The following is a 288,358-nucleotide window of genomic DNA, read 5'->3' as shown; positions in this document are numbered from 1 at the left end:
GCTAACATGCTTGTTTCCATCTACTTTCTAAAAGTTCTGTGCTGTCAACTGGGGGAGCCAGATCCTCTGTCACCTGACCAATGTCAGGACAGCCACTGTGCCCTTAAATCCATTGCAATGTCTAACCCACAAACTCAGGGGGTTCTCTTCCTTTTTTACTGGCTCTAATTTTTTTTAATGCGGAGAAAACATTATCTATTGTTAATTACCTGTAAGGTAGGGCTTTAGCCACGTCTCCTGGTCTAAGAACCCAGCAGGGAAACCGAAAAGAAGTCACCCATTGTTTCCAGTTGTACAAAGGCCAGGAGCCACTGGGGCTCAAATCACAGCTCTGAAAGGCCACAGGAAATTGGCACAGCACTAATCTGCACTGAACTATTCAAGGAAACAAAGCCCACATTCCTGTCGGACAGAAAAAAAAATCACCAGCAGAAACCCAAGGCAAATCTGTTCAGGGAGGACCTCAGAATAAATCTGCAGAAATAAAAGTTTTACATTCAAGTGCCAGGAAACCTTGTTTCCTAGCCCCGAGAATAACATGTATCTTCTAGATTTCTACATCGTTGCTCCATTTTCCTTCAAATTAAACTATATAATTCAAACCTTCCCGATTTATCTATTTGAGCAAGGGTGAGGTGAGAAGGGACAATTTAATAAGAGATCAGCTGTTCGCTGGAGTTAGCTTAACTGGGTGATGTTAAAGGAGTAAAATAATCAAAATCTAAGGTAATTTGAATTTGCTTTGGTATCTTCAGGCTATATGCATTTCCTGTAAATACCATTGCTTCTCAGTCATTGGAATGGGAACCAACATAGGAAGCCAGATATTCTTTCATACAAACAGCTTAATTTAAAATGAAATTCTTTATACAATTTAAGGAGAAAAAAAATGGGTTGGTTTTTTTTAGCCAGATGTTCATCGCAAAAAAAACCACCGGCAAAACAGCAATATCTTACTTGGAGCTGTGTGGCACATCTCCTTGATCCCACACTGTCATCATGTGATGTGACATCAATCCTGTGACATCATTCATTTGTGGCTGCGGCTCACATCCTTGATCCTGTGGTGATATCATCTGATGTGACATCATTCCTTGATCCCACGGGGACATCAGCTGTGGCTGTGGCACACACCCCAGATCCCACGGTGACATCAGCTGTGGCTGTGGCACACATCCTTAATCCCATGGCAACATCACTTGTGGCTGTGGCACACACCTCTGATCCCACAGCGACATCAAAGCAGCAGAATACTCTAATAAACTCACTGTATCCAGGTTCCAATCCCAGTTTGATCATCATTATGAAACTGTGCTTTCCCTGCTCTGTCAAGCTGCCTCGTCTATAAAACTGATGCCATTCAGGGTTCACATTTGTTTTTTCCTAATCACAGAATTAAAATGCAGGAGAGCGTTGAAAGGAAAGACTCCTCAGAGAGTGCTCCCGACGCGGGGGCTCGAGGCAGCCTACCAGACTGCGGTTAGGATAGCTGGGGGTTCCGCCCACATCCCCCCCAAGGCTCTGTGCTGATTGGTGGATGGCTTACGCATGCGCTTCCCTGGCTGTTTTCATTGGTTGCGTGAGAACCCAGGGCATTATGGGAAGTAGAAGCACTATGGGACCAGAAGCACCATGGTGGGCCATGTGTCATCTGCCGCGTGGTTATGTCTGCTGCTTTTTATCCCTATTTACCCAACAGTTCTCTCACAACCATGCCGATAATTCGGCCCCTCCTTAATGTAGAAGTGTGTTGGAATCCCCATATTTTATAAACATAAGTACTTATAGAAAAACACCATATTCTGGATAATATTCTCCCTTATTCTGGGGGTAGAGGAGTGCACTCCCGCTGAACTTCCTGTGGATGTGTGAACCCTAGGATAGCGAGAGAGCACCGTGTACAATTGATGTGCTGCCACATCCCTGAGCGCTGTGACGGATTGCTCAGATTGGATACGTAGTTCCACCCAAAGCCATTCCAACGAATCCGGAGCCTTGACACCGTTGAAAACAGGTTTGCAAGAGTCTATGCCTGTCCCTCATTCAGCAAGAGAAACCCCGCAGTGTGGCCTTGGGAGAGACAGCGCGGCGGTGTCTATGCATTTGCAAAGTCCCCCTGTCACCTCAGTACTTCTAAAGATACATTGGAGTCTCAGCAGGAAAGATCTAGATGGCTGCCAGTGTGAGAACCTGAAAAGGAAGTCCCACACCATGCTGACATCCCCGCCATGCAGGCCAGGCTGCTGGGGACAGGGCATCAAAGGGCGGCTTGGGGGGCACCGGATATTTGGGGAAGGGGGTTCTGGGGAGGGGAGATAGTGGGAGAAGAGAGCTGCAAGGGACCTGCGGGAAGAGACACACCTCCCAGAGCGGAGCAGTGCCTGGGCTGAGGGAAACCTGGGCTGGCGGAGAGGCCTACTGAGATCTGGAGAGGATCATGTAGAGTTGGAGAGGCCCGAGGAGAGCAGAGAAGCCTGTAGGAAGGAGGAAAAAGCGGGAAAAAAAACTTCTCCTCTTGAAGGTTGCAGCTACTAGTTCTGAGACAAGCCAGGACAGGGTTGTAGACCAACTAATAAAACTCCTTTGTCACCTTTAACCGTGCTCCGTGGATTTTCTCGCTTGCGCTTATTACAGCATTATGGAAAGTAAAAATGGGTCAAGGAAGTAATGGATATTCCAGGAACTTCCAACACTTACCAGGCTTGTGGTAAGGATGCTACAGAAAGATAGGGGCACTGCATTGGGCAAAAGAGGTTCAGTGTCATGTCCTTAAACAGCTGCTTCCTCCAGTGCTTGGTACATGGGCTTGAATTCAGCCTGGATTCTGTCCCTTAGCTTTATTGCTCAAGGCTGATGCGCTGCCACTTGAGCCACAGCTCTACTTCCAGCTTTTGCTGGTTCATTGGAGATAAGAGTCTCGCAAACTTTTCTGCTAGGACTGGCTTCCAACCAGTATCTTTAGATCTCAGCCTCCTGAGTAGCTAGCATTGCAGGCATGAGCCACAGACAAATGCTGACTCCCTCATTTCTTTCAACTCTTCTCCTCTGGAGACTTAAATGTGCTGAACGACATTACAAATATTCACTATGTTAGATAATTAACATAAATTTCTTACAGAAATCCACTTAATATTTGCAAGACTAAAGTGATTTGGGGGGCCAGGGGCAGTCATAGGACTTGAATTCTGGGCCTGAACGCTGTCCCTCAGCTCTTCAGCTCAAGGCTAGCGTTCTACCACTTGAGCCACAGAGTCACTTCTGGTTTTCTGAGTGGTTTATTGGAGATAAGATTCATGGACTTTCCTGCCTGGGCTGGCTTTCAAGTGCGATCCTCAGATCTCAGCCTTCTGAGTAGCTAGGATTACAGACATGAAACACTGGCACCTGGCAACTAAAATGATTTTTAAGCAGGATACAAATCATGTCCAAATACAAATTTTATTAACAAATACTAGCCAGAAAACCAGGAGCTAGGTGTGGGTTTTTAAGATGGATTTGTAGAATGTAGAGGGGGGGAAAGGATCCATATTTATCAAGTGTTTGCTGAGAACTAAGCACTTGAATGGGGCAGGTAAACTGGTTATATAATCTTAGTCTGAAAGAATTACAAGACAGGAGAGGAGACAGAAACATAAATGTTAAAACATAAACATTAAAATTAATGAGCAGTTTACACAGACCAGTTACTAAAGATTTTCTGGGAAAATTATTCTGGCAAGAGTCAATGGAGAATTGGCTATAAATAAAACTAGCTGTAAATGCACAGAATTTAAAAAGCAAAGGCAAGCTGGTGGCTCAGGTCTGTTATCTAACTACTCAGGAGGCTGAGATATAAGGTTCCTGGTTGGAAGCCAGTCCAGGAAAGAAAGTGCATGAGACTCTATCTCCAATGAATCATCAAAAAAGCCAGATGTGAAAGTGTTGTTCTACTGGTAGGTCCTGAGCTTAAGCCCCAGTACTGGCATACACATACACAAAAAGACACTCTGATGAATTGGAAAAGATTAACTTTTTACTATGGTTATGTGCTACATAGTCATGTTGTAGGCCAGTGACATTGTATGCTAAAATGACACAAAAGTTTCCAAGGATAGATCATCTTGTTTCAACTAGGCAGCCACAAACAGACATACATTTTCCATTGGGTCAAAAGGACTTAATATTTTATTTACACACAAAAATACAGGTGTGTGTGTGTGTGTGTATGTCGGTGTGTGTGTTTACCTTTTAGAGATGGTCCCATAGGTGACATCTGAACAGCCAGGATGGTGAGGGAAATCTCTGCCCTGGGCTTCTCCTGCCTGGCTGTCTGTGGTTGAGTTAGTCTTTTGTTGTACTGAAGGAAGGAGGTGACAGGCCCTGCTTGAATAGGTTTGTAGGGCATAACCTCAAAGGAACTTCCTCACACTCTACTAGAAAGGAATAAATGTTTGTTTTGGGAGATAAGCAGGGGTAAGTAGAAAAAAAATGCTCAAGGGCAAATACTTTAGAAAAAAATGCTTTATGAAAGAATGTTGGGGTTTTTTTTCCCAAGAAAGGCAAGTCGAAGCAGACTCTTTTTTCCCCCATCCCTCAAGAGCACTACCTCCTTTTCTTTTCCAAATCCACACAACACATATTTTCTTTAAAGATCGAGACAGCCCCTCTCCACCCTACCTCCAATTATAATACTTATTTGGTAAATAAGGGAGGGAGCTAACCACATAGTAGCCATTTCTGTGTCAAACAGAGAAACAATCCCTTACCTGTGGAGAGGAAGAAAGATGGACTTTCACATTTGATGTTTCTTTTCTTTCTTTTCTTTTCTTTTCCTTTTGGTGATCATTCTGAGGCTTGAACTCGGGGCCTGGGCACTGTCCTGGAGCTTTTGTGCTTAAGACTAGCACTCTACCACTTGAGCTGTTGCTCCACTTCTAGCTTTTTCCTGGTTAATTGGAGATGAGACTCTCAATGACTTTCTTGACCGGTCTGGCTTTCAACCTGGATCCTCAGATCTCCATCTCCTGAATAGCTAAGATTACAGGCATGAGCCACAGATGCCTGGCTATACTTGACATTTTTTTTGTTCACTGAACCTTTTGAAATCATGCCATGCCAGCATCCCATAAATTTGTCATATTTGTTGATACAGTAATGGTTATTTTTCCAAAACAGCATGTTCAAGTCTCCACATGTATTTCCTAAAACCTAGTAAATGAGGAAAAATCTAACTCAAATATCATCAGCTACAAGCATTTCACACTGAAAAGGAGGGAAAAAGACCAATTCCAAACTCAGAACTACTGCCCCATTTTTTTGCATATTTGTGTAAAACTCTACTAATTATATCAAATGTTCATTTGGTGCACTGGAATTGTGAATGAAACTCAAGACTCCAGATGTAGACAAACTATGCAATGGGAATAGCACAGGCCAATTTTTAATGATGTTTTAAAATATTTTTCATGCTTGCTGTTTGTTCTTGAGCAAATCTTTTCATTTTTCTGAGGTATATTTAAGATGTATGAATCACTGGTGGCTTGTGCCTGTAATCCTAGCTACTCAGGAGGCTAGGATCTGAGGATCACAGTGCAAAACCAGGCCAGCCAAGAAAGTCTGTGAGACTATTATTTCTAATTAACCAGCAAAAAGCCAAAATGGAGCTGTGGCTTCGGAAGTAGAACACCAGTCTTAAGTGACAAAGCTGAGGGACAGTGCTCAGACCCTAAGTTCAAGTCCCAATAACAGCATAAAAAAGGAAGGAAAGGAGAGAGAAAGGAAAGAAGGAGGAAAAGAAAAAGATGATTTTCTTTTTGGCAGTACTGAGATTGAACTCAAGATACTCATGATTAGTACACAAGTGTCCTACCACTTGAGCCACATTCTGAGACCGTTTTTCTTTTCATTTGTTTTTCAGATAGTCTTGTGCTTTTGCCCTGGATCGCCATCCTCATACTTTGGCTTCCGGAGTAGCTGGGATTAGAGAGGAAGTCCATGACCATACCCATCCCTTTGGTTTAGCTGGGGGTTGGTTGTTTATTGGTAGTGATTGAACCTTGAACCTGTGTGCTTGCTTAGCAGGCAATTTAACATTTCACCTGCTCCAGTATGGTTCTTTTGTGTTGATTATTTTCAAGATACCTCATGTCTGGGCTGACATAGATTGCAAGGCTCCTGTTTGTGCTCCTGTTATTGATGGGACAGCAAGCACATTCCACCACTCCCAGTCATTGGTTGAGATGGAATCTCTCTCAAACGTTTATGTCTTGACTGGGCTCCAACCATGATCTGTGGATCTCTGCCTTCCAAGCAGCTGGAGTTACAGGCCTGGCTTGAGTTTGGATTCTGTCTTGTTACTTCCTGCCTCTGTCTTCATTGCCCATTAACTTTTCCTGGAGAGATGAAGGCTGGGGGTGGGGAAGAGCAATGAAGATATACTTAAATCTGCACATTTAGCAGAAAATCTGATGTGGAAATTGGTCTCATATATTTCATTTCTTTAAACATCATTTCTGCTTATACTAAGGTGGCCAAGTGCCAAATCACCCAGGCTCTTCCCCCCTGACCTTTCACCCCAGACACCTGTTCCCGCCTCATCTTTCCATCTCCATGCCCTTGGCCTTCATAGTTCTTGCTGGTATCCTATCAATTCCCCAGCAAGTACCTACTACCTACCCAGTGCCTGTGAAAACCTTTCTGGAACTCTAACCAGGTTGTGCCATTCTCCTTAGTACCAGGAGCCTCTGGGTGACTGGGAGCACAGCTTTGTGGGTTGTTTTGTTGTTCTTGTTGTTGTTGTTGTTTGGTATTGGTCCTGAGGTTTGAACTCAGGGCCTGGGCACTATCCCTCAAGTTCTTTAGCCAATGCTGGCCCTCTATTACTTGAGTCATAACTCTACTTCTGGTCCTTTGCTGGTTTATTTGAGATCAGTCTTTTGGAATTTGTTTGGGCTTTGAACTGAAATCCAAACATCTCAGCCTCCTGAGCAGCTGGGATTATAGGCATGAGGCACCATCAGGAGCTAATCTCTATTCTCTTCCACCATTTCTCTACACAGGCCTTTCTTTAGCTCAGCGCTTCTTTCCTGGCTTGGCTTTGGTCATCTTGGGGTGGGTTTGAATCCTCACTCCCAGAAGTTCCTGGGCACTGGGGGATAGTTGTTCTTTTTTTCCTTTTTCTTTTTTGTCCTAGTCCTGGGGCTTGAACTCAGGACCTGGTGCTGTCCCTGAGCATTTTTGCTCAAGGCTAGCACACTATCACTTGAGCCAGAGTTCCACTTTTAGCTTTTTGGTGGTTAATTGGAGATAAGAGTCTTACAGACTTTCCTGCCCAGGCTGGCTTTGAACCTTGATCCCCCAGATCTGAATCCCGAGTAGCTAGGATTATAGGCATGAGCCACCAGCGCTCGGCTTGATATACTTGCTCTTTGTTGATGGTAGGGTCTCTCCCTTCAGGTGATTTTAATGTATAGTCCAGCTTAGGCTGAGAACCACTGATACATAAAGGAGAACTGGGCTTTTTGCAGATACACACCGTTTTTGCGCATCACATTTACTCATCTAGTTTCTGTCTGACTCTCTGCTTACGGTCCTTCTTTGATATGGATGACCATTATTGTATTGGGTTTGGGTTTCTTTTTTTTATTCTGCTTCTTACAAATTTTGTTACTTAAGCAAAACTTAAGTTGACTATAAACTGAATTTCCGTTCAGCTTCCAATCGCCCCCCCTAATCTACCTCTTCTTCCAGCTGTTTCCCATGGACTTGTGGGGAAGGTTAATTTCATTTTATTTTTCATAAAGCTTATTTTGGCAACTAGCTTATGATTTTAGGCAAGTAGATGCTCTGAACCTGGATTTCTACCTCCATGTTTTTTGTTTGTTCTGGTTTGTTTTGTTGGTTGTACAGCTTGATCTCAGGGTCTGGGTGCTGTCCTTGGGTTCTTCTGCACAAGGCTAGTGCTCTACCACTTTGAGCCACAGCGCCACTTCATATTTTCTGGTTAATTTCTGGTTAATTGGAGATAAGAGTCTCACAGACTTTCTTGCCCTGGCTGGTTTTGAATTGCCTCCTGAGTGGCTAAGATTACAGGCATAGGCCACCAGCACCTGGCATACCTCTAAGTTTCTTTCTTTTTTTTTTTTTTTTTTTTGGTCAGTCGTGGGACTTGAACTCTGGGTTTGGGCACTGTCCCTGCACTCTTCAGCTCAAGGCAAGTGCTCTACCGCTTGAGCCACAGTGCCACTTCCAGTTTTCTAGTGGTTTATTGGAAATAAGAGTCTCACGGACTTTCCTACCCGGGATGGCTTTGAACCGCAATCCTCAGATCTCAGCCTCCTGAGTAGCTAGGATTAGAGGCGTGAGCCAACGGCACCCGGCACCTCTAAGTTTCTTTGTACTCAAAACTTCAGATTCTAGCCAGGCACTGGTGGCTCACACCTGTAATCCTTGCTACTCAGACAGCTGAGAACTACCATTTGAAGCCAGCCTGGGCAGGAAAATCAGTGAGACTCTTTATCTACAAGTGGTAGAGGCTCAAGTAGTAGAGCATCAGCCTTGAATGAAAAAGTTCAGGGACAGCACCCAGTCCATGAGTTCAAGCCCCTATACTGGTGTGTGCATGTGCACACGCGCACACACGTGTACATGCACACACACACACACACACACAATGATAATTTATCAAAGTAAGTTCTCAGATATTAGTGAATGATGTTTTCAGTATATTTTACCTAAACACCTAGTTCAAAACAGTTGTAAATTCTCTGGTGATTTTTGCAAATAGAATTATAGCCATATCTAGTATGATTTGGCAAATAACATCAATCTTTTTAAAAATGCAAAATAGGACATTTAATGCATCTTTTGAATCATCATAATCCTGCTACAGCCAGCGAAAACAAATGGTAAGGACTATCATCATGTGAATTCTAAACTCTAGATATCAAGTTCTCATTATCTTGTGTGTGTGTGTGTGTGTGTGTTTGTGTGTGTGGTGGGGTTGGTGGAGAGATTGGGCCTGGACTTGAACTCCCTGAGCTTCTTTTGTTCAAGGCTAACACTCTACCACTTGAGCCACAGTGCCACTTCCAGCTTTTTTGGTAGTTTATTGGAGATAAGAGTCTCACGGACTTTTCTGGCCAGTATGGCTTTGAATCGCAGCCTCCTGAGTAGCTAGGATTTCAGGTGTGAGCCACGAGTACCTTACTACCTTTTCTTTTTTTCCTTTTGTGCTGGTAATGGGGCATGAATTTAAGACGACACTATCCCTTAGCTTTTTCACTCAAGACTGCTGCTCTATCTCTTGAGCCACAGCTTCACACACAGCTTTTTGCTAGTTAACTCCAGATGCGCCTCATGGACTTCTTTGCCTAGGCTGGCTTTGAACTGTAATCTTCATATCTCAGCCTCCTTAGTAGCTGGGATGACAGACATGGGCTACCAACACCTAGCTCATTTTATTTTTTTTACAAATAGATTAAAGCCACTTCTCCCATTGCTACCACATAAAGCTGGTCCAGGCAAACTATATTTAGCATTTAGACTAAGTTGTCAGCTTTAAAAGATGAAATCTCATCATGGCAATGAAGTTATTTGCTATTTGTTTCTGTTACCTAAGGGCAAACAATATACTCAGGAACATTTATGGTCAAATACCTACGATCTGAAGCAAAGACATTTTGATGAAAAGAATGGAATGATAAAGGTGACCAGGCAGCTGGACAGCAATGGGCTGGCTTCTAAATAAAGTAGAAAATCTTGTACCAGCCGGGAGAGTCTGGCTTGACCCTAGCAATCCAGAAACTTTGCAAGTCCTGTCCTTGCTTCTGTGTCAAATAATGAAAAGATCAGGCTAAAGGAATCTGTTCCAAACACTGCCACATAGAGCCCATGCCCAGAGTTCAAGCCCCACGACTCACCAAAACAAAAACAAAACCAAAAAAGCACCTATGCAGCCAGGCTACCTATAATCCTAGCTAATTAGGAGGTCAAGATCTGAGAATCATGGTTCAAAGCTAGCCCAGGCAGGAAAGTCTGTGACAGCCTTTTCCCCAATTAAACAACAAAAGTCCAGAAGGAAAGGTGGGGCTCAAGTGGTAGAGTGCCAGCCTTGAGTGAAATAAGCTCAGACACAGCACCCAAGCCCTAAATTCAAGCCCCAGGACCAGCATGTGTACACACACACACACACACACACACACACACACACACACACACACACACACACACACACACACACACACACACACACACACACACACACACACACACACACAGAATTATTTTTTTTTTGGGGGGGGGTCCGGTTGTGGGGCCTGAACTCGGGGCCTGGGCGCTGTCCCTCAGCTCTTCAGCTCAAGGCTAGCGCTCTACCACTTGAGCCACAGCACCACTTCCAGCTTTTTTCTTTTTGCTTATGTGGTGCTGAGGAATTGAACCCAGGGCCTCGAGCATGCAAGGCAAGCGCTCTACCACTGAGCCACCTTCCCAGCCCACACAGAATTATTTAAAGATTCACCTCAGACCTTCACAAAAAGAACCATACCCTCATTGCCACATCTCATTTGCTAAATTACATCTTATAAATTGTATTATTTTATTGGTGGTATTGGGCTTGAACTTCAGACCTCAAGCTTCCTCGCAGGTGTTTTACCATCTGAACTAGTCAATGACATATTTTATAAATTATTCCTAGGAAACTATTCAATTATAGCTTTCCTATTTTACTCATCACTAAATGATCTCAAACAGCAACTGGCAGTAAAAAAAATCAAACTGGACTGGATGTCGGTGGCTCACACCTATAATCCTACCTACTCAGGAGGCTAAGCTCTATGAAGATGGAGGTTCAAAGCCAGCCCAGGCAGGAAAAAACTCTTGGTATTTTTATCTACAATTAGCAAAAAGCCAGAAGGGAGCTGTGGCTTGAGTGGCACAGCACTAGCCTTGAGCACCCAGGCCAAGAATTCAAGTCCTAGGACTGGCAAAAAGAGAGAGACAGAGACAGAGAGGAGAGACAGAGAGGAGAGAGAGAGAGAGAGAGAGAGAGAGAGAGAGAGAGAGAGAGAGAGAGAGAGAGAGACTGGAAAGGAGCCTTTTAACCAAAGCATTCCTTAGCCTGCCCATACTCCTTGAACAGGATTTGGTAAATGGCAGTATCACTTTAATGATTCCAGATCTTCCAAAAACTTCTCACTTTAAAATGGTTAGTATTAAGTTTAAAAGCCAGGGTCTTCAAACACTTTTAAGGACACACCCTAATCTCTCCCCCATCCCCTTACTTTAAACCATCACAGAGGAGAAAGTTCTGAATCAATGAGTTTACATTCTGCCACTTGAGGAGCCCTTAGAAATCTGAACCTCTAAGTATACTTTAGATATGAGGCCCTTGTCTGATGTATGGCTAGTGAGATCTTCTCCCAATCTGTGGGCTCTTTATCCTGCTGACTATGTCCTTGGCCATGCAGAAGCTCTGCAGTTTAATGTGATCCCATTGATCCAGCCTTTCTTTGAGTTGTTGTGTTTCTGGATCTTTATTTAGGAAGTTTCCACCTTTGCCAAGGAGCCCCAGTCTATCCCCTATCCCTAAATGTAATATCTCCACCCCCCCTTTGGTTTATTCCCTGTTGACACCGTTTTCTATTTCTGTGCCCACTGTCTTGTACATCGTTTTCTGATTTGAGAAGGGAAGAGGAATCACAGAAATGGCGGGACAGAGGGTGAACCAATGCAACAGTGATACTCACTAGACACTATGTTGGAAAGGAACTTTACTACCTGGAGGGAGGGGATGAGGGGAGAGTGGGAGAAAATGAGAAAGGGGATAACACTGTTCTAAAGAAATGTACTCATTACCTTATTTATGAAACACCTCTGTACATCACATTTCCAATAAAAAAAAATCTGAACCTCTCTCCATATGCTCCTAGCCAAGTGCTCCCAGCCAAGTACAGGCCTGACCTCACCCCCAGGACAGACAGCTCCTGGGAAACAGCAGACACCTTTGTGCTATCATAATCCTAATGAATTCTGTGCAGAGCCAAAAATTAGGCGCCAATGCCTCCTATCTATAATCCCAGCTATTTAGGAGACTCAGATCTGAGGATCAAAGTTCAAAGCCACCCAGGCAGGAAAAGTGCTTGACACTTATCTTCAGATAACCACCAAAATGCCAGAAGTGGAGGTGTCTCAAGTGGCAGTAACCCAGCCTTGAGCAAAAAAGCTCAGGGAGAGTGCCCACATGGCTGAGTTCAAGCTCCAGTACTGGCACATACTCACGTACACGTACACACACACACACACACACACACACACACACACACACACACACACACACACACACTATCTCTCACCCTTGGGAGTTATAAATTACTTTCAATAAAAGCTCCTGCCTCACTTGATTATTATAGCTACAGTTCTTCCACCAACTGCTAATTATAACCAAGGATCTAAATAAAGAGAAGAAGCCACACAGTATTTTGAGAGCAGATGCCTGTGTTTATATATTTCATTGAGAATCAAATCTTAAGAAAATACTATAATCCAGGTGCTAGTGGCTCATACCCATCATCTGGTGACTCATTCACGTAATCCTAGCTACTCAGGAGACTGAGATCTGAGGATAAAGGTTCAAAGGCAGCCTAAGCAGAAAAACCTGTGAGACTCATCTCCATTTTACTGAACAGAAGTTGTGACTCAAGTGATAGATTGAGCAGAAAGAGCTATGCCAAGAGCATGAGGCCCTGAATTCAAGCCCCACTATGGCATAAGAAGAGGGAATTCCATAATACCAAGAGATCGACAATAAAAATTCATAACTTGGGTATGAGAGATAAATATTGACACATTTTAAGCGGCTTTAAGTTATGAAATAATCTTGTATTCGTTTTTAAAAGTTCTTTGGCTTTTGGAGTAGAGAGATAATGTTTGGCTCATCTAATGTCACAATGCCAACTAACAAGTTTATTGGCTAGAAGAGAAAGCATTAAAACAAGTTTCTCTTAATTATACCTCAGCTGTGTAAAAGTCATAGCCTACTTATAAAGAATAAATGTTCCTAAATTAACAGCCAAATCACCAACGAGTAATGACCCAAACAAAAAGTTAAGACAAAAGTCTTGATAACTGAGGTTCAAATTATGTCAACATCTTGTTTCCCACATGCAAATAATTAAGGATAAGATGGTTCTAAAAGCTGTGACACTCATTTGTGGACTCCATGGAACAAACTTGGTATCAGGCCCAAAGACTCAAACTGTGGAGTGGCTTTAGCAGACTAAAAAGTAAGAAATCCAAATATTTACTTTTGTATCATGTCTTATTCCGCTGTTTGTGAAGAATTAGAATTTGATCAGATCACACTGAAGACTTATTAAACAAAAAGGAGTATGGGAATGGTTTTTAAACATCTGACAATAGGAACAATTCCTCTGGTCCATTCAAAGTGCTTGATTCACATGAAAATACCAGACTTTCACCACATCTGCAGAACTGAATTCTTTAGATCATGTTAATGAAGACTAATTTCTGACTACTACAAGAAAGGTAAGATAAACATGTTTTAAGAAAACGTGTAGCTTTGCCTGTTGCAAGAAACTAAGATACAAACAAAACATCATGCTTAGAAAATAGTTCAAAAGAAGGGAGTGACTGTTAGCATTCTAATAAAAAATTCATTTTTATAAAGTAATTCACTTAGGCATTAGATGCAACAGAACCTAAATTTAAAAATATCAACAAATGTACTTTCTAGGAACATATAACCTCAAATGAGAGACTAAGTTTCCTGGAAAGTATATTGGACTCCATATATTTTCAGGGAAAGAAGTACAGTCTATGGGGGGAAAAGAATCAAAGCAAAGAGAAACAACAGTGTTTTAGTTAAGGCTAATAAATGAAGAAATCAGAAGGCAGTTTCATTAATTAATATATTTTCGCATTATAGTTAACATATGTACTTTCTTCCTGTCACCTTACTTTCCGTTAAGTATTGATATTTTATTATAGTCAGACATGAGTACATTTCAACAGTCTTTTGCAATAAATATCATAAAATAATAGATTCGCATAATAAATATTCTTTACAATAAAAAAGTTTAACAGACTCTTGTCTTAAAAATAGTCAGAATTCAACTTTGTGATTTATACATAACATATACAAAAAAAAAAAAAAGCACCACAATTTGTGGTTAAGGCAAGGGGAACACAGGAAAGATTGAGATAACTCAGTTGTTAACCAACCATGGGACCAAAAGGGCCATTCACAACCTATGATTACTTTAGGCAGCAATGTTCTGTGACACTGACAATAATCCACCAGCTCTAAATTTCAACCTCAGTGATCCAAGTGCCTTCCATGACAACAGAAATTTGGCAAAGAGCTTGTGGGTGTGGAAGGAAGGGAGTCAAATCCTTCTCAAAGTTGAAAGCCAGAAGAAGAAGCAAATTATAACCAATTTGTCTCCAATATGAAGACTTACATTGTAAAGAGAATCTAAAATTACACAGAAAGGAAATGGGGGTGGGGGGGCATACAGCATTCAAGACTAAAACATTGCCAAGACAACAGAGAAGAGATGAAAAGGAGAGGGCTGCAGTTAAAGAACCAAAGTTTACATTATAACAAGATATCCATCCAATACGCTGAAGATCACTGGAATTGGAGGAAGATTCAATACATAGCTCAGTTAAGCAATTAAATGGTTGCTTCTTTCAAAACCAATCTCCCTGCTCCCCAACATCCAACCAAAGACATCTTTCAATCACTGCAGTCTGGCTGTGTGCGTGTGTGCTGATGTGTACAACTGGAAAAAGCTGCTTGCAGAACCAAGAAACTACCCGAACCCCACTAGCTCTCCATCCCCTCTCCAGAAGTCATTTCACCGTAAACTCTTCCTGAACAGTAAGATCCATGAGCCAAACCTTGGGAAATTACAGGGAGAGCAAGCAGGAGACAAAGGAGCAACTCTAAAGAGAGACGTGTGTTTGTGTGGGGGAGATGAGCATCTAATAGGATTTTTTTTTCCTTTTTTCTCCCCAACAGCCACCATTCAAAAGCTGGAAGTTCAGGAGGTCCCACCCACCTCCAAAATTCATGATGGCTTCCCCTGACCCCGAGAAGGGCAACTCGCCAGCTTACAATACACTGTATTGGAGTTCTTACACCTGCACCCTGGACGGTGGAGCCAATCATAACAGCCTCTGAAGAGCTTCAGACATCCCATGGCTGGAGGGTAACAGAGCAGGCAGGGCAAGAAGAGAGACATGGCTCCTATACACAGGAATCGAGAGCGGCAGTGCGACTGGGAACACGAACACGGATGGTCCGAGTACGAATCACCTTCATCGTCACTGGAGCAGTGGTAGAAGATGCCTTTGACCAAACACATACAGGTGCCATATTCCACCATGCTCTCAGCCGAGCACAGGCACTGTCGGTTACAGGCCAGACAGGAAGGAAGGGTCCTGGGAGCCGTGCAATCTCTGCATTTGCACTTCCCACACTGTTCACAGATGAACTTGTGCTGAGTCAAGTCTTCCTTCAAGGAACCTTTCAAGTCATCCGCAAGCAGTTGCTTAGGTTGGATCTGGATAGCCCTGTCAGCCCGATAGCCAGGGATGGGCCTAGTGGGTGGTGACCTTCCCAGGAGTCCTTGCTCAGAAGAGGCACTACTGCTGCTCCCAGAGCTCGCTGCACTTCCAGTGCTGGTAGATCTGCTCAAAATGAGACCCCTGGCATTACTTGGGGGTCCACCAGGCCCCAGGTGGCTTGCAGGTCTCTGCTCGGAGCCACTGTTCACATTAATTGGTACAATTTCATGCGTCCTCTCCTGCTTTTCTTGTCGTGGCAGTGGGCGGGAAGCAGGTCTCTTGACCACAGAAGGCCCTTCCGTGTACTCGTTACTGCCCCGGATAGCCTTGATCTGGTCCAAGGAAAGAATGGCAGCAGGCTGGTTCTCTCTATCATAGTCTAGTCTCAGCCGGCCCTCCACGGCAGGCTGCTGGATCGCCACAAACGACCTGCCATGCAGATTTAAAGGATCCATGTGTAGGGATCTGGAATTCTGGCACTCAGTGGAAACCTGGCATGCATCTGAAATCCTTAAAAAAAAAAAAAAAGAAAGTAAGACAAAGACACCAAATATGAAAAGAAAATCCACAGAAAATAAAGGACAGGAAGGATTTTTTTTTTTGCAGAGAGAGAAAAAAAGGGGGGTTCATCTTATGAAATCACGAACTGCCGAAACTACCTGCCGGGGAGCTCTCCATCAGCAAGATTACAGCGCTGCTGGGCTCCTGGCCAGAGTCCAAGTGCAAGGGAGCTGCGGACTCTCTCATAGAAGAATGTAAGCAAGAGACCCCCTGTCATAAAAACTAGAAGTGACTCCAGCGTGTAGTCTGCAGAATCGAGAGGAAGTTATGTCTTCCTGTTTGTGAATCTAACAAATAATTAAAATGAACTATGCCTTTGTGGGCAACTTTCATCCACATGAGGTTCAGTGTCAACTCCTTGGTAGTTTTCATCTACAAAAATGGTCTACCACTTTTGAAAAATCACGAATGACTCTGGGTGGTTTTGCCTCTTTTGTTATTTGCATGCTATGACAAACTTCAGCTTTAAGAAAAGAAAAAAATCAAGGCATTTTTTCAAGAAATAGTTAAGGCATTCCAAGCCAAAATGGGATCACAATGCAAGAGGCCGTTTTTCAGCTGAAATCACAATTCTGAAACTAGCTTGTTACTCATCTATAACATGAAAAAAAAACGAGGAATACAATAGTTTTTGGTGTTTTACTGGCAACCAAAACACATACTATAGAATCTACTGGACTTTCTTGTGACTATTACAAGAAGATTCATGCCTAAAATCATACATTTACCTTAGAAGTTTGAGGACTCATTCACATCACAAGATTAACTTTTGTGCACAAATATTGGGCCTTATAAGGCAGTTGGGAAATCCCAGCCATTTTAACTATCTATGTATCCTTCCCTTTAAAAATCTGTATTTATATGAAAAACCAAATCACTGCCAAATCAATGTGCTGCTTATCACAATAATATTTTGATCAAAACAAGCATTTGTGTTTTCATATGAACAGCAAATTATTTCTAATCTATAGTCTTCCGAAAACAAGACAATTTCCATTTCTGGTCAACATTCCTTAAAAAGGCCCACACAACAACTCATTTTAGGATTGGAAAGAAGGTGGGGGGAGCCCATTCCCCACTCTTACTCTGGGAGGGGCTGGGGGGGGAAGAGACAAATAAAAATCCAAAACCAATCAAAAACACACATAACTGAAAGTTCCTCTTAAAGCACAAAGCAGGTAAGTCCTGTTAAGGAATGTGTCTGGCTCCTGTCCTTTATGTTAACCTCTTAAGATCTCCCTCCACTGCAGTGCTTCCCACACAAGAAAAGAAGGGAAATACTCGTGTGTGTGTGTGTGTGTGTGTGTGTGTGTGTGTGTGTGTGTGTGTGTGTGTGTGTGTGTGTGTGTGTGTGTGTGTGTGTGTGTGTGTGTGTGTGTGTGTGTGTGTGTGTGTGTGTGTGTGTGTTAAACTCAGGAGCTGGGAGCTGTCCCTGAGCTTTTTTTGGTCAAGGCACTCTGCCACTTGAGCCACAGCTCCACTTTTGTGTGTATGTATGTATGATTAATTGGAGATTCAATTCTCAAGGGCTTTCCTGCCCATCTGGCTTCAGCTAGATGTCAGATCTCAGCCACCTGAAATGCTTGAATTACAGCCATGAGCCACTGATGCCCAGCTTAGGGGCAATCAATACACTTTTTTTTTTTCAATCAATACACTCTAAATCTAATGGATTTAGTCCTGAGTTTTTATGAACAAAGAAAAAGAAAAGGGGAAGGAAGGAAGGAAGGAAGGAAGGAAGGGACAGAAAAGACTCCTGCGCAAAATGTAGTTATCCTCCACGTTTTACCCCTGTGCTTTGAAAGCAAAGGGTGTATTTAAAAGCTCTGAATCCTAGTCCACAGGAAATGGAAGTGTGGGAAGGACTGCGGACAGCACAGTAACCTTCATTCTACTTTAAATGAGAGTTGTAACCAAGTTCACGCTGCCAGGAGTAAATAAATAAATAACAGAATCAGCCGGCTCCCAGGGGAAGGAAGCGCCATTCCCCAGCCATGCAGGCGCCCCATCCGTGCCCGGAGCGCGCCCAGCCCCAGGAGTCCCCCCAACTCCGCCCCGGGCCAGAGCTACCTTTCCGGACGACTCCATCACATGCCCAGGACCGCGGTGGGGGTCCTGCGCCCCGTGCGCACGGCCCGGCGAACTTGGGAAGGCCGATCCTGGGGTCCCGGCCGTCCGCGGGCCTCTGTCCGTCGGTTCGTCGGTCCGAACTCTTCCCCAGGCCGCCGCTCCGCGAGTTACGGCGGTGGCGCGGAGCCCGGTGCGAGGCGCGCGAGGCACCGGGAATAAATAGCTGGCTGGAGAGGAAGCAGAAGGAAAAAGTTATGAATGAAAACAAGTTCTCTGGGGCGGGAGGCGGGCCAGGCTGAGGTTACCATTACCTCAGGGGGCGGACGCCCCACGGTTAAAGCGGCAGCGCCCCCGCCGCCGCCCGCGCGCCCTCCCCGGGCTCCGAAACCACAAGAAAGTGGACGCCAGCCGGGGCGCGCGCGGGCGCGGGGTCGGGGGTCGCCGAGCGCGCCCCGGGGTCCGCCTCCCTCCGCGCGCACTCGAGAACACGTGCGCGCGCGCGCGGGCACACGTACAGGTCTACGGGCACAAATCCGTACCGAAAGTCTTCGGTGGCACATGCCAAGAAGTTCCTTGGAGGGGCCCGGGGGCTCCCCCAGCGCCTCCACGACCCGTGTTTGGGTAGGAGCGGGCTCTCCTTCCCCCAGGAGACCCTGCCTCGTCGTCCAGCACCCCCGGATCGTGCACGGAGGGGGGGCGGGTGAGCTGCGCGCGGGGGTCGGACAGCCTCCCAGAGGCGCCGCCCCGCCTCCCTCCCTCCCCTCCGCCGCGGGCCCCGCACCTGCCGCGCCGGCACGCCCTGCTCAGCCCCGCCCCGCCTGCGCACACTCACCTCTAGGCCCCGGCGGTGGCGGGGCGCCAAGGCGAGCGCGCCCGCTTCAACGACGAGGCATCGCCCGAGCGGCGGCGAGTCGGCCCGCGCCTCTCCGGCCCCGGCCTCCGCTGGGCTGCCTCTTTCAGGCCGGCCCGCGCGATTGCACTGGCCGGGAGGCTGCTCCCCCGCCGGACCTCTCCGAGGAGCAGCTTTGCACAATTCGCTACGTTCCCGGGAACGCGGTGCGGAGCGCGGCGAGGGGCGCGTGTCCGGCCACCCGACGGGCACGCTGCCCTCGAGGACCGAGCGCGGCTCCACTTCCCACCGTTCCTCGCGGAGAGGGTGGTGATCTCCCGGCCGGTGGAAAATCCACGTCACGGGTGTTGAGCTTTCGTAGGGCCGGGGCCGAGGCTCGAACCGGCGTCGGGGTGCCGGTGCGCGCAGGCCTGGCCGGGGCGCGGGGTACGGCGACAGGGAAGGGTCGGCTAGGGTGCGGGCGCCGTCCTGGGGTCCATCTCCGGGAGGTGGGCGGGCGTCGTCCCGGGCCCCCGCGCAGGCTGAGGCGCTCTCGAGACCCCGCAAGTTGGGGCGGCGAAGTGTCCCCCGGAACTCCGATCCGCGCAATCAGCCTCTCCCGGGCACCGCGGTGACCCGGTCGTCCGCCGCTGCGGGGCCTCTGCCGAGCGCCAGCTGCGGGAGATCGGAGGTGGAAAGCCGTTGAGTTTCCCCGCTCTCACGGGCCCACCCCGCCAGGCCCGCGGCCCCCGCCCCGGCCCGCAGCCGTGCGCTCCCCGTGATTGACAGGCCGTGATTGACAGGCCGGCGCGCGGCCCGCGTGTCCGCCGCGAACCCGACAACATGCCGTCTGGCACGTTTAGGGGTTTTTTGTTTTGATTTTTTTTTTTTTAACCCAAGCCGCGTTTGCAGCTTTATCTTCTTAGAGTTCGAACCACGTTCCAGCAACGCCCCGTGCGCACTGGAAATCGATCCACCACCGAGACGAGAAAATCCGGTTTTAAACCACTGCTCCGCTGGGGACCGGGTCCTAGCCACGCCGGAACGACCCGCGTTCCGTCCCCACCGCCGCGCCAGCCCCGACGCGGTGCCAGCCGCCCGCGCCTCACTCGCCCCGCGCCTCACTCGCCCCAGCGCTCCACACGGTAAACTCGTGGTTGGTTCGATTAAGGAAAAAGAAGTGGCACCGACTCTTTCTCGTTCGCTCTCTCTCTCTCTCTCTTGGCTTCCCGTAGGATCGGCTTCAGGGGCCGCTGGCCGCGGGAATGTGGTGGTGTTTGCAAATGCAACCATAATTTTAAAGAAAGGTGCAAACACCACCGGTCCTCACCTCCGGTCTTTCCTGCGGAGAGGAAGGGAGGAAGCAGCTCTTACCTGATGCAAAGACTGGAACTGGCTTTTCGGGCACATTTACACCGGCCGCAGTCGCCCGCTGCAGGGGCCGTGCGTGCGCCTCGCCGAGCCAGCGCGCCCGGGCGCAATTTCAGCTCCCGGTCTCCACCTCCAGGACACGCCCCCTGTGATATCACACGTCAATCACGCGGGCGGCCCCAAAACCCGGAGCAGGATTTCCCCCACGGTGCTTCACCCTTCCCTTTATGTCCCGGCCGCTTGGAAAACGTTACCCTTTGGGCTAGTGTAAATAAGCAACGTCTAAAATTGTGGGGTTGCCTCTAAAAGTTCTACAAATGCAATTTGTTCGTAAAAAGGGCACATTCGAACTTAGTGAACCGTTGTTAGATAATCACAAGTTTCAAAAGACTGGTGAATCCAACCCTTATGTCCAAAAAGAAAAAAAATCTCAGGCCAATCCTTCACTTCTGATTAACTGCAGGGAAAAACGTCTCTTGATATGAAGAGATGATAACGTTACAGTTCCTATTTAAAACAAAATTCAGAAAGTTTATCAAAAATGGCACTTTTCTTGCTAATACCGTATCACATATGACAAACAACAATATGTTGTAAAAATGAGATTTACTGATGTGGTTTTTGTAAATAATCTATATTCCCTTGTGACATAATCTCCCTAAAAAAATAACACTGGAAATAAAACCCCAAATTCTTTCTAGTTTGTGATATTTGTGGAGATTTTGCAACTCAAAAGCCCAACCATTACCTGTTTTGTAAAAGTTAACAGGCGATTAAGATACACACAAACACAAAAATAAGGAAGAAGCATGCTTTTTTGCTTCTCTACAAGCTGTAGAATTTGTGTGTCTATTTAGACATGAACCAAGCAGTTGCTCATGATGCAATGAGGATATCTGTGTAAAAAAAAAAAAACCAACTCTATCTCCAAATATACTGTGAGGAGAAAATCTTTTTTTTTTCTAGATAGCACATATCAAGGCTTCTGCCTTTAACAAAACAAAACCCTAGACTTTTAAATCATTGGTAAATTGTAGTATGGATTTTTCAATTCATAGTAGGATAAAAAAATCTTCTTTACATTAGCAAGCAATTTTGTTGAAATCATTTCGTTTTTGTTTTCTCATATTGGATTTTGAAATATCTGAACATTGATTTTAAAAAAACAAACCGAAGTTGCATTTGGAATTACATCAGGGCTGGATAAAGAAAGCCTCTAAAAAAATAACAAGAAGCCAGACACAAGTGGTTCATGGCTATAATCCTAGCTAGTTAGGAGGCTGAGATCTGAGGATCACAATTCAAAGGACTTTCTGGGCAGGAAAGTCCATAAAACTCTGGTCTTTAATCACCAAAAAAGCTGGAAGTGGAGCTGTGGCTCAAGTAGTAGAGTGCTATCCTTGAGCACAAAAATTCAGGGACAGTGCCTAGGCCCTGAGTTCAAGCCCCAGTACACACACACACTCACAGAATGAAAATAACAAGATCTCATATTCACCTACAATATGAATTTGTATTGAAACAGCCTCTTTTCAAACATAAAATTGATATTGTTGTATGTGTTTTAATTTTCTTCAGTGATCTCTCATTAAGTTTGAGGATATAGTTTTCATTGATGGGAAGGTTCCTTGTAACTGCATCACAATTAGAAATGGCATGTCAAAGAGAATCTTATTTGGGTCTTCAAATTGCCTTGTCAGCCAACAACATATTTTCGGGACTAAGTTACCAGTTCACCAAGAAGACAGGACCAGGAGAGAGAGCACTGAAGATCCAGACCCCATAAACTGTACAAAAATGAATTTGCAAATATTTCTATTTCTATTCAAAGTATTCCAAATAGGGTTGGGATGTAGCTCAGTGGTTAAGCACTTGCCTAGAAAGTGCAGTGTCCTGGGTTCATTGACCAGTACCAAAAAAGAAAAGACCAAAAAAAAAAAAAAAATACATATATACAGTTAAAAAAAAAAAAAGCCACAGTATTCCAACTAGAGATGTAATCATATAGTTTTCCCTGACTACTTTTAAATGATAAAGATCAGCTTGGGGGGGGGTATGGGGGGGATGGGAAGGGATGGGAAGGGGAAACAAAGGAGGAGGCAACAATGCTTGATAAGAAATGTACTCATTATCTTGCCCATGTAATTGTAACTCCTCTGTATGGTACTTTCACAATAAAAAAATCAGTTTTATCTAAAACACTACCTTCATGGGTCATGTTCTATTTCAACATTAACTATATTGTACAGAATTATTTACCACTAAAAAGCATCATGTGCTTTTTTCTAACTGTTACATCACAAAAGAAATAACTGCTTAATCTTAGAGCTAGAAGACAGCTAATGAAACTGTTTCTTTTTCTTAAATGTGTTTTTGTATTCTAAGTAGATGTGCCAAGGGCTCTCAGTTCAACCTGTCAGGTTAGGAGTATGCATTTTGATCAATGAATCCCTTCCACTGTTTTCCTCCATCTCCCCAGCCTCCTCCAGCCCTCGTGTTCCCTGCTTCCATTGTCAAGATGTATTCTGGATAGTATAACTGCATTCTCCACCTGTTTCTCTTTTTCATTGCCTACAACTATAAAAGACATTGTAGAGATCTAAGTGTTTAGCTTCAAATAGACATCTTCCTTTTGTTGTTGTTGTTATTGTTTAGTAGATTTGGTTACAGCAGACCCTGGCTAGAAATAGATAAGTGGAGTATAAAACTATTTCTGAAAAAGAAGAATAAGGTAACTATCAATGGGAAAATCCTAAAGTATTTTTTTATTTACTATGCTGAGATAGAGTGAAATGGAAAAAGCCACACCCCTTCCTCGGTGTGTGTGTGTGTGTGTCTGTGTGTCTGTGTCTGTGTCTGTGTCTGTGCGCATACGTGTGCAAGCTTGCACGCACCTGCCCTTGGGCTTGAACTCAAAGCCTGAATGCTGTCCTTGAGCTTTTTCACTCAAGACTGGTTCTTGAGCCACAGCTCTGCATTCAACTTTTTGGTAGTAATTTGGAGATAAGAGTCTCAAGGACTTTTCTTCCTGGGCAGCTTTGAACTGTGAGCCTCAGTTCTCAGCTTCCTGAATAATTAGAATTTCAGGCATGAGCCACTGACACTGGACTTTTCCTTTATTTTCATAGGAAAACAAGATTAGCCATCTCTTCTGATGAGATGATTTTTGAAAAAGAATAAAGTAAAATAATAAATTAAAAAACTAAAAACCTAATAACCCCTCACAACCACTCAAGATTTGGTTTTAAAAGCAAGGTATAAAGTACTAGAAGACTTGATTCATTTATTTGTGAAATTCAAAACAGCATTTTGTGAATGTGCTTCCCATTTTTAAGAAGTGATACTTTATTAATTAGTAATAAATGTGTTCCAAGTTTATAAATTAACCATGTTTTAAGTTGTTAAAAAGTAATACCTGATTGACTCAGTATTTCTGTGAAGTTATATTACTCCTGATATTATTAATTTATTATCATTCACTTATAATCTTTTATTGAAAAGCACACACAAACAAAATCAGGGATCTAAAGATTAAGGAAGAATCAGTAACAGAAACTAAATTTCCTTTGCTTTTCTGTTAGAACGAGTTACTATATTTCTCTTCTTCCCACGAAAAACTGGCAAGCTTCAGCCTTGTGATTTTTTAGTTTCCCTTTGCAAACAGTTTTTGCCATTGACAGGAATAGAGCAAGTTATTCTGTCAGTTTTCCATAAACACTCCTTCGTTTTCTGAAACCTAATTCTCATTTTCTGGCCTATTTGCAACACTAATATTTTGTATTGGTCTCCGATTCTGGAAGTGGGCAAGCCGAGGAGGAAATGGCAGAAAATTAGTGGATTTGCTGTTCACTCTATAATTCTGCAATTCCTCATTTGTGCACTTTGTCACAAGTCATTTTACATGGCTAGGAGTTGTGAGGTCAAGAAGCAAGTGCATTCAGAAGGTTCTAAACTGCAGCCCTCCATTCCATAGTGCCTCACAGTGAATCAGTGATGAGAGAAATGTCACGTATTTAATTCATTCTAGCCTCAGGATAAGTTCATATCAGGAAACATCTTTGCCTAAGTATAAAACAGTGCTCATTTCTTATCTAGCCAGTTGCCTGATAGATCCCACCCTGGTCCTCTTCTCAGTGAGGTTACAAGTTTCCTCCCAAGCTTGGACTGGGTCTTCATTTGCACTAGAAAGCAGGATTGGCCATCTCTCCTGCTGATTTGGCTTTGGGAATGGGAGCGAAACAGGTCTTTAACTACAGTCGCCTTCTCTTATTGGCTCTGCTCAAACTCTCCTATCCTAATCACCTGCTGCTATCTTCATGTCAGAGCTAAGTGCATACAAATGTGTTTGAGTAAAATCTCTGACTGTCCCTCCTGTAGCCAGGGGAGTAAGAATATAAAACCATGTTCTCATTGCCACAGAAAACAAAACTGAAAACATCCCCCTGAGGCTTTCCTACTGGAATCTTCACTTCCTATTGAAATCAGCTATGCCAAAGCCTGCGGAATTGTGACAACTATGGACATGCCCTTCTGTAAGAAGACCTAACACTGAGAGAAGAAGGCCTCGAAAATGTACTGAAAGAGGTTGTGTGTGTTTTTTAAGGTTCTTTTAATCTACAGTGCCTTAATTGGTCACTTTCTTGGAGATTTTAAATGCATGTGTAAAAATGAAATTTCAAATGATAGTGCACATACATTGAGTAATTGTTTTTTTGTTTGTTTTATCGGTCATGGGGCTTGAATTCTGGGCCTGGGTGCTGTCCCTTGAGCTCTTCAGCTCAAGGTGAGTGCTCTGCAGCTTGAGCCACAGTGCCACATCTGGTTTTCTAGTGGTTTATTGGAGCTAAGAGTCTCACGGACTTTCTAGCCCAGGCTGGCTTTGAACCATGATCCTCAGATCTCAGCCTCCTGAGTAGGTAGGATTATAGGCATGAGCCACAAGTGCCCAGCGAGTAATTGGGTTTTAACCATGTGAGTCTTTTAATCATGGCGTATACCTTTAGCTACTGTGTCATACACACCGTATCCAAGACAATATAGAAGAAGAAGGCATTGTGAGTGATGCCAGTGCTAGGACTTAATGATATGAGGTCCCCTTTTGCCCTTTTCCAGTCAGATGAATTTCCATCTCTCTGGGCCTGTGCTGTCATCAATAAGCTAAAGTTGCTTAAGCCTAGTGCTACTGAAGGACGTGTATGTGTGTGTGTGTGTGTGTGTGTGTGTGTGTGTGTGTGTGTGTGTGTGTGTGTGTGTGTGTGTATGCTTTAAAGAGCTATATAGTGCTGGGTTCTGGTGGCCTGTAATCATCACTACCCAGGAGGCTGAGATCTGAGGATCATGGTTCAAAGCCAGTCCGGACAGAAAAAATGCATGAGACTCTTCCAGAAGTCAAGCTGTAGTTCAAGTGATAGAGTGCTAGTTAGCCTTGAGTGAAAAAGCTCAGAGACAGCACGCAGGCCCTATTCAAGCCTGTATCAGCAGACACACACACACACGCACACACACACACACACACACACACACACACACACACACACACCTATATACTTCTGCTAGAGCATACTGTGTGATCAAGAAATATTTAAGATCTCTTTCCTAGAGCTTCATCCGAAGTAATGAATCCATCATCCGCCTTATTACTTTTTCAATTTAATTTGGTTTCATTTGTTTTGCTAAGACTAACTACTCTGAGATTTAAAGTTCTATTACTTTGTGCACATGAGTGTGTTCACATGTGTGTGAACTGAGATTTGGGAAGCCCAATCTATTAAGACACACTTGGAACTTGGATTACTTCCCATTAACCTGGAGGTTTTGTTTGGTTGGTTGGTTTGGCTTGGGTATTTTTTGTGCTATCCTGGGGCTTGAACTCAGGGCCTGGGTGGTTGTCCCTGAGCTTTTATGCTCAAGGCTAACACTCTACCACTTACTTAAGCCACAGCTCTACTTCAAGCTTTATGGTGCTAATTAGGAGAAAAGAGAACCTCACGAAAATTCCTGCCTGAGCTGTCCTTGAACTGCAATTCTCAGATCTCAGCCTCCTGTATAGCTCTTGGAGTGGTAATTTTGATTCTCCATAATACAGCAGGTATTTATTAATAGCACTTTCTAACAATTACCAAAATATTCAACTCTTTGTATTAATTTTTAAAACTGTTAACAGAGAGATGTGTCTCATACACCATTTTTTGTTCAACTAACCAAAACAAACAAACAAAAAACAGAAAACAAAACTAACAACAAAAAAGCAACCAAAAAACCCCACAAAAAACACTGCAAAGCGCCACCTATCGTTGAAAACTAGTAATTTCAAGTTCCAAGCAAAATGTAAAAACACTTGTGTGTCTAAAAATTGAGTACTCATTTTTAGCAAGGTTTTACCTTATTTTCTTTGTATTTTACAATACTTCCATTTGATTTGAGGTGCTGGTTTTCAAAGAAATTAGAAAATTATTTGAGGAGTCTGAAGATTCTGTATCTATGGAAAGCTACAGTTTTGATGCAGAAGATAATAAAACAAATTGACTTTTGAGTCTGTGTATGTGCTTGGCACTGGGGATTGACCTTTGTGCCTGGATGCTGTTGATGAATTTGTTTGTTCAAGGCTAGCATTCTACCACTTGGCTCACAGCCCCACTTCCAGCTTTTTGACGGTTAACTGGAGTCTCACAGATTTTCCTGCCTGGGCTGGCTTCAAACTGAGATCCTCCTATCTCAGCTTCCTGAATAGATAGGATTATAGGTGTGATTACTGGCACCCAGCTTAGGGGATTTCTTTTGTCTTCCTATTGCTGATATTGCTGAACCTGGGGGTCTTTCAGATGCCAAATGTAAACTCTACCAGTGAGCTATGTGCCAACCTTTTGGTTAACAAATATTTCACCAACATACCTACACTGTGCCCAAAAGTGAGGTATCATCATGAACAGGACAGACAAGCCCTGCCATTGCCCCTTCCTAGAGCTGGCACACAGGAAGGGAAGAAAGGCCACAAAAGATGAATATAACAGTATCAAGTAATGCTCAGTATATTCCATGGGGAGAGGGGAATCAAGCTTGGTTAGAATGATAGAGATTGAGAGATGGCTGCCCCTTTAGCCAGAGTGTGTGGTCAAAAAGTGTCTCTCTATGGAAGAGATATTTAGACAGAGCCGTGATGAGGGAGAATGTAAGCTGTACAAATAATGTCCGGGGAAAGAAGTGAGCAGAAGATATGGCAAGTGCAAAGGTCCTGAGAAATATCATGGGGAAAATGGTAGAGAAGACAGGAAAGGAAGGCTAGAGCTGTTTCACAGAGAGCTTTGCTGCCCAGAATAAGACTCTGCCTTTCGTTCTAAAATCATAGGAAGTTTGGTAGATGAATACTAGCTCAACATTTAGGAAGATTTGCTGTAAAAAATTCTGCAAGGTTAAGTGTTTAAAGTCTGCTATAAGAAGAATTGATGTTAGCATAGTATGTATTGTTGTCAAGGGCTTGGAGGTGTGGCTCAGGTGGTAAAGCACCAGCCCAAGAGCAGAAGTATCAGATACCAAGTTCAAGTCCTAGTCACTATGTTGGAAATGAACTTTACAACTTGGAGGTGGGGGAGAGGGAGGAAAGGTGGGAGAAAAGCGAGGGAGGGGGTAACAATGTTCAATAAGAAATGTGCTCATTACCTTATGTAGCCATAATCCCTCTGTATATCACCTTTATAATTAAATTAAATTTAAAAAAAAGAATGTATCCAAATTGAATGTACTATAATGTTTTAAAAGTCCTAGTCTCAGGGAAAAAAGATATATTATGTATAATATGATATGTATACATATTACACATGTGTTGTCAAATATCAGGTATTAACTATTAGAGAAAGAAGAACTTGAGCTTTATTCTAGAATAACTAAGTTTTATAGTATAAGAGGAAACAAAACCACTCTGCTTTCCTTACAGCATGGCACAGGAAACATCTCCAGTGGAAAAAGCCAAGAATCTCATCATGATCATGGTTGGTTTACAATTGAGCATGGCAAAAAGTAAGTCTTCTGAAAATCCTCCTTTCAAATCTGGGGAAGTAAGCCTGGTATCAATAGCTCAGGAGGTTGAGATCTGAAGATCATAGCTCATAGACACCCTAAACAGAATAGTCTGTGAGACCCTTATCTTCAATTAACTGCTAAAAGCTGGGAGTGGAGGTATGGTTCAGTTGGTAGAATGCCAGCCTTGAGTGAAAACACGAAGAGACAGAGCCCTGGCCCTGAGTTTAAGGCCCAGGCATGTACACACACACACACACACACACACACACACACACACACACACACACACACACACACACACACACACACACACACACACACACACACACACACACACACTGGGGGAAGTAAGCTGAGGACAAATTGCATACAAACTTCAATGGTACAATAAAGATTTGGGCTCAATCCCAAGATAAAAACTTAGTGTTGAGTTACCACCTGAATTATCTGTCCAGAAGATTCCTCTGACCCCACAGTTGCAGCAGAAGAGGCTGTGGTCACAGAGTTCTTGTGGGGAGATTGGGGTGGGGATGGAGCAGGAGAAGTTGGATCAGGCTGTGGATGCCCAGGGAGAAGGCCCACGGCCAGACCTAACCTGAGCATGTGCTGAGTGCCCTTAGCCTAAGCATTGCCCTGGGCTTTGGTAAAACCTAAAGAAATGCTAAAAAAAAATTAAATAAATAAAAAAAAATACACCTAATTTACTGGACATTGGTGGTTCAGGCTTATAATTCCCAGCTACTTAGGAAGCTGATATCTGAGGACTCTGGTTCAAAGCTAGCCCAGGCAGGAAAGTCTGTGAGATTCTTACAGTTAACTAGCAAAAAGCAGAAATGGAGTTGTGGCTTAAGTGGTAGAGCACCAGCCTTGAACAAAAAAGCCAAGTTAGAGCTTGAGGCTCTGAGTTCAAGCCCCAGTCCCAAGCCAGAAATAAATAATAAAAATAAAATAAAATACACTTTGTCTCTGAGGCTGAAGTTTTCTCTCTTTAGGAGAAAAACCTAACACACTGGCTAAAGTGAAGGAATTCAGATTACTTACAAGCCAATAAACCCAAAGTGTTTTTCTGTTCAAATACATTTTTCTGTTACATTGAAGGAGGGGTCAATGGGTTCGTGTCACATCGACCAAATCGTGGGAGGAATGTGGAACCCACGGACGTCTCACCTTATTCCTATCAAGTAAAATCATAAAAGTAGAAATTAGACAAATCATAATCTAAATTCCATGTTTGGGGGTGTTTCACAAGTAAAAAGAACTAGAGTCCCATTTGACATCAGCTGTTCCCTGGCAGATTAGAGGCAAATTGTGAAAGTAAATGTCTCACAAGCATTTTCCAATCCTACATGGCTAATCCCGTTGATTCTTGTAACATTCAAGAAGCCCAGGAGACATGGAACAGTGCGGTTCTTTGTGTTTCTTCTTTAATGAGTCTTTGGCGAGCACAATGAGGTGGGGAAATCGCTCCTGACGACACAGAATCCAGCTCCACCTGCTCACAAAGCCACCATTGGGGCAGGATGTGATTGAGCATCTGTTTTCCATCTTGGGTCAAAATTTCTTTTAATCCAGGATGTAATTAAATCCCTGGCATGTACAGAGATATCAGTTTCCCATATATAATTCCCTCGATGTTTAATTATAAAGTAGTTGCAATCATTTGCACAAATCATTTTGCCTTATGTTATTTTGACATGAGGTTAATGTGTGTTGGACGGACATGCATGGGGCCCAGGAGGGCCATGCTAGTGAATAACCAGCAGGAGTTCACCCTGGACCCGTCATTTCCATCTGCCAGCAGGGCCAGCTCCTGCTGTAGATGCTTCTTCTGGTAGTGTGCCAGGACGTGGCTGCCACATCTATGCAAATTATACTTGTGGCCACTCTTCATGGGACTGAGGGACAAAGATGCTCCTTAAATTCTTTGTGAAAGTATAAGATTTTTTTCCTTAAACTATTAACTATATGGATATAATTGTTTTTAAAGACTGACGATGCTGATGGTTCATACCTATAATCCTAGCTTCTCAGAAGAGTGAGTTATGAAGCTCGCAGTTCAGAACCAGCTCAGGCAGGAAAGTGCATGAGACTATATCTCCAATGGACCAGCAAAAAGTTGGAAATGGCAGACATGTGTGGCTTCAGTGGTAGCATGCCAGCCTTGAGGGAAAAAAAAAAGCTATGTAAAGTGCCAAGCTATGAGTTCAAGCTCCAGTACCAATCTAAATTGAATTTTAAAAATTTAATACATTTTTAAAGTGCATTGTCCAAAAAATAAATTAAGGTAAAATTAAGATTTCCTTAACTCTAAGGCAGAAGAAAACAATAGAACATATCCTCCCGTTAAGACACCTATTTGGTATAATTTCCTCTTGTGAATTATTGTCAATTATTTTGGGTTATTTCAAAGTGGAGAAATCTGAGACAGTACTTCCTGTTTTTTTTCCTCAACATCAAAGTTACATCAGGCAGTATGACTCCTCTCTTACTGTTCATGTATTTCACAGCAATAGCTTTTTATTCTTTACTGAGGTATAGACTCAAGCAATATAGCCTTGATTCAAAAATAACTAATAAGCTAGTCTATACCTGCTTCTGTTTGAAGTAATAGAAAGAAGAAATGGTAATAATCAAGAAATTCTTTTGCTAAAAATAATATTGTCTGAAAGTCTCATTATACATTGTGTTTTTCTTTCTAATTTTTTTGTTATTATTGTTGTTGGTCATGGGGCTTGAACTCTGGGCCTGGGCACTGTCCCTCAGCTCTTTAGCTCAAGGCTAGCACTCTACCACTTGAGCCACAATGCCACTTCCAGTTTTCTGAGTGGTTTATTGAGGTAAGAGTCTCATGGACTTTCTTGCCCAGGCTGGCTTTGAACTATTATCCTCAGATCTCAGCCTCCTGAGTAACTAGGAATACAGGCATGAGCCATGGGTGCTTGACTCTAATTTTTAAATTGTTATTATAAAGGTGATATACAAAGAGGTTACAGAGGTTATATAAGCCAGGTAATGAGAACATTTCTTTTTGGACAGTGTCACCCCTTCCCTCACTCTCTCCCATTCCCCCCCAACCCCAAGTTGTATAGTTCATTTTCTTTCTTTTTTCTTTTTTTTTAATTCAGGTAAGGGGTAGGTTTATTCAGTAGACCTGCTGGGAAAGGCCTGGGAAAGAGAGAGAGCTGGGAAAGAGAGAGAAAAGAGCTGAGAAAGAGCTAGAAAAGAGCAGAGAGAATGTATAGTTCATTTTCCACATAGTGTCTAGAAGAACCACTGCTGTATTTGTTCACCTTTGTCCTTTCATTTCTGTCCCTCCCCCTTACCTTCTCAAAGTCAGATAAACAAACAAATAAGACAAAAAGAAAACAAAAACAGCAACAAAGAAAAAATCTCTAGTTTCCATTTCCTGGAGCTCATTTTGATCAATATTACTTTATATGATCAGACGCTCATAGGTATTGCACCTTTGTGTTCCTAAGAATACCGTCCTTTGTTCTCACTGTGAGTGAATGCCTAGACTATTTTTATGTCTTGCTGGGAGATCTAGAAAATTATCACTGTTTGCATGAGTACATGCTCCTACTTCCTCATCTCTGCTGAACACTAAGAATTAAATAGATATTCTTTTTAGTACCTTGTAGTGATGTCACTTAGAACTACTGGCTATAACAACTTCATTAAAAGGCAGACAAAGTTGTTGCCATGTAATGATCTAGAAATGAGGGAACAAAAGTATTTCAGTTCCAGGCTGGGTGCCTTGGGCTCACATATGCAGTCCTAGCTGCAGAGATCTGAGAATTGTGGTTCTAAGCCAGTGTGGGCAGGAAAGTCCGTGATACGCTTAGCTCCAATAAACCACCAAAAAGCTGGAAGTGAAGCTGTGGCTCAAGCTGTAAAACACCAGTTTTGAACAAAAGACAAAAAACAAAAACAAAAACAAAAACCTAGGAGATAGTGCCCAGGCCTGAGTTCAAGCCCCAGTACTAGCATATACACAATTAATTCCAAATTAAATCCAGAAACCAGTATTACCAAGAAATATGTAGAATCCTGAATTAGATTTTTTTCTTTATTTTTTTAGCTTATGTTTTTAATTTCTTTTGTTTTATATCTTTCCTACTTTCCTTTCTCCCATCAAGCAAGCAATAATTAATCATATAAATATTTATTTAGCGTTTATTCTGTTCTGGGTAATGAGCATATATCCCCTTATTACTTAGAAAGGTTGGGTACTGATGGCTCACTCCTGTAATTCTAGTTACACAAGAAGTATCAAGATCTGAAGATCTTGGTTCTAAGCCAGAGACCAGACAGGAAATTCTATGAGATTCTTATCTCCAATTAAACTCCAAAAAAAGCTAGAAGTAGAGCTGTGGCTGAAGTGATAGAGTGCTAGCCTTGAGCAAAAATGTTCAGGGACAGTACCCAGCCCCTAAGTTCAAGCGCCAGGACCAACACACACACACACACACACACACCTTTTTTAATTAAAAAGAAAAACAAAAAACAGTTTTACAATCCTTTCTTGAGAAGTAACCTGACACACACACACACACACACACACACACACACACACACACACACACACACACACACACACACACACACACACACACACACCCCTTTTTTAATTAAAAAGAAAAACAAAAAACAGTTTTACAATCCTTTCTTGAGAAGTAACCTGAAATGCTCTGGTAAGTAGTAGTTTTCCCCTTATTTCTACAGTAAGAGAGCCAATAAAGAATTTTTATCAGCCAGGTCCTAGCGGCCCACACCTGTAATCCTAACTACTCAGAAGGCTAAGATCTGAAGATGGCAGTTCAAAGCCAGTCGTGAAAATCCATGAGCTCTTATCTCCAATAAACCAGAAAACCAGGAGTGAAGCTGCGGCTCAAAGTGGTAGAGGGCTAGCCTTGAGTAAAAGAGCTCGGAGACTGAGCCCAGGCCTTCAGTTTAAGCCTCAGGACTGATTAAAAAAAAAAAAAAAAAGTAAGCCGGTTGCCAGTGGCTCATGCCTGTAATCTTAGCTACTCAGGAGGCTGAGATCTGAGGATCATGGTTCAAAGCCAGCTCAGGCAGGAAAATCTGTGAGACTCTTATCTTCAATAAATCACCAGAAAACTGGAAGTGGCACCTTGGCTCAAGGTACAGCACGAGCCTTGAGCTAAAGAGCTGAGGGAGAGCGCCCAGGTCCAGAGCTCAAGCCCCACAACCAACAACAACAACAACAACAAAAATAATCAAAGGTGTTTATAAAGAATTTGGTTGGTTGGGAAGGTGGCTCAGTGGTAGAGTGCTTGACTTGCATATATGAGGGCCTATTCCTCAGCACCACATAAGCAGAAAAAGCTGGAAGTGGGGCTGAGAAGGTGGCTCAGTGGTAGATCGCTTACCTTGCATGCCTGAGGCCCTGGGTTCGATTCCTCAGCACCACATAAGCAAAAAGAAAAAAGCTGGAAGTGGCACTGTGGCTCAAGTGGTAGAGTGCTAGCCTTGAGCTGAAGAGCTGAGGGACAGCGCCCAGGCCCAGAGTTCAGGCCCCACGACCGGACCCCCACCCCACCCCCACACCCCCAAAAAAAGAAAGAAAGAAAGAAAAAAAGCTGGAAGTGGCGCTGTGGCTCAAGTGGTAGAGCTGAAGAGCTGAGGGACAGCACCCAGGCCCAGAGTTCAGGCACCTTAACCAAAAAAAAAAAAAAAAAAAGAATTTGGTTGTCCTATTGTTGATGGTTCCCAGGAAGTAACCTTTAAACCCTTGACATTTCCTGAGTCACAGAATGCCTTGGCTTTTTGGGGTGAGCTTCTGGGACCAGGTAGTCAGCTGATTTGGGGCTCCCTACAGAGCTCAAAGCAGCCCAGCAAACCCAGTCATAGGTAGAGAGCTGACCAGTCCAGAAAGATCAATCATAGGATTAAAAGGTTGGAGCTTTGAATCAGGTGCCCTTAGGCCAAGAAGGAAGGAGGGGAGAGGAAACTCCACAAAGGAGATTCAGTCCGTCTGTCTGCTTAGGCAGCCCGGGAAGAGCCCTGCACGCGGAAGCACAGGCATTCATAGGTTGGCAGTGCTTCATGTGTGCGTGCTCAGGTGGTCACATGCATGTCAGAAGGTGACAGTCTTCATGTCTAGCATTGTCCCAGGCAGGGAGTCTACCTTGCGCATCTCTTCCTTGGGCCAGTTCTAATTTCTCTCTTATACAATGAAACTGTAATACAAAATAGAGAGTTTTCCTGGGTTCTATGAATGGTTGGTTTGGTTTTTTTTTACTAGTGTATGATAAACCTTAGGGATGCCTTGAAATCCCCAGAGTCTGCAGCCAGCATGGCTTAAGAGAGGTGTCTCTTTGGTGTCCCCTCAGAACTGTGGCTGGTGTGCAGCATCTGGGCAGGCTTGGTAGTCAGCGAGAGAGGATCTGAACTCCTGTCTGCCTGACTCCCGGGTAACAAGCTCAAATCCTTAGCTTAGGCATGAGGCAGGCTGGGATGGCATGGGCTAATTCTGGATTCTTGTGTTATACACTAATTAGATTAAAAGAAGAGTGACTCAGAGACATTGAAATAGTCTTACACAGAAGAAACAAGCATTTGAGAGAGGAGGGATCAATAGTTTGAGCAGTTGACTTAAAGAGAACGAAAACATGAAGGTTGTTTTAGTGTGTGTGTGCGCGCGCGCGCCAGTCCCAGGGCTTGAACTCAGGACCTGGGCTTCTATTACTTAAGGTTAGCCCTGTACCACTAGAGCCACAGCTCTATTTCCTGATTTTTAGTTGTTAATTGGAGATAGGAATCTCATGGACTTTCTCACCTGGACTGGCTTTGAACCTTGATTCTCAAATCTCAGCCTCCTGAGTAGCTAAGATTATAGGCGATTTGCTATTGATGTACAATAATGTAGCAAGTTTATTGAGAGCACCAGTGGGGACTCTACCTGAGGAGGCCCCCAAAATCTGTGGTGAAACTTCCTCCCCAAGTGTCCTTCTTTTGGTGGGCCTGGTTTTCTGATGTCTGGGCTGAATATGAGGGTTTTGAGCTGATAGAGGATAGGGGTGGTGATTTAAATTTCAGCTTAAAATTTAATTTTTAAAATTTAGAATATTGTAAATTGCTGGCTCTTCATCCTAGTTACTCAGGAGTGAGACTGATGATTACTGTTTGAAGCCAGCCTAGGCAGGAAAGTCCCTGAGACTTTTCTCTCCAATGAACCACTAAAAAGCTGGAGTTTTGGCTTAAGTGATAGAATGCTAGCCTGGAGCAAAAGAAAGCTCAGGGACAGCACCTAGGCTCTGAGTTTAAGCCCCAATACTGCACAAAAATAAATTAAATAAAATGTAAAATTTAGGTGAGCCTATTAGGAAGAAAGATTACATTTTATGCATGTTTAAATGGTGAAATCTATGAGAATGGAAACCATCCAGCAGACCCTGAAAACTTGAGAGAACAGTAACAAAGAGCCCCATGTGTAGTGTAGAAGTTGTGTGAGCAGCCTACAGGAGAGAGAATGAAGAATAGAACAGAAAAAGTTACCATAAAACTTCAGAATGGGAGGGGGGAGCTCTTTGCACAGATTCAACCAGAACGACTGGATGCCACTTTCTCTCCAGGAATTGTGCCAGACCCTGAACATTTGAAGGGCAATAAAATCCCAACCCTGCTTTTATGCACCACACTCTCCATAAAGGAGAGAGCACAGCACAGTGTAGAAACAGAAGCCAGGGGTGAGCAAAGGGTGAAGGCATGCACAATCAGAACCTCCCGGCAGAGGAAGGAGGAAGTAAAGAGGAAGGGAGGAGGGAGGAGGAGAGGGGGAGGAAGAAGTAAAGAGAAGGAAGAAGGAGAAAAGAGGGAGGAAGGAGGGGGGAGGAGGGAGGAGGAAGGGGAGAGGAAGTAAAGTGAAGAGAGGAGAGGGGAGGAAGGGGGAAAGGAAGAGGGAGGGGGAGGAGGGAAGAAGGGTAGGGGGTAGGAAAGAAGAGGAAGGAGGGAGGAGAGGCAGGCTTTCCCAGTTAAGCAGAGGAGCCAGCGAGTGACAATCTAAGAAACCTAAGACATATGGAATTGAAAAGCCTAATGGATTTGTAGGACTCTGAGTGGAATTCTGCTTATGAAAGGAAGGATGAGGTTTAGTGCCAAGAATACACAGGCTACAGCAGAATACATAGGCTACGGCAGGGCACCTGTGGCTCACACTTGTAATCCCAGCTATTCAGGAGGCTGAGATCCGAGGATTTCCATTCAAATCCAGCTGGTGTAGGAAAGCCTGTGCAACTATCATCTCCAATGAACCACCAGAAAACCAGAAGTGGAGCTGTTAGCTCAAAGTGGTAGAGTGCTAACCTTGAGCAAAAGAGCTCAGGGACAGCATCTAGGTCCCAAGTTCAAGCCCTACAACTGGAAAAAAAATAATAACTTTATACTAAACATAACCTGTTTCAGGAGACTGGTATTACTCTCATGGTAAAACCTGGCAAAGACAATACAGAAAGCCACAGACCAGTGTCTCTCACACACTCGGGTGCACAAATCCAAGATCAGCAAACTCAATCTCCCTATGACTAAAAAGAACTGTACACACCATAATCAAGTAGGATGGGTTTCAAGTTTGTGAGATGGAGTCATTAAGAAAATCAGTCCATATGCTTGTGAGAGTTTCAATCTATAATGTTCCCCCAAAAGCTCCTGCGTGGTGGTGGAACCTTATGAGGAGGCAAGTCATTGTGGCTGTGCCAGGAAGGGTTCAGGCATGCCCCTTTCACTCTCTTTTGCCCCCTAGCAGCAGATGAGTACCCTCCCCCCATCACTTCCACTGGATGAACTGGCTTGGTATACAACTAAAAATAACCAGGCCAAGCAACCACGACTGAAAACTTAGGAACACAATAAATCTGCCAGGTCCAGGGGCTCATGCCTGCAATCCTAGCTTCCCAAGAGACTGAGATCTGAGGAACAAGGTTCAAAGCCAATCTGGGCAGGAAAGTCTGTGAGACTCGTCTTCAATTAACTACCAGAAAGCCGGAAGTGGTGCTGTGTCTCAAGCGGTTGAGCACTCACCTTGAGCAAAGAGCTCAGGGACAGCACCCAGGCCCTGAGTGCCAGCCCCAGAACTGGCTTAAATAAATAAATAAATAAATAAATAAACAGACAGACAGACAGACAGATAGATAGATAGATAACCTGATCAGTATTTTGCCACAGTGACAGAAAGATGCTGAGCCGGATCATCTAAGTTAAAGAAGAAAAACAAAAGCAATAAAACCACACATCACTGTATCAATTGACAGAAAAAGTATTGGAAAAATTCCAGCAACCGCTCACTCCACACGAACTGGTAAAATACTTCGCAAGGAAGACTAAGTGGCAATAAAAAAGGAATGCACAACCACTTGAGAAAAGAATTATGCTGCGTGCGAGAGGCGGAAGCAAGACTCAAGGACCCTGGAGCTGATCCACTGCCGGCTTGGAAGGAGGAAAGCCCTGTAAGGCCTGCGGTGCAAAGGAGAAGCTGCCAGAACAGCCGGGCGCCCCTGGCTCTGCAGGCCACGACCTGACCCGAGAACCCCGGCCACCAGCCCAGGCCTCCCAGCCAACGGGGGCCTCCATTTACAAAAGAGAACATGCCATTGGTGGTTCTGCACATTTAGATGGGATGCTTTGGTCTCTTGCTCTCCAAGAACGGAGAAGTAAAATGGCCAAGATTGATTGAAGAAAAACGTAAGCAGAGCTCCCGCTAGACAGGCAGGATCCCCTAGCGAGGCCCGCCTGGGGTTCCATGTGCAGGATTAATAAGATGCCTCCAGGGTAGAGCTGCGTGGTCAAGGTCAATGACCTCAGATCCAATCAGAGGCTTCAGGCAGCCTGCGAGAGCCCGCCCTGCGTGCTTCAGCGCCTCTGATTGGGTGGCCCTTCCATCACACACCTCTGAAGTCCAATCAAAAGTAGGGGGAAAATTAGTCCTGGTTGTCCAAAGAAATACTCACTCACATGCAGGTAGTTTTTAGTACTATGATAAATAATCCATGTTAGGGAAAATGTTGGTTACTCATACCACTTGGCCAGGGGCCATATTTCAGAAGTCTTGTGTGGAGTATCTTTGGGAAATTAAATGTCTGGGTGTCTTACAAATTCCACAAACTCTAGATTTGTGTGTGTGTGTGTGTGTGTGTGTGTGTGTGTGTGTGTGTGTGTGTGTGTGTGTGTGAGTGTGTGTGTGTGTGCCAGTACTGAAGCTTGAACTCAAGACTTAATGCTCTTGCTTAGCTTTTTCACTCAAGGCTGGCACTGTACCACTTAAGTCACACATCTACTTCTAGCTTTTTAGTAGTTAATTGGAGAAAGAGTCTCATGGACTTTTCTGCCCGAGCTGGCTTGGAACCATGATCTTCAGAACTCAGTTTTGTGAGCAGCTCAGTTATAGGTCAGAGCCACCAACCAGTGCCTCTGGTTTTGTTTTTGTTTTGTTTTTTCTTAAATAGTACCAGGGCTTGAACTCAGGACCCCACATTTGCTTAGTTAGCTTGCTCTGCCGAAGGCATAACTCTTAAGCTTCCAGCTAAACTCTTGACTTTTTAAAAAAAAATTGTTAATATAAAAGTGATATACAGAGGGGTTGTAGTTATGTAAGTCAGGGGTAATTAGTACATTTCTTTTTGGACATGTCATCCCCCACTCACTCTCCCCATTTTTCCCTCCTATCCCCACCTAATAAACAGCTGATGTTTTAGGAGTCATAGATAGGAAGCCACTCTACACCTTCTTGAAGTCCATTCTGGCAGAGATAAGAAAGTAGATTGTAAAGTTTTGATAGCAAAAAAGAAGTCAGGAAAGTCTCAGAGCATTATCAAGACTAGAACGTTGTAAATGCGGTAGAGAATTAAGCACAGGTACAAAAATCTTTGACACCATTAGTGGTGTTCAGAAAGGGAAATTTGGGCCCATATGTGGTCCACAACATGCACATCGCTCAAGAAGATGGCTCATCTTCCACTACTTTATATGCAGAGGGTTTGTATCCTATGATGCAAATATAATTTCCCTTGTATCGTTTCATTCCATTTCACAATGCTACTGTGCTAAACACCACCTAAAAAATTTAGAAATTCTTCTAGATAATTATGAGAAAGAGTAAGCAAACAAACCAGAGTCCAGAACTTTGGTTTCAAACGAGACAAGTAGAATGCAAACTATTTCTGGATTTAGTAATGATCAACATGGGGTAGAGTGGAGAGGTCAAGTTCTGGCTTCACCTCTTTTCTCCAAAGATCATGTACTGACCTGGAGTGGTTACATGGATATATTTCCCTTGGACAGTGATGTGGTGGCCATTTTCTGTGTACATGTTATCCTTTAATAAATAGTTCAACATGGGCTGGGAGTGTGGCTTAGTGGTAGAATGATTGCCTAGCATGCATGAAGCCCTGGGTTCGATTCCTCAGTACCACATAAATAGAAAATGCTGGAAGTGGCGCAGTGGCTCAAGTGGTAGAATGTTAGCCTTAAGCAAAAGAAGCTCAGGGACAGTGCTCAGGCCCTGAATTCAAACCCTACGTCTGGCTAAATAAATAAATAGTTCACCAACCTAAAACTAAAAAAAAAAAAGTCACTCATAGACGTAATTATATTCTGAAACAAAATTATTTTACCACATAGAGTCCAGTGGTCTGGAAGCCTGTCTGGGCCCTCTCCCCTGTTCTGCCTAAGGGTAAATGTGGTAGATTTGAGGATAAGTTCTTCCTTTTAGCACCCCCATAACAAGTCAACCTTGCAATTAACCTTAGCTCTAACTGTCTCTGGGCATTTCCCCTTCTGCTTCATGAAATAGCAATTCTTGTAGCGGTCGTGTCTAAACAGGCACTTCCCGGAGGTGCTTTAGCAGTGATTATATAACTTGTTAAGTCCCTGTTCTTTTTCCAGGCATAGCTGAACCTTTGCCAGAATAATTAATTACCAACTCTTTCTCACTGACCCAAAGAAAATGTGGTAAATAATAACAGATTGAGAGTATATTTGTCAAACAAGCAAACAAACAAGAAAACCAACAAACCTAGCTCTCCAAGGATAGCAGAGCCTTTGCGTGACACACGTGTGATAAATGTCTGCCATCCACTTGAGGGCTGTGGCTGAGGGCAGTGGAGAGCAGAAATGAAAGTAAATCACCAGGAAAAGAACCATTCCCTTTGGCCCACTGACTTTGGTTGTGTATGTGTGCTGGTCTCTGGGCTTAAACTCAGGGCCTAGACACTGTCCCTGAACTTCCTTTGCTTAAGGCACCACTTGAGTCATTTCTGAGTTTGTTGTTGTTGTTATTGTTATTTTTTAGCCAGTCCTGAGGCTTGAACTCAGAGCCTGGGTACTGTCTCTGAGCTTCTTTTGCCAAGGCTAGCACTCTACCACTTGAGCCATACCATCACTTCTGGCTTTTTCTGTTTATGTGATACTGAGGAATTGAACTCAGGGCTTCATGCACGCTAGGCAAGCACTCTACCACTAAGCCACATTTCCAGCCCCTGTTATTGTTGTTAGAGATAGCAGTCTCATGGACTCTCTTGCCCAGGCTGGTTTGGAGCTGCAATCCTCAGATCTCAGCTTCCTGAGTAGCTAGGATGACAGGAGTGAGCCCGCAGCCCCCAGCTTGACCCACTGACTTTGACCATGAGAATAAAGAAGTCGTTTTAAAAAGCTGTTGTGTTTTAGACTATCCATGAATCCCGCCACATATCCACATGTCCTACTATTAGAAAATCAATGAGATGGGCAATGGGCAAAGTTGCTAAGGAGAGACTTCTCAGAGAAGAGATAAGCTGGCAAAGAAACACATGAGGAAATGCTTATCAGCCTTGGCCATAAAGGAAATGCAAATCCAAAACAACTCTAAGATTCCATCTCACATCAGTTAGATGGGCCAACACCGTGAATTCCAACAACAACTAATATTGGTGGGAATGTGGGGAAAAAGGAATCCTATTGCACTGAGGATAGGATTGTAAACTAGTATAACTCTGGACAGAAGTCTGGGGGTTACTCAAAAAACTAAACATAGACCTTCCCTATGACCCAGCCATCCCACTCCTGGCATCTACCCAGAATATCACAAACCAGGATACCATAAAGACACCTGCACATGCATTTTGTTCATTGCTGCACTATTCAAAAGTTAGCCAAGTTATAGAAATAGCTCAGATGCCCTACAATAGATGAGTGGATCAAAAAGAATATGGTACCTATACACAATGGAACTTTACACAATCATTAGAATAATATTATGCAGGGAAATGGATGGACCTAGAACAAACCATGTTTAGTGAAGTAAGCCAAGTTTAGAGAAGCAAATGGCACATACCTTCCACGTATGTGGAAGGTAGATCTAAAATACACCAGGACATAATAAATTATAAAAGGTCTCTAGGCATTCACACACAATGAGACAAAGGAGGAGACTCTTAGGAACACAAAGGCGCAATGCCTATGTGTGTCTGATCATACAAAATAATATTATCAAAATGAACTCCAGGAAATGTAAACAAGAGGTTTTTAAAATATTTTTTGTTTTCTTTTCCTTTTGTTCTGTTTGTTCATTTCTGTCTTTGAGTGTAAGGGGAGGCACTGGAATGAAGAGACAAAGGGTGAACAAATGCACCAATAGTTCACTGGACACAATGTTGAAAATGAAAGATAGAACTTGTGGGTGGGGGATGGGAGGGAAAATTGAGAGCTAGGGAAGGGTGACATTGTCCAAAAAGAAATGTACTCTTTTCTTTTTTTGTGTGTGTGCCAGTCCTGGGGCTTGAACTCAGGGCCTGGGCAATGTCCTTGAGCTTCTTTTGCTCAAGGCTAGCACTCTACCACTTGAACCACACCGTTACCTCTGGCTTTTTCTGTTTATGTGGTACTGAGGAGTCAAACTGAGAGCTTCATGCATGCTAGGCAAGAACTCACCACTAAGCTACATTCCCAGCCCCAGAAATGTACTCTTTACCTGTCACCTGGCTTATGTAACTGTAACTCCTTACAGTATATCGCCCTTAGAATAACAATAAAAATTTTTAAAAAAGAAAAGCAATCAAGAAGCATGAAAAACTTTATGCATTCCTTCCTTTCCTTCTATTTCCTTTTGTGTCATGCACACACGCACACCTGTGTGTGTGTGTGTGTGTGCACGCACACGGGTGCAGTACTGGGGCACTCAGTGTCTATACTCTTGTCTGGTTTTTCTGCTCGTCTGGTACTCAACCAGTTGAGCCACACCTCTACTTCCAGCTTTTTGCTGGTGAATTAGAGATGAGAGTCTCACAGGCTTTTCTGACCAGGCTGGTTTCAAACCTCCATCCTCAGTTCTTAGCCTCCTGAGTAGCTAGCATTACAGGCATGAGCAGTCATCCCCTTTATGTCTTGTTTTCATGGAAATTGGATTGTATAGGGAAAGTCCATGTTTGTACTAGGTGATTGGTTTCTCCCCAGCGGTTCTCAATGAACATCCAGTCCACGTGGAAGGAGGTAGAAGCTGAAGGACAGTCAGTGGACAGTACTCAGAGCATTGGAAGAACTCGTGAAGAAGGAGAAAGGCAGGTCTGGGATCCTGGCCTTGGCTTATGGGAAGGGAAAAGCCATTGAAGGAGTTCCCAAGGAGGACTAGCCAGATGTGTGAGCCACCAACACTGGGCTCCTCACAATCTTAAGAAACAGACTCTGGAAGTTTTGTGTTTCAGAGGAAGAATTTTGCATTAAGAGCCTGGGTGATTTCCTGGGGATTCTAACTGGGGATAGCAGAGCTGGTCTTCAGAGGGCTGGAAGTTCTGTGATGTCCCAGCACAGCTTGCTTCTCCTCAGGGGAATGACCTTGACCTTGAGTGTCTAGAGCAGGCTGGTAGGCCTATGCCAGGCCAAGAAGGACAGGGATTGATTGAGCTCTCCATAGCTGGGCACCAATGACTTATGACTGTTATAGTAGCTACTCAGGAGGCTGAGATCTGAGGATGGAATTTCAGTCAGCCCAAGCAGGCATCTTGATGAGACTCATCTCCAAAAAAAGTTGAAAGTAGAGCTGTGGATCAAGTGGTAGAGCACTAGCCCTGACAAGTAAAGGTCAGGGACAGTGTCCAGGCCCTGAGTTCAAACCCCAGGACAGACAGACAGACACACCCCACAAAGTATTTCTTAGAAGTGGTACTGTGGCTCCAAGTGGTAGAGCACTAGCCTTGAGCAAAAGAAAAGCTCAGGAATAGCAGCCAGGCTCTGACTCTAAGTTTAAGCCTTATGATCAACCAAAAACAAACCAAAACAAACCAAAACAAAAAAGCAAGCCAACTTGACAGGGTGAAGCCCTAAGTTCAGGCCCCAATACGTACATGCAAAAAAAAAAAAAAAAAGCATTTCCCATTGCGTACCCACTAGGAGGACCTCTGTGTAGCAACTCATGTCTATCTGATTTTAAAGATGAATCAAGGAACATGTATATGTGAGTCAGAGTTTACCCAATAATCTTAAAATAAATAAACTGTAGTTTTCCCCCTCTAGTTCCTGAATGAAAGCAGTGTGGCCACCTGCTCCATAAGGATTTGGTGTGGTTTGCTAGCAGCAGCACAACTCTGGCAGAACGGACCTAGTAGCCATAAGGTACCTCTAGTGTATGCCCATGGTCAGCTCACAGAATGAACCGGTACTTAGAGATGCTCAAGTTGTGAGAGCAGAGCTCCATTTCCTGCTTTCTTTCTTTAGGCAAGACACAATTTATTTAGTGTGTGTGTGTGTGTGTGTGTGTGTGTCCGTGTGTGTGTGTGCTGGTCCTGGTTCTTGAACTCAGGGTCCGAGTACTGTCCCTTAGCTTTCTTCCTCAAGGCTGGTGCTTTACCATTTGAGACTCATCTCTACTTCCAGCTTTTTTGTGGTTCATTGGAGCTAAGAGTCTCATGGATTTTCCTGCTCAGGCTGGCTTTGAACCTTGATCCTCAGATCTGTCTCCTGAGTAGCTAGGACTATAGGCGTGAGCTACAGGTGTCTGATGTCATTTCTAGTTCTTAAATGAATAAGTTAGGCTCTATTCAACCAGTCTGATACACCCCCTTTGTTAATAGGCAATAAAATTTGGTGATAAACAGGAGCTGGTGTCTGCATGGTCCCTGTTTGGTCATGTTGTTGGGCCCTCATCCCAACGTTAAAGCAAGCCTGTGCACACACCCGGCCCCCTTCCCCCCGCCCCCCCCCCCAAAAAAAAAATCTGGTCTCCAGGAACTCTGGGAATGGAGATTTTGCAGTCTAAGAAAGTGGCTCATGAACCTCTTCTTGCTTCTCTGAGAGCCACTGGCTACCGTTTGTGTCCAGAGACGTGTGCCTAAAAACTATGCAAAGGGCCTATTTCAAAGTGAGGAAATCCAGAGAGCTGCAGATGGGATAGGAAAGAAGGCAGTAACAAATATCCAAATCAATACAAAGCAGTGCAAACATCAACATCAAAATCAAATGCTAGCAATTAAGAGAGCAGTGCGGGGAAGAGCTGGCTGATTCCACAGCTTAAGAATTTGAAATGTAGAATTTGCTGGGTTGGTAGAGTAATCCCATTCATGCAGAGGGGAAAAGTATTTCTTGAGACTAAAGGATTTATTTGTTAGCTAATCTGCTTCAAACTCCTCAGTCCTTGTCACACACAGAAAAAAATAGGGGGCAGCGAAGGAGTGGTTTAAAAAAAGAGGGCTAGGAAGCAAGGGCAGGCATTATTTCATTGTTGTCTGGGCTGGCGGTTTTATTATCTGAATATGAAGTGCGGACTAGTCAAAGGCTGTAGCATCCACTCAGCAGTGTAATATAGCTGAATTAGAGTTTATCATTGTTTTTCCTTTTTTCTTGATCCTGGGACTTGAACTCAGGGCCTGGGCACTGTCCCTGAGCTTATTCGCTCAAGGCTAGTGCTCTACCACCTTGAGCCACACAGTTCCGCTTCAAGTTTTCTGAATCTCACAGACTTTCTTGCTCTGGCTGGCTATGAACTGTGATCCACAGAGCTCAGCTAGGATTACAGGTGTATGCCACCAGTACCCCGTTTATTATCTTTTGTTATTATCTTTCTCTATCCACACATGAACAAGAATTTTTCTTCTGTCAGAATTAGAATTTGAAGTATTTGTGTGAGGGAGAGACAACTGGTTAGCCTTGTAACATGCCAGGATAGAATCATGGGATGCAGTCAACTACCACTAACTTATTTTAGGATGGAGCAGTACTCCTCTGCACTTTGCAAACCCTCTTCCTCGCAAAGGCAAACAAACCTTTGCTTTACTGTTGCTTTTTCTTTCTTTTTTCTTTTTTTCCTCCTGGATGAATCGCAGGGAGCAATAGCCAACACAATCTCTTCATCTCTTTTTTCAAAGACTAGAACCTTCTTTTGGCAAAGCACCCATTTTGCTTTGTTCCCCAGCACCTTGACAATGCCCAGAAAACATAATCCTTTGCTTACAATGGAATCTCAGCTTTCCATTACTCGGTAGCCTAAGCATTTGTATGAAAAGACAGTTAAGCTTTTTCTTTTTTTCAGTGAGACATTTCCTTCCTTACCTTCCTCACAGAAAGTTCTGCTTTATTTTTAGTAATATCCTGGCTCCTGGTATTGTGTTTGTATACTTAATCCCTTTACAATAATACTAGCTCTCTGGTGGCTTTGCTTCCCCTCCCCCCCTGCTCCCCCAAGGAAAGGGCCCTTTATCTTAAAAAAACAAAAACAAAAACAAAAACAAAAAAACACAAACATCAGTTCATTCCCCAGTACCTGAGAGAGATGGGTTAAGTATTATAAGAGGATTCTCATCTTGTGATTTGAGCCAAAATTCCTTCATCTTCTTCCTTAGTGTGCTTTCTGATGGAATTCATCTTTAGAACACTATGGCTGGCTTATTAAGTCTAAAGGAGTGAACCAGAAATCAAAGAAACAAAAAGGTAGAATGTAAGTTGTATAAAAGGAACCGAAAGGAAAGAATGTGCACTGGAATAGCCAGGGGGCTGGATGCCCCTATGGGCAGGGTGGACACAAACCTCCTCCTCATTCTGCACCTCCACTATGCACCCCTGTTGGGGAGAGAAGAGGCTCAGGAACCTTTTCATCCACTGAGAGAGAGAGAATCAACTTAACCCTGGGGTGTACAGTGATATCCTCAGCCCAGCCCAGAAACACATGCGAATCTCCATGGTTGTACAAGACTGTCTCCTGGGCTCATAGGCTCTGAGAAGATGAATTTGCTTCATCCCCACAGGGTGCAAAGTACCCTCAAAATACATTGGGTTAGTTCACAGGCCAGCTTTGTGTTAAAATGTCATATATACACACACACACACACATATATATATATATATATATATATATATATATATAATATTTTTTCAGGGACACTGGGGAAAAACCTGTATTATATATATTTAAATATGTTTTATAATTACATATATTTATGTATAGAAATATATATATTTTAGGGACATTGGGGAAAATATATAGATTTTATATATATACATATATACACATACATACATACATACACACATATTTCAGGGACACTGGAGGAAATACAAATCTACCAAAAATTTCAACATTTTCAGAAGTTTACAAAATGTTTGTAGAAATGTGCTAATAGGTCAAATCTGCTTGAATATTTTTCTTTGTGGCTAAGTCTTACTAGACATCTTGTTGCTTACATGGGTGACATGGAGATAAATGGTGAATTGTCCAAGGTGAACCTGGGAGGTGTGGGATCTGATTCTTCCCAATCAACTCAGAAGCCTTAGAGGAGGTCAGGCAGCAGCCATCTTCGTTTGACTCTCGGCTGATGCCTGCTTTCAACTGGCTCTTCAACTTTCCTGCAAAATTTCTGAGAAGACAGGTGCTCGGCTTATGCCTATAATCCTAGCTACTGAGAAGGCTGAGATCTGAGGCTCGTGGTACAAAGCCAGCCCAGTCAGAAGTTCATGAGAGCCCAATTAATTAGCAAAGAGCTGGAAGTGGAGCTGTGGCTCAAATGGTAGAGCATTAGCCTTGAGTGAAAATGCCAAGTGATAGTGTGAGGCCCTGAGTTCAAGCCCCAGTGCTAGCACATTTTTTTTTTTTTAATTCTTACTGAGAATTTAAGTGGAAGTAGGAAAGGTCTGGTGGCTACAAAAACCTTCTTATGGAAATATGCAAAGATGCAGGGCTGGGGGCATGGCTCAGTTAGATGGTAGAGTGCTAGCCAATGAGCAAAAGCGGCAGGTACCAAGCTTGTGTCCTGATCTCAGACTTAAAAGAAAAAGAGAAAAGGAAATATGCAAAGAGCAAAGGTAATTATATTTTTTAAGTTGACAAGGACACCAAAACATTTTTCCTTCTCTTACAATGGAAGTTGCAGTTTAGGCTTTCATATATTCATTTAAAATTAAATTCAGGCCAGGTGCCAGTGGCTCATACCTATAATCCTAGCTACTCAGAAGGTTGAGATCTGAGGATCGCAGTTCAAACTCAGACTGGGCGGAAAGTCCTTGAGACTCTTATCTCCAATAAACCACCAGAAAACAGGAAGTGTCGCTGTGGCTCAAGTGATAGAGTGCTCGCCTTGAGCTGAAGAGCTGAGGGACAGCGCCCAGGCCCAGAGTTCAAGCCCCACACTGACAAGAAAAAAAACAAAAACAAAAAATAACTAAATTCAGGAAAGCCATGCACAGATCTGAATTTGATATAAAATATAAGATTTTGATCTACAAGTAATGACATGTGCTCCAGTGTTCTGACCACTGGCCTCAGTCTGGCTATTTATGAGGCATTCATTCTTCCTCCTTCCAAAGCTACCTTGTTCATCCTTACTCTTACCTGAGAGCTGAGTTCTCTCTCCCACTAGGATTAAACTTAGGGGTCATCTCTTCCTCAGCTTTATTTGAGGCTGGTGCTCTACCACTTGAGGCATACCTCCAGTCCAGCATTTTGCTGAATAATTGGAAGTGGAATCCCAAAGACTTTTTTCTGATCCAGTTGGCTTCCCTGAACTATGATCCTCCAGATCTCAGCCTCCTGAGTAGGTGGAGGATTAGAGATGTGAACCACTGGGCTTCCTATTTCTTGACAGAGTACTCACACACCAAAGGGACCAGATCTTCACAAGCACGGGGGTTCTGGGGCTTAAATTCAGAGCCTGGATGCTGTTCTAGAGCTTTTTGCTCAAAGCTGGCACTCTGCCACCGAACCACAGGACTATTTTTGGCTTTTTGGAGGTTCACTGTAGATAAGAGTCCCATGGACTTTTCTACCTGGGCTTTGAACTCTGATCCTCAGATCTCAGCCTCCCAAGTTGCTGGGATTACAAACATGACAGGCACCGGCTGGTACAGCTGCCTTACAGCACTAAATGTAGTGATTGTTACTATATTTTTACACCTTCAGTGCTAGACTTTGCCATCATTTCTTCTTGAAAATTCCCTCCTTCTCAACATACAAATCATCTTTTTATGTGCCCACATTCTCTTCCTTTCATTTTCGCCATGACGGGGACCTGGCTGCGGACTGTCTAGAACTTGCAGCAGTCTCACAGACTGCTTGAAGATGGAACAATACTCCTGAGAACATGAAAAAAGAATGAAATGTTACTAAAGTATTTCACTGTTTTTCTTAAGACTGAAAGACTCAATTTTCGGGCAAAAGTAGTTGGTTAAATCAAAACAAAAAAGAAAAAAACAACCTTAATATAAATTTTAGTTACTAAAAAATAAAAGCGAGCTGGATGCCAGGGGCTCATACCTGTAATCTTAGCAATTCAGGAGCAAAGTTCGAAGCCAGCCCAGGGAGGAAAGTCCATGAGACTCTTATCTCCAATAAACTATCAAAGTGGAGATGTGGCACAAAAGGTAGTGTGCTAGTCAGCCTTGAAGAAATTAAAAAAAAAAAAAACAAAGCCAAAAAACCCTTCAAGGACAGTGGCCAGGCTCTGAGTTTAAACCTGAGGACTGACACTAATAAACAGACAGAGCAAAAATCTCCTCCAATGAAGATGCTTAGGATATTTGAATGGGATGAGTGGCAAAACTGTGAGACCTACTGTGCACTCTGTGAGGGACATCAGAACTAGCAGGTGACAGGCTGTTACATAGTGGTGGGAAGAGGAACATGGAGATGCAAGAGAAATTACTTTTTCATTTTTGTAGTTGTTTCCTATTACTAAGTTTTATTTAAAAAATGAAAAAACAAAAAACTATCATCTGGCTTTTGATGGTGCGATGGTGCGATTGTAGTAAAGGCTCTTTCTAGCCTTGGGTGTTCTTAGAAGTTTGGACTTATAAGCAGTGTACTTTTGTCATGCAATATTATTTTTCAATACTGCACATTCATTCTGAGTTTTACTGCAGTGTGTTATAAAGCACATTCTGCACCATCCCAGCTTTTGGAAATATATCCTGGTTGTATTTATGTGAATTCTATCAGGAGACCATGGAATGGGGCATACTGTTTGCAGACTTTACACTTACTTACTTCTCATTAGCTAACATCCATCTTTGTCATGGAGATATGCTATACCTTGAGATAATTTATCAGGTTGGGAAGAGCTTATTTTCTAGAACAGTATAATATTCCACTGTATGGATGTACCATACTTTTACAAGCCTGCTATTAGTAAGTGAACTGCTTTGGCTATTTTGATGTCATAGTAAGGCTGCAAAAAAACTCCAAAAAACAAAAATCCATAAACCCACCAAAAACCTTTACATATGCTGCTTTGTACCTGTGTGAGTGTATCTAGTGAAATTTTGGGATCAAAGGGTAGGTACATGGATTTTTTTTTCTTCTGTCAATTGTGGGGTTTGAACTCAGGGCCTGGGTGCTGTTCCTGAGCCTTTTTGTTCGAAGCTAGCGTTCTGCCTTTTGAGCTCCACTGTCCCTTCTGGTTTGCTGGTGGTTCACTGGAGATGAGTCTCATAGATTTTCCTGCTGGGACTGGCTTTGGACAGCAATCTTCAGAGCTCAGCCTCCTGAGTAGCTAGAGTTATAGTTGTGAGCCAATGGTGCCTGGTGGTTTTTCCTTCTTTTCTTTCCTTAGCTGTTCTTTTATTTATTGTCAGTCGTGGGGCTTGAACTCTGGGCTTGCGTGCTGTCCTTGTGCTCTTCAGCACAAGGCAAGCACTCTACCCCTTGAGCCATAGCGCCACTTCCTGTTTTCTGGTGGTATATTGGAGATAAGAGTCTCACGGACTTTCGTGAACTGCGATCCTCAGATCTCAGCCATCTGATTGGCTAGGATTACAGGTGTGAGCCACTGGCACCCGGCTTTTAGCTGTTCTTTTTGCATTTCACTCATTTTATATTCTTAACCACATTGCCCACTTTTTAACCATCTTAAAAAAATTTTTTAGCAGCTGTCTTAGCAGCTGTATGGATTGAAAATGTTCCTCCAAAGGAAGTAGACCAATAACTTTTGTCCTGATTCTCACCCACCCAACAATGGGCAGAATTCCCCTGATGCTATTTCTTCATGGGGAATCTCAATTTGTGATTATTCCTTGCTCCAAAATAATCTATATTTCATATCCTTAGCTCTCTTATTTACATCACAAATTTCATGATTGCTTATGGGTACGTTGGTATAAACACTACTTCAATTGCTGTAGCATTACGATAAATGTTTGAATATATGATAATTAAAGGATTCAATTGCTTTATGTATTGTGCACATTTTAATGTTTCTGGAATCAGGATGTAATAATGTTAATGTTGAAAGGAATAGCAACATTATATTTTTACATTCCCCCTCCCCCCAAAAAAGATGATTTCCAAATAGCGAGTTTTGCAACTGAAATCAAGTTCATGAGGTATTTATTCTTCTATATTATCCTTCTTATGTTCATAAGCAGACTACACATGAACTTCCTGGATCCTTTTTAAGTTGGCCTAAAATGTCACACCTGACTAAGAACTTTTGAAAATGTGTAACATGTTATATCTGTTCCATAATTTCAATAGAGATGAAAACTACTCTATTTCTTTCTTTTCCACCTTTGGGTTCTGTTCTATGTGGATGCGACCAGAAATGGCCATCATTAATTCTTAAAAGCAGAACTTACAAACTTTCAAATGATTTTCTAAAACATTTAAAATCCTGTAGCATATTGCCTTTGGCTTAATTTTTAAATTGTTATTATGAAGGTATATATAGAGAGGGGTTAAGTTACATAAGATAAGACTACATTTCTTTTTGGATAATTCACTCCTTCTCTTGCTCTCTCCAAGTCCTTCCCCTCCCCCCCCACCTCCACCCCCAAGTTGTATAGTTCATTTTCAACATAATGTCTCCCTTTGGCTAAAATTTGCTACAGTGAATTGTGTTCTGGAAGCTACTGGAGTACACTTAATAAAGACATCAGGCACAAATCCTTCCCATGCATAGCATTAATATAAAGAAAGCTCAAGGAGGAAGGCACATCGATTTGGAATTTCTCAGTAGAATTGTAATATTTGGAAACTTGTGTTAATTCAATCCATATGTAATTTCAAAGCAGCCTCTGGTGTGCTCTCATATTTAAAGGAAGGACTCAAAGAAATATGCCAAAATAAGCCAAGGCTCTAATAACTTCATCTTTAGGAATTGAAGTAGCAGAGATCAGAAAAAAAAATTTTCATCTTTATAGCCACTCCTCTGTAGGCTTCTCCTGAGTCAGATACATTTAGTAGATACACAGGTTGGGTTCTTTTATATTCTTTGTTTTTTTTTTTTTTTGGTCCGGCTGTGGGGCCTGAACTCTGGGCCTGGGCGCTGTCCCTCAGCTCTTCAGCTCAAGGCTAGCGCTCTACCACTTGAGCCACAGAGCCACTTCCGGCTTTTTTTCTTTTTGCTTATGTGGTGCTGGAGGAATTGAACCCAGGGCCTCGAGCATGCAAGGCAAGCACTCTACCACTGAGCCACCTTCCCAGCCTTTTATATTCTTTTTAAAAATAATTGCAGGGCTGGGAAGGTGGCTCAGCGGTAGAGTGCATGCCTTGCAAGCATGAGGCCCTGGGTTCGATTTCTCAGCACCACATAAACAGAAAAAGCCAGAAGTGGCGCTGTGGCTCCAGTGGTAGAGTGCTAGCCTTAAGCTGAAGAGCTGAGGGACAGCGTCCAGACCCAGAGTTCAGGCTCCATGACTGGACCCCCCCCCCAAAAAAAATAAATAAATAAATAAAATTAAAAATAATTGCAGCTGGGCACTGGTGGCTCATGCCTGTCATCCTAGCTACTTAGAAGGCTGACATCTGAGGATGGCAGTTCAAAGCCAGCACAGGCAGAAAAGTTCATGAGATTCTTATCTCCAACAAACCACCAAAAAACTAGAAATGAAGCTGTTACTCAAAGTTGTAGAGCTCCTTACTAATGTAATAAATTTAAAAACTGCAAAACCTGTACATTACTTTTTTTTTTTTTTTGGTACTAGTCCTGGGCCTTGAACTCAGTGCCTAGGATCTATCACTGAACTTTTTTTGCTCTAGACTAGCTTCTGGTTTTTTGGTGGTTAATTGGAGATGGAAGACTGCCTGGTTGGCTTTGAACTGTGATCCTCAGATCTCAGCCTCCTGAATAGCTAGAATTACAGGTGTGAGCCAACAGTGCTTGGCTGTACTTTTAAAAAATCTGTTTTCTGTATTGGAAATAACAGAGAAGTCATTCTCAAACTAAGAGCAATTTCTGGACTATTAAATAAAGATTAGAAGCTGTTCTTCCAAGTTTCTCTATTAGCAATAAAACAACCAAAACAAAACCAAACCCTATGTAAACTGAAAAGACCCATCACTATCCAAGTCCCTGAATCTTGCAGAATCTGAACCAAGGGCAAATTTTTGACCAAACATATGTGAAAAAAATTGTCTTCCCAAGACAGGAAGCTGGTTATTTTTTTTCTTTACTAAACTTCATTTTTCCATGATGTATACCAAGTAGTCCATCATCAACAAACCCAGTAATAGAATCACACACTATTTTAAATCCATAAACATGAGACTCTGAGTTTAGAAGTAAAACCTTCATGGAAATGATACTGGATGAACTGTTACTTGTGACCCCAGTGACCTGCTTGTTTGTACCGGATATTTGCATTAGTATGACTGTTTAAGGCTACACATTTTTAATAAAGGAACAGCAGAGTATCTAGAGACATGAGAGTTGACCTAGATTTGTCTTTATGGTCTCCAAGAATGAGTCCATCGACACAGAGAGATGTAAAAGGGCTAAGGTTTATTGAAGAAAAAGAACTCCTGCTAAATAGGAGGGCCCAAGCAAGGGTACCACCTGGGGTGTGGTGTGCAGGAGAGAGCTACGTGACCTCAAGATCATTTGCAGCCTGAGACCAGAGCAGCCATCAGTCCCAACGAGACTCTACGAGTTCTCCATGTGTTCTTTAGCCCCTCTGACTGGGTGCCTGACCTGGTGCTCATCTCCGGGGTTCAATTAGTACATTGCTCACCTGCAAGTCTTCCAGGGACTATAGGTCATGAGGTGATGTCCAGTGTCCTGCATGTGTGACTCAGGGCCATGGTGATGGGGCCTGCACACAGGACTGCTCAGGGCCATGGTGTGAGATGTCCAGGGGTCGGGGCCGTGGTATGAGATGTCCAGGGGTCTGGGCACAGGCCTGTTCATGGTGAGGGATGCAGAAACTGTATGGGAGGGGACTTTGCTCTGACTCCCATATCAGGCTCCTTCTCTGCTGTTAAGACTAAAGATGTAGTACACAGTTATGTCAAATCTTAACTTCCCAGTTAAGAACATTTTTCCATAGTGCAGAAATACACTACAAACCTGGATTTAAAGTCTCCCCTGTGAAGAGACAGCTGTTGCTGATATACCAACTTTCATCAACAGCTTCTAAAGTCTGATTTCTTGTTTGCCTTCTTGATTTATTCCACTGAATTGCAGATTCCCTATTTTCCAGACACTGTGTAGATACTGTACATTGCATTCATAAATTGAGCCAAATGATTGTGATGTTGATTTAAGGCTTATGCTTTAAAAATGATCACAGAATACACAGAGCCATACAAAGAGCATGGATCACATTCTACTCAACACCTGTGTTCCTATCACCCAGCTTCAGATATGAAACACTGATCCGTTTCAAGTTCCACAACTTTTCCCCTGAGGAAATTTCACAGTATTTGGTATTTCTCATTTCCATTCCATTCTCCACAAACAATGTAGGCTATTTTCCATGCTTTAAACTTTAGGGAAGTTAGGTAGGCCTCTCCATCTAGGTAGAAGATGGAAGCCTGGACCAACTGCAGCATGGCAGCAGCAATGACTCGGGAGCACAGATGCTCTTGATGGCTGCAGCCTGGTGCCTGCCCCCTTAGCCTTCAACCAAACAGGAACCATTTTCCTACTCATGCAATCTCGAGACTCAGCAGTGCATAGCCACTATGGACCAATTGGATCAGAAGCTTGACCTTGGCAGGGCCAAGGGGCCCCATCTACTCTTGGCACAAGGAGACTATTTCATTTGCTCTGTTTGGTTTAAAAACTTTCCTGACTTTTTAATTTTTATTTTTGTTGGTCATGGGGTGTGAGTTCTGGGCCTGCATGCTGTCCCTCAGCTCTTCAGCTCTAGGCTAGCTAGTGCTCTACCACTTGAGCCACAGAGCCACTTCTGGGTCTTTCTGCTTATGTGGTGCTGAGGAATCAAACCCAGGGCCTCATGCCCGCAAGGCAAGCACTCTACCACTGAGCAACCTCCCAGTCCACTTTCCTGCCTTTGAATTAAACAACCCCGACCCCTAGATGGCATCAATATTTTAAGTATTCTAAATGTTTGTGCCTCCTTGCTTTCAGTTCAATCTTTGTTCATGTTTCTAATTGCCTTAGTATTCTGTTGTATGACTATTCTCATACACCTAATAAGCCCATTTTCTTCTTGAGGGATATTAGTGTTTTTTGTTTTTTTTTTCTTTCCAGGCTCTTCAACAGTATGAGATAGGCTTGCTGGTTTTCAAAGTGTTTGTACCAGTCCGTGTTCCTGTGGCAGACTTCCAGGTCCCCTGCTTCACTACTGTGGGACCACAAGCTCTACTGAGTCAGGATATGTTTCTCTAATTGCTGGTCAAGTCAAGGCTCTGTCTTGCTTGGATCCATATTTTCACATTCATTTCTAGGACTTAGGTTCTATTAGGTACTAGTAAATTATTTCTGGTAGTCACAGGATCAGACTGCTGAGGTGTGAGTGTGGCAACACTGTAAGGCCTGCTATAGTCTTAATTATGAGTTATTTATTGCCCGTCTTTCTGGGAATTTTCAAGTATCTGTAGTGAGCAAGTTTACACACAGGTGTAGAACACAACCCAAAACCCAACCCAATGAGTTCAATCTTTTTTTTTTTTTTTCCCCCGAGGGCCTGGGCATTGTCCCTAAGTTCTTTTGCTCAGGGATAGCACTCTACTACTTTGAGCCACAGAGACACTTTCAGTTTTCTGGTGAGTAATTGTAGGTAAGAGTCTCATGGGCTTTCCTGTCCAGGCTGGCTGTGAACCATGATTCTCAGATATCTGCCTCCTGAGGAGCTAGGATTACAGGTGTGAACCACTGGCACCTGGCTTTCATTTTTAACTAGGTTTATTTTTGAACTGAAAAGTTTGCTGGAAACCTGAATTTAGAAACAAGTAAAAACATGAATATATTTAACATTTTAGAGGAAAAAAACAAGTATATTGCTCTAGGCTTAAATTTGCCTTACATTTACAAATTAATTAAGCCTTCCCATATAAAATAACTCGTAGTACTTTATTTTCCTTTTGACCACAGATGGAGGTATGAATTAAACTGAGAAGAATACATGTTTATATTACCACAAATCTGACCAGTGCACTTCTGACTTCAGTGGCCGGCCTTCAAAAATAAAAGACTTACATTTTGCATAATGAAATTATCCATATATATTGTTCATGTTGTTGTATCAAACTGATGCACATAGGAAGGCACTTGACATCAACTCCACAGTGGGGAGATTGTCACAAGGGAGATGAAGGGACAAACACAAAAAAAGGTAAATGTTTACTTTTCAAAATGCAGCACACATTTCCAGCCGAAACTGGTTTTCTACCCATGCTGGACAAATTGTACTCACATGATTAAAGGTTTCTAGAACCGCAGCTCTTCAACTCCAACGGAAGTATTTCAAGCATTGTACCTATTAAGGAATTTCTAAAATACTCTCAAGTCAAAAGCCCTATAGAGAATGAAATCTAGAAAGGGGTTTAGTAGGATGCATATGCATGTTTCCCAGAGTGCAGCCCAGTCTTCTTTTGATAATGTTCATAGAACTGTCTCAAGGATTCAGAGATTCTTGGCGTCACAGTCCTCAAGGCCTGAGTGAAATGTTTCTTCATGATGCACTTGACTTTGAAGTCTTCTTCCAGAGCCAGAAGAGCTGCCTCTCTGCAGACAGCAATAATCTGAAAAAAAAAAAAAAAAAAGTAAATTAGAGGAGGGAGAAGGACTTTGAAGAGCCGATACATTCCAAATCCTCATGCGCAACATAACTTCTATGCCATAACACATTTCTCTGTGGGAGTTATTGCACTCAAGGTTTGTTTTGAACTGATGCCTGGTGCATGGTAGGCAAGCACATTTCCCACTGAGGAATATTCCCAGCCCTCACTCAAGTTTTCAGAAGGAGAAGCAGCCATATAAAGGGCTTTGTTCTTTCCTTCCAACCCAACATCCCAAGGACTCAGTGCAGGAATAAAGGTATAGAAGAGGTGGTATTTGCTCTAGCTAAAGGTGGAACAGTATATGCCCCAGACACTGTGACACAGGATGGTAAAGGTGGGAGTGCTGCGTATGCGTGCATGTGTGTGTGTGGGGGGGGGGGGGGGGAGGCAGGGGAAGGGGATGGAGGAGACCCAGGGCCTGCTCAGCAGCACGCCTGGTCCAAATGACAACAGCAACAACCACCAAACCAGTAATAGCCAGGTGGCGATGGCTTATGCTGCAATCCTTGTCATTTGGGAGAATAGGAAGATGTCAGTTCAAGGTTAGCCAGGGCAAAAACCTTTGAAAGATCCCATCTCAGTCAATAGAAAGCTGAGTGTAGTGCTGTATGCCCGTCATCTCAGCTATGTAAATAGGGATCAGCCTAAGCTTAACTGAGGCTCTATTAGAAAAATAGCTAAAGTAAAAAGCAGTTCAACTGGTAGAGCCTTCAGCTTGCTAGACAAGCAGTAAACTCTAAACTGAAACTCCAGTACAGCCACCAAAAAAAAAGGGGGGGCAGTAATATGTACTAATATGTATTAGAGGACTGAAATGGAAGCTTTACTTTAAAAAAAAGCATGCAAATGCTTCACTTGATAAAAGAAACCTGAGATCACTAATCGCCAAGGAATTTTTCCTTTCTCTAGTAACCTTTGGAAAGATGGTCTTTTCAGATAAAATGGCCAGTATGTCTTTCCATTTGGGAACAATACTACAGAAAATAAAAGAAAGGCCTTCAATTTAATCTTGGACTTTTCACATTACTATCTCTACAGTCTGTAAAGGGCCCCCATGAAATGAGTTTGGGTTTATGTGTATGGGTTTGTCCAAGTGATTTACCTGACACTTTTAGGACATATAGATTGACCAGTACATTTTCTACTAAGTACATGGGGAGCACAGAGCCCTTCGCCCTGGAGACGCGGGGAACACAGAGCCACCATCACCCTAAGGTATACAAAGAGCACAGAGCCCACCACTCTGGCTACACAGGGAGCACAGGGTGCAGGGGTGCATCACCCTGGAGTACACAGACAGTACAGGGTGAATCACCCTAGAGGAGTCACATCCCAAAGCAGAAGTGTGAGAATATCTGACTACTGAGAGAATTCAGCTGAATTTTTTCCCATGAGGCCAAAGTAGAATATCACAGCATATATCAAAAGCAGAATTTGAATCACAGACTGTCTGGAATGTTAAATTAACCTGTTTAGAAAGAAAACCCTTGAAAACTTGAGTTCTTTAAATTTTTTAGCAAAAAGGATTTTGGAAACCTTCCATTAATCCCTTCACCATTTTTTCCTCCCCCCACCCTCATACGCTACAGACTAGATCATTTAAATGAGTTATTAGCCAACTAGCAGCATGATTGCTTTTGTCATTAGGCTGACGAAAATGTTTTGGCTGGTCCTGTAAAGTTGAATGTATATTCTTACCTAGTTTTGATTAAAAATTGGATATCCAGGCTTTAAGAAGATACATATGCCTTGTTGCAAAGGTGAAATTATGACCTGATTGTGGCAAAGAGAAACTGAGACAAAAGACTAGTAGAAAGGTATAGAATCTCCAGAGAGAGCTAGATTAGGACTGGGGTTCTGTTTCAGTGGCCAGGGAACTAATTTACTTGGTCCCAACATGTCCCAAACTCTATTCCTTCAGCAGTCATAATGGATCTCGTTATCAGACATCTGACAAAAAAAAGTGTGCATAAATACATACACATATATATGATATATATCATACATATGAAATTGAGATAACTCCTAAGGGGCTGAAAACTGCTAATGAAAGTATTTTTATGAAGTTGTTATGAAAACATTATGTTAATGAATATAAATTAAGTTCAAGCGGGTTGGGGGGAAGAGTGAGCAGTGAGACAAAGGGGAAGAGGAGGTGCACTTTCATGCTATGCTTGCCCTCTGTTAAAGCAGTGCCCTCATTACACTATAGCAATAACTGGATTACGGGAGACAACTGCACTTGTGAGCTGTGGGGAGACACAACTCCCTGGGATGAGAAAGCCCTTGACCACTGGACCTTGGGAAATCTAATTACTTCACTTTTAAATGCAAAAGGGCAAAAGAGGCAATTGTGCAGAATTTGAATGCCATGAAGAATAAGAACAATGTCTTACTTCACTGTGGGGGAAAAACAATAAAAGAAAACTCTTATATATAGCCTATTATCCCCCCCACCCCCCACCCCCATCTACCAGACAAGAAGTTTCAACAGGTGGCTCACACATAGCAAAAGGCAGACTGAGAAAATTAAAACCAACATGGTTTTAATTTTGAGGCAACAAAAGTTCTGGGAAAAAAAAAAAAAGAAGACAGGATTAAAGAATGATAGTCAAAGCAAAGACTGCTGACCAAAAAACTAATCAACGGGGAGCAAAAGCTGAAAATGTCCAGCAGGACTCTGGGTGTTTGTCATCAGATGTAGACATGTGTAGCTCTTCTCTTGTTCTCTCAACAGTGCTTGTTTCTTTTCTGATGCAAGGAGACTGAGAACCTGGGCGATTTCTCCGTTTACATTTAAGCACAGACGTTTCTAGACAAAGGCTGGGTGGCAGCCACACTTGCTTGGTACTGGAACATCCATGATAAGAATAATGAGCCAGGTGTTGGTGGCTCAGGCAGTTGACTTAGGAAGTTGAGAGCTGAAGAATGCAGTTCAAAGCCAGTGTGAGCAGTAAAGTCCACGTTCCTTGTCTCCAATGGACCACCAAAGCCAAAAGTGAAGCTGTGGTTCAAGTAATAGAGCACTAACCTTGAGTGAAAACAGCCCAGGGACAGTGGTCCTTGAGTTCAAGGCATGGGATTGGCATGGGAAGGTAACACAATTACACAACAAACTCAACTGCTTGATTCTCTGTCACCCTCCTGCCTTCCTATCAGGGACAGGGACCAACACTCCAATCTGTGGAAGTAAAATAAATGAATTCAGCAATTTAAAATGTGCTAGGGACTTGGAGAAGTAGCTCCTGACAGCTGGAGTCACATAACTGGCCTAACTAGCAGGATACAGGGCTGTGTTCTTAAGAAAACGTCGACTGCATCTTAATTTCTGAATGCCAAGACCTAGCTAGACAACAATCTCTAGCAGGAGTGGAGAGCGGCCTGGCTCAGGCTGGCTGGCGGAGCAGGCACCCTGGAGCTTGCAGAGCAGCCTCTTGTCTCTTTGAGGCCAGCTGCACGCAAGCGGAATCCACACTTTGGCAGAGACTGTCTGTGGGCTGCCCCTGCTGCCTGGGAGGAAGAAAGCTCGCCTTTCCAGCCAGGCCTAATCTCAGCTTCTTTGTATTTCAAGGGTACTAAATAGCTTTAAAGAATCCACCAAAAGAAATGGGCTGCAGTGCTTTTTAAAATAAAATCTTAGGTATTTTCAAGAAAGTGGTTTTGTGAAAAGCATCTTTCTGTCTGGAACACCTGTGACCTGTTGAGCTTAATTGGGCTGCAGCTGGCGCTGATTGTGGGCGAGCCGCTGGAGGGCCCAGGCGCGGACATTGTGTCGGCCTGGCTCACCCGCCCCCTCGCTTTTCTTTTCAGCTTTCACAGGCCTGTGACCTTCTCCCCCAGTGTGTCTGAGGGATTAGGGATCCAGTAGAGAGTGGCGTCCTGCTGTTCTCAAACAGTATGCACTGGAGGTGCTTCAAGGAGAAGGCTACCTGGGACATGGAGCGCCCATTGGGGTGCTGAGGGAGGGTGCATTCTCCTGGCCCATGAGAGGCACTGAAAGAGCTTCTGAAAGATGGGGCTGAAGGAGCGCAGCGGGCTCCCAGCTGAAGAGCAGCAGATGGAATCAGACAACTGTCACAGGCACACACAACACAGGGTGGGTGCAGTGAACTTTCAAGGAAGCAGCTCACAGAGCAATGCGGGGTGGCTGGGAAGGGATGTGGGGGTGGGGGCAGAGAACAGCCATTAAAAGATCACTTCACTGAAAGACTTACAAGGGGATGAGGTGAGGATTTTGCAGCACAGATTTCAGATATAAGGAACTGCCTAATTGTGGTTCTTGGGCTCAGTTTCCTTCTTCTCTAAAAAAAACTTCACCATAATTAACCATACTGTTAATTAAGTCATATGATCTAGAATGGCCTACACAGGGTTGAGCCAAATGAAAAATGTCTGTAAAGGCACATTCAAACCTACTGAGAGAGAAGGGAGGAAAACAGAATGGGTTGCTTAATTCTGTTGATTATTTTGATGAGATCTGAGGATCACAATTAGAAGCCAGCTCAGGCAGGAAAGTCCAGCGAACCACTCACTAAAAGCCAGAAGTGAGCTGCGGCTCAAGTGGCAGAGCTAACACTTTGAGCAAATAAAAGCTAAGATTCTGAGTTCAAGCCTTAGCATTGGCCTGCAGACACACGCATGGTTACTGTCACAAAGAAGCTTCTAGTTGTTTTTGTTTTTTAAAAATGTGCTTATGAATTCATTATTTTGTAGAGCTTTTGGGCTGGACAGGTCTGGAGCATGTACATGTTCCAGTCTATCATTATGACTTATGCTCACTTGCAGGATTTTAAACACTTCTATCTTCCAGTGGACCCAGACAAGGACCACTGGACCAAAACAACGTTTTCAATTTTAAAAAGAATCCAGCAGCTGGTGTGGAAGTGGAGAAAGCAGGAGCCACTGTGGGTAGGGCAAGGCAGGGACAGAAAGCAGGTGTGATGGGCCCCTTTTTACTCAGGACTTGAGTGAACAAGATAGAAGGCCCAAGGGAATACAGCAGTGAAGAATCAAAATCCCACGTGCACTGACCAGGTGGTACGTAGCCCCGGCTCCACTACGCCACTTTCAGGGTTCAGTGGAAATGGCTTCTGGGAGGCATCGCTACAGGCACCCTCACTATCTCCTCATACGCGTCTTCCACCTCATAGTGCTTCCACTATTCTGTCATACCACACTCCCTCATTAGACTAGAAGCTCCAAAGAAGGCCCTGAAACCTTGGTCTTGCAGGTTACCATTTAGATTTCCTGTTGAGCTCATCTCTGAATAGAGATACAATCTAGTTTTTGCCTTTTTAAGTACATACACACAACACCCACACACCCACTCACTCTCTCACTCCCCCCCCCCCCCCCGAACACATATAAGCCAAGACACCTGTACACCTACCCATCTTGGGAACAAGGAGTCACCCTATATTGCTATGCCTATTGTAGCAACTCAGTGGCTAATGACACTAATTTATGGCCAGCATATGGATAGGCCTTGGAAAAGCACCAAAGGTATGGGAGAATCAAGGATGGCCCCACACAAAGGTGAGAGTTTAGACAGGGAGTAATATCTTTGGGAAAGAAAAGCAAGCGTAGTCCAGGTATTCAAAAGAGCTCCAGTGTTCTTCCCTAACCACGGAGGATCTGGTCCTCCCTGCCCGGTGCCAGAGATCATGAGGCAGAGGCTGGGGTTGTGTTGGAGGGAGGGTATGGGCAAGTATGTATTAAGAGTAGTTTTTACAGCTGGCTGCTGGTGGCTCACGCCTGTAATCCTAGCTACTCAGGAGGCTGAGATCTGAGGATCACGGTTCAAAGCCAGCCCGGGCAGAAAAGTCCATGAAACTCTTATCTCCAATAACCCACTAGAAAACTGGAAGTGGTGCTGTGGCTCAAGTGGTAGAGCACTCCCCTTGAGCTGATGAGCTTGAGGGAGAGTGGCCAGGCCCAGAGTTCAAGCCCCATGACTGACCAAAAAAAAAAAAAGAGTAGTTTTTACATGCCATTTCCTCATCTGTCAGAAATCTTGACTGCCAGTTCTCACATCTTGCCCAAGTGATAGGCCCATAAAACTGCCTTCATTCACAGCCATGTTAGTGCTTTGTTTTGTTAAATGTAAGTTCCAATAAAAAACAAAAACAAAAACAAAAAAACCCCAAAATAACACTGTGCCTCCATTCACATTCTAGCTTCAATACACTCTATTATGTAACTATTTGTCTTACAATCTCTTTTTCCCTCCTCTTGAATATGTAAATGAAAATAGGTTTAAATGAAATGAAAAGACACTATACCATCAACTAAGACTGCTGAGGGACAACCAGGCTATATTCACATATCTTCTTTACTTTTGTATTTTTAGATCGTTTTACTCTGACTGATAGAAAGTATACTGCTTGTAAGTCATTTGTTCAGAAATATACACTATACTATTTTTAAAAAATTTAGATAATAAAACAGCACTCGTTTTGTGTATCCATGATGTCAAGACTGATCTAAGAATATAACTGAAACCTATGAAAAATTATACCTATAGATACATAATCTATGTATCTATTTTCTAGAGTGTGTTCAAATCCTTCATCATACTCTAAAAGGTCTCATAACCCCAAAGGGGTTAAGAACCATTGCTCTACAGTTAATGATGTTTCAAACCTTCCTGAATCCTACAAAGCCTTCACAGTAATGGTGTATACCCATCTTTCCTTTGTAGATGACAGAGACCAGAATACAACACACCTGTAATTATCACAGGTGGGCAGTACAGAAAATACTAAATAAGACTGATCATACTAGTGAGTTTTTTGTTTTTGGTCAGTCGTGGGGCTTGAACTCTGGGCCTAAGCGCTGTCCCTCAGCTCTACTTGACCTACAGCACCACTTCCAGTTTTCTGGTGTTTTATTGGAGATAAGAGTTTCAATGGACTTTCCTGCCCTGGCTGGCTTTGAACCATGATCCTCAGATCTTAGCCTCCTGAGTAGCTAAGATTACAGGCGTGAGCCACCGGTGCTTGGCTAGTGAGTTTGTTTATTACTTTCTTAGAATCTCTTCTTATACCCTAGGAAAATTTCAACAGCTCCCTTAAGTAGAACTAAATACACAGCGGAACCTAAAGACTTACACTTTACTTTCATTTATTTATTTTTATTTTAAAAGTTATAGTAGTAGCCAGGTATTGGTGGCTCATGGATGTAATTGTAGCTACTCTCAGGGGGCTGCAATAGGAGGATCCATTTGAAACCAGCCAGGAAGAAAAGCCAGGGAGACTCATCTCCAATTAAACACCTTAAAAAAAAAGCTGAGCTGGGTGCCAGCAGCTCATGCCTGTAATCCTAACTACTTAGAAGGCTGAGACCTGAGGATGGCAGTTCAAAGCCAGCCACGAAAGGAACATCTGTGAGACTCTTATCGCCAATAAACTACCAGAAAACCGGAAGTGGTGCTGTGGCTCAAGTGGTAGAGTGCTCACCTTGAGCTGAAGAGCCGAGGGACAGCGCCCAGGCCTAGAGCTCAAGCCCAATGACCACCACCACCACCACCAACAAAAAGCTGAAAGTTGAACTGTGGCACAAATTTGAGCAATAAGCTAAGGGACAAAATGTAGGACCTGAGTTCAGGCCCCAGCACACATACACACTGGTAGGGGGGAGGGGAAAGAAGAGAGAAATACAACTCCAAGATTGAAAATTAAGTACACAAGTCATGGAATGTGAAACTCATGTTCCCAAGATAAGAATTTACAAGTGGCACATATTAACTGTGTAATTTTCGTTAACCCATGAGTGAATTAAAGGCAAACAGATTTTGGAATTTGGTAATCACAGTACTATTGCCCCTGGGTATTTAGCAACTGAGGAAGTCATTTCCCTATCAGTAAAATTATATGGACTTTATATGGGCTTTATATTCTGATTTCTGAATGTCAAATAAACAGGAAAAAAAAAAAACCAACATACCAGAACTCTCTAGAAAGCCAATACTGCAGTGAGATTCAGCTTCTGCTTTTAATTAAAAAAAAACCCACCTATGTATGATGCAACTTTAAACAATGCTAAGTACTTGTAAACCATTATATAGGGCACTTACATTGTTGTTATTCTTTGTGGAGAATACAGGTGATTTAGGTTAGGAAGCATTTAACCAATATATCCATACCTTGTGTGCGTGTGTGCGTGTATGCTGGTACTAGGACTGGAACTCAGAACCTGAACACTTTTCATTTAGCTTTTTAGTTCAAGGCTAGAGCTCTGTTACTTGCTTTTTGGTAGTTAACTGGAAATAAAGAGTCTCACAGATTTTTTTCACCAATTTTTGTGGGTTGTAGGGCTTGAACTCAGGGCCTGGGTGCTGTCACCGAGCCTCTTTGCGCACAAGGCTAGCGCTCTACCACTTATGTCAGTGCCACTTCCAGTTTTTGAGTGGTCAGATAAGTCTCTTGAAGACTTTTTTGCCAGGGCTGGTTTGAACTGCCTTAGATCTCAGCCTCCTGTGTAGCTAGGATTATAGGCAGTATAACCAGTACCTGGCTTTTTTTTATTTTTTTTTCAAAACTTTTATTGTGATTAAGTGGTTACATAATTTCCCAAATTTCACAGTATTGTGGGATCGTGATGCTTAGTTAAAGTCACAAACACATTCTAACTTTCATGGGCAAATTGTCTATCATTTATGAGCTTTGCAATAGTTATTTCTTCCACATTGGATGGTATGTACATTTCTTTTGTTTTGCATAGCATTAGCTGTTCCCTCTTTCCCACTTGTTCCCTCTCTCCCATCACTGCCATTGAGTTGTTTAGTTCATTTTGGTCAATGTCCAGTGCAGCTGATGGGTCCTGCTGCATTTTTATTTTTTAAAAGGTACTAGTGATTGATCTCAGGGTCTATATCCACATCCAGCCTTTTAGTTTAAATTTTGTTTTTGAGACAGGTTCTTGCTAACATCACTGGAACTAGGCTCAAATTGATAATCCTGCCTCTTCATCCTTCCAAGTAGCTGGGATTACAGCTGTGTACTACCATACCAAGTTTACAATAGCTCCCTTCCCACCCTCTCCCTCCCACCCCTGCTACACTGGGGGTCCAGGGCACTGTGTATGCCTTGCAAACACCACTCCTCCAGCCCTCATCATGTTGAAAAAAAGTGGGCTGGGAAGTTGGCTCAGTGGTAGAGTGCTTGTCTCACATGCATGAGGCCCTGGGTTTGATTCCTCAGCACCACATAAGCAGAAAAAAAGCTGGAAATGGCACTGTGGCTCAAGTGGTAGGGTGCTAGCCTTGAGCTGAAGAGCTGAGGAACAGCGCCCAGGCCCAGAGTTCAGTCCCACAACCGACAAAGAAAAAAAAAAAAAAAAAAAGAAAAAAGGAATTATTCATCTTGTTTTTAAAATCTAAAGACATAAAATTGAGTGAATTTGAGTGCATGCATTCAATAAACCGTAGGACTGTATTCATATATACTTGACATCATTTTCAACTGGTGAACATTTCTGATTTCTAACCATCCCAAACTGAACTATGGGAAAGAGAACAGGGGACATTTCTTTGAGACTTAAGTTAGGAAGGGCAACTGGGTCTTCAACGCAAATGACTTTGCAAACTTAAAAACATGTATTCACTATCACAAATGATAAAATACAGACATAAAAAGCATCCTGTAAGCCCTTAAAAAGGAGAAAAATGGAAATAAGTACAAAGAGAAAGGAAATACCTTTTAATTTGGAGATCTAATTACTCAACTTCAGACATAGTACATTTTGGTAACACAATGTGTTTTAGAATGCTCCAGTTGATTGGAAATAAACCCAGTGTATCTTAATAGAGGATATTCAAAATATTTTCTGTACACACTTTATAATTATGTCAAAGAATGTGGCAGCCAGCAAAACTGACTTATTTCACAGATCTGTTCTGCCCTTCACTACCAACTCCACTCTCTCTGAAATAAACATTTCTATATTAATATGTGTGCTTTATATACATAAGTTGTCAAATTTTAAGCACTATAGTAGAGTGAGAATATACTTTAACACCAATAGTTGGAAGGCCTGGAAATTGTGAATCTTTAAAAATTTAAGTGGGCTGGTAAGATCTCATAATTCTGGCAGTGACCCAGCATAGCTGTGTGTTTACCAAAAGAATTCTGTAATAAAACGAGATTTTACATGCTGAAACAAAGTATTTTAGAACATCTTTCTGATGACTGCTGATTTTTCTAATCATTTGTAGAATTTAGCACCCTTCTCCCCCATGTAGTGTTATGTGTTAAGTTTGGGGTTAACCTCAGAAAGATTAAATTTTTAAATCAATCTTTTAATGAATACTTTTGATTTGTTTCCTTTAAGAAAAGATCCAAGTCCTGAAAAGACTTTAAGGCTATGAATCCTTTAATTGCTGTACCAAGAATGATGAGGCAAATTTTAAAACAAAAGAGACTCAGGAGCAATCTCCTGCTACCTCTGTGAAGACCTAAGCACAAAGTAGACTGGTGTCTTCTCCTGTGACATCTGTTGTGTATTGGGACTAAACTACCAGAGAAAGAAATTCACTTTGAATTTTTTTTAAAAAATGGAGGAAGTTTATGATAATGATATGATGGTGCTGACTGGAAACCTAAGGACTAGAACTGTATCTGAGCCTCAGAGCACTACCACCTGAAACCATCAGAATTCCTCATTCACTCCAACATCCAAGTGATTCTTCTGACTTTCAGAGAATAACTGGGACTTTGTGTGCACCCAACCTCAACTGGCCCTCTCTTGCTATAGGCTATCTTCCTAGATGAGAAGAAACACAACCATGTTTTACAGCGCACAGCTTAAGCCATCACAAAGTCCTGATTTCATCAGTTTCTGTGACCACAAATCCTACAGAACATCTCTGCATGGCCTGGTCCATGCAGGGACCATGTACCCTGGGAGAAGGGTACATATAAAGTCAAATTTGGTTATTTTCTCTGTGTATCTGTAGTGAGCACATGAAGATAAGTCAAGTGTGGTTTTTTTAAAAAAAAATAAAGATCCTGACCAGGGGGGGTAGGGAGATAGTGATTTGAGCCTGGCTGATAATGTGTGGCTTAAGGGAAGATATAAAACTTGTTTCCTATGCTTCTCTGTGTATATCAACTTTCATTGCTTATAAAGGGCTTCCTCTCACACTCAGTGTAGGTGACAAATTACCTCGAAGGGTAGTGCTGAAAAGGCACTACTTTGGAATTCATGCTCAGCAGTGCCCACTTCCACAAGTCAGTGTTTGGCATGCAGCCCTAAGGCTGGTTCCCCCAACCAGCTGTCATTTTCTTAAGAGTTTCTCACTCCTTCTCATTTGAAGTCAAGATCACGTTTTGCATTGTACAACTGATTTCCAGGCCACAGAGAGCAAACAAGCCAGAAGAAGGGTTGAGAAACATCAAGGGCCATCCATCAACTTCAGACAGAAGAGAAAGCAATCAGAAACTCAACATTTTTTCTTTTTTGAGGAGTGTCTGGAGTTATGAGTAGCCAATGGATTATGAAGTTCAAATGGGGAAGCTTTAGTTTGAAACTTTAGACAAGTTATACACGGAGACAGTCCCTAATTTCAATTAGAAGTATGCATGTAATTGGAAGTGCATGTTGACAGGGCTTAAAGAGAGGAGGAATAGCTGGGTGCCAGTGGACTGCACCTATAATCCTAGCAACTGAGGAGGCTGAGATCTGAGGATCACAATTCAAAGCCAGCTCAGGAAAGAAAGTCCATGAGATTCTCATCTCCAATTAACCCGCAAAAAGCTGAAAGGAGAGCTGTGGCTCAAGTGGCAGAGCGTCAGTTGAATGAAAAAAGCTAAAGGAAAACACCTAGGCCTTGAGTTCAAGTTCCACAACTGGCACCAAAATAAATATTAAAAAATTAAAAAAAAGTATTTTGAAACAAAGGAAGAAAGAAGTGGACATGATCCCAAGTTTAGAGACCTTTCACTTCATTCTGTAATTCTCTTGAGTGGATGAAAGATGCTTTGGAGTCTTTCACAACAGATCCACCCCACTTGCCCAATTTTCTTTCTCAAAAACAGGAGAAAGGGAAATTAGAGGAAAATGAAATTACTAGTGAACATTATTAGAGAGAAAATGCTTTTCTATGTATTTTTTTAACTATAAAAAAATTCAAGCTGGGTGCTTGTGGCTCACTCCTGTTATCTTAGCTACTCAAGGAGCCTGAGATCTGAGGATTGTGGTTTGAAGTCAGCCTAGGCAGAAAAGTCCTTGAGACTTTTATCTCCAATTAACCAGTGAAAAGCTGGAAATGGGTCTGTGCCTCAAGTGGTAGAGTGTTAGCCTTGACCTAAAAAGGTCAAGGACAGTGTTCAGGTCCCGATTTCAAGTAAACAAACATGAGAACAGCACACAGTCAGGTCCCGCTTATCTGCTACCCAGTTTAACAACAATGAATTCCTCATTATCAATACTGTGTGGATTTAAAAAAATTACTTAAAAAAATCCATTAGTCCATAGTAGAAATGCACTAATTCCTTTATACTATCGATACTAAGTCAATGTTAAAAATTTGACAATTACCAGTGAATATTTGAATAGGAATTCAACTAGAAACAGTACATTGTATTTAGTAATACAGCTCATATCTAAAGATGTTTCTGTTTTTGCCATTTATGTTTAAGAAAATGGATCATGTCCTATTATATTTTCCCAGATACATTGTTTTGCTAACAACATCTCCACAGCGTTACTTAGCATGTTCCTCTGCTTCTCGTATCGCCTGTAAACTTGAAATGAGTCTAGAGGCTTGAGAAGGCTCAAGCTAGATTTTCTTCCTTGGAGACAAAAGTCTTGCTGCATAGTCCTGCCTGGCTTTAACTTGCCATCCTCTGCCTCAGCTTCCTGAGAGCTGGTATTAAAGATGTGTGACACCAACATCTGGTGATGTTTGATTGAACAAACACTTCCTAGGTGATGCTGTGACACATACAATGTTTGGCTGCTTCTCTTTTTCCAGTTTAGCAGTCATTTATGACTGTCAGGTCTTATTTCATTAAGGATTACAAAGCTGTTCATTATACTTATTCCTTACTACATGTGATATATTTTAAAAAAGCTTTACCTCCTCCTCCTGCCACTTCTTAGATAAATGTTAGCATCATATTCACTCCCCTTCTCAATCTGTTCTAGAGATCACTTCCTGCTCTGTGTGGAGCTATTTCTCATCTTTTTGCAGCTGCATAGTTTATCCAACCCTGTCCCAAGTGATGGACATTTGAGTTGTTTCCAATCTTTTGTTCTCTTTTCATTTTAAGATTTATAATCTGGCAAAGCCTCAAGACAGTCAAGTAGGACAAAAAGCCAAATTCCAGGAAAGCAGCAGCTGGTAAAATGTTCCTGTTCACTCAACGTGGATAGGATTATCAAATCTTGGCCTTTTCAACCATCACTTATTCAAAACATTAGGAAAGGGAAGGTCTTGGAAACCACATGCTCTGCCTCTTTTGTCTCCATTTCCCATCGCTCTTGGCTCTCCACTCCATTTTTCAAGGCTTCTACAACCTTTGTCAGCCCTCCTTCTCCACATCTGTACGTGGCTTTATGCTATAGGAAGCACCTGGCTTTTCTCCTAAACTTGTCTGTTGGAGCTAACTCAGTCACTTTTTGGTGATACTCTGGCTGCTGATACTTGTGGTACCTAATGAGGCTCAGAGTAGAACTTAGGTCAGCTCAGATACAGCTCTGAAATTCTGGAAGCAGCAATCATAGGAAAAGAAAAATAATCCTGGCAACTCAGGATGATCATGTTCATCTAGATGACTCAATCTGGTGTCATTCTCCTACTTTGTTTTCATTTATTTTTTGTGATGGTTTGGGGGCTTGAACTCAGGGCCTGGATGCTGTCCCTGAGTTTTTTCTTCCTCAAAGTTAGTGCTTCAAGCCAGGCACCGGTGGCTCACACCTGTAATCCTAGCTACTCAGGAGGCTGAGATCTGAGGATCACGGTTCAAAGCCAGCCTAGGCAGGAAAGTCTGTGAGACTCTTATCTCCAATAAACCACTAGTAAACCGGAAGTGACGCTGTGGCTCAAGCAGTAGAATGCTCGCCTTGAGCTGAAGAATGCAGGGACAGTGCCCAAGCCCAGAATTCAAGCCCCACGACTGACAAAAAAAAAAAAAAAAAAAAAAAAAAAGTTAGTGTTTCACCACTTGAGCCACAGCTCCACTTCTGGCCTATTGGTTGTTAGCTGGAAATGAGTCTCACAGACTTTTCTGCCTGGGATAGCTTTGAACCTCGATCCTCAAATCTGTCTCCTGAGTAGCTAGGATTACAGGTGTGAGCCATGGGCACCCAGCTACTCTCCTATTTAGCTTTTGATGTCCATGGTAATGTGCCAGGACTAGCTTCTAATTCTAAATATGCCACAGACATAAATGATGTAGATATTTTATTCTTTGCCCCTGCTTGAGTCTACCTCTTGTGATGGCTCATTTTAGGGGTCAACTTGACTAGTTTTGGACCTATTTGTGAGGCTGTTTCCAAGAGTAGGCAGGTGTGAGTCTGAGTAAACTTAGTAAAGGATAATCTGCCTTGAAGTGTGTGGGCATGAGCCAACTGGTGGAGGCCCACACATAATTCAAAGAAGTAAGTCAGTTTCTTTCTCTCTTGGAGTCAGGGTATGTTCTTCTCCTGGGCTTTGGACTCTTGGGCTCAGCTGTCAGCTGAATTCTCAGGTCTTAGGCTTCTGAGAGTTACGTCACATACTATCGTATTTCCTGTGAGACATTTTTTTTTTTGATCCAGTCTTGGGGCCTGGACGCTGTCCCTCAGCTCTTCAGCTCAAGGCTAGTGCTCTAACACTTGAGCCACAGCGCCACTTCCGGCTTTTTCTTATGGTGCTTAGGAATCAAACCCAGGGCCTCAGGCATGCAAGGCAAGCACTCTACCACTGAGCCACCTTCCCAGCCCCCTATCGTATTTCCTGAATCTGAGGCCATTAGACTGAAGCTCTGCCATCTCAGGGTCTCTGGCTTGCAGAGGGCCGGTGGGTCACGGGAATGCTCAGTCTCCACAATCATGTGATACCCTAGTAAATCTCTTCTCCGTTCTCTCTCATTCTCTCTCTCTCTCCTCTCTCTGGATCCTACTAATTCTATCTCTCTGGACAACTCTGATCAATTCAGCTATACTCTTTCAAATTATGGATCTACTTTCATGTCTTCAGTATCATTTTTCTACAGATGCCTATGAATAATGCATCTTTAGCTCAGGCATCTCTCTGAGCACTCTGTAATTCAAAATGTCAAACAATAAATATGAAGACTGTCTTCCTCACTAACTCATTTTGAGAATCACCTACATTTGAATCTACTGGCTTTTTTTTGGGGGGGGGGGGCGGTCAAGGGGCTTGAACTCTGGGCTTGGGCACTGTCCCAAGAACTCTTCAGCTCAAGGTGAGTGCTCTGCCCCTTGAGCCACAGTGTCTCTTCTGGTTTTCCAGAGGTTTATTGGAGATAAGAGTCTCACGGATGGGGCTGGGAAGGTGGTTCAGTGGTAGAATGCTTGCCTTGCATGCCTGAGGCCCTGGGTTCGATTCCTCAGCACCACATAAGCAAAAAGAAAAAAGCTGGAAGTGGAGCCGTGGCTCAAGTGGTAGAGTGCTAGCCTTGAGTTGAAGAGCTAAGGGACAGCGCTCAGGCCCAGAGTTCAGGCCTCATGACCGGACCCCTCCCCCCCAATAAAAAAGAGTCTCATGGAGTTTCCTGCTCGGGCTGGCTTTGAACCATGATCCCCAGATCTCAGCCTCCTGAGTAGCTAGGATTACAGGCGTGAGCCACCAGCGCCCAGCTCATACATTTGTTTTCTGCTTCCTCCTACCACTTAAATGTGACCAAGTCTCTTCTGGACCAGAGGTTGATTTACCTGGTAAAGTGAAAACTTAGCAATGGCAGTCTTACCCACAAGGAGATAATGAGTAAAGGTTTGGAAAGATGGTGCCAGTGGCTCACACCTGTCACCCCAGCTATTTGGGAGATGGAGATCTGAGAATCATGATTCAAAGCCAAGTTAGACAGAAAAGTCCGTGAGTGTTTTCTCTGATTAGCAAAACTCTAGAAGTGGAGGTATCTATCAAGTGGTAAAGCACCAGCCTTGAGGGCTAAAGCTAAGTAAGAGAGCAAAGTCCTGAGTTCAAGCCCCAGTACTGGCACTGATGCGAGTGAGTGCACACACACACACACACACACACACACACACACACACACACACACACACACACACACACACCCAGAGTATTAAGAAGAAAGTAGAATAATGAACATCCCCAGTACTGGCACTGATGCGAGTGAGTGCACACACACACACACACACACACACACACACACACACACACACACACACACACACACACACACACACACACACACACACACACACCAGAGTATTAAGAAGAAAGTAGAATAATGAACATCCCCAGTACTGGCACTGATGCGAGTGAGTGCACACACACACACACACACACACACACACACACACACACACACACACACACACACACACACACACACACACACACCCAGAGTATTAAGAAGAAAGTAGAATAAAGAACATCCCCAGTACTGGCACTGATGCGAGTGAGTGCACACACACACACACACACACACACACACACACACACACACACACACACACACACACACACACACACACACACACACACACACACACACACACACACACACACACACACACACACACACACACACACACACAGAGTATTAAGAAGAAAGTAGAATAAAGAACATTCTCACATGAGAACTGGAAGAAAGCTGACAGGACTGACAGGAGTTCATGGAGCTAAGAACTTTGGACTGTTATTGGGAGAGAAGAAATGAGTTAGTGAGATCAGCTGAGCAGAGTGCAGAGAAAGGGAAACTCAGACTACCTGTGCTTGAAGAGGGAAATAGGACTGGGGTAGTGGAGGCATGAGGTATGGCTCTGCCGGGTGGTAAGGAGACGGGCTGTAACCTGACAGTAACAATAATCTAAGGACAATCTGAAAACGAATACACTCGCTAAAAGTGGTGGTACGCACAAAATGCTATTTTCAGAGCTAATTTTTAATATCCTGAGTTCACTGGTATAATAATTTCAAGTCATTCTGGCATTCATATCCTGGCATGTGTACTTATAGAAATCAATGCAGTAGCGGCTCAGAGTTGAGTGAATAACTGGAATGGTAACATTAAGTTCTCCTCAAACATCCAATGCTCATGGCCACAGGTCCGTGCCCCAATGGACAGTGCTCCCCAGTACCCACAAACAACCTGATTACAGTACAATTATGAAGGAAGCTTTAGACTGTCTCTATTGCTAAATAATTTCCTTTCATATTCACATTTTATTTGCTTTACCTTAAGTCGCCCTCTAATGAGGCTGACATCTACTACTGCTGATTATATGAAAGCTAAAGTGTTGTTAAACATTCCTGAAAGCCCTGCTTCCAATTTTCAGGAGGAAATTAAATAATGTATAAATCAAATACTGGGCCCAAGCCCAGACAACTGAACATCGTTTTGTCCTTTCAAGGCAAAGAGGAAGTGTCTGCTGTGGTAGGGACATGCCAAGAGAAATAAAGCTTAACCTCCGTTGCATGTGAAAGTGATTTCAGATAATTGGGGTGTCTGCAGATGGGTTAAAAATGAGACCACATACTAACCCGAACTTTCCGTGCAAGTGAAAAAAAAAGTATCAAAATCTAACCCCCCACCTTAAAAACAAAGTATGTCAAGAACAGGACATAGCCTTCAAAATTTTACTTAGAAGGGAAAGCGTGAGGAGAGTCAAAAGAAAAAGGGAAATGAAAATGTATGGCCTCATGACCATTTACCACTGGCTCACAATTTGATGTCTTTGTAATTGTAATCTCTAGACTCAAAATGGAGGAGAAGAGAGGAAGGTGACAAGGCGGAAGACAGAAAGGGAAAATTTAAGTATGTGAATGAAGATGTAGGATGGTAAAAAAAAACAAAAAACACAAACTTTAGATTAGGAGTGGGCATATATATTTTATAATTTGACGTATTTTCTCACTGTCCATATCCTGTACCAAATAGTACATTTATTATAATCTGGTGACCCTATGTTGACAAGTGCTCATCCAAAGTCCATAGTGGCTATTAGGTTTCACTCTTGATGTTGTATATTCTGTATACATTATTAGTTTCACTCTCCCTTAAGGCTTTTAATACTGGAACAAATAACTTAGAGAAACAGAGGCACAATCTATCTTGGATCATGGTTCAAAAGGCTCAGTCTATGGGTCAGCTGGCTTTATAGCCCTGAGCTATGGAAATGGAATGGAAAAGCAACATGGCAGCAGGAACATGTGACAGAAGAGGTTGCTCACCTCACGGTGACAAGGTAGTATAAAGGCAGCCAGGAAGGGGCCAGGGACAAGACATATCTTTCAAAGTCATACTTGCAATGACTTCCACCAACCACAATCTACTTCCTACCTTCTACCACCACCCAATAATGCCATCAAATTGAGTCCTCAATAGTCAGCCAACATGGTTCAGTCACCTCACACCACCAGCTGGGTACATAGAAGCCTTTTGGATGTCACTCTAATATTCAAACTGTAAAACTGTCATGAAAGACCCATATACTATTCAGTATTTTCAGAATGGCTTCTTCCATTTAGCAATATGGTTCTTTCATGTATTTACTGGCAGTTCACTTATTTGTAGTGCTGCACTGTTTGGATGTACCATACCAGATTTATCTGTTCACCTATTAAAAGATACCTAGGTGGGGGGCTGGGAAGTGGCTTGGTGGTAGAGTGCTTGCCTTGCATGCATGAGGCCCTGGGTTCAATTCCTCAGCACCACATAAGCAGAAAAAACCACAAGTGGTGCTGTGGCTCAAATGGTAGAGTGCTAGCCTTGAGCTGAAGAGCTGAGGGACAGCGCGCAGGCCCAGAGTTCAGGCCCCACCACCGACAAAAAGAAAAAGACACCTATGTAGCTTTGGCTTCCACTGTTTTTACTGTCGATCTTTGGTCTCCTAATTTCTTTCTCTGGCTTTAAAGTCAAAAGGCATAATAGTAGATACAGTATTAAGAGCAATATATTCTCTACTACAAGTGTGAAGAAACTATGGGCCAGAAGTTAAGTGACACATGGAACCAGGCTCTTTCCAGTGCATTTGTCTGAGCTTTTACTCCAGCATCTAACTGTACCTAAAGGTATGTACACATTAGCAACCTGAAGCACAAAAATCTTCTAGTAGCTGAATTAGATTGCTTAATTTGGGGGTATCATACCAAATGTCATGAGATTTTGTTTCCTGTATCCACTCTTACAAAAGAACAGATGTGAGCTGTGAGTTGGCTCATACCTATAATCCTAATTATTTGAGAGGTAGAGATAAGGAGGATCACAGTTCAATGCCAGCATGGTCATAAAGTTTGAGAGATCCCATCTTAACCAACAAAAATCTGGGTGCAAGCCTGTCATCTCTGCTATACAGAAAGCATAAATGGAGAATTGTAAGCTAGGCTGGCTGGGCAAAAATGAGACCTTACTTGAAAAATATTGCAATGCAAAAGGGATGCAGGCGTGACTTTAGTAGTAGGTTCCTGGCCTGGGTAAGTGCAAGGCCCTGAGATCAAACCATTGTACTTCTAAACAAATAATCTGCTTGCTAATATAAGAGACAGAACATTCAAGTACCATTTGTCTTAGAAGGAAAACATTTTTCTATTAACTTTGCAATTACTGCTAAAAGTCATGATGAAAACAGATCCTTAACTTTTTTCCTTTATCCAAAAAAGTTCAAAATTTTACCCACATGTATTGATGCAATAGAATCTTTAGATCTCTAAGGATACTTTGAAATAAGTGAAAAGCACAAGTTATTGTGACCAAGAATGTAAATTTCTAAAACAACAACATTTTAGTCAATATATCAGAATAACATTAAAAAACAAAAATAAAAGTGAAAAATAGAAATACTAAGATCTGAAAATTGATTCTATTGGTTGATTAGTCACTGTTAGTGTCTCATGACACCACGGCAAGTGATTGCTGTTGATCACTGGTAAACAGTAGTGCTGCCCTCTAAGTTGTTTTCTGTCTCCTAATCCCTGGAAACTGAGCACATGCTATCTTCCATAGTGAGGGGACACTAGCATTACAGATGGAGTTAAGATCACTAAGTACTTGGTATCTTACCACAGAGGAATTATCCTGAGTCATTTGGATAGGTCCAGTATAATCAGAGGGTCCTTTAAATGTACACTAGGAAGCTGTGCACTGGTGGCTCATGCCTGTTAAGTCTAGCTTCTCAGGAGGTTGAGATCTGAGGACTACAGTCTGGAGCCAGACTGGGCAGATAAATCCATGAGATTCTTAACTTCAATTAACCACCAAAGTGTGTTTGGGGAGGGGGAATGGAAGGGAAGGGAGCTGAAAGTAGAGCTGTGGCAAGTGATAAAGTGTCACTATGAAAACAAAAGCTAAGGGAAAGCATCCAGGCCAGGCTAAGATTTGAAGCTGTTGGTTTCAACAGAGGAAAGAGCCAGCAGCCACGGAATGTAGGAAGCCTCATGAAGCTAGAAAAAAGCAAAGAAATGAGCTCCCCAAAATGAGCACAGTCTTGCTGACTTTAAATTTAGTTTAGTGACAGCCTGGTTGCCTATTTTCAACTTCCTGAACTTCAAGATGACAAATGTATGTTGTTTAAGATACTAGGAAAATAATTTTATATGTAAAAGAATATAACTGAATATTAACTGAAAATAAAACTAGAAAGTTGATTGCAACAGGAGAGATAAGAATCAAGTACATGTTATTTCTATTAAAAAAAGAAACCGTAAACTTATCACCTGAAAATAGCAGTACAAAGTCAATTAAAAGTAATAATTGGAAGCTGAGCAGTGGTGGCTCACATCTATAATCCTACCTACTCAGGAAGTGGAGATTTGATGATCATGGTTTGAAGCCGTTCAGGCATAAAAGTCTGTAAGACTCCTATCTTCATTAACCAGCAATAAGCCTTAAGTGGAGATGTGGCTCAAGTGGTAGAGCACCAGCCCTGAAAAAGTCAGGGGACCACATCCAGGCCCTAAATTCAAGTACCACCACCACCACCAACAACAAAAGCCAGTACAACAGCTACTATTAATTAAGCACACTACATGTGTATAAACTCTACTCTTCACAATACCTGTGAAAGTCTTACTTTTGCTATCTTTTCAGTCTCAGAGAGGACCACAACATTGCTTAATATATTGCAGCTGATAAACTGCAGAGCTAGGATCGTAACCCAAGTCCAGGAAATGTCACTGCCAGTAATTCTCCACCAGGTAATCATGTCCCCTCACCACACCCCTATATGCCTCTCCAACCTCACAAGACTGCATTGCCAGTGTGTATGGCAGCATCCTTTGCAGGACATACTTCACAGGACTTTCCACTCATTTTCCTATCCCCCAAGAGATCAAAGTCATTAAAATAAAACCCTGGTAAGATGATGTTAAAAAACAAGGAGCAAGCCAGGCACTTGAGCAAAAAAGCTCAGGGACAGTGCCCAGACCCCAAGTTCAAGGCCGATGGCCACCACTAACAATAAAAAGGAGTAGAGAAGACTACCAGAAACTCCTTTTATAACCTCTTATATTTCTCACTGTAGGTCCCTCAAATCAAAGGAAATGTAGACTCAAGGAAAGAACAGATTATCTTAAAGAAGATAGACATTTGTTCTGTTTATATTTAATTGGAACATATGAAGTAAGGAGGAAAAACAAAAGAGAAAAGGGTAAAAAGGTATGTGTAAGAAAAAAAGGACTGCAAGCCGGGCACCGGTGGCTCATGCCTGTAATCCTAGCTACTCAGGAGGCTGAGATCTTAGGATTGAGGTTCAAAGCCAGCCCGGGGAAGGAAAGTCTGTGAGACACTTAACTCCAATAAACCACTAGAAAACCGGAAGTGGCGCTGTGGCTCAAGCGGTAGAGCACTGGTCTTGAGAGCTGAAGAGCTGAGGGACAGTGCCCAGGCCCAGAGTTCAAGCCCTGCGACTGACCAAAAAGAAAAAAAAAAAAAAAAAAAAGACTGCAGAGAAAATAAAATCACACAATTCAAATCAAAATACAAACTGTTTCCAGAACACTTGGATGAGAAGGTGAATATATTTGTACAACTCAAATAACAAACTTGTTTCATCACGCAGTGATTGAGTCATAGTTGTATTCCAAATCATCAAGTCACTTCCTTTGGGATTCTACTTACACAAATTTATAACCACCAGTAAATCTGACTTTGAGTAAAATATTTCAGATGGCAATGCTGCCACAACTCTGGTAAGACAGACAGTTGGTTTTGCATTCTGGACACTTGTTTCACATTCACCCATAAAAGAATTACATCCTCTTGTTACCAGATGGCCTCTCCAAACACATGGGCTATTTAGTGTGGGGAGAATTATCACTTCCAGATTAAATCAGTGCCTTCAGCACTTGTACTAGAGAACTGGGTAACAGGATGTGATAGGGTTTAAAAAATTATAAACTCTTATATAATCTGGATCGTGCCCATGTTTGGATGATCCAAAGTTGTTATCAAGTATCAGAAATCATGCCCATGATAAAAGGTCACTTTATCTCCCAACTTTTGAAGCACCTGGCACCCATAAAATATGTCATTACAGTTATGACTCCAAGGTGCAATAGGTGGGTCTCAAACAACTCTTAAAGACCTAAGTGTTAGAAGCTTGGTTCCCCAGGAATGCACTACTGAAAGGCAGAAGAATGTTTAGGAGAGGGAGCCTACTGAGAGAACTTTAAGTCATTGAAAGTGTGCCCTTAAAGAGTACAAGACAACTCCAACCCCTTTCGCTTTGGCCTCTTTTGGCTTCTAGGCTGTAAGGTGAGTGGTTTTGTTCTGCCATATGCTCCTGTCAGGATATGGTGCCTTGCCATAGGCTAAAAAGCAACAAGGTCAATTAATTAGGAACAGGAAACTTCCAAATCCTGTGAGTCTCAGATCTCAGCTCCTGCTAGGATTATAGGCATGAGCCATAAGCACCCAACTCAGATTAATTCTTTCTGAAAGTAAATATAAGCTTAGATTGCCAAGTGGGCAAGAAACCAATAAAAAGTAATAGTAGAACTTGAGTAAAAATTGTTGAATGGACAAGACTTTTAATGCAGACAGGCCCTGAGCAGTCATTATTTAAAACCAAAGTATTAGGGAATCACTGTCACCTCAGTTTACTCATTCCTATGTTATTGTAGAGATAAATAGCATTAATTTATGGCAAAAACTTTCATCAGCATGTGACCATCCACATATACAAAGCCTTTCCTTTCTCCTTAAGCAATACAGATGTAGTACATATAATTTTCTATAAAAATTCAAAGAAATGGGGAGAAATTAAACATGTTTGGACAAAATGACAGGTACCTCAAAATCCAGTATTTTGTAACTTTAAAGGTTGAATTTCCGTTTCCTATTTAACAAGAAGGATCAGACTCCATGCATTAGAGTATATACGGCACATAGTAAAAAAACAACATCAACAAAACCCCCTTCAGGTGGCCATTCATGGGACAGACTTGGCCGAGGCTTGGAGATAGCTAACTCTGGCCCAGCTTCTCTCAACTGGTCCTACCCACAAAAATCATCTTGCATTTATAGTCATTCTTACTTCTTACTTTACAAGAATTGGCCCCTTTCTTCTGGTTAAAAGCAAAATCATTCTTTGTGCCAGTGACCCCAATCTTCTGTGAGCTTTACCCATTTTTCCAGATTTTTCTCTCAGATATTTTTACTAACATTTCCTACTGAGTTCCCCTGTTCAGGTCTTTTCTATTCTATCCCCTTCCTCATTATCTCATTACTTACTAATTTTTCCCCCTCCCTCTTTTTTTCCCCTTTCACTTAAAATTCAACAGTGATAGCTACAGTAACATCTTTCTTTAGTGGCTATAATCATTTTTGCTGATTTGTTTACTGAACAAGTGCTATGTAAGCTGTTTTGAAGGGTAAGCCTTGATCTCTCTTAAGCTACCAACCCTAATGGAATAGGGCCCCGTTCTTATGTCCTTAGTAAACCTTGTTTATTTACCTTTTTATTGACCTTATGTTCAAACACAGTCACATAAGAGTTGGAGCTTCAAACTATAAATTCAAAGAGAATACAATTCAGTCCATGAGAAACTGTTATAAGCAGTTACCACGAGGAAATAAAAAGGGAAATTCTACATGCATCTCTTTCTCTCTTTACTCAGCCTGTATTTATATTTCTCTGTGAGAAATAAAAAATAGGAAAAAAACTACAATACTCTTAAATTATTTTATTTTTGAATGTCAATTTTAACTAAAAAACATGAATAATACAATGATTGGCTGAAATATTGCCTGTAAAGAAGAAAACATAATCTTTATGTGTGGTAAGTTTACAAGTAAATTGATTCTTCAAATACCAACAAACTTATGTGTAGACCCCATGCAGATTACTCCTGGAGTGACAAAAAGTTCAGAATAAAAAAAATGAACAACACAAAAATTATTACTAAAGTCCTTTTGTACTAATTCAAGCTATTATGTTTTTATAGATTCTGGTAGGACGTAAACCTAACCAAACTAAATGTAATTTTTTTTTTTGGTTGGTCCGTCCATCCGTCTGTCTCTGTCTCTGTCTCTGATCTACCTAATCAGTGCTGGGCATGGAAACTAGTGTTAGGACTTGTGTGTTAGTGCTTTATCACTGAGCTAAATCCCCAGACCCTAAACACAACTCTTGGGGATCCTTTAAAGTGAATTAAAAGATGCAAAGGGACTACTTTTGCTACTACTAAAATAATATCTTTTCCAAATGTGAAAAAAAGCTTAAGTACTTATTTTTGCATTGTAAAACAAAGAAAAAATATTCACGATTTAGACTTAGCACAATGGTAAAAAACAGTGTCTGCATTATATCTAATGTTTTTGTTTCTAAATGAACAGGGATTGTCCCACAAATATAAAAACAAAACTTATTGCCAGAATTTGTTAAAAAGGAAGCTAGTTAATATATTAACTATATAGTATAGTCAACCAATAGTATAGGCTGACCTAGGAAGCTACTAGTATTCCTCATCTGAAGCTATGAAATCTGAAACCTGAGTTCAAAACCTTCTGGACTGTGGCGCATGAGGAGATTAGGGATACTCAACTAGAAAAAAGGTCTGTAAAAATAATCAGAAAAAAACCTGCAGACTGAAGAACTCCCCAATCTATAATGCTTTTGCACTTGAGCGTTTTCAGATATGAAATACGTAGCCTATGTTAAAAATACCAGCAGTAAATTTGTTAAGATTTTGTGGTCACATTAAACCTATTAAAAAGACCTGTGAAAGAAAGAAAGAAAGAAAGAAAGAAAGAAAGAAAGAAAGAAAGAAAGAAAGAAAGAAAGAAAGAAAGAAAGAAAGAAAGAAAGAGAAATTTGAACCCAAGCATTGGTGGCTCAAATCTATAATCCTAGCTACTTGAGGAGCTCAGGTAAGAATGACTGTGGTTCAAAGCCATTTTGGAAAGAAAGCTTCATAAGACTCCTGCTCAACCCATAGCTAGTGGTGTGCATTTATCACCTCAAATGATGTGGGAGGCTGAAATTAGGAGAATGGCAGTTCCAGGCTAGCTGAGGCAAAGATGTTGGAGGAAAGCTGAGTCCAGTGGCACACATCTGTCACTCCAATGACAACAGAAAGCCTAGAGCAGTTGGATCATGGCACATGCCAAGGTAGGAAGCAAATTTTTATTTGAAAAAATAACCAGCAAATAAAAGGGATAGAGGCAGACTCCAGCATTACAGCAAACTTAAGGCACAGCTCAAACCCCAGTGTCAAAGGAAGGGAGGAAAGGAAGAGAGTTGAGGGACAGAGGGAATTTTTACAAAGAATGTAAATATATTTTCAAATATAAATTGCTCACATCTACTTTTCTTCTAGTTTAAGGTAAGATTAAAATCTGTTTTTAAATTCCTAATATTTAGTAGAGAACATATTTGAGGACAATTTAACCATTGCATCACAACCCTCAACAATCATTTAATAGTTTTAGTAACATTTTATTTTATTTTGTCGGTCGCGGGGCTTGAACTCTGGGCTTGGGTGCTGTCCCTGCGCTCTTCATCTCAAGGCGAGCGCTCTACCGCTTGAGCCACAGCACCACTTCCAGTTTTCTAGTGGCTTATTGGAGATAAGAGTCTCACGGATATTTCTGCCCAGGCTGGCTTGGAACCGCGATCCTAAGATCTCAGCCTCCTCAGTAGCTAGGATTACAGATGTGAGCCACCGGCGCCCGGCTACTTAGTAACATTTTAATAGAACAGTATTTTTTAAAACACAGAATTATCGTCATTTGGGGATGAAAATAAGAATATGTCTACTGTGAGCATTCTACATGGGATGATATACATGTAGTACTATTGTCCTCAGCATTACAATTCTGTGCCTTATTTTAACATGAGAACTCAATCCTGACCTGAAACAAATATTACTGTAATCAGTAATATTAATTTCCTAAACAATTTTTTTCTAGTAGAATCAGAGACCCTTAAGTTTCCAAAGTTGCTAGATTTAGTATTTTTACATTAATGAGACTTATATAAAGAGAAAATACAATTAGGCTGTATGGAATGCTTTAGCTAAAAAATATGCTAAAATAAGGACATAGACAAGTTTTTAAACAAATGTTTACATATTTAAGAAGGAAAATATGTATTTTTAATAATGAAAAACTAAGAATAGTCATTACAGGTGCTTATAGAGATAAGCCAGTTGAAATAAATGCTACATGTAGCTATAAAATATAATTTTAATTTAAAGAATTAAAACTGAAAACTAGGTAAAAAAAATTAGGTAAGTTATGGATTTGCTGATCATCTTGAACACTTTTTGAGTGTTTACTAAGACAAGCACAACAGTGTGCTCGTCATCTAATCTTCTCTAACCTGAGCAAGACTCTGAAGTAGAGAAAATTCATATTGATTTATGATGAGGAAAATGGACACAGGTAGGAAATTGTTCTAGGTCAAGAATTTATTTCATGTAGTAAAAAATGTTAAGAGACAGTTGTCACAAATATTGGTGGCGAGCTTTTTTTATCTGGATTAGAAATCAGCTTCCCATCACCTCAGACAATGAAACAAAAATATGTGACTCTACTAAAATCTATGTTAACATTAATAACATATTTTGCATATCACTAAAAATAATATGTTCTCCTTGAGTTGATAACTTTGCCTGCCAATTTTTGTTATAATTCTGAAGGTGGAGAAGCATAATTAAAAATGGCTTATACAAGAATTTTGGAGAAATTAGCTTGAAAAAACAGAGACAAAGCCATCTAATCTCCGATAAGGGAGCTAAAAAAAAATAGAACAAAGACAGCCTCTTCAGTAAATAGTGCTGGCAAAATGGGTTAATCACTTGTAGAAAACTAAAGTTAGATCCTTATATATCATCCTGCACCAGAATCAACTCCAAATGGATCAAAGACCTCGGAGTCAACGCAGACACTCTGAAAACATTACAGGATGGAATCAGGCTGAAATTTTCTTAATAGAGACCCAGAAACACAACAAATCAAAAAGGTTGGACAAATGGGATTGTATGAAATTGCAAAGCTTCTGCATGGCAAAAGATATAGCTAGCAAGATAAATAGAAAGCCCACGGATTGGGAGAAGATCTTCACTAGCCATACAACGGACAAGGACCTCATATCTAAAATATACCTGGAATTCAAAAAATTAAATCCCCAACAACAAATCCTCAAAGGAACAACTGCCCAATAAATAAAGGGCTAAAGACTTAAAGAGAAACTTCTCTGAAGAGGAAAGGATGGCCAATAGACACATGAAGAAATGCTCAACCTCCCTAGCCATAAAAGAAATGCAAATCAAAACCATATTGAGATACCACCTCACCCCAGTTAGAATGGTTATAATCAAGAACTCTCATAACAACAGATGCTGAAGGGGATGTGGACAGAAGGGAACCTTACTGCATTGTTGGTGGGAATGTAAACTTGTTCAACCACTTTGGAAAGTAGTATGGAGGTTCCTCAAAAGACTCCACGTAGAGATCCCCTATGACCCAGCAATCCCACTTTTGGGCATTTACCCTAATGATCACAAACAAGACCATACTCAAGCTACCAGCACAACTATGTTTATTGCAGCATTATTTACCATAGCTAACATATGGAACCAACCCAGATGCCCCTCAGTAGATGAATGGATCAAGAAAATGTGGTATATATACACAATGGAATACTATGCCTCCATTAGAAAGAACGACATTGCTCCATTTGTTAGGAAATGGAAAGATTTGGAAAAAATTATATTAAGTGAAGTAAGCCAGGCCCAAAGAAACATAGGTCCCATGGTTTCCCTTATTTGTAATAACTAGTATATGTCTGAGACAAGCAGAAACGGTCCGATAAGTTGATGTTAGGCGAAATGAACCTGAAGATAAGGACTCAAATGTTTTTTTTCTTTCATGCGATTGTTTTTAACATATTTATAAGGTGATTTTTTTGTTGCTTTGTATATCCCTCCCCCATGGTATAACCCCTGCTTTCACTGTATTTGATGTTGGTATAATTAGGGGAGGGGGAGGGAAAAAATAAATTGTTTAAATAGGGATACAGGTGGACCCATTGCAACAATGAGATGTACAAGACGTTATGTCGAAAAATGAACTTTACAACTTTGGCGCATGGGGGGGGGTTTAGGGTAGGGGGAGATGGGAAGGGAAAACATAGGAGGAGGCAACAACAATGCTCGATAAGAAATGTACTCATTACCTTGCTCATGTAATTGTAACCCCTCTGTATGGTATTTTCACAATAAAAAAAAAGAAAATTAAAAAAAAAATAATTTTTTAAAAAGCCAAATAAAATAGAGACAAAGAATTTGGAAGAAAGTAAACAAACAGAATATCAAGAAGTTCTATCATCATTACCATGGGCTTAAGTAATTCTCCACAGATAGAGATTTACCTTGGATACCAGCCTTGGGGGCTAGATTATTGGACAGGTCCCAACTAACATACCTTTCCTATAAAGGGGCTTCCATATTTGGTCCTAAAATATTGTATTAAATATGTTGCTAACCAGCTTTTCATTCAACATCTACTTCCTTTCTGACTAATGCATCCTGTAAGCTGACAGAAGTTTTAAATATCTGCCAAGGAGTCAGTAAAACAGGTATGCCAGCACAAGGTGTTCTGGTGAATGACTGCTTTGGTGTAAACATCCTATCTAAAATAGCCCTTAGGTAAGTTGAATTAATACACTTTGCCAATTTAAGTAGAAGTTATAATGAACTGTAACATACATTTACTTTCCAAACAAAGTTTAAGGAAATTTAAAGCTCACTACTACATTATTTCATTTTATAAAAAGTTCTATCAAAATATCTCCCAAATGACAGATACTGAACTTGACAGGCAACTATTGTTAAGGAAGCTCAAAAGGAGAACCACCAAAGATCTCAGGACAGAAATCAAACAAACCACCAGGTGTTGGAATCTTTAAGCAGGTAAATTGTCCATTTCATTCAATGAAAAAATTGTCAAAATTTCTTAAGGAGGCTGGGCGTTGGTGGCTCATGCCTGTAATCCTAGCTACTCAGGAGGCCAAGATCTGAAGACTCAATTCAAAGCCAGCCAGGGCAGGAAAGTCTGAGACTCTTATCTCCAATTAATCACCAGAAAATTGTAAGTGGCACTGTGGCTTAAGTGGTAGAGCGTGAGCCTTGAGCTGAAGAGCTGAGGGACAATGCCCAGGCCCAGAGTTCATGCCCCATGACCAACACCCCCCCCCAACACACACACACAAATTCTTAAGGACAATTTTAGCAAAATCCAAGTTCTATGCACTGTCAAGAGTTCTTAGGACTTGTGGATTTTTTTGGGGGGGGGTCCAGTCATGGGGTCTGAACTCTGGGCCTGGGCGCTGTCCCTCAGCTCTTCAGCTCAAGGCTAGCGCTCTACCACTTGAGCCACAGAGCCACTTCTGGTTTTTTTGCTTATGTGGTGCTGAGGAATCGAACCCAGGGCCTCAGGCATGCAAGGCAAGCACTCTACCACTGAGCCACCTTCCCAGCCCTGACTTGTGGGGTTTAGAAGCAAGCCTTCAGAGCCCTAAGTCCTCAAGATTCCAGGGATCTCGAAGCACTGTAAGATAAGCATGACCAGGTTCATTGTCCTTGCAGGTCTAATCCTAATGGATTCTTAGTACAATTAATTTATGACAGGTAGAATACATACATTGTTTTTAACATGAGAGGATCATAAAGATCAGAATACTTCTATTCCCTTATTAGTATTGATTTTTGCTCTGAGGGACCCTTTTATTCACATTTATTGGCCACTAGATAGAGCTACAGTGATAAGGTCTCTGCTCAAAGAGTGTCCACTGAAAGAAATGTTATATAATATTGCTTGCAGAATATAATCCCCCTGGGGCTGGGAAGGTGGCTCAGTAGTAGAGCGCTTGCCTCACATGCCAGAGGCCCTGGGTTCGATTCCTCAGCACCACATAAGCAAAAAGAAAAAAACTCCGGAAGTGGTGCTGTGGCTCAAGTGGTAGAGCGCTAGCCTTGAGCTGAAGAGCTGAGGGACAGCGCCCAGGCCTAGAGTTCAGGCCCCACAACCGGACCCCCCCCCCCAAAAAAGAATATAATCCCCCTGACGATTCACTTGCCTCATGGCAAGTTTATGGTGCTAATATCACATAAAAGACATCTTTAATAGTCATAATTGAGACCCAAATGAGAGAGCCTGTGGGAATGTGAAGGCTGTATCTACACAATGGTGCCAGCCAAGAGGGGGTTAAGAGCAGGAATGTGGCTTGTGCTCTAGCTGATGAGCTCCTTGTACTAGTGGGAAGTTGTTTCCAGGTTCAAGGCAGGAGCACCATTTTCTTATGTGCTGAAAGATACTTAGTTAGCTAGATGCTTGTACCTTTAGACACAGAGGCCAACCAATCTTTTAATACAAATCTGACAATAACATTCAATACTATTTTCAAGGTTCTCCCTTGCCTAAAGGAAAAAAGATAGTTGAGATGACATCCACATTAACTTCATATTTAAATCTCACCCTTTTCATGCTTCATATTCCCTACTTTTTCTACCTGATTCTTCCTTTTTTTTTTCTTCCTTTTTCTTTTCTTTTTTTTTTTTGGTCGGTTGTGGGGCTTGAACTCTGGGCTTGAGGGCTGTCCCTCAGCTCTTCAGCTCAAGGCGAGTACTCTACGACTTGAGCCATAACTCCACTTCCCTGATTCTTTCTTCTAGTCATACTTAACCTACATTCCAGACCATACCACTCTCTTTCCTCTATTTCTTCTTTCCTATCCACCAGAAAAATGCTTTGGGGAACTCCTCAATATCTATTAGAACTCAGTTCACGTATTTACTCTGGAAATCATCTATCCCCTAAATACCATCTTGTAGTATCAGCTTGCTTGCTTTCTGATCACTAGATCACACCACCTAAACACATTATTACAGAACTTAGCTGCCCATACATCCTCTCTATAACCTGCGAGTTTTAGATACAGGGAAATGAAATAGATGGATAAAGGGGTAAGTAAGTAACCCAAAGTTCCTAAAGAGGTAGGTAAACACAATTACTGTTAAAAGAAATACATATACACATACAAACATTAAAACCAGAACTGTTTAGTTTGCTGTCCCTATCTATAAAAAGATATCTTTAATAAAGGTTTAGATACATTAAAGGGAAATTTGGCCTGTACAAAATTATTTCAGAGATTCTTCTATTGACTCCGAAGCATCGACTGATCATAATCAAGTCTTTTAGGAGGAAGGAAAAAATTCAGGGCCTTGTGCTAACTTAGCTTGCTTTCACTCTACCACTTGAGCCATGCCTCCAGCCCAGCTTTTTGCTGAGTATTCTTGGAGATGGACTTTTTCTGCCTGGGATGGCTTCAAACTATGATCCTAGATCTCAGCCTCCTGAGTAGACATTATTACAGGTCTGAGCCAGTGACACTTAGCTGAAAGTATTATTAAAGCCAGTATTTTGGCTAGTAAAATGACATGAAACATTACTTATTACAACAAAGACTGTTACTTATCCCACATGGATATAAGTCTGAGAGACATCAACTATGCTGCTGGGTTCCAAGAAGTGCAAAATCCTAGTGCCCTAGGGAATCTCTCAGGAGATGAGGCTGACTCCTATTAAAGTAGTTGAAAAGAACACTACCTTAGGAGCTAAACAACTACCTTGGAAGCATGTATAAAGGGGCTCAAAAGGAACAGTTGCTTTTGGGTGTGGTGGTCAAGGTGGTTGGATGACATTAAGTAGTAATTTCAGTAGGTTGTATAAGAAAAGAGTATTTTGAAATTCGAGGGTTAGAAGCAGAATTTTAGGATAAAGGCTCAAAAAAGAAAGATGATCTCCAACAGAAATAGAAGGCTAATTGGCTTTAGAGGCATGTTTTCACAGGACAGTTTCTCCTCAGGTGGGCACAGAGTGCTCCAGGCAGTCTGCAGGCGGCTGGCTGTGCAGGGCCATAGTGCCCTGCTTCACACTGCAGAAGACAGATACAGGGCTGCCAATCTCTCTAAAGGCAGTGAATGGAGAGCTTGAGACAACACCAGAGCATACTGTCCTACTGGTAAGCAAGTAAGATGTATCGTTAGGTAACCTGGTCAGAATAGTGGTCCATCCCATACTCTAATTCAATAGCTCTGATTTCTTAGTTGGGGAATACTGTCAGAAGAGACTTCAGAAGCAGGAAGAGTACAGACATTCTAAGTGGCTATAATTGCTCTTCCTGTTTTCACTGTGTGGGAGAGAAAAAAGATGTCAAAAGGAACGTTAATTAGCAAGACAGAAAAGTAATTTAAGGCTTTCCTTTTATTAGCTATAACAGCTCAAGCATGATGAACAGAACACTTCTTGAATTAATGAGGCACACCAAAAGGTGATTTTTTAAAAAAACATCAAACTGGCATGAAGACCTTAGCTATTTAATATTAGACCCCAAAAAGGCTTAGAACACAAAATACACATTTTAGTGGCGGACATAATAAATATTGAACTGCTAAGCAGAAAGGGTAAAAGGCAATCACCTTTGTGAAATGCTATTTATGTGTCAGAATTTGTTTCTTGGTGCTTTTAAATTTGTTATCCCCTTTAAACCTCAAAGCAATTTCTATCACATAAAAGGTTTTAGAAATAAAGAAAATAGGTTTCAAAAAAGTTAAATAACTTGTAGGCCATCTTGGAAGAAAACAAAAAAAAGGAGCCACGATGCTATTAAAAGTCTACTCAATGGCTGGGAAGGTGGCTTAGTGGTTGAGTGCTTGCCTAGCATGCATGAAGTACTGGGTTTGATTCCTCAGTACCACATACACAGAAAAGGCCAGAGTGGCACTGTTGCTCAAGTTGTAGAGTGCTAGTCTTGAACAAAAGAAGCTCAGGGATGGCTTGGAATGTGGCTCAGTGGTAGAGTACTTGCCTAGCATTCATGAAGCCCTGGGTTCAATTCTTCAGTACCGCATAAACAGAAAAAACTGAAAGTGGTGCTATCTATGGCTCAAGTGGTAGAGTGTTAGCCTTGAGTTAAAAGAAGCTCAGGAACAGTGTCCAGGCCCTAAGTTCAAGCACTAGGACTGGCAAAAAAAAAAGAAAAGAAAAAGTTAAGCAGCTTAGGGACAGTGCTCAGGCCCTGAGGGGTTCAAGTCCCAGGACTGGCCAAAAAAACAAAAACAAAAAGGCTATTCAACTATAACACCAAATCACTTCATCCATTTGATTGCCTTGGTTGGAAGGTGAATGTTCAAGTTTTGATATAAACACTTTGATCAACCATCTATTTATATATAGTGAATTCCCAGGCTCCTGGGGAGATATAGATGCCCCTGAGTTCTGATGGGGTTACTACTGGGTAAACTCATCCTAAACTGAGAATATCTGAAGTTGGAGATGTACTTAACATTTCTTGCCTACTGAGGATAGAAGCTTAGAACACAGCACACCAGAGAATATCAGTTGTTTCCCATTGGTGTGTGTGGCTCCACAAGTGCTCAACCCCTCAAGGGAGACCACCTGAAGTTTGTTGCTACTTGCAGGCTGGGAAAAGATCAAAATCCAAACTATGTTTTCTACTAAATATCTGTAACTTGACCAGACAGAAAGTTAAAGACTGTAAGTCAAACCATCCTAAACTGAGGACCATGTGCGTTACCAATTCCACTTAATGAGATAATCACTAAAAGGAAGACAATACCCAAATGCAAATAAAAACTCAACTGTCAGTACATTCCTATGCAGAGGAAATTATGTATTTTAATCATCACCTCCCTTCCCAAGGATAGGGCAGACAGAGGAATGAGCCCAGTTATGCCTTTCATGTATGCACATTTGTCATGGTTATGCTTCCTGTCAGAGAAAAGTTTTCTAAAAGTAACTAGCGTAAGTTGATAAAAGACAAATGAATAAAGTGGAATCTGCTAGAAATAGCTTAAAAATAAAAATCAAAGCAAAAGAAAACAATAGCCATAACCAAAAAAAGACTTATTTCCTCTTGAGCTGAATTCCCATCTACTTTTTAACTGGCAATGGGGTTTTCCATTTATGACTGGAAGCCAAAGACAATGATGGTGGTGGCCACAGGGGAATGAGTGGCAGGAGGCAGAGAAGGGCTGAAAGATGCTGCCTGACCCGTTTGGCTTCTTCCCCTTTTGGCTGCCAAGGAACTTCCTTTCCCACACATCTGGGGCTTCAAGACTGCTTCTCTTCTTTGGATATCCTCCTTGGGGAAGGCAAATGGAGACTTCGGGTATCAAGTATGCTGAGTGTCTGTGGGCTCTTTTATAGAACAATGTTCATTGAACAAATGAAATCACTAAATGAAGTGAAAATATTTTCCTAAGTATCTTTCCTGTAATCCCAGTCATTAAAAGTAACATCACTGCCACCTTAATCATCTTTTGCAACTTTTTAATTAAAAATAAAAACAAATGTTCATTACACTTCAACATTTTGCTTCTAAAAAACCATTTGAGTGCCAGGAATGTGCTCATCTCAGCTCACCTGGCCAAATTCTTATTCTTACATTATTTGTATCTATTTTTGAAGAATATACTACTTCCTGTGAAGGCAATAAACTGAAAATTAATTGGGGAGCTCCTCCTATGACAAAATATTTGGAAATCTATTTTTCTCAAGTGTACTTGAAATTCTATTTTCCTTTTTCTCCCCGTTTATTAAGTGCTTTTGTATTCTGACTAAAGGACACAGCCTGAAGTCTAGGAAGGAAACAAATTAGAGTTTATAAAGTAGTGTGTTTATATACGCTTATAAAGTTTATAAAGTAGTGAGTTGTACAAGGAACTGGACTTTGGTATTTCATTTTACTATTAAGAAATATGAAAATGAGGGCTGGGAAGGTGGCTCAGTGGTAGAGTGCTTGCCTTGCATGCATGAGGACCTGGGTTCGATTCCTCAGCACCACAGAAGCAGAAAAAGCCAGAAGTGGCGCTGTGGCTCAAGTGGTAGAGTGCTAGCCTTGAGCTGAAGAGCTGAGGGACAGCGCCCAGGCCCAGAGCTCAGGTCCCATGACTGGCAAAAAAAAAAAAAAAAAAAAAAAAGAAATATGAAAATGAGTCCTGGCTTTTAAATATTGTAGTAGCATTTTCATTCTGATGGAAAGAAAGAGGAAAAACAGATCTTACAGTTTACCTAAAGCTAAGTTTTATCAACTTAACTATTTATCAATTTTCAACTTCTTTTTTTCTGTGTGTGTGGCTTTTTTGGGGGTTGAACTCAGGGTCTGTGTGCTACGCCTGAGTTTTTTCTGCTAAAGGCTAGCACTCTACCAGAGCATTTGAGCCATAGCTCTACTTCTGGCTTTTTTGGGTGCTTACTTGGAGATAAGAGTATCATAGACTTTCCAGCCCAGGATGGCTTCAAACTATGATCAGCAGGTTCAGCCTACTGAGTAGCTAGGATTACAGAAGTGAGCCACCAGGCCATGGCTTCCATTTTCAAAATTAAAAAAAGAAAAAAAAAGAAATAGCAGTTCTTCTAATACTTGCACAAACTATTTAAACAAAACAAAGAAATTAAAAATGGTGGTGGAGAAAGAGGCTAAGATCTGGGGATAACGGTTCAAAGCCATCCTGGGAAGGAAATTCCATGCAGTTCTTATCTCCAATAAGCTACTTAGAAAAAGTCAGAAGTGGCACTGTGGCTAGAGTGCTAGCACTGAGAAAAAGAGGAAGGGAAGGAGGGAGAGAAGGAAGGTAGGAAGTTCGGCCAAAGAAATACATTCTGAGCCGGGTGCCAGTGGCTCACGCCTGTAATCCTAGCTACTGAGGAGGCTGAGATCTGAGGATCACGGTTCAAAGCCAGCCTGGTCAGCCTGGTCTCCAATTAACTGCTAGAAAACCGGAAGTGGTACTGTGGCTCCAAGTGGTAGAGCTGAAGAGCGCAGGGACAGCACCCAAGCCCAGAGTTCAAGTCCCACAACCGACAAAAAAAAAAGTATTCCAAAAAGCTGTGCGATTATTTAATGGAATTTTATTTTGTAGGCAAAAAAAAAAAAACACTTGAAGTAAAGATTTGCTAGGTAGAGAAAAAAAAATGTGTATCTGCTATAAGATAAAGCATGGTATATTCCTAGAAGCCTTGCAGTTCTTGCTGTGAATACATCTTTACAGTTAAGGAAGATGGATCTTTTACTAGCTTTGCTGTTGTTATTGTTTGTTTTGGTGCTGGTCCTTGGGCCTGGGTGCTGTCCCTGAGCTTTTGGCTCAAGGCTAGTGCTCTGCCACTTGAGATACAGTTCCACTTTTGGCTTTTTTGGTGGTTATTTAGACGTAAGAGTCTTATGAACTATCCTGCTAAGGCTAGCTTTTGGTTATGTTTTGCTTTTCTGGTACTAAGGACTGGGCCCCAAGCCTTGGGGATGCTAAGCATGTTTTTAGTACTGTGAGGGTGGTGCTCTTACCTCTGCTCCTGAGTATTTATCCGTTTGGAGGACAAGTTCATCCAGGTCCACTTCATTACTGATAGGCATTGAGCGAAACTGCAAGGTGAGTATTTCCTTTCTTGTTGCTCCATCTGGTAGAGGCACATAGATGATTGTGTCAATTCTTCCAGGCCGCATCAAAGCCTAGACAGATAGAGTAACAAAGCTGAGAACTGGCATTCCGTATCAAAGGTATCAAGGAGGGGGACATTCAGTATCATAGATAGAACCTAACCCACTATTGTGTACACTTAATAAATCAAGTATCTTCTAGATAAAACAGGTACCTGTGGCTCACCTCATCATCCTAGCTACTCAGGAGGCTGAGATCTAAGGATCACAGTTGGAAGCCAGCCCAGGCAGAAACTCCATAGATTTTTATCTCAAATCATCTATTTAAAAAACACTGGAAGTAGCACTGTAACTCAAGTGGTAGAAAGCTAGCCTTGAGCAAAAGAAAGTAAGGGAACAAAAAAAGAAAGAAAGAAACTAAAGGACAGCACCCAGGCCCACAGTTCATGCCCCAGGACTAGCAAAAACAAAACAAAAAAAACACCCAAACTGCTGGAGTCTAGAATCTAGTTCAAGGACACAAACACTGTCTAGAATATTCCTGCAAATAGAAATGAATATTCCATGGAGAATTTCTGTTACTCAGCAATGTAAGGTGAGTAGAAAGTGACTATCTGTTTTAGGGAAATGTACACACAATTCATATTTATCAAAAAATATTTTTTGTTACTTTCTGTAGTAACCTTTAATATATGAGGTGAGCTATTAGCAAAGAAGTATGTCCAGAGCTGAATTTAGTCAGCTGAACGTTCCTAATAATTTATTGCAGCTAATATTTCAGCTTACTTATTTGGGAAAATCAGAACTAGGAAAAAGCATAAGTAAGACAGACATGTGTAGCCAGGCACTGGTGGCTCATGCCTGTAATCCTAGCTATTCAGGAGGCTGAGATCTGAGGATGCCAGAAGTGGCACTGTGGCTCAAGTGGTAGAGCACTAGCCTTGAGCAAAAGAAGCTTAGGGACAGTTCCCAGGCCCTGAGTTCAAGCCCCAGGACTGGAAAACAAAATAAAACATACAAAAAATAACAAAATCCAAAAGATCACTCTGGTGGAATAACATTGAAAAGACTATGATTTGTATAATTAAAATTCCAGAAGGAAAAGAAAATGGATTACAAACGAGGGCCCCAAAGCCTTCTGAATTGGTAAACAAATATACACAATTAAGAATCTCAGTGAAGGGCTGAGAAGGTGGCTCAGTGGTAGAGTGCTTGCTTTGCATGCATGAGGCCCTGGGTTCAATTTCTCAGCACCACATAAACAAAAAGAAAAAAGCCGGAAGTGGTGCTGTGGCTCAAGTGGTAGAGTGCTAGCCTTCAGCTGACAGCACCCAGGCCCAGAGTTCAGGCCCCACGACCGACAAAAAAAAAAAAAAAAAAAAAAAAAAAGAATCTCAGTGAATTTTCAGGTGGATAAAAACCATGCTTAGATTCATGGTCAAAGTGCTGAAACCCAAGTACAGGAAATCCCAAGCAGGTGAAGTGGCTCATTCTGATCATCCCACCTACCCAGAAGGCAGCAATTGGGAGGATCAAGATGCAAGGTCAGACCCAGGCAAAACCAGGGGAAACAAGATCAAATTTGTAAAATAAATACAGTATAAAAGGGCTGGCTGGTATTACTCAAAATGGTTGAGCACCTGCCTAGAAAATGTGAGCTCCTGAGTTCAAACCCAAGTACTGCCAAAAAATTGAAAACAGCCAGACTCCCTACAGAGAACAAGGATCTGAGTGACCAATGACTCTTAAGTCAAAACAATATAGAACAGAGCCATTAGAAAATCATTTTTAAGGGGTTTAAAAGTAGAAAAATGTCATCCAAGAATTCTATTCCCACTAGAAATAACCTTCAATAGTGAGGGAAAAATAAACTTACTTCTAGGTAAAAGAAAACAAAAAATATGGAATTTATTCTATAAATAGCTACCATAGACTTTATTACTAGAAGTGTAACAACAGATTTTCCAACTTATTGGAGCAAAAAATTTCAAAATATTTCACAATGATCCCTGGATTTGAGGAAGTTCCTTCCTCACCTCTAAAATGCTTATTTGTGTTTTACTTCCAAAAATCTGGGTTTCTGAATATTCAATGAATCTTTTTTTATTTATTCTAATACTAAATGATACTCATCAATGGAGAAACAAAAACTACTCCTCTGAAATATGACAAAGGTAAAAAGACAAGGCTACACTGAGTCTTTCAAAAAAACAGCCAACCAACAAAAAAAACCCTAAGCATCTAAGAGCCAGGCCCCATGTTCGCTGCTGGGGAGGCAGCTGTGAATAACTTCATTATTATTTTTTTAACTTGAAGTCATCCTTTCACCTTTCAGAAAGACTCAAATTCAAGGCTATTTTGAAATTTCCTTTGTAACAGTTGAAAGAACAGCAAAGGCTAGTGACTGCAGCACCCGGCACACACTTGTGCTTGTCTCTCCATGGTGCTGTCCTGGGGCAGTGCATGGTAAGTACTCTTCAGTAATTCTAACCTTGCCTGGCTGGGCCAGGAGCCAGAGAGGCTTTCTCTGGCCTGATCTTGTCAGTGAAAGTTATACTTAAAAAATAGTAGGACACAGCCTTCCTTCCTGAAGAATCCTGAATAAGTTCACTCCCTATCTCAAAGGTCTTTAAAAATACTTCTCTGTTATATTAGGGTAGATGGCTGTATTTTGAATGATGGGATGCTCTGTGATGTTAAATTCCTGATATGACAACTCAAGCCAAGGCTTCTGAATTCTTTGAACCCTTCTAGCTCTAAAGTTGTACTGTAGCTTCTTCATTAGAACAATTAAAAAAATCAGTCTGAATTGCTTTTTCTTCTTGTTCTTTCTCTTTCTTTGAGAATGTACTCCAGATCTTGGGCAAGTTTCTATACCTCAATATCTTCATGTGTGAAGATAAAGGCAATCAGAAAGACACGTTATCATTACACATAAAAAAAATTCTCACAGGATTCAGTAAACAATTCAAAGGATTTCACCTGGAATCTTTGGTGTCTCAGATGTAGAATGTCTATTCTATCTATCTATCTATCTATCTATCTATCTATCTATCTATCTATCTATCTATCTATCTATCTGGGACTCAGGATCTGAATCTACCACTGAGCTACACAATGTAGGCAATTTATCTTATTTTTTATTTTTAATTTATTTAAATGAACTTTAAATTTATGGGCTGGAGATGAAAAATAGGGCCTCATTCATGTTCATAAATTTCTGCTACTGGGCTGGGAAGGCGGCTCAGTGGTAGAGTGCTTGCCTTGCATGCATGAGGCCCTGGGTTTGATTCCTCAACACAACAGAAGCAGAAAAAGCCAGAAGTGATGCTGTGGCTCAAGTGGTAGAGTGCTAGCCTTGAGCTGAAGAGCTGAGGGACAGTGTCCAGGCCCAGAGTTCAGGCCCCACTACTGACCAAAAAAAAGGGGAAAAAGAAAAAAAAAAAAAGCTCCACTACTGAGCTCCATTTCCTTGCTCTCTAGATGACTTTTCACATTAGTGAAACACCCCTAGGATACACTGCAGAACCATTACTAAGAACAAGTCATTACAAAAGCAATGGTTTTCTTCTTCTGACCTGTACATAACTCAAAAGATTTCAGTACTTCACATGAATGTTATTCATCCAAACCTTTACAATAGAGCAATAGAGCTGCATTTTTTGCCTCATAAATAGTAAAATCCAACACATATGGGGTCATACATTCTATCAATTGTTCAAGTCAAATTTAGAATTTTTTTTAATAAAAGGTACTCTTTATTGATAAATAAGTTACAATTAAATAGACCCATGGCTTGCTGGGGAATAAAAGATCACACGAAACACCATCTCTTGCCAGCCCAGCCCTAGTTCCTGGCCTCCGCCTTCTTGCTGGATGCCTTGGAGGCGGCGGCTTTGGTGGACAGCCCGGGCTTCCTGGCCCTGTGCGGGGACTGGGCCTTGGGCTTGCTCCCCGCGGGAGGCCCCGCCCCAGCCCTGGGGGGCGGCTGCCCCAGTAGGTGTCCAGGCCGTCATCTTCCTATTGGTGGGAGAAGCGGTGCCGTTCTGGACCTTGCTGGCTGGCAGCCTGACCAGTCCCCCCTCCCTCGGCCTTGATCTTCCTGTGGGCCTCAGCGGCTCCTTGACCGCGCCCACTGCCTGCGACCTTCATCTCTCCACTGAGCCCGTTGGCACTGGGAGGGGCCCGAACAGCCTTGTCCGATTTCGAGGGGGCCTTGGTGGCCTCCCCCAGCTTTGCTCCACTGACCCCCATCTCACTTTCTTGGGGGCCTTCTCCTTGGCCACGACCCCTGGTTTAGGAGGAACTGTCCTGGTTGCTCCCCGCTGCGGCTCCCGGGCTTTCTGGGGGGCTGTCGGGGCCAGGGTCTTCCTGGGCCAGCTCTTCTTCTTGCTCTTGGGGACCAGTTTAAAGCTGCCCGTGGCTCCCTTGGCCTTGGAGTTGGCAGGCCTGGTGAGGAGCCCACGGCGCATGCCCGAGTCCAGGGCCTGCTTCAGCAGGTACTTGAAGTGGGTGGCGTCCACCGTGGGGTACTTGGGCAGGATACAGACCTCGACGGCCACCACCGACGGGCCCGCCGCCGCTCCCCCGCCTGCAGCGCCTCCAGCACCATGCGCAGCAGCAACGGCTTGCGGTGAGCCAAGGGGAGTTGTGGTCGAGGCCTAGTTGTGAGGACATGGCCGTGTCGGTGGAGGAGGTGAGGCTGGAGACGCTTCCGGGAGCCACGGTCCAGGCAGCTGCAGGCCCTCGTCCTCCAGGCATTTTGTTTACCCTGTTTTCACTGTATTTGATGTCGGTGCCCTGCATCTTGTATATACACTTCTCTAACTTGGGGACGGGAAGGGAAAAAAACAAAATGTTTAAATAGGGATAGTTTGACCCACTGCAACAATGAGATGTACAAGACGCTATGTTGAAAATGAACTTTACAATTTAGGCGGGGGTGGGGGGTGGGGGTTGAGGGAGTGTAGTTTGGGAGGTGCGAGGAAGGGATGGTGGGGGAAAAACAAAGGAGGCAACAATGCTCGATAGGAAATGTACTCATTACCTTGCTCATGTAACTGTAACCCCTCTGTACAGCATTTTTACAATAAAAAAGTACTAAAATTAAAAACACACTCTTGCACAAATCAGGTCCTCTTGGCTCCCACCCATTGAAAATGATGTAGGGTGTGTGCGTGCAGGGAATACACCCTCCTGGAAAGTCTGAACACTTAAAACTGTGTTTGAAAAAAATAATCTCGGTATCTTTGTAATTGGTTAACTTATATACTTTGGTAAACCTTTTCACATAAAAATAGTTGGAGATCTTCAATTTAAGAGTATAATTGAGTGATTAGAAATGATATGCATCTCTGTCACACAATTATCCTTTCGAGATGGTATTGTTGAAGTCACAGACAATATCATCTAAGAGGGAAAAAAAACTTGGTTTCTTATTCCCACAAGAACAAGAACTTGGAAATTTAATTTTATTTACGTATTCTTAAACAAATTATTATTGGAGTAGGTAATTGTCTATAATTAAAATTACATTATTACAAATGTTTCAGAAAATGCAAAATAGTAATTTCTGATTCAAGATTAGTGTTACTGACATAAGACTGACTAGAAACAAAAAACTTTACTTAAAAAAAAAATCTACAGCCTGGCACTGGTGGTTCATACCTATAATTCTAGCTATTCAGGAAGCTGAGATCTGAGGATTAAGGTTGAAAGCCTGACCAAACAGACATATCTAGGAGGACTCATCTCCAACAAAACAGCAAAAGGCCAGAAGTCAATGCATGGCTCAAGTGGTAGAACACCAGCCTAGAGAGAAAAAGCCAATCAAGAGCAAAAGGTCCTGAGTTCAAGCCCCATGACCAATTTTTACATGCATGTGCAGACACACAGGTCCATGATCAAAATGAGCTGGACCTCAAGTGACAAGGAAGCAGAATTTACCAATATGAAAAGGCAGAAGGACCTTATGTTCAAAGAAGGAAAGGTATAATTTACAAAGCATTCTGAGAACTGCAAAAGGTCACTGCGGTCAGTGGAAGGCAGATCTCCCAGCGGGCCCCCCCACACCCCGGAAGATAGTTTTTTTTTTTTTTTAAATTTTATTGTAAAGGTGATGTATAATTTTAAGTAAATTATTAAAATTAAGCATAAGACAATATAATTAGAATATTCAATAGTAAAGTTGCACAATTGACTAGTAAAATAAAACTTTCAAATCTAATTTTTATAAAATATAATCTGAATTTTCAAAACAATATTTCCAAGTTATTTCTTCAGTTAAAAGTCTGAAAAGGGAGTACACATAGTGCCATCTTTTAAGCCTTCACAGAATGATCAGAAATCTGACTCAAGCTATCAATAAAAGTTTCAGGGAACAAAAAGTAATAACAACATGCTAAATCTCTTTTTATGTTTATTGTGTGTCATTTCTACCAATAATTTCCAAACAAACTGCTTCCATTTCAGACACAATGGATTTTTTTCCCTTCAGACTAAATGTACTTCTGAACTGAATGCATACAAAGTCAAGAAATGGAAGGAAAAGCAAATACAGAGCTGTCATTTTAAAATTATATTCTTAAAAGGTTTAGAGGTATCATTTGTGGAACACAAAGAGATTTCCTTTTCAACAGCATTCCAGGACATCACTTCTTCCTGCCTGCAAGCAGACAAGATTATACTTGTCTGGAATGTCACTGAAGTATTTATACAAAGGCAGTTTTTCAGAATCTTCTTATTGCAAACACAAAACAGGAAATACAGTAAGACTATCAGTACATGTTTGACACTATTTAGTATAAACTGTTTCTCCCTCAGAAAGCACTAAGCCTGCAGGTTAAGGTAAAAATGAGAATATTGACAAACATACCCTAGTGGTTTATATCAGACCAAGGGAAGACTCTGGGAGAAATATGGTAAGCATTTGCCAAACTACATTTTAGTTAGGGTTATGCTATAAATCTCTAGTAATAACTACTTTTTGCCAAATTCACAAGACATCCTATAAGAAATAAACACCCAATCAATAAGTTAATAGAAAGAAAGCTTCCTGAGACACAAAAAAATGTCTGGGTAAAGTGACTACCCATCCAAAAAGAACCCCACAAAACAAATAATACACCTTATATTCTAACAGGCAATATTTTTTTTTCACTTAACAAGAAAACAAATCTTACCACAGCTATATTTTAATACAGTTCCATAACCCTACCAATTGAAGATTTTGATGTTCACTTGCAAATGGATTATAAAATACAGCTAGTGTCTTAAGTATAATATTACAGAAATGAAACTTTAATTTTTCTCAAGCCAGCAGAATGAACTTTGGTTTGACTGCCCTCTGGTGTTGCAAAATTTTTATGACCACACTATCAACATTAAATAGTAACCATAGTATGAACATTTAAAGAGTTAAGTCTTTGACCCAATGGGCAAACATTGGTTAGACATCTGTTACTGAGATTTATCAAAAATTATATGATGTCTCTAAGCACCAGACACATACAATGGAAAAAATCATTAAGTAAACTAAACAGTACAGAAACTACAGAAAAGATACTGGTAGAACCAAATTAGTAAAAAGTAAAAAACAAAAACCTTGTAAAAACAAAAAGTTAAGCTGAGCCCTGATTGCTCATGCCTATAATCATAGCTACTTAGGAGGCTGAGATTTGAGGCTCAAAGTTCAAAGCCAGGCTGGGCAGTTAAGTCCTTGATCTAAAAAAGGCTCAGGGAAAACACCAAGGCAGGCCCTGAGTTCAAATCCTAGGACAGGTACCAAAAATAAATAAGTAAACCCTTTTATGGAAAAGGTTAAAACTAAGAGCAAGTAAGGAAAATGGTCTTATCACATACATCCCCTTGGGATAAAACCTTCAATCTTTTGTTTTATTCTTTATTTTTATTATCTGTAAGTTGTACAAAGGAGTTGCTATTTAACAAAGCAGTTTATGAATGTTACCCCTTTCCATCCCTCCCCTCCCCACACATTCCTTCATCTTCTTCATTTTGTAGGATATACAATCGATTCTTGACTCCCCTTTATTTGTACATCCATTTCCGCCTGACCTCATCCCACCCTTTCAGGTACCCACCTTCATGGTATTTTGCTGAACTTTGATTTTGGCTTTCTAAGGAATTACACTATTTGATTTCTCCCTTGAATTTACCTTATTTCAGTTAATACATTTGTATATACTTGCATACCACTGAAAGTACTTACAAGTTTGTAAGCTAAATGTAACTTCCACATATAAGGGAAAACATGGATCTGTCTCTCTGGGCCTGACTTCACTTAGCATAACTTTTTCCATTTCTTTACAAATGACACAATATTATTCTTTCTAATGGATGGATATAATTCCACTGTGTGTGTATAAATAGATATACTCATCTATCTATCTATCTATCTATCTATCTATCTATCTATCTATCTATCTATCTATCTATCTATCTATCTATCTATCTATCTATCTATCTGTCTATCCATCCATCCATCCATTCATCCATCCATCCATCCATCCATCCATCCATCCATCCATCCATCCATCCATCTATCTATCTACATATGTATGTATTTCCTTCATCCATGTGTCCACTAAGGGACATCTAGGCTGATTCCCTATCTTGGCTATTGTAAAGAGTGCTACAATAAATATGGCTGTGCTGGTGGTTTTATTGTATCCTGGTTTGTAATCTTTTGGAACTGCTGGATCATAGGGTAGTTCTATGTTTAATTTTTTTTTTTGTTTTGTTTTTAGTTGTGGGGACTTAACTCTGGGCCTCGGCTCTTCAGCTCTACCACTTGAGCCACAGAGCCACTTCCGGCTTTTTTCTGCTTATGTGGTGCTGAGGAATAGAACCCAGAGCCTCATGCATGCGAGGCAAGCACTCTACCATTGAGACAATTTCCCAGCGCCTATGTTTAATTTTTGGAGGAACCTCCATGCTGCTTTCCAGTGTGGTTGAACAAGTTTATATTCCAATCAGCTGTGTTACAGGGCTCCCTTTCAGCTACATCCCCACCAGTATGTTATCATTTTCTTCACAATGGCCATGGCCAGGGATGCTGAGCATTTCTTCACATGTCTATGGCCATTTTTGCTACTTCTTCTGAGAAGACTCTCTTTAGCTCATTAGCCTATTTATTAATTAGATTATTATGTCTTAGTTGAAAAGACCCAGTTGCTAGGACGAGCAAATGAGGGAGGTGGTGGAAACATTGGCTTGAGGTAACAAGTTCTTGTGGTCATTTAGCATATCATCCTGACTTGGCCGACATTCTTTTAGAAAGAGTACTATGAAGAGTGAATATAGAATGTAGAAGGGAGAGAATGATGGCTGAGAAACCAGTTAAGAGGCAAAGAAGTGACTCAGAATAGCAACAAAAGCAGAAAGATAAAATAGAAAAAAAAGGGAGGAAGTATGGCTCAAGTGGTAGAGTAACAGTCTTGAATGAAAAAGCCAAGCAAGGGTGAGAAGCCCTGACTTTGAACCCCAATACTGGCACAAAAATAAAAGGAAGGAAGGAAGCACCAGACTTAATATATAATCCTTTTTCCCACAAATGCTAATTCCTTCATTGCTCTGCAGTTTCTCAGGTTTTCATTAAATAAAAGTTAAATGAGTTCTTACTATCCTGTTAAACACAAAATCCAGAGGGAACACAAAATTTTAAGCGTCTATGCTACCAGAGAATGTCCCAATTCTATGCAAAATCAGAACACAAGTGTTCATGGGTTATGTATACTTAAATCACAATAAAAACCACACATTAATAGTTTCAAAAGAAGAAAACTTAATTGAGGCAAACAATACAACTCTTCCTAACTATATACTTGAAAACATAAAAATGAAGTGAATCTTAATACCATATATAATCTCAGTGCCTTTATCAGTTAACTCATATATTACAAATAGTCTCTGGATAATCTACTTATGCACAATACTTTTATTTAACGTTAACTTGTCTTAAACAAAAAAATAAAATAAAAGCTCGACACCAGTGGCTCATGCATGCAATCTGAGCTACTTTGGAAGGTAAGAAGAGGATTATAGTTTGAAGTCAGGATAGGCAGAAAAGTTTGCAAGACTCCTCTATTCATAGCTGGGAGCATCAGCACATGCCTGTCATTCTGAACTTCATGGAAGGTTGAGAACATCAGGATCACAGTTCATATCAGAAAGGATATGGAGTGGACACTGTGGCACACACCAGTGATCCCAGCACCGATTAGGAAGCCCACAGTAGGCCAAGTGAGTATGCACACAGGTGGAAAATAACAAATGAAAAACAGCTGGAGGTATGACTCACTGGTATCAAGTGCAAGGCTCTAAATTCAAACCCCAGAACTGCCAAAAATAAATAAATAATGATTATTTGTGTTTTTATATGGCTAAATAAGGCCTATAAAGAGAAGACTAAAATGAAAGAACCATCAGATTCACATTGAAAGCTTTAATCATTTTTTTTTTCTGGCAGTACTGGGATTTTGAACTCTGGGTCTTACACATGCTAAACAGGTGCTCTGCCACTTGAACCACTCATCCAGCCCCTTCGTGTATTGATTTTCAAGACAGAGTTGTTCTTTATGTGCATGCTGGACTACATTGTGATCCTATTTTTGTGTAATAGGATACTATGATAACAGACCTTGTGCCATCCAGACATTTTGCTTCCCCTGTAGTTTGGGATGGCAGGCATATGCCACTTCACTTAGCCTGAGATGTAGTCTCATGAACTTTTTTGGCCTGAACTGGCCTTGAACTTCAAACTGCAGATCTCTGCTTCTCCATTAGCTAGACTTATGAACTTGAGCCACTATGCCCAGCTTGGAAGCTTTCTTTTGAAATGAGAAATAAACATTTTTCATTTCCTGGAATTAGCAAATAATTTCTTCTGTACACTTCTGTGATTATTCAGAACCATACATACACTATAGAAATTTAAAATTTTTAAAGTACAGTGTAAAGTCTATAAAATGTAAGCTTTTCTAAATAATATATGGAAACAAATTATAACTTGTGTGATATCATGGTAGTGAAGGTAAATTTGGCAAACATATGACCAGTAAGTTATTTAGCAGTAAGAAACCCTTTCTCCTTAACAGTACTGCCTGTACTATTACTTTTTCAAACTTGGCAAGCTGTTTAACTGCTGAACCCCAATTTTATAATTTTCAAAAATAGAAATAAAATTTAGGAGTTGTTAGAATTATAGATAATAGGTACAGTGTGCAGTGCCTGGCACACTGCATGTGCTCAGAAGTGGTAGCAGTCCTTCCTGTCTTAGAGCACTATTTCTGAATTGTTCTGACTCTCATCATACTTTTTGCCTAAAATGGAACACCAAAAGAAAGAAACTGTAAGGAACTGCATATAATATAAATTCTCTGTAGGTCTCCCTTTAATATTCAATATGTACATTTGGTAATGTTTACATTTCTTCTTGTTTTCCACGAAGAAAATTCTTGCTGCACATGAGAAGGTTTGGCTTTTCTCTCTGTCTGTAGAAACACAGGTTTAGGCTACCAATGTGAACGTGAAATATCAACTCATGGAAACTTGGCTACAGAACTCTGCTCTCCTTCCAAATGTCGCAACTATTTAGGCAGGGCAGTCAACTAGCACCAAAATATAGTCAAGAATATAACTGAAAGAACTTTGATGAGAAATTGTTTTATTTAATGGTGATTATATACACACTCATCCACATCACTTCCTGGGGGACTATCAGAGCAAGTTAAGTAATCTTGAGGTGCACTTTTCAATTTAATAAATATTTCTGAGTAACCCAAAGCATTTTGTACTATACACAACTCCCAAGAAAAAACTACAAGTACAGTAAGAATATAAAAACATAATTTTCTAAAAATATATAAAAGAAATTACAAAGACATGTAATTTAGCTCAGTAAAATCCAACTCAGTAAAATTATAGCTAACAGCACTGTGAAAAAATCTGATGCTTCTAAATGTGGTAGTAAGAAAAGAGTGGAAAATGGGTCTTTTTTTTTCTTTTTTGCTAGCACTGAAGCTTGAACTCATTGTCTGGGCACTTTCCTGAGCTCCACCACTCTGAGCTCCACTTTTTGGTAGTTGGTTGGAGATGAGTCTCACAGACTTTCCTGCCCCGGCTGGCATTGAATCACAATCCTCAGATCTCAGCTTGTGTAGTTAGAATTATGGGTGTGAGCCACTGGCACCCAGCTTCCTTTTGTTTTCAATCCATAGTACTTTTTCCTTAAGTGTTTTTTTCTTTTAGTCAGTCATGGGGCTTAAACTAGGGGCCTGAGCACTATTCCTGAGCGATTTCCCTCAAGGCTAGCACTCTAGTACTTTGAGCCACAGCTCCACTTCTTGTTTTCTGGTTGTTAATTGGAGATAAGAGTCTTGAGGACTTTGCTGTCAAGGCTGGCTGTGATCATCAGATCTCAGCCTCCAGAGTCACTAGGATTACAGGAGTGAGCCACCAGTATCGGGCAAGTATAAGTTTTATTGGTCAAATTTATTTAAGTATACTTTATACACTGTAAATGTACTTTTCTTTGTATAGTTAGAAAAAAGATTTAGGATCTGAAAAATATATATAGTCCTGGAACAATCACAAGATATAGACTATTTCCATTATGCCTAAATGATCATTATGCTACTATGTGGTGAATTCTCTCAGGCTCCAACCCTGACTTCAGTCCTGCTTTCTCAAAACTTTATAATCAGTAAGTACATCCTGTCTCCTTTGTGTCAGGCTTCTTTTACTTAGCCTAGCAATTCTGACATTCAGATATCTTCTGCATTTATTAGCAATTTGTTCCTTTTTAATGGCTGGGTAGTATATAACTGTATGGAAATATCAGTTTATCCATTTATCACATGGTAGATAATTTATCTTGTTTAGGTGATTATGAATAGTGCTGTTATAAGAGTGTACAGGTTTTTTCATGGACAAATGCCCCCTTTTTTTTGGTAAATACCCAGGAGAACTGCTGGGTACTCTCCTAAACATATTGTATAATATGTATTTAAATATATATATTTAATATGACATGCATATTTAAACCTATTTTTAAAAATCAAAATGATGACTTCACTTAAATTACATTGGTTTACAGATAATCCATCATAATTTTTTGATAGTAAGTACATCTATACACAACACCACTAATCTTCCACAATTCATTAAATTAAGGAATATATTAAGGAATAATGTATTAAGGAATATGTTAATATATAATTATAATATATATAATTATGCAGCATTAAGGAATACTGCATAATACACTTGTCTAGTTTAAATTAGGTATCATATGTAATGACAGTGCAGTGTTGGCATTGGGGTACATCTAATAACTGCTAGTTCACTATCAATGTTTCCTTTTCCAAACGCTACTAGCTCCCCCATCCACAACTGACATTAATCTACACTTTATACCTAAGTCATTATTTATTAAAGTATACAATAGGAAGGCCAAACACAAAATTCAGCTATTATTTTAGAAAGCAAATCAAGTTCTATTTATTTCCCTAAGTCATTTTTCCTTTGGATGAAAAAGGAGAAAAACACTTGAAATCACAATAAAACCTGTATCTACAATAACTACAAATCATCTGAGGTGAGCATCACCACCTTGTGTCAAGAAAGAGTAACTGCAATAATTTATTGTAAAATAAAGAGAAGCAAAGTAGGAAATGAAATATACATCTTTCTAAATCTATTCCATTGCATAAATCACAAGAATTTTGCAAATGAAGTTTAGATTGTTTACATTTTCTGATTATAATGCATTAAAATGTTTATATTTTCAAATTCAACTGTTTATGCAGTAAGAACTGAGTTTTATCATATATTCCCAATACTTTTTAATATGCTCCTTTCAAACACATACCACATATAATACATGTCATATATATAGTAAAAATAAAAATGGTACTTCATTATTGTTAATACTCTGAACTTTAAAATAAAAATCACCAAATTACCCCTTCTAGTAGTAATAAATTACAATACTCAATAGATGGCTTTGGATTTGGTTCCTGCCTACATGGGAATGAATATTAGGTCCCAAATAGTGAGATTCAAATAAGATTTGTAATACAAAGAAAGGGTATTTCTTTAAAATTTATGTGGCTCAAAATGAAATAATCCTAGTTAGACACTTCTGCTTTAACTAAAATCACTTTTACATTTGGTGCAGTATTTTAATAGTTAAAAATATATTAAATAGAACCAAATTATGCCAGGCTAAGACATCTATGGAGAGAAAAGTATGTGGTTAAACAAGATTTTCTTTAAAGGAGTAATAAATTTTAAATGAAAAAGTCACGGCACTGCAACTGTCAATCCAGGTCTCTTGTTACCCAACAATAACCTTAAGGTTAATTTATGGGCTGCTCCCTTCCCCCCCCCCCAACCTTTTCTGAAAATCACATGGTTAAAAAGTTACTTTTGCACACCTGGATGATACTTGCTTGCTTTATGACCTCTTTGACAAAAGGAACTTTACAAGAAAGAATGACAACAAACCACCAAAACACAGCAAGCAAAAACCTCTTCGGTAAACAGAATCCTTTTGGGTAGTTTGCATTCTCTATTATTATCTTCTCTGTCATTACAACAAAATTGTACAACATGAATGATATATCAGATTATCTACTACATTTTGGCCAGACACAGACTCCTAAGGGGCTAAATAATTTCAAAACCTAAAGTTTGTTGGCAGTTGAAGACGAATGAAAAAGAGCCCTGCAGCTTAATTCTTCCACTATTTATCTCACTGTCAATTTCAGGCTTTTCTACTACTTACTGCATATGCTATTCTGATCCCCATCACTTCAGTCTGTTTTGTGACACATGTTGAACTCATTTCCTCCAGAGTCATTATTTCTTTCCAATTTGCTGCTTCCATTTTTATGCAGAACCTCCTTCTCAAATGCTGTGTACTTTGCAAAAAATTTTACAAAGGGTTGGGAAGAGTTGGGCCTAGAATCGTACAAATAGTATGATAAAGTTACACAGCTCTTCATACTATTGCATCAACACAGTAAAATATTATACACCTGCTGGGAATGTGGCTTAGTGGAAGAGTGCTTGCCTAGTATACATGAAGCCCTGGGTTCGATTCCTCAGTACCACAGAAACAGAAAAGGCCAAAAGTGGTGCTGGTGGCAAGTGGCAGAGTGCTAGCCTTGAGCAAAAGCAGTTCAGCAAAAAGTGCCCAGTCTCTGAGTTCAAGCCCTATGACTGGCAAAAAGAACAACACCACCACCTCTATCATAGATTCATCAGACTGCAGCTAGAAAGTTAGAGGAAATTAAATTACACAATGTAGTGTAATTTTAAAGTTAGAGGAAAATATAGATTTTAGTGTCACTTTGAAGCTAAAACAAAATTACAGGCTTTAAATACAAGGTTCAAACAAGAGTCTATCAAACTCCTTATCTGAACAGTAAGAGTAGTTCAGATAAAAAATTTGAGTGTACATGTTCTTTTGCTGGTTTTTATCAGAGAAAGAAACTATTTTTAGATGAATCATGAGAATTTTACTTTCAATTGTCCTTCCTCCATAAATAACCAGAATTATTCTTATTTTTCTTCTACTTCGGTAACTCTTTAGAATATTCCAATTATCTCAATGCCAATTAAATGTTCAATGATGCTGACCTACATTGAGGATCCTGACTAAATACATTATTTTTGAAACAGAAAGCTATATAAATCATTCCTTTTATTTAGGTGGCCCCTCAGTAGATGAATGGATCAAGAAAATGTGGTATATGTACACAATGGAATTCTATGCCTCCATCAGAAAGAATGACATTGCCCTATTTGTTAGGAATGGAAAAACTTGGAAAAAATTAAGTGAAGTAAGCCAGGCCCAAAGAAACATAGGTCCCATGGTTTCCCTTATTTGTAATATCTAGTATATGTATGAGTCAAGTGGAAAAGGTCAGATAATGTGATGTCAGGAAAATGAACCCTTAGATGTGTATTTTAATGTTTTTTTTCTTTCATGCATGTGTTTCTAACGCATTTATAAGATTATCTCTTTGTTGCTTTGTATATCCCTCCCCCACAGTATAACCCCTGCTTTCACTATATTTGATGTCAGTATAACTTGTGGAGGAGATGGGGAAAAACCAGTTGTTTAAGGATACAGGTGGACCTGTTGCAACAATGAGAAGTACAAGTTGTCATATCCAAAACTAGCTTTACAACGTCGGTGCGGGGGGGGGGGGGGGTGGAGGAGAAGGATTGGGACTGGGGGGGGGAGGGGGGAGGCTGGGAAGGGATGTGAAGGGTAAACAAAGGAGGAGGCTGCAATGCTTGGTAAGAAATGAACGCATTATCCTGCCCATGTAATTGTAACTCCTCTGTACAGTATGTTCACAAATAAAATTAAATTAAATTAAAAAAAAAAAAAGAAACTTACACACAGGGTCTCACACTCACTTGGCTTCCTTGTTCATGGCTGGTGCTCTACTTCAGCCATGCCTCCAGCCATGCTTTCAGCTCTTTAATTGGAGATGGAATTTCCTAGCCTTTTCTGCCTGGGCTGACCTTGAACATAAACCTTCAGATTTCAGCCTCTTCTGAGTAGCAAGGATTACAGGTATGATCCAGTAATGGCTAGCCATTAAGTATTATTGATATTTATTATATAGAGTGTCTCTTCTATTAATGCATAAGAGATACAGTAAAAGACAGAAACAGTATCCCATAGTTAGAAAGATCTAATAGTTAGAAAGAATCTAATATATGAACTTAAACAGAGTTGATTCTTCTATTCCTAAGGTTTAAAACTCTTATGGCAACTATCATGAGAATTACTGGGAAATCATCTGCAATTAAGGAAAAGAAATATCTGGGATTCATGTGGAAAGCAGGAGAAATTGAGGAACTAATTTCAGAGTAGTTCAACTTCTGATTCTAACTACACAAACTAAAGGCAAGAAGCTATTACTTAGCATATCTGAATAAACATTCTGGCTTTTAACTTTGGTTTTTATTTTGTTGTTAATGAGTTTAAGTTCCATAGCAGTTCACAAAGTGAAACTGACATCTTGGACTGCATTAGCAGAAGTATAGCATTCAGTAAGCTTTGTATACATTAGACTAAATTTAAGCTATCACAGCATTCATTTATGATATTTACAATTCCATATTAAAAAGGAAAAATGAACAAAATATCAGAAAAAAATTAGAAAATGCTGAAAATATAAAGCCAAGTTAAATAATCCAATATGTCAAACCTGGAAAAGACTGGTTAGTGGGACTGTGTACAGACATATAAACGTTCTCAAAAATAATAAAAAAAAGCTCATTAGTGGAGTGCTAGAATGAGGAGGGATGGAAAGGAGTGGAAGAAGAGGGACAGGAGAAAGTTACACAGGAGAGGAATAAAACTGTTACAAATATTAGAATAAAACCACGCTTAAGTGTAGAACAGGGAGATAAACAGCTGCTGGTTTTGTGAAAGAACTAACTGCCCAAGGCAAAGAAGGACTTGGTCTGATAATGAGGAAACCATTCTCCATCAGCTCAGGTTATTAGGAAGCAAAGGATGGAGATAATGAAAGTATTTCTGTGTCAATGTATCAGAAAAATAACTCTAGAAAGGACTGCCCTAAATAATCCCTAATTCTAAAGAAATTCTTTTAAAGTTTGCGTGTCAAATGCATATATTTTATTGTGATTTTTTCTCTAATAGAAGACTAAATAGATTTCTAATTTTATGTTAACATAGCCTGAAAATCCCAATGACAAATACTAAAAATGGCATTATACTACTACAAAAAGGTAAAAATCAATGGAGCTTTGACATTCAGAGGATGAGAGTATTTACATTATCATATAAAAATTCATAATTTATAGATCTGAAAATCATTCAGTTGGAAAAAGTCTAATGAACTACATTCTAAAAGATTGAACTTCCGAGAAATGTTGTTTCAAGTAAATTCCAAGAATGTACTTCAAAGAATTTAATACAGGGACTGGGAAGGTGGCTCAGTGGTAGAGTGCTTGCCTTGCATGCCTGAGGCCCTGGGTTCGATTTCTCAGCACCACATAAGCAAAAAGAAAAAAGCCGGAAGTGGCACTGTGGCTCAAGTGGTAGAGTGCTAGCCTTGAGCTGAAGAGCTGAGGGACAGCACCCAGGCCCAGAGTTCAGGCCCGACGACTGGACTCCCCCCCAAAAAGAATTTAATACAGCCTTCCTACTATACTCAGCTTTCTTTAGATTCAACATTATGTTAACAAAAAAAGAAAAAGGAAAGGACTAAGAAAAGGAAAAGAGCTGGGTGCCAGTGGCTCACTCCTGTTATCCTAGCTACTCAGGAGGCTGACATCTGAGGATCACAGTTCAAAGCCAGCCTTGGCAGGAAACTCCATGAGACTCTTATCTCCAATAAACAACTAGAAAACCAGAAGTGGTGCTGTGGCTCAAGTGGTAGAGCATTCACCTTGAGCTGAAGAGCACAGGGACAGCACCCAGGCCCAGAGTTCAAGCCCCATGACCAACAAATAAATAGTATGGATGAAAATCTCATCAGCAATTCAACAAAGAGTTAATATTCAGAATATGCAAAGAGCTCAAAAATATAAAAGAACTAAGAAATGTACTCATTATCTTGCCCATGTAATTGTAACCCCTCTGTACAGTATTTTCGCAATAAAAAATATAAAAGAACAAAGAATAATCCAACTAATGAATGAGCAAATGAACTGAACAGAAAATAGCTGATAAATGAAGAAATGCTCAACATCCTTAGTCATAAAGGAAATGCAAATCAAAACTACACTAAGATTCCAGCATTCACCAGGAAAACAAATAAAAACAAATATAGGCAGGACAGTCTTTTTCTATTCTATTGGTGGGGATGTAAATTATTATAACTGACTCTGTAAAATCAGTACGGCAGTTTCCAAACTTCAAAACAGACCTTTTTTATGACCTATTTATTGTATATTAATATAATTTTCATGTATTGCAAAATATTTCTTAACTTTTTTTTTAGCCATTTCCTTACATTGTTGAATGAGTTAATGGATTATGCCAGTTATTAACTGAAATCCCTGGAGATCCATCTGTCCCAGGAAAAGCCCTCACAGACAACCAAGTGAGTTTACCAATCTCCTAGGCATTTCTAAATCTAATCACATTGATAAGATAAACCACCACAGAAGTTTTAACTGTTAAGACTGTTTTTTAAACCAATACATTTACTGTACACTTTGAACATCATATTCTAATTACAGAACTACAGAGAATTTTTTCATAGCACACCTAATAAAATACAAATAATACTCTATAATATTTTCAAAGTATGGGGCTGGGAAGGTGGCTCAGTGGTAGACCGCTTGCCTTGCATGCATGAGACCCTGGGTTCAATTCCCCAGCACCACATAAGCAAAAAGGAAAAAAGCCGGAAGTGGCACTGTGGCTCAAGTGGTAGAGCACTAGCCTTGAGCTGAAGAGCTGAGGGACAGCGCCCAGGCCCAGAGTTCAAGCCCACAACCGGACCAAAAAAAAAAAATTTTTTTTTCAAAGTAATGCAATACAGAAAGAAAATGGACTGATTTTGCCATATAGTTTTGTTTAAACTTTAAAGAACTTTAAAAGGAAATGAGAGTTTTGATATAGTGTGTCAACTGAGTTGTCACCAAAGTATACAGTTCAGAAAAGAGTACCTGGGGTTAAATATAGTTGGATTTCTAATATTTAAAAAGTAATCAAAACATGTATATTTGTATATAGACACAAATGTACATATTCATGTACTTACAAACCAACACATATGTAATATGTATGTTTTTTCCATTCTCTAAAGCTTCTTGAAGCAAAGATCATTAGTCAGGAAGTGTCTACAGTATGCAAAAATGGGGATACTTCAACATTTTGGATACAATGAGGAATTAGGAGTTTTTAAACACAGGAATTAATGTCTTATAAAACAACTAAAATATAAGTAGAACTTACATAGTATTAGTCTACATTTCTGTTGTCCCTTGCTGCCTATACTAAAAACAAGATATAACTAGTACACAGTGGCCCATTTTAATTTTCCAACACTGTCTAATAATTAGAAAACTAATAGTGAAATAGAAAGTGATTTGATACACACAAATATTAACAGCAAAAACACCCTGGTAAGATTAAACAACCTAGTTACTAAACTGAACTTACATGTGCACCTTCTTTCTTACCTTATCAATCCTATCTGGGCGATTAGTAGCTGCCAAAATGGTTACATCTTTTAACTGTTCAATTCCATCCATTTCTGTTAAGAGTTGTGCCAAAACACGGTCAGCCACATTCCCAGAACCTGAAGAACTGAGGTTAAAAATACTGTTTTAAACATCTGTTTACTCACCCTCCAATACTTCATCTACTATAGTTATTTTACTTTATGTTGTTTTATTTTATGCTGGTACTGAGGCTTGACCTCAGGGCCTGGTGCTTGCAGTCCTTTAGCTTTTTCCCTTCAAGGCTGGTGCTCTACCACTAGAACTACAGCTCTACTTCTGATTTTTGGTGGTTAACTAAAGACAAGAGTCTAAACTTTTTCTGCCCAGGTTGGCTTTAAATTGTAATCCTTTAATCTCAGCCTGTGAGTAGCTAGGATTACAAGTATGAGCTACCAGCACCTGGTGGCATCTACTATTTTTAAAAGAATTGTTATTCTGTAAGAATAATGTACAATTCAAACAATAAAGTACATGTGATAAATCATTAAATTACTACATTACCAAACAAAAATAATAGTCAAATGATTAACTTTCCCCATCAAACATGCTTTTGCTCTCCAATATCAAAATGATAAATGACTATCAACACTGAGAAGCAGGACTTATCAAGTATTTCAAATGGTTTACTCACCAAAACATGGTTTTTTAAAGCAAAATGTACATTCTGCATGCCAAGTAAACTAACAAGAAAATGTCCATTTTCAGCAGGTATGAATATACAGTAACTTTGAAAGACAGTTTGGCAAGCTATTTTTTTCAAAACAAAAGATCCTCATAGTACTGGGACATTGTGGCACATACATAACTGTCATCCAACCTGTAGGAAGCTGAGATTAGGAAGGCTGAAGTTCCAGGCCTACTCTGGATAAAAGAAACACCATTTCCTGAGCTTCCATTTCCACAGGAGAAGCTGGGCTTAATAGTATGGACTAGTGCTCACTGTCATCTAGCCATATACCCAGGTATTGAAAAGCAAGACAGAGTAGTACTGTGGCTCAAGTGGTAGAGCACTTTTCTTGAGCTGAAGAGCTCAGGGACAGCACCCAGGTCCAAAGTTCAAGCCCCATGACCACCACCACTAAAATGTTTGCTGGGCACGCCTGTAATCCTAGATATTCAGAAGGCTGAGATCTGAGGATCGTGGTTCAAAGCCGGCTCAGGCAGGAAAGTTCATGAGACTCTTATCTCCAATGAACCACCAGAAAACCGGAAGAGGCACTGTGGCTCAAGTGGTAAAGCACTAGTCTTGAGTTGAAGAGTTTAGGGACAGTGCCCAAGCCCAGAGTTCAAGCCCCGTGACCTTAAAAAAAAAAAAAGCAGCAAGACAGTAACCAGTACAAACAGGGCTGCAGGTGGGGCTTCAGGTGTGGCCAGCTCTAGGCAGGATTCAAATTCAGCCCAGCTAGGTGTTACTAGTGAGGGGAGGAGAGCAAGCCAACTACTATATTACTTAGTAGTGAACAGAAAGGATGAAAGATTTGCTTGCACAAAAATTCACATACAAATGTTTCTAGAAGCTTTATTCATAATTGCTAAAGCTTGGAAGGAACCAAATGCCATTTGAAAGGTGAATGAGTAAACTAGTTCATTCAGATAATGGAATACTAAACAGAAAACACTGAAAGGAAATTAACTTTCAAGCATAAAGACGTATGGGAAAAACGTTAAATGCACCCTACTACATGAGAAAAAGGCAACACAAAAAGAACTATACCCTGAAGACTTCCGGCTATAGAAATTTTGTATAGGGGGGCTGGGAAGGTGGCTCAGTGATAGAGCGCTTGCCTTGCATGCCTGAGGCCCTGGGTTTGATTCCTCAGCACTACATAAGCAAAAAGAAAAAAGCCGAAGTGGCACTGTGGCTCAAGTGGTAGAGCGCTAGCCTTGAGCTGAAGAGCTGAGGGACAGCACCCAAGCCCAGAGTTCAGGCCCAACAACTGGACCCCCCCCCCCAAAAAAAAAGAAAGAAAGAAATTTTGTATAGGAACACTAAGACATGATGACAACAAAGAATCTACACAGAAAGTAAGAGGATCAGTGTTGTTAAGACATGTAAATGGAACAGGAGGTAAAGATGTGTCACCTTTTATCATTATAGATATTCTATTTACCATGAGTTATTGTTTTTATTTATCTTTAAGGCATTTCTTTGATCTAAATATACTTCATTTTTCCCTGAATTTTGATACAACAGGAGAAAAAAGAAAAAAGGTAAGATTAAAATCCTGAGCCACCAGCGCCTGGCTCAACCAATTTTTATATTGAAGAAACACATCTCACAGAGAAAGACAAAGACTTAAGATGAAAGGATGGAAAAAGATTTGAGCAAATGGACCTCTGATAAAACAGACTTTCAATTAAAATCTGTAAATGGAGTCAAGGAAGGGTACTTCACATTAATAAAAAGAAAATCCAGGGCTGGGAATGTAGCTTAGTGGTAAAGTGCTTGCCTAGTATGCATGAAGCCCTGAGTTCAAGTCCTCAGTACCACATAAACAGAAAAAGCTGGAAATGGTGCTGTGGCTCAAGTGGTAGAGTGCCAGCCTTGAGCAAAAGAACCGTAGGGACAGTAACCAGCCCCTGAGTTCAAGCCTAGGACTGGCAAAAAAAAAAAAAAATCCACCAAGAGGAAGTTAGTTAACAGACATTCACCAAATAGTGAATACACCCCAGTAAAACGGGGGAAACTCCAGTAAACTTGTTTAATTCTAAAGGAAAATCTGGGAAGTGGCCCTGTAGCTCAAGTGGTAAAGCTAGCCTTGAGCTGAAGAGATGAGGGACAGCACCCAGGCACAGAGTTCAAGACCCACAACTGACAAAAAAACCAAAAACAAACAAAAAAACCCAACTGTTTATAAGGTGAATGTCCAACTCCGCTGATAACCACATTGATTATAACTTCTAGTTCCTCTGATCCTCCATTCTCTTATTCATAGTAATCTAATAATATATACGTAAGTCATATACATAAGTCCTTACAGTTTCTAAACTCTTTGATTATGTAGCACGTAAGTGAAGTTACTTCACTGTTTTAAATTCTTCATGTTCAAAAACATGCTGCTAATATCTCTAGCCATTTGTAACCAGGGAGAGGACAATCAATGTATTCAATTACTGTTTTGTATAGGAAGAAAAGGTGGTTGCAATTACTGCTGAAGATTGGAGTAAAGGGCATTGTTTAGATTCTTAATGTCCATACTGCCTTTATTTCTCTCTTATCTCCCCAGATGACGGACAACTAGCTGGAGACTGGCATAGAAAAAATGTTTTATGGGCAGAGAAATAATTTTGGCTGACTTTCAAAGATTTACCATAAACCATAAAACTGACAGCTAGGAAATCAAACCCAACTCTAAGAAAAAATTCATGTACAAATGTTTAATCATTAATGTGACAAAATGATTTCTCAAAACTTTATAATATGCTTGAAATAGGCAATATGACATTTGAAAAATGAAAGCATTGAACTATAGAAATATTAAAGCCAATGGGACCAATTCTGTGGCTTGAATTCAAGGCCTGGCCACTGTCTTGAGGATTTCTTGCTCAAGAAGAGCACTCTATCTTTTGAGCCACAGTTCCATTCCTGGCTTTTTGGTGACTAATTGGAGATAAGCCTCACAGACTTCCCTGCCTGGGCTGGTTTTGAATTGTGAGCCTCAGATTTCAGCATCCAGAGTAGCTAGTATTACAGGTGTGAGCCACTAGAATCCAGCTTTAAAGCGAGACTTTCATAAAATAATTCTTTCCTTTCAGAAGTCAAATCACTTTTCTGAATTATTCCTATTCAAAATGCCATGGACCAAAGGACAGTGTGATATGTTAAAGCACCAAATCTGGTTAGCCAATCATTTGTTCATTTGGTTATGTATTTTCCCATGGATTCTCTGTACCACATAGCAGATAAGAACAAGTATAGCAGCCTGGCGCCATGACTCACACCGGTAATCCTAGCTAGTCAGGAGGCTGAGATCTGAGGATCAAGATTCAAAGCCAGATAGGGCAGGAAAGGCTATGAAACTCTTATCTCCAATAAACCATCAGAAAACCGGAAGTGGCACTGTAGTTCAGGTGGTAGAGTGCAGCCTTGAGCTGAAGAGCTGAGGGACAGCACTCAGGTCCAGAGTTCAAGACCCACAACTGACAACAAACAAACAAAAAACAAGTATAGCAGAGAATATGGCTTCCAGAGGTGAGAATACCTAGTAACTGCTAGTTACGGAAAAGATGTGCTAACACCTATCATATAAGTTTGAAATAATTCAACTATAGGTGAAAATAGCACAAGAACCATATTGAAAACTTCTTTGTGATCCAAAGGGGTCAGTGTGGAGAAATAGGCTCTGCTGGAGGACAGTTTACTAGTTGGTCAGGGTTAGGCTGATAAGGGGGATGACTGAGGATGAATATGATCGAAGTACAATTGTTCGCATGTGTGAAACTAGAACAATTGCTGAAATTGTTTTAGGAAAGAGGGGAAGAGGTAAGGAAGAATGATAAAGGAGATAATACAGGTTGCAATATATTTAGTATATGGATTATATGGATGGAAATGTCACAATAAATTAATCACCTCCTCCTCTACACACACACACACACACACACACACACACACACACACACACACACACACACACACACACACACACACACACACACACACACACACACACACACACACACACACACAGAGCTGATTTTAAGAAAGAAAAAATAATTTTGTTATATGGGAATAGAATAAGGAGTGGCATTACCAAAACAAAACAAAACTTACTGTGACAATACTAAAATTTTCAAAACTAATTGCAAAGAAATCATTCACATAATTGCTTTTGTTTTTTTTTTATTGTAAAGATACTATACAGAGGGCTACAGTTACATGACTAAGGTAATGAGTACACTTCCTCTTGAACATTGTTACCCCCTCCATTGTTTTCCCCCTACCATCCCCTCCCTCCCTCCCTTCCCCAGGTTCTTTTTTTTTTTTTTTAATTGTGATTAAGTGATTACATAATTTCTAGAAATTCACAGTATTATGGAATAATGATGCTCATTTAAAGTCACAAGTTCATTCTAACTTTCCTGGAGCAAACTGTCTATCACAGTCTGTAATATATAATGGTGCTCACATGTTATATACCATATATGTGATCAGCAGCATGGGGATATTTAATAGTGGTTCAACCAGATGAGTGGGAGTTCTTTGTTTCTTAAGTCCTGTTAGTTTTGTCATATCACCTAACATTTTGGATTTAGCATCCACTTATCAGGGAGAGCACGTACCGTTTGTCTCTTTGTTCTTGGCTTACCTCGCTCAACATGATTCCTTCTAGCTCCATCCATTTCCCTGCAAATGCCATTATTTTGTCATTTCTAATGGCTGCATAATATTCCATTGTGTATAGATACCACAATTTTTGGATCCATTCATCTGTGGTGGGGCATCTGGGTTGTTTCCATATCCTAGCTATTGCGAACAGTGCTGCAATAAACATAGAGGTGCACGTGTCCTTGTATATTGGTTCCTGTTGTTCAGGGTAGATGCCTAGAAGTGGTATGACTGGGTCGTAAGGGAGGTCAATCTTTAGCTTTCTAAGGACCCTCCAGACTGCTTTCCAAAGTGGTTGTATAAGTGTACATTCCCACCAGCAGTGTAATAGGGTTCCTCTTTCTCCACATCCCCTCCAGCATTTGTCGTTGGCTGATTTGTGGATGTGGGACATTCTGACTGGGGTAAGGTGGTATCTCAGGGTTGTCTTTATTTGCATTTCCTTTACCACCAGGGATGATGAACATTTCCTCAAGTGTTTCTTTGCCATTTTTATTTCTTCATTTGAGAAGTCCCTCTTTAGTTCCCTTGCCCATTTAGTAATTGGTTTGCTAGGTTTGGGAGGGATTAGTTTCTTGAGTTCCCTGTATATACAGGATGTTAACCCCTTGTCTGATATATTGCTGGTAAATATTTTTTCCCAATTAGTTGGTTATCTTTCTAGCTTGGTTGCGATAGCTTTATCTGTGCAGAAGCTTTTTATTTTAAGGTAGTCCCATTTGTCGAGTCTCTCTCTTAACTTGTTGTGACCCTGGGACTCTGTTCAGGAAGTTCCTTCCTGTGCCTATTAGTTCAAGTGTCTCTCCTACTCTGTCCTGCAATAGTTTCAGAGATTCAGGTTTAATGTTAAGGTCTTCAATCCTTTTTGAGTTGATGTTGGTGCATGGTGATAGGCTGGGGTCCACTTTTAGTTTTCTGCATGTGGCTGCCCAGTTTTCCCAGCACCAGCGGTTGAAGAGGCTGTATTTCTTCCATTGTATGTCTTTGGCTCCTTTGTCGAATATCAGCTGGCTGTAGGCCTGTGGATTTATTTCTGGATCTTCTATTCTGTTCCATTGGTCTTTGGGTCTGTTTTTGTGCCAGTACCATGCTGTCTTTGTTATTATAGCTCTGTAGTAGAGTTTGAAGTTCGGCATGGATAGCCCTCCCATATTGTCTTTATCCCCTAGAATTGTTTTGGCTATTCTAGGTCTTTTGTTGTTCCATATGAATTTTGGACTGTTTTCTGTATTTCAGTGATGTACGTCATTGGGATTTTAATAGGAATTGTGTTGAATTTGTATATTGTATGTTTTGGAAGTATTACCATCTTTACTATATTGTCGGCCTATCCAGGAGCATGGGAGGTCTTTCCATTTCCTAGTGTCTTCTGCAATTTCTTTCTTTAACTTTTTATAGTTCTCATTAAATAGTTCTTTTACATCTTTGATTAGGTTAATTCCTAAATATTTTATTTTTCGGGAGGTTATTGTGAATGGGGTTGCTCCCTTTATTTCCCTCTCTTCCTGTACATTATCAGTGTATAGGAAGGCAACTGATTTTTGTGGGTTTATTTTGTATCCTGCTATTTTGCCGAAGTGATTTATGATTTCTAAGAGTTTGGGGATGGAGTTTTTGGGATCGTGGAGGTATAGTATCATGTTATCTGCAAAAAGGGATAGTTTAACTTCTTCTTTCCCTATGCAGATCCCTTTAATGTCTTTTTCTTGCCTTATTGCCCTGGCTAAGGGTTCTAGGACTATATTGAAGAGGAGTGGAGACAGTGGGCATCCTTGCCTTGTTCCTGATTTTAGGAGAATTGGTTGTAGCTTTTCCCCATTAAGTATAATATTGGCTATTGGTCTGTCATAAATGGCTTTTATTGTTTTTAGAAATGTTCCTTCTATTCCTATTTTCTCCAGAGCTTTTAGCATGAATGAATGTTGAATTTTATCAAAGGCCTTTTCTGCATCGGTGGCGATAATCATGTGATTCTTGACCTTGGCTCTGTTGATATGTTGGATTACATTTATTGACTTACGTATGTTAAACCATCCCTGTGTCTCTGGGATGAAGCCTACTTGGTCATAGTGTATTAATTTTTTTTATGTGTTTCTGGATTCTGTTAGCTAGATCTTTGCATTTGTGTTCATCAAGGAAATTGCCTGTAATTCTCCTTTTTGGTTGGGTCTTTGCCTGGTTTGGGGATGAGTGTGATATTGGCTTCGTAGAATGAGTATGGGATAGCTCCCTCCTTCTCTGTTTCTTTGAAGAGCTTGAGGAGTATGGGTATTAGTTCTTGTTTACAGGTCTTATAGAATTCTGCTGTGAATCCATCTGGTCCTGGGCTTTTTTTTGTTGGAAGACTTTTGATAGCTTCCTGTATCTCATTATAGGATATTGGCTTATTTATTTGGTTAACTTCTTCTTTGCTCAGTTTGGGCAACTTGTATTTCTCTAAAAATGCATCCATTTCTGCCCGATTTTCTTCCTTTAGAGAGTATAGCTTTTGAAAGTAGTCTGTTAGAATTGTTTGGATATCTTGGGTACGTGTTGTGATGTTTCCTGTGGCATCCCTAATCCTATTAATATGGTTTCCTCTCTTCTTTTTTTAATTAATCTAGCCAATAGGCCATCAATTTTATTTTTTCAAAGAAGCAGCTTTTTGTTTGGTTTATTTTGGTTATGGTTTTCTGATTTTCTAATTGGTTAATCTCTGCTCTTAATTTGGTTATCTGGCTTCGTCTAGTAGCTTTAGGTCCCATTTTTTCTTGTTTTTCTAGCTGTTTTAATTGCAACATGAGATTATTTACTTGGTCTGTCTCCATTCTCTTGATGTGGGCACTGAGGGCAATAAATTTGCCCCTTAGGACTGCTTTTGCTGTGTCCCACAAGCTTCTTTGTGAGGTATTTTCATTGAGTTGTAGGAAATGCTTTATTTCTTCTCTGATCTCTTCTGTTATACAGGCATTGTTAAGGAGTGTGCTGTTCAATTTCCATGAATTAGAGAAATTTCTGCGGTATGCTTTGTTACTGAGAGCTAGCTTGATTCCACTGTGGTCAGATAGGATACAGGGGATTATGTCGATCCCTTTGTATTTGCTTAAGTTCCTTGCATGAACTATGATATGGTCTATTTTGGAGAAAGTTCCGTGAGCTGCTGAGAAGAATGTGTACTGTGTTGTTTTAGGGTGAAATACTCGGTAGATGTCAGTTAATTCCGCTTGGAGTATGGCCTCTCTTAATTCGGTAGCTTCTTTGCCAATCCTCTGGTTGGTAGACCAGTCCTTTGGTGAGAGTGGTGTGTTAAAGTCTCCTAGTATTATCGTATTGGGATCTATTTTATTCTGTAAGTTTGAGAGCATTTGTTTGACATATCTGGGTGCACCAATATTTGGGGCATATAAGCTGATGATGGTTATATCCTCCTCTTGGATTGTTCCCTTTATTAATATGTAGTGTCCGTCCTTGTCTTTCTGTACTGATTTTAATGAAAAGTTTATTTTGTCAGATATCAGGATAGCTACACCTGCTTTCTTACTGGGGGCATTTGATTGGTAGATCCTTTTCCACCCCTTCACTCTGAGTTTGTTTGTATGTTTGGCTGAGAGGTGGGTCTCCTGAAGGCAACAGATGGATGGGTCTTGTTTTCTGATCCAGTCCTCAGTTCGTTTTCTTTTAATTGGCGAATTCAGCCCATTTAAAGTATAGAGAGATGCATTGTTGTCCCTGCCATTCCATTTTCCTAAGTTTTTCTTCTTTCCTTTCCTCCTGTGCTTGCTCAGTTAGACTTTGAGTAACGCCTGTTTGGGGCAGGTCCCAGTTCCTGGTTGCTTTCTTCAGGTTGTGTCCCCCCTCTTAGAATTCTTTGTAATGCTGGCTTAATGTTTATGTATTCATTTAGTTTTTCTTTGCTATTAAAAGTTTTCAGTTCTCCATCGAATGAGAATGCTAGCTTTGCCGGGTATATTAGTCTGGGTTGGCAGTTATTGGCTCTCAGGGCTCGTATGGTGCTTTCCCAGGCTTTTCTTGCATTCATTGTATGGAGAGATCTGCAGTGATTCTAATTTTTTTCCCGTTGTAGTAAAGCTCCTTCTTCATTTTTGCTGCATGCAGGATTGTTTCCTTATTATTCAGAGCTATCATTTTTACTATAATGTGTCTAGAAGTGTTTCTCCTGGGATCTTGCTTGTTGGGTGTTTGATAAGCTTCTGTGATGTAGTTAAGATGGTCGTTTTTGAGGTGGGGAAAATTTTCATTGATTATCTTGTTAAATAGGTGTTGCATTCCCTTGCTCTGGAATTCCTCACCTTCGTCCACTCCGATTATGCGAAGGTTAAATTTCTTGGCATTATCTGCTTGCTCTTGAATTTCCCTATGGTTTGAGTGATTTTTCCATATCTGTCACTTTTTGGTCCAGTTGGCGTATTCTGCCTTCTGTATCTGACACTCTACCTTCCATTACATTCACTCTGTTGACCGTGGCTTCTATTGTGGTTTGCATGGAGGAAATGGATCCCTTTATGGATTCAATGTTGGTTCTCAGAGTACTGGTCTCACCTCTCAATGAGGTATGCATTACCTCTAATTTGGCGTTTATCTCACTTCTTACTGAGGTTTGTGCAGCTTCTATTTTTGCATCCAACTCTTGTTTGATATCCTGTATCTCTTTTGATAATTCATCCTTGTGCTCTTCCAATTTCTGATCAATTTCTCGCTTTATTTCTTGAGTCATTGCCTCCAGCAACCCTTGGATGTAGCTTTTGTCTTCCATTCCTGCTTTGCTCCCACTGGGGCTCTCCCCTGCGTGGCTGCTGGCTTTTGAGGTGAGCTTGCTGTCCTGGGTGGTGGTAAACCTTGTGATTTTTCTCTGTGATTTTCGCATGTGGGTTCAGGAGACTGCTCTTCAATTTTGTTTTGGTGTGTCTGTCTTTGCTTGGTTGCTGATTCTGTATTGGTAGAGAGAGTCTGTGCCTGATCTGGGTTCTGTTGGGAGCCTATTTCCAGCTGCTATTCTGACTTACTTAGGATTCTCAGCTCTCTGCTGTAGATTGCTGGCAATTCCCGCCTTTGGAAGGGTTGAGCAGCCTAGACTGCTTGTGTTTGCTCCTACGGGTGCTCTTGGGAAGATCAGATGCTCTGGATGCACTCTACCAAATACTGGAGTCTGCTATGGGCTCCTGATGTGTTTTTGTTTGTTTGTTTTGGGCTGGTTGTGGGCTTGAACTCTAGGTTTGGGTGCTGTCCCTCAGCTCTTCAGCTCAAGGCTGGCACCCTACCATTTGAAGCCACAGCACCACTTCTGACCCTTTTTACTTTTGTGATGCTGAGGAATCAGATCCAGGGCCTCATACATCCAAGACTATCACTCCATTGCTGAGCCGCCTTAACAGCCTGAGCTCCTGCTTACTATCAGGTGCTGGCAGCCTGTGTTGCCCAATTCCCAGCCTAGGGTATATGGGTGGAGTTTTGGTGGGGTTTGGGCTTCTCTTGTCCTGAGCCTCCAGGTCTTTTGTTGTCACAGGCGTGCTTCCCGGGGAGTGTTGTTTCCTGATTTTCTCCCCTCTGTTGAGGCGTATGCTCAGCTTTTTACTTCAGTTGGAGGAGTTGGTTGTGTTGTTCAGGCAACGGATCCCCGGGCCTGGTTCCGGCCCCAGCCTGGAGCGCGCTCGTTAGGCCTGTGCTCATGTGTATACCACCTAGGTTATGCAGCCTGGGGGACACAGTTCAAATTTCTTCTACTGTTGGTAGTCTTGACCCAGAGGCGCTGTTCCTGGCTTGGGCATTTAATCTCCCTTCCAGGGGCACTCTTGCTCTGGCCTGGCCAGCAGAGTGTGCTCCACGGGCTGGTGGAGCTCTCAAACAGTTCCCAGTTTTAGTGGGTCCTGTGGTCCGGGTGTTGCGGTAGGGAGTCTAGGTCAGGGTCTGGGGATTCCCTCCAGCTCTGGTCTCCCTTGAGGGATACACTGTCCCCTGTGGGGTACTCACCCTGGAGCTGGTTGTTTCTGTGTGGTGTAGGTTGTCAGTTGTTGTTGCAATCCGAGTTCAGTTGGGGTGGTTGCGGGCTGGGTTGGGTGGTGGTGGCTCTGTGTGATTCTTTTTTGTCTCTGCCTCTGTCGAAGCTGTCGGGTCAAAAGTGTCCATGCTCAGGTGGCTTCTTCGCGGGTTGTAGAGATCCGGTGGGTCTGACGCTGGTGCCTCAGGCGACTTCTGCGCGGGTGATCTGTAGGCAGCCCCCTGTGCCTCTGGGACCTGGGCGGCCCCCGCCAGGTCGTTGCGATCGCGATCGGGCAGGTGGTCTGCCAACAGGTCCCTTTGTCATGCTGCTGGTGCCGGGCGGCTTTGGCGGGATGGAGCCTCTCTGCTCCGGTGGAGAGTGAGGGGTGGGGGTGGGATCCTCGTGGAGACTCCCGGCTGGTAGGTTTCTCTGTTCCTGGCGATCCGCTGTTCTGCAAACCGGTACCTGGTGATCTGCAAGCGGCCCCCTGTGTCTCTGGGGCTCCAGCAGCCCCCGCCGGGCTGGCCGGCCCGTGGCTTGGCACACTGCCGCGCGGCCAGTAAAGGTTGGGGGAGGGGTCTTCGCTTTTCTCTGTTCTGAAATTCTTCTTTTCCTCTCTTTCTTTTTTTGTTATTTTCTACCTCTGGTTTTTCTCTGAGTGTTCGTCTTTTTGTTGTTGTCGGTCTCTTGGGGAGATTAAGTGTTGGAACTCGAACTCTCTTTTTGGTTGGAGAGAGCTGTGGCGTTTCCCTACTGCCCCGTCGCCATCTTGGTCCCCCCTACATAATTGCTTTTGAATTCCACCCTACCTCTGTATGAGACTTTTAATTTATAGATCAATGTCTTATACATCTTTCTTTTGGTAATGCTGGGGTTTGAACTCAAGTCTCTACACCTGCTCTACTTGCTTGCCCAGCTGGAATTCTAACACTGAACCACACTGAACCACACACTTCCACAGCCCACAATTCCTTTAAATTCTAGGGGCTTCTTTCTATTCTTTCTGAAAAATAAGAGGTTCTATATAAATCACTTCTAATCACATTCCAGAACTATAAAATTTATGATTTTATGAAATTTTTAAAAATCACCATAAAACTCACATTAAAAAATTTTATAGCCCAGCTCAAGAAGTATCATTGAGAATAATGATATCTTAAAAAAAAAATCCCTAGATGGGTGCTTAATGCCATGAATTCACCAAATATCCCTGGAAAAGAGGCTGCCTTATTTCCTGATCATTTTTACCTCAGAGATTTTTTTTGTGAATGCAAATCTTGGAATCTTCATTTGCAATGAAAGCTGGCTCGGTTCTTTTCCCCTCATCTCTCTAAAAAGAAATTAACTGAACTATTAAGTGCAGAAACAGCCATGTAATTATTATCACAGGCTATGTGGGGAGATATTTATATCTCATAGAAGATAAACCAGCCCATGAACTTTTAACTGAGCAGTGACAGAATTGCTTTTCATTTCCCTATCAATTTAATCATCTTTTTAACATTCTAATCATACAACAAAATGTCAAAACATTTCAATCATCTTTTTAACATTATAGTCATACAACAAAATGTCAAAATGTACTCTTACTAGAAACAGATCAATTTCTTCTTTTCCCAAACAAAAAAATTTAAATTTGTAAAATCTTGGATGTCTCTTAGATCTTATGATTTTCTTGTAATTCAACATTATTTATTCAATCTTTGCAACAAGTATGTGTTAAGCATTATTTACATATCAGTCCATAGGAGGTTTATAACTTGTGAAGATAATTCAGAATGATTCTAAGTTCCTTTTTAAAGGGACATTATATTTTTAATCCTGTAGATACAGGGTTTTTCGTGAGCCTGTAATACAATATATACTCTGTAAATGCAGAAATGACATTTTGTTTTTTAAAGATCTACATTATTATTATAAAGGTGATATACAAAGGGATTACAATTATATGAGTACAATTCTTTTCATACAATGTCTTCCGTTCCCTCCCTCTCTCTCAGTCCCTCCCTCCCATCTCCACCCACAAGTTGTATAGTTCACTTTCATCGATATTCCAGTGAGTATCACTGCTGCACTTTTTCACCCTTTTTCCCTCAAGGTTTCCTCTCTCATGTAAATACATCATACATAAAGAAGACAGGCTCATCAAAAAATTAAAATTAAAAAAAGAGATCTCCTGTTTTTTATCTTGGAATTCATTTGTATGTGTATAATTTTATATAAATATAAAAAGGCATGTAGGGACTGAGCCTTGGTGTTTCTTAGGATATTTTACTTAGCTTATGTTATTTTACTACCTTATCTTCACTTTTCTTTATTATTTTCCCCCACTTTTTTATTTTTAAAGACACAAGGGTCTGATTATGTTACCTATACTGGCCCCAAAGTCCTAGACACAAGTGATTCTCCTACCTCAGCCTCCCAATTAGCTGGGACGACAGGCAGATAACACTTTCATTATGATAGACTATGTCTACAAAGTGCCTCATTGAATATTACTTTTATTTCAAAAGATTTTATTTTTTTATACGTTTGTTATTGTAAAATACTGTTCAGGGGGGTTATAGTTATGTGAGTAAGGTGATGAGTACATTTCCTATCGAGCATTGTTGCCTCCTCCTTTGTTTCTCCCCTACTATCCCTTCCTTCCCCACCTCCCTAATTATTCCCCGCCCTTACTATCCCCCGCTGAAGTTGTAAAGTTTGTTTTCAACATAATGTTTTGTACATCTCATTGTTACAATGGATCAACCTGTATCTCTACTTAAGCATTCTTTTCCCTTCCCATCCACAAATTAGAAAAATATATATACAATATGCAGGGCACTGGAATCAAATACAGTGAAAACAGGGGTTATATTGTGAAGGAGGAACATACCAAAGAAACAAAAAAAAATCACATAGCAAATTAGCTCTGCTACCCATTCTACCTTCCATGTAGCTCATATTTAACCCATGTATCTTACTGCTAAGACTATTCATATTCTCTGCTTCTCATATTTCCTGATGTACATGTTAAACAGGGTTATTTTTATAAAAAAATAAAAAAATCAGATGGCTATCATGTCACAGAAATATGGCAGGTCATCCCACTTCAGCAAACTTCTTTGGCTTCTTTTTCTTCACTGATAGCTAAGGCAAATGAGTTATTTGTGCCTTTTGTATGATCTCAAACACAACAGTGATACATGAGTCAGCAAATGGGTGTAGTGTGGTACAGACTAATCAAAGCTCCTAAGTTTCTTAGTGAAAATTTATATTCTTGTTGGATACCAGTGACTTACGCCTGTAAGCCTAGCTACTCAAAAGGCTGAAATCTGAAGCCAGCCTGGGCAGGAATGTTAACAAGACTCTTATCTCCAACAAACCACCAAAAAAAAAGAAGTGAAACTTGGCTCAAGTGGTATAGCACTATCCTTGAGCAAAAAAAAAAAAAAAAGAAAGAAAGAAAAAGAAAAAACGAAGATCAGGGACAATGCCCAGGTCCTAAGCTCAAGCCCCAGGACAGGCACAAAAATAAAAAAAGGAAAAAAATTATATTTTTCATATTCTTACCTGATGAGGTAGTTCTAGCTAAGAATGAAGATAACAGGAATGCTTCTTATATATAATACAGGGACTTCACTATAATTACTATCAGAAAAATTTTATAACCAATAAATATGTATATCTAGAATATAAAGGTCATGAATTAACCCAACATGAAGTCAGTACTTATTCACTTTAAGGACTTCTAAACATATATAACATATATAGTAGGGAAAAATACTCAACATTATTTGAAATGACAATACAGTTTTTTATTGCCTTAGATTTTTTTTTTTTTTGTCAGTCATGGGGCTTGAACTCTGGGCCTGGGTACTGTCCCTCAGTTCTTCAGCTCAAGGCTAGAGCTCTACCACTTAAGCCACAGCGCCACTTCTGGTTTTCTGGTGGTTTATTGGAGATAAAAGCCTCACAGTCTTTCCTGCTTGAGCTGGCTTTGGACCACGATCCTCAAATCTCAGCCTCCTGAGTAGCACCTGCCAGTGCTGCCTTAGATTATTAAGCAGCTTGCAAAGAAAGTCCGAAATCTAAAATACTATGATCACGAACATTTTGGATAAAGGATATTTAGGAATATACTAATTCATATTCTAGTACATTAATTTTAAGAAATACAGTTTATTCCAGAGAAGTCTAAAAACTATATAGTAACACCTTTTCTTAAAACTGGGTTCAACTACAGCAACTAATGACTATTAATCCAGTTATGTTTGTACTTTGTGTGTGTGTGTGTGTGTGTGTGTGTGTGTGTGCATGTGTATGTGTGTGTGTATGAGAGAGAGAGAAAAAGAAAGAGAAAGAGGGGGGAGAGAGAGAGAGAGAGGGAGGGAGAGAGTGCTGTGACTTGAACTCGAGTCTTTTACTCTCATTTGGCTTTTTTTCCCACTCATTATTGGTGCTCTATCACTTGAGAAACACCGTCAGTTCAGTATCTTGCTCATTAATTGGAAATAGAGTCTCTCAGACTATTCTGCATAAATTGGCTTCAAAAAGCAATCCCCAGATCTCAGCCCCTGAGTAGCTACAATCACATGTGTGAACCACTGGCACCTATCCTATTTGTCTACAAAATGTTATTTATTTACTTTATAATGCAATCACTAATATTTAATATGCTATTAAGTATTTCTTACCTGCCCCTTTCAACAGCCAAAGCATCAAGTTCATCAAAGAAAATAATGGAAGGGGCCACTTGTCTTGCTTTCCGGAAGATCTGGTAGAAAGAGTACCACATTATGCATAGGTTAGCAAACTCTGTAGTTGATTTAAGTAGGAAAACTATTTAGAACCACTCTGTTCTATACAAATCAACTACTCTGTGTGTTTCACATAAAAGATACCCAGCCCTTGACAGTAGATGTGACAGTAACTTCTTCAATTATGATGACAGAAATAAGACTCCCAATAGCTATTCACATAGACATACGGGAAGCAATGAAGTAAGCAATTAGACTATCTCAATGAAAATCTCAGCTTCATCACTCCATGGTAGGTAAACTTTAGCAGGAATCTGATTTCCCTCAACAGCAATTTCTACAACTAGCAAATGGAGATAGTAAAAAAAAAAAAAAAAAGCCTAACTCAAAATATTATTTTAAGAAATGAATAACTGAAAGCAAAGAATATAAAATACTTAGCCCAAGGCCTGGAACACAGCAAAAGCTCAGTAAGTGAGAAATATTACCAATATGTTTAAAATAAGAAGACCAGAAAATCACCCACAGATTAGTATATAAAACACTCCTACTGAAAAGTCAACATTAACACCTTACTCATTTCTTTGCTGAGTATCTGGGGAAATAACTGAAGATGAAATGCTAGGACAAGAAAAATGGTCACATCTTAGAGAAATACAGACTGGCTCAAGCAGAAGCCAATCAAGCTATCAAAATCAGAGATTGACAAATATGTCTGGAATGCTATAGGGAAATAAGCTACAAAGCAGGCAACATCAGACTATAGGAATCCACACCCATTTTTTGGAGACAAGGGCAATATGATTACAAAAACTAAAAATAAGCCAGGCACTAATGGCTTAGGTTCTAGCTACTCAGAAGGCTGAGATCTGAAAACCATCGTTCAAAGCCAGCCAGGGCAGAAAATTTTGTGAGACAATATACCACACACACAAAAGCCCAAAGTAGAGGTGTGGCTCAAGTGGTAAAGCATCAGCATTGGCTGAATAAAGCCAAGTGAAAAGTGCAAGGCTGAGCTCAATCTCCATTACAGGAAAAGACAAAATGTCATCAAACCATTAGTACAAGGAAGTATTGCTATTTTCATGTTGTTATTATTGATTATTTTATGAAGTAACCATCTACTATTTTTTTTCAGTACTAGGGATTGAATTTAAGATCTCTGCCATTGTAGACAAGATCTGCTCCACTTGCACCACTCTCCAGCAGTCTGGTATTATATTTTGTTCCTGAGATAGTGTCTCACTGACTTTGCCAAGAATGGTCCTTTTCCTCTTCCTCCAGCCTCTCCAATTAAGAATTAAGAGTGCACCACCACCCTTAGCCACCCTGTTAAGGAGGGAGAACAACAACAACAAAAAAAAACCTTAAAATTTTCCTTATATTCAAATCTCTAATATTTCTGGTTGGTACTCAAGTATTTCACCAATGAGGGCTATCTATTCTATTATTATTCGCATGTTCTTGTCCTTATCTTTTGTAAGCATATAGGGACTTATGTGAGGCAGATCAATCTCTGCTTAGAAAACTCAAGACTTGTCATCCATATACTAACTCCATGTGCCTTGACTTTGCACATTGCCAGTTAATATAGCTTCCTCCAAATGAAGAAGGTTCATCAAATGAAAGAACAACACATTACAAAAAGATCAGCAAAATCCAGGAACCTTAGATTTGATTTCAATTTGAACTAGCCTTAAATGTGGTATATTTACACAATAAAATTTTATTCATCCATTAGAAAGAATGATATTGGGCTGGGAATGTGGCTTGGTGGTAGAGTGCTTGCCTAGCACTCATAAAGCCCTGGGTTCAATTCCTCAGTAAAATTCCTCAAATAAACAGAAAAGGCCAGAAGTTGCATTGTGGCTCAAGTAGTAGAGTCCTAGCCTTGGGCAAAAGCAGCTCAGGACAGTGCGTAGGCACTGAGTTCAAGCCCCAAAACTGGCAAAAAAAAAAAAAGGAAAAGGAAAAAAAAAGAAAAACAAACAATGATACCGTACCATCTGTACAGAAACAATGATATTGTACCATCTGTACAGAAATGGAGACTTGAAAAAGATCACGTTAAGTGAAGTAAGTCAGGCCCAGAGAGACAAAGGCTCCATGTTTTCCCTTATATGTGGAAGTGACATTGAGCTTACAAACCCATGTAAACATACTGGGTGGCATGCAAGTATATCCAAAAGTATTACTGAAATATGGTTGAGACAGAAGATCTCAAATTGTGTAATTCCTTAGAAAAGCAAAGTCAAAGTTCAGCAAAATAAAACACCAGGAAGCAGGTTCTTGAAATGGATGGGATGGGTCAAGAAGAAAGAGGTAGATGAATTAAGCTGAAAAGAGAGGGAAAATGCAGACAAGAATCCAATGTATATTCTACAAAATTAAGAAGAGTGAGGAAAGCGGAGGGCAAGGGAAGGATGGGTGAGAATGTTGAAAAGAATGACAATGATCACGATATACTGTATTTATAAACTGCTCTGTACAACCACTTAAAAGAAAATAAATAGATGAATGAATGAATGACTTGGCTTTAGAATGTAGGAGCTAGAAGGATGACATATTGCCTAACCATTAGGCAGATGTAAAATAAGTAGCCAACAGAGTGAACTTTTTGTATAAAGCTTTTCAATATAAACTATCTACTTTAAAGCACTGAAATGTCATTTTGAGATCACTTTTATTCCTTTATAAATGCTGACATTTTCATTTCATATAGAGAAATGATAGCTTTACTAGGTAAAATAAATGTCAGTTATTATGATCATTAAAAACAAACAATATTATGGCTAGTCAAAAATTGTATTTTGAATAAAATAAATTTGCTCGATCAAAAATATGCCACTAAAACCTGGAATTGGGTATCTCCTAGTCTGTTACCCCAAGCACAATGGAAGGCCTGCAGGAGGGCGTGTGGCCTCCTACACACGGTGCTGGGAAGGCACAATCTTACCTCTCGAACTGCTCTTTCAGATTCACCAACATATTTATTCATTAATTCAGGCCCCTGCACAAAAAGAAAACAATTCTTGAGTGTCTTTATAAACATAACCATGCATATTTCTTTTGATGATGAAAATAAACATAAAAGGACAAAAGGGAACCAAAAAGGTGTTTTAGCTAATACAAAGAAAAGGCTGGAGACAGACATAAACCATGCTTTAATGCTTTATTCATGAACTACTTATATGTTATGATGTGTTTGTGATAGTGCTAATTTAGAACACCAATGAAGATATAACATCTAAAGAGTCACAGGCCTAACTACTGGCTGGTTCTGAGAAATCTACTTACACATCATATCTAAACCCACTAGATGATACCTCTCCCTTAGGTACATGAAGCAATCCAAAAATACTCTTCTTGGCTGGGAATCTGACTTAGTGGTACAATGCTTGCCTAGCATGCATGAAGCTCTTGGTTAGATTCCTCAGTACCACCTAAACAGAAAAAGACCGAAGTGGCACTTTGGCTCAAGTGGTAGAGTGCTAGCCTTGAGCAAAAGCAGCTCAGGGACAGTGCCCAGGTCCTGAGTTCCTGATTTCAAGCCCCGGAACTGCCAAGAAAAAAAAAAATTATTGTTCTTATGTTTCCATGATAAGCCCACCAAAATAAGGCAATGGAACAATGTCATCTCTATTAATATCTTATAGCCCTTAAATGTTTCTAATATCAATGTATACTAATAAACTTAAAAAAAGAAATATCAATGGCATTACTGAAGAATGAGTATAAACTTAAAAAAATGACAAAATAAATTTCAAAATACCTGGTAATATAGGATGTTCTTTCATATCACTTAAGAACTTATTCTGGGAACAGATATGCTAGGATAACTCTTGCACAGAGACACACAAGGAAACTTAAGAGAAAAACAATGCTGAAACACTGCTTACAAAAAAATTAAGTGGTAAATATCCAAAATTGCATTAATACAAAAAGTATAAATTATAAACTGCTCATAAAAGCACCAGGGTGTCAACATATAACTGATGGCAAGACAGAGCACAAGCAACACCACATCAAGCAACACCAACCTGTACCTAAAATTGAATAAGCAAACTGATACTTTTCACTTATATGTGGTAAATTACACTTTTACCTAAATGGGAGCATGAAAAAGGCATTAAGAAAGTGAATAGAACAAGAACCAGGCTCCACCCAATACAGTAATCCTTAATTAAAAGAGTGAGTTTTTGTTGGAAGTGGGATATGGTAAGGAATTTTTATGCAGCCTTTATTCAGTTTAAGGCAAACTAATTAGGAAAGTTGTGTCCTGACAAAGATCAGAAAGGAACTTGGTGGTGTCATTGTTTTTAATATATTTATATGCTACTCTGTATTACCAGTGCTGTTCTTTTTTTGGGGGGAGGGGGGGTCCAGTTGTGGGGCCTGAACTCTGGGCCTGGGTGCTGTCCCTCAGCTCTTCAGCTCAAGGCTAGCACTCTACCACTTGATTTTTGCTTATGTGGTGCTGAGGAATCGAACCCAGGGCCTTGCAAGGCAAGCTCTCTACCACTGAGCCACCTTCCCAGCCCCCAGTGCTGTTCTTCTAACAACTTTCCATTGAAGTTAAGGGTATGATATAAAATAGTAATCCAGTGAATACATTTCTTTAAGCATCCAATAAAACTCAAGACTTAATATACAGCTTTTAAATCATTTGCCTTGACTCAAACTAAGAGGTTAGAGAATATAGGGATTTCTCTATATTCATCATTCAGTGTAGTTATGGTACTAAGGATAATTTAAACAATAATGAAAAGTGTAAGATTATGATTTCATTATGTCTTCCCTGTTAAGCACAATGTCAGTATCTTTAAATTGTAAAGAGAAATCTTAATCTGGCTTGAAGATCCTGTATTAAGATAAACAGACAATGCTTTGTTAGAAATAAGTGTGAAGGGTGGGGGGAGGGGGGAGGCGGGGAAGGGAAGTGAAGGGTAAACAAAGGAGGAGGCTGCAATGCTTGGTAAGAAATGTATGCATTATCCTGCCCATGTAATTGTAGCCCCTCTGTACAGTATGTTCTCAAATAAAATAAAATACAATTAAAAAAAAAAAGAAATAAGTGTGAAAATATAGGAAGGAGAGGTAGAATCACTACAGATACCTGGAGGGAGGGAAATCAAAGATATAAATATTTAACATAAGACTGTAGTAGGCAATGTGAAAAAAAAAAAACTTAGCTTTTCAGAGCAAGAGATTGCCTGGTAAAACAGGAAGCTGAAGGCTGATTCAAAACGGAGGCTTGCTCTTATGACCCCTGCTCTCAGGGACCCGACATAGCTACCCTAATCCCTTCAGAAGGCAATCCTCTCAATTACCTACGGGCTCCCAGTAGACCCCACCTTCTCTCAGCACCCCTACATTAGGGGCTGAGATTTGACACAAGCACCTTTGGAGGGACACAACCAATGACAAGGATAGAATAGTAAGCTTTTTTTGTGTGTGGCAAGATTTCACAAAATTGCTAAGAACAGCTGTTCCTTTTGTTTTAAAGAAATGGATAGTTAACCACAGAGGGAAAGATATGGCAACACAGATTATGATCCATGTTTTCCTACTGGTAGAATAAAATGTGGTATGTGTCTTTGAAACTGAATATAAACTTTTGCAACCCTTTTCCAGAGAGCAAACCAATGAAGTCACCCAATCTTAACTTGTAGCCTTCAAAGCTGTGAGCTAGTGTGCATGGGCTCCAACAACAGATGCTGAAGACAAAGGCCACCAACGTACTAAAGACATAATGGATACTCAGAATAAAAGTTCAAAGGTGGGGGGGGGAGGTGGGAAGGTGGCTCAGTGGTAGAGCGCTTGCCTCGCATGCATGAGGCCTTAGGTTCATTCCTCAGCACCACAGAAGCAGAAAAAGCTAGAAGTGGCACTGTGGTAGAGCTCTAGCCTTGAGCTGAGGGACAGTGCCAAGGCCCAGAGTTCAGCCCCCCCCAAAACACACACACACACAGTGCCATGGCCCAGAGTTCAGCCCCCACAACACACACACACATACACACACACACACACACACACACACACACACGTTTGGGTGGCTGTACCAGGACGTTTGGGTGGCTGTACCAGGACCACACACACACACACACACACACACACACACACACACACACACACACCAGGACCACCCACACACACACACACACACACACACACACACACACACGTTTAAAGGGCTGCAGGAGTTCTGGGTGGTTGTACCAGGACAACACACACACACACACACACACACACACACACACACACACACACACACACACACACACACGTTTAAAGGGCTGCAGGAGTTCTGGGTGGCTGTACCAGGACAACACACACACACACACACACACACACACACACACACACACACACACACACACACACACACACACACACACACACACACACACACACACACACGTTTAAAGGGCTGCAGGAGTTCTGGGTGGCTGTACCAGGACAACACACACACACACACACACACACACACATGTTTAAAGGGCTGCAGGAGTTCTGGGTGGCTGTACCAGGACAACACACACACACACACACACACACATACACACACACACATGTACGTTTAAAGGGCTGCAGGAGTTCTGGGTGGCTGTACCAGTACACTAAGGACTGGGAACATCCTCCGAGCCAGAGAACAAAGGCATTTGGGCTTCAGCTGTGGATCCCACTGCAGGAAGTGCTGTGATACCCTACAAACCCTCAAAAGTCTCAGGAGAGTCAGCAATTAGACACAGAGGTCCTCACTGGCCAGACCAAGCAGCAAAGCAGCCTTGAGACAGCTGAGACAAACATATAGACATCAGCAATAAGCTTGAACTCTGGAGTCCTGCCCCACAGAAGGCCCTATAAGGAAGCAAAGCCCTTACTCCAACAAGCCTAAAACAGATTTCCAAAACCTGCATCTCTATACAGATAGAGATGTATAAGAATTAAAAGCTCACAAGTTGAAAAAACAAGTGTGAACTAAATAGATTTATTTTTTTTGTTACTGTCTCAAATATTTTGTTAAACTAGCAATAAATGGAATAATCAATCCTCTTTATTGCTTTTAATGGCTATCTGAGATGAATATTTTATTTTTATTTTAAAAATATTAATGGCAAAGAAGCAAAGTGATTTGTATGAAACCACATAACTGAGAAAGGACAGTACTGAGCTTCACAGTTTCTTCACTGTTGAAAGCTGAAAAAGGAGCTATTTATCCTAAAATGTTTAACTACTTTCCAGGCAAAGAAGATAAAATAATGTAAGGCAAGTAAGCCATTCACAAAAACAATAAGAAAAATCTTATACAAAAGTCCTGACCAAAGTCCTAGAATAAATTAAGCTGCAGAAATAATAAAAAAAAATGAAGCTTTTGTTTTCCAGACCAATATTTTTTCTATAAATTACATTGTTCTGTTTCTTCTAAGATCTTAAGAGAAAGGATAGAACCCATTAAGACTGTGTAAGAACCGGGTACCAGTGGCTCATGCCTGTAATCCTAGATCACAGTTCAAAGCTAGCCCAGGAAGGAAAGTCCATGTGACTCTTAGCTCTAATAAACCACTCAGAAAACCAGAAGTGGCACTGTGGCTCACGTGGTAGAGCACTAGTCTTGAGCTGAAGAGCTGAGGGACAGCGCCCATGCCCAGAGTTCAAGCCCCACAACCGACCAAAAAAAACCAACAATAATAACAACAAAAAACTGTGTAAATATCAACGATTCAAATTCAAAGGTACTGGCAGTGAGCTCACATGACAAGGATGAGTCTAATTCTTTTTAAATGCATGTGTTTCATGGGTTTATTTAAAAATAGTAATTTTGTTAACATCCATCAACAAAGGACTTTTTTAGAAGCTGGGTGCTGGTGGCTCATACCTGTAATCCTAGCTAAGTAGGAGGCTAAGATCTGAGTATCACCATTTGAAGCCAGCCTAGGCAAGAAAGCTTGTGAGACTCTATCTATCAACCATCAAAATACTAGAAGTGCAGCTGTGGCTCCAGTGGCAGAATGCCAGCCTTGAGCAAAAATGCTCAGGGACAGTGTCCACGTCCTGAGTTCAAGCCCTAGTACCAGCACCAAAAAAAAAAAAAAAAGGATTCCACAAATCCTTAGACTATATATTTGTACTTCAACTTTATCCAGTAAGCAACTACAATACCCTGCTCCTATGTGCTTCACTGATTTAAACTGCCAAAAATTAAGTACCAAAAATTAGTATATTTGAGCATAGTGTTTATAGCACTCCTTCAAAGATTTCCATTATTAAGTTTACAAAACAACAAAAATGTCAACCAAAGTACTTTACCTCACTTTTCTTTTGCTGTGTCTCATTATTTTACAACGTATCAGTCACAGATTCAAGTATAAGATTCATATCCATACTCTTGATAGTTCACCTTTTTTTTTAATCACTATTGGCTTTGTTCCAGTCTTCCCCAGGGCTTCGTAAATGTGTCTGACACGGGCTTACTACTTTAGGCTATTAGAATTCAAATCAACTTTCAGTGTTTTAAAATGTCCAGAGAAGGCAAGTTAGCCCAAATGATAACTATAGTTAAATGTTATGAATGGAATATACTCATAAAACCTAAACTCACATGAGATCAAATTACATTTCTGTGAGTAAAGGATCTTTAAAGTTAATTTTTTTAAAAAAAGTACAGCATAAGCACATATAGCAGACCATGCTGGGAAAACAGGCAAACAAAAACCCTAAAAGGTAAGAGGAGCTGGCAGAGAAAAGAACAGAATTCAAGCTGTTCCTCCCAAAATGTACAAACAAATCATCCCCATAATTCATTCATTCAGGGAAAATGAAATGACTGGCTTCTTAAGAAATTTCATTGCCAGAGGTTGAATAAAGCTAAAAAGGTACAGATTTGTGAGACAATAAGGTTCTTCTCCAGAGAATTTCTTTCTTTAATAAAAGATTTGAAAATTGTAAAAAAAAAAAAAAAAAAAAAAAAAAAAAAAGAAATTTCATTGCAGGTAACATGGTGGAAAGAATTAAACAAGCAACTTGCAATGTGCAAATACACATATACATAAGCCATAAACATAACTGTTACTGGTGACCAATCTTTTAATCTCCTTTACTGAGTTGTATAAATCATCTCTAGAGCTGTTTCTCAAATTCCATGTTTTTTTCACCTCTACAAATTATCATTCTCTTGAGCTACCACTGCTGTTGGTCATATCTACCTTTCTGTCCCATTTCAAACTGACTAGTTTAATTACCAATTTGGCATCTATCTTTCACCCCCAACTTGTTTCTTGCTGATCCTACTTCCATCTGCCAATCATCTGAAGTAAAAATTTTAATCACCTCCATTCTTTTTTTCTTCTTTGTAATACAATTAAAAAAATCAAGGATTTCTCATTGTGAATGTGACCCATTTTATTATATTAATTACTTAGTTAAATGTCTCTCTCCCTAAATTACAAGTAGACAGACAGTAAGGAACTCATCTGAAAAAGTTCTGTTTGCTAGGCACTGGTGGCTCATGCCTGTAATCCTACCTACTCAGAGGCTGATATCTGAGGATCCCAGTTCAAAGCCATCCCAGAGAGGAAAGTCCATGTGCCTATGTCCAATTAAACATCAGAAAATTGTAAGTAGCACTGTGGCTCAAAGTGGTAGAGCACTAGCCTTGAGTAGAAACAAAACAAAACAAAACAAAACAAACATAAACCTCAGGGACATCGCCCAGGCTCCAAGTTCAAGCCCCACAACCAACAAAAAGGAAACAAAGTTCTGTTTAACATGTACAGAAGTTGATATAAAGTTTTTAAACATAAACTTTTCAGTTATTTCTGATGTAAAACATTAATAATTATTTTTCAAGTGTAACACTAACTTATAATTTCCTGCACCTGTATTCTTATTAACAAAAACTAGTATTTCATTATCATAAATAAAAACTAAGCAACAAAATATTGTTTCTTTTCAATTATATTTTTTCCAAGTCTAAAAGTATTCTTTTGTTCTAATCTTGTTCTAAATTTCAAAGGCTTTGTTTCTATACTTACTATAAAGTTTTGTGCTTCACTCACAGCTGGACTATGAAATATTTAATATGCAAGACATCTGTTTATACATTAGCTTATCAGTTGACGCTCATCTCAAAAATATTAACAGTGTATACAGTGTTAATTTTTTATTTTTTTGGGTCCGGTCGTGGGGCCTGAACTCTGGGCCTGGGCACTCTCCTTCAGCTCTTCAGCTCAAGGCTAGTGTTCTACCACTTGAGCTACAGCGCCACTTCTGGCTTTTTTCTTTTTGCTTATGTGGTACTGAGGAATCGAACCCAGGGCCTCGGGCATGCAAGGCAAGCGCTCTACCACTGAGCCAACTTCCCAGCCCCTACAGTATTAATTTTTTTAATAGAAGCCAGCTTCTATATGTTTGCCGTCAATTTAAAGTGAATCCAGGTCTTAAATAAGTTTGTGAATCTACCAATGGCATATTAACTATCCCTACTTGTCCCAAGAATCACGTTATTTCCTAATGGTCATTCAAACAGTGATGAAATTAAATATGTCTTTACTTAACATTTAAGTCAATTATTGCAAATGAGACAACACGCTATTTGACAAGTGAAGAGTTTCAAAATTAAAGCAAAACAAAACAAAGACCCTAAGAATTCAAAAGGTTTCAGGTTCTATTAACAAGGAGATGAGTGAATGAGGATGAATATGGTTAAAGTTGTTTGTTGTGAAAATTGCACAATAAAACCAATTAAACTGTTTCAAGGAAGAACAGATAAGGGAGTATGAAATAGGGGTGAGGCTGATTGGAATACTTACTTGTATGCATATATGGAAATGGCACAATGAAACCTCCTCTTATGAAACTAATGTATGCTAATAACATTTTAAAACATGGTTCAGACTCTAGATGAGTCTAAATGACAAGAACCCTCTAAAAGTCTTAAGATTCACAAAAGGGGTCTTTTAGCTCTGCCAGTTGCTCATAGTAGCTGGGGTTGTTGCTAAACTAGTAAGAGCCCTTGCCTAGCATGCATGAAGCCAGTGATTCAATCCCTAATAGTTTGAGAAGACCTAGTCTAAATTTCCCATCTTTCAATAAAGAAAATAGTCCGTTTCAGGAAAGAAAAAGGATTCATAAAAGGCTTGAAACTGAACATAGATCCTTGTGAGAGTCCAAATTAGAAGATGCACCCAAGGTGAAAGGAAAAGTAGCCAAGAAAGAAAAAAGAGAAGTTTTTAGAGTTGTGATTTGGTTTGAGCCCAGAACACACACATACATTTGCAGATTACAACTGAAAGCTCCAAACTGAACTTGCCCAGCCAAATTCTTTGTGGGACTCTTCTCAGTAACTTTCCACTATCATCATGGACAGAGGGATGGACCTATCTCCTTTAAGTGACAGATTCACTCTCATCCCTATGATTCTCCTTTCCTCATTCTACTTATAATCATATAGGCCTCAGAGCTGGCCAGCCTTTTGATTTGTTTTGGTTTGGTTTATTAGGACTACATCAGTATGTAGTCCACCTTACAACTCTTGAGCCTCCTTGCTTTAGTCTCCTGAAGAGTCAGATTTTTCCACTTAATCATGTGTATGTCTGTGTGCATATGTGTGTATGCATCCACAGGTGAACTTGCGTGTGTACCTATCTGCCTGCCTGCTGGTATTAGGGCTTGAACTCGGGGTGTTTTGTTCTTGTTTAGCTTTTGTGCTTGAGGCAAGTGCTCTACCTGGTCTTTGGCCCTCAATTACCTTGCTGAATGTCTACATGCCTGGATTTGTGATATTCAATAGACATTTAATTTTTAGCAAAGTCAAAGATTCACAGAAGATACTACAGAAACCTTCTTCCTTCCTTCCTTCTCACCTATGTCTTCCTCCCTTTTCTCCTTCCTTTGGAAGGTAATGGGAATTGCACTAAAGGTCTTATACTTGTTAGGAAGTCACTCTACTGCATCAGCCATGCCTCCAACTCTTTACTATGTTGGCTGCAATCCTATCTGTGCTTTTCTGTGTCACTGGGGATGACAGAAGCACAGCACAGCACTGGCTCCTGTCATTTTGCTTCTTCTGTACCTAGGGATAACAGACATGTGTCACTGCACATTGAGATGGAATCTTGAGAACTTTTAGGCCGGGGCTAGCCTTGAACCATCAAGTCCCCATCTTGGCTTCCCAAGTAGCTAGAGATTTCACAGGTTTGAGCCACTGTACCTCCCCTAATTTTTAACATCTCTTATTAGCACTGTACATTTGTGACAGTCATTGAACTAAGAATGATATGTTACTACTGAAGTATACAACTTATATACTTGTATTGTTGTTTCCTGTTCAGTATACTATAACATGACATTATTTATCTGTCCCCTCAAGATCCTGGTAGAATAGCATCATTTTTATGAATTACATAAACCTAATCATAAGGAGTTAGAAAAAAAGCCAAGAATATTCAAGGATACCTATACAACAACTTCAAAAAATGTCAATATTGTTAAAGGAAACATTGAGGGTGCTGTTCCTAAATGAAGATTTAAAATACATGACAAGCTGAGTGCTGGTGGTTCATGCTGACAATCCTAGCTACTCAAAAAGCTGAGATCTAAGGATCGTGGTTCGAAGCCAGCCCAAATCATAAGTCTCTTATTTCTAATTAACTACTAAAAGTTGGAAGTGGAGCTATGGCTCAAATGGTAGAGTACTAGCCTTGAACCAAAAAACTGAGGTATTATACCCAGGGCCCAGTTCCAACCCCAGAACCAGCACAAAAACAAAAACAAACACAAACAAAAAGACAAAAAACAAATGCAACACAAATCTAAATGGAATCATTCTGTCATAAAGGATCTCAGCCTCCTATATAGCTAGGATTATAGATGTGAGCCACTTGCACCTGATGAATTTGGAAAATTCCAAATTCACATTATCTTATACCTTTGGTAACAGAATGGCAGAAGATCTAGTTAAACGAGTTTTAGTAATTACTTTAAACTGTGTTGTTCTAAGTAATACAATTTTTCTTGAAAATGGACTGTATTTTGTAGAATTCCTTTGAGACAATTATACAGAAAAAATTTCTCAAAAAATAAAAATCATACTAAGTTCTTAAAACTCCTATACTCACCAATACTGCTAATAAAGGACTCATTAAAAATCCTTATCAGAGCCCTTACCATCCTCCTTCCAGATTCAGAGACAGTTCATCAAATGAAAGAAAAGTTATCCTATATTAATGATCTTATTAATGAGTGTTTACACAAAACCAAGAAAGGAGCAGAAAGAAGTTCAAACTGGAAATTTTTTTGATGAAATTGACCTTTATGACAAACTAAACTTAACCATACGCACAGAAATACATAAATATTCCAGAGGATACTTAAGAGCCCACAAAGCCAAGGTAAAGTCTCAACTCTGAATAGAATAAATGTGTCTCTTAATCTGTAGTTAGAAATGATACACAGGGAAAATTAAAGGTTTTTTTTTCACGAATTTAAAGAAAGAAATGTTAAAAATCTTGTCTCAAAACAGTTTATCAGCAGTGCACTGGTGGCTCATGCCTATACTCCTAGCTACTCAGGAGGCTGAGATCTGAAGATCACAGTTCAAAGCCAGCAAGAAAGTCTGTGAGACACTGATCTCCAATAAACCACCAGAAAACCAGAAGTGGTGCTGTGGCTCAAGTGGTAGAGTGCTAGCCTTGAGCTGAAGAGCTCATGGACAGCACCCAGGCCCAGAGTTCAAGCCCCACGACCGACCAAAAACAAAAACAAAAAACAAACAAAAAAAACACACCATAAAGAAGTTAAAAATTTAAACAGTTCATCTTAGGAAGCAAAGGTAATGACCACAGTAAAAAAATATTAAGGAGTTTCACTATCTTTAAAATGTATTCTAAATACATATTTCTTAGGAGAAAATTCCAAGATAGATGTTTTTCAGATCATCTTCAAAATTTATCTGATTGGTTATTTCCAAGTGGTCAAATTAAATTATAACACCTATGTTCCTGTAGAAAGCAGGTATACACGTTCAAAGCAAAAAGCAATTTGTTTTTAGCATAGAAAGTTAAATCTAGGATGAGTAATATGAACCAATAACTATATTGACTTCATTTCCACATCATAATCTGAATGGTGTAAATATTTAAATCTCATCACAAGTATTAATCAGACCTTTTTTTTAAAGTTCCTAACTTGCTATTTTGAAAAATTTTAAACATAAAGTTGAAAGAATAAACATCCATTATTCTTTAAAAAATCCTCCTTATAGAATCAAAACTATTTCTGTAAACTATACTAGGCTTTATACAGATTAAAAATACACATTAAAACTGATAATTAGGACTAGTAACAATTTCTAAATAGGTTATGAACTCAAGATAATTTTTCAACATCATTTACCTTTTCTGTATGTAACTAGAACACTTAAAATTTTAAGTAAAAAAACTCAAGTTAGGGGCTGGAAAGGTGGCTAGAGCGCTAGCCTTGAGCTGAAGAGCTCAGGGACAGTACCTAGGCCCAGAGTTCAGGCCCCATCACCAGCCAAAAAAAAATAAAACAAAAAAACTCAAGTTAATGTTTAGATTTTCCATGAACAAAGTGTAAGATAAACCTTCCCAAGAACCACTTACCATTTTCTTACAGTAGAAGACTAAAAGTAAAATTGTATTCAAAGTTATGAAAGTTTTTATATTGAAAATAGATGACATATTTCTAAAATAATCCTAGGACTGTCCAGAGAGCTATACTAAGTAGCATCTATAACTATTATATTAGATTACAAAAAAAAGTAAGATACTAGTTTCTAAGAAAATATGTGTGTCCTTTCAGATTCAAATCTAAAAAGCTGTGAGCTAGGTCCTCATCAAATACATTTTTTTATTTTCAAATAGACAGAAAATATTCTACTATAAATATCCAACTGTGAGATACACAAGATAGAAACAGTGAAATAAAGATGACAATAAAAAGCAGAGAGAATTCTGGTACAACAATGTCCATATGGTAAGAGACAGAGACCAAACAAAAATCAAGATGTCCTTGAAAATTTCAAAATCACTTATTACTCCAACAATCAAAATTGCAACCTTTAAAACCAGTCATGGTTCACCAAAAATCAGTCTAAATGATCTCCTATCCAATAATTTCTAAAATCTCTAGAAGAAAAATTACCAAAAATATGTTGAAGATACTGACTCTTAAAGAACAAATAAAGAACTGACCAACTTTATGATTTCAAATGGCCAATGATTTCAATTTTCTAAGATAGAAAAAAACAATTCGTTACACACTAAAAAGGTGCCTAGTGTTATTAAAATAGTTTCTGAAATAAATTGACACTTAACATGTTTATGATATACTTCTGTTATATCATCCTCAGAAATGGATTTTACAGTACAGACACATGTATGCATTTGCTAACTAGATACATAGTATTGTGATATTGTAATTTTGTTGCATAAAATTAAATTAAATATCTAGTCCTAAAGTAAATATGAATCTATCAAGAAAGATACATCTCAAGCAATGGAAGGTAAGCAATGAGCCAATAAAAAGTACACATGCATCTGTGTCTATGTACTTAAGTAAAAATATGATGCATATATTATTTTCTGACTGAAATGTATTTTTAAATTTAGAGTGTAAATTTACCAAAAAAATCAGTTTATAAATATTCAACTCATTACCATATTTACAACTAAGTCTTGTTTAGTCAAAAGTCTTTAAGTACAATTAACACAATGCAGAAACAAAAGCATTTGTTTCTATTACACATGTGTATAAGAAATATCAGGAAGCAAGAAAAGTGAATCTGGGTCCACCATGGTATCATGATTATATAGGTTAGTTAAGTTATTCCTCTCAGTCATCTCTCTATATTATCTTGTCATCTACCTCAAATAAAAATAAACATTAGGCTGGGCACAAGTGGCTCACCCCTGTAATCCTAGCTACTCAGGAGGCTGAGATCTGAGGATCACGGTTCAAAGCCAGCTTGGGCAGGAAACTCAGTAAGACTCTTATCTCCAATAAACTACCAGCAAACTGGAAGTGGCTCTGTGGCTCAGGTGGTAGAGCGCTTGTCTTGAGCTGAAGAGCTGAGGGATAGCGCCCAAGCCCAGAGTTCAAGCCCACGACCAATTAAAAAAAAAAAAAATTAGCTGCTGCTTTTTCCAAAGTAGAAAATGAATGTAGAAAGAAGTCAGAGATAGATTAACCATTAAAAAAAAAAATTAACAGCCTACCTTTATAGCTAGAAAATTCAGTCCACTCTCATTGGCCAAAGCTTTGGCTATCATTGTTTTAGAGCACCCTGGAGGCCCATACAGGAGAACTCCCTTAGGTGGCTGAATACCCATTCGGATGAATGACTCGGGGTGTTTCAAAGGCCATTCCACAGCTTGTTTCAATTTCAGCTTGACATTCTCCATTCCTCCTATATCTGACCAGGATACCTGCAAAACACAACAGTTTCTAAATGCAAGTTTTGGCAGGCCAAACAGAGAACAAAAACAAAGCATGTCAGCCAAGCGCTGGTAGCTCGCGCCTGTAATCCTAACTATTCAGGAGGCTGAGATCTAAGGATCATGGTTCAAAGCCAGCCCAGGCAGGAAAGACCTTGAGACTCCTATCTCCATAAACCACGAGAAAACCGGAAGTGGTGCTATATAGCTCAAGTGGTAGAGTGCTAGCCTTGAGCTGAAGAGCTGAGGGACAGCGCCCAAGCCCAGAGTTCAAGCCCCATGACCGACAAAAAAAAACCTCAAAAAACAAAAACCAAAAAACAAAGCATGTCATCAGCAAAGAAATTACAAGGGCTAACAACCCATTTAAAATTTAAGAAGGTCCTTTTAAGAATATAAAGTAGTAAATTAGGAGTACATTAAATTAGGAGTAGTAAATTAGGATCAGTGTATTATAAAAATACTAAAAATATCATTTCTGCTTAGTACTGTATAAACACTTCTTACATGATTAGACATATTATTAAGTTTGTCTTCTGCTTTAAAAGTCTCATCTAGCCAGGCACCCAGTGGCTCACGCCTGTAATCCTAGCTACTCAGGAGGCTGAGATCTGAGGATCGAGGTTCAAAGCCAGCCCGGGCAGGAAAGTCCGTGAAACTCTTATCTCCAATAAACCACCAGAAAACCGGAAGTGGCACTGTGGCTCAGGTGGTAGAGCGTTAGCCTTGATCTGAAGAGCTGAGGGACAGCATTCAGGCCCAGAGTTCAAGCCCCATGACCGACAAAAAAAAAAAAAAAGTGTCATCTATATGAAAATTTTCTGAGTCAGTGATCCCAGATGGATCCCTCATCCATCTATGTATAATTTTTCAATTTCAAAAGGCTGTGCAAGATTACAATTTAACATCTAAGTCACATCAGTCACCACTCCCATCATTCTCCCTCACTAATCTATACATTTAAATTTATATACTTAATTCCTATTATTACTTTTTCATGTGTGTGTGAGAGCACACTGGGGCTTGAACTAAAGACTTGCTTCATTGGTCTTTTGTTTGGCATTCTACCAACTAAGCCATTCCTCCAGCCTGGCTTTTTTGTTAATTAATTGGAGTACGAGTCTCATAGACTTTTCTGTCAGAGCTGGCTCCTAACCTGATCCCCCTAGATTAGGATTACAGGCATGACTCAGTGGTACCCAGCTTATATATTTAATTTCTTTTTTATCTTTTTTTTTTTTTGGTTGGTCATGGGGCTTGAACTCTGGGCCTGGGCGCTGTCCCTGAGCTCTTCAGCTCAAGGCTAGTGCTCTACCACTTGAACCACAGAGCCACTTCCGGCTTTTTCTGCTTATGTAGTGCTGAGGAATTGAAATCAGGGCCTCATGTATGCAAGGCAAGCACTCTACCACTGAGCCACCTTCCCAGCCCATATTTAATTTCTTAAGCTTCTTCTTTAACAAAGTTTAATTTCAAGAACAATTCTGCAAGTCCTTCTGATGGTTTTGTCTTTATCATACAAATGAAGTATATTCAAACTTCTTTGCTGACATAAGAAATATCTCCAAAATAAAGTAGCTATTTTTTATACATATCATATGAATGATGTGCTTATCAGAAAATATACCTAGAAAATAGAAGAAAACATGAATCCAGATTTAAGTAACTCAAAAGCTAGTAAAGGACCTGTTATCCTGAATGGTAGTTCCTGTTGTCTCTCATCTTTTATTTTTAATTTTGAAAATTTTAAAACATATACAAACATTCAAATAACCACAGTACAATGGAAAGGACACTAAGTACAATAACAAAAGAAACAGAAAGGGCCTTTGGCAGCTCCTAGGAAGGAAATATTCCAGCTGGAAGACAATTTGAAAGCAAACTCTCAGAAGGATGCATAAGATGTAAAAACAGGGAAATGGTCATGCAGAGGCCAAAAAAACTGGCAAAATTCTGAGAAAGAGGGAAGCATAAAGAGTGTGAGGAACAAACATTTAAAGGAGAAAACTGAAGCAAGTCAGAGTCATACAGTGGAATTTTAGGTATAGAAAATGGTGTGTATAATCCAATTTGTGCTTCAGTAGGACTTTTGGGACAGGATTCACTTGAAGGGAGACAGAGTACAGGGAGAACCATTAAGGATCTATCACAAATACCTGCTTTAAAAAAACCACTTGATGTTTTCTTCCATTCTTTTCTTGGTATTGTTTCTAACTTATTTATAAGGTACCATCTGATTTTTTTGTTGCTTTGTATGTTCCTCCCCCACAGTATAACCCCTGTTTTCACCATATTTGATGTCAGTATAATTTGGGGAGGGGAAGGGAAAAAACAAAATGTTTAAATAGGGATACAGGCTGACCCACTGTAACAATGAGATGTACAAAACACTATGTTGAAAAATGAACTTTACAATTTAGGTGGGGTGGGAGATGGGGGGTAGGAGCAGTGTAGTGGAGGAGGTGGGAGGGAAGAGATGGTAGAGGAAAAACAAAGGAGGAGGCAACAATGCTTGATAAGAAATGTACTCATGGATGGGCTGGGAAGGTGGCTCAGTGGTAGAGTGTTTGCCTTGCATGCATGAGGCCCTGGGCTCAATTCCTCAGCACCACATAAGCAGAAAAGGCCGGAAGTGGCACTGTGGCTCGTGTGGTAGGGCGCTAGTCTTGAGCTGAAGAGCTGAGGGACAGCGCCCAGGCCCAGTGTTCAGGTTCCACAACAGACCAAAAAAAAAAAGAAAAGAAAAGAAATGTACTCATTACCTTGCTCATGTAACTGTACCCCTCTGTACAGTATTTTCACAATAAAAAAAACATTAAAAAAAAGAAGAAATAATGGTGGCTTATTAAAGAAATAATGGTGGCTTATGATACAGATAATTAAGACATAATTATGTTTGGGTGATTATCTTCAGAGAGTTGATCTTAAAACAAAAGGGATGTGAAGATGCTGCAGTGATGACCCAGAACAAAATACATGTACACATAAACAGCTTTGTTGAATGGCAAAATATTCAATGTATAGCCTAAACTTAAGATAAATAAAGGAAGGGGTGGTACGGGAGGGGTGGGTGAGAATATTGAAAGGGGTGACTGTATTTTTAACTGTTTTGGTTAATATATGGTAACTCCTTTTTACAACTACTGAAAGATTATAAAAATATTAAAAAAGAAAAAAACCAACTTGAGCCAGGCACTGGTGGCTCATGGCTGAAATACTAGCTACTTGTCAGGAGGCTGAGATCTGAGGATCGTGGTTCAAAGCCAGCCTGGGCAGGAAAGGCCATGAAACTCTAATCTCAATAAACTACCAGAAAATCCAAGGTGGTGCTATGGCTCAAGTGGTAGAGCACTAGCCTTGAGCTGGAGAACTGAGGGACAGTGTTCAGGCCCAATGTTCAAGCCCCATGATCAACAAAACAAAGCAAATCCTAGATTTTCTGGAGGCTGAGATGTGAGGATGGAGGTTCAAAGCCAGCCTCGACAGGAAAGTTCAAGAGACTTTGATCTTCAATTAAGCACCAAAAAAGCCAGAAGTGAAACTGGCTCAAGCGGTAAGTACTAGTCTTAATAAGCAAAAGAACTCAGGAGGCAGGCACTCAGGCCCTGAGGTTAAGCCTTAAACCTGGGGGTGAGGGGTGGAGGAAAGAAAGAAAGCATTAATCTCTAAATTTTTTTTAAATTGTGAAAATACTGTATAGAGGGGTTACAATTACATGGGCAAGATAATTAGTACATTTCTTATCAAGCATTGTTGCCTCCTCCTTTGTTTCCCCTTCCCATCTCTCCCCTCCCCCACCAAAGTTGTAAAGTTCCTTTTTCAACATAACGATTTGTACATCTCATTGTTACAATGGGTCCACCTGTATCCCTATTTAAATGATTTAGTTTTTTTTCCTTCCTCTCCACAAATTATACCAACATCAAATACAGTGAAAGCAGGGTTTATACTGTGGGGAAGGGACATACAAAGCAACAAAGAAACCATCTTATAAATATATTAGAAATCATCTTATAAATATAAAAGAAAAAACATTTGAATACTTATCTTGGGGTTCATTTCACCTAACATCAACTTATCTGACCTTCTCTACTTGTCTCAGACATATACTAGTTATTGCAAATAAGGGAAACCATGGGACCTATGTTTCTAAATTTTTTAATAAGGTTAATGCTACCATCTTGATTCTGGCACAAAATATTTCCTGGCTAAAAGTAATCTACTAATATACTCATTACCTGACTTATAACTGTTACCCCTCTGTATCTCACCTTTCTTTAAAAGTATCACACCTGTAATCCTAGCTACTCAGGAGGCAAAGATCTGAGGATCACAGTCTAAAGCCAGTTGAAGTAAGAAAGTCTATGAGACTCTTATAGCTAGAAGTGAAGATGGGGCTCAAGTGGTAGCTTTGAACACACACACACACACACACACACACACACACACACACACACACACACACACACACACACACACACACACACACACACACACACACACACACACACACACACACACACACACACACACACACACACACACACACACACACACACACCCCTACTTCTCAATATGCTTTTCTGTACTATTGCTACTACATAAAACTTTAAAAGGTCTAAGAAGTTAGCAAGATGGATTGATCTTGAGGCAGGCGGCTCACTCCTGTAATCCTAGCTACTCTGGAGGCTGAGATCTAAGGATCGTAGTTGCATTCAAAGGTGGCCTAGGCAGGAAAGTCCGTGAACTCTTATCTCTAATAACCTACTCAGAAAAAGCCAGAAGTGGCACTGTGGCTCAAGTGGTCATTAGCCTTGAACACAGACAGGCTCAGGGACAGCAGTAAGGCCTGAGTTCAAGCTCCAGGCTCAGAAAAAAAGAAAAAGAAGATTGATCTTGAGATTTGACAGAAGAAATATTTTGGTTTTTTTTTCGGTCATGAGGCTTGAACTCTGGGCTTGGGCGCTGTCCCTCAGCTCTTTAGCTCACTTCTGTCTAGACAACAGAAGCAAAACCAAAAGAAACCAACCTCAAAGGTTTGCCAAGCATCAGCACAGAACTAATAGAATTTCCACAGGTTATAGTATCCATTCCTAAAACAGCAACATTTTATTTAATAAGACATCACAGAAATCCTCCATTATTTGTGTGTAAAAAAAATTTACAGAGGAAATATATAATGTATACTATTGCTAAAGAATAGGAACTTAGCAGGGCACCAGAGGTTCACACCTGTAATCCTAGCTACTCAGGAGGCTGAGATCTGAGGATCATGGTTCAAAGCCAGCCCGGGAAGGAAAGTCCATGAGAGTCTTATCTCCAATAAACCACTAGAAAACAGGAAATGGCACTGTGGCTCAAGTGGTAGAATGCTTGCCTTGAGCTGAAGAGCTGAAGGACAGCGCCCAGGCCCAGAGTTCAAGCCCCACAACTGACCAAAAAAAAAAAAAAAAAAAAAGGAACTCAAGTAATTATTCTAAGAGTATATGAAGAATTAAATATAATTAAAGCTAATAAGTTCATCCAGCTTACTGCTAATATACTAATCCTAGGAAATGCAATGGACAGTCACATTCTCAAGTTGTAGGTTAATCTAAAAATGCAGCAGGAAATCTTGGATATATAAATTAATGAAAGACAGCTTATTATTCAAATAATTAAGTTTGTTGCTTTTAAAAGTGAGAATAACAAGCCAGGCACTGGTGGTTCATGCCTATAATCCTAGCTACTCAGCAGGCTGAGATCTGAGGATCAAAATTCAAACCAGTACAGGCAGGAAAGTCCAAGTGAGACTCATCTCCAACTAACCACCAGAAAACTGGAAGTAGAGCTATGGCTCAACATGGTAGAATGCTAGCCCAGTGCAAAAGAGCTCTGGAACAGCACTCAGGCTCTGAGTTCAAGTCCCAGGACTGGCAGAGAGAGGGGGAAGAAAGGGGGAGGAAAGAGAACACAAGAGAGACAGAGAGAGGAGGGAGGGAGAAGGAGGAAGGAGGGAGAAAAAAGAGAAAGGGGAAAGAGAGGAGAAAGAAAAGAGAAAGAGGGAGGGGAGAGATGAGGGAGTGAGGATAACAGGAATATTTACTCAATTCATGGCATTTGTTATGCATTGAACTCATAAGTTTAACCTGGATCCAAACTTAATTTTGGAGTCTGGGCTTTTATAGCTTGTCCTAATGCTTTAGTGACCATTCACATTATAAAACTGGGTTTATATGAAAGTAGAATCTATCTTTGTAATTTTTTATTATTACTATTACTGTGAATCAAATATCCAAATACTAAAAACTGGAATCCAAATGTAAGAAAAGAAGTATACAGGTGAATTATTTCCAAGTTAAAAAAAAGGATAAACTGACCCTTCATGTAAACTGAAAAAGGAAAGCTTGGATAAGACTTTATAAGTACAAATGTATTAAACTTAATGGATATAAATTTCATATATTTAGTTCAGAAAACCATTTATCATTGGTAATGGTTATAGCGTATTTGGACTTACCTACTGAAAATACAAATATGGAGCATATGGTTGTCTGTGTGTGTATGTGTGCACATGCATGCACACTGGTTCTGGGACTTGAACTCAAGGGTCTGGATACTGTCATTCAGTTTTTTCCTCAAATCTAGCAATCTATCATTTGACCCATAGCTCCACTTCCTGCATTTTTTTTTTTTTTTTTGGTGATTAATTGGAGATAAAACTCTCATGGACTTGCTGCTCACGCTGACTTTGAACCACAACCCTCTAGGGTAGCAAGAATTATAAGCGTGACCCAGGGTGCCCAGGTTTAATGTGACACATTTAATACAGCAAAATAAGTTATTAAACCCTCTGCAAAAATAATTTGTCGGTATTTCAATAGATATAGTAGCCAGAACCAAGGAAAGTAAAACTTAGGAATCTAATTATAAAAATGTTGACTTCTTAGGAAAATTTTTATAACTTACAGCAGACATAAAAAGCACTGTAGAAAGTACTTTCACCAGTGCTAATCATTCCCCAGTTCATGAGTAACATCACAGTACACCATGGCCTTAACCCAAATAAAGTGCCAAATGGAAAATGGCTCATATCCATGCATTGTAAATATTCTATCAAAAGAAAATAAAGGAAAAAAGGTCTTTTATTAGAGCAATTAAAAGCACAGTTGTAGTACCAGTTCCTATGATGAATCAGTTTAGCAATTCCAAGAGTTAGACAGACACTGATTAAACACATTCTCCACTGGCAGGAATTTTAAGTTTAAAACCACACAGTACGTTTAGGACCTAAACATTTAAACTCTATAGCAGATTGGAATAGTTTTTAACCAGCACCTGAAATGTTCATGTGTGATTCTGATGATTTAAGCATCTATCTGACCCATTATAATCACACAATAAATTTTTAAAAAGATGAACATTACAAAAAAGTATTCATATCAGTGTGACCCAAAATTGGACTATAAATCACAGAGATATTAAAAGTTTCCATTAAACCAACATTAATCATTCATTATTCCATAGTATTTGTAGAATAATTAATGCTAAATGAGTATGTTCTGCTACATGGATTTTGAAAAACCCTCAAATTGAGCCAATCAAATTTGAAAATGTCTCAAAAAAAAATCAAAACCATAATGATTGCCTCAACCCAGAGGCAAGTCCTTAGGAGAACTTCCTATCTGTAGGATATAGTTTCCCAGCCTAAATTTAAATAACTAGTTGTCATAAAAAGTTAACAAGTACTAAACATGGTAGCTCATAGAAATAAAGGGAATCTCACTTCAAGGCTAACCAACATCCTTCCATGTAAGCATTTTTAACAGTCCACCTCTTTCTCAATACCATACACAACATATTGCCATTGCTTCTGTCTTAATGTCCATTTGTTAGTAATGTTAACATGTCCCAAGAAAACTATGCGGCCACCTTTCATTCTTTGTTATTCTTTGTATCACACTTGGGTCATGAGGGACATAACACATGGCCCACAAACTAAAGGTGGCCTGCTGTCCTGTAATAATATGCTTGTAAAACAAACTGATGAAACAATGTCGTCAGCTTGTTCTAAAGTCAGCCTCGTTGACATTTCCCAACTGCAAAAAAAAGTATCACCCAGCAACCATACTTGTCATGCATTCCATACATACAATAACCGTTCATAACTTCTCTCATAGTAGTAAAAGACTAGAAACAAGTCTAGTGTTGAATAAACAACTAAAGCATATACGTATTAGGGAAACTACCACTGTGGCTATGTCTGCCAAAGGTCACTGTGTGAAAAGCTTAATTTTCCCTGCTAAGTGATAGGACACAATGGGAGTCTCTAGGCCATGGTCCCTTCCTCTTCCACCTCACCACAGCTGCCAGGAGGTGAGCAACTTCCCCTCCACGCTCTCCACCATGAAGGACTGCCATGCACAAAAGCAATGCAGTCACCAACAATGATCTGAAACCTCCAAAACTGAGACTAAATAAAGCTTTCCTCTTCTCAAATGTACTAACAGCAAGGAGGCTAACATAATGCAAAATTAAAAGAAATCCACTGTAAATCCTAGCTACTCGGGAGGCTGAGATCTGAGGACCGTGGTTCAAAGCCAGCCCGGGCAGGAGTGTCTGTAAGACTTTTATCTCAAATAAACCACCAGAAAACCAGAAGTGGTAGAGCATTTGCCTGAAACTGCAGAGCTGAGGGACAGAGCCCAGGCCCAGAGTTCAAGCTCCACAATCGACCAAAAAAAAAAAAAAAGAAACCCAGCCAGGTACTGGCGGCTCACGCCTGTAATCCTCACTACTCTGGAGGCTGGGATCTGAGGATGGTGATTTGAAGCCAGCCCAGGTAGGTAAGGTCCCTAGACTCCCATCTCCAATTAAACATCTGCAAAAAAACAAGAAGTGGAGGCATTGAGCAATTAAAGTCAGAGACAGAGTCCAGGCACTCAACTCAAGCCCCAGGACCAGCACACACACAAAAAGAAATCATGTATGACACATCCAACCGTTTGGATAAATCTCTAGGGAATTATGTTAAGTGAAAAACCTAATTTCAAAAGGCTAATTCTATCTATATGGTCCTTTTGAAATAATAAAAGTTTAAAAATGGCATTAGGTGGATATGGTTAGAAAAGGCCAATGTGTGAGATATTTGTGGTGTACAATTAGTATCTTTTTTGTATCTGTGCCAGAACTACAGCTTGAACTCAGGGCCAGGACACTCAGGGCTAATGATTTACCACTTGAGCTACAGTTTCTTTTGTAGCTTTTTGGTAGTTAACTGGAGATAAGAGTCTTATAGACTTGGCTACCTGTGCTGGCTTCAAACTGCAGTCTTCTGTTCTCAGCCTTTTTAAGTAGTTAGGATTACAGAAATGAGTCAGTGGCACCTGGCAGTCAGTTTATTGATTGTGGTAATCAATGCCACAACCTTTAGCATATGAAACATATGTACAGGAATAAATACTCACCCACAAACAAGAGTATAAGTAAAAAAATAAGTGTAAGATCAAGAGACAATATAATACAAACTGCCTGTTTGTGATTTTGTGCTACAGTTTTGCATCACTACAGTTTTGTTTCACTACAGTAAAGAATGCACAGTGTCTATTTTACAATTGCATTGGATCCACAATTATCTCACAATTACAAAAATTTCAAATAAACAATGCTTTGACTAAAATGTTTTTGAAGTTTAACATAGCAAGACAGTTTCTGTAGAATCTCATTCTTTCAGAGCTTAAATGAACAGAAAAGTTAGCATGCAGTAAAGATAACTTACATTTGGGACATCAATTGCTACTTCCCTCATAGCACTGGGCCTGATGTCCTTCATTCCCTGCAAGAAATCATTCAAAGTGATCTTCACCAAGCTGGACACCTTGCTGTCAGGAAGGTTAGGCTGCTTCTTCAGGAAACTACGCAAAGCACAGAAACCTGTCATGAGGAAAGGGACACAAGATTTACCTTGTGTGTGCGCATCTATGTATGCAGTCTTGGGGCTTGAACTCAGGGCCTGGGTGCTGTCCTTGAGCTTTTTTGCTCAAAGTTAGTGCTCTACCACTTGAACCACAACTCTACTTCCAGATTTTTGGAGGATGCTTAAGTGGAGATAAGAGTGTCATGGACTTTCTTATCTGTGCTGTCTTTAAACTGTGATCCTTACGTTTCAGCCATGGTACCGGGCAGGAATTACCTTTTATTCCATAAACATAGACTGAACAATAATAATGAAAAGAATCCAAAACTCTGTGAACACATTAGTCCTTAAAGTATTGTTGCTTGCATGTATATATGGTGTGAAAGTTTGAGGACAAAAGACAGAAGAATGCGGAAGGCAAATGCCAAATCCCAAGAGTTTAAGTTTTGAACATGAAACCAGGAGAGACTGAAAATACAAGAAGACAGATATTTTATAAGCAAAAAATAAAACTTAGAGAATATCACTCATAAAGAAAACCAAAAAGGTTTATCAAAATAATTTGAAAATATCTGGGGGAGGGGTTATACTACCAGGCAAGTATTCTATTGCTTGAGCCCCATCTCCAGTGTACTGTGAGCTATAATTTTTTTAAATAGGCTGGCTTGGACTGCCATTCTCCTATTTATTCTTCTCATTGCAGCTGGGATGACAGGCTCATGCCACCTCACCTAGCTGAGATGGAATCTTGTGAACTTTTTGCGTGGGCTGGCCCCAAAACATGATCTTCCAGAGTACCAAGGATTACAAGTGTGAGCTACTAGTGTATGAAGCCCTAAAGAACAATGAAAGCTCAGTCCCACATATCAGCCTAATTCCAACTCTGTTAACTTGTTCATTGAAATATGAGATGATAAAATATGGCAGGTTATCAGAAAAGAAAAAAAAGCTATTTGCAAAAGCCATAAAAATGTAACAAAGATCCTAGATACTCCTGCCACAGGCCATTAGATTCTTTTCAACTTGTAAGTACTATGATTCCTCATTCGAATACACTTAACATATTTTACACAACAAATGGTAGTCTTAAATGGTCTATCCTTACTAGACAATAAATGGGGCAAAGCTAAGGTGCTAGGGAACACAGCCTCAAAGTCCCAGATCTTCATGGGAGTATTGTTCCACTAACAACAGAAGCCATGTACCCATTCCTTACCAGAAACCAAAACCAAAACCCAAAACAAAACCATCAGCCCTTCTGGCAATCAAGTTATCTCATTTGCTAAAAGGAAATGTCAACAGATATTTTATCTAGTTACTTAAGCAATTCAAATTTCTATGGCACTAAATTTAAAATTGTCATTATTAACAAGGCTAAACTGAGATTTATGCAAACAGATTAGTTTTTAAAATATGCATACTTTTAGAACTGAATGACAATTGACTAAAGGAACAAATGAATACATTGTACATCAGCAACAAAAATAGCTTAGAGCAAGAAACTTACAGTATTTCTTTTTCTTACTGAATTTGAAGATTTAAAAAAAATATAACGTTGGAAGCAATACTTCTATGTTTCTCTCTCTCTCTCTCTCTCTCTCTCTCTCTCTCTTTCTCTCATTTTTTTTTTTTTTTTTTGCTATTTCTGGAACTTGAACCCAGGGCCTGGGCTGTCTTTGAGCTTCTTCTGCTCAAGGTTAGCATTATACTACCCTAGCCACAGTTTCACTTCCAGCTTTTTTCTGTTAATGTGGTACTGAGGACTCGAACCTCGGGCTTCATGCGTGCTAAGCAAGCACTCTACCACTAAGCCACATTCCCAGCCTGCAATACTTCTATGTTCTTAAGAACTGTTACTTTAAAACCAAAACTAAACAAAAGATGTGACAGTCTATTTTTATTATTTCAGTTTCTAATCTTTCTATAAAATTTTGGTAATAGAAAATAAGACACAATGAGGCTAGAAAAAAGAAAATGCTTAAGGTGCAAGCCTGATGTCAACACATTCGTTCCAGAGTAGGAGTTCTTGTCTTAAGTCCAACTAATATCCAGGCATGGTGGTACACACTGGTAACCCCAGCACTCAGGAGGTAGGGGGAAGCAGTTGTTAAAAAACAAAAAACTAGGTGTTGCTGGATGAGTCAGATAAAGCTTGCAAACAATTTGCTATATTCAAATAGAATCTTAAATTTTTATGTACGATGCTTGGTGAGATCACAATTTTTTCACTAGAAAGCAATGAACAACGCAAATTGATCATAGGAGTAAATAAGAGAAAGCAACAGATAACATGGCTATCTGTCGCTCTCATCTGCATTACAAATATTGACAGTAAAGTTCTCTAGAAATGTGCTCATGCATATGAGGAATGAAATAAGTACAGCAAAAATCCAAGTCTCCCATTCAAATAACATACTTTACTCAAGAAAATTTATTGTATTTCAACTTTTATTTTCCCTCAACTGCAAATTAAAATACAGACAAAGTGTTAAGCACTACAGATACAAGGCTGGTAGAGTTCTATTTCTCACTGCTCTTTAGAAGAAATCAACGAGGTTACTGCTGTATCTTAAAACTGACTAGGGAGCCCTGACCATTGTAAATCCTATCAAGTTCAAAAGTTGCTTTTAAAAATAACAGAACAGGGCTGGGAATGGGGCTTACTGGTAAAGTGCTTGCCTAGCATGCATGAAGCCCTAGGTTCAGTTCCTCAGTACCACATAAACAGAAAAAGCTAGACGTGGTATTATGGCTAAGTGGTAGAGTGCTAGCCATGTGCAATAGAAGCTTAGGGATAGTGCCCAGGTACTGAGTTCAAGCCCCAGGACTGGCAAAAAAAAAAAAAAAAAAAAAAAAAAATCCCAAAACCAAAACCAAAAAACAGCACAGAGCTGGGTGTCAGGGTCTTACACCTGTAATTCTAGCTACTCAGGAGGCTCTGATCTGAAGATCAAGGTTCAAAGACAGCCTGGCAGAATGTCCATGAGACTTTTATCTCTAACCAACCACCAAAAAGTTGAAAGTGAATATGTGGATCAAATGGCAGAGTGCTAGCTTTAAGTGAAAAGCTCAAGCCCCAAGTTCAAGCCTCAGAACCTGCACAAAATTAATTAACTAAATAATAAATAACAGCACTATGGAAGGCACCAGAGTCTTCAGACATGAATCTTGGGCCAAAGCTTATACCTCACTAATCTAGTTTATGTAATCTCCACTCAATCATGAAATAAGGAAGTGTCTTAAATCATCTTTGAGAGAAGATTCTAGCTCCAAAACATCAAAATTCAGTTCATTCACTTGACCAGAAAATGGCTTCAAAAAGCATCTCCCCACCCACCCAACCCAAAAAACCAAGAGAGCATGAGACCCCGAGTTAAAAACTCCATCCAACACAAAAATAAAAAAAAATAAAAATAACTTATTTGCTTATCTGGCTTAGCAATCGGAGGGGGGGAAGAGAAGGAGGGAGTAACAAAAAGAAGAAAAGCTGGGTACAGTTGCACAAGCCTGAAATCCCAGCTTTGCAGAAGACATAAGCAAAGAGGTCTGGGAGCTGTCCATAAGCTTTTTCTGCTCAAGGCTGTTGCTCTACCACTTGAGCCACAGTTCCAGTATCAATTTTTTAGTGGCTAATTGTAGGTAAGAGTCTTATGGACTTTTCCTGCCTGGAATGGCTTTGAACCATGATCCTCAGATCTCAACCTCTTGAATAGCTTCAGGACTACAGGCAGCTCTGGCACCCAGCAGAGGTTACATTTTGAACAATTAACAACAAAGCTGACAGGACTTTTAAAAAGAAAAAAGGAATTAAGAATATCTCAGAAAATAACTCTATTTTGAGCAAATAGCTTCATATTTGTATATGTTTTAATCTGAAAGAAAACCTTTCTGAAGTGTTATGCTTTCACAGTCTTGGCAAAACAACCCAGAAAATTTTCCACTAGGAAAGTAAATGGTATATGTCAATGAGAGCTTAACCAGGATCAGAACTATCACCTATTTTCTGAAACAAACCATTCAGCTCCAGCCATTTCAAATAAGTAGCAAAAGTATTACTGACATGCTCACTTCAATGACCAAGAAGCTCATGCATAAGAAAAATCTCAGTATCATAAGTACAGCATTCTATTATTATACTTCAGAATTACCAAATAGAGGGAAAAAACCCATTGTCTACTATGTATTCTGCAGAATTGTTTAGTTTTCAAGCTACAATAATAAAACATAAATTGTGTTAATATTTTGGTAAGTACATCAATTTAATCTGTAATCTTCTTTTTGTTGTTCTATTGGAGGCCTCTAGAGAATCCACATGTGTGATGAGGTGGTTGAGAAAAAGGAAAGACTATGACTTTGCCTTAATGAGGGTTCAGCAAGATCATCTGTCAAGGAGTAAACCAAAATAAGCCCTGTATATTTTTGTCTGCGCATTTATTAATGCACAAGACATTTAACTGATGCGGATTTAGTAAAAATCACCATCTAGCAAGGGATTCTGCCAGATTTCGCTAATATGTATTCTATTAGAATAACCAAGAATATATCATAAAATATCAGGAGTACGGCTAAAACTCTACACAAAAAAACTTCTACACAATAATTGCATAAATATTCACAAAATAATATTTCAACAGGACACTGAAGTAGGTTTTGAGAGGCAAAAGAGAACGAGAAATGAAGGACGCTTATTAAGGCCTATAAAAACCATGACAATTGCTGTCAGCTAGATTTCTGAATCTCCTAAAATATCTTAAAAAAAGATATGTCATTCTTATTCAGCTAGTGAGAAAACAGAAAACAAGAGGCTGTATACCTTGTCAAGTACTCTCAGCTGATAAAGCATAAAAGTCAGCATTTGAATCTACAGCTCACCAAGCTTTCTAAAACCCATTATTTCCCTGAATGTATAGAGAATTTTGCCCTATACCCTAGTGGCAAAAATCCTGCTACCCAAGAGGCTGAGATCCTGAGGATCATGATTCAAAACCAGCCCTGGCAGAAAAGCCCTCAAGCCCTCAAGACTCTTACAGCAAAAAGTTGGTCTGGAAGTAGGGCTATTCAAATCATAGAGTCCCAGACAAGCAATCAAGGTCTGAGTGCAAGCTGTATTACCAGCCTTCCCCGCAAAAAAAAAAAAAAAAAAAAAAAAAGAGGTCAACATTTTTATTGTACCTTAGAAAACAATACTGGAAGAATTCAAGATAGTGAAAAATGTCCAGAAAGCATCAGAGTTGGACTGTTAGGTATATAATAGATGCTCTAAAAATTCCTGTTAAAATAAGCTTATCATGGATGGGAGGAAGACTATCTAATCATAAATATCTTGTCTTTAGAAAGACTTTCAAAAAAAGTTATAGTAATTAGATGTCATACTGTTATTAAACCCATTTCAGTCCTATAATGCCAAATATCATTGTGTAAATAAGTGTTTTAATTCTTCCTGTTCTGAGACACTACCTTACCAAGGCCCAAATATTTGGCATGAAAATGATGAAATGAAATCCACAAGGATGCTAAAGATAAACTCTAAGAGATGCAAAGCAAAGACTTCCTTTCCCTATAAACAAACTGACTTGAGTCCACTTCTTGAAGAAATCAAACTCTATTTATATTCACTCTCCTGAAATGGCACAGGCAGCCTTAGAAGGGTAAGTTTATATAATAAATCCCTATATTTGGAAAACTGTTGCTAAGCACTTTCTAACATTCAGCAAAGTTTATATAATTCATGTCTCTGCTACATAATTAACATTTCATGTTTTCCAAAAACTGTACTATCCTTATCTATGTTGTTAATTTAAAACATAAATTTTGAGGGAATTAATAAAAGGCTATGCAACTAATTAATTAGAAAGGCAGCCTAATCCCAGAAGGAATACAAATATAGTTAAATGTCAGGGTGTGTTAAGAGTCTAGCTTGTAAACATCTTGTCCACTTTGAGATAAAACATTTCAGAATACAGCTGCTCTCTGCTTAAAAAGGTGAGCTGCAAAGTATTAGGTCTTTGGAAAAGACAAAGCATATCAAACCACACTCTAGGTTAAAAACTTAATTGTAAAGAAAATGTAACATTTAAAAGCAAGTTTCACACTCCACTATCAACATTAAATAGCCTGTTTGCTCAGACAGCAGTAAGACCCAACTGTTGAAAGCACAACAAGCATTATATTTCCAGATTTCATATTCAGTATGGCAACAAAATTAAAAGATATGGAAAACATACAAACACTGAAATAAGATTAGGAAAGTTGAGAGTAAAAGATGTAAACTAGCCATGTACTGGTGGCTTACACCTGCAATCCTAGCTACTCAGGAAGTGAGATCACAGTTCAAAGCTAGCCAATTAACCAGCAAAAGGTCAGAAGCAAAGTTGTAGTTCAAGTCTTGAGAGAAATGATAAAGGACAGCACCAAAGCTCTGAGTTCAAACTCCAGTAATGGCAAAAGTAAGATGTAAACTACATCCTCTGAAAAAACTACACAGGCAAGCAGTGTACCAGTGGTTCATGCCTGTAATCCTAGCTTCTCAGGAGGCTGAGATGTGAGGATCCTGGTTTGAAGCCAGCCCCGGCAGGAAAGTCTGTGAGACCCTTATCTCTAATAAACTACAGAGACAAAGGCTGGAAGTAACACTGTGGCAGAGTGCTAAACTTGAGCAAAAGAAGCTCAGGACTGGACACCAGTGGCTCATGCCTGTAATCCTAGCTACTCAGGAGGCTGAGATCTGAGGATTGGGGTTTGAAGCAAGCCCAGGCAAAAAAGGCCCTGTGAGACTCTTATTTCCAATTAATCACTCAAATACTGGAAGTGGAGCTGTGGCTCAAGCTGTAGAGTGCTAGCCTTGAGCACAAAGAGGCTCAAGGTCAGAGGTCAGCGCACAAACTGAGAGTTGAAGAAGAAAGAAGGAAAAAAAAAAGAAGGAAGCATCATCATCATCATCATCATCATCTCAGGGACAGCACTCAGGCCCTGAGTTCAAGCCCCAGGATCAACAAAAAAAAAAAAAAAAAAAGGGAAAAAATACCACATCATGCATACTACAGGGAGATTACAAAAATAATCTGGTATGAGGAGAAGCCAGTGTAAAAATAATAATTCACATTAAGTACATCATATAAAATCTGGGAAGGATTTAATGCTCTGAAGGCATTCTCTTCTGTTGTCGTCACTTTGCAGCCATCTTGGATTCTAGGAAGAGTGTTACAGCTTCTTACTAAACGGGATCCTACTACCTGACCAATCCTGGGGTTTAAAGGTTTACCTTCAAACCTACCTATGATTTATGACTTTTATATATGCATGCCTATTTGTTAACTCCCTGTCTCCTCCCCCCATTTCCTTGTGCCAGTGTTGGAGCTTGAACTCAGAGCCTGGGTGCTGTCCCTGCAGTTTTTTGCTCAAGGCTAGCATTCTACCACTTAAGCCATAGTTCCACTTCTGGCCTTTGGGTGATTAATTAAAGATATAGTTCATGGACTTTACTGCCCTGGCTAGCTTCAAACTGCAATCTACAGATCTCAGCCTCTTGAATAGCTAGGATAACAGATGTAAGCTACTGGCATCTGGCTCCCAACCCCATTTTAACCATAGTCCTGAATACTGCAAACAGATGGCTACAGATGGGTTAAAAGGTTGCCTTCTGGCACCATGTTTATGCCATGTGCCATATCTTTCTCTCCCATATTTCTTCCCTAATAAACTTTTCTATCACTACACAAAAAAAAGTTCACCATTTCAGAGTTGTTTTAGTTTTCTTCAGAGTCACATGATTAATGAAATTCAAAATTTGCTCAAGATCAATTCTTTGGTAAAAACCCATAAAACCATCTAAATGAAAAAACAGACTTTATTTCCCAATCAACATTAGTCTGCTTTATAGTATTGTTCCTCAGACTGTCAAGCTCAGCAGATCTCTGAACTGGAGACCTCTGCTCATTTTAACTGCACTGTTGCTCAGTATTAGGAATGCTGCCTAACATGTGAGAAATGCTAGAGAAATATTGACTGAATAAATTCATTTTATAATCATATTTGTTTTAACAAAAAAAGAAAAAAGACTATAGAGGAAAGCCCTCACTAACTATCTAAGCTTCTTAGACAAAAATGATGAATAGCAAAAAGGCTACAGAGAATGTGAAAGTAGAGGAAAAGATAGACTTTGGAAGTAATTTGGACATTCCTTTGTTTCCTCTTTTTTTCTAATTCTTTTTTGTTGTTTTCATTTCTTTCTTGTTTTCCCTTGTATCTAGTGACTATCATAGCTATAAAGCCACTGAAATATCATCTTCCTCCACCCTTCAATTTATGACTTACAAATGAGAAAACTAAGACTCAGATAAGACAAGAGAGTGGCCTAAGTTCACAAGCCTGAGTTTCTTGGTCCCTAGGAAATGTATTCCTAGGGACCCAGGCCCATCACTTCATATAAAGTTAGTACAGCACAGAAACTAGACAGGCCCCATTTCTAGACCATATATACTAAATATTTATTTTTGTCTATGTAGACTAAACAATCCAGACTCCCCCACTTACTAGTCCTCTAGCCTGGAAATCATGATAACAATTTAAAAAAGAGCAAGATACCTTAACAAAAGTAAGATATTTAAAAACTCCTAAATATCTTTCTCAGCTTTCTTTTCCTATTTGTTTTTCCTTCTCTACCTCTTTCCATATACACATCAAGCTTGAAAGGACTAAAAAGGGCCTTCAATAAGTCCATTAAATTAGACCACTATGAATTTGGAGATAAAAGTTATCTTTCTCAACTCAAGTTATATAATAATCAATTTCTAATTTAAGAATTTAATTTTTCACTATTTTAGGGTTAAACTTTGTTCAAAGCAATTTATTAAAAAAAAACTGGATGAATACAATACTGCCGCTGGGGGAAAGTCTTTCCAAAATACAGGATTTAGAAAACTATGCTCAGCCAGAGGAGTGGGGAAAAAAAAAAAATCTAACATAACTAAACTCTTGGTAAACCAAAGATGTTTTGAGATATATGTTAGGGTTATTAGAAAATAAACACAACCTTTTAGAACAAAATAAAAGCCCAGTCAGGCATAAATGGCTCATGCCTGTGATCCTAACTACTCAGGAGGCAAAAATTTTGAAACTGAAGGTATGTCTCAAGTAGTAGAGTACCAGCCTTTAAAAAAAAAAAAAAAAAAAAAGCCAAACAGAGCACAGGCCCAAAGTTTAAGTCTCAGTCCCACACCAAAAAAGAAAAAAGCAAAAAAAACCAGTAAGGTCACACTTATAAGATCAAACACTTGAACAGCTTAAAACTATCGTCATTTTTAAATACATTTTCCATGATTGAACTATTCTGAAATACTTTGCAAAGATTAAATGGTCTTAAAAGTTTCCAAAGTAACTACAGTTAATTAATGGTGAAGAACTTAAGTCTAAAGTAGGCAACGGATTAGTAATAGTCCTTAAAACATTTTCAGAGTTAAAGCATTGCTGTCACATACTCTATAGCTAGAATTCTTGGGCTTTTAAAAAACTTAGCAGCTTAACAATTACTAGGCTAAATTAACCAAACCCATAATCTTGAACTACACTGTCAATTTTGGCCTTGCTAGTTAATCAAAGATAGAAGTACATGGGGTGGCTCTGAATATTTTAACTTCAGATCTCAGCCTCCTAAGTAGCTAAAATTATAGGTGTGAGTCACAACTCAGGGCTTAAAACCTTAATCTTGATGCCAGATACTTTTCCCTAATTTCCACAGCACAATATCAATAAACAGTGTTACCATCAATACTGTTGACCACACCCCCCCCCGCCCCGGCCCTGTACATATAGGCATATATGAATACTTGTGTTTATACAAATCTGTGTTCTAGTGTGAGTGCTCGGAGAAACCAAGAAGAATATGTTCTTAACAACAATCATTTCTGGAAAGTATGAGTAAGAGTATTTTCTTTTTCTAATCATCTAAACTTTTTCCACAAATAGTCAAAGAGTAAAGCAACTTCCATGAAGTAAGTGAGATATAAATTATCAGGGTATACAACCAAAGATTCTTCCTTACAGGGCATTTCCAATTTCCCCAAGGATTCCTGATACATTGGCCAGAAGTGGCACTGGTCAAGGCTACTGCTAGATGACCGAGAAGCTGGAAACTCAAGTTTGTTTCTATAGTAAAGATGTTTAAGGAAGAAGTAAGTATGCCCACATTAATTCAAAATGTGGGTCTACTGTTCACAATGCAGGAAATCTCTACCTAAACTTGTTATATTTTATTTGGCATTTTATATTCTAAATAAAGCAAATGTAAGACGATTTAAAAAATTCTCAGTGTGCAAATAAACCAAAGGTAATATCTACCAATACAGAAACGTGGTATCAAGTCATACTTACCTGCTTCAATACACAAGGCTTTCAAGTCTGCTCCAACATATCCATGAGCATCATTTGCCAGCTGTACCAGTTCAGCTTCAGTGAGCAAATGAGGGACCCTCTGAAGAAGCTTCTGCAGAATATCTAGCCGGTCCTGAGCATTAGGAACTCCGATCTCAATCTCCTTATCAAATCGTCCAGGTCTACGCAGTGCAGCATCTAATGCTTCAGGGCGATTTGTGGCTCCAAGGACTAACACCTGTCCTTCACTTCCTTCCTAACAAAATAAAAAGTTTTAACAATATGTTTTTCTAAAAGTTGCTAATAATCATCATTATTATTATCATCACCATCATCATCATCATGATCATGAGATAGACACTGGCTATTTAGACACAAAGGAATAGTACTGTCCAGGCCATTAACCACTTACTTGTTTACTTATAACATTTTTATTTAGTATTTCTGTTACACATTTTCATAGCTGTCATTTAGACACTCTTATGTAGGCACTCTCCCATGGGAAGTCCAAAACTTAATGTTCTAACATCTGAACTATACCATTATTACAAATAATATATAAAAATTTACCAAATAGCTGTTTTAATTGTTTTATATATATTTTCCCTATGGGGAAGCAAAAAGTATGATCTGCACAGTATTCAAACAGAACATGGATCCATTAGGAACATGACTAACAAGTCTTCTTTATATATAAAACTTGCTTTCTGTTTTACTGTGATAATTTTTTCCAGTTAATTTAAGAAAACTTTCAAGTTTTTGTTTCTTTTATAAAAAATTAATTTACTTTATTGTTATTATAGAGGTGATGTACAGAGAGAGGAATTACAACTACATGAGTCAGGTAATAAGTACATTTCTTTTTGTATAGTTTCTTCTGTTCCCTCATTCCCTCATTTACTGGGGTGAATTTTAAATTCCTGAAAATAAAGAAAATATAATGGATATCTAAGTATCAGCCCCCATTAAGTATATAAGGATTTTTACTCTGTGTGACTCTCATATCCAATTTACCAGTCAAAAGCCAAAAGTGGAGGCATGGCTCAAACAGCAGAGCACCAGCCATGAGCGAAGAAGCCATATGAGAGTATAGGGACCTGAGTTCAAGCCCTGATGCTATTACAAAAACAAAAAAAAGGAAGAAAAAGAAAAGGATTATTATCATTACCAACCTCTTACTGATATTACCCAATATTTTAGTCAGAGAACATAAGTGATTTCAGAAGCAGGCATAAGCAGAATGTAGCACATGCCTATGCCAGAACTCAGGAGGCTAAAACAGAAAGAGCAAGGCCAAGAGCAAGACTGTATCAAAGAAAGAACAACTTCAAGTTATATGAAAGAGAAAGCCATGGTAACAAAAAGAGCATGATACTGACACAAAAACAAACACATAGAACAATGGAATAGAAGACCAGAAATAAACCCATATACAGCTACAGCTATTAATGAAGTAAAAAACATACAATAGAGAAATGACAGCCTCTTCAACAAAAGATGCTAGGGAAAACTGGATATTCACAGATAGAAAAGCTAAATTAGACCCCTACCTCTCACCCCATATAAAAATAAATTCAAAATTAATCAATAATCTTTTTGAGTGTGTGCCAGTCTTGGGACTTGAACTTAGGGCCTGGAAGCTGTCCCTGAGCTTTTTTTGCTCAAGTTTAGTGCTCTACCATTTGAGCCACAGCTCCATTTCTGGCTTTTTGGATTACAGGCGTGGCACTCAGCTTAATTGAAGATTTTAATGTAAGATGTGAAACTCTGAAACTACTTCAGGAGAAATATTTGAAGGTATAGGCACAAGCAGTTAACTATTTTCTAATCAGGACTTCAAATTGTCCAGATAATAAGAGCAAGAATTGAAGAATATGATTGCATCAAATTAAAAAGGAGACAATTACAAGAACAATGAGACAACTGACAGAATGGGAAAAAAAAAACCTTTGACATCTACTCATCAAAGGATTAATATCTGGAATATGGAAAGAACTCAAAAAATTAATTCAAAAACAACCAATAAGGTAATTAATAAATACACAAATAAACACACAGTTCTGAGGTACAAATGGCTAATTAAGTATATGAAGAAATGCTCAATGTCTTTATCCATGAAAGAAATACAATTCAAAATGACACTGAAGATTCCATACTGGAAGCTAGTGGCTAGCTAATGCCTATAATCCTACCTATATAGGAGGCCAAAATGTTGAGGATCACCATTCAAAGCCACCCCAGGCAGAAAAGTCCTAGAGACTCTTATCTCCAGTTATCTACCAAGAAGTCAGAATAGAGCTGTGGGTCAAGTGGCAGAGCACCAGCCTAGAGTAAAAAAGCTGAGACCAAAACCCAGGCTCTGAGTTCAAGCCCCAGAACCTGCACAAATTGAAAGAAAGTAAGAAAGTAAGAAAGTAAGAAAGAAAGAAGGAAGGAAGGAAGGAAGGAAGGAAGGAAGGAAGGAAGGAAGGAAGGAAGGAAGGACAGACAGACAGAAAGAAAGATTGATTCATCACATCCCAGTCAGAATGGCTATCCTTAGGATAACAAGTAACAACAAATGCTGGTAAGGATGGGTACGGTGGGGATCTACACTAGTGGTGGGAATGTATATTTGTACAACCAGTTATAGAGATCAGTTTGAAATACACATTGTTTATACCACTCTTAGGTACATTATCAGAAGGCTACTCTACCTGTATATCCATGTTTATATCAGCACTACTCACAGTAGTTAAACTATGGAATCAGCCCATGTAGCCAAGAACAGATGAAGAGAATGTGGTATTTATATATGATGGAATATTATTCAACTATTAAAAAATGAAATAATGCCCTTTGTGGGAAAATGTATGTAATTGAACACCGTCCTGTCAATCAAGATAAGCCAAGTTCAAAAAGCCAAACACTGTGTTTCCATTCATATGAGGAATGCAAACCTAAGATGATGATGATGATGATGATGGGACATGAGCATCAAGGTATAAGGTCAAAGGGGGAGAGGTCAATGGAAGGGGAGAGAGGGAAAAGAGTAAATATTTGGGGTTAAATGTGACTGAAGTATATTATGCACATACACATATATACACATATATGTATAAATACATTTATGAAGATAACATAATGATATTTACTAAATGGATATGGAGGACTAAGGGAATATGAAAACAAGAGTAAACTGGATAAAATGACACTGTACCTATTTATGTAAACGTTATAACAAAACTCCTTTGTCCAATTAATTGACACTAATACATTTTTTAACAAAACATGTACACATTCAAAGAAACACAATTATACTGAATAATCATCTATCATAAATGTGCTACTAGAAAATATATGTGCTATTCTGAATTTATAAATTACAAATTTACATGTGCAAGTATAATCCCTTAAATACTTTCAAACTAAAGTATCATTATCAGGTGTTTTTAGTCCTCTTCAAAAGCAAATTTACTTAGTTAACAGATTTATTCCAGTGCTGACTGACATAGTGAGTGAGACCCTCCAATAATGAGCCTTCTAGCAATTTCCTCCTCACCAAGGACCTTCTAATTCTAATACAGCTCTCAATGTTCACCTTAAAGGCAAAATTACAGTCATTCAGAAACACGAGCTCTGGCAGGTTTAATGATTACACCTGACTCACTGAATATCAAATATTCAGATTGTTTTCAAATGTTCACGTTTTACTAGTAAGCAGTAAACACCAAAATAATCTAATTGTGCAGACATTTGAAGTACAAAGGGAGGCAGGAAAGTACATGCTTTTTCCTTATTACTGCTCCTACTAGACCATCCTTTCATTATCAGAACATAGTTTATTACTTTAATACACACCTGACTCAGGTGTGGGCACATGCTTGTAATCACAGTACTCGGAAGACTAAAGGCAGAGGGCAGCAAAACCTTGACTCAAAAATCAAACTGAGGGGCTGGGGTGGCTCAGTGGAAGAGTGCTTGCCTTGCATACATGAGGCACTGGGTTCAACTCCTCAGTACCACATAAGCAGAAAAAGCCAGAAGTGGCATTATGGCTCAAGTAGTAAAGCTCTAGCCTTGAGCTGAAGAGCTGAGGGACAACACCCAGGCCCAGAATTCAGGCGCCATGACCAACAACAACAAAAAAAAATCAAACTGAAAAACAAACATTAAATTTCTTAATAAAATTGCCCAAAATTTAATATGAACCTTCTTTATTTTTGTCTCAGGATTTTTTGCTTATTTTTATGCCAGTCATGGTATATGATCTCAGGGCTCTCATGATTTACCTTGGCTTTTTCATGCTAACCTGGTGCTCTACCTTTTGAGCCACACCTCCATTTCCAGATTCTTTCTGGTTAACTGAAATTAAAGAGTCTTATGGATTTTTCTGCCCAGGCTGACTCTGAACCATGATCCTAAGTTCTCAGCCTTCTGAAGATTATAAGTGAGAGCCACTGTGCTATAGCAAGCCTCAGTATTTAAGTTAATATTACCTATCACAAAAGCAATCAAGTTACAAAGAGGCCCCTTTCTACACAGAATCAATACTAGTTCTGCACTTACAGAACCAATGCCATCCATTAGTGTTAAAAGTGAAGCTACCACTCTCTTTTCCACTTCATTCTGAGCTCCTTCTCTTTTGGGACAAAGCGCATCCAGCTCATCAATAAAAATAATCGATGGGTGCCTAGAAACAAGCAAAAAGAAATCTAACTCATATTTAATTTTAATTTTAATTTCAGTTCTTTAACTGAAATGCAACATATCAAATTTAAAATTTAATATTAAAAACTAAAATTGGCTTGTTAAGCCGAAAACCTCTAGATTAATTCTAACTCAAATTATTTAACTCATCAATTTTACTTTCCAGACTGTCTGCATCATTAAAAGGCAGTGTTGAGAAAGTTCATGTTTAGATAAAACCAAATTGTTTAACTGGGCACTGGTGGTTCATGCCTATAATCTCTAGCTACTCAGAAGGCTGAGATCTGAGGATGGAGATTTGAAGTCAGCCAGAGCAAGAAAGTCCATAAAACTTTTATCTCCAACCACCAATAAGCCAGAAGTAGAACTGTGGCTCAAGAGGTAGAGCATTAAGCTTGAGTGAAAAGCTCAGGGACAGTACCCAGCCCCTGAGTTCGAGCCCCAGTACCAGCACATACACGCACATACAAAAAATGTTGTATTAGGCCAATTTAGAAGTTAAGGCCAGAGTATTTATTGTGCCTTATGTTTAGTGCCCAAATGATATAAACTAAAAATAGCCTCTAGAAAACAAAACTAAAAAACACTTTCATGGTGACTAATTCTATCATAGTGAATTCTCTCACAAGAGCAAATTTCAATTATGATCATATAATCATAAGAACAATAAGATCCACCACTGGTTCTCAAATTTCTAGAACTAGCATGTCAAACCACTTTATTCATGTACTACTGTTGAGGACAAAACCTTTAAACATAGAGTCAATAATTAAAGAGTAGTAATATATTGTACAATAATAAATATCGAAACAATAGTAGAGAAATGGCCATATTATAAATTAATATTGTATAAACCAAGTTAGAAACTACATATTTTTTTCTTTTTTCTTTTTGGGGGTCCGGTCGTGGGTCCTGAACTCTGGGGCCTGGGCGCTGTCCCTCAGCTCTTCAGCTCAAGGCTAGCGCTCTACCACTTGAGCCACAGCGCCACTTCCGGCTTTTTTTTCCCTGCTTATGTGGTGCTGAGGAATCGAACCCAGGGCTTCATGTATGCAAGGCAAGTGCTCTACCACTGAGCCACCTTCCCAGCCCAGAAACTATATTCTTATACTCATTAAATATAACAATATAGCATTAGGAAATAATAGTAATACTGTTTTAAAGAGCAAAAGATTTGTACTTTTGAGTAAACTGTAACTTCTAAGCATAAAAGCTTTGAAAAATGCAATCTTAGTACTAAGGGAATTAAATATATTAGAGGTTTCACAGTACTTTAAAGAAAGAGTCAAGGATTTATATGACATCAAACAACACTGTTATAATTCTTCTATTTTATGCAATTCACTAACTCATATACTGTACTTGAACACAATCTTAGATAAAAACAGGTTAAAAGAAAATGTCGCCTGAGGCCCTGGGTTCAATTCCCCAGCACCACATAAGCAAAAAGAAAAAAGCCGGAAGTGGTGCTATGGCTCAAGTGGTAGAGTGCTAGCCTTGAGCTGAAGAGCTGAGGGACAGCGCCCAGGCCCAGAGTTCAGGCCCCAGGCCCCCCCCCCAAAAAAAAGAAAATGTCATTAAATCTATAATCAGTTCCTATAGCTGTTACTATCTTTTTCTTTTTGCCCAAGACTGGGACTCAAATTCGGTATTTTTTGCTCAATGGCTGGCCTCTACCACATGGGCCACCCCTCTAATCCATCACTATCTTTTGTACTATTCTTTCTTTGCATAAAGTACTAGTTTCTTACTTTTATTACTACAATCTTGACCATTAATTCCAAAAAATATTTTTTAATACACAATACCGTAGAGTGGCTTCAACAAATATCTCACGTAATCTTGCTTCAGTCTCACCATAAAATCTGTAAAAAAAAAATAAATTTTAATGCGGACTGCTACTGTTTTTAAGTATTATCTATAAGCATTATTTATAAAAACTGAATAATGAACTATTTCTAGAAATCTGAAAATTACTTTCAAAAATTATTTTCCAAACTTCTTTTTTTTCTGGAGCTACTGAGGATTTGAACTCAAATCCTCATGCTCCCTCAGATTCTTTGCATTCAGCTGGCACTCTACCAGATGAGCCTTGCCTCTGGCCCTGATTTTATTGGTTACTTTGGATATACTTTCTCACAAATATTTCTGCCAGGCTGGCTTCAAACTGCCATCCTCTGTATCTCAGCTCCTGAATTAGTAGGACTACAGGTGTGAGCCACCAACACCTGGCTCCAAAGTTAGCATTTATAAATATTAATAAGCAAGAGCATTAATATAATCCCAGCTTCATGGAGTTACGGGTAGGAGGGTCATGGTCTAAGGTTGGATTCAGGCAAAAACTGCAAGACTCTGAAAAATAACTAAGGCAAAAAGGGTTGAAGGTATTACTTAAGAGGCAGAATACTTGCTCAGCAATCAATCACAAGGCCCTGAATTCAATCCTGAGTACAGCATTTTAATGTATAATATTTACTTTTAATATATTTTAAAACAAATATGTGTATACATATGTGCATGGGGGGAGGATTCCGGTGTATGAAATATCCAGACAGAATACTATTCAGCCAATTTAAAAATGAAAAGTGAGTTGACTTTATTAAGTCATACACTTACTTGCTTATAATTTCAGGACCATTAATTACAGAAATAAAAGCCCCAATTTCATTAGCAATAGCTCGGGCAATCATAGTTTTTCCAGTACCTGGAGGACCATAGAGTAATACTCCTCTAGGAGCAGGAATTCCTAGAGGTAAAAGCAGAGAACAATGAATTACTATGCTACTTAGAAATGTTGTTATACAACTTCAAATACCACAAATATAGCCAGGTGCCAGTGGCTCACACCTACAGTCCTAGCTTCTCAGGAGGCTGAGATCTGAGGATTGTGGTTTGAAGCCAGCCCCAGCTTTGAAAAATGTCCATGAAACTCTTACCTCAATTAACCACTAAAAAGCCAGAAACGGAGCTGTGGCTCAAGTGGCAATGCACTAAGCCTTGAGCTCAAAGGCTCAGGGACAGCACCTAAGCCCTTGAGTTAATCACCAGGACCAATCAGCATCAAAACAACAACAACAACAAATCACAAAATTAAAATGAATGAGATCCTCCAAGAAAGATATACTATCGCAAACACTGATCCCCATCGATGACGTTTTATTTTTCTGGAGACCACAAACCAGAGAAAGCATGATGGGAAAAAAGTAGGTATCCATACTGTGCCTCATTCTACACAGCACAGTTCAACAATCAGAACACAAAATCCAAAAAGTGGTGGCTCAAGTGGTAGAGTACTTGCCTTAAACTAAAGAGCCCAGGGACAGTGCCCAGGCCCAGAATTCAAGCCACACAACTGACAAAAGACAAACAAAACAAAACAAAACAAAACAAAAAAACCACAAAATCCAGATAGTAAAAGCCAGAAACTCCAATTTTCTTCCAAGTGGCCATCTTGGAGAATATAAACATGACTAACAAAATATAAACCTAAGGGTTCATTTTATGTGAATGAAGATTTAGGAGAAGAAAAAACAGATTGCCATGTACCAAATATTAGCAAAAAATCTAGGACTCAACTACCAAACCCTCATCTACTTCAATCTAACAAGATTTTCAAACAGCTACATTTCCTAACAACCAATTTTATACCATTAACATGAATATTTTTTAGTCATTCCAGCTCATTTAATATAAGAAAATAATTATACAAGATTCAATATAAGCAACTGTGAATATATGCTATTTCAAGGGCTATAGCTGTCACTAAAGTACATTATAGCAAGAGAACAAAGCAAAAGGAATAACTTATTCCATTGCCTATCCCAAAGCAATGAATCTATTCAACCATATCTATCGCTCCAGAAATAAAGACAGATTATTTTGAGTTTGAATACAAGTCTGGGTAACATAATAAAAAATACTATACCATAACGCTTGAAAAGTTCAGGCTGTTTGAGAGGCAATTCAATTATTTTTCTAATTGCTTCCAGTTGACTACTTAAGCCTCCAATCATGTCATATGTTACTCTGAATTGGTTATCTTGCTTTTTTAAATTTGTACAAGTCTTTGTAAAATTGATCCTTGTTGTTGAGGAAATAAAATAAAAAGTATCAGTATTGCATTTCGGTCCCACGCTGGCAGATTTCAGCAAACTTTCTTCATTGGTGAGCTGCTTATTTCCTTCTCTGGCTGACTTAACACAACATTTAAGACCTGTGATGTCTTCCAGTACAAGGCTACTGCCATCCCCAGAGCTCTGAGTAACATCCAACAAAATGTCACTAGTTGTGTTCACAACTGTGTCCACTGCTGGTTTACAAGGAGTACTTCTTGAGGCTGGACTCCGGGGCTCTTCCAGATCTAATTGACCTAGTTGGAGGGATATATCAAGGCTACTGGATTCCATGCTGGGGCATTCAGAGACCACTTCTTGGGAATCAGTGGCAGCATTGCTCTGAGGCCTTTCCAATATTGTGCCATCTGTTCCTTTCACTTGTAATACTTGCATCTTGCATAGTCGTAAATAGAAGGGACAATACAGAAAGTTGCCTGGTAAAACAACTTTGCCATCTATAAAACAATTTAGCAGATATTCATGTTAGCACTTTTCACCAGCTTAATGTTTTAATAGCAACTGCTTATAATTAACAAAACTGACTGGAAAGATTAAATCAAAGCTGGAGTACTAATACCTACTTTTCCTTATGATACAGCACCAATAAGAGGTAGAAAAGATGATTCTTTCAGAAGTGGCGCTGTAGCTCAAGTGGTAGAGCACTAGCCTTGAGCTGAAGAGCTTAGGGACAGCGCTCAGGCCCAGAGTTCAAGCCCCATAACCGACAAAAAAAAAAAAAGATGATTCTTTCCAATCTTCTATCCTCAATGAACCTAAAATTCTATCAACCATTATCAACAAATAGCAATGAGTTAAGCTAAAACGGTAACAACAAACCTACATAACACTCCTATATGTTTCTCAACAGAAATAGTAAAAGCACAGGGTTGTCAACTTGGCTGGGCACAGTGGCTTAGGCCTTAACTACTTGGGAGGCCAATATCAGGTCAAGATTAGCCCTGGCACAGAAGTTCATGGTACTCCATCTCAACCAATGTCTAGTCACAGCAAGTATGTGCATGTCATTCCCATTAACACAAGGTAGCATAAAAAGGAGCTGCAGAGCCCAGGTCAACCCAGGCATAAATAAAAACCCTACTTGGAAAATATCCCAAGCAAAAAGGGGCAAGACATAGCTCAAGTGGTAGAGTACCTGCTGGGTAATAAGCCCAGGGCCCTGAGCTTGATCCCTGCAATCACCAAAAAATGTCTTTTTAATCCACAGACAAGTCACATAATCTTGTCAATTCTTCATTGACAGTCAACTTAATGGGAAAACATTCTGTTTCAAAAGGATTTGGATTCATTGAGGGAAATATTTTTAAACTATTCTGAAAAAAAGTCTCTATTTACGAGATCCCAGGGGCATTTTTCCCCCCCCAGGGGCATTTTATTTGCTGTCTTATTGCTTAAAATTTTAGAAAACAACTTAAAATATTAGTCTTACCAAGTTTCCTCAGAATACAACTAGCCAGGTCTTCTCCACTAATACCCTGATCTTCATCACTATAAAAGGAGGAAAGAAATTACCAGTAAGTATATTTTAAACTATGGTATAAAATGACATGCATATAATTAAGAACCTAATCCAAAGAATAATTGTTTTCAATTTGAAAATAAATGACTCATACCATTCTGGGTGACTACACTTTTTAAATACTTCTTACTTACAGAAAAATATCATCTGTAATCTGGTGCCTTAGAGGCTTAAATCAGTTTTCTCTAAAAATAAAGGGTAATAACCAAGTAGTTCACACCTGTAATCCTACCAACTCAGGAGGCTGAGTCTCAGATGATCACAGCTCAAAGCTAGCCCAGGGAGAAAGTGTGTGAGACTCCATCTCCAATTAATCAGCAAAATGCTGAACTGGTAAAGAAGAAGCATAGGTCAAGTAGTAGAGTGCCAGCCATAAGCAAGAAAACTCAGCAAGAGCATGAGGCCTGATACTGGAACAAAATATAAACAAATAAATATATGTAAATAAATGAGCAAATAAAGGTAGCATCCAATCATGGGTATAAAATCTTAACAGTCAATCTCATTTGGTACTTTTTACACACATGCATACACACACTCATATATTTAGATCCATTATATTATAGGTACACCTGAAATGCACACAATAAATCATAATGATGGTATTATTTGTGTGATATCATAGTCAAATGAATTTGAAACACATTCCCCTAAACTAATTACGTCCTTCCTCAAGTTGCCTACTTCTTATCTGATAATTATTTCCTCAAGAAAACTTAATCTTACATAATATGTGACCTAAAGAAATTCAAGATGGACTGGGAAGGTGACTCAGTGGTAGAGCACTTGCCTTGCATGCCTGAGGCCCTGGGTTCGATTCCTCAGCACCACATAAGCAAAAAGAAAAAAAGCCGGGAAGTGGCGCTGTGGCTTAAGTGGTAGAGCGCTAGCCTTGAGCTGAAGAGCTGAGGGACAGCGCCCAGGCCGAGTTTTGGCCCCACGATTGGAACCTCCCCCCCCAAAAAAAAATTCAAGATGTAAAAACGGTAATACTCACTATGGAAACTGATTATGGAGAATGGGCATGCCTGAAGAAAATTCAAGACCCTCATCTTCCTATAAGTAATTATGTCTTTTCATGAAAGTGGCTCATTTAACTAGGAAGTAGGTTTACCTAAATATAGAACACTGAACTAGTAAAAAGAAAAAGGGTCTAGGAAGATGGCTCAGTGGTGGAATGCTTGCCTTGCATGCATGAGGCCCTGGGTTCGATTCCTTAGCAACAGATAAGCAGAAAAAGCCAAAAGTGGCATTGTGGCTCAAGTGGTAGAGTGCTAGCCTTGAGATGAAGAGCTGAGGGACAGCACCCAGGCCCAGAGTTCAGGCCCCACAACTGACAGGAAGAAAAAGAAAAGAATCCAATCTTAAAGAGTTTTTCAAAGCATTTTCCTCCTCTTTTATGTGTAAGCAGCAGTAAAGTCCATGGATCAAATATGTGTAAACTATGTATTTTTCAACGTTTAAATTTACTTGTTTATAAGGCTGAAGCAAGTTATAGTTAATCATTTTATTAAATGACTAGAAGATGTTCAAGTAATAGTAAAAGTATTCAGTTTTGCTTTTAAAAAATGGTTATATATTAAATTATTACAACTAAAAGGAGCTCCAACATTACTAATAAACTTTTTTATTTCAACTAAGAATTTTAGGCGACTACAATTATTAGTACTCCTAATCAGCAACTTATTTGTCTACACTAAAAGTATAACTTTCTAAAATAAAATTTTGAAAGCCAAGATTCCATTTAAATACATAGTCCTCTATCACAAGCATCATAAAAGCCTAACTACTGAAGAGGTCAGAATGGTTCAAAGATTATAACAAAGCTAATTCAGTCAACTGGGCACTATTGTCACACAGCCCTGTTTTAAGACATAGTTTGATGACTAAACTTCTTTATTCTAAGAAGTACTTACTACTCTCAGAACTATAAAGCATTTCCTCATTTGTTAAAAAAAAAAAAAAAAAAAAAAGGAAAGGAAAAGGAGAAAGGAGGAAGGGGGAAGGAAAGGAGTGAAAAGTAGTAAAGGACCAAGTATGGTAGTGCACACATGTAATTCCAAAACTCAGGAGCTGGAAGGAATTTGAGTTTGATGTCAGGCTGGGCCACATAGCAAGAGGAGGCAGCAAGAGAGTAAATATAGATACCTTGAAGAGTCTTGAGGAAAAAGGGGAAATTTATGTATTCTTATTCTCAACACAGAGATGTGCATTCCTATGTATGTGTGTAATGCATGTAAAGCATTCTTTCTCTTTCCTTTTCTGCTTTTTCACTTTCATTTCCTGGTTTTCATGCCCTGATCACATTCTCCTGATTTTAAAGGAAAATATGTGTTAAAATTGAAAACTGGAATATATGGTAGCAGAAAAAAAAAAAAAAAAAACAAATAAAATTCAATTCAAGATGCTGACAAAACGTGTGAATCTTGCATATAAACACATTCCCAAAACTGTTACTAAGGTGATAATAAACTATCAGAAGGGCTGTTTTTTAAAGAAATTTTGATCAGACTTACATATACAAAGTAAATCACAAACCCATTACACATAGAATATCCAAAAACCTGGATAAGATACTTTATTCAAACTGGGAGTATGCCTATAATCCTAGCTCATGCCTATAATCCTAGCTCAGGATGCTGAGATCTGAGATCAGAGCTAGCCCAGGCAGACATAATTGAGACCTTCTCATTCCAATTAGCCAGAAAGAAGCTAGAAACGGAGGCACAAGGAATTATTTAAAATTCTAATAATGACCTTTTGTTGCACTAGGTTCAATACTCAGCTTAAACTAAGGGCCTTTCCTTCTTGCCTAGTTTTTTTCACCTCAAGGCTGGTGTTCTACTACTTGACCCATAGCTCCACTTCCAGCTTTTTGATGGCTAGAGATAAGAGCCCCTAGGACTTTCCTGCCCGGGCTGGCTCTGAATTTCAATCCTCAGATCACAGCCTCCTGAGAAGCCAGATTACAGGTGTGAGCCACAAACAGCTGATCTTGAGCTATCTTAATTTGAAAGTTATTTATTGGGGCTGGGAAGGTGGCTCAGTGGTAGAGCACTTGCCTTACATGCCTGAGGCCCTGGGTTCGATTCCTCAGCACCACATAAGCAAAAAGAAAAAAGTCGGAAGTGGTGCTGTGGCTCATGTGGTAGAGCTCTAGCCTTGAGCTGAAGAGCTGAGGGACAGTGCCCAGGCCCAGAGTTCAGGCTCCACGATTGGACCCAAAATAAATAAATAAATAAATAAAATTTATTGTCTACTCAGAGTAAGTTACAATTTTAAGAAGTCCTGATTTTACTATGAGCCCAGATGAAAAATTCTAAGTATTTATCAGTGATAATTCCTTTCAGCTAAATGTCAGGACACTATTCACAGACATGAGAACCCCTAGTACATAAATTACATCACACCCATGTAGTTTGTGCTATCTCCCATCACATGTGTCTATCAATTACTGAAAATAGTGCTAATCCAAACTGCTATCTGCTACAAATTTAATGTACACACTGGATTCTGAAGACTTACTTTGAAAATGAAAGGCTGTAAAATATCTTACAAATAACTTTTTATATATATTAAAATAGTTTTACATACATTGACTAAATAGACTAGTAAAACCCATTTCATTTGTTTGTAATTCATTTCTTTACTATTTTTTTCTTATTTACTATTTAAGTGTGACTACTAGCAAATGCAAAAGTATGTGTGTGGTTTACAGTGGTAACTCTCATTATCCCTCTACTAGGCAACATTAATCCAGACAGACGGGTCACCAAAGACAAGAGTCCAACCTCAGAGCCAGGTCCACTTCCTCGGCCTGAACAAGAGCACCCACGAGTGGCTGCACCCGGGTGCTATCACCAGCCGTCACCCCTAGATTTCTCTGTGCCATGTCACTCAGGCCAACCTTGCCTCCAGGAAATCCTGACACTGGCCAGGCTGTACAAACCTGCCAAGACAAAGGAAATGATAAGATTAGCAAGTAAATATTCATATACACCATGAATTGCTAAGGAAGATTCTAATAAGTACAGCTGGCACATAAATCCATAAAAACATAGTCCTTACCTCAAAACAGTAATAATCTGACACAAACTACAGAAATATGAATTGCGCTTTTATAATACCTACCCTTACAAATTAATTATCTTACTATTGTATCTTTTGTTAAGGTGAGGAATGAGCTCCTAGTGAAGGCAGATTTAAGAAAAAAGACAAAGATATTGCAGGTGATATGAAAAGGAGAAAACTATTCAAAGCAAGATAAATTGTGAGGTAACCTAGCCTCAAACTTAAGTTATATGCAGGAAATACTGAAAGACAAAACTAAAGCTTCATGAGAACCTGGATCTCACCAGATTTAAATTTTTAAGAAAAGGAGCAAAGATTTCTGGCTCAAGTTCACACATTTATAGTCCTACCTTCCAGAAGATAAAGCAAAAGATGCTTTTTTAAAATACAGCATAATCCCAAAACAATAGGAATGACAAAGGTGTTGTCAGCAGACAAGTGATTGCAAAACATTCCCAGAAGAACTGCTGGGGATGAGAGGTAACAGAAGAAAAACCAAGCTTTCCTCCATGAAGGAACAATTTCTAGGCTTGGAATATCTGAGCATAATACATGGCAGGAAAGAGAAACATTTAAAAACCAAGAGAATAAACATTCCTTTTTTTAAAAAAAATAGTTTGGTTTTGAATTTTTGTGCTAGTACTGGGGCTTGAACTTATTTTAAATCTGAACTGAGTTTAGCTTTTTCTTTTTCTTTTTTTTGGGGGGGTGGGGGGAGTCCGGTTGTAGGGCCTGAACTCTGGGCCTGGGTGCTGTCCCTCAGCTCTTCAGCTCAAGGCTAGCGCTCTACCACTTGAGCCACAGCGCCACTTCCAGCTTTTTTCTTTTTGCTTATGTGGTGCTGAGGAATTGAACCCAGGGCCTCATGCATGCAAGGCAAGTGCTCTACCACTGAGCCACCTTCCCAGCCCCAATTTAGCTTTTTCACTCAAGGCTGGCACTCTATCACCAAAACCACAGCTCCACCTCCAACATCTTAGTTGTTAACTGGAGAACAGTGTCATAGACTTTTCAGCCTGGGCAGACTTTGAACTGCGATCTTCAGATCTCAGCCTCCTGAGTAGCTAGAATTATGGCATGAGCCACTGGTGCCCACAATGTAAAAAAAATAAAATTAAATTAAAACAACAACAATAAAAAACCATGTACTACCAACTCCTGGAGAAAAGGTCTCATTTAACATGACATTTTAGGGATGCTATTCCCAGTATAGCCATAGACAACAGAGAAAGACAGGGCTTACATACAAATGTTTTTCAAACACTTTATTTTTCATTTTTCTTGCTGTCAAGTCAAAATCTCAACCATCCCAAATATTTATAAACCAAGAAAATAAAGAGCCAGGTTCTGGTGGTGCACACCTATGATCCTATCGACTCTGGAAGCTGATATCTGAGGATAGTGGTTCCAAGGAAAAGTCTGGGCTGGCTTTGAAATACTTAACCTCAATTAACCACATACACACATACACAAAAGAAGCCAGAAGTGGAGCATAGATCAAGCAGTAGAATATTAGCCTTCAGAAAAAAAAAAAAAAAGTAAGGGACAGAGCCCAGGCCCTGAGTTCAAGCCATCGTACCAGCAATAAAAGAAAAAAGAAAGGAAAAAGGAGCCATGCCTGTAAACAAAGGAAGGAAGGGAAGGAGGAAAGGAAGGAGGGAGAGGAAAGGGAGAAGAGGAGAAGGAAAGAAGGAAGAAAAAAATGAAAAAGGGCACATGCCTGTAATCCTAGCTATCAGGTTTGAAGTAATGAAGAGAAGTCCAAGGCCAGCTGGGCAAAGTTAGTGAGTCACTCAGAAACAAAATATAAAGGGGTTGGAAAGGCGGCTCAGTGGTAGAGTGCTTGCCTTGCATGCATGAGGCCCTGGGTTCAATTCCTCAGCACCACATAAGCAAAAAGAAAAAAGCCGGAAGTGGCGCTGTGGAAATGGTAGAGTGCTAGCCTTGAGCTGAAGAGCTGAGGGACAGCACCCAGGCCCAGAGTTCAGGCCTCATGACCAGACCCTCCCCATAAACAAAAACAAAAAAAAATATGAACACAAAAAAATGGCTTGGGGATGGGGCTCAAGTGGTAAGGAGCAGTTGCTTAGCATGTATGAGGCTGAGGGTTCAATGCATAGCACTAGGGGTGGAAAAAAAAAATCAACAAAGGCATCTTACCTCTTGCTTTCCATTCAAACTAGTAAGCAACACTGGTCGACCTATACATATATTTGCAGACTTCATAGTGTTGACTCCCAGGTGAACAACAAAATTTTGGAACGCTTTAGGGACTCTGACATCAGCTATGAAGGAAGAACAAATCACTTGAAAACTTTATAAATGAAGGTGTAGTGAAAATGATAAATGAACTTATATCTTGGAGAAACTACAGCTCCAACACTTTGTTAAGGACTTACAAACATAACATTTTATTTCAAGCATATTAGGAAACCATTGAGAGATTTTTTTTTAAAAAAAAGAAGCTTATTGTTATACAGTTACCCAACACTTCCTTTAATGCAATTTACAACCAAATCCTTCCGAGTGTTTCATGACAACATATTAACCACAAAGTGTTTATTTAAAAAAAAAAAGTATTAACTACAAACTGTTAAGTAAAAAGAAGAAAGTCCTTAATTTCATTAAGAATTAAACATACTTGTGGCAAGCCTCAGAGCTTTATATATTCAGATTCTGAGTCAGCTACAAGAGTTCACAGGCTTGGACCAGGAGTTGTCACATGTCTCTAGCACTAGAGGATTCAGGCCCAGGGGCTACCCCTAAACACTTCCACACCTCCCTATCCCTGGGACTACGTTCCATTTCCCATCCACTCACCTCTCTTCCACTCCAATGGAGCACCAACTCCTCCAGTAGTAAACAAGCACTGAGCTGAGCGCAGGTGGCCTCCCTGCCCTCCTGGCCCCTCGACCTCCCCGTCCCCGAGCCTCCCCTCCTCCCCAGGCCTCCCCTCCCCTCAGCCTCCGCGCCCCAGGCCTCCCCGCCCCCGGAGCCTCCCCTCCTCCCCAGGCCTCCCCTCAGCCTCCTCGCCCCCAGCCTCCCCGGTCCTCCAAGCCCCGCACCACTGTTTACCTTTTTCCAGGAAGTTTGTGATCACCAGAGTCCCGGTCGGCTTCTCGGGGTCCGAGGCGGAAGCGGGGTCCCCGGTCCGAGCAGCAGTGGCGGCAGCCAAGGGCGAACTCCCTTCCGCGCCGTGGCTCAGCCGCTTCCTGTGTCTCTTGGAAGACATGATGGCACCACCGCCGGGGAGAAGCGACAGGGACGCAGGTTCAACGTGCGCGCCGCAGAGTGGGAAAAAAACTTCCGGGGCAGAGGTCACGGAGGCTCCGCCCCTACCGTAATCCGCGGAGCGCGGTGGATGGAGGGCGCGAAGCCCGCTTTCGACGGCGCTGTGTTAATGGTGTTCCGAAAAGCCAGGCTGGCTCTGCGGGGAGCGTTTTCCGTCAGGCCTCACCACCCTAGACCTTTTGTCGTCACGGCCGGACCCAGTGTCAGTGTCTGTCACTGACGAGCAGCGCCGCCTTTCCCCATTGCTCTGCGGGAAGCGGAGGGACCCTCGCCGGATTTCCCTCTTGAAGCCTGCTTCGAATACTTGTTTTACAGGGGCAATGCATGGACCGCCTGAGCCTGTAAATCCCCGAAAGAGGTCCTTTCGTGTCCCCCTGCCTGGTGTCGGCGGATGTAAACGAGTTAGCTAAGGGATGGGGGAGGACAGTGAACCGTGGCAGCTTTGCACAGTGGTTAACCGCCGGCCGCACTCCTCGTAGGTTTACGGTAGTACACCCCTCCCGCGAGTGTGTGGGGAGCCGCGCTAGCTGCCGGGGCTCGCGGAGGCGGGGCGGGGGCAGGGGGCGGGGCGCGGTGGGGAGGAGGCGGGGCTCCCTCAGCGGGGGCGGGGCTTTTGGCGGACTGGGGGCGGGGCTTTGGCGGACTGGGCGGCGCACACAGCGGAGTAGGGGCGCGCTGTCAGCGGCGATGTGGCCGCTGTTGCGAGGGTTGTCGTGGCGCTCCGCGCTGGCCCGCGCCGGTCGCGCCCCTCTCCAGGCCGGGCGGCGCGCGGACTCGTGCTATCCCGGTAGTGCCAGCGAGCTGCGGGGCGAACCGGACAGATTCGGGGGCGTCACGGTGCACCTGACGCAGCTCCACGCTCTGGGCCACCTGGACACCGCCGCCTTCCAGAAGGCCTTACAGGGCAAGTGCGCCTGCGCCGAGCCTCCACCGAGACCCAGGCGCCGGCTGCGTGTCCGGGAGGCGGGGGGAGGAGAGTGCTTGCACACTCAGTACCTCCGTCTCCCCCCAGACCTAGGCGTTGGGGTCTGGGAGGCCGTGGGTGACTTCGAGGTTGTGGTTGTATAAACTCTTAGTGCACCTGAGTCCCGGATCCCCGAGGCCCAGCCCAGGTGATGCCTGCGAGATCCGAGTCTACCAGGGCGTCTTAGGTGGTGTTTGCTTGCTTGCTTGTGTGCCGGCCCTGGGGTTTGAACTCGGTATCTGGGTGCTGTGTCATCCACCACTTGAGCCACAGTTCCGCTTCCAACTTTTTGGTGGTTCTGATAGTCTCTTGGACTTTTCCTGCCTAAGCTGGAAACTGGATTGAACCTGGATCCTCCAGTCTCAGCCTCTTGGGCTTGCAGCTGTGAGCCACCTGCTTCCAGTTTAGATGTTTGTTAAGCACGTTATTCTTTACTGGCATTTACTGAGCCCTAGTTCTTCCTAGTACTTTGCTGACGGTAAAAGGATCTTGTATTCACTGAACCAGAAAGGGTCCGAGTGATCACACGAATAGGAACTGTAAGCTCATGAAGTAGAGATTGCTGCTGGTTATAAACTGTTCCAGCTTTCTTTTGGTTGGAAACCGCCCCTGTGACTTTGCACTTTGAGCCCGGTACGACTGGAAGACCCTTCTTCCCTGGGAAAAGTGCACCATTTGGTGGAGGCAGAATCTGCTTTTCAAACTGCCTCTGAGAATCTTAGAATCGGAAGGCATAGTGCACAAACCCAGCCATGGGAGATAATCACACATAACTGGCAACTTCAAAATATCTTTGTCTTACTGAGCAGTGTGGCAAGTCAGCATCTCTCAACATCAAAGACCTACTCAGTTCAATGTTTAACCATCACCCTTAAACCAAACTACTCCATTTGTAGAGTAGGCGCTAAGAAAGCCCACTTAGACTTAATATCACTTGCACATGGTACTTGCAAGAAACCAGATGGGTCAAGTACTATCCCATAAAACACTTTGGGTTTGGAGACACCCTCAGTGGTCAAGTCCCAAGTTTTGCCACATACTCTGCATAAACAAATGGTCACTGGAAATATCCACCGCTTAGGTTGCTTCTGTGAGTGATGCCAGCCTACATTACTTTCTTGGATCCATGGGATCAAAGAAAACTTACATGAAGTTAATTTGTACATTTTGCTATAGTTTGTACTTTTAAATAGAACATTCTGTGGCACTTAGTAAATGCCAAGCATTCTCTTTGAAACCCAGCAAATACTAATTCAGTTAATATTCAGAAACCAGGTGAGATAGATACATAGCTCCAAGAGCTAATTTAGCTGTTGTGGTAAGGTCAAACTAAACTGGCCCTACATGTAGAAAAACTAAGAAGTAGTACATTCCTTTTAATCATATAGATAAGTAGTCTTTGAGTAATTAATAGAAAACACATTAGCAATGGTGTGAGAAAGATTTTTGTTAAAGGTCTGCTGTGTTAGATAAAAGGATGAGTGTAAGCTGTGGGGATGGAGGTAGGGAAGAAGAACTATTTGTTTCTTAGAGAAAAGGAACTAAAAGTGAGTGTAAGCCAGGCTATTGCTAAGTCCTGAAATCCTAGCTACTTGTGAGGTAGAGATGGGTGGGTGGCAGTGTGAGGCCTGCCTGGGCAATGGATCAGTGTTGTGACACACTCCTCGGTTTTCCTAGCTACAAGAGAAGCACAATGGGTGGGCTCAGTGTCATCCCCAAGACACAGGAAAGAATCAGAGCCAAAAAATTGGTTAAACACCTGTAGTAAACTAAAGCTAGATCCCCATCTATCACCCTGCACCAGAATCAACTCCAAATGGATCAAAGACCTCAATGTCAAAGCAGACACCCTGAAAACATTACAGGAAGGAATAAAAGAAACCCTAGGACTCCTTGGCACAGGCTGAAATTTTCTTAATAAAGACCCAGAAACACAACAAATCAAAGAAAGGTTGGACAAATGGGATTGCATGAAATTGCAGAGCTTCTGCATGGCAAAGAACATAGCTAGCAAGATAATAGAAAACCCACGGATTGGGAGAAGATCTTCACAAGTCATACAACAGACAAGGGTCTCATATCTAAAATATACTTAGAACTCAAAAAACTAAATTCTCCAACATCAAATTCTCAAACAACTGCCTGATAAGTAAGTGAGCTAAAAACTTAAAGAGAAACTTTATAAAAATGGCCAATAGACACATGAAGAGTTGCTCAACTTCTCTAGCCATAAAAGAAATGCAAATCAAGACAACATTGAGATTCTAACTCAACCCAGTCAGGAAATCTAGTAAAAACAGATGCTGGAGGTGATGTGGCCAAAAGGGAACTTTACTGTATTGTTGGTGGGAGTGTAAACTTGTTCAACCAATTTGGAAAGCAGTATGGAGGTTCCTCAAAAGACTTCCACATAGAGCTCCCCTATGACCCAGCAATCCCACTTTTGGGCATTTACCCAAACAATCACAAACAAGGCTTTAGTAAAGCTATCAGTACAAGTATGTTTATTGCAGCATTATTTATGATAGCTAAGATATGGAACCAACCCAGATGCCCCTCAGTAGATGAATGGATCAAGAAAATGTGGTTTATATATACAATGGAATTCTATGCCTCCATCAGAAAGAATGACATTGCCCCATTTGTTAGGAACTGCAAAGACTTGGAAAAAATTATATTAAGTGAAGTAAGCCAGGACCAAAGAAACATAGGTCCCATGGTTTCCCTTATTTGCAATAACTAGTATAAGTCTAGGACAAGCAGAAAAGGTCAAAAGCTATGTACATATGACCATATAAGACGATGCTAAGTGAAATGAACCCCAAGATAGAAACACAACTTGTTGGGTTTTTTTGCTATTGTTTTTAATGTATCTAAAATGTACTATGTGATTTTTTTTTTTGTTTCTCTTGTATATTCTTCCCCTCGGTGTAACCCCTGTTTTCACTGTATTTGACTTTGGTGCCCTGAATCTTGTATATACATTTTTTTAATTTGGGGAGGGGAAGGGAAAAAACAATGTTTAATTAGGGATACAGGTTGACCCATTGTAACAATGAGATGTACAAGACACTATGTTGAAAACTAACTTTACAACTTGGAGAGGGGGAGAATGGGGGAGGTGGGGAGGGAAGGGATAGTAGGGGAAAAACAAAGGAGGAGGTAACAAAGAGTGATAGGAAATGTACTCATTACTTTATTCATGTAATTGTAACTCCTCTGTACACTATTTTTACAATAAAAACATAAAATCTTTTTTTTTGGGGGGGGGGGAGGTCCGGTCGTGGGGCCTGAACTCTGGGCCTGGGCGCTGTCCCTCAGCTCTTCAGCTCAAGGCTAGCACTCTACCACTTGAGCCACAGCACCACTTCTGGCTTTTTGCTTTTTGCTTATGTGGTGCTGAGGAATCGATCCCAGGGCCTCAGGCATGCAAGGCAAGCGCTCTACCACTGAGCCACCTTCCCAGCCCCAAAAACATAATCTTATATGCCAAATTAGTACAAGATTCTGATTAATACTGAAAAATTAAAAAAAAAATCAGAGCCAGGCCTGAGGACCTACTGTGTACCACGTACTGTTTTTAGGAGGTATGGATATAAAGACCAGCATTGTATTAACTGTTCTCAGCTAGGCACCGAAGGCTCATGTCTGTAATGCTGAGAGCTGAAGATTGTGGTTCAAAGCCAGCTAAGGCAGGAAAGTCTGTAAGACACTTAATTTGCAATTAACCACTAAGAAATCAGAAGTGGAGCTAGGGCTCAAGTGATATATAGCACTAGCCTCCAGCAGAAAGAAGTCAGACAGGCATCCAGGCTCTGGGTTCATGCCTCAGTACCATTATTTAAAAAGAGAAAGAAAACTGTTCCCAAATCTAAGATGGCACTCTGGAAGGTATACCATCTTGAATGGAGGTTTAATTCTATTCATTTGATTGAAAATTTTTAACAGATTATATTTTTATCTTCTCCATTTTAGCTGCGATACAGCAATGGCAATCAGAAGGTAGACTAGCAGTATGGCTGCACATTCCTATCCTCCAGAGCCGATTTATTGCCCCTGCTGCCACCCTGGGCTTCCGCTTCCACCATGCAGAATCAGATTCATCAACTCTGACCCTGTGGCTGAGAGAAGGGCCCAGCAGATTACCTGGCTATGCTACACATCAAGTTGGAGTTGCAGGTCAGTCCCAAACTCCAGATAAGCAGAACTAACACAGCTGGAAGTTCATCTAGGTTCATTCTTCCAGCTCAGCAGAACCATTAACTCATTAGTGAGCTGAATCTACTTCATAAGGGCCTTCAAGTCCAGAGTTTGCATAATACCTCAGCAGAGAGCAGCACAAAGGAGAAGCAAGGTTAGAGTTTGCTTTCTAAAGGATATATTGAACTTGACACAAAAGAAAAAGTGGTATAAAGTAAGCACACCAGTATTTTTTTTTTTTTTTTTGGTCAGTCTGGGGCTTGAACTCTGGGCCTGAGCGCTGTCACTTAGCTCTTCAGCTCAAGGCAAATGCATTACCACTTGAGCCACATCACCACTTACGGTTTTCTGGTGGTTTGTTGGAGATATCAGAGTTGCATGGCCTTTCCAGGCTGGCTTTGACCCATGATCCTCAGATCTCAGCCTCTTGAGTAGCTAGGATTAACAGGCATGATCCACTGGCACCTGGCAGGCACCAGTATTTGCTGAGTGGAGGGCTGCATCTTCAAGTGTAAGGCCAGCCTCCAAGTCAGTGCTCACGCTGTTGTGAGAGCCCAGGTGCCATAGGAGACCTGCTTACATTCCAGATTGACCAACAGGCCCAGATCTACCACTTCGGGCTGTGTGAACTCCGGAATTCATTTTGATAATCATGTGATGACTTTGATAGATATCTGATTAATGCACACTAAGCACTTAGCTCAGTCCCTGACTACTCACTAGTCAAAATACACACTGAGCAGCTGTTCAATCCCTGATCTTGTTATTGGTTTACTTTCATGTTGTAACCACCAGGGATCACTGTGCCTGAGCCAGACATGATTTGTCTGACTTGACCTCACATTGTTAGTGAATTCATTAAGAGAAAGTTTACATGATTGCAAATCATTAAAACTTAATTTCAGGTTTTCTTGACATTCTATGTTTTGAAAAAGCCAAATTTTATTGTAGTTGCTGTACTGTAATAAAATCCTTCCATCAATGTTAATTACACCTTACTGGATTTTTTTTCCTGCTTTAAAATTCAAAGTCTGGATTTTTATTTCAGTATCATTCCAGTTGCTTTTTTTCTTAACTATGCTGGTCCTAGGCCTTGAACTCAGGACATGGGCACTGCCTCTGAGCTTTTTTGCTCAAGACCAGTGTTTTACCACTTGATCTACAGATCTCCACTTTGGTGTTTTGGTAGTTTATTGAAGATGTCTCTCACAGACTTTTCCTACCTGGACTAGCTTGGAACCATGATCCTCAGATCTCACCTCTTGAGTAGTTAGGATTACACTCGTGAGCTACCAGCACCTAGTCCAGTTGCTTTATCTTTGGTTTCAAATGCCTAATTCTATTTATCACTTTCTGAGAGTAACTCTTGGTTTGTCCGCAGTCCACAAACATACCAGAATGTGAGCTCATATAGTAGGGAGTTAGGTTTACCACCATATCCCTACAAACTAGAAATGTGCCTGACATAAAATGAGTTCACTTAAAATACTAATGACACATATACATATGTACACACACAACTCAGTACTGAAAGAATGGATGAATATGTACAACTTATCTTTTCACACGTAAGTACATATATGTTTAAACCAGCTCATGTAAAGGAATCTTAACACAAATCATTAAAGTGCTTAGTATTTTTGACCCAGGATTTCCCAAAGGAAAATAATAAAAGTGAGATGATAGAGAACACCTTATTTTTTGGTTATGAAAACTAGCAAACATAAAGTAAAATCCACTGTGTATATCATAGATGAATAAATGAAAAACAGTGCACTAAAATCTAAAATATATATAAAGTCTTCCAAAGCAATCAATGTTATAAAACTATATATATATATATATATATATATATATATATATATATATATATATATATATATATATATGTTAAGGAAATTTACTTAGCTTCTGAGAGGACTTGGAAGTAAAAATTGAGAAATGATGGATTGTCGGAGAGCACGTACTGGGTGCTTTGCAGTGACTCAAAGAACAAGGAGAACAAAGAAGTCAGTTCATTTATTCAGTACTTTTTGTGTTTCTTTGATAGTACTGGAGCTTGAACCTAGGGCCTCAGACTCTCATTTGGCATTTGCACACAAGGCTGCAATTTAGTACTTGAGCTCCACCTCCAGTTCTGACTTTTTGCTGGTTAATTGGAGATAAATCTTGTGAATTTGACTGGCTTTGAACCACTGTCCTCAGATCTTTGCCTCCTGAGTAGCTAGGTTTAAAGGAGTGAGGCATTGATACCTAGCTATTTAATGCTTCTAAGTGTTGCTATGGTCTGAATGTTCAAGCTCCCCCCCACCAACCAAAAAATTCTTACTTTGAAATATAATCCCCAATATGGCAGTATTGAGAGCTAGTAAATAGATCAAAAGTGCTGAACCCTCATGAATGGAATTAGAGCCCTTACTAAAAGAAGCCCTAGGGCTGGGAAGGCAGCTCTGTGGTAGAGCGCTTGCCTTGCATGCCTGGCCTTGGGTTCAATTCCTCAGCACCACATAAGCAAAAAGAAAAAAGCCGGAAGTGGTGCTGTGGCTCAAGTGGTAGAGCACTAGCCTTGAGCTGAAGAGCTGAGGGACAGCGCCCAGGCCCAGAGTTCAGGCCCCACGACCGGACCCCCAAAATAAATAAATAAATAAAAAATAAAAGAGGCCGTAGGACAAGCCAGGTATCAGTAGCTCGTGTCTGTAATTCAAGCCCCTCAGGAGGCTCAAAGCTGAGGGATCACAGTTCAAAGCCAACCAAGGGAGGAAAGCTTTTGAGACCCTTATCTCTACCAAAAAGCTGGAAGTAGAGATGTGGCTCAAGTGATAGGGCTCTAGCCTTAAGCAAAAAAGCTCAAGGCCCGCAGCGAGGCCCTGCATTCAAGCTCCAAGACTGACACCAAACAAAGCCCTAGGAACCTTTGTTAGCCCCTTTCCAGCACCTGAGAACACAGATAGAAGCTCTGTCTGCAGAAACAAGCCTCTCCCAGACACCAAATATGCCAGCACTTTGCTCTTGGACTTGCCAACTTTTACATTTGTGAGAAGCAAAACTGTGTTGTTTTAAGGCCACATAGTTTATAGTATTTAGTTTAGAAACCTACGTGAACCACAAAAAGCACTGAAAATTGAACACTTAAGAAAGTGCTATAAAAGGATATAGAGTAATTTATTTGAGCACCATAAAGGCTAGGCAATATACAATTAGTGCATGATTACTCTACAAGTTGGGGTATGCTGTAATTATTGTTATTTGGAGTTGTTTAAGAAAAGAAACAAACTGGATGTCTAAATAGCCACTGCCTTGCTGGGAGACATAGGTCCTCGTAGCTGATTTGACCAAGGCCTTCAATCATGGACAGGATTTTGATAAACACAGGTATTTATAGGAAGCATCAGTTAAGTGAGATTAACAGTTTTTCAATTGTCTTCTATTTTTCTCCCAACAGGAGCTGTATTTGATGAAAATACTAGGAAAGTACTAGTCGTACAGGATCGAAATAAAGTAGGTTGTTTCTGCCTTATACCTTGCTTTTCAAATGGTCTGTTCTTTCTAGAGTAAAAGAAAATATAGATATTTTGCTATGGCTAAGGGATTTCAGAAAAAAAATTAAGTTCCTGTATAATCAGCTATTGATCACTGACATATAAATGAAAAAGAATCTACAAACCTGAGGCTGTCTAGGAAATGTACTGTTGGTGGTGGTCACTATTTCTGGCTGTAGGATAATTATAGATGTGTGTACTTCATTGGGAAAACAAGTGTCTCATCCACTATCCATTCAGTCATTCACTGGGTTCCTGCTCTGTTGAGTGATCTGAGAGTGCAAAAATGAATAAAACAATATCCCTGTTTTTCTGAAGCTCACTGTTATTTGAACAATCATAGAATAATAGTAACCATTAACTTTGCCTTAAAAACCCTAAAGAAGCCAGGTGCTAGTGTCTCACACCTATAATCCGACTTAGCAGGCTGAGATCTAGGATCCCAGTTCAAAGCCAGCCCAGGCAAGAAAGTCCATGACTCTTATTTTCAACTAACCACCAAAAAAATCAGAAGTGGAGCTTTTGCTCCAAGTGGTAGATCAAAAAAATTCAATGCCCAGGCCCTGAGTTCAAGTCCCATGACTGACTGGGAAAAAAAAAAAAAGAACTCCTGAAGACTTTTCAAAAGAGATCACACTTAAAACTGAGTCTATACAACTAAGTAGAAACTTTCCAGGTTCAGGAAAAACCAAAAGACAGAAAAAAAACCTGAGAAAATGAGAACTGCATAAAGGCAGATAGTTCAGAACAGACCTGGCCTACGGTAGAAACAATGGTGAAAGAAAGGTTCATTGTGGTGAGGAGTGCAGGGAGAGCCAGGTTAGGACAGATGACAAATGCCTTCTATATCTCTGCAAGGAGTCTTGGCAACAAAGATTTTTTTTTTCCAGCAGGTAGAAAACTCGTTTATTAACAGAGAGCAGCCCTTTTTAAAACCAAAAAGGGCGGGGGGGCATGGCAAGGGAGGAAGAGGAACCAATCACTGTCACACCCTATCATGCACCTAAGCCTTCACGGGCTGGTTAGGCACTGATCGTAAGGCAAATTGGGCTCTGCCCACTCTACTCTCTGTCAGCGCCACCTTTGCTGCCCATGTGCTCTACAGTAAATTGGGCTCTGTCCACTCAACTCCCTCTCAACGCCATCTTTGCTGCCCATGTGCTCTACAGATTCCCCCTTTTTTTTTGTTTTAATGGCAGACCGACCTCCCAGTTAGTTATCCTTTTCCCTCCTCTGTAAAGGTTGTTTTAACAGGATTATATTGATAAGGATAGTATTGGCTATGCAGGGGGTTCGAGGCAAGTCTGGGGGTTGAGATTCGCCAGACTAGGATAGGGAGGGCCCTTGTGCATGATCCAAGAGCCCATCCCAGTTACCGCACATCCCCACCTGGCACAGTAATAAACATCAGTCAGCAACAAAGATTTTTAAGAAGTATGATTAGAGACCAAAGATTTTCTTGCTCAGAAGTTATAAGTAAAAGTAAAAGAATACATCTTTTGGCTCAGGTTTGTTTGTTTGTTGCTATTGGTTTTGGTGATTTCTGGTTGACTTGGTAGGTTGGATGGTTTTTGTTGTGCTGGAAATCAAACCTAGGGCCTTGTCCATGGTAGGCAAGTATGTTGGAAATGGTCTAAAAATCGAGTAATTTTTGAAGTTTAAGGTAAGCCAAGATCTCTGACATGAAGCTTTTTATTGCTAACAGAAATGTATAGAATACCTGATGTAGTATTGTGCCTAGCTATCAGGAAGAGCTTTTGTTGTTGTTGCTTGCTTGCTTTTGTGCTGGAACTGGGGCTTAAACTCAGGGCCTTGTTTTTTCACTTGGCTTTTTCAATAAACTCTGGTGTTCTACCACTTGAGCCACTGCTCCACTTTTGACTTTTTGCTGGTTAGTTGGAGATAAGAGTATCGTAGACAGCCTGGGCTATCTTCAAACAGTGATCTTCAGATCTCAGCCTCCTGAGTAGCTAGGATTACAGGTGTGAGCTACCACCACCGGGCACTGTCAGTAAGTTTTATATTTGAGGGAGCCTGAGTAGATACATTAGGTAGGAAGGACTGGCGAACAGGACATATGACTGGATCATCATAATTGGACTTACTTATAAGACCCCCAGACAGCCTGTAAGGTGATCTTACACTTGACAAGGCAATCTTACACATGCTGACATGTTTTGATTATGAGGACAAATGATAAAGATCACATATAAGCAAATTAATGTAACAATATTGAAATTAACTTACCAACCATATATAAAATGAAAAGAAAGTTGATAGGAATAAAACTGACTAGTCAGACTGGCCAGATTTCTAATCTCTATGCCACTTTGGTTTTGGCAAGTCTTGAGTTTCAGAGTGCTCCTGTTTAAAATCTCAATACCTCTTTCTTCAGAGAAAGGATATAGGACCTGCCTACATTGCTGGTGAATTTTTTCTACTAGATTCATACCTAGTACTTGAAATACATGCAAATAGAAAGGACTTATATTGAAATAGAAAAGAATGCTTAGCACAATTACCTTAAGCACTGTTTTAATGATTTGTTCTCTGACTTATACTAATGGCAATAGATGACAGAATGATATACAGAGTTTTGTTTTTTATTTGTACAACAAAAAGCCAAGAAAGGTCTGTGCATTTTCTTGGTAAATACATAATAAGTAAGGATGTCTAATGACTAGAAACGTTGCAGTCTTAATAAACTACCCATCAAACTCAGAAGTAGGCTTGTATACATAAATGCATACATATTTCCAGTCTTATATAAATCATGCAAGACAGTTTTCCTTTTGTGGACATGTTACTAAGTGTAAATTATGAAAATTTTATTGAATCTAGTTTATACAAGTTTTAATGGGGCTGGAGGTGTGGTATGCTTAGCATACTTGAGGCCATGGCTCAACTCCAGCACACAAAAATTTGAGCTTGGGGATTTAGATCAGTGGAGTTTAGTCCTCAGCATCACAAAAAAAATAAACTAACATTAATATGATACAATGTAATGTAAAAAAAAAGTTAGGTGCTGGTCGCTCATTACCTGTAATCCTAGCTACTCAGGAAGCTAAGAGATGAGGATCAAGGTTCAAAGCCAGACCAGGTAGGAAAGACTCTTATCTCAGGAGCAGTGCCCAAACACTGAGTTCAAGCCCCCGGGACTTGCATAAAATAAGTAAAATAAAATGTATTTTTAAAAGTTACCATTAGAACAGTCAAATACATTTTTTAAATTGGTCATTGACATTTGGCTAAGTAGTCTGTACACAGAAACCATTTGGTATTCAGAAGTATAAAACTTTCTCTTTCCTAGTTGAATCCATAAAAGCTGTTTGATGTGTATAAAGAATTGTGTCAGCTAGGCACCAGTGGCTCACACCCGTAATCCTTAGCTACTAAGGAGGCTGAGCTCTGAGGATCATGGTTCAAAGCCAGCCTGGGCAGGGAAGTCTATGAGACTCTTCTCTCTAATAAACCACTCAGAAACTGGGAGTGGAGCTGTGGCTCAAGTGGTAGAGTGCTCGCCTTGAGCTGAAGAGCTGAGGCACAGTGCCCAGGCCCAGAGTTCAAGCCCCATGACCAACCAAAAAAAAAAAGTGTCAATAATTTGCCTCTTCATAAATGCATAACTACCCTAATAATTACCAAAACAATTAGAGATATAGTTCCAAATCAAGAAATAACAGAATTAACTATAGCTAAGAGATGAAACCAACCCAGATGCCCCTCAGTAGATGAATGGATCAAGAAAATGTGGTATAAACACATACACACGCGTGCACGCATGCGTGTGTGTGTGTGTGTGTGTGTGTGTGTGTGTGTATACAATGGAATTCTATGCCTCCATTTCTTAGGAAATGCAAAGACTTGGAAAAAATTATATTAAGTGAAGAAAGGCAGGCCCAAAGAAACTTAAGTCCCATGGTTTTCCTTATTTGTAATAACTAGTATAAGTCTAGGACAAGCAGAAAAAGTCAAAAGCTATGTACATATGACCATAAAAGATGATGCTAAGCGAAATGAACCCCAAGATAGGAACACAAGTGGTTTTATCTTTCTTGCTGTTGTTTTTAGTGTATTTATAATGTACAATGTGATTTTGTTTTTGTTTCTCTCATATATTCTTCCCCCATGGTATAACCCCTATTTTCACTGTATTTGATTCTGGTGTATGTAAGTTTTTCTAATTTGGGGAGGGGAAGGGAAATAACAAAATGCTGAAATAAGGATACAGGTTGACCCATTGTAACAATGAGATGTACAAGACACTATGTTTAAAATGAACTTTACAATTTTGGTGTGTGTGTTAGGGGGGGAGGAGTTGGGGAGGTGGAGAGGGAAGGGATAGTAGGGGAAAAGCAAAGGAGGAGGTAACAATGCTGGATAGGAAATTTACTCATTACCTTACTCATGAAACTGAAACCCTTCTGTACAGTGTTTTCGCAATAAAAATATATACAGAAATATTTTTAAAAGATTTATAAACAGTTTAAGAAAAATGTAAGTTAAAATCAATTTATAATTACAAAAATGCCTACAGATTTTTATAGGGAATAAATCACTCCTATGATAGATTAGAGATGCTTAACCCTTTGGCATAATTAAAGTCATGGTTTTATTCTTTAAAAAAAAAAAAACAAACAAACAAAAGAGGGGCTGGGAAGGTGGCTCAGTGGCTCAGTGGTTTCCTTGCATGCCAGAGGCCCTGGGTTTGATTCCTCAGCACCACATAGGCAAAAAAAAAAAAAAGCCGGCAGTGGTGCTGTAGCTCAAGTGGTAGAGCACTGGCCTTGAGCTGAAGAGCTGAGGGACAGGGCCCAGGCCGAGTTCAGGCTCTACAACTGACAAAAATAAATAAATAAATAAATAAATAAATACCAGAATTTAAAGTGGTTCAGTTATTTCACATTTCATTCAATTTTTGATGTTATATATTAATAAACTAATTATTTTTGGAAATGGGCTTATAAAGTAGTCATTGAAGAAAGGCAGACTTGATCCTTTTCTTAAGCCTGTTTTAAGGCTTTTACTTTTTTGTTCAGGAAGTGTTTGCAGGGTTGTTTTGATTAGCATTTCCTTTATGGCCAGGGATGTGGAGCATTTCTTTAAATGTATTGGCTATTTTATTTTACTCCTGAGAAGTCTCTATTTAGCCTCTCTGCCCCATGTATTGTGTCAGTGATTCTTTGGGGGCTTAGTTTCTTGAGCTCCTGTATATTCTAGATATTGGCCCTTGTCAGATGCATAGCTGGCAAAGATCTTCTATTCTGTAGGCTTTTTAGCTTAGTGACCTTCATGGTGCAGAAGCTTTTTAGTTTGATGTGGTCCCATTTGTCAGTTTTCTGTCCGTTTTCTGTATTTGCTATGCCCTTGGACAACTACTCAGAAAGTTCCTGCCTATGCCAGTGAGTTCTAATGCCCTCCTGTAGTAGTTTCAAGTTTTCTGGTCTTACCTTGAAGTCTTGGATCCATTGTGAATGGATATTAGTATGAAGTGACAGACCAGTTTTTAATGCAATGTCTCATCAGGCCTACTTCTTGGCTTCAAACTCCCATGTCTCCCCCAGACTGTCCCCCAACTCATGCCCTATCCCATACACCCACATACACTACCTCCCCCACACCACAGGATGGCATTTTCACTCTCAGCTCTGCACTCAGTCAGATAAGGAAACATCAGGAGTCCCTCCCATGAGCTATATCTCACAGGACTTCACTTTGAAGTCATCTTCTGCCATCCTGTCAGTGGGTGGTGGGTCTCTTCATTCAGGAAAGCATACAGCCACCACTTATCCTCTAAGAGAACAGGTGTTGCTCTGCTGGTGCTGGCACTTGATACCTGCATCCTGGTGCTGATAGCTGCAACATGAAGCCTCAGGTGCAGAATGTTAGGCATGGCTGCCATTGCAGGGTGCACTGAGGGGCCTGCGACCTCAGGAAACCTGCACAATGCCCAAGCACCCCGGCAGAAGCTGCTCCCTTGCCCAAGCCTTGCAGTTGGTGGAGCCTACAATGGAGTCTGCTGGCTGTGGAGGAACTGGTGAGCAGAAACTAGCCTCTGACAGAAAGTAACAGCACTCACTCACTGGAAGGAAGCTCTCCAGCTCCACCAGGGACCGACCTACAGCCCTCAGCTATGTGCTGAAACCTCCAGGTGGTTCTGGTGTCAGCTTTTAGAACTGCTAAACAGTTTCATGAGCTTCCTGATTCGGCTGGTTTCCAAACCTGCCAGTGATTTGTGGTTTAAGACAACAAGGTGCGACTGCAGAGTCCCTCTGTGACCCTCTGGCTTCTGAGCAGTTGGGACAAATTCTAGCTTCTGGGCAGTTGGTAGAAGCTAGACAGATTCCAAGTACATAAAACAGTGGTTTCTTTGTGGATTAAGTAGGAAAGGTACACTTAAGTAGGGCTTGGATTTTTAAGTTATAAACAGCAATCCATTTAGGAGAGGAAAACTAGTCAGGCATAGGTAGTGTTTTTAAAAAAGTCAGGACAAATTGTATAATTTCTACATTTTGGTGTTATGTGTGATTTAAACATAACTGATAGCTTTTAACTATAATTGACTATAAATTTATACACATTCAAAATAGTATTCATTATAGATAACTAATGAAGATAGTTTTTATACATTCTAGCCAGCTTTCTTCCTTTTTCTTTTTTCTTTTTTGGTCCATAAGGGGGCTTGAACTCTGGGCTTGGGTGCTCTCCTTCAGCTCAAGGCGAGCGCTCAACTGCTTGAGCCACAGCGCCACTTCCGGTTTTCTAGTGGTTTACTGGAGATAAGAGTCTTACAGACTTTCCCTGCCCGGGCTGGCTTTGAACCATGATCCTCATATCTCAGCTTCCTGAGAAGGTAGGATTACAAGTGTGAGCCACCGGTGCCCGGCTTCTTCCTTTTTCTTAAGTACCTCATTTTCCCCAGGCACTAGTGCAAAGTGTTGCGCAGAATAAAATTTGGATACTTAACACAGCCTTATGCACTCAGAGACCTAACTTTTGTGTTAAAATGTCCTTCAATGGGTGGACCTAGAACAAATCATGCTAAGTGTGAGGTAAGCCAAGGTCAAAGAAAAATAGCACATATTTTCTCTCATATGTGGAAGATCTAAAATACAAATGGACATGATAACCTATACGGGACACTAGGCATTCTCGCACACACAGACTAAAGGAAGATACTCACAGAGTAAGAACACAAAGGTATAACTTCTCTTAACATTTAAAATTCTATTTATTAAGTACTGTTTATTGAATCAAACTTAAGGATATGGAAAATTATGGGAGTTTTTGTTATTACTGGTAGTGGTGTTTTTGCTTTGTGTTTTCTTTCTAGGGGAGTAAGGGGAGTGCAGAAAGGAAGGGAGCATGGGTAAACAAATACATTCATGCTATTCAGTGTACAGTGTGTGGAAAATGAACTATGCAACTTGTGGGCAGGGATGGGAGGTGGAAGTGGGGAGAAAGTAAAGGAATGACATTGTCCAAAAAATGAAATGTACTCATTACCTGACTTATGAAATGGTAGCCCCCCCCCCCGTACAACACATTAATAGAAAAAAAATTATGGAAAATGTCCTTCACTCTTACTGTTATATTTCAGATTGTCGTCCCCTTCCATATGATTAATTAGTAACATACCAGTGGCTTGACTTCAGAAATTGGACGTTAACAGTCTGGCTGCTTACTGACTAAATATAACTGAGTTTGAGTTTCCTGTCATGCTCTGCTGTATGCCCTGTGTCAAGAACTAGGTATATATCAGCAAACAAAGCAATCTTAATGCATTTGGAGCCACCTAGCAACTGGGGAGGCTGAGATTGGAACGATTGTGATTCAAAGCTAGCGTGGACAGGAAAAGCCCATGAGACTCTTTATCTCCAGTGAACTAGTAAAAAGCCAAAAGTGGAGATACCAGCCTTCAGTGAAAAAACTAAGGGACAGTGCACAGACCCTGAGTTCAAGACCCAGGACTGGCAAATTTGCCATAATATATATGAATTTCTGTGTACCTATGACCTAGAACTCAGTAAAGTTTTATTTCATGGCCTATTTATTTCACTGATCTGTGAGACACTCTATGGCTGCTTCTGTGTCATTGGTAACGATATTATAGCTAATCCAAATCCAGCAGCACCTTCTAGAAAGAACAGTTAGCATCAAAGACTAGACCATGAAAATAAAAGATAATCATGTTTCTGGCTTTTGAACAAGTTGGAGTAAAGAACAAGAAGGTCAAGAAAGATGAGACCCAAAGGAAGAGGCCATGCTACACTGCTGAGAGTCACCTTATCTACAGGAGCTGCTGAGAGTCACTATGTTTTACAGAAGCTGCTGGTTAGCTGCACAGACCATGACCAGGGAAGGTCCTAAAGCGAAGCCTCTGCTTATAAGACAGAAGAGGTCTGTGGAATTGGGAAGAGAGTGAAAAAAAAGGATTTAAAAAATCAGCCCAGGGGCTGGGAAGGTGGCTCAGTGGTAGAGGCTTGCCTTGCATGCATGAAGCCCTGGATTCAATTTCTCAGCACCACATAAGCAAAAAGAAAAAAGCCGGAAGTGGTGCTGTGGCTCAAGTGGTAGAGCGCTAGCCTTGAGCTGAAGAGCTGAGGGACAGTGCCCAGGCCCAGAGTTCAGGCCCCACATTCCCTAGAAACCCTAAAATAAATTTGAGTTTATCTTCAGGACAAGTTGTAAAAGAAACAGCACTATTAAAAATTGTTTTAACAGAGCATTTTCTCTGAAAAAAAAATGTACCTTTAGTAGGTACCTCTGAATGCTTGCTTCTAGAGAAGGAGGTTTGCAGAGCTACAGATGAGACCATCCATCACCCCAAAGTCTTCTACTTTCCCCTGTGTACGCATAAACACGAATATCACATTTACAATGGGCAAGTATAATAAAATTATGCCATTCCAAAATATAGAACCACTTCTTTAAAAATCATAACACTTCAATAGGTTATTAGGCTATATTAACCTTTTGTAGTACGTAAAAATAGATGTACGTAAGATAACCTCACCAAGTCAAAGTAGGGAGAGGTTATATGTGTCAGCATAAACAAAGCAAGAGCCACAGGACTATCTGGCAAGATTTTTTTGAGAGTGGAAAGTTCCTTTCATAAGATTAGGGGGAAAAGGATCATGGAATTTTACATAAACAGAGATGTTTTGTCTTTTTTATTTAGTAGGAAAGGAAAAGATGGAAAACATAATAAACCAGAAGCCTAAAATTTAAAAATCTACCCTTAGTAATGTTTTTCCTTATGAACTAATAAATTAGATAGACAATGGCAAATCACTGGTTTAGTAATAAAACTCTTGCTACTTAGAAGAGTCTATATAAATTCACATGCAACAAATAGATACAAAAATGTTCAACATTAAAATAAAAAAATTCACGAGCCCTGGAGGATCACAATTTTAACATACAATTCTGATTGGACTAACAGAGGATTCCAGTTAGGTCTGAGGAAAAGGAAGAAAGGTAGACAAAAAAGCAAATAGTTACAGATTAGTGAAAAAATGAAAAGATGCCAGTTAACTTTTTTTTTTTTTGACTGGGCCTGGGGCTTGAACTCAGTGCCTGGGTTCTGTCACTAAGCCTCTTTGTGTTTAAAGTTAACACTCTACCACTTCACAGCACCACTTTGGCTTTTTCTGAGTAGTTTATTAGGAAGTAGTTTGGTAGTTTGTAACATTTACTAGCGCCACTTAGGTTTAACTATGTCTGTGAGACACGGACTTTCCTGACCAGGCTGGCTTCAAACCAGGATCTTCAGATTTCATCTTTCTGAGTAGCTAGAATTCAGGATGAGCCACCAGCACCCTGTTAACTTTTTTCTTTTCAAGATAATTTTTAAAAAAATAAACGATGGTTAAAATCCAACTGCTGGATTTTTAACCAAGTTTGTCACAGACTAGGTGTGTGAGCACAGACAAATTGTTAATGCACACACACACACCATTTTATTATTACCTTGAAAATCGGGAACTCTTATTGGACCACTGAAGTTTAATGTACACAAGTCTTAGAAAAACATTGAGCTGTGCTGGAACAAGGTAAACATCTAATATGTTGCTGTTTTGGTATAATTGTTAGCCTTGATAATGGTAATATTTTTTAATATAAAGGAAAAAGGTCAAGATGCATTTTACTTATAAACTGATTTGTTGAACTGAGACTTCTTTGTATAACTTAGGAGGGACAAAGGGAAAAAGAGAGGGAGAAAGGGAGGGGGGAGGGGGAAGGGAAGGAAAGGAAAGGAAAGGGGAAAGGGAAAGGAAAATCTAAAATATTAATCAGGTTTTCAAGCCACATTACTCCTGCCTCTCTCCCACTTAGAATTGAGGTTCAGGCTCTTGGGGGGAAGAAGAAAATGTTAAATTAGCTAAACCTAATTGGCGCTAGTAAATGTTACAAACTACCAAACTACTTCCTAGCCTAAGAATATATTTAATATTTCCTTATTAAAGTGTTAATTTTTGAAGTAGTCAAAATCAAATTTGTATGAGTTTTTGTTAATATTCCACCTATTTTCCACTTTGTAATAAATCTATGCTTCCAAATATACTCATCCATCAGTCTCCAATAATTTTAATCAGTTCTAGGTTAAGGTCTTAAAAGCTTTTACTGTTTTCAGAAAGTATCTGTCCTAACATTTTCTGGTGAAGAGGTTACAAGTGGAATTCATGGTGGTAATATCCAATATCCCCGAAATTTTTGTAAAACGTATTTCTAACTATTTCAAACTGGAACCTCAAAATTGAAGATGAGACAGTTTTGTACATTAGTTAACAAAGCATAATATACAAATTAATGTCAAGCCTGAGCAGACATGGAGAGTAGAAAGCCTAAATTCTATACCCAGTTGTCATCAGTCTGTGCAAACTCTGGGATCCACACCCCAAGTCTCCAAGCTTGTACGGCTGGAAGTGACGCATGCTTTAAGAATCACTCATTCAGGAACTGTGTGGGCCAAGGCTAGAGTGAAAGGTCCACATTTGTTTTATGAATGAAGAATGTAAAATGTACTGGCTAAAGACAAAATGCCCTTCTTTGTTATAATTTCTGTCATTCTTTAGTGTTTAATCATGGTTTTGGATAGACATAGCAGAATTCTGAAAGAATATGCTCATGTTAGTCATAGAACATTCCATGCCATCTTATAATTCTGTTTTCTGTGTGTGTGTGTGTGAGCGCATGCACACGTGTGCATGCACACACACAACTGCTGTTCCTGAAGCTTGAACTCAAGGCCTGGGCACAGTCCCTGAGCTTTTTTCTTTGTTTTTGCTCAAGACTAACACTCTGTCACTTGAGCCACAGCTCCACTTCTGGCTTTTTTTTTTTTTTGGTAGCTAATTGGAGATAAGAATCTCCCAGGAAGTGATGTTGTGACTCAGGTGGTAGCTCACCTTGAGCTGAAGAACTGAGGGACAGCGCCCAGGCCCAGAGTTCAAGCCCCATGACCAACCAAAAAAAAAAAAAAATCAAATTAATAAAATGTACTTTAAAAAAAAAATCTCTCAGACTTTCCTGACATGACTGATTTCAAACCACAATCCTCAAATCAGCCTCCTCAGTAGCTAAGATTACAAGCATGAGCCATCTGTGCCCAGTTTTTACCATTTTTTAAATTTATTTCTGTTTACCACTAATCCAAATTTAATCGATTCCTGTTTATCACAGATCAAAAGATCTTTTAACCTGCTTCACCCCGCAAGATGAGAAAAAAATAGTAGACAAAAAAATGTATAATAATTTTATTCACACTATTCATGAAAAGCAATTACATTTTACATACAATCATGAACACAATAAAAATGTTAATAGTAATACATCTGATTAGAAATACAATATAGTAAAATATGTGTGAAAATTAAGAATAGCATACATTAGTGATTAAATTTATTCCATACTTTTTACTCATTTATAGCAGCATCTGTAAGATTCTATTTGTTCATAGTTAACTAGCAGCATTTTTTAAAAAATTACACAAATGCAGTAGATATTTCCTGCCAAAGTTTCATTAATACAAATTTGATCACCTTACCCAAGTAACCACACTTCTATTTCCCGAAGAGAAAGGTGGGAAAGTTTTCATCTGTTACCGGCTTCTTCAATGGAAGTAAGGAAGAAAGCTGGGGAACAAATTGTAATTAACAAAGAATAATTTTTATGTTTTGTGCAGATATGGAGACTTGAACTCAGGGTCTGGGCACTGTCACTCAGCTTTTTCACTCAAGGCTGGTGCTCTTTGCCACTTGAACCACAGCTCCACTTCTGGCTTTTTGATGGTTAATTCAAGATAACCCCAGGCTTTCCTGCCTCAATTGACTTCAACCCATGATCCTCAGATCTCAGCCTCCTCAGTAGTTAGTAATTAAGGCATGAGCAACCAGTGCCCAGCTTCAAACAAATTATTTTTGTCAGAGACTTTTTCAGACTATTGGTCGGATGTTTTTGCTCACTGCCAATGCTGAGCCATGACTCCAACCCCTTGATCACCTCAACCAATAAGGGTGGCTTTGTAGAATATGCGAGTGGGCATGTGTGTATGCATGAAAAAAACTATAAACCTTATTTTCTAATTTTTTACACTGCAGTTAAAAAACACGTGGAAGTTTCCAGGAGGCCTGTCAGAGCCTGGAGAAGATATTGGTATGTATCTCCTATTTTTAATAAACATGAAAATACTGAGAAAATTATGTGCTTATTTTCTTGTATTATAGCTAAGAATTTAAACTTTTTAATTTGTTCAAACCAACTCAGAAAGTTTCAGACAGATTATTTCAAGGGCCAATATAAAATTAACAAAATTTCTATTATAACTTGTTTCATTACTGTAAGTAATACCATTGAAACAGAATACCTATCCCTCCCTTTAGGAGTAGACCCTCAGGGGTACAACTGCTTCTAGACTCATCTGTGAGAAGCAGAAAAGCTTTGAATATTCATCATTAAGCTTATTTTGAATATGACTAAAGCTGTTGGATTCCCCTACAGAGAAATTTATGATAAAGCTAATTATAGTCACAGTGATTCAGTTCTTTAAGAAAACTTTATTTTGGATATGAAGAAAACCAATGCTTAGTTGAGAAATAGTCTACTAACTTACTGAACTTGTATTTAAGACCATGAAATGAGATATAAGCTAAATATTCTTTATGTCACTGGATTTGCACAAACAAAAAATAGAATTTTCTTTAAACCACTGTATCAAATTCAGTGTCATCCTAATCCAATTGTTAGTAGATACCAATATTATTTCTTTTACCAGGATTTGTGCCAGTACCAGGGCTTGAACTCAGGGCCTCCTGCTCTTGCTATACTTTTTGCTCTCAGCTGGCACTACCTCTCCAGCCACACCTCCAGTCTGAAGGGGGTTTTTCTGGCTGGTTAGTTAGAGATAGCAGTTAGGTAGCTGAACTTTTCTGCCTGGACTGACTTCAAACTGTGATCCTCAGTCGTCAGCCTCCTGAGCAGCTAGGATTATAGGTGTGAGCCACCACCAGTGTCCAGCTTAGCATCTTTAATGTTTACATCCTCAATTCTCTCCAGCCAATAATATCACAGCAGTCTCCTAAATCTGTTTTACTGAAAATTGTGTATGTTCTTGAACTCTTATTTTTAAAATATTATAGATATGCACATTATATAGCCAACTCCTAACAATTTGAATAAATTGATTACATAAACACACACATATGTTTGATTACACATAAATAAATACACACATGTATATAACACAAATGTTGGGTTCAGGTACGTACTGACCCTTTGTGTACATTCTGGTAGATACTCTGCAAACTACATAGTATTTTCTTTTTTTTTTTTTGACGAATGGTGATGAACAACTGTGATCCCAATCACAGCACTCAGGAGGCTGAATCTGGACAGTCATGAGTTTAAGGCCAGACTGGGCTATCATGACTTTGTCTCAAAAAAAAAAGAAAAGATGCCAGAGCTCCAAGTAAGAGCCTGTGAACTCATTTGACTTGTATTCTTGGTCTAGGAGGTTTGGGTAGCGTCTCCATCCAAGCTGTGTCTTCATGAATGAGTAGATTGGTTTTTTTGCACTTATCTGGATCATCTGAATTTACTATACATTTAGATATAAATGAAGATATAACATTTCCAAGCCAATGGAAGTGGAGGTTTAACCTCCAGCATCTTTCTTTAAGCCCAGCTAATTTTAAAATGCACTCCTTTTCTGAAGTATTTGTGCTTCTCAAAACATCCCACCTATCCAGAAATCCTATCTATTTTCCTCCATCCAGACAAATTTAAGAAAACAAGCAGCAACTGGCATCACCATACTTCCTCCTCCACCATACTTCCTAGATGGAGTGTAAGTATAAGCTTGCCTTAGAGTTCATAAAACCCTGACAGCAGCTAGAAATTATGGAAAAATTAGGTCTATGTGAGGGCATTTCTGTTTAATAATACAGTGCAAAATAATATATTTTGTGGTAGAACTGAACTTGTGCTTGCTAGGCAGTGCCCCATGGCTAAGCCAGCCCTGTTCCTCACTGGTGATTTTTGAGCTAAGGTCTTGCTTGTCACTCAGGTGTGCTGCAGTCCACCTGACTTAGGCTTCCCAGCCCTGATGAGTTGCAGGCACACACAACTGCAGACTTTTTTTTTTCTGCTGGGGTTAGTCTGGAACCTCAGTCCTCCCCATATCAGCCTTCCAGGGAGCTAGGAATACAAGTGTGAACCAGTGGCACACAGCACATTAGGTATTAATGATGAAGCCACACCATCCAATATTTGTGTAGTTTATGTTATTCAAACCCTGTATTCAGGAAAGCATGTAACATACTTGGGGAATACTACATCTGCAGACAGTTAAATATTCATACTGGGTTTTTAGTAAGTCCCAGTAAGTAAGTAGTTAACTAGGAAAATTGGTTGCTTAGAATCTTCAACAATACTATGTAAATGAAATAGCTATTACCCAAGGTGCTTTTTAGAAGAGGGTCATGTATAAAACAATACAACTTGAGTATAAAAGTATCTCTGTAAGCTTTAATAGACAAATTGCCTTCCTAATGAGTTTCATTGCACTGAAGAAAATAATCTCTGCAGAGGCCATATTCTGCAAAGTTTTTCCTATTTCATACTAATCCTAGTATTAAATATTACAAATAGCAAATATAAATTTCATTATTGTCCTATAGTTAAACTAAGATGACATATTTAAACATTTGTCTCTTGGTGTTTGTTTTGGTGCCAATCCTAGGGTTTGAACTCAGGGGCCTGAGCCCTGCCCCTGAGCTTTTTAACTCAAAGTTAAAACTTGAGCCACAGCTCCACTTCTGGTTTTTGTTTTGGTGCTTAATTGGAGATAACAGTCTCACAGACTTTGCTACCTGGGCTAGCTTTGAACTGTGATCCTCAGATCACAGTCTTCTGATTAGATAGGATTACACAGCTAAGCCACTGGTACCCAGCAAAAACAACAAAACCTCTTTTAAGTTCTTCATACTTACACAATAAATGTTACTTCAGTTTAGGCTACAGTCTGTTAAAATAAAGGCATAAGAGAGTGACTCACTTTATATTGATTTTAAAAAAGCGAAATTCATGTTGAAATCCTTGAAGAGATTTGTTTTGTAGTGGAAAGGGCTTCTACCACAACTCTTGTCAGCACTTTCTATTTTAAATCTAGTCACTGCTGTCTGATTCAAGTTAAGCTGATCAAAAGTACCAGACAGTGCCAATTTCCAGTCACCTTCCTTGGTGACTGCAGGGCCAGTAGCCCATCCTGTGCATCCGTGATGTACAGCCTGCCTGGGTTCATGAGCTAATGCCAACTTCTGGTTAGTGGTACAGAGGGCTGATCAGGATCCAAATGGTTACTTTTCAGAGCATTTAAGGAGCAAAAATACACATTTGAATAAGCATAGGGAGACTATATAACTTTTAAGAGTCACAATAATATAGTTAATAACAAACATGTAGACCAGAATACAATTATTTTTCTAAGTATTCTCTTAATCTAGATTTCTTCCTTTATGCTTTCATTTTTGCCAACTCCCTTTTCTTTGGTGCTTGGGATTATGGCTATTCAGGGACAAGGTAATAATGAAGAAATATGTCTGAACATTAACTATAGCTTTGCAAGTGCGTTTCAAGCCCTCGCAACCTGTTTTTACCTTTTTGGGAAATAGAGCAAGAAGAGATTAAAAAGATGTGACCCCTCAAAATGCACAAGTGACTATACCTCTAAGGAGCAAAGAAATGGTCAGTATTTGAAAAGTGTCTTAAATGTAGAGCATTAAAAAAAACAACAACAACCCAAAACCTCTGTATTCAGGATGTCCAGAATGCAACAAGTTTGTATTGGATTTGAATTTTTAGATTTTCACTGAAGATCTTTGATGAAGTCTCTAAAAATATGATCCTTATTATCTGTTCATCTCTCTGGTGTGTAGGGGACACAGCAATCCGAGAAGTGTTTGAAGAGACAGGGATAAAATCAGAATTCAGGTCCCTCCTGAGTATTCGACAGCAGCACAGGAGTCCAGGAGCATTTGGGAAATCAGATATGTATATCATCTGCCGCCTTCACCCAAACTCATTCACCATAGACTTTTGCCATCATGAATGCCTGAGGTGCGAGTGGATGGATCTCAATGCCCTTGCAAAGACTGAAAATACCACTCTCATCACCCGCAGAGTTGCGAGACTTCTGCTCTATGGATACAGAGAAGGGTTTGACAAGATTGATTTCACCATGGAAGAACTGCCGGCAGTGTACACGGGCCTGTTTTATAAACTCTATCACAAACACCTGCCAGACAATTACAAAACTATGACAGGAATAGATTAAATTCACATTTACATGTTCCCAATATGTTTAACCCAGTCACCCAGATTAATGCCGAAGAAATGAGATTTGGGATGGACTAAAGGCCTGATGCTAAATTTTCTTAATGTAGTTGATGTCTACGATAAGAATTTGTAAACACACATTTTTAAATCCTCTTGTAAAATAAAGCAAATAATATGAAAAACATTGTAGCTGTAGCTAATCTTCACTGGTTGCCAGCAGAATTTTCTTTACAGAAATGGTAAGGGCAATGGTTAACTATTATTAGATTAAAAGTTATCTAACAGTTATCCAAGTTGAATGTATATATTTTCTTTTTCATTAACAAATTTCTTAAATATACCTTCATGTGAAATGAGATTAGATGGTGCTGTACAAATCAGCTCTTCACAGACATTGGAAGAAAAAGTATGGCTTTCTGCCCAGGTCCTGTTTTGGATCCAAGTTTATACTGCCCAGTTCGTTTCAGTGCCACATACCAGCTGGAGTATTTCCGTGACCGGTAAGTATTGTAGTTATTTGATTCCAACCGTTCAAAAAAGAAACACTCATCTGTAACACATTTCTGAAAAACAAAAAGAATTGGCTGTCATACTTTTCATATTAAATGGTTATAACAATACAGTATCAATTCTGTCCACCCAACAGGGTGGGATTGTTACAGAAATTGGCTAGTGTTGGAACTGGAGATATGTTCAAGTGATAGAGCGCCTGCTTTGAGCAATAAAGCCAAGGGAAAACACAAGGCCCTGAGTTCAAGCAAGTACTGGCACACCAACAAATAAGCAAAATTGGCTGTTACATAACATCAAAAATATACTACCTCATAATGCATAAAATTAATAATCTACAAACACTGATAGACAACAAAGACTAATGTAGAAGGTATTGATTTCTGTCAGGAGTAAGGGAACTGCCTTTTCAATTCAACTCTTATCAGGAAAAAAAATATCTACTTTCAAATAATATTCCAAGTAATGGTGTTTAGTAAGTACCATATTAGTATGGAAATATTAAAACAAAAATCAACTTCCAAGATAAATACTTTAAAACCAAAAGAGAAAAAATCTGCTTGTATTTTGTAATTGTATGTAATAGATGTATCATATATATATATACTGTTAATATGTGATTATATAACATGTATATTTTATATATAATTATATACTATATACATATTAAATTTTGATTTATATTACATAGTATAGTCATATATATCCTGATGTTAAAAATATAGGCACCATATACATTTTAAACATTTGAATTTATATATTATATATAAGATGTATATGTAGATATGTATAAATATATGATTATACCTATTAATATAGGCCTATTTCAACATACTCATATTTAGAAAACCCTATTTAAAAAGACCTGAAACTTAATCCAGATTTTTTGGTTCCAAGATTAGATTTTTTAAAATGGTATGAACCATGAAAGAAACAAAAACTGGGCTGGGAAGGTGGCTCAGTGGTAAGAGTCTGCCTTGCATGCATGAGGCCCTGGGTTCGATTCCTCAGCACCACATAAGTAGAAAAAGCCGGAATTGGCACTGTGGCTCAAGTGGTAGAGTGCTAGCTAGCCTTGAGCTGAAGAGCTGAGGGACAGCGCCCAAGCCCAGAGTTCGAGCCCCACGACCAACAACAACAACAAAAAAAAAAGAAACAGGGGCTGGGAAGGTGGCTAAGTGGTAGAGCGCTTGCCTTGCATGCCTGAGGCCCTGGGTTCGATTCCTCAGCACCACATAAGCAAAAAGAAAAAAGCCAGAAGTGGCGCTGTGGCTCAAGTGGTAGAGCACTAGCCTTGAGCTGAAGAGCTGAGGGACAGTGCCCAGGCCCAGAGTTCAGGCCCTACGACCGGACCCAAAAAAGAAAGAAAGGAAAGAAAGGAAGAAAGGAAGAAAGAAAGAAAGAAAGAAAGAAAGAAAGGAAAGAAAGAAAGAAAGAAAGAAAGAAAGAAAGAAAGAAAGAAAGAAAGAAAGAAAGAAAAACTAATACACAAGAAGAGCTGGTATAATACCAAAAATAAAATGAACAGCACAGATGTGCTGGGTGCTAGATTGCAGTCACACCTGTAGTCCTAGCTACTTAGGTTGAAGATCTGAGGACTGCAATTTGAAGCTAACTAGGACAGGAAAGACCCCGAGGCTCTCCAATTCCATCAAAAAGCCAGAAGTGGAGCTATGGCTTAAGTGGTAGAGTGCTAACCTTGTACTAGCAAAAAAAAGCTCAGAAACAACACTTAGATCTGGAGTTCAAGTCTCAGGACCAGTACAAAAACAAAAAATCAAAGTACAAACCTGAGAAAGTGAGTCAGATGTTACCACTGTTTGTGATATTAGATCCTATTCTCAGCAACTAGGGAAAAGAATTTTACTATTTAACTTGGCTTTAAAATTTTGATGGCCCTTAATGGATTTAAAAAAATTGAGATACAAACCAAAAATTTTACTACTAAGTTACTTATTAATAAACTTGAATATAGTCAGATTCCTTATAGTAAATTGTAGATTGCCTAAGAACCAAGCTGTATGATACACAGAAGTGTCTAACCAACAAAGGATTCCAGTGTTTTAACAGACACTTAACATAATGTAGAAATTCCAAATCCAGCACCTTCTGTTAGCGAGATGTCTGCAGCTTTGCTTTGGTTTGGATATAGGCATGTGTTTCCAAATTTGCTCTCTAGTGCAGTGAAGAAGTGCTGACATCTTTAAGAGGTGGTTCCTGTAGGGCAAGTCCTTCAGTGATTAGGAAGCTCACCCTCGGAACAGAGTTAGGTTCCAACTAGGACCCTAGTTGATTCCCAGTTGAGAACGTTGTGCTAGAGCACCTGTCTGGCCCCTCCCTCACCTCTGGCTTCTGATCTCACCACAAGCCAAACAGATGGGGCCACTGAACTCTATCAGCCTCAAAACTAGAGCACAATAAAGCTCTTTTCTTTACAAAGTATACAGCCTTGGGTAGTTAAGAAATGGAAAATGAATACAGGCCTCTGGTATAAATGAAATTCATCTGGGTTACTAAATATCTTTACTTATTCTAGTTTTAAGAGTGTGAATAAAAGCTGAGAAGTGAGAGCAGATCCACAGGTCACTTCCCCAGAAGTACTTAAACCACTTCTCTTCAGAGTCCAGCCAGCCTCCTGGATGCCCCTCCTCACTAGCCCACACTGCCTACCACGCTTAGTGCCTACTAGAGTATGTAACCAGGCCAATGATGTTCGCCTGTTCAGCCAGTTCCTAATGTTTCAGATAAAATAGCAATACTAGGGACTATGTGAATGCATCGTGGAAACCAACAGCTTTCTTTTCCCTTTGAAAAAACAGTGAAGGGAGCCATGTATCTGGGCTGAATGTTGAGCCCTGTAAATTTACTAAACAATCTCAATACCAAACCTTAGGATTCATACTCAAAAGCTACCATGTAGTTTTTTTTTATTAACCTTTATAGGCATATATACAAAGCACCTTCCCTGTTTCTAGTTTGTGTTCACTATTTAAACTTGGAAAGGGGTCTTAAGAGCTTATAACAACTTGTACCTTGGTTTTGGCTTTTGTTTTTACATTTTTTTATTAGTATCAATTAATAACCCCCTGTTGTACAGGGTGCTCAGATTTTTGTGTTTTGTTTTTGTTTTTGTTTTTCGTGCTGGTACTAGAGTTTGAACTCCACTGTTTTGCTCAAGCTAGCAATCTACCATTTGAGCCACAGCTTCACTTTGGGTTTTGGGGGATATTTTTTGCTGGCTAACTGGAGATAAGAGTCTCACAGACTTTCTTGCCCAGGCTGGCTTTGAACCCCAATCCTCAGAGCTCAGCCTCCTGAGGAACTAGTATTACAAGTGTGAGCCACCAGACTCAGCAGGGAGGTCCTCCTCTGTATAAAGTCCGCTATGATCACACTCACACCCTGCCTCACTCTCCTGTGTCTCCCTCCCAAGCTTCCTAGCTCTGTTTCCCACATATAGAAATTCAAACATATTCGCCCTCTCCCTCCTACAGGACCTGTTTTACATCCCTGCCCTTCATCTTTCTTCATTAAAGCCTTATTACTGTGTAGGCCTAAGGGCTGCGAAATCCTGGACTCGGGCTTGACTTCTTTAAAGCCCATCATGGAAATTACAATCTTCAAACATAATTTTTACTTTGCTTCCTCAACAGCCAGTGGAGCACTGGTGCTTTCAAGTAACTCATTTCCAACTGGACACTTTCTGCCTACCTGTCACCTTTCCCCCAAATTAAAATTTCCTTGATTAAAAAAATGACTTAAATAATGACTATGTTTTCTTTCTTCTAGACACATGGGACATATTAGTGAACAAAACTGAGTGTCACTCTAGCAATAAATGACTTTGGTTATGGGGGAAAAAGCATAACTGAACTTGGAAAGAGGGATTGGAAGTAGCAGGGGTGGGTAGAGTCTAGGTTATGATACTAAATAACAAAAGCACATCAGACTCTATTAAGAAAGTGACTTTTGAGCTAATACTTCAAAGAGGTGAAGAAGTTAACCAATGAAGTTATTAATCCCAGAAGAACATGGGGAAAGGGAGTCATCCATACTAAAGACGGCTGTGGGGGGGATTTGAGGGGTAGTAAATTAGAATAGCAAGGATGAAACAGAGGGCTGGAGATGAAGGATAAGGTCAGAGAGGCAATAATCTAGGAGAAAGGGCAGATCCCCGAGAGATTTGGAGGCCCTGACTCTGAGATGGAGTCACTGTGGCTGAGTGTTAATGGCTTATGCCTGCAATCCTAGCTATTCTGAAGGCTGAGTGCTGAGGCTTAAGCTGACAAGTCTGTAAGACTCTTACCTCCAATCAACTACCAAAGGCTGGGTGGGGGGAAGAGGAGAGGAGAGGAGAAGAGAAGAGAGGAGAGAGAAGGGGTGGGGAGAACCTCAGGAAAGTGAATAGTGCCCAGACCCTGAGTTCAAGTCCCAGGATGGCACCACATGCACACAAAATAATCACTGGCGCTTTCAAGCAGAGAAGTCCACGTGAGCTGACATTTGCAGAATCACCCAGACTGCCAACAGCACAGGGAGCCAAAAGCAAATGGGAGTCACCTTTTAGAGGCTTGTTCAGTAACATAGGCAAAGAGAAAATAGGCTCAGATCCTCATGGTGGCAATGGAGGTTTAAGAACCTGTCAGCTTATGAGTATATTTTAGAGGTAGAGTCAAAAGGGTGTGCAGACAGGATGTGCAGTGAGGACTCATGGCTGGCACTGGCTCTGCCAAAATGATGGTCTACCTACCTGTGGGGAACACTTCCATACTGAAAGATGGAGAGTTCTGTCTGGCACGTGTTGAGTTGGAGGTGAACCCTACACATGGTGATAATGTGTTCATTTAGCACCCACTGGGCACCATACGTGTCACACAGCTCTCTTCTTGCTAATAACCACAGAATGGGCAAGTACTAATGTCAGAAATGTGTTGGGCATGGTAACTCCAATCATCCATTATTAAAGCTATAAAAGTATGGAACATAAAAATGTAGGAGGATGGACACTGGTGAGAATGATATAAACTCATCACACTTTGGTGATGAGTAGTACCTTTGGACAGAGATTGTCCAAAGAAACCAGATTGGCTCAAGGTCCTGTGATAGGGTCACAATAAACATTTGTTGATACTAGTAATGATAATGATTTTAAGATGTTTTTGGGGAATCTGAATAGGGAAGAATCGAATTGCATATGGAAAATCAACACTTTAAATAGACTTAAAGAAGGAAGGAAAAAGAATGAGAGAGAAAAGAGACTACTTGAATAATTATCTACATAATAAAGGAGTTGAATCACAAAGCCCCATACTTTAAATATATATTGTTAGTGACTTCCTTCCCAAGAATGCAGCTTGGGAAGGGGAGTAAAGAATAAACTTACACTCATACCTGTAATCCCAGCTACTCAGGAGGCTGAGACCTGAAGATCAAAGTTTGAAGCCAGCCCAGGTAGGTGATAACCACCAGAAAACCAGAAGTGGAGCTGTGGTTCAAAGTGGCAGAACACTAGGCTTGAGTGAAAAAGCTCAGAGACAGCACTCAGGCCCTAAGTTCAAGCCCCACAACCGACCAAAAAGCTCAGGGGCAAGGCCTAGGCCCTGAATTCAAGCTCCATAACTAACAGTAATAAAAAAATTTACAGTGAAGACAGACTTTGTCAACAAGGTGACCAAGGTGAATATATAAGCAATTCAACATGAAGATAGCATGTCCCCTTTCCTATCAGCAAAATGATATTTTACCTCAGTGGCTTTCCTCTCATAGCTTATCCAACCATGGGCAAATATCAGGTAAATCCAAATGGAAAGACAGTTATGTTCTAAAAGGACAAGTGCTAAGTATTTCTCAAACTGTAAAAGAAACCAAAGTAAGAATTTGTCACTGCCTACGAGAACTTTGAGAGATTCAGTGAAATCTGGTGTCCTGTGGAGACCATTAGGTAAAGCTAAGAAAATATGACTGAAATGTTACTATTAATACATCAGTCTAGGTCCTATTTACAACAAATGTACCATACTCATAAGAAGACTGGGTATAAAATATAAAAACTTTCCTTACAACTCTTCTGTTAAAACTACCTTATAACTAGAATTTGTAACAAACTTAACCTTAGTTGATAATTACATATGAACCAGATGCTAAGTGAGAATTTTTATTGTGTCCATTGCTGTGTTCTTTTCTGGTGCACATTAAGTGATCAATATTTGCTAAATTAATGAGTAAACAAAAAGAATTTACAATAAGAATTCAACGGCACTATGAGATCTAAATAAGCTATAAGGAAATAGGACCAGGAAAAACCTAGTCTAGGAGTTTAAATATAAGTTTAACTACAGTATGGTTTAACTTTATTAACCCATTAAATCCCTGAAGAAACCAAAGCAGATAGGCCTTTCCAAGACTTTGACTGTCCTAACAATAGATGTTGGTGGGACAGGAAACTTAGGGTCCAATTTCCTAACTTGTATATTTGTTCAAGTTCTTTCAACTTCACTGGGTCTCATTTCCCTCATTTGGGAAAGAAGACTGGATTAGGATGGTGGCTCACACCTGTAATTCTAGCTATTTGGGAGGCTGAGATCTGTTCAAAACCAGCCTGGTCAGAAATGTCCACGAGACTCTTATCCACCACAAAGCTAGAAATGGAGGTATGGCTCCACTGGTACAGAAGCAGCTTTGAACTAAAAAGTCACGGGAGATTGCAAGACCCTGAGTCTAAGCCCCAGTACTGGCCAGTGTGAACACATCTACATATACATGCATATCCATACATGTATACACACATGTACACATGCACATGCATGCATGCCTGGGTTAGATGATCTTTAAAATCCCTCCCAATTTTTAACAGTGTTTGTATACAGAGAGACACCAAAGTAAGTTTCCTCTCACATGCTCCCCCAGCTCCTTCCCCTTCCCTGGCCTCACAGTTCTGGTGCAGGGCTAAATTTTAGATTTGAACCTTATGGTCATTTCCCCAGGCTCTGTTTTCTGGGTTGTTTATTCTTTTACAGTACTTTGATTTCTGCAGTTTTGGCTTATGAAGGAGTTTGCTCAATAGGAATCTGAAAATGGTTTTGCTTACACCATTTCTGAGAATTACAAGCAGATATGATGTAAGCAGCAGCGTGGAGTATTTCAGAACACTGCAAACACAAAGGGTGAAAAGTTAAAAGCAAATTTGGTCTTAGGTCTTAGTCTTGTAACATAGTTTATATAAAATGGTTAGGACTGGTTTCTAAAAGCAACAATAATTATGTGACATTTGATCTAGTTTTTGTTGTTGGTGTGCCTGTGCCAGTCCTGAGGCTTGAAGTCAGTGTCTGTGTCTGGGTACTGCCCCTTAGCTCTTTGCTCAAGGCTGGTGCTCTACCACTTGTGCCACAACTCTACTTCCAGCTTTTTGGTAATTAACTGGAGATAAACAGCCTCACATATTTTATTGCCCAGGCTGGCACAAGCTACCAGTACCCCTAGTATTTTTGGGGGAGTGGGTCCGTTGTGGGGCTTGAACTCACAGTCGGAGAGTTTTTGTCCAAGGCTAGTGCTCTACCACTTGTAGCCATGGTACCACTTCCACTTTTCTAGTGGTTAATTGCAAATTAGTCTCTCAGACTTTCCTGCCCAGGCTGGCTTCAAATCTCAATCCTCAGATCTCAGCCTCCTGAGTAGTTAGGGTTATAGGCATGAGCTACCAGCGCCCAACTCTAGCAGTACTTTAGTCTCTTACAAATGATATACAGCTGGGCTCTAGTGACACATACCTGTAATTCTAGTTATTCAGGAGGTTGAGATCTAAGAGTCTTGGTTTGAAGACGGCCTAGGCAGGAAAGTCTGTGTGAGTCTTACTTCCAATTAACCACCAGAAACCCAGAAGTGAAATTGTGGCTCAAATCCTGGAGGACACTGACCTTGAGCACAGAACCAGTCCCTGATTTTAAGTCCCAGGACCAATACATACACACACATCTTCTGGATAACTAAACCCTTGAAAATCTATTGTCACTACTATGTTATAGAATTTGTATCATCAGTAAAGGCCTTCACATCAGCAATGGTGGTTTATGCCTATAATTCTAGCTATTCAGTAGGAAGCGGATATCTGAGGTACATGGTTTGAGGCAAGCCCAGGTAGAAAAGTCTGAGACTCTTATCTGCAATTAAACACAGAAAGTCAGAAGTGGAGCTGTGGCTCAAGGTGGTAGAGCACTAGCCTTGGGCACAGAAGTTCAAGGATGGTGCCCAGGCCCTGAGTTCAAGCCCCAGGTCCAGCAAAAAAAAAAAAAAAAAAAAAAAAAGCCCTTCAAATAAGAAAGTTGTTTAAAAGGTAAAATATTTTACAGTACATATATACAGTCATCATCATCATCATCATCATCAAAGACTATTATTTTCTATTTTACTATTATAGGTCAACACAAGTTATAGTCTAATACTTTATAGCATTATGTAGAAAACAATGCAACTTTCAAGTGGATAAAGACTAGTCAGGGTTTTTCTTTATACAAAACATTGAGGTTTTTGGTGATTTAAACTTAAACCTTACAGCTAAAAACTTAGTTATCCTCACTATGTGCAATTTGTGTGTGTGTGTGTGTATGTTGGTCCTAGGGCTTGAACTCAGGGCCTCATGTTCTTGATTGGCTTTTTTGCTCAAGTCTGGAACTCTACCACTTGAGCAACAGCTGCAGTCAATTGGAGATAAGAGTCTAGTGGATCTCCCTACCTGGGCTGATTTCAAACCATGAGCCTCAGATCTTGACTTCCTGAGTAGCTAGAATTATACACATAAACCACTGATGCCTGGCTTATTTGGCAATTTAAAACTTAAAACTACAATTAACCTCACTATATGCGGTTTTGTAACCTACAATTTTGTGAACACTTAAGAAATCTTATATCCTAATATTTGTTGGTTGGTGTTACTCATAGCGACAAAATTTATCCTTGTGAAATGGAGGCAGAAGCCTGTTGTATATTAAAGAACCACTCAAGGCTGAATCCCCAAATAGGGGCTTTGGCAGTTACATATAGTTACTGTTTGAGCATTCATAGTTCCTAGCTTGAAAGGAGAGACATGCTCTCCAGAAATGCTTCCAAACTGCCCTCCATCCTTTATCTGATGCATTCAGACCACTAAGATGCAAAACAGCCATGTCTTTCTTGTACTCTTAACCTAATGTAACTCAGAAAGCAAAAGGTTTAATGTGCTGGAGGCCTTTCTCAGAGTATACTACAATGTTCTCTAGTCACTCCAACAATCACACCTGTGGTCAAGTGCCCAGGAACCCAGGAATGGGCTCTATTACCACAGTCTGAAATTTTAAGATCAGGGAGACAAGGACCTGGAGGGCTTCTACCTTCATCAAGAGTAGTGTCTGGCACCCCAGCTTCTCCAGGGTGAGGTTTATTTGCATCCCCAAATGATAGTTACTCATCAGGACCTACAGTAAGTTGCTGTTGTTGACAGCTCAATGTCTCCAGAGCTGATTCAGAAAATGTTCCACTTAAATACCCTCTTCTGCTTGAGGAAGTACACTCAAGACTGACCGGCCTTGCTGGGAAGGTGGCTCAGTGGTAGAGTGCTTGCCTCGTATGCATGAGGCCCTAGTTCCATTCCTCAGTACCATATAAGCAGAAAAAAGCCAAAGTGGTGCTGTGGCTCAAGTGGTAGGGCACTAGCCTTGAGCTGAAGAGCTGAGGGGCAGCACCCAGGTCCAGAGTTCAGCCTGACAAAAAAAAAAAAAAAAAAGACTGACCGGCCCAGACCAAAGGAAAAGAGGTAGCCCTGCTGCGGACAGGGCATGGAGCCCTGCTCCCACATTGGGTAGCAGGCAAGACTAACGGTTACTGCAGGCACTTGGCAGGAATGGGCCTTGCAATGGGGTCTACATCATGGATCAGTGGTTACAGCAGCTGGATTGCAATTAGTGCCGTTCCTCAGATCTGAAACTTTCCATCTGTGTGTGCCAGCTGTGGCTTTGTCCTTAAAGAGTTTGCAATAAATATCCAAATATTGTTACACTGACTCTTACTGAGTCAACCTGATAGGAATCCATTGTATCATGAAGAATTAATATATAACATATCTGAGGAGACAAGAAACAAACATGTGCAAAACGAAATAAAAGCCTATGACCTTGGGCCTAGCAGTTTCTTCTTCACTAAGAAAAAAGCTAGAATGCACAGCTTTGAGTACTTCAAGATTCTATGGGCATACTCAATAGTTCAGGAATCTACCAAGAGAATGAGTCAGAATTGTCTATATTCTAACTTGTAGGAAATTCTATTATTTCTTTTTGTTTGATTGATTTGTGCTGGTCCTGGAGCTTGAACTAAGGGTCTAGCCAACTGTCCCTCAGCTTTTTTGGTCAAGGCTAGCACTCTACCCTACCACTTGAGTCAGAGCTCCCCTGTCCACTTTTTGATGGCTAACTGGAGGTGAGAGTTTCATGGACTTTCCTGCCTGGGCTAGCTTTGAACTGCGATTCTGAGATCTCAGCCTCCTGAGCAGTTAGGATTATAGGTGTGAGCCAGTGGCTCCTGGAATTTCAGTGATTGGACAATGGTGGCACTATCCTGTAAATATACCAATGTTTCAGCCTATGGAACATAGGTATGGACACATACATGTGCCAGTACTGAAACTTGAAGAGTTCTGTTTTGGTGGATCCCCAACTATTAGAACACCTCTTGAACTGACAACAGATAGGCAGGGGAAAAATGAATGAAAGAAGTGGAATGTCCAAGAAGCCAATCTCTAGAGCTCTATTTTTATCTAGCACACCTCATCTGCTCCCCTGTTCTAAGCAGCAGTGAAATCTAGATCTGTGTACCACAGAGGCCTCTCCCCTAAGCTTCAATGGCATAATTTCAACTAACTGGTAGATTTTCCTTAGGGGACTCAAACCAATGCAGGTCTAAATTTGAAGTGTATTACCTTTCCCCCCAACTTTCTTTTCCTCTTTCCCCTTCTCATCCATACCAGAAACCTGAGAGCCATCTTTGATTTTTCTCTCTATGTCACCACTAACTCTAGTCATTCCTAAGTCCTCTGTCCTGCTTTTTTTTGCCAGGTTCCCAGCATCAATTGAGACATTCACAGTGGCTTTCTAACCTATCTATTTGACAGACACACAGACAGAATACCTATAGATCTTCATAGATATACAGTAGATCAATAAATTATATAGATCTCTCCATATAGACACATATAGAGACATATAGAGAGACAGATAAAGAGAAACATATATAGAGATACATAATAAATCTATAATATATATCTAATTAAATCTTTGCAAAAATCCACGGAAATGGACGTTTATTATACATGTGAGGGAACTAAGAATAATTTGCCCAAGACCACAGCTACTAAGTAGCAAAAGTAAGCCCGTGTTCTTAGCAGTCTGTTCTACAGATGATTTATATGACAGCCAAGTGCTGATGGCTCACACCTGTAATTCTAGTTACCCACGAGGATGGAATCTGAATACTGCAGTTGAAAGCCAGCCTGGGCAGGAAAGTCTGTAAGAAAGTCTGTAAGATGTGGAGGAGATGGGGACAAACAAGTCGTTTAAGGATTCAGGTGGATCTGTTGCAACAATGAGAAGTACAAAATGTCATGTCAAAACCAGCTTTACAATGTGGGTGTGGGGGGGAGGGGGGTATGATTGGGTGGGGGGAGGGGGGAGGCTGGGAAGGGAGGTGAAGGGTAAACAAAGGAGGAGGCTGCAATGCTTGGTAAGAAATGTATGCATTATCCTGCCCATGTAATTGTAACCCCTCTGTACAGTATGTTCTCAAATAAAATAAAATAAAATTTAAAAAATAATAATAATAAAAAAAATCAAGAACATACATATATCAAAGAAAAAAAAAAAAAGAAAGTCTGTAAGATTCTGCCACCAAAAAGCCAGAAGTGGGGCTGCAGCTCAGGTTGTAGAGCAAGGGACAGCAGCCAGACCCTGAGTTCAAGCCCCAGTACTAGCACATACCATGGTTTCATAAGACCACTTCTAATGTCTTAAATTTTCTTTAAATAACCAAAAATTTGTGTCTTTCCCTATTGATCTTTAAAAGGCTACATAATGTCGGAACATTTTCATGTTTTTGCAGAGTAAAATACAGTAACTGAGAACTGATGCTGTAAATCAAGACCACCTCACACAGCCCGGTATTTACTTCACATGTGCCATGTCCCCCCATCCCTCCTTCTTCAGAACTTACAGTATTCTGTATTTTAGAGGGTGATTATAGCAGATATTATGTAATACACAGAAAACTTCTAACAAAACATCATTATCAATGCAAAAAAAATAGCAAAAGAAGAGAACAGAAAGAAAATAATGCTACTCACAGAAGCCAATAATCTTCCATCTTCCTTCATAGCTAAGTAACGGTTCGCACACAAGCCCTTGATAGACACCACGCCTCGTTCTTCTGCTTGAAGCTGTAGTTTGACTGTAAGTAACAGGGAGAAATTACCTTTGTAGCACCATGGAGAAAAGAACCTGTTCCACATACAAAGGCAAGACACCTGAGTAGTACTGGAGGTGCAGACTGTAGCCTAGCCCGTGGCTACACGGGGCTCCTCTCCTGGACACACTTGTGTCACAGTGAGCAGGAGGGCAGAATGGACAATTGTTTCCTTTTTCAGTAATTATATTGTTCCCATTAACTATTCACATTTTTTAAAGTGAAGCTATTTATGTGACATAGAAATATAATTTGTGGGAGCCGGGCCCTGGTGGCTCACGCTTGTAATCCTAGCTACTCAGGAGGCTGAGATCTAAGGATCACAGTTCAAAGCTAGCCCAGGTAGGGAAGTCCGTGAGACTCTTATCTCCAATAAAACAGTAGAAAACCGGAAGTGGTGCTGTGGCTCAAGTGGTAGAGCTCAGGGACAGCACCCAGGCCCCACGATCAACAACAACAACAACAACAACAACAAAATATATATATATATATATATAAATACATATAAATATACGTAAATAAATATATTTATATATACATATAAATATATGGGATTGTCCATGCTACTGTTTAAGCTCCTTAAAAGTCATTCCTGACCAATTTTTCACAAATGAAAGACAATCTAGGAAATAGAGGTGTGGCTCAAGGAGAAGAGTATCAATCCTGAGAAGAAATAACCAAGCAAGAAGGGAAGGTTCCAAGTTTAAGGCTCAGTCCTGGTACACATAATAAAGAGGGTCTATATGTTCACTATTGTCTTTTGGGCTGTATTTTCCTGATTTTCTCACGCTTTATATCTACCTTCCCTTTCAATACAATGGGGGTATATTTTTCTTATAGGAAATTTTTATGGATAGCTATTGTGTGTGCATATGCATGTATATGTAGGAACCAGGACCTGAAGTCAGGGCCTGGGTGCTGTTTTTTGGCTTTTTGATCAAGGCTGGTGCTCTACCACTTGAGTCATAGCTCTGCTTTAGCTACTTTTGTTTGTTAGTTGGAGAAAGAGCCTCAGAGACTTTCCTACCTGGCCTAGTTTTGAACCGCCATCCTCAGATAGAATTACAAGCATGACCCACTGATGCCGAGCTGTGTGGAGGTTTTTTTACTGTTGTTTTGTTTTGTTTTTTAACAAATCTCTAGTGGAAAAGCAGCTTTTTCTTATACAATGAGATGGAAGGGTTGCATCTCCAGCATCCTGGCGGCACCTGTGTGTTATGCTGCATATTAAGCAGCATATTAAGCAGACTGCAGGAAAACACAAATTTGTATTACTTATAATGAAATGTGGATGAATAATTGCCTAAAATTTAAGGTGAAGTTAAAATAGTTCCGCTTTGCTACTGAGAGGCAGCATCTGCCTGCCTAGAACAGTCCCTAAAATGTATTTTGGCTAATAGATACTGCCTACAAAGCAGGTTCTGGGGGGCAAATAAATTTAGAAAATTCCAGTGAGGGGCTGGGAAGGTGGCTCAGTGGTAGAGTGCTTGCCTTGCATGCATGAGGCCCTGGATTCGATTCCTCAGCACCACATAAGCAAAAAAAAGCTGGAAGTGGTGCTGTGGCTCAAGTGGTAGAGCACTAGCCTTGAGGTGAAGAGCTGAGGGACAGCGCCCAGGCCCAGAGTTCAGGCTCCATGACTGACAAAATAACAACAACAACAACAATAATAATAATAAAAAGAAAAAGAAAATTCCAGTGAAGCCCAGGTTAACACTCACTGCCAGGCTGCTCAGAGTTATGCTTAGCATCATCCCACTGTGTGCCATCTTAAGGGGATCAAGCATATAGTATTTAACAAATTTAGTCTTAGAACAAACTTTTTCAAAAGCATGTGGGTATTCAGGGTGTCTTTCAGAACAACAGAAAAAGCAACACTGAAAAGTCCAGATTTTAGAAACTAGCACAACAGGATTTGGATAATATTAGAAATATAATGTTTCTTTAGTGTTTACAAGTAGAGAAATGGATCATTAAAAAGCAGCTATTTAGTGGCTCATGTCTGTTACCCTAGTTACACAAGAGGCTGACATCTGAGGATCATGGTTTGAAATTAGCCCAGGTAAGAAAGTCTGTGGGACTCTTATCTCAAATTAACCACCAAAAAACTAGAAGTGGGCCTGTGGCTCACATAGTAGAGCACTAGCCTTGAGTGAAGAAGCTCAGGGACAGCACCAAGACCCAGAGTTCAAGCCCCAGGACTGGGAAAAAAAGGGGGGGGGTTCCTTGGCATATTATTTCACTTTATTTTTCAATGATACTGGAGTTTGAACACAGGCTCTTATGCTTGCTAAGTAAGCAGGCATTCTATTTAAGTCACTCTGCCTCCATGAGCTTATTTTAAATACATAAGCTATAAAATAACCAGAGCCTACAAGAAGTTGGGAGTGTCAAAAAGGCACAGATTTTCTTTAAAAATCAGTCTGAAACTTGGCACCAGTGGCTCATGCTATAATCCTAGCTATTCAGGAGCTGAGATTTGAGGATCTTGGTTCCAAGCCAGCCTGGGCAGGAAAGACTGTGAGACTCGTATCTTCAATTAACCACCAAAAAGCTGGAAGAGGGGCTGTGACTCAAGTGGTAGACTGCCAACCTTAAGTGAAAAAGCTAAAGGCTCAGGCCCTGAGTTGAAATCTCAGTAACAGCACATTTAAAAAAAAATAAAGATATAGAGAGAAGATATAAAATGCACACCTAATTGGTATATTATACAGGTCTCTAGGCATCCAAGACATGGTGAGACCAAAGGAGAATACTGTTAGGAATTTGACCATATAAAATGATATTTATTGAAATGAATTCCAGGAAATGAAAACAAGAGCGTTTTTTGGTCTTGTTTGTTCACTTATCTGTCTTTGAATGGGTAAGGTGGGCCACAGAAATGGAGGGACAAAGGGTGAACAAATGCAGCAATGATGCTCACTAGGCACTAAATGGAAAATGAACAATACAACTTGTAGGTGGGGACAGAAGGTAAAAACTGGGAGAGAAAAAGGGAAGAGGTGACAATGTCCAAAAAGAAATCTACTCTTTACCTCACTTAAGAAACTGTAATAAGGGGCTGGGAAGGTGGCTCAGTTGTAGAGCGCTTGCCTTGCATGCATGAGGCCCTGGGTTCGATTCCCCAGCACCACATAAGCAAAAAGAAAAAAGCTGGAAGTGGTGCTGTGGCTCAAGTGGTAGCACGCTAGCCTTGAGCTGAAGAGCTGAGGGGCAGCGCCCAGGCCCAGAGTTCAGGCCCCACGACTGGACCCCCCAAAAAAGGAAACTGTAATAATTTTTTAAATGGTAGGAAAAACCTCCATGTATATCCTACAAAATTAAGAAAAGAAAAGTGAGAGAAGGGGATGCGTTGGGCAGGACGGGTGAGAATGTTGAAAGGGGCAACGTTGATCAAGATGCACTGTATTAATAAAAATTGCTTTGTTGAATGGCAGTTATTCAAAGGTAATTTTTCTTTGTTGTTGTTTTTAATGTACAATGTGAAGTTATTTCTTTTTTCTTTCATCTTTTTCCCCCTATGGTTTATCCCCTGTTGTCACTGTATTTGATTTTGGTACCCTATGTCTTGTATATATGTTTATTTGAATTAGGGAAGGGAAGGGTAACAACAAAATGGTGACACAAAGGACAAAGGGTGAACCAAAGCAACAGCGACATTCAAAAGACAATATATTGGAAATGAACCTTACAACTTGGGTGATGTGAGAGGCGGAAAAGTGGGACAAAACCGAGGGAGGGGGTAACAAGTTCGACAACAAATGTACTCACTACCTTATGTATGTAACTGCACCCCCTCTGTACACACCTTGACAATAAAACTGAATAAAGTCTCTGCATCCCCTGCCAAAAAATAAAAAAATAAAATAAATTTGGTGTGGATATCTAACAAACAGACTACAAAACAAGTAATATATCCAGAGATGTCCAGGGTCTTTCCATGGTAGTTAAGAAGCTTGAGGTAATCGAGAAGATAAAATGATGTTAATTGCGTAGCACCTAACAGAACTCTTAACCTATCTGAAAGGACCAGGCCCTAGTGGCTCATGCTTGTAATCCTAGCTATTCAGCAGGCTGAGCTCTGAGGGTCACATTTCCAAGCCAGCCTGGGCAGAAGCTGAGAGACTAATATCTCCAATTAACCACCAAAAAGTCACAGGTGGAGGTATGACTCAAGTGGTAGAGCACCAGCCTTGAGCAAAAAAGTCAAGTGAGAGACTCTGAGTTCAAAAAAAAGATTGCACGCAAAAGCTGACAAAAGAGAATGAGCCAGTCAAAATATGGAAGATAGGAATAGCATAATCAATCCACTTAACCTAGGTAACTTTTGGGTTTTTTTTATTATAGTGTCACCTAACATATCATTGTCCTATTATTTTCAAAATTCATTAAAAATTATGCACAAGAACTGAATTTTGCCAGCATGGGTAAGTCTCCTGAGCTGACTTGAACTGCTCAAATCAACTCCCATCTACAAAGTTGTTTTCCTAATGTCTGCATGCTGTGAAGTAACAGCCAGAGTCCTGGTCCTGAGCCCTGTTTGATCTGCAGCATTATCACTAGAATACCATTTCCCTACCATGCCACTTACCATTTAGAGAACCCCGTGGCTTTTAGTATACTCAGGAATTGTGAATCCTCACAACCAATTCCAGGGCATCTGCAGCTACAGAACATCTGCATCTCCATATATCCCTTCACAGTCACCCTCCATGCCATCACCACCACCACCCCAACCATAAGCAGCCATTAATCCACACCACAGGTTTTCCTCAGTGGTCTCCTCTGGCCCAGACATCAGTGAACAAAAAGGGCCTACTATAAATAAAGTTCATCTCGTTATTTCCAAGGAAAATTCTGACATTCATATAGTAAAGTGGTATCAGATGCCTCTTGTATGTTAAGAATGGAGCTATTTTGGGCTGGGAAGGTGGCTCAGTGGTAGAGCATTTGCCTTGCATGCCTGAGGCCCTGGGTTCCATTCCTCAGCGCTACATAAGCAAAAAGAAAAAAGCCGGAAGTGGCGCTGTGGCTCAAGTGGTAGAGGCTAGCCTTGAGCTGAAGAGCTGAGGGACAGCACCCAGGCCCAGAGTTCAGGCCTCATGACCGGACCGCTCCCCCCCCCCCCAAAAAAAAAGCTGTTTAAAAAGAATGGAGCTATTCTGAGTGTGTGCTCAAGCGCTCAAGGCTAGAGCTCTTCCACTTTGAAGCACAGCTCCACTTCCAGTTTTATGGTGGTTAACTGCATATAAGTCTCATGAACTTTCCTGCCCAGGCTGGCTTTGAACCACAATCCTCAGATCTCAGCCTCTTGAGTAACTAGGATTACAGGCATTAGCCACCAGCACCTGGCTAAGCTTGGAACAATTCTAGAGCCAGAAATACACATGACTTCAATCTACAAACTCTCCTCTCGTGAAGCTTTCATTGTAGTGCCTATGACACCATCAATCAAGTTCTCATTTAAGTGATCTGAGACCCAAGCATACTAAGCCAGAAAGCAACATATGTTTCAAGTTACTATGATGGCTCATACCTGTAATCTAGCACTTGGGAGACCCAGACAGGAGGATCATGAGTTCAAAGACAGCCTGGACTATCCCAAGAACTTCACTGATGGTTCCAGAACATTACTGAATCACTTCACATCTCTTTGGACTTCCTATAACATTTACTGTATGTGAATAAGGACACAGCCCTGGGCAGACCCTCTTCCTACAGAAACTTTACAAAGCTGTAGGTAGAGGCAGAAGATGTCAACAGATCCAGCCTGCTGTCTGAGAGACCAACTACCTCCCAGTCTTTGAAAGAGTCTGTGTCCTGACAGGCTTTTAATCAGAGTTGGCAATTGTTACACCCTCAGAAGTTATTTTCCTCCTAAAGGTTAGCTTCAACTATAAATCAATACCCGAAAATGCCTTATCAATGCCTTAATTTGTCTCAGAGTAAATGAAGTTCAACAAACCAGCTACATTGTGCAAATACCTGTGTTTAAAATAGGGTTATCACCCCCAAAGAAACAGAAAACATACCCACACCAAAAGCAATATCTTGTGTCTGGGAACTTCTTGTAACTTCATTGCTGACTGCCAAACTCACCTGTCCCCCATGTGTCTTTGCAGGAGTCACCGAATAAACTGTTGAACATGCAGACACCAAAGAATATAGCTTAGCACTAAAAAGAACCCAGAGCTAGCAAGCTATGGAAACATAAATGCATACATAAAGAAGCAATCTAAAAAGGCTGCAAAACTGGATGATTGCAGTAATATGACAGTATGAACAGAAAAGACTGATCCTGAACAGTGGAGCCGTGGCAAAGCATACAGCATGTACCCCAAACTAACGCAATAATTCCTACTTGGTGCCAGTGAAGTATTTGACCTCTGCCACATGCACATCTTTTATTAGCAGTCAACTCATGGGCTCACCTCTGAAATGTCTATGTCAGAGGCCATTAACCTGGCTAGAGTATCCTGGAAACCTATATGGCTCTGAAAAGGGTTAATTAGCCAAAAGAATAGAAGCTGCCTCAAGTAAGTACTTTTCTGCAACCAATCCAACATACTTAAGACACAGGGAACCTCCTGACTCCAGCCTTTTCCTGGCAAACCTTCGCTTCTTTGCCAAAGGCTCGTGGATGGTGTGAGAGGGCCTGAGGTTTGTCTCCACATTAAGTAAGTACTCCGCAAAGATAATACAAGCGGCCTGGCTGGCCAGGCCCCACCCCAAGGGGAAAGTGCCAATTAGCTGAGCTGTGTTTCTGGCACTTCCTTCTGAAGACTTTGCATTCATCTACAAAAATTACACTGCTCAGGCAGTTCCAGCACAGAAAACAGAGCAGCATGTGTGCGCCCAGTGAAGGAGGAGCTTTGGGGGGTAACGGGGGAAGTAGAGGCCCCGGGTGGGAGGGAAAGGAAGTTGTCCAGAATGTTCCAGAATGTTCCAGTTATTTAACTACGCCTTCCCACACAGTCATTCGGTTTGACTGGTAAAATCATTAGGAAAACAGCTTTCAAAGTGTGCTCAAGACAAGAGAGTTTTATTTGACTCTCCTGAAAATAGTTGGGGCAGCACGTCTCCATCCGTGATGACCATTACTGCAGCCTCCACTTTGGAAAATCACACGTCCAGCCAAGAGCTTGAGGCCCAGCTCCAAAAGTGCCGAGAGGCTCCTGCCAGGAAAGTTCTTCCCTGTGTCCCCTGGTGACAAGCTGCCTGGGCCAGAGGAGGAAGCTGGAGACAGCTCCTTGGCCTCAAAGTCTCTGGGAAGAAACAGGGTCCCTTCCTTAGCTGAGCAGAGAATTCAAAGGAATAAACAGGGTCACAATAAAATTTTTTTTAAAAAAAGGAAGCCACCAGCAGCAAGACACAGCTGTGGAAGTGCAGTGGACCACTCCAGAATAAGTTCTTGCAAATAGAATACTTGAAGACAGGGTTGTCAATGGCTCATGCCTATAATCCTAGCTACTAGGAGGCTGAGATCTGAGGATCAGGGTTCAAAGCCAGCCTGCGCAGAAAAAATCCATGAGACTCTCATCTCCAATGAACCAGCAAAACACTGGAAGTAAAGCTGTGGCTCAAGTGATAGAACATCAGCCTTGAGTGAAAAGGCTCAGGGACAGTGCCCAAGCCCTGAGTTCAAGTCCTAGAACTAACATATACACACATTCACACACACACACACACACACACACACACACAAACACACCTTCCATTAATATGCACGCTCACCACTATAAAATATTATATCTATAAACAGAATGGTATTTTTGTGATACCTTATATTTAAAAATCTTACCTGATCCACGTTTAAAGAGAGACAATGTAGTGACTCATGCCTCTAATCCCAGCTACTCAGGAGGCTGAGATCTGAGGATTGTGGTTCAAAGCCAGCAGGGGCAGGAAAGTCCATGGGACTCTTATCTCCAACAAACCACCAGAAAACCAGTAGAGCTCAAAGTGTGCCTCAAAGTGGTAGAGTGCTAGTCTTAAGTGAAAGAGCTCAGGAACAGACCAAAAAAAAAAACGATGGAAGATGTACCAACTTCCCCATATTCCTTACACATTTTACGGTCCATATAAAAAGAAACAGGACACAAAAATGGAGAGCCTGGCCGGGCGCTGGTGGTTCACGCCTGTAATCCTAGCTACTCAGGAGGCTGAGATCAGAGGATATCGGTTCAAAGCCAGCCCGGGCAGGAGAGACCGTGAGACTCCAATAAACCACCAGAAAACCGGAAGTGGCGCTATAGCTCAAGTGATAGAGCGCTTGCCTTGAGCTGAAGAGCTGAGGGACAGCGCCCAGGCCCAGAGTTCAAGCCCCACGGCCAACCAAAAACAAAACAAAACAAAAATGGAGAGCCAGAAGGTGAACAAATGCAGCAGTGGGACTCACTGGATGCTATGTAGACAATGAACTATTCAACTTGTGGGTGGGGACGGGAGGGAAAAACTATCAGAAATATACTGATTACCTGACTTATATAACTGTACATCATCTTTATAACAATAAAAAATTAACATTAAAAAACAAAGAGGTGCTGTTAGCATGTGGGGTACTGGCCACGTCTTCACAAATCCTGGATGTGCCCTGAGCTGTGTCTATTTTTAGTGGGAGGACAATTCCTGGAACTGAACTCTGTATCACTCTCACTTTAATAAGAACATTCTTATTTGACTCTGTCAGTGCTGTCTGCTTTTGTCTATAAAAAGTAGAACTTGGGGCTGGGAAGGTGGCTCAGTGGTAGAGTGCTTGCCTTCCATGGTCAAGGCCCTGGGTTCAATTCCTCAGCACCACATAAGCAGAAAAAAGCCAGAAGTGGCGCCTTGGCTCAAGTGGTAAAGCACTAGCCTTGAGCTGAAGAGCTGAGGGACAGTGCCCAAGCCCAGAGTTCAGGCCCCATGACCGACAGGAAAAAAAAAAAAAAAGTAGGACTTTAACTCCATGTTGCACATAGTATCCAGGCAACACACACTTGATAAAGCACACACGAGGTCCTGAAACACAGCACCACATGCCAACCTGGTACCACGCCTGCAAGGATTATAGAAAACCACACATGCAGGTTCCATAAGCCTGGGGAAGCAGATAAAGGTTATTCCAAGATTTTTAAACATGCAGGAATTCCATTAAAATGAATTGAATTTCTAACCACCTAAAACCTTTCTTGATTTTCCATTTTTCTCCTTCCTAACATCAAAGGTACAAAGCGCCACATAAATCCTTCTCTGAGTCTTGTGTGGAAGATGACTGTTCTCCACACACCCTCTGTTATTAGACACATAATATAGATTTTCTTAAAAATCATTCTTTACAGCTTGTGTGGGGAGGAAGGGAGAAGTTGGGGAGATGGGAAAGGAAAGTATGGTAGGGGGAAAACAAAGGAGGGGGTAACAATGCTGGATAGGAAATGTACTCATTACCTTACCCATGTAAGTGTAATCTCTTTGTACAGTATCTTTACAATAAAAATATATATATTAAAAAAATTGTTCTAGTAGTGGAGCTTGAACTCAGGACCTGGTTGCTGTCCCTGAACTTTTGTGCTCAAGGCTAGCACTCTCCTGCTTGAGCCACAGCTCCATTTCTGGCCTTTTGGGGGGGGGGTAGTTTGTTGGAGATAAGAGTCTCAGACTGTCCTGCCCAGGCTGGCTTCAAACTGCAATTCTCAGATCTCAGCCTCCTGAGTAGCTAGGATCACAGGTTAAAGCAACCAGTGCCCAGCAAGTCTTTGTCTTGGTGGAATTTAAATGCTGAGAGCACAACATAGGCAGCACTGTGTACCCTGGAGCTTCTTCTCTTGAAACCTTCACTCTTGGCACCTAGCCAAAGAGAAACACCAAGAAGACAACCCTCAGCCTTCCAGCCATGTTGCTGCCAAGGGGCCAGATACAAATATAAGGCCATTTTGGATTTCTCTGCTATATGTTAGAGAGCTCACTGTACCCGCAGAGTGACGCTGCCAAGCCCTGACCCTCTCACAGAATCAAGAGAAATCATAGGCCACCTGAAATGTTGTTTACATTGTTACATTACCATACATAAAGCACTGAAGGCCAGGCACTAGTGGTAATCCTAGCCACTCAAGAAGCTGAGATCTGAGGATTACAGTTCAAAGCCAGCCTAGGCAAGCAAGTCCATGAGACTCTTTATCTCCAATTAACCGCCAGAACACCAGGAGTGGCACTGTGGCTCAAAGTGGTAGGGTACTAACCTTGAGTGAAAAAGCTCAGAGACAGCACCCAGGCCCTGAGTTCAAGCCCCACAATGGCCTAAATCAATTAATCAAGCAAGCAAGCTCTGGAGGACAGATGACCTATAAAACTAAAACTGATGTTTAAGGATGATAAACAACAGAATAACAACTATTATCTAGCAGGACTATACTAAATACTCTGCCTATGTGGCCTAATTCATATTCATAGCAGTATCAATTCAGTGGCTGCTATTCTTTAGTATACCTAATTGGTCACTGAAACTGGTATTTAAAGGAATTAAGTAGTCTACCAAGATTGTGAACTAGTAATGAACTGACACATAAACTGTGGCATCCTAGCCCTGCCCAGATGTGCTACCACGAGAACAACCCCAGCAGAAGAATGCTGAGAAGCCATGGTGCTAGTGGCTCATGCCTATAATCCTAGTTACTCAGAAGGCTGTGATCTGAAGATCATCACGGGTCTTCTCTCCCCAAAGACCGCCCCCCTTCTTGTTCCAGGAGTTTTGACATGAATGTCCGCTTCAGCCCAAATCCTCCCTTCCTTGTTCTTGCTTTGTTTGTTGGGCTTCTTCTCTTCCTTTCCCTCCTCTACTTCCTTCTTCCCTTCTTTCTGCCCACCTCACTTCAAGTGTTCTTTCTGCTTCCTCCAGAAGATTTATGAAGGCTTTAGGTGCCTCTGGATCACATCTCCATTCCTGGCTACATCGGACGTTGAGATCTGAGCATCAAGGTTTGGAGCTAGCCCAGGCAGGAAAGCCTATGAGAGTCTTATCTCTAAGTAAACACCAAACTTGAGCTAGGCTCAAGTGGTAGAGCACTAGCCTTGAGCAAATAAGCTCAGGGATAGAACTTAGGTCCTGAGTTCAAGCCCCAGGACCGGCACAAAAAAAAAAGAAAAGAAGAAGAAGAAAAAGAGCAAATAGCAATTACAGTTAGAAATAGGTAACACCAGGTGCAGCATTATTATACTCACAGGGAAGGTCACCCACTTGGCTTTCAAGTAGCTGATGGTAATGGCAAGTTTCTCAGAGACCATCAGGTAAAATCACCCAGCTTTATGCAAAAGCAGAACTCTTCCTGACTTGGTTATTGAAGAGAATCCTCTCAAGAAAACTCAGAGTGGACAGACACTAAGTAATGAGATAAATCACAGTGTGTGCTTGCCGATCCCGTGGCTTGAACTTGGGGCCTAAATGCTGTCTCTGAGCACTTTTGCTCCAAGTTTTTACTCTACCACTTGAGCCACATAGCTCCACCTCAGGGTTTTTTTTTTTTTGTTGTTGTTTGTTTGTTTTACTGCCTCTGAACTGCAGTCTCTAGGATTATAGGTATGAACCACTGGCACTTAAATCACAGTCTTAAATCACTGGCCAACCTTAAATCACAGTCTCACCCTTCTTTCCATACTAATAATTTTCATGTTCAATTGATATGTAATTGTTCATATTTATGGGGCCCCTGTGACATTTAAGTACAGGTACACATGTGTAGTGATCAAGTCAGGGTAAGTGGCACAACTCTCTCCTCAGACATTTGTCCTTTCCTTGTATGCAGAACATCCCAAATCTGCTCGGCTATTTTGAAGTATACCCTCAGCTGTCAGGGTAACAGTTATCTAACTGTGCTACGGAGCACCAGAAGTCACTCATATCCAACTGCACCACAGGCTGTCTTTTCTCCACTCTTTCCTTTCCATGCTTCTCAAGCAAACAGTATTGTGTGTGTGCAGGTACTAAGATTTGCATTAGGGTCTCAAGCTTGCTCAGTTGGTGCTCTACCACTTCAACCATGCCCACAGTCCAGCTTTTTGCTGGTTAATTGGCAATGGAGATTTTTCTTCCTGGGCTGGCTTCAAACCTTCATCCTCTGGATCTCAGCCTGCTGAGTTTCTAAGATTTCAGGCCTGAGCCACCAGTGCCTAACTAACATTTCTTATAATTAGTAGAGAGACACATTTCCTAGAGATCTTATTCACAACATCAATGGTCATAAATTAAGGCTCACATCAGTTCACAATTTGGCAAACACATTTCCCTGTAATATAGCTCACAATGGTTTTCTCACTACTGAGATTAACTGGTAGACATGTTTGAACATATCTAAGATTCTATCCTCTTAACATATTTTGGACCCTGGATATGGTGATATCAAATGCTATATAACTCTTGCTCCAAAAAGCAACCTGACAGCCGGGCACCAGTGGCTCATGCCTGTAATCCTAGCTACTCAGGAGGCTGAGATCATGGTTCAAAGCCAGCTCAGGCAGGAAAAACCTGTGAGACTCTTATCTCTGATAAACCACCAAAAAACCCGAAGTGGTGCTGCAGCTCAAGTGGTAGAGTGCTAGCCTTGAGCTGAGGCGCTAAGGGACAGTGCCCAGGCCCGGAGTTCAAGCCCCATAACCGACAAAAAAAAAAAAAAAGCAACCTGACACCTGACTATTGGCATCTAATTTTAGGGTTCATGGAAATCAAACGCATCCATGGGCTCCCAGGTTACAGCTCTCCATCGGGAGAAAAGACGGCTCCCCAAACTTGAGACGGCTTCCCTGATATTATTTGGCATACATAGGAGGACTTATTCCAAGTTCTGTTCTCTGCCCTCCCCAGAGAGCTGAGAACTTCCACTTCAACCATCAGCCAATGTAAGTATTCAGCTTCTAACAAAACACTTACCTGCCTGGCACCAGTGGCTCATGCCTATAATCCTAGCTATTCAGGAGGCTGAGATCTGAGGGTATGAGTTCAAAACCAGCCCACACAGGAAAGTCTATGAGACTCTTATCTCCAATTACCCACAAAAAAAAAAAGCCAGAAGTGAAGCTGTGGCTCCAGTGGTAAAGTACTAGTTCTGAGTACAAAAGCTCAGGGAAAGTGCCCAGACCCTGATTTCAAGCCCAAGAATCAACACACACACAGGCGCGCCACCCACTTTTGTAGGTAACAGTCAGGATCTAGGCCAAGATTCTCCCTGATTCTGCAGCTTAAAAGGCCTACAGTTATATGCCAGTAAGCATTGCCAAAAAATAATTTCACTCTGGAAACTATTCAATGTAAGTAACCAAACAGATATCAATTGCTTTTTTTCCCCAAGTCTCATTAAAACACTGAAAGAGTACCTGGTCTTGAATAAGATAACTTCCAAGAAAAACCAGCTGAATTGAAAACATGTAAATAACTAAATTCTCTGCTATATGAGATAGAAGCTAGCTTTTAAAGTGTCTAGCAAAAATCATCACTTTGATTTACATATTAACCTAAAGTATGAAGACATTTTGATGGTAACAGACAGGCGTCAGAAGCTTACTAAAAATACTTTTAAGGTTGAGATGAAGCTCAGTGGTAGAGTGCTTGCCTAGCATGAAAGGCCCTAAGTTCATCCTCAACACTGCAAAACTAAGTCATATTTCTACTTTAGATCATGATAAAGTGTATCTTTATTCCATTTCTTTGTTCTAGCAATGGGGTCTGCACTCAGTTCCTTGCACCCTTGCTTGGATTTTCCACTCAGGCTGGCACTGTACCACTTGATCCACATCTTCATTTCTAGCTTTTTGCCAGTAAAGTGGAGATAGGTCTCAAGAACTTTCCTGCCTGGAATGGCTTTGAACCATGATACTTAGATCTCAGCCTCCTGAGTAACTAGGGTTACAGGTGTAGGCCACCAGTTCCCCACTCCTTCCCTTTTGTTAATCTTTCAAAGAGAAAGCTTCTAGTTTATTAACTTGTTGTGTGTGTGTGTGTGTGTGTGTGTGTGTGTGTGTGTGTGTGTGTGTGTGTGTGTGTGTGTGTGTGTGCGCACGCGCATGTGTGTGTGTGTGCCAATCCTGGGGCTTGAACATAAGAGTCACAGCACTGTCCCTCAGTTTTGTTGTTTTCTTGTTTTTGCTCAAATCTAGCACTTTACCACTTGAGCCACAGCTCTATTCCCTGTTTTGGTGATTCATTGGAGAAAGGAGTCTCACAGATGTTCCCACCCAGGCTGGCTTTGAATCAGGATCCTCAGATCTCAGACTCTAAGGTATCCACAGGTGCCTGGTTGATGTTAGATTACTAATAAATAATTTCTATAGAGAAATTGATCTGAAGATATGCATCCAGTCTATTGACTTGGAGGTTGAAGAATGTCACTAATAGCCACAGAGTATTATGGGGATTTTTTTATTGTTAAAAATAAATGATCAGAGCTGGGAATATGGCTTAGTGGTAGAGTGCTTGCCTAGCATATATGAAGCTCTGGGTTCAATTCCTCATGACCACATACACAGAAAAGGCTGGAAATGGTGCTGTGGCTCAAGTGGTAGAGTGTTAGCCTTGAGCAAAAGAAGCTTAGGGACAGTGCCTTGGCCCGAGTTTAAGCCCCAGGACTGGAAAAAAAAAAAAAGTTATCAGAAAATTGGCATTAAACTTAAAAATGGAGTTCAGCATAAATGTCAAGTCTGAGAGTGTACATTCCTTGTGAAAAATAATGTTCTGAGCCAGGGGTCAGTAAGACAGTTAAGTGGTTAAGTTTTAGGCTTTGAGAGGTATCTGCTCTGTAATGCAAAATCAGCCACAGGCAACTAAACAAGGGTGGGGGGTAAGTGGGGGAACAAGGAAAGGGGTAACAATGCTCCCCAAGAAATGTACTCATTGCCTTACTCATGTAACTGAAACCCCTCTGTACAGCATCTTTACAATAAAATAAAATTTAAAAAGAAACATGGGGGTTGTGTTCCGATAAAACCTGACTCACACAGCAGGCTGTGGGCAGAATCCAGTCCTTCAGCCATGGCCTAAGAAATTCAATTATGAACAACTGACTTCTGAAGAAAATGTTCTTCTACAGAAGACTGCCATGAGAAATTCTGTCAAATATTCTATCGAAATCAACATATTAAGCATATATAGGTTACTATGGATCCTCTATAGTATCCACTTACTACTTATTCTGATTCTCAGTATTTCCCAGACATCCGGGATTTTTTTTTCAAAGACTCATGTGAAGCATACTAACTGTACCACCAGAAAACACCTTTATCCTATGTGTTGATATCCACAGAAACCAAGAATCCACTAGCACTTCTGCTACCCACTGCTTTCTTACTCTCATGGCTTGACACTGTCGGCTCCTGGGATGATGTATGCCCCAGGGACTGGGACTGGTCATGTGTGTGATGTTCTGAGGTCTAACAGAGGGGGTCTTCAGAAAGAAGAATATCAAATTATGGAACTGGACCATTAATTATAGAATTATTCAACTGGGCCAGTTGAGTAATTATTCTGTCAAGGAATAATGCCCAGTTACTTAGGTGATGTTATGCGCTAAATTGTATCCCTGTAAGTCTCAAATGTTAACATGCTAATCACCCACAAGACAGTGCCTATAAGGTGATAAGGTTGAGACCTTTAAGGGAAGGCCCTAATACAGTCTGACTTCTGTCCTTCTAAGAGGAAATTCAGACACACAAAGGAACAGTAGGACATAGGCCCCAAGGAAAGACCATGTGAACTGGCCACAAGAACATAGCCACCTGCCCATCAAGGAGAGAGACCTTAAGAGAAATGAAACCTGGTAATACTCTCATCTTTCAACCTCCAAGATTTAAGAAAGTAAGTTTCTGGTGCCCAAAGTCATATAGCCAGTGGGATTTGGTTTTGGCAGCCACAGCATGCTAATACGGATGAGACTGCATAGAAGAAATGGCACTAGTACACAATAAGGAAGAACAGCAGCCCCCCCGCTGCATGAGTGACCTCCGGGGAAAATCAATCCACCAGGCCTGGGCCAGAAATGAGGGCTGGGGAAAGGGGCGCAAGGGAGAGATGTGGCTAGTTAGCAGGGAAGAGTGATGAACCTGAAGTAGAGGAGTCCAAAAGGGGCCAAATGAGTCCATAAAGAAAAGGCTACATGGAGATACATGGAGATGTATTTGTGTATGTGGCTTAGCACTTTCATTTTTTAAGATATATTTTTAATTGCTATTGTAAAGGTGATGTACAGAGGGGTTATAGCTACATAAGTCAGGGAATGAAGCCAGCCATCAAGCAAACCCCCAACTCAAAAATAACCAGGTGAAAAGGGGGGTGGAGGCATGGTTAAAGGGGTAGAACACCAGCTGAGCAAGCAACCAGCCAGCAGGAGGCGCTGGGTTCAGGCCATGAGACTGGCAAACATTAAACTTTAAAAAAAAAACAAAACTCATTTTAGTTATTCTCTTTGTATTTTTTTTATGCCTAACTTATTCTGGATTTTCTTCTAGAGACCCAGGCTTCCAAGTTTATTCCATTTCTATTGTGTTGTTCTATCTTTGCATGTGCTAGTTAAAATCTTCAATCTACTCTTCAGAATAATTATTTTGTACTACATCTCAGCACAGATATTTCATAAACAACATAGAATGCAATGGCAAAAAGGTTAAAAATAGATAGCAGAGGCCTAAGTTTCTGATTGAGAATACTTTAAATCACTTCTTAAAAATCACTTTGGGTTCAGATTTTTGCTACATGATCCATGTGGAATTCTTGCTGTGAGCCTCTATTCTATGTACGAAGATGTCTAGATGCCATAACTATTTGCTACTCTGTCATGGACAGACACCAGATTTTAAAAGGCAAAGAAAGAAACTTTTTTATAATTGTGAAATGAGGAAAAACATGTTTGGTAAATACCTAAAACAGTTAGCGGTTTGGTGTGGTGGCTCACTCCTTAATGCCAATTACTTAAGAGGTAGAAATTGAGAGAATCTTGGTTAGAGGTCAATCAAGGGGGAAAAAAACACCAAAATCTCTATCTCAAGGAAAAGAGCTGGGCCTAGTGGCACACAGCTGCCACCCCAGCTGTGAAGGTACAAAGTAAGAGAATGACAGTCCAGGCTGGCCTGCGAAAGAAAATTGATATCTTACACAAGAAACAACTAAGGTAGCCAGGTGTCAGTGCTCACACCTGTAATCCTAGCCACTCAGGAGACTGAGATATGAGGACCACAGTTTAAAGCTAGAAGTGAAACTGTAGCTCAAGTGGTAGATTACTAGCACTGAGCAAAAAGCCAAGGGATAGCTCCCAGGCCCTGAGTTCAAGCTTCAGGATCCATACATAATAAAATAAAAATTAAAGACAACTCAGATTTAAAAAAAAAAAAACAAAAAACCTCTCCACACTTGATTCTATAAAATGAAAAGTATTCAATCAAATACAAAATGCAAACACACACCATGCCCAATTAGACTTCCAAAATCTAAAGGATTTTTTCTCCCAAGTTCCCATTCAGCTAGTGAATAAATGACACCTCCCCATAACCCAGACCCAGACAGACAGACAGACAGACAGACAGACAGACAGACACACACACACACACACACACACACACACACACACACACACACACACACACACACACACACAGGTAGCAAAGGATAGAAATAACTATGAAAGAAGTCAAGGAGCTGAGAAGGTGGCTCAGTGGTAGAGCGCTTGCCTTGCATGCATGAGCCCTGTGTTCGATTCCTCAGCACCACATAAGAAGAAAAAAAAAGCCGGAAGTCGTGCTATATGGCTCAAGTGGTAGCATGCTAGCCTTGAGCTAAAAGAGCTGAGGGACAGCGCCCAGGCCCAGAGTTCAGGCCCCACAACCGGACCAAAAGAAAGAAAGGAAGGAAGGAAGGAAGGAAGGAAGGAAGGAAGGAAGGAAGGAAGGAAGGAAGGAAGGAAGAAAGAAAGGAAGAAAGAAAGAAAGAAAGAAGGAAAGAAGGAAGGAAGGAAGGAAGGAAGGAAGGAAGGAAGGAAGGAAGGAAGGAAGGAAAGAAGGAAGGAAGGAAGGAAGGAAGGAAGGAAGGAAGGAAGTCAAATAATACTTGGTGGAATAAGAAAAACCTAGCTATGAATAGAAAAATAATGCTAAGAAAGAAAGTATTAAACAGTGTTACATATGCCACATGTAATTTTTATATGATAGCAGAGAATTAATTTTACTTCTGTCAATATGGAGGCTTGAACTCAGGGCCGCACGATTTCAACTCACTTTGTCCACTCAACTCGCAATCTACCATTTGAGCCATACCTCCACTTCTAAAGTCTTGCCAGGTAATTTGAGATAAAGGGTCTCATGGATTTTCCTGACTTGGCTGGCTTTGAACTGCAATCCTTGGATCTCAGACTCCTGAGCATCCAGGATAAGATGTCTGAGTCACTGGCATCCTGCTAATTTTACTTCTTCTAATTCAAAATTAAAGGCTCACTACATATGTTTCCAATGTAATTTTTTCAATAAAAGTATTATTCAACTCTTACTCCTTTCCATTTCCTATTTTTGTAATGACCATCAAATTAAAAAAAACAAAACCAAGCCTTATGAATTGTTTTCTATTTGCAAAATGATTCAGTGTAGGAAGGAATAGAATGAGTGAGGTCATCGGCCACTTCCCCACCCACCCCTGCAGACATCACATCACAAAGCCGGTGACTCATGGTGTCACAGTCTCTGAGTGTGACAGGGTTGTGAATACTGGCTTATGCATCTGCATGAATTCCAACATCAAACAACTGGTGCCGTCTTGTCACAGCCTAAGAGGACACTGACAGCAGTGCCCGACAATTCTCAATCCTAACTTACAAAATGATTCTCTGATTTTGCACTTTTTTTTCAGGACCTGTAATAGGATTTGAACTCAGGACTTAGACACTGTCCCTTTTTCACTCAAGTCTAGTACTCTACCACTTAAGCCACACCTTTACTACTGGCTTTTTGCTGGTTAATTGGAGAAGAGTCTCACATACTTTTCTGCCTGGGATAGCTTCAAACTGTGATCCTCAGATCTCAGCCTCCTGAGTAGCTAGGATTACAGTACAGCCAAGTACTGCTTTCTGCAATTAGCTGAGGCTGCGGGTGTGTGCCAGTCCTAAGAGCACAGGAAGATCTAGAGATAGACAATCAGGACAGAGAAAGACTGCCCATTGTCTCCTAGATAAATATGAGTACACAGAAAAGAGGGGCAGAGGGCCCCCTTAGAGAACAGGAAGGTGAAAGACCAGATGAGCAAGAGAGTGGATGGATGATAGTAGCATCCCAACAATGTGGGCAATGAAACCCAAGCAATTCTCAGACAATAATGTCACATGTCAGTGCAGGTTGGCCAAGCAAAAGCTGTCATGATGAATTGGAAGGCTGCTAGTGTTCTCATGCAAAACAATTTACACAGAATTCAGGGGGCAGAATCACAGCTAGGAAAAGTTAAATAAAAAAAAAACAAACACAGATCCATTAGAAGAAAGGGTATCAATCACAGAAGCAGAACAACACAATATAAGCCTTCAATGGTTTTAAAGGAAATCAGAATTGCTAATAAAAGTTTGAAACTACCTTTCCTTCAAAATAATTCACTTTTCTATGGATTACCCTATAAAAAGCCAAAATCTAGCTTCTAAGGTTACCAGTGCTTTCAAAATACAACTTAGTTATGTATAAAACATTCCATGTGCTGGGCACCAGTGTCTCATGCCTGTCATCCTAGCTACTCAGAAGGCTAAGATCTGAGGATCACGGTTCAAAACCAGCCCCGGCAAGGAACAATCTGTGAGACTCTTCTCTCCAATTAACCATCAGAAAACTGGAAGTAGCACTGTGGCTCAAGTGCTAGAGTGGTCAACTTGAGTTGAACAGCTAAGAGACAGTGCCCAGACCCAGAGAATTTAAGCCCCACAACCAACAAAAGCAAAAACAAAACCACTCTATGAAAGACCTAAACTTTAGGGCTGGAGATGTGGCTTAAGGAGTAGAGCACCTGCTTAGCAAGCATGCAAGTAACCACTGGGGGAGGGGTATGAAGAGGAGAAGGAGAACTAAGCACATGGCCAATGAGCACTGAATCCATGGGCCTCTCATCAGCATTTCAACACAGGGTTTTTTTCATGAATTTTTTTCATTCATAGCTAGTGCTTTACCACTTGAGCCTTGCTTCCAGTCAGTCATTTTGCTGGTTAAATGGGGATACAAGTCACTCAGACTTATCTGCCCTAGGCTGGCTTAAGAGTTCAGAATTGTATTATAGAATGCAATGTCGAGGTAAAGTTAATTTGTAGAAGTCAATAACCCTTTGACAGTGCTCTTTCTCTCTCACATTCATTTACACATACCCACACACCTTTACCGCTTTACCTTCCTGTAAATGATGTGTGGAGCATGAAGGTTAAACACTGGTCAAGGGAACTTATTCAGAAAGAGAGACAGAGCTTGAATGAGACATAAGCTAAACACTGAGTGTTGGGCTCTCTGTTGACTCCAAGTCCTCCAAATGTCTTCAAACTAAACACAGTTGATGGGGTGAACCTGGCCAGACTGGTTTCTAAGAACCACAGACTGTGGCTCAATGGTGAGGTGCTCTAGCAGTGATCATTTTCTCAATCTGTTCCAAGTTCCAATGGCTATAAATTACCAAATGTACAGGATTGTTATTAAAGATAAAGTCTGGTAGGAAAAGATAATGTAAGAACCAACTTAAGAGATTACACGACAAAATAACCATAGTGCCACAGTGGTATTTTTGTAATAATCTAACATTAAGCATCATTCCAAATTATTTTGTGGAACAAATCACACCACTCATTAACTACTGAGAAGAGACAATAATACAAAGTATTATAATAATACAAAGATCCTTGATTTCAGAACCCAGAAAATGACAAGCTCATAAAACAAGAGCCAGGCACCAGTGGCTCACAACTGTAATCCTAGCTACTTAGAAGCCTGAGGTCTGAGGATTACAGTTCGAAGCCAGCCAGGCAGACAAGGCCATGAAACTCTTATCTCCAATTAACTAAAAAACAAAACAAAACAAAAAGCTTGAAGTGCATCTTCAATGGTAGAGTGCTAGCTCTGAGCAATAAAGCTCAAAGTTCAAGGCCCAGGCCTAGGTCACACACACTGCACTTGTTTGGACAGAATATGCTGAGGTGGTCAGGGTTTGCTCTAGCCTTGTTCCATGTCTCCATCACAAGCTCTGATCCCAGGCCAGTCTTCTCTCACATGTGTACTTCAGAGAAAAGGGGCCCAGGCAGGGGGTTCAGAAAATCAGCAAAACACTGAAATTGGAAAAAGATGCAGTCTGTGACACAGTATGCTTTCCATCTTGTCCTCAGGGCCTCTTGTGGTTTAAACACAGTGGTCCAATAATGTGCCCACATTGTCTGTGTATCTGTATGCAGGTCCTGAGGCTTAAACTCAGGACTTGAGTGCTATCCCTGAGCTTTATTTGCTCAAGGCCAGTGCTCTGCTACTTGAGCAACAGCTCTACTTCTGGGGTCTTTTGGTGGTTTATTGAGTCTCATGAACTACCCTGCCTAGGCTGCTTTCCAACTGGGAGCCTCAGATCTCAGCCTCCTAAGTAGCTAGGATTCCAGGTTGAGCCACCAGCACCTGGCTCAAATTGTCTTTCTCAACATCCCTAAAGAAGTTTCTCAGAAACAACAAATTGATGAATAAAGCCTTTTTTTTTCACTTTTAATACATAAAAAGCGGCTCTTGTTTTCTTATTACATCTGCAATATTTTATTTGCCCATTAAGCTTGAAAATCAGGGCCACCGGTGTCTCACCATCCTTAGAGGGCGACTGCTGTGTGGCAGTTGTGTCACTGTCCAGGTCTAATTACATAAGTGCCACTTCATCAACACAACAAAGCCCACGGGGCATGGCATTTGGGGGTGCTGAGGTCATTTGGCGGCTAAGTGATCTCCAGGGGCCCTAAGGTGTGGTAATATCTGTGACTCATGAATTGTCCTTCTGTTGCTGGGACCCAGGACATGATTGCCAGGATTAAATAAGCTCTGAGGTGACTTCATTTGTTTATTGCAGAAAACAGCATTACAGTAAATATCACATGGCTGGAGGCACAGGAGTGGAGCCCACCTGCCAGATAATACCAAAAGCAGCCAGGGAAGAGAATCTGGTATCATGGGATAAATGGTTTTCTCCCCAAATGCCAGGAAGACACTGGTGAACTGACAAAATGTCTTCCAGGAGCTGGATCTTTGATGGCCATACTGGAGAGGGGTCCTGGGGTGCATGACCAAATGGGAGACCAGGGGGAGGTTAAGACCCGAAGGCAAGATGTCTAGTAGCCAGGAGCTCAGCGGGAGAACAAGTCAACAGATGAACCCAGCCACTTGATTACATCTCTGAGATTCTAGAACATGAGACCTGTAAACAGGGTGAGAAGCTTCCTTTCGAATTTCACAACTTATATAAATCTGTGTATTTTATATAGATACATATCTATCTACATACATATACATATTATATAATTGTGTGTGTGTGTGTGTGTGCCAGTCCTGGGGCCTGAACTTAGGGCCTAGATACTGTCCCTGAGCATTTTTGTTCAAGGCCGGAGCTCCACCACTTGAACCACAGCTCCACTTCCAGTTTTTGCTAGTTAATTGGGGATAAAGAGTCTTCTTGGGCTGTCTTCAAACCATGATCCTCAGGTATCAGCCTCCTGAGTAGCTAGGATTACAGGAGTGAGCCATGGCACTCAGCCACAAGGCCGTATTTGGGGTGGAACCCGGGCAGAGGCACCGCACAAGACCCCAGACACCTGGACCCCACCCCAGATCAGGGGTCGCTCAGCCTCACCAAGCAGAAAAGCATGCCCTCCCCCCCAGCAATGACCTACGGGTTATCTTAGCACTTCTTCCTTGGTTTTCCCTAAATAAGAGCATCTGGAAGAGATTTAACACCAACATCTGGGTTGATCATATGCAGCTCACATTTGCCTTCCCTTACCCCATCCCGTGCTGCCGAATGTGCTGCCTGGGATAAAACGTTCCCTTGAAAGTCTTACATGGCTCACTCGTTGGAGGACATTCTTGATGTTTTCCCATTCCCATGGACATCAGTGAAGGCTGGCCGGTGCACACTCAGCCCACAAGCTGAGCAGCACACCCTGCAGCGGCTCCTAACATCTTGCTTCTATGTATTTTATGCCAGTGCTGGGGCTTGAACTCAGGACCTGGACACTGTCCTTTAGCTTTCCTGCTCATGACTGGCCCTCTACCCCTCCAGCCATAGTTCTACTTCTGGGTTGTTGGTTTGTTTGTTTTGCTGATTAAAGAGTCTGATGGACTTTCCGGCTCTGGTTGGCTTCCAACCATAACCCTCAGCTCTCAGCCTCCTGAGTAGCTAGAATTACAGGCGTGAGCCTCTGGTATTGGCTTTTAGACTGATCGTACAGGGTTATAAGGAAGCAACACATGTGGCCCTTTTCAGCGAAATAGCTCAAGGGAATACCCATGTGTGCAGCAACACCTGAGAAGCTGGTGTTCAGCCCCCTTCTCTGACATCCCCTTCCGGAAAGTTCTCTTCCTACCTGTAGTATACATCCTGGCTCCCTCTTCTGTACCCGAGCCACATCCCGCCATTTAGACTACTGTCTTCAAAGCACTCCTCTAAATTCCATTGTTTCTGGCTGGCTTTTTGGGAAGAAATCACACTGACACTTTTACTCAGACTGAATAGTATAATCTGATCGAGGCTAAAATCAGCCTTTCAGAATTTTCTTTTATCCCCTAGGAGACAGTGGGCAGAAAGCCTTATGCTAAAGGATACAGTTCCAAAGGCAGGTTGCCAAGTCAATGGGACAAAAGAGTTTGATGGAAGAAGCCAGGGGTATTCACAACTTTCCAACCTAGTGGAGGAAGCTGATTTAATTCTGCCTTTATTCCTCCCCTTTGCTGACTGGCTTTGTGTTAGGATGTGTCCTGTCAAGGAGAAATTATGTAGTATCCACAGCCACCATTCTCCTTGTCTCTTTCTCATTAGTCTTTCTCTGATTGGTCAGCTCCCAGTGTATCTTCCACATGTGAGAAAGACAAACTACACTCATGCTTCACTGCAGGGGACAGAGGATCCAATTGTGGCACTTCTGGGTTTGTATTATTGTCAGTCTATGATGTGGTAAGAGGTGTCCTTCAAAAACTAAGCTTTAGGGCTGAGATCTAAGGATCACAGTTCAAAGACAGCCAGGGCAGAAAAAGTCCATCAGACTCTTATCTCCAATGAACCACCAGAAAACCAGAAATAGTGCCATGGCTCAAGCGCTTGCCTTGAGCTGAAGAGTTCGGGGACAGTGCCAGGCCCACAGTTCAAGCCCCACAACTGACCAAAAAATTTAAAAAACTTAGTTAAGTCTGTAGTTTCTAGGCTAAGATCCATGGGACTAAGATTCAGGGATAATCCAGGCAGACAAATTCAAGAGATTTCCATCTCTAAAAAAACCATCAAGAAGCAGGGCTAGAGGCATGGCTCAAGTGGTAAAGCACCAGATGAGTAAGCAAGCCACAAAAGTGAGAGGCTCTGGGTTCAAACACCAGTACTACTAAAAGAAAAATTCTAGCTGAACTACTCTGGATGAGTAATTATCATCTCTTCATTTTTTTATCAGTTGTGGGGCTTGAACTCAGGACCTGAGCAACCTCTGAAGGCTAATGCTCTACCACTTTGAGCCACAGTTCCACTTCCCGTTTTCTAGTGGTTCCTTGGAGAGAAGAGTTTCATGGGCTTTTCCTTGCCCAGGCTGGCTTTGAACCTCGACCTTCAGATCTCAGCCTCCTGAGTAGCTAGGATTACAGATGTGAGTCACCAGTGCCTGGCTTCATCTCTTCATTTTTAATATCTTGCCTTCAGTTAGTGATAAAGTTGCCCGGATGCCAATTTTTAGCACTAATGGCATTTGAAGAGAGAACATTTTGGAGTGGGAAGACTATGCGGTGCATTGTAGGACAATTAGAAGGATCCTTGTCCCCCACCCAAGTGATGACAACTAATCCATCCCTCTGGAGACAGGCAGGATGCTCTCGCCTTGATGCCAGCCTGGGCTATAACGAAACTCTGTCTCAAAAACAAACTAGGGTCACAGAAATGAGAAGTCAATCCAGAGTTAAAAGAAAAAAGTTAATGGCTGCTTTTGCAAGGGTAGTAATATAGTATGCAATGCACATCATTCAAAATCACTCCCACTCACCTCCATATGGTTTTTGTTGTTTGTACACTCATACTGCGGATTGAACTCAGGGCCTAGGTGTTGTCTCTTAGCTTTTCTGCTCAAGGTTAGCACTCTACCACTTGAATCACAGCTCCACTTTGGCTTTTGGTGGTTAACTGGAGATGAGAATCTCAGGTACTTTCCTGCCCCTGCTGGCTTCTAACCATGATCCTGAGATCTCAACCTTCTGGGTAGTTAGGATTACAGGCATGAGCTACCAACCAGCTCTTGGTTCCATATAGTTTTATTATAAGACAAGTAGCTTTAAAAAATCCTGCAACTAACAGGACATTAAAAAAAAGAGTACTACGTAAAGCTCCAAACATGAACTATTCAGGAAGATAATAATTCTGTTCTTTAGCCATAAAACATGCTTTTTAAGTAACCATTTGTGATCCCAGAAAAGGATAAAACTACTTGGGACTTTTATGTAACTTGTCCTAATATGCTGAGGTAGCATAGCAGACAACTGCAGAGCTAACTCCAACGCCAAAGTTTGTGAAATCTACTTATTGCCAGAATAGAGAAATCATATTAACCCCGATATTTGGTTACAAAAATCTTTTCTATTTACAGATTGGTAATTCTTTAAATTATGGCAAGCCTGAAGAAAAATTAAGACCTGGCTCTATTGCTGCTGACTAACTTGAAAGTAATAAAAACTAAGCTACAGTTTCAATAAGAGCAAGAAGTCCGAAGGAGTGACAGAGGTGGGATGACAGACAATGCATGGGGCTCAAAGAACTAGGAGAAAGGAATTTTGAAAGATTTTATCATGAAGGAGAAATAAGATAGACATATTCCAACTCATTTGAACAGTACACTTTATTATACATGCATGTATGGAACAATGTGCCCCATTCAATGCCCAAATTTTATGTCTAAGTGAATCAGTTAAAAGCAAATTTAAAGCTGGGCACCAGCAGCTCAAGCCTATAATCCTAGCTAAGTCAGGCGGCTGAGTAAAGAGCAAGGTTCCAGGGCCAGCCTCTTATGTTAAATTAACCATCAAATAGAAATAGAGCTGTGGCTCTAGCGGTAGAGCACCAGCCTTGAATGAACACACACACACACACACACACACACACACACACACACACACACACACATTAAGTTATGCATTAAAAAAAAACTAGACAAATATGAAAGGTTATTTCGCATTCCTAGGTGAAATCCTGTTTAGCTAGCAACTTTTCCTGTGCCCGGGGCTAGGTAGGCAGGCAGTTTACCTGCCTCGGATCTTTCTTAGACAAATACAGGCTGATTCCCCTTCCAGAACTCAAATAGGAAAGGCAGCGTGCAGAGCTTTTGATACAGCGGTTTTAACTCCTTGCAGATGGCTCGCTAGCATGACCTCGCACCTAGCGTGCTAAAGGCGCACGCCTGGAGCGCTCCCCTCACTTCTGCAGGCTCCAGGGGCGGACCCCAGCTCGGAAACGTGGTACCGATGCAAACCATCACCGCTCCCCACAAAACTACACACTGAGAAACTCCCGAGGAGGAGGGTTTTCAACAATCTGCATTGCAACGAACTCGGGGGAGGGGTGTGGAATGCCCCCCCCCCCAAGTTAAGCACCACGGACTTAAGCCAAGGTTACTTCTATAACCACAGGTAGTGTTTCTGGGTTTTTTCCTTTCTTCTTTACAAAAAGTAAACCCTGAAGTTCTCATTTTATCGTCTAGCCTGCAGCCAGGTGGGTGTGACCCCCTCCCAAAGCCGGTGGCCTCCGGGGCCTGCGCGCTGCTCACGCGGGACCCGAGGTCTGTGTTTTATTCTCGAGGGCCGGGGGGAGTTGTCTAATTGTCTCCCTTTTGTTCGCGCTTCTTCTGGCTGTCAATTGAGCAGAAGATGGAAAATCAGGGAGCAGGGCTGGGGGGTGGGGCAGGGCTCAGCGCGCGCCTTTTCCCGGAAAGGCCGCTGCGCTCCCGGGCACCCTCCTCCTCCTCCCACGGTGGGCGCGCCCAGGTGGTCCGCCGCCGGGGTGGGGGGACCCGAAGCCGTCCGGGCGCCCGGACTTACCGTGAGGGTCGCTCTTCTCCCGGACGCCGTCCACTCGGCCGTCGGGGTGGATGCGCAGGAAGAAGCCCCCGTTCTTGCAATACAGCTGCTTGGGGTCCGTGAAGTTCCCGGGCGGGAAGGCGTCGCCAGCGTCCCCCGCCAGCGCGGAGAGCGAGGTAACGGCCCCGGCCGCCATGGGTCCCCGGGGCCCCCGCCGCGCAGCCGCCGCTCCCCGGCCCCGGCCCCGGCCCCGGCCGCCCACCCGCTCCGGGGCCCGGCCCCGGCCTCGGCCCCCCAGCCTCGCGTCCCACGGGGCGCAGCCGCGCCCCCACACCCCGCACCGCCCGGACGGAGAGCGGGGACCTCGCCTCTCCCGACGCAGGACCGGGGTCGGCAGCGGCTCCGTGCGCCCGGCAGCGGGTTCGACGCCTCACGTCGCCGTCGCCATCGCCGCCCCGCGTCCCCCGCGCCGCCCCGGTCACTGCCCGGGTTTCGGGGCCGCGTCTGCCCCGAAAATATGATCACAGCGCGCAGGCGCACGACGCCTCTCAGCGGGGTGGGGGCGTCTGCCCAGGGAGCTCCCCGCGTTCCCGCTCCACCCGCGCCTCCTCCCCCTGCTCCCCGGCGTCCCGCTGCCCCGGCGTCCCCTCCGTCTGCTCCTCCTGCGCCCCACGGCCACTCCCTCTGCGCCCCCTGCGCCCACGGCCACTCCCCCTGCACCCCCTCCCTCTGCGCCCCCTGCGCCCACGGCCACTCCCCCTGTACCCCCTCCCTCTGCGCCTCCGCCCCCCTGCTCCACCCCGCGCCCCGCCGCCCCGTGCCCTCCCTCTACCCCCTCCCCTTCCCCCCTCGGCTCCCTCCCTCCCCCGCACCTCCCACCCCCCACCCCCCGAGTCCCAGAGCCGCCCCCCCCCAAACCGCGCCTTCTTCCTGAGGCTCTGTGCGGGAACCCGACTTCTACTAGCTTAGCTGAAGCTGCCTCCCGCGCCCTCCCGCCAGCGCGGAGAGCAGAGAAACCTTCACCTCCAAAGGACCGGGCGATGCGGGGAGCAGGACTCCCGGGCCCGAAAACTTCTGACCACGCAGAGTGAGGCCCGCGCCCAATTACACGGATCGCGCGTGCTGGGGCTGAGCGGAGCCGAGCCCCGGATCCTCCCGGGGACCATCTCCATGCGGGGCAGCCCAGCTGTTCTTGGAGAGATAGAAATTAACCCAAATGCCCAAACTATACAATTAAAGTTAAACCAGGCACCGGAGGCTCGCTTGTGCCTGCAATCCTAGCTACTGGAGAGGCTGAGTTCTGAGGATGGTAGTTCAAAGCCAGATGGGCAGGAAAGCCCCTGAGATTGCTATCTCCAATTACCACCCAAAGGCCCAAAGTGGAGCTGGGGCTCAAGTGGTAGAATGCTAGCTAGCCTTGAGCTAAAAAGTTCAGGGACCAAGTGTCCAGGCCCTGAGTTCAAGCCCCACAACTGACAAAAAAAAAAATCTAGGTATCCAAGATAAAAACATCATTAAGCCCAAGAAGAGATCATTAAGATAGTATCTCATATTCCTCCCAGCCCCAACCCAACACATACTTGTACACTCCTGTGTGTACCCATAGTTAGATACAAGTACATAGGATTCAGCTGCACCAACTAAACATCGAGTTATTTACATTCTCAAATATTTGTGCAACCATAAAGAGACAATTTAAAACACAGGTGAGCCTGGTGGCTCACGCCTGTAATCCTAGCTTCTCAGAAGGCTGACTTCTGAAGATCACGGTTCAAAGCCAGCCAAGGCAGGAAAGCCTGTGAGACTCATCTCCAACCACCAAAAACAAAAAACAAACAAACAAAAAAAAACGGAAGTGGTGCTGTGGTTCAAGGCTCAAGTAGTAGAGCGCTAGCCTTGAGCTGAAGAGCTCAGGGACAGCACCCAGGACCAGAGTTCAAGCCCCACAAAAAAACAAAACAAAACAATCAACTGGATACTGGTCAGCCCTGTAATCCTAGCTACTGAGGTGGCTGAGAGCTGAGGACTGAGGTTCAAAATCACCGGGGCACATAAATATTCTAGACTTCTGGACTCTTTTTAGTCAATAAACTAGCAACATGCAGGAAGCAGAGATGTGGCTCAAGTAGTACAGTGCTAAGGCTAACCTTGAGTGAAAAAGCTCAGGGAGAGCACAAGTGAACCCCCAATACTGGCAATAACAAGAATAATTAGGATCAAGATAATTTTGTAAGATGGTAAAGAAAATCACTATTTTTTAAGACACTAGGTTGTAAGGACTAGAGATTATAAAGGAAAAGAGGAAATAGATATTATATTACCAAAGAAATCACAGAAATTGTCAATCTAATTATTAAAAGATATGATAATTTAAAGAACCCTTAAAGCCCTCAAATGTTCCTAGGTGGGAACATATTCTAAAATAGCTATGTAAAATTACTACAGGTATGCTTAGAAATGTTGGACAACACTAGTTATTGTTTGTAAAACGACAAACAATATTGAAAAGTATATTTGACAAAAGAAAACATGAGAATAGCAAATCTTTTTTTTCCCCTTCAATTATGGCATTGTGCAGATTCTCTGTGCTTTTTAGTGTCTTTGAATCACTGTACAACTCCTGTAAGCTCATAATAATTCATTATGAATTCATAATTCATTGTGCAACTGAGTCATGTAAAAAATGGAAGGTATTTCTTTCCCACCCCACATATGTTGTTAGCCAGCTTTGTATTGACTTCTAAATTCATTTAAGTTTTCTTTCTGCTTTTATATTCATAATTCTTTGAAAAATTTGTCCAGGCTGTGTAATGTCTTACTGGTCCCCTCATTAATGAGTTGCATAATCTATCCATTAATTTTAATAAATACATCAATATTAATATATCATTGTATCAATATAATTTAAAATATATATTTATATTGGATACAAATATGTATTTATATTTGTACATGCATATTTGTATATTTATATCTAAATTATATTTGATTATTTATATATTGTATAATATATGGTATTTATCTGTTACATATTTATATTTATATATTTATAATCAACATTATATTAATAATATATTAATCAACTAATGTATTACATCATCTGAGTCTTGAGCAGTAATGCTCAGGTACAGGGCTCAAATCCTGAGTTCAAGCCTCAGAAATGGTACATATACACACAAAGTTATTTTTGTTTTCAATGGTCGTAGCTCTTGAACTCAGTGCCTGGGTGCTGTCCCAGAGCTTTTCTGCTCAAGGCTAGTACTTTACCTCGTTGAGCCACATCTCTACTTCTGGTTTTCTTGTTTAATTGGAGATAAGAATCTCACAGGCTTTCCTGTGCAGACTGGCTTTGAACCATGATCCTCAGATCTCAGCCTCCTGAGTAGCTAGAGGATTACAGGTGTGAACTACCACCCCAGCTTAGAAAGCTGAAATAAGTATATGGCAAACTGTCCATATATTGAAATCTAGACTGGCCCAGAGTTTATGCTAACAGCATTGTCTCCTTCTTACCTCGGGTGGTATATCTGGAGTCAGCCATCTGCTGATTGAAACTATTTGGAGAAAAACCACCCTGTGACACGATGTGTGTAGATGTCATGTCTGTCTTTATCCGTTAGAGTTCACAGCACACCGTTTTCCTGCATTTACATGGGATGTGTCACGGGAGCCCTGGGGCCAGCCCTCAGGGAAACCCTGGGATGGTGGCATTTGCTTGCTGAAATGTCCCGCACCTCACCTTGGTTTATTTTTTTTTTTTTTGTACCAGCAATGGGACTTGAACTCAAGGCCGGGGAGGTTTCTTTTCACTTTTTCACTCAAGATGGCTGCTCTATAAATGTTCTTCATTTATTGCTTCAGCAAAGTCATGATTTTTACCTTTGAAAAGCTTATGCTTTGAAATAATCCAAGCACTCTGAAGAAAGCTAACCTTCCCAGAGATTCAAAGTCCTCAGAAACAAATCACAATGAAGATTAAATGGAGAGCACTGTGACCAGAGACAGTGCTTCCTGAGCACCAGCTTCTGCACGTATGTGACGATGAGATGTCCTCCGCCTGCCTTTGCAGAGGACCAGGCTCTCCAGACAAACTCAGTGCCTCGAGCAAGCAATGGCTGCCCCAAGGAAGGGCCCTGGTCAGGCTGTACACTCCTGGGTGATCCAGAGTAATGACCTCAGTGAACAGGGTTCGGACACTCAGGGGCCTTCTCTACCTGTGAAGGAAGGGCACCCCACTGGCACAAGGTTCTCCAGAATAGCAGATACTGGCTGTCTCTTGATGTGGCCATGTTGGTAAAGTCCAAGGGCATCTTCTGTTCTCTGAATTCCCAGATGAGCAATTCTCTCCTTGAGGAGAGAACTGATTTGTTTGTTTGTTTTTGGTTCCTGACACAGCTCCTTACCTCCTGCTGGACAGTCTCCAAAAATTAAAAAATGGTAACTATGAAAAGCCAGGTACTTGTTTGAGAAGTCTTTTCCTTTCTCAGATGGAAGGATTAATGATGATGTGTGTTTGTGTCCCAGTCCTAGGGCTTGAATTCACAGCCCTAGACACTTCCTGAGCTATTTTGGTCACAGCTAGTGCTCTACCACTTGAGCCATAGCTCCACTTCTGGCTTTTGTTGTTGCTTTTGGTGCTTAGTTGGAGGTAAGAGTCTCATGGATTTTCCTGTTTCAAACTATGTTCCCTGAATCTCAGCCTCCTAGGATTACAGGTGTGAGCCATTGGTGTCTGGCTTCTCTTTTTCCCTGTGGAGTCTTCCCTGATTCAAGGGGCTTCACGTATTCTTGTTTGAGCCACTGGTCAGCGTGTGGCCCCCTGAAGTTTCATGCATTCTTCTCTGATGGCTTTTATGTGCATGACTGTCTCTTCAGCAAGAAAAGTTGCTGCTTAATCTCCTTATGACCAGGGACCCTATTCACAATCCAAAAGTGCCTTTCCCAAGGGCTGCATGGGCCTGGAGGACAAGGTAAGTGAAGCCCCTTCCTTTGCTTGTTTGCAGTGTCTTTGTAAGGGATGAGCTCTGCATTTTTTTGTATCAGTCCTGGGACTTGTACGCCTGGGAACTGTCCCTGAGCTTTTATGCTCAAGGATAATGCTCTACCACTTGAGCCACAGCTCTACTTACAATCTTTTTGGTGATTAATTGGAGATAAGAGTCTCAGGGACTTTCCTGCTCAGGCTGGCTTCAAACCAGGATCTAGTAGCTGGGATTACAGGTGTGAGCCTCTGGTGCCCAGCTGAACGGTGAGTGTTCTTTGAGAGTTCTATCATGGCATGTCCAGCACTATGAACTTTTTGTCCTATATGTGAGCTCCGTAAGTGGCTTCAGATGTTGGAGGTGCCACTGCCAGTGCTATCTACAAGGACAGTGGCTGCCCCTCAAAAACAAGACCAGTCCTTTGCTTAGATGCTTAGCGGGGTCTTGTGTCCTTAGGACCAAGGCTGGCAGGGACAGCTGATCTGAACTGATGGAAGACTGACACCTTAGAAGGTGAGTTTCAGCCTGTCCTTGGTCACCTGCCCTCGGTCATCTGGTGTAAAGGCAACCATGTCCCCAGGCCCAGGAACCCCTTTCATTGTTTAAGTGTCTTTGGAGTTGGAAAGGCAAGGACATTGTGTGTGTGTGTGTGTGTGTGTGTGCGTGTGCGTGTGCGTGTGCGTGCGTGCGTGTGTGTGTGTGTGTGTGTGTGTGTGTGTGTGTGTGTGTGTGTGTACTGGTCCTGGAGCTTGAACCTAGCTGAGAAGCTAGGATTACAGGCATGAACTACCAGCACCCCAGCTGAGAACAGATTTTATTCCCCCATGACTCTAGTTCCCTCTTTTAGTGCCAGTCCCAAGTATCTGACAGCAGTGTGAGTTTTGCTGGCATGCCTTGGTGGCTTGGTTCTCTGATGGCCTTCAGAGGGGAGTGAGCAAGCATGACAGAGAAGCAGGCATGAGGGCAGAGGTCCTGGTGGACTCCACAGTGCTGGTTTGCAGCCTCATTATGCTGCCCAAGGAGTGCTGCATATGATCCACCAGTGGCATGGGTACGAGGTGTGCGCTGGACCTGCTGACCAGCCAAATGGGCAGAACAATGCCTGGCCATGGCCCTGACGTGGCTGGCCACAGGTGTGTTCACTTGAGTGGAGCCTCTAACTGGCCCCTGAGGGCTGATGAGGCAAACAAACTAGCCAATGACTATAGAAGGCGCACAGTCTTCAACCAGAACTGACTTACAAACTCCTGCACAGCTGGTACTCAGCAGCAACCCTCCTTCCGTACCCCTCCTGTTCCTTTCATGTTGACCCACAGATTCATGCAATTTCTGTCAAAATTCTGACTTGTTTTGAGGAAACTGACAAGGTGATACTAAAATGTGAAAACACTAGAAATCTAGAAAAACAAAAAAAATCTCGAGTAAGAACAAAATTAGAGACTCACAATATGACTGTAAAGCTTACTAGCCTAATGACAAATACATAGACTAATGGAATGAAACTAGAAGTCAAAAAGTAACTCTAGACAACTAAAGTCCACTGATTTTCAGTAAGAGTGTTAACCCTGTTTAATGAAGAAAATAGTATTTCTGTAAATTGTGTTGGGATAAATATACACATAAAAAATGTGCTGGGTCCCTACCCTTTACCATATACAAACTAATTCAAAATAGGAAGTAGATCATCAAAATATAGAAGCTAAAATTATAACTCTTAGAAGAAAATATAACTTGTTATGACTTTGGATTAGGCATTTGTTCCTTTGATAAGACATTGAAGACACACTGAACAAAAGAAAAAGTAATGGATCATATTTTGTCAAGATAAAAACATGCATAGAGCCAGATGCCAACAGCTCACACCTATAATCCTAGCTACTCAGGAAGCTGAGATCTGAGGATCATGGTTCATAGCCAGCTGGGGCAGGAAAGTTCCAAGACTCTTATCTCCAATAAACTATTCAGAAAAAGCAAAAAATGGTGCTCAAGAGGTAGAGTGCTATCTGTGAACACAGAGAGGCTCAGGGACAAAGCCAAAGCCCTGAGTTCAAGCCCCAACTCTGGCAGAAAACAAAAAGAATGAAAGAAAAATCAAACAATAAAAATCAAAGCATAAGACAAAAGTGAAAAGGCAAGCACAAAATGAGAGAATTATTTGAGGATCAGTTATCAATGAGAATCTAGTATACACACTGTACAGAACACTCATAATTCAAGAATAAAAAGACAGTGATCACATTTTTTAGGAACAGAAGAAGGATTCAAACAGATAAGTCTGCAAAGAAGAGACATGAAGCCGGTTGCCGGTGGCTCACGCCTGTAATCCTAGCTGCTGAGGAGGCTGAGATCTGAGGATCACGGTTCAGAGCCAGCTCAGGCAGGAAAGTCTGTGAGACTCTTATCTCCAATTAACCACCAGAAAACTGGAAGTGGCACTGTGGCTCAAGTGGTAGAGAGCTAGCCTTGAACAAGTGGTAGAGAGCTCAGGGACAGCGCCAGACCCAGAGTTCAAGCCCACGACCACCATCAGAAGGAGGAGGAGGAGAAGGAAAATAAGGAGGAAGATGAAGAAGAAGAGGAGGAAGAAGAAACAAAGAAGAAACATGAATTATCAATAAATACAGGAAACGTACTTAGACATTTTTCAGGAGAGAGGTATAGCTCAAAACAAATAATACCAGCTCATACACACTGAGAAAACTACAATAAATGAACAAACTAGTGGTTCTCAGAATGTGGGAAAATTGAAACCTTCTAATGTTATCGGGAAGGTCAGACATTGACGTAGCCTCTGTAGAAAATAATTCAAAAAAGTAAACATAGAGTCATCAGCACATGAGCTAGTGATTCCACCCCTTCCCAGGAGCCCACCCAAGAGAGATGAAAATGTTATGTTCCCATAAAAACATGTATACAAATGTTCATTGTAGCATTGTTCATAATAACCAGCAAAAATGTTCCCTGAAATGTGGATATAGTATGAAATATTTATTCACAAAGAGATTTTTTTCAAATACCAGCTATGTTTCCTTTCACTGTTTTGTTGACAACTTGTTTGTTTTGTTATATTTTATTATTTAAACAATAGTGTAGGGTTTTTTTTGTTTCGTTTTTTTGGTCGTGGGCTTTGAACTCAGGACCTGGGCCCTGTCCCTGAGCTTTTTTGTTGAAGGCTAGTGCTCTACCACTTTGAGCCACAGCGCCACTTTGCATTTTTTAGTGGTTAACTGGAGATCAGAGTCTCATGGACTTTCCATGCCCAGGCTGGCTTTGAACAGCACTCTCGGGTCTCAGACTCCTCAGCAGCTAGGATTAAAGGCATGAGCCACCAGCACCAGGCACAATAGTATCTCTTAAAAAGATAGTTGAACAGAAGGAATGAAAGGAAGGAGGGAGGTGACAAACAAGAGAAGGGGAAAAGGAAGAAATACAGGGAGGGAAGTAAGAAAGAGAGGAAGAAGGAAGGAAAAAAGGAAAGAGGAAGGGAAAGAAGGGAAGGGTACAAGGAGGAATGAAGGATAGGAAGGATGTAAAAATGGAGAAAAATGGGAAAGATGAGGAAGGAAGATAATGAGGAGAGGATAGAGGATGGAAAGAGGATGAATGATGGAGGACAGAGGGAGGGTGGAAGGAGAGAGGAAATGGGAGGATGGACAGATAGAGGAACAGAGATAAGATGGAGGTTGGAGTAGGAGACAGGATGGAGAAGGGAGATGGAGGATGGGTGTTGGAGGATGGATGTTGGAGGATGGAGGGTAGAGCTTGCTGGAGTATGGAGTCTAGAGGTTGAAGGGTAGATAATTGAGGCTCGAGGGGTGATGGAAGGTCAAAGTGGAGGATGGAGGATGGAAGATGGAAGGAGAGAGGATAAAGGATGGCAGTTAAGGATGGAGGTGGAGGATTGAGGATGGAGGATGGAAGAAGGGAAGGAGGGTGGAGAGAAGGTGGGAAGGAGGCTGAAGGAAGAGGGTAGAGGAGGGAGGTGACATGGTGGGAAAGAAGGGAGGAGGAAGGAAGGAAAAGAAAATGGGAGGGAAGGAGCAAGGATATCATTTCAGCTGCATGTCAAATTCCAGTGATTTCTCTCTTCAAGTGAAACCATTTTTCTGGTTGGTGTGTATCATTCCAGACCTCTGCGAATTCCCATACATTTAAGTAACAACAGACAAGGGTTACTGTTGGTGTGTGTGTGTGTGTGTGTGTGTGTGTGTGTGTGTGTGTGTGTGTGTGTGTGTGTGCATAGACAGTGTCATACATCTTTATCTTTCAGCAACTTCCATTTTCACTGGATGCATGCTTTAGTTTTTCCATGGTGGTTAAGTGTGGGTCCCCCTCACTCTTCTAACGGCATCAAAGCACCCCCATTTAGCTTATCCACACTGCCCAACCCTTCAGCCATGGGGAGCTTTCAGGCTGCAGAGAGATCTCAGCCATGGGAACTGCGCTGCCCTTGCTGGGGCCTGTGAATTAGGAAAAGCGCCCCAGCTTGGCCTCTGTGCCCTGGAAGTTGAGCTATTTTCTGCTGCAATCATCCTTTCACAGGAGAAAGAGAAGATTCAATGACACCATCTTGTGTGGAAGGCACACTGTCCTTCAAACAAGAAATGAGGCTGGGAAGGTGGCTTAGTCGTAGAGTGCTTCCGTAGCATGCATGAAGCCCTGGGTTCAATTCCTTAGTACCACATAAACAGAAAAGGCTGGAAGTGGCACTGTGGCTCAAATGGCAGAGTGCTAGCCTTGAGCAAAAGCAGCTCAGGGACAGTGCCTAGGCCCTGAGTTCAAGCTCCAGGACTGGGAAAAACAAAACAAACAAGAAATGTCTCTTCCTTACGCTTAAAGCAAGCAGCCAAGATTACCTCGTTCTTGTTCTGTTCAGTAATAAAGTGATGACTGCTTCAGCATTCCTCCAGGGACAAACTGTGATCTGAGGCTGTTTTAACTCTGCAACCTGTCTCATCCCCTTTCCCTCCCACCCCCTTTCCCAGTTCTCCCTATGTAGCCTGAAGCCAGTGTCTGCACTCCTGACCATGGCTGGAAATGAACTCAAGTGCTGTCTTCCCATGGCCACTATGGAATCCATCTCCTTTCTTTGCCCTTCACCATGTCTCTTTATTTGGCATATGGGGCAGAGTGGCCGGACCTAATATGGGACTTCTGGACTTCGGGCCTGGGTGTAAACACCTAGGTTCAGTAACTCTCATTATACTCTACATGCAACTTAGGTGTGCTCACATTTAAGTGCATACTATATTGTACACAATTGGGTCAGCCATGGATTCATTGAGTCACAGCCAAATTCATCTCCCCAAATGACTATCCTGAGTGAAAACCCCACGCACAGTGCCCACACCTTCATAAAGGCTTCACTTTTCCCAAATGTGAACTTTATCATGATGACAATGGTAATTAGTAGGATGGGTGACAAAATAAGAATTTAAATTTGAAAGCCTTTCACAAGTTCACTTAAAATGAACTAGTAATATAAAACACCAAGGTGCTTGTGGTTCACACCTGTAATCCTAGATACTCAGGAAGCTGAGATCTGAGGACTGTAGTTCAAAACCAGCCCTGGCAAGGAAGTCCAGGAGACTATTTCCACTTAACCAGGAAAAAGCCAGAAGCCAAGCTGTGGCTCAAGTGGTAGAGCACCAGCTTTAAGAGGAAAAGTAAGGGACAGTGCTCAGGCCCTGAATTCAAGTCCCAGGAAAGGAACACCTCTCTCTCCCTCCCTCCCTCTCTCTCTCTCTCTCTCTCTCTCTCTCTCTCTCTCTCTCTCTCTCTCTCTCTCTCTCTCTCTCTCTCTCACACACACACACACACACACACACTTAAAATCTCCCAGATAACTTTTTGAGACCACATGAGGAGAAGCCTGCCACCTACAGGTCAAAGGAAAGAAGACATCTTTGGCTTTTTCAGGGCAAGGCTGTTTGATGAGGCAGTTTTTACAAATTCTTTTGGAGAATTAGCTGTCAATCCAATACAGGAAGACTTCTGTAGCAGAGATACTTCCTCCTGTTCTCAACACATTTAGCACAAGTTTCCAGTATGTTCTTTTCTTCATTAGTATATGGCCCTTTTGTGGCCAAATGGGTCACAATGCTGAAGAGAATGAACTAGAACTTAGACATAGGAATGTTTCCTAGCAACCACCACCATGGTCTCTGCTGTTTGGTATCCTGGTGTCTCCTGGTTTCTGCTGGCAATGTCTCCTCACTGCTGGAACCATCGGAGTGAGTAATGAGAATCTCATGATGTAGGAACACTGGACACCATTTGGGAAAAGTTTAGTGTTACCTCATAGAGTCTAATAAAATAAATTCCAGATGGGTTACATATTAAATATAAAAGATACGCAGATCATAGAAGCTGTAGTTATCTGTATAGATGATTGTGAGAGATTCCTACACTCTGAAGACTTTTAAAAACACTACAGGAATAGAGACATTTTACAAGTATTTAAAAACAAAGAATAAAATTTTCTTTTTTTGTTTTGCTTTTGTTTTTGGTTGTTTTTTTTGGGTCCAGTCATGGGGCCTTAACTCTGGGTCTGGGCACTGTCCCTCAGCTCTTCAGCTCAAGGCTAGTGCTCTACCACTTGAGCCACAGCGCCACTTCTGGCTTTTTTCTTTTTGCTTATGTGGTGCTGAGGAATCAAACCCAGGGCTTCATGCATGCAAGGCAATCAATCACTCTACCACTGAGCCACCTTCCCAGCCCAGAATAAAATTTTCTTCCACATCAACATTTTAAATTGAGATGTCATTTTCACCCAAATTGGTTAAACAAAATTTAAATAATAGTGTCTTGTGCTAAAAAGTTGGAGAAATAAAGCTCTTTTTTTGAGGGGGATAGATTATTGGTAAGACTGTGTTAGAAAGGCTTTAAATTGTCCCTCTTCCTGTTTATTCTGAGTCCATTTCTAAGAATGTATCCAAAATTATGAATGATAGGGAAAACTCAGTTACAAAGGTACCTGTAATAGACTTGTTTATGTCTTCCAGGATGAAAGTGACCTAACCATCTGCTCTGAACTCAGGGCCTGGGTGCTGTCCTTTAGCTTTTCTCCTCAAAACTGATGCTCTACCGCTTGAGCCTGAGCTCCACTTCTAGGTTTTGGCTGATTAATTGGAGGTGAAAGTCTCACAGACTTCCCTGCCTGAGCTGGCTTCAAACCATGCTCCTCAGATCTGTCTCCTGAGTAGCCAGGATTACAGGTGAGTCACCAGTGCATGGCACCCTGAGCTAATTAATATATTTATTGACAGAAGTTGAGTGTTTTTGGTTATCCTTTTAGACTGTAAAAACAAAATGTATTTATATGTACATGTACACACAGAGGAACCTTAGAAAACCATATCCCAAACATTAAATAATGGTTACATCATTAATGTGTACGGAAAATAAAAGAGACCAAGAGATTCCTCTAGAGATGTCTTGAAGTCTAATTAAAGAATGGATGTGTTCAATAGGCACTGGTGGCTCACGCCTGTAATCCTAGCTACTCAGGACATCTGACATCTGAGGACTGCAGTTCAAAGCCAGACTAGACAGAAAAGTCTTTGAGACTCTTAGTCTCCTAGTAACCAGTAAAAAGCCAGAAATGGGGCTGTGCCTCAAATGGTAGGGCATCAGCCTTGAGGGAAAACCGAAGGGAAGCGCCCAGGCCAAGTTCAAGCGCGCACACACACACACACACACACACACACACACACACACACTCCCAGGATGGAAGTGTGAATAGGTAAAAAGAGAAAAAACACAACAGTCTATAGTTAAGGCAAAACAACACAAAACAAAACAAAAGACTAGGGCCTAAATAAAAGGGCCAAGAAGAAATGGCGGTGCCAGAACAGGCAGGCAATAATATTAGTCAAGTATAAAGTCAGACAAGCCACCAATAGCGTGGGTGATCTAGCAACTTGCTGTTTGTGAAAGGATGTGGCTATCCCAGGAGTCAATCTAAGACAGCTAGATATTTTCTACCCTAGCTGGGTGTAGTGTGTATGCCTGTAATCCCAGTACTAGGGAGGTCAAGGCAGGAGGATGATGAGTTTGAGGCCAGCCTTGGCTCTATTCAGTGAGTTCCTGGCCAGCGAGGCTATAAAATGAGAATCCTGTCTCAAATATATATGCACACATACATTGAGTCAGCTTGTTTTTAGTATATATTCTATATCTCCATATATTTTAGATATATGTATATTTTTATATATTTACTAATAAAGATGAGAAAAGTCATCTTTTGAGTCATTTTAAATGGAAAGTGCTTGTTGGACCCAGTATCATGCCTGTAATCCTACTCAGGAGGCTGAGATATGAGGATCACAGTTCAAAGCCAGCCAAGTCTGGGAGACGCTTATCTCCAATAAACCACCAGAAAACCAGAAATGGTGTTGTGGCTCAAGTGGTAAGAGTGCTAGACTTGAGCTAGACTGAAGGAGAGCGCCCAGGCCCAGACCAGCAAAAAAAAACAAAAACAAAAACACAAAAAAACTATACTTCTCACCTGTTCCAGAGTTTTAGCAGGATCCTTGAATGCAAAATTCCTTCACTGAGTTCCAGTAATGAAACTTGTCTCTTGTGGTGTTTTTTGTGGACTGTGTCTGCCCTCACAGAGGGGGTGGGGAGGTGGGGGTGGGGGTGGGAGGGGACCCTTGCACAGGAGGCTTCATTCACTTATTTAGACCAGGTGTGGATGTTATTCACCAGATGCCTGGACTACCATTAATAATTATAAATATCCAATGGCCCTTGGCAGAAAAAAGGCTTCCCATCCCTCCTCCTAGTTACAGTTTAATCCAAATGTTTCTTACCCAGTTCTTGAGTTGTATAAATTCTCATTTCATAACTAGTGACTGCATGTGATTTCTGCCACCCTGTGTGCTGTTCAAAAATTTCAATTAAAATGATTTTGTGTATGTGTGTGTGTCCTGGTCCTGGGGCTTTAACTCAGAGCCTGGGCATTATCGACCACTTTGAGCCACAGCTCCACTTCCATTCTTGGTGGTTCATTGGAGGGAAGTGTCTCCCAGACTTTCCTGCCTAGCTGGCTTAAATCATGATCCTCCAGTCTCAGCATCCTGAGCAGCTAGGGTTACAGGCAGAGCCGCTGGCACCTGGCGGCTGCTGCTTATTTTAAAAGCAGGAACTATCTTGAGATTTGTGTTCTTCTAGGAGACAAATTATATTTAACTCCCATACCTGGCCCACTGTGTTGCTTGTATGGGTCTTCGGACACAAGGGGAATAGATGAAACTAAAGCAGAGCCCACCATACAGCCTCTGTTATGAATAATCGAGGTCCTGCCATGCAAATGCCCTGAGGCAGACTGATTATTTTCTTCTAGCACTGCATGTATTATGACCAGACTATTAAGTTCATTACTAGCATGATACATGAAAATGCATTTACTTCCCAAAGACTTAGCAGGGAGTACTACAGAAATGAAACACCGTCTGAGTGCTGTGCACGCATCTGAGTGTGTCCGTGTCCAGTGATGATTTCGCTGTCTGTCTGCAGGACTAGGAGAACCAGATCCAGTGCGCGGCGCCAGGCCTCCACCTTGGGTGTGACTGCATCATAGACCCTGGAGCCCCGCTCCCGTTCGTCTGGAAGTCGGGGGCTGAACATCCACCCGCAGCCGGGGGCTGAACATCCACGCAGGACGCTCTCTATGGGCGAGCCCGAGGCTGGCACGTGCTGCAGATGCCGCTGGATGACCGTGTTGGCCTCCATGGCGGAGGAGCCGGCGGCATTGTGCAGGAGGGCTGAAAGGTACTGGAGCCAGCCAGCGGCCAGGCCCCGGAGCACGGCCGGCCTGTGCGCCTGCAGGGAGGGGCTCGTGCGAGCGGAGGGCTCCGGCGGCCGGGCTCCGTGCTCCCCGAGCTCCCCATCGGCCAGCGCGAGCAGGCGGCGGACACACAGCAGCTCCACGGCGCCCGCGCCCGGGAAGACCTTGCCCTCGGCCAGCGCGCCCTGCACGCGGCTCGCGCAGCTCCAGAACGCGTCCTCCTTGGCCTGCACCTGTCCGGGAACCGGGCCCGTGAGCACGGCGGTCACCAATGTCGCGCCCTCGGCCATCAGCGCCATGGCCGCCCGGTCCCTGCCGAGCACCGCGCCCGAGGGGCCTTGCCACAGGGCCACCGAGACCCCGGCGCCCACGCAGGCCTCGTGCAGCTGGGAGACGTAGAGCACGGGCACGGCGCCAGAGGCCTCGGCCACGGCCTGCAGGGCGCTGTCGCGCACGCGGCCCAGCGCCAGCCGCCCGCTCTGTCGGCACCGTGCGGCCAGCGCGCCCGCCACTTCGCCCCGGGCCAGAACCAGGTCCACGCGCAGCTGCACCAGCGCCTGCGCAGCGCCGTCGGCCCACGCCGCCTCGGAGCCCTCCTCCCGGCCGCCCACGCCTCCCAGGGTCTGCATCCGGCCCGGCGCGTGAAACCCGGGGTGGCGGTACGTGTGCGTGACATCCCCGTCCATCACGACCACGCGGGCCGGCCGACGCGCCAGGGCCTGGATCACCGCCGCGCTGGATGCCGGCACGAGCGTGACGAAGCCTGGGCAGACGCTGGAGCATGCGTCGGGCAGGCCGGGCACACAGCAGGTGAAGAGTCTGGAGATGTCGAAGGCAAATGGCTGCCCGCGTGCGTCCTGCAGCTGCAGGCGCATGGCGGCTTCCACGAGCGCCATGCAGCCATCACTGCCGTGACTCAACCCGGCCGCCAGCTCTGCCAGATCTGTGCACGCCCGCGCCCCAGGAGGAGGGTCTGCGCCCGGGCCCTGTGATGCGCCCGGCTCGCTCGAGCCCGCGCTGCTACCCATCCAACCAAGGTGCCGGCTGCGGCTCAGCACCGACCTTCTGCAGCAGGGCCGCGTGCTTTCAACTGCTCCAACCTTAGCCTGGGCGATGCAGGGCTCCGGTGGTGTCGCACGTCCCTCGGGGAGACCAGAAGTGGTGAACGAGGGAGGGGTGGCTCCATCTTTGAGATGGCCATCTTCCTGTCTCACAGCCGTCCCTGGAGGTGGAACAGCACGTGGGCTCACTCTGGCTGCTTCAAGTCCAGACACGGCCCGTGGGCTGTCCAGATGGTCAAACACAAGGTGGATGGGCACTTGAAGGAAAGCCACCTCTTCAATGCACAAGTTCAAGCCTTCTGACATCACGGACACGATGATGGGAATGGGAATACCCACGTGGAGAAACTCTTCCGCAGCCCGGCTCCATGCGCCTGCAAGAAACAACAGGGTGGTGGTTCCAGTTCCGTGGGCGCCATGTTGGGCGAAGATGGACTCATTCAGGAGCTGGCCCACGGCACTGCTCACATCCAGGCTCTCCAGCAGCCGCAGGGTAGAGCTGACCAGCACGCTCTCCTGACATTCAGCGTCTGTGATAAATTTGGATGCTTTTAGGGGGCCCAGGAAAGTTCTTCCTGTTTCTGCAAATGATGACAGCTGTTGAAGTCCTTTGTGCCTTCTGTTGACACCCCAGCAAGCTACTGCCATCAACAGGTACCTGCAAATGAAGCAGTCCTTCCTTAGAATCTCACTTGGCAGGCCTTGTGGCTGCAAATGCTATTTGAATGGAGAATAAAGTTACAGCCCCTGCTTTTGTGGGGTATCTGGCTTCCACTGAATGTGGCCCGTGCAGTGATGCAGCATGCTAGTGAGAAGGGTGGGTGTGTGGACCATGAACACAATGGAGGACATGGAGCACACACTCAACAGGCTGTGATTCTAAGGCAATCCTTAGAATGAGTCTGGAAGAGCCAGGCACTAGTGGCTCACACCTGTAATCCTAGCTACTCAAGAGGCTGAGATCTGAGGATTGAGCTCAAGGCCAACCCACGCAGGAAACTCTGTAAGACTCTTATCTCCAATTAGCCACCTCAAAACTAGAAGTGGAGATGTGGTTCAACTGGTAGAGTGCTAGCTTTGAGCAAAAAGAGCTCAGGGGCAGCACCCAGACCCTGAGCTCAAGCTCCCTAACCACCACCAACAAGAGTCTTGAAGGACAACTTTAAAGTGTGAAATTGGAACAGACAGTGGTAAGTGCACACAGATGTGAAAACACATGGGAATATAAAGTATGTCATATGAGCTGGAGCTCGGTGCTGCTGGCTCACACTTGTAATCCCAAATATTCAGGAGGCATCAAATCCAGCTCAGAATGATGAGAAATTCTGACCTCCAATGAACCAGCAAAAAGCCAGAGGTGGAGGTGTGGCTGAAGTGGCAGAGCAGCAGCCTTGACTGCAAAAGCAAAGCAAGCAAAGCTAAGCAAGAAGCCCTGAGTTCAAGCCCCAATCCTGGCACCAGAACAAGCAAACAAGTTGGTTCATGAATGGCTCTATGGGCTATGCCAAGAAGCTTTAATTTTTCCGTGGAATGGAAATCACTGGTACACTGGTGTGTTTGAAATAAAAATGAAGAAACTGGTTGATGTGGTGTTTGAAAGCTTGGATTAACATGCTGTTATAACATTTCTGTGCTTTTTTGTAATGTTACACTAAAAAATAGTTACTGATTCATAGGACAGTGTGGATGAACTTAAAAACATTGTGTTACATGAAATGCATCAAAGGCCATGTACTGTCCAAATACATGTATAAGTGCTTGTTTATATCCTTTTAGACACACACCAAGGGGTGAACCTGCTGGGTTGTTGTGCCATTCCTGGGGCTTGAACTCGGGGCTTAAACTTTGTCTCCAGCACTATACCACTTTGAGCTACAACTCCTTTTTGGCTTTTTGGTAGTTAGTCTCACAGACTTTTCTGCCAGGGCTGGTTGTGCACCATGATCCTCAGGTTTCGGCTTCCTGAGTAACTGAGATTACAAGTGTGAGCCACTGGCACTGGCTGGCAATTCCATTTTAAGGAACTGCCAAACTCTTTTGTGAAGCAGCAGAGCCCTCCGGAGTGGAATTTATCCTTATCTTCATGGCATTCTCTCCCCAGGGCTGCCACACCAGGCTAATACAAAGGGTGGGAGGGGTAAAACCACACTTATTTATTGGCTCAAGATTCTGGAGTCGTGACCCTGAAATTCAGGTGTTGGCAGGGCTGCCTCAAGACTTTAGGGAACAACCCTTCCCCTCTTCTTCCAGTTTCTAGCTGTTCCCAGCAGTCCCTGCCCTTTGCTTGCATCACCTCTATCTCTGGTCCAAATGGCCCTTTCCTAATCATGATGTCAGTTATCTGAGGCGGGGCTCGGCCTGATCTGGTTATGACCTCATCTGAACTAATTGTAAAGACTATGCTCAAATAAGGCCCCATCCCTGTGTGCATGCGTCTGCACCACACCAGTCAATCTTTAGTTCATTTAACATTTTTCTGTTTTTGTAAAATTACAGACATCATAGTGAAGGTGAAGTGAAATCTTATTGACTTGCCTTTTCCTCATGTTACACTGAAAAAGGACAATAAGCAGCATGCTGGTGGCTCACGCCTGTAATCCTAGCTACTCAGGAGGCTGAGATCTGAGCATTGTGGTTCACAAACAGTTGTTAACTACTATCCTTCCACCCCTTCTGATCGTTTTTCATCCTGTCTGCTTAGCCTTTCACTGCATTCTCATTTCTAAAACCCTCTGTCATCATCCAACTATGTCCATATGCCTTCTTTTTTTCTTTTCTTCTTGTGCTTGCTCTCTCTCACGCTCTCTCTCCCTCTCTTTCTCCTTGCTAGTACTGGGGTTTGAACTCAGGGCCTCATGGTTTTTCAGCTTGTTAGGTGGTGCTCTACCTCCATGCCTAATAAACAAGCCGAGCCATGCCCCTAGTTTGGCTTTTAGGTGGTTATTTGTGATGGAATCTAGTGAATTTTCTAAGGCTGGCTTCAAATTTCAATTCTCAGATCTCAGCCTCCTGAGTAGCCAGGATCACAGGTGTGAACCACTAAGCTAAGCCTTAACAGAGTCTTAACATGCACATGCTCACAGCTTTCTTTTAGGTGACAGAGTCTCTGTTTATGGTCTTCCTAACACTCTGTTTAAACATCAAGATATCACTAAGTGAGATTAAAAGAAAAAGCATAAGAAAAGCATCCAGAACTATCTCTTATAGTCTACATTGAGTTTATATGGGAAAAAAGGCATTCCAAAGAATGAAATTACTTAAACAGAATTACTCTATGAGCCAAAAGTCGCATATTCAAATGTCCAAGAGATCTACTTGAGGATTTGAAGAAGTGAGTCCCAGTTTCAGTAGTAATTTATAAACAACAAAATAATTTTAGCCATTCAAAAAGAGCAGTTGCCATGGTCTGTCTATACTTACCACATACACAGAAATAAAAACAAAAAATTACCAAATTCTTTCCCTTCCAGGAGGCTGGGTCTAGCACAGGATGGAAAATGGCTGGTTCTGAAGATACCAAGGTTGGGAACCTTCTTTGCCCGGGCTGACACGGGGCCCTGCCTGCTCTGCACCAGCACCTGTACATTCACAGTGGTCTTCACTTCTTGCCAGCCGGAAGAGCAGAGTCAGACTGTTTGACTGGCATCTCAACATTCCAAGTTTGCTTTTCCTAGGATCATGTCTAGTCTTATCTAAGAAACAGGAAGGCATGTTCCTCCTGAGTGGCATCAAAATAAAAATCAGTAATTTTCTGATGGCTATGATTAGCATTTTCATCATCAATACCAATAGTTAGCCCGCATGGAACAAGACTGCAGTTGAATCGTATAATTCCACTGCTTAAAAAAAACCTCTATCTCTACTCCTTTGTCTAACACAGAAGTCCTTTTTCTTTTTTCTTTTTAAATTTTTTTTTTAAATTTTTATTTTTTGGTCCATCGTGGGGCCTGAACTGTGGGCCTGGGCGCTGTCCCTCAGCAATTCAGCTCAAGGCTAGTGTTCTACCACTTGAGCCACAGCCCCACTTCCGGCTTATGTAGTGCTAAGGAATGGAACCCAGGGCCTCATACATGCAAGGCAAGCACTTTACCACTGACCCACTTTCCCAGCCCTCTTTTCTTGATTTTGTTTTGTGCTGGTTCTGGAGTTTGAAATCTGGGCCCGAGTGCTGTTCCTAAGCATTTTCCACTCAAGGCTGGTGTTTTACCACTTGTGCCACAGTGCTATTTCCGGCTTTGTGCTAAATAATTGAAGACAGTCTAACAGACTTCCCTGCCCCAGCTGGCTTTGAACTTTGATGTTCAGATCTCAGCCTCCTGAGTAGCTAGGATTACAGGCATCCAGCACTCAGCAGGATTCCTTTTTATAAATGAATACTGGTCCTTTTCCTAAGCTCAAAACTCACAAAGCCAGCTCCCCACTTTTCACTCTGAGTTAATGACATCATCTTATCCCACTTCTGTCTTCCTCCTTCCCCCACAAGTCCACCAGTCTCCTTTCTCTTCATGGAACATGTAGATGAGTTCACCACCTTAGTATGTCCATTCTAGTTCTTCCCTCTTTCTGGAAAGCTCTACTCTCTCCCCTCTACACCTTTACTGTCTCAGACTTCTTTTTTGATGAAGTCTACCCTAAGCATCCTGCTAATACCACAATCTCCCCCTTTTCCTTCTATAGTACAGATACCTCTTTGCTCTACTTTCCTTTGTTCAATAGTGCCTACAACCTTATAAAATAGCATACAGGTCACTAAGAGAGTGAGGATGATCTTCTGCCGAATGCACTTTCCTGGATTGAGAATGCATGTGCCTATAATACTACCTGACACAGGAAACAAACGTTTGGTTAAGGAATAAATGTTTTCTACACTTGTTATTCCAATTTTCCCCCTTTTTCTCTTGTTTTGTGTCAGTCCTGGGGCTTGAACTCAGGGCCTGGACACTATCTCTGAGCTTCTGTGCTCAAGGCTAGTGACCTGAGCCACAGCTCCACTTCCAGCTTTCTAGTGTTTGATTAGAAATAAAAGTTTCACAAATTTTCCTGCCTGGGATGGCTTCAAACAGCAATGCTCAGATCTCAGCCCCCTGAGTAGCTAGGATTACAGGTATGAACCTCTAGCACCAGCTTTTCCTTATTCCAGGATGAATGTGAATACAGATGTCACTCAATACTCTTCCAACATGAATATTTGTTTCAATTACCTTTAGTATGACCTGGTTCCAAATTTGGTACTGCCTTAGTTGAGGCTCTTTTATTGCATCTTAAAGATGATTTCTCCTTCATAGGGCTGTCAGATTTATCTAAGAAAAAGAAAAAATGTAAACAGATACTCACTGCCGAAAAACATTTACCTTAGAATATATTTATCTTAATATAGGTGGTTTTAGAATCTAACCTCCACCTAATTTATAAGATTAACCTATTTCCTTTTCTTTCCTTAAAACTTCATAATTTTTCCCAGGAGAATGTATCATTTTATTTGTACTTTGTCCATACTCTGATTTGAATATTCTATCCTTTTTTTTTTCACAGCCTCTCATGCCATATACATTTTCATGAACCAAGGAAAATGTCATTTGTGTGTGTGGGTGTTAGTCCTGGGGCTTGAACTCAGGGTCTGGGTGCTTTCCCTGAGCTTTTTGTGCTCAAGGCTGTCACTCTGCTTTTTGAGCCCCAGCTACACTTCTTCTGGCTTTGGGGGTAGTTAATTGGAGATGAGTGTCTTATGGATTTTCCTGCTCAGGCTGGCTTCCAACGGTGATCCTCAGATCTCAGCCTCCTGGGTAATTAGGATTACAGGTCTGAACCACCAGCAACAGCTTCTTTTGTTGTTTTCTGTGCTTGTACTACAGGTCTGAACCACCAGCACCAGCTTCTTTTGTTGTTTTCTGTGCTTGTACTGGCAAGCTTGAACTCAGGGTCTTAATCTCTTGCTTGGCTTTTTGCCTCAAAGCTAGCACTCTACTATGTAAGCCACACCTCCATTTCCCAAACCCTATATTCTTAAGTTCATTATGAACTTAAGTTCATTTAGAATGATTAACAAGCAGGACCTGTAGGGTTGATGTATTAGTTAGGTTGTAGTGTTTATAATAACAAAACCTGTTTATCTGTAGCTAATGTAGCCAAACAGTTTTTATCTTACATTGGTTCTCCCTTCTGAATCCTTTTATATTTGTTTCCTAAGGACTTTTAACAAGTAAACTAAATGAGAGATGCTAACATTTACTGGCATTTGGCTGTCCTTAGAGAGGAGCTCAACAAGTGGAGCTAACCCCTCCTTGGCATATTTTAAAGATCGTACATTTAAAGTGTTGGTTCATCTGATAATGGAAAACCAATTTCTTTTAGCTTTTCAAAGTTACCTCCTCCAGCAAGTTCTGAAGTGAATCTGAATTCACTATTATATGTAATGTAGCACTTACTGATGTTGGAAAGACTGTTCAGTCCATGTAGGTTTTAAAAACATCAAAATTCTGGCTGTTTCTGAGTCATGTGTTATCAGGCTACTGTATCCAAATTAAGATGATTTTTGGTAAGCACTGTTGAATCAAATTAAATTGTTCGGTTAGCACTGAAGTCTACGTGTGAAAAAAATATATTTAAAGAGTACCAATGGTTAGACACTTGAAATGGTTTGAAGAAAGGTCAAACCTGGGACAGAGCCAGGGGAACGTCCGAGGGGGTCCTAGAGTTGGGGTTTCTGGAGCTGGGCATACCGAGTTGGGGCATCCTGAGTTAGGGTGTCTGGAGCATCCTGGGTGGGGACATCCGGGGTTGTAGCATCTTAAGGTTGGGGTGTGCCGGGGTTGGTGTGTCCGGGGGGCGTCCCGGGGGTGGGGTGTCCGGGACGTCCCGGGCTGCGGCGTCCGGTCACGTCCCGCACGGCCCCACGATCCCGGCTGCAGGCGCAGACGCGGCGGCCGCGACTGGAGGCTGGGGCGCATAGACCACGGCCCCGCCGCCTTCGGCCCGCGCCCCCGGGTCTCCCGGCCGGGACCCCCGCCCCCAGCAGGGGAGAGGCCGGGGGCCGAAGAGCATCAGATCCCCTCGCTACTAACCTGGTCGCTCTCCCCGGCTAGGGTGGGCTCGAGCTCGCAGCTCTCCCAGCTCGCGCGAGTCTCTGCATCCGAAACCCACTTCACGCATGCGCAAGTGGGCGCGTCGCCGGCATCTCGGATAGTAAGAAACCCAACTTGGGAAGAAATTTCCACTAACCGGTGGGCTGAGAACGGCAGAGGAGCTACGTTATTGGTAGAGTACACGGGGGGGCGGGGAGATTTCCACCTCTTGGTTCCTATTGGACGATATGGCCGTCCGTCTTTACGCAGCTTCGAGTGGGCGGAGCTGCGTCGCTGGCGGCGGCGAAGCGGCCTTAGCAACGCCGGCGAGCGGTGGACGCCACGGTTGCGGGCACGGTGGGCGGGAAGCCTTGGGCCGGGCGCGCCGGCGGGCGACATGGTGAGTGGGCGCTGGGCGCGGGGCCCAGGTGTTCCCCAGACCAGGGAGGGGCATATTTAGTTCATTAAACAGTCTTAAGATTCCTGGAGCGTTATTTCAGGTGAAGACAGAGTGGGTTTCCATTTCCCCCGCTCCCCCACTGCCGTGGTTCAGCTCTTCAACCAGAAGGGAATGGAATTGGAATAAAATGCCCCGAGCCCGTGCTCACGCCTGTCATCCTGGCTATTCAGGAGGCTGAGAGCTGAGGATCGCAGTTAAGAGCCAGCCCAGGCAGGAAAATCTGCGAGACTCTTATTTCTAACTAGCAAAAATCCAGAAGAGGAGCTGTGGCTCAAGTGGTGGAGCGCCCAGCCCCCGAGTTCAGACCCCATCGCCCAGGCTCTGAGTTCAAGCCCCGGCACAGAAGAAGCAAACGCTCCAGAGCTGTTGGGCCCGCGGAGCCCCGATGGGGAGGCGAGGGGATTCAGGCCATGTCCGGGATGAAGCTGGAGACCAGACACCCAGGAGCAGTCTGCAGAAGAAGCTGAAGAGCCCGGTGGGCTTGCTGGCCAAAAAGAGCAGATAACCACAAAAGGGCTTCCATGCTCTACGTATGCGGTGGATTTTGAGTATTGGCTCAATCCATACTCTTACCCTGGAGTTCTGCCTAAAAGTGAAATAGCATGCTAGAAGAGGTTTCTGTGTTCCAATCAAGCACCCCCCCCCAACTAAATAAATATTGCAAAACACACAGGCATATATGAAAGCAAATGTTCCTTAAAGGAGTGCTTTGTAAATGTATTCTGAATAAGGCTAATTCCATCCTGACTTAACACCATCCATATACTAAGACATGACCCTTTGCTTTTCTCCCTATCACAAGGCAGTACTTTTTGAACTCAGAGTCTGGTATGTGCTGTATGTTACTCCTTTAGCCACACCTAGTCCCTGTTTTGCTTTAGTTATTTCTCCAATAGAGTGATTCACTTTTGCTAAGTGACCTTGAACCTGGATCCTGCTACCTCTGCCTTTGCTGAGACTGGGTTTACAGGTATGAGCCATCATACCATCATACCCAACTTGTTCTTTGAGATGGAGTCTTGTTTTTTTTTGTTTTTGTTTTGGCCTGTTTTAGCTTTTCCTTGAATTGCTGCCCTCCTTCACTCTGCTTCCCAGACACTGTGCCTAAAAGGCACACATTTCCAGGAATAAGTGGGGAAAAAAGAACCATGCTTTCCATCATGGTATTAATAAAAGAACAACTATTAACAAAAGGAATAGGGAGAAACTGTTGAGGTCATTCTATAATAAGAAATAGGATACTTAAGTGTTTATTAGATTTCATGAGTCCACTATTTTCATTGTATGGTTCTCTTTCACCCCATGTGTGTCCATTACAGGCATGCTGTACAAGTTCAGGCCAATGGAAGAAGAAAGCTGCAAAAGTTGAATTGAATGAAACTCAAAAGCAAGAAATTAAAGAGGCTTTTGATTTATTTGATGTTGATGGCTCTGGAACCATAGATGTGAAAGAATTAAAGGTTCTGAAATCATTTCTGATTCTAAGGCATCTAAAAAGCTATGTTATATTCTGTGGGATTGTTTTGGGGAATCAAATTCATGGCCTTTGGCCTGAGTTCTATCACTGAACTATACCCTCCACCTGAGTTTGTGGGATTTTTTAAGTCTCTAATAGTCTTCCTAAAGATTATATAAAGTCTCTTCAATACATGCATTTGCCATGCATTAAGAAAACAATGTCTTGTTAAACATTTGAATGTATATATGTGTAGGCAAAAGCTCTGGGTATAACATGATATACTCCATGGCATGGTAGGACTGGAACCTTGGCCTGCTAACCTTATTTTCTAGGTTTGTAGCTCAATCTTTGTTAAAAAGTAAAGTAAGCCATGTATTGGTGGCTCACACCTGTAATTACTCAGGAGGCTGAGATCTGAGGATTGCAGTTTAAAGCCAGACTGGAAAGTCCCCTGACACTCTTATCTCCAATAAACTATAGAAAAAAACCCAGAAGTGACAGCTATGGCTCAAGTGGTAGAACTCTGGCCTTAAGCAAAAGAAGCTCAGGATCAGCACCCATATTTTGAGTTCAAGCCCTAGGACCAGAATAAAAAAATAAAAGCAAATGAGTAAGTAAAAGGATCAGGATGAGATCATGCCATATACATTTCCTTCTGATTTCAGATTGCAATGCGGGCCTTGGGATTTGAGCCAAAGAAAGAAGAAATTAAACATATGATAGCTGAAATTGACACCGAAGGAACTGGCACCATTAGTTTTGAAGATTTTCTTGCTGTTATGAGTGTAAAAATGGTATGGTGATTTTATTTCTCAAAGAAATAACAATCAGTAGCCTCTCCTCTTGGGGACTGGAGCAATGGGAGGTTTCATGGAATAAATGGAAGTAGGAATTTAGGGATGGGCGGGTTTAGATAGGAATAGAGATTAAGGTGAAGGAGGGTGTCACAACAGTAATAAAAAGACTGGAGTAGATAAGTAATGAGGTCATATGGAAGGATAGAGAGAACAAGGTCAGAATCTGGAAGCTTTACATTTGACAAGCATACTGAAACCCAGTTTTTGCCAGGCACTCTTCTAAGGAGTCATAGAGCCTACAGGTTTGGTAACAGACCTGACATAAGGGCACATATTCTTTACCATCCTATGCTCCTTTTTATAAATGCTACATTTAAGTACCATGAGGGCAAATGGACTAACTGTTGAAGTTAGAGCACTAAGCTGGGCACAGTGGTGCATGCCTGTAATCCCAGCACTTAAGGAGGCTCAGGCTGGAGGATCTGGAGTTTGAGGCCACTCTAGACTACAGCAAAACTGTCTCAAAGAACCGAAAGGAAAGAAGTACACAATGAAGTCAGAACTCACTTCCTAGCACATCACAGCGTAGAATTCAAGAATTTAATATGCCCAGTTTGATAGACTAACGACAAGTGACCATTTCCCTTTTGGTGTTAAGACTGCAGTTTTTTTCAGAGTGAAAAAGATGAAAAAGAAGAAATATTGAAGGCTTTCAAATTATTTGATGATGATGATACTGGAAGCATATCTCTAAATAATATCAAGAGGGTTGCCAAGGAGCTCGGGGAAAATTTAACGGATGACGAACTTCAGGTCAGTGTTCTTTATTTTTGTAATTATAATTTATGTAATTTTGGAGATTGTAATTATAATTTATGCATCATTTTATATGATAATTTAAATGTTAGATGCCCATTTTTGAGATATCATATGTTAAAATAAGATTTGAAGCCAGATGCCAGTGGCTCACACCCATAATCCTAACTACTCAGGAGGTGAGATGTGAGAATCCCAGTTTGAAGCCAGCCCTGGCAAGAAAGTTCATGACACTCTTATCTCTAACCACAAAAAAGCCAGAGTAGAGCTGTGGCTTAAGTGCTAGAGTGCCAGCCTTGAGCAAAATAGTCAAGAGACTGCACCTAGGTCCTGAGTTCAAGCTCCAGTACCACCACAAACTAGTTTTAGTTTAAAAATGTGATTTTGAGTGAGTGTATATTTCCATATTTATTTGTATCATTATTCATTTTAAAAATAGATTATGTGGGGCTGGGAAGGTGGCTCAGTGGTAGAGTGCTTGCCTTGCATGCCTGAGGCCCTGGGTTCGATTCCTCAGCACCACATAAGCAAAAAGAAAAAAGCCCAAGTGGCGCTGTGGAAGTGGTAGAGCGCAAGCCTTGAGCTGAAGAGCTGAGGGACAGCGCCCAGGCCCAGAGTTCAGGCCCCACGACCAGACCTCCCCCTCAAAAAAAATAGATTTTGTAAGTCATGTTAGCACTTTTTTTTTTTTTTTTTTTTTTTTTTTTACAGGAAATGCTTGATGAAGCCGATCGTGATGGGGATGGAGAAATAAATGAGGAAGAATTTTTGAAAATGATGAAGAAAACGAGTCTTTACTAATACTGATTTGGTGCCTTCTGGAAAATTTTGTTGACAAATTATATTTGCTATCCAGTTCAATAATGTAATATACAAATGTGTTTATTTTGGGTTTTTAGTTTTCACACACACACACATTGGTACATTGATATGGAATCCATGGGAGAAGCTATGTTTCTACCAATAGGTCATGTCAGAAAACGAAGAAAGGACTTTCTTTGGACATGCATGCAAGAATAGTATTAATTCCAACTGGTAGTTTTTAAGTGCACAGATTCCCAAGAGTTAAGATTTTCTACATGATGTTGACTCACATACAAATGGGTTTGCCAAACAAACTATTACTTGCTCCATTAATTTACTTTTGTGTCACCCTAAGGAAAATGAGTATTATTTACTTTTTAAACAGTGCTTTAATATGTAAAGTATTAAATAAAACTGACTGGTGGCTACAATCTTTGCCGTTTCTCCTCCAATAGTTACTGATGCGGTTTGTTTGTGTTCCAACATTCAGGCACAGCTAAGGTAACAGTGGAGCCTTTAAGAGGTGATTAGGCCAGAGGCCTGCTCCTTCCTTACCAGGGTTAATGCCTTTTAAAAGAGCCTCCAATGCCCAGCACCAGTGGCTCACACCTGTAATCCTAACTACCCAAGAGGCTGAGATCTGAGGATCCTCATTCAAAGCCAGCCCAGGCAGGAAAGTCTGTGAGACTCTTATCTCCAATGAACCCCCACCCCCCCGCCAAAAAAAAAAAGGCCAGAAGTGGAACTGTCAGGAAAATGGGATATACATATGCGTGTGTGTGTGTGTGTGTGTGTGTGTGTGTGTGTGTGTAATGGAATTTTACTAATGTTACTAATCAAGAAAAATGGTATTATGACATTTGCATGGAAATGGATGAACCTGGAAAATTTATTTTAATTGAAGTAAGTCAGGCTCAGAGAGACAAAGGTTTTCTTTCTTATATGGAAGTTATGTCTATATATGTAAACATATGCAAGGTCATATGCATAAATACACAAGCACTCTCTCTCTCTCTCTCTCTCTCTCTCTCTCTCTCTCTATATATATATATATATATATACCATTATGGTATGGAAGGATCCTATGTGTACATGGTATAACTCCTTTGAGCAACTAACTGTTTAACAAAATGTATACCAGGAAGCTGGAACATGTGTTTTCAGGGGGACCTCAAGGAGAAAGGGGGCAGACAAATGGAGAGAGGAAGTGTGGATGAATATGATCATAAAATTCAGTGTATACATCTGAAAATGGAACCAGAGAATTGAAATAATGGAGAAGTGGAGAATGATGGAAGAGGTAACATTGATCAAGATGAATTACACTCATTAACTTTATGTTGAAACACCTTCGTACAACTTTTTTTGGGGAAGGGGTCTGGTCATGGGGCCTGAACTCTGGGCCTGGGCACTGTCCCTCAGCTCTTCAGCTCAAGGCTAGCACTCTACCGGCTTTTTTTTTTTTTCTGCTTATGTGATGCTGAGGAATCGAACCCAGGGCCTCATGCATGCAAGGCAAGCGCTTTTACCACTGAGCCACCCTCCTGGCCCCTTGTACAACATTTTTTTAAAGGTATATATTTAAAGCCAGTCACTGGTGACTCATACTTGTAATCCTGGCTACTCAGGAGGATGAGATCTGAGGACTACCAGCTCCTGAAGCCGCTCCAGCAGGAAAGTCTGTGAGATTTATCTCTAAGTAACCAGCAAAAAAATTCCAGAAGTAGAGCTGTGGTTCAAGTGGTAGAGCACTAGCCTTGAGGGAAAAAAGTTCAGGGACAGCACCCAGGCCTTGAGTGAAAGCCCTAGGACCAACACGAAAGAAAGAAGGGCAGGATGGATGGAGGAAGGAAGGAAGGAAGGAGATGCATTGTATGTACTCACACACTGGCATGTTGAAACATCTTTGTACAACTAGTTTTTTGTTTTTTTGTTTTTTTTGATCTGGTTGTGGGGCCTGAACTCTGGGCCTGGGTGCTGTCCCTCAGCTCTTCAGCTAAAGGCTAGTGCTCTACCACTTGAGCCACAGTGCCACTTCTGGCTTTTTTCTTTTTGCTTATGTGGTGCTGAGGAATCAAACCCAGGGCCTCAGGCATGCAAGGCAAGCGCTCTACCACTGAGCCACCTTCCCAGCCCCAACTAGTTTTTTTTTTTAAATAAAGGGATATATGTAAGTCTTTGTGATGTGGGCAAGGAAAGGTAGTATGGATAGATACTTCGAAAATCAAAGGGTAATTCTTCACAGTGATAAAGTTGTCATTTGCTATTTCATAGATGTTATTTTTCACTGAAATAATTTTTCTCTGCTTTCTTGGTGATGGCTTATTTTGATGCATTTTCATTTTACAATAGGTCATTTGTTCAATGAAATGTAGAGTATAATTCTAACAGTATTGAATTAAAATCTCATCTTCATGGGGAGTTCACAGGCCTCATTTTACCTCTCGCTTAGTAGTTGGGTTGGGCCCAGAAGGCTGGAGCAGGGATGCTAGCCCACTAGGGGGCGTTGTGGGCTCGTCTCAAGTTGGGTAAATGAAGATATAAAGTTTGATTTATGCTTATTTTGATTGCTTGACATTTCACTAGCGAAGGTTTTAAGGAAAGATCAAAACAAACACTATCTTATTAGAACAATTGGGGGATAAACATGAAGAAATGGTATTATTCTTCAACCCAGTTCCTTGTTATCTAATTATTTCTGTTCATGAAAAGCCCCCTCATTACTCTTCTGTCCCATCTTCCCCGGCTAGCATTCTGCTTTCTCACTTCTTCAGGATTTCAGAATCTGATTCTGCTTCTGCTAATGTTGAAGTGTGTGTGTGTGTGTGTGTGTGTGTGTGTATGCACACGTGCACATGTACATGCATATCCTGGGGCTTGAACTCAGGGCCTGAGCTCTGTGCCTGAGCTTTTATGCTCAAGGCTAGCATTCTACCACTTAAACCACAGCTCCACTTCCATATTTTTGGTGCCTTTGAGACTGGCTTTGAACTATGATCTCTCATATCTCAGCCTCCTGAGTAGATAAGATTATAGGCGTGAGCCAAGAGTAGCTTATAAGGCGTGCCCAGCCTTGTAAGTACCCCCTGAGGTACTTGTATATGAATCAAGAAAAAGGAATTAGAGAGAGGTGATTTCTCATGTTTCAATCATGTAGACAGTCTGTGAATCAAGGGGTTTTTTTTTTGGAGCAAATTAAACAATCTATTTTCATTTTTGTAATGTGTCACCATTTTCCTGGAAACTCTTACTTACCAGGTAAAACTTTTCCTAGCTAGGTTCTGGGACAGCCCAGTCAAGCTCTTGCTGCATGGCACAAGGAAGCCACTGGGCCCAGTGGTGTTCTTGTTTCCATGGTAACTGTCTGGGGGACCAAGCAAGTACAGGTAAACTCAGTCACTGTAGGATCCTGCAGAGAAAGAACTGGACGGTGAAGGAAAACCCCTTTTAGTCAGAAAATTTTCTTTGGGAGGTCAAAACCTCTGTAAATGTAATGTAAAATACCAAACAATCCCTTTACGTATTATAAAGAAATACTGTATTTTTCTGAACTAGGGAACTTTACATCTGTGTGTCATAATGAAGCCATTTTTCCTTTGCTACCTCTGCTCCCTCCTCTTTCCAAGTCTGTCATCAATCTGTGCCTTTTGTTTTTTCTCATTGTATTGTGATGGCTCTCTTACCCAGCAGGAACTGGAACAATATCTACTAATTAAAATGAGTAGTTTACTTGTGAGCAATTCCATATGTATATATGGCTCTCAGGTCCTGTCTAGGTAGCTCGGTGCTAGGCAGGCTCCCCGCATTATCCAAGGTAAAGGAAGTGTCTATAGAGCAGCCAACATGGCGGAGTTGAGCAGCTTTCTAGCTCCTTCTACCTTAGAGCTTTATTCTTTAATCTCCAAGTCTGGATTTTCTTAGTATTTGTTTTTTTCATAGTCAAATACAATTGTAAAAACACTAGCGAGGTCAAATGAGAGCTTTTAAAAATCACCTTTGTCATGAAGTCACTAGAATTTCCGCCTTTTGGTGGAGGGGGGTGCTATATCACATCACTAGGCAATATGTATATGCATAATTTAATACTCATAAGACTTGGGCTTAAGGTTGTTGCAATCTTCAAAGGAAAACAGATGAACATTTGGACATTCATAGGTATCAAACTGTTTTTCTGATGATGGCCATGCCTTAATTTCCATTTCCTAGGAGCTATATCAAAAAGGATCTCAGACCTTTGAAAACACACAGAAAATATATATCACTTTTTTGTGTGTGTACCAGTGAACTCAGGGTCTTCTGCTCTTACTTTGCTTCCTTGTTCATGGCTAGCACTCTACATTTGAGCCATTCCTGCAGCCCAGTTATCTGCTGGCTAATTGGGCATGTATTCTGGCAGACTTGTTTGGCCAGGGCTGGCTTTGAATTGAGATCCTCCAAATCTCAGCTTTCTGAGTAGCTAGAAGATTTTAAGCATGAGCCATGAGTGACTAGTACTTTTTTTTCTTCCTTCCTACCTTTCCTTCCTTCCTTCCTTCCCGCCTTCCTGCCTTCTTTCCTTCCTTCCTGCCTGCCTGCCTGCCTACCTTTTTCCTGCCTGCCTGCCTTTTTCCTGCAAGTACTAGGGCTTGAAATCAGGCCTCAGTGCTGACCCTTAGCTTTTCTCACTCAAAGCTGGTGATCTACTACTTGACCCACATCTCCTCTTCCAGCTTTTTGCTGCTTCATTGGAGATAAGAGTCTCATAGACTTTTCTGCCTGGGCTGGCTTCAAATCTCAATCTCAGATCTCAACCTCCTGAGAAGCTAGGATTATAGATGTGAGCTACTGGTATCTCTTTCCTTTTCTATCAACTTAGTGGAGGGGGAAGTTAAACGCTTCTCTGGCTCAGTCCATCAGTTGGGGTCAGCAAAGGTGAAGCAAGCATGGAAATGGAAAGAAGAACTTTATTACTTTAAGGTTTGGGGAAGGTGGAAGGCTCCAGGTTGTAGCAGCTCTGATTTTGAAATGTCAGGGTAGTTACAGGTTTGGGATTCAGTTTGAGGTCCTCACTGTGGATCAAGGCTAACTGGAAACATCTTATGATCTGTCCTTTTAGCTTTGAGTTCAGGCTTAACTTGGTTGCATTTGGTTCTGCTACTTACTACTTGAATTTCACTTTTTAAAAAATGTGTGCCAGTCCTGGAACTGGCCTGAATGCTGTCTCTGAGCTTCTTTTGCTCATAGGCTAGTGTTCTACCACTTGAGCCACAGCTCTATCTCTGGCTTTTGGTAGTTTATTGGAGATAAAAGTTCTACAAACTTTCTTCCCTGGCTTGGCTTTAAACTGTGATCCTCAGAACTCAGCCTCCTGAGAAGGAATGTCACTTTCTTCCTATGTAAATGACTATGAGTGGTGAGTGTTCCTTGGGTTATTTCAGTGATAAGATGAATAAATTGGTAACTACATTAGAAGTGTTCATCAGTTAGTTCTCTTCTCTCACTATCCAGTCTCCACATCCACCTCCTTCCTGGCTTGTAACTACCTCTCTGGAAGGGCACACCTATTTATATAGATAAAATGTGTTTAGATTGTAAAACTGGGCCTTTGATTTGTTGTCCCTTGGTTGCATATCTTATGTTATTGCTGCAAGAAATGTATTTGGATGTGAATCTTCCACATTCAGTAATATAGTCTTAGATTTTATTTTAGTACCAGTCCTGGGCTTGAACTCAGGGCCTGAGAGCGGTCTCTGATGTTTTTGTTTGCTTGTTTGTTTTTTCCTCAAGGCTACCACTCTACCACTTAAACCTCAGCTCCACTTCCAGCTTTTTAGGTGGTTAATTGGAGATCAGAGACTTGTGGACTTTCCTGCCCAGGAGCTGGGAACAGGGATCTTAAGATCTCAGCCTCCTGAGGAGTTAGGACTATAGGCATTAGCCATGGGTGCCTGTCTCAGTTTTAGATTCTTATATGACTCATCAAGTCCTACCCTATCCAGGACATCAGGTATGGACCCCAGTCTTCCTGTAGCTCCTTATGTAGGTGTATTATTACCAGAAACCATCCACAATGCCGCCCAGTCATTTTAGTCTTTGCTTCTAGCAAAATGAATAGGATGAAAGAAAAGGAAGATCAAAACAAAGAAATGTGATTGTTTTTATGTTTTACCATCAAGAGTTCCCCTTTTAGCTGAAATGAAATCATTCAGATGAGGATAATCAAATTTAATTAAAAAGTCATGATAATTGATTTCTGAACTAAGCTAGGTTTTGCTTGATAATATCTACAAAAGTTATCAGCCACAGACAGCCATTCTTCATACCTTCAAATAGAGTAGATTTTTTAGAATCAATATACTGAGAGCTGTGTGTGTGCGTGTGTGTGTGTGTGTGTGTGTGTGTGTGTGTGTGTGTGTGTGTGTGTGTGTGTGTGTGTGTGTGTGTATGTTCTGGGGCTTGAACACAGGGCCTAGATGCTGTCCCTTAGTCTTTCATTCAAGTCTGGTGCCCCACTTCTGGCTTTTTGCTGGTTAATTGGAAATAAGAGTCTTATAGGACTTTCCTTCCTTGGCTGGTTTCAAACTATGATTCTCGAATCTTAGCTCCTGATTATCTGGTATTATAGGTGTGAGCCACTGATGCCCAATGGCCAAACTTTGAAGGTTAATGAGCTCTATGTTTACAGCAAGGAAAAGGTGGTTCAATTATTCAACAAATACGTATTGGTTAATTACACAGCTAAGGAGCTTCTGACCTTCCTTTCCATCTCTGTAGTCTAAAGTCTAATAGAAGAATAAATAAAGTAAAAGAAAAGAAGTGCTTTTCTGTTTCTTCCTATTCTCTGCTACTTAATATTGGCCCCTGTCAGCTATAGCATCAGGGAAGCAGATCACTCTGCTGTCTGAGCCTGGTGAGTGAATCATGCACACCCCCCTCCTCCAGTCACATGCTGTGCATTATTACTACTAGGCACCAAGGACACCAAGAGCCTAGGATTCATTGTGAAAACACCCTGCATACATGGAGTCTGGGCTGTGCCCAATTTGTACCACATCTGAGTGGCCCATCAAAGCAGCCCACCCTAGATTTGTCATGTGACCCCAAGTTGCATGATTGCCTAGGCTGGAGTGTTGTGGACATTCTGCTTGGGGGAGAAGGGGAGGGGAGAGGCAGAAGAGAACTCAACTTTTCCAGCCAGGGTCTTCCTGTCCCAGGATGCAACATCCCCACACATCCTACAGGGATTATTCCTCCTCCTTCTCTCCCCCTCCTCTTCCTCCTTCCCCTCCCCTTCTTCCTAACCCTCTTCCTCCACCATTTTATTTTAGGCAGTGTTGAGGTTTGAACTCAGGGTTGTGATTACAAGGTTACAAGGCAGGTGTTCTTACCAGTGAGTGAGTGTGGCTGGGGGTACCTCAAATGATTATTGAGAACTACAAAGAAGAACCAGAGTGCTGAATCAGCCCAAGACCACCCAACCCAAGACCACCCGGAAAATTGTTCTACACTGACACTACTTACTATACGGCAACCTCCACAATCACAAAACACTTTAAAAAATCAGCTGTAGTTGCTCTCCAGGGAGGAATTCATAAGAATTAGAATTGTCTTGATTCATCGCTTCCCAAACTTTGGTCAGGCCCCTCAATATTTGCCTGGCTTTTCCTATTCACCAAGTTACTAATACTTTCTGTGTTATGTGGGTAGCACTTAGTAAAAAAAAATACTTAGAATATCTTTGCTCACACATATGGCTTTTATTTACATATATGCATCACACACACACACACACACACACACACACACACACACACACACACACACACACACACACACACACACACACACACACCCTAAAAAGAGCTAGAAGGGTAGCAGTACATCAGGATGCACTTTTGGCTATACTTGATTTAAACTCATTACAAATAACCTCAACAGCTCTGAAATACCCAGCAAAGATGCCATGAATTTTATGCACACATCTAGCCAGGATTAGGACTAACAGAATATTGGAATTAAAGAGATACCATTACTCATCATTCCAAAGCTATCATTTCACTCAGAAGGAAATTTAGGCTGTGTATATGTGTGTGTGTGTGTGTGTGTGTGTGTGTGTGTGTGTGTGTGTGTGTGTGTGTGTGTGTGTGTGTGTGTGTGTGTGTGCCAGCCAATACTGGGATTTGAACCTCCAGCCTTGTGCATTCCCTTAGCTATTTAGCTTAAGGCTAGAGTTCTAGTGTTTGAGCCATACCTCTACTTCCAGCTTCTTCGCTGGTTAATTGGGGATAGGGGTCACTCAGACTGTTCTGCCCAGGCTGCTTTCAAAACAGGATCCTCTGATTTCAGTCTCATAAGCTGGGATTACAGGAGTAAGCGACCAGTCTCTGTTTGGAAATTTAATTTTTTGTACCAGGATAAAAACGTGAAAGGCATGTGGCTGAAAAGGATAAAGGATCTCTGGGTTTTCTTCTCTCAACATACTCTTCCCCGGGTCTGGCTCTGTGAGGCTCTGTGACTTTAGTCTTTGTGCTATTTTATTTACTGACTTGTAAAATGTACAAAAAAACAAATAATTCTCCATAGGAAAACCATTTTTCCATATGGAATAAATGATATTGCCCTGTAGATACTGACCAGTGGTTGCAAATCCATTGAGATTGATGGTGGCATCATCTCAATAAAACCTCAGACACATGTGCACTTAATATTTGTATGAGAATTATGATTTGATCCTTCAAAAATATATTCTTTAGCGATTATCTGAACCATCTGATTGGAATACTAAATGAAGGATACTGATTCAAGTCAGCAATGATATTTAAACCAGCTACTGAGCAGTCACCAAGTCTAAGTAATACTCTGTAGCACTACCAGACAATTTTCCAGAGTCTGCTGTGTTTTAGTAGTTTCCCCACTTTGTACAAGATGGCAGATCCTAAGTAAAGCCAGTGACCCTGACATATGCCTCACATGATGCAAAGAAAGCCATTTTCAGTTAAAGGCAATTCAGAATTAGCAAGTGAAGGGAAATCTCTGTTCTTTCTCCACTTTTCCTTCAGTGGAGATAACTCTTAAAAATTCCACCAAGGGAACTTGCAAGGAGGGATAAACCACTATATATTTACTTTCAGTTATTTGTCCTGAGGTTTTTTTTTTTTTTTTAACAAAGTTGGTGGGGTTTTTTGGTGCTATAGAAGATTCTTTCTTTTGTGCTATAGAAGATTCTTTCTCATTTTTGTTTGTGATGGTACTAGGGGTTGAACTCAGGACCTGGGCAATGTCTCTTAGCATTTTCACTATAAGCTGGTACACTACCACTTGAGCCACAGCTCCAATTTTGGCGGTTCATTGGTGATAGGAGTCTCATGGACTTTCCTGCCCAGTGTGGCTTTTTTTTTGTTAGTCATGGGGCTTGAACTCAGGGCCTGGGCATTGTCTTTGAGCTCTTTTGCTGAAGGCAAAATCTCATTGGGATTTTTCTGCCTGGGCTAGCTTTGTAATGCGATCCTCATATCTCAGCCTCCTGAGTAGCTAGGATGACAGGCATGAGCCACCAGTGCCAGGCTGGTCTTGGTTTTGTTCTTGACTTGTACATCTGCATATCATCTCCTTGGACTTCATTATAAAATCTCAGAAATTACACCAGGTCTCAGGACACTGTCTTCTGATACATGAACTTTTCCTGCACATACAAAACCTGCTCTCCACTGGGCCCTCTGATCACCGGGCCTTGATCCCTTCCTCACCCTTCAACCCCACAACAAAGTCCTCCTCACACCTCCTAGACTATTAGGCAAAATGCTCAGAGTAAAGCTGAGAGATGAAACCTGACTTGTGGCACTAGCTCACTTTTCTCCCTTTTGTTTTGTTTTTATACCAAGGTCTGGGAGTGTCTTGACAAAGAGAGGCTAATTTATGTATTACATGTGGTATTGCTCACAGCTAGCATTGCGTGAGTCTAGAGAAGTCCCAAGTGTTCGTGGGACGGAGCTGAATGCCCTGTCTCAGGCCTTCAGCTCTCACCTCAACCTGTGCCTTTAGCATTGTGGCCTCTAAACTTCAGGAAGGAAATCAGGCCTGGATAACATACTGTATACCTTCCCTCCCCTCCTTTCCCCCTCCTGTTCCTTCCCCTCCCCTTCCCTCCCTCCTCTCTCTTCCCCCTTCCCCCATCCTTTCCCCTCTCCTTCCCTTCTCTTCCCTCTCCCCTCCATTTCCCTTCCTCTTCCTCCCCTTTCCCCCTCATCCTTCCCCTCCTCCCCCTCCCGACCTTTGTCCTCCTCTTTGCTCTTTCTCCCTTCTCTCTTTCCTCTCCCCTCCCCCTCCTCTCCCCTCCTCTCCCCAGCCTCTCTCCTCCCCTTCCCTCCTCTCCAATCTCTTCTCTGGTCCTCTCCTCCTACTTCTCTCTCCCTCCCCTTCCCCTTCTCTCCCTTCCCCTTTCCTCCTGTCCCCTCCTTTTAGGAGTCAGGGCTTGCAGAAGTCCCCAGGCCTTCTGTCCTTCCTCCTCATTCCAGCCCTGGCTCCACTTCATCTCTACTCTACTCTCCCCAACAGAGCTGGAACAAGTCGCAGATCACCAGCCTCCCTCCTGCATAGGGTCTCACTAACCCTCAGTGTTCCCACAGCACTAACCAGCATGCTCTTCCCTTGTCCAGCACCACCTTCTCTATCCCATGCTTCCTGGCCCCAGTGCAGCTCCAGATTCCATGAGAAAAGAGTCACAGCAAGCGCCT

The 288,358-nt window shown here is 41.2% G+C and overlaps 6 protein-coding genes across 7 annotated transcripts; 2 read left to right on the top strand and 4 right to left on the bottom strand.

Moving 5' to 3' along the window:
• Positions 1 to 13,889: 13,889 nt before the first annotated feature.
• Positions 13,890 to 20,481, bottom strand: Spry1 (sprouty RTK signaling antagonist 1). Its single transcript, XM_070022558.1, has 4 exons — positions 20,405 to 20,481; positions 19,034 to 19,705; positions 18,202 to 18,428; positions 13,890 to 16,080 (listed from the first exon to the last, which is right to left on the bottom strand). Exon 4 carries the CDS (start codon positions 16,023 to 16,025, stop codon positions 15,072 to 15,074), a length of 954 nt encoding a protein of 317 aa, XP_069878659.1. The 5' UTR covers positions 16,026 to 16,080; positions 18,202 to 18,428; positions 19,034 to 19,705; positions 20,405 to 20,481; the 3' UTR covers positions 13,890 to 15,071.
• Positions 20,482 to 54,480: 33,999 nt separating this feature from the next.
• On the bottom strand, positions 54,481 to 184,629 carry Afg2a (AFG2 AAA ATPase homolog A). Its single transcript, XM_070022556.1, has 16 exons — positions 184,441 to 184,629; positions 183,526 to 183,650; positions 181,086 to 181,243; positions 177,205 to 177,263; positions 175,568 to 176,212; positions 174,259 to 174,388; positions 173,451 to 173,507; positions 171,502 to 171,625; positions 166,954 to 167,209; positions 156,448 to 156,602; positions 146,472 to 146,681; positions 133,190 to 133,243; positions 130,171 to 130,250; positions 114,144 to 114,270; positions 93,846 to 94,010; positions 54,481 to 56,807 (listed from the first exon to the last, which is right to left on the bottom strand). Exons 1-16 carry the CDS (start codon positions 184,595 to 184,597, stop codon positions 56,610 to 56,612), a joined length of 2,700 nt encoding a protein of 899 aa, XP_069878657.1. The 5' UTR covers positions 184,598 to 184,629; the 3' UTR covers positions 54,481 to 56,609.
• A 121-nt stretch (positions 184,630 to 184,750) lies between these two features.
• Nudt6 (nudix hydrolase 6) lies at positions 184,751 to 210,379 on the top strand. Of its 2 annotated transcripts, XM_070022553.1 has the most exons (9): positions 184,751 to 184,858; positions 184,972 to 185,131; positions 185,448 to 185,560; positions 189,596 to 189,799; positions 193,263 to 193,318; positions 205,962 to 206,016; positions 207,636 to 207,706; positions 209,532 to 209,604; positions 209,796 to 210,379. In XM_070022553.1, the coding sequence occupies exons 2-9, from the start codon at positions 185,070 to 185,072 to the stop codon at positions 210,191 to 210,193; spliced, it is 1,032 nt and encodes a 343-aa protein (XP_069878654.1). In that variant the 5' UTR covers positions 184,751 to 184,858; positions 184,972 to 185,069; the 3' UTR covers positions 210,194 to 210,379. The 2 variants fall into 2 exon arrangements, with proteins under 2 accessions (XP_069878654.1, XP_069878655.1); XM_070022554.1 differs by lacking the exons at positions 184,751 to 184,858; positions 184,972 to 185,131; positions 207,636 to 207,706; positions 209,532 to 209,604 and having other exon boundaries at positions 185,327 to 185,560.
• Fgf2 (fibroblast growth factor 2) lies at positions 208,373 to 250,630 on the bottom strand. The gene is made up of 3 exons (XM_070022555.1): positions 250,435 to 250,630; positions 223,064 to 223,167; positions 208,373 to 210,758 (listed from the first exon to the last, which is right to left on the bottom strand). Exons 1-3 carry the CDS (start codon positions 250,607 to 250,609, stop codon positions 210,573 to 210,575), a joined length of 465 nt encoding a protein of 154 aa, XP_069878656.1. The 5' UTR covers positions 250,610 to 250,630; the 3' UTR covers positions 208,373 to 210,572.
• A 12,995-nt stretch (positions 250,631 to 263,625) lies between these two features.
• Bbs12 (Bardet-Biedl syndrome 12) lies at positions 263,626 to 271,537 on the bottom strand. The gene is made up of 2 exons (XM_070021990.1): positions 271,451 to 271,537; positions 263,626 to 266,907 (listed from the first exon to the last, which is right to left on the bottom strand). Exon 2 carries the CDS (start codon positions 266,895 to 266,897, stop codon positions 264,834 to 264,836), a length of 2,064 nt encoding a protein of 687 aa, XP_069878091.1. The 5' UTR covers positions 266,898 to 266,907; positions 271,451 to 271,537; the 3' UTR covers positions 263,626 to 264,833.
• A 2,057-nt stretch (positions 271,538 to 273,594) lies between these two features.
• LOC138826809 (centrin-4) lies at positions 273,595 to 278,079 on the top strand. Its single transcript, XM_070022058.1, has 5 exons — positions 273,595 to 273,710; positions 275,090 to 275,230; positions 275,895 to 276,023; positions 276,702 to 276,839; positions 277,554 to 278,079. The coding sequence occupies exons 1-5, from the start codon at positions 273,708 to 273,710 to the stop codon at positions 277,641 to 277,643; spliced, it is 501 nt and encodes a 166-aa protein (XP_069878159.1). The 5' UTR covers positions 273,595 to 273,707; the 3' UTR covers positions 277,644 to 278,079.
• The last annotated feature ends 10,279 nt before the right edge of the window (positions 278,080 to 288,358 follow it).

Source organism: Dipodomys merriami, unplaced genomic scaffold, assembly GCF_024711535.1.
Source record: "Dipodomys merriami isolate MVZ:Mamm:240054 unplaced genomic scaffold, mDipMer1.0.p SCAF_15, whole genome shotgun sequence".
Classification (NCBI taxonomy): Eukaryota; Metazoa; Chordata; class Mammalia; order Rodentia; family Heteromyidae; genus Dipodomys; species Dipodomys merriami.
This window is presented reverse-complemented; position numbering and strand designations above follow the sequence as displayed.

Coding starts and splice junctions, on each gene's coding strand:
- Spry1 (XM_070022558.1), bottom strand. CDS start 16,025: ATGGATCCTTTAAATCTGCATGGCAGGTCGTTTGTGGCGATCCAGCAG.
- Afg2a (XM_070022556.1), bottom strand. CDS start 184,597: ATGTCTTCCAAGAGACACAGGAAGCGGCTGAGCCACGGCGCGGAAGGG. Junction 174,389..175,567: donor TGAACTTTTCAAGCGTTATG/GTATAGTATTTT, acceptor TTTTACCTCTAG/GAATTCCTGCTCCTAGAGGA. Junction 167,210..171,501: donor TAATGGATGGCATTGGTTCT/GTAAGTGCAGAA, acceptor TTATTTTGTTAG/GAAGGAAGTGAAGGACAGGT.
- Nudt6 (XM_070022553.1), top strand. CDS start 185,070: ATGGGGGAGGACAGTGAACCGTGGCAGCTTTGCACAGTGGTTAACCGC. Junction 193,319..205,961: donor TCGTACAGGATCGAAATAAA/GTAGGTTGTTTC, acceptor TTTACACTGCAG/TTAAAAAACACGTGGAAGTT. Junction 206,017..207,635: donor AGAGCCTGGAGAAGATATTG/GTATGTATCTCC, acceptor TCCTCCATCCAG/ACAAATTTAAGAAAACAAGC.
- Fgf2 (XM_070022555.1), bottom strand. CDS start 250,609: ATGGCGGCCGGGGCCGTTACCTCGCTCTCCGCGCTGGCGGGGGACGCT. Junction 223,168..250,434: donor GGAGAAGAGCGACCCTCACG/GTAAGTCCGGGC, acceptor TGTTACTTACAG/TCAAACTACAGCTTCAAGCA. Junction 210,759..223,063: donor ATGGAAGATTATTGGCTTCT/GTGAGTAGCATT, acceptor TTTGTTTTTCAG/AAATGTGTTACAGATGAGTG.
- Bbs12 (XM_070021990.1), bottom strand. CDS start 266,897: ATGGCAGTAGCTTGCTGGGGTGTCAACAGAAGGCACAAAGGACTTCAA.
- LOC138826809 (XM_070022058.1), top strand. Junction 276,024..276,701: donor CTGTTATGAGTGTAAAAATG/GTATGGTGATTT, acceptor AGTTTTTTTCAG/AGTGAAAAAGATGAAAAAGA. Junction 276,840..277,553: donor TAACGGATGACGAACTTCAG/GTCAGTGTTCTT, acceptor TTTTTTTTACAG/GAAATGCTTGATGAAGCCGA.